The sequence below is a fragment of the Aphelocoma coerulescens genome, chromosome 2 (genome assembly GCF_041296385.1).
Source record: "Aphelocoma coerulescens isolate FSJ_1873_10779 chromosome 2, UR_Acoe_1.0, whole genome shotgun sequence".
NCBI classification, from domain to species: domain Eukaryota; kingdom Metazoa; phylum Chordata; class Aves; order Passeriformes; family Corvidae; genus Aphelocoma; species Aphelocoma coerulescens.
In genome coordinates, this window is record NC_091015.1 from 52,907,809 (window position 1) to 53,196,166 (window position 288,358).

Sequence of the window (288,358 nt, forward strand, 5' to 3'; positions counted from 1 at the left end):
GGATGGAAACATAGGCAGGAAGTTTACATTTTGATGAAATCTGTCCAAGCCTTTCTTCCCCCTCAAACAAATCACCCTGTGTTACTCTAATGAATAATGGGTCCAGAAAGGTGAGCAGTAAATAGCATTTTCTATTGTCCCATCAAGTAAATGATGCTTTACATAACCTTTTAATCTTGGCTCCGCTGCATTGTTGTGGTATGGTATAACCCCTGCTAATGCTAACCTAGATTACAAAAAGCATTGAGTTTCTCAGATGTGCCATTTCCTTTTGGAACAGCAGCAGTTGAGACAGACTGGTTTCCCGAGGGCCCAGAGTAACTGTTTTCTTTGAAGTACTTTTTCCAGTTGATAATTTGGCCTGATCCTATGATCATAACAGCCAAGTTGTTTGGTGGTTTTTCATTGTTGTTTTGTTTTATTCTGTTTTGTTTTTCCCATTAGCAGCATGAATATCTGCCTCTGTTCTATAATACCATCAGCCTGAGACTTCCTTTGGAATCACCAGTTCAGTGGTCCAGCAACTTAATGGTCAATCATAGTCTGGTCTATACCAAGTATTTTCTTCTTCTTTTGGTAGAATCTCTGCTTTAATCTGCATGGTAAACATAATATTGATATAGGACACACTCTGCCTAAGACTCACACATAAAAAACCCCACTTCATTGTCTTGTCGCTTACCTGGACAATAATATCTTGATTTCACCACGAAAAATCATTAAAAGCAATGATAGTGGTGACAACTGTGATGACTGTCAGGGTAAGGACATAATAGATAGATTTCTTGAATTTTTTCCAGTCAGATTCAGAAAGAAGGTGTATCTTTAGTTAAGAGTTAGTAAAAAAATGTTATAAATCTTACCCCTTGGTGATAAAATGGCAAGTGAGTGACAGCCTAGGGACATTGGTATACATGGGGATTGAGATCCTAGTCAGGGGCAAAAAACTGTGGAAATGTCTGCAGAGAGCATCTGTAGCACTTATTTTTATTATGTGTTCCCAAATACTTGTGTGATTTCATTCAGATGTGATAAGCTGCATTGAATTTTGCCTTTGCATAGTTATATATTGTTTCTTGGCTTGGTTTCTCCAGTGTAACACTTTTCTTCATCAGAAAGAACCTTGGATTTTGTCCTCTTCTCACAGATGTTTCCTTTTCCCAGACTAGTTTCTTAACATTTCCAACACTTCCCATTTATTACTCCCCAGCTGTCACATCACACCAATAAATTCATGCAGTAAACATCTCAACAACAGAATAACCTGAGAGAATGTAAATCAGCACAGAGCAGCTCAAAATCTGTCATGATCCAAATTTATGAAGCCCAGAGGTCTATAGATTTGAACCTCAATCACAGTCATCTCTCAAAGAAATCTGCAGCCAGTTGTGTGCACCAACACCTACTTTATAACAATCTTCATAAGCAACAAAATCTATTGTTCCATTTCAGGGAAATTCAGTTCTTCTCTCCTAAATGTTTTTCTTACCTATTCTCCTCCCCTCCTTTTCCTTGACAAATCCTGGAAATCAGGCCTTATCAAAAAATCCTCATTTGAAATTTATGTGCAAGGCACAAGTTAAGTAGTCTGTGTGCATGATGTTTGTGTGTGTGTCCATGACAGAGAGACAAAGCTTACGAAGAATGGCATTAAACCAGCTAATACATTTGGGACAAACAATTAGGCTCCAGATGCTTGTCCCTGGAAACATGTCCATTTTTCCTGACTCAATCATTTGAGCTAGTAAGAGGTTGTGCCCATCCTACAGACCTTGCTATTTATCAGAACTATAACAATAGTTTTTTATGCATCGGGTTTTCCTCAACTCATGACTTGCTAGCAAAGCAAAGTCATACACAGTAGTTAATCTGGATCTGCAATCCTGTCAGCACAGGGTAAATTTGAGTGACATGAAGGAATGGATGTGAGGGATCAAACACTAAAACATTCAAATGATTCACTGAAAACTAAATGAAGATTTAAGAATACACCTGTTCATCAACCCTGAGACAGCAGTGAATAAATGTGTTTCAGTAATGATCCAAAGAAACAACAAGGCACAGCCTTCTATTACTAGGACTGACAGGAATAAGAGCATGGGAAAAGAATTAATTGCTTGCTGCCTGTATTGGATTAAGAAGTGAGTTATCCAAACAAAGATGGAGAACATAAAGTGAATCAATACTTTTTTTTATACCTGATGGGGCAAAAATCTACATGCTTGACTTATGCTGGCACAACCTATTTATAACTGTGCTCCTGCAGACTTAGTGGAATTTTTCCTGTAATCAGATGTTCATTGCAGCACCAATGAACCTTCAGTCAGGACCATGCCTTTCTATTCTTCAGTAGAGCAGCACCTGCAGATGTGAATAAATGTGTCAGAATTGTCATCTTTTATTTTTAGCAAAGTGGATAAAAATTAGGAATTGAGCTATAGCAACCTCTCTCTCTCTGAAATATTTTGTGCAGTTGGAGGTCATTATAGCTGATCTCTGATTTTATGAAGGCTTATGTAAATTAAAATCAGGATTACATAATTCTATGCATTGAAATCTGCTACTATTGTTTTCATGCCAGATAGCTAGCAAATTGATAATAGCACTGTGTATGCAGTGATTAATTCAGAATTACTATCACAAGCAATGACTGATATAACTATCTTCCTTCTTAAAAAAAATTCCTGAAAATTATTTCCCTTAAAAAAAAATCCATTCTTTTTGTAAAATAACTAATTCCCATCTCTCTGTATTATTACTAATATTTTCCTCCAGACCCTTTAAAGATAAAACAAATAGGCAGCAATCTCAGAAGCAAATCATAGAAACATTTAAATCCTGGCAAATGATTTCTGAGGAACAGTTTTTAAAACAATGTAAACAAGGCAGACTGGAAGGGCAGAATTGTGTTTTAACAACCAGGATTTAGAGTCTGACAAAGTTGAAATGAGAGAGATGGAATTGAACTGCTTCTGGCTAGTGAAGTAAATGGCAACTTACCTGTACTTTTCTGTTAAAGAAATGCATAAAGAATGCCTCACCTTATCAGGTGCTGCTATTTCCAGTGGCATATACCATACATTCAATTAGGCAGAACCTTACAAAGAAATTCTGAGCTTCTAGACTACCCCATGTTGTCTTGCTGTACCACCCACAACCTTCAAAATTAACCTTCATTTATACCAAATCTGTAAATCTGTCTTCACATTTTGAACAAACTTAGGTCTGTTTTTCAATTGTGTCTTCCCTCACATTTTCCATTCAAACAAGAGCAGTGTCCAGAAAATTACAAGTGTACTCATTCATATTTCAGTGAACTTGGGCAGCTCTTTAAGTATGAAGAAGCAGAATCCTTCTTCTAGCAGAAAATGTAGCTTGTTGAACAGGAAATCCCTCCCAGGTCATCCTCTTGAATTGTCCCAGTTGCTAAAAAGAGTGGTGGTAAGACCAGGAAACTTAGTATGACTTGTGCCTTATCTATTTTCTTTTGTAATCTAGGGTGTCTGATGAAAATGAGTAAGCATTGCTAGACCATACTCTAGGTATGTTTTCTTAAGCAACTTATTTTCCATTAAAATTGCCTATACACAAAGATTCATGTTTTTAATATTTCACAGTCATTTTCTGCTTTAGAAAACACTCTTGAAACTGAAATTTCATTTTAAGCAAAATGCAAGGAAAATTAATTCTGCAGGAGGAAACTGTCTGCTTCAAAGCCAGTACCAAACACAGGGTTTTTTTCCAAGGGCATAATGTCCTTCCAGACAAAAAAAAATGTCTGATACCTTACAAAACATTTGGGAATTTGCATCTTCTAAAGGAATTATTTCTTACTCTTTCTGTACAACATTTAGCACTGTTGTTGGTCCCATGACTGACTGGCGCAGTTTCATACTATTTTTAGTATTTCCTTAGACCTTCATTGCTCAGTTCTCTTTAATTTTTTCACATTATGGACAAAAATATCCCCTGACTATTTGTATGTCTGCTATAAAGTTATTAACCAAGATTGTTTGTGTCAGGCAAACAGATTTCATTTCAAAGTGAGATGTAGGTTGTTTCCCTTCCTTTCAATTCTTATGTGTTCCCTATCCTTCAGTCACAAAGTTGACCAATTACAATTACACTCCAGAGGAGATTATCCCGAACAGGTTTTGATCTAATGCAAAAGATTATCTCCGTTTTCTTTTCATTTCCCCTTGTATTCAGGGGCATTAGTTATTTATAACCTGGTAATTATTTTTAGTCATTCAGCGGAACAAGATAGGAAGAAAGCAACAGGTAAAGAGAAGGTAAAATCACTTCTGAAGCTAAAAGAAATACATTGTTTCAAAAGCAAAATCCTCACTTGGATCTAAAATAAAGTTCTTGATCCTTGGAGTCAACAGCAGGGCTTATACTGACGTCAGCTGGACAGTACCACTGCCAGAGGTCTTGTGATGCCACTGCAAATGTGCAAAGGGATGAGAGAGCCAGTAGCAGCTATTGAAGTACAAAAATACTGGTAGGTCAGCATTATGTAAACCATGACTGTGTATTTAATTTTTCAAATAATTTTTTTTATAATTCTGGTGTTGTTCAGGCAGACTTTTAACCAAGTTTGTCTCTTTAGACTACATTTTCTTTTGCCTGGGTGTATTGTGTTCCCCGTATGATCTTTCTTACCATGGCTAGGACAGAAAGGAAATAAAAATCAGGAGGAAAGAGGAGAATCAGTTATAGTTTGCTTTAATAGTGATGGAGTCAAAGCTGATATTAATATAGATAATGTGAGAACACAAAGTTTTCCTGACAGTCATGCAGAGAAACTTTTGTGATTGGAAATACCTGTAGTGAGCAATGAAAATATATATATGTGCATGTAACTATGTGCATGCAGCTGACAAAGAAAAACGGGTTCCTTCACCGCTTACTTTCAGAAATGGAGAATTGCAGCTCTCCATTAGGTAAAGCATTTCTTGGAGGAGATGAATAAGCAAATGCCTAGCAAGGCATTGGTGAAGGTTGAATAGGGCTGAGATGAGGCAGGTGCCACACTGAATGGTATTATAAATCAAAAGGCCCTGAATAAATAAAAACACTGCTTGGAAGAAGTTGATTATGGATTGGCTAAAGTTTGCCTTGAGTCTGTGATTAGGCTGGAGGGGCAGAGGAAGAATGAGTTTAGAGGTTTCTTATTGAAGGAGGATGAACTCTGAAGACTTAGCTGTCTGACACAGGTACTAAATAATTAAAGCTGTAAGTTGTCTAGGATAAAAATGGTTACATCAAAGCTGAAATGTGGTCAGTGTCTCCTAAAATAAATTCAGAAGGAGAAAGGAAAATTTAAACGTTTGTTTGAATTCAAACGTGTGTTGCATGAGTGTTAAAATTCCACAGGAAAATTACATTAGTTTTACAAATGTCCTTTGTTTTCTGTTCATTTCTTCATTCTTTCCTTCCATCATTCCAACAATAACTGTAGTGGGAAAAAACTACTCATGGTCCTCCTCTAAGGCAAAACAAATTGAAAAAAGAACAGCACCAAAACATACTCATTCTTTTTGACTGAATACAGCATTGCCTTTACATTTTCTCCAATTAATTTAATTTTTGAATGGCGTCTTAGAAAAAACAATTTACACACTGAGGTACAACTCACACAAGTGGAAAATCCAGTAAACTGTTAATATTGTAAATCTGTTACAATTTTCTCTGCTCCATTACATGCACGTGACTTAAGTTGAAGCTCAGCATATTTGAAAACTCGGACGTAATTTTGAGTCCTGAGGGAGCAAGGCTTAATAAGTACTCATACTTCTTCCCGCTTCATTATTACTAGATTATTGCTTTCTTATTCCACTATCTTAACTTGTATGACTTGACAGTTCAAATAGAAACTCATTGACTTGAAAATGAGCCCTGTTCTGTTGGCTCTACAAGTTTTGCCTTAGAGGAGAATTTTTAATGATGTAAACCTTGAGAAACTGCAGACACTTGCATAGGAAGAGAAAAAAATGAGGCAAATATTTCCACTTTGTCTTCAAGAGAAGAAAGGGTATGCAGGGAACAGGGTATTTTTTGTTCCTTTGTCTGCAGTTCTTAACCAAAAGCTTTAACATTTCTGAACTCCTTGTTCAAGCAAAATTATTAACTTCAAAGTCTCAGAATATGGCCACGGGCCTGTAAAACCATTAGGATCATCTTGGTTGATGTGTGAACTGCTAGAGGGTTAATAACAAGGTTGAATTAAGCAAACAGACACAGGGATTGGAAACCGCCATTTTCCATGTACAGTGAGAAAGTTACAGGACCGATGGAAGACATGTAAACTCTTCAATGGCCTAAGAAAACTCCTTTGCTTTTGAGCTGAAAAGCTTGATGCTAATGCTGAAAAAATAGTTTATTTGGGAACACTGATGAAAGGGGATATGGATACTGTGTTGGAATTGAGCTGCAAATCACAACATTTATTTGCTACTGCATGTGTGCACACTCAGACACTCAGACATAGTTTGCTGTCTATTCTGTGAATTCACAGCATGGCGTGACACCCCTAGTGAGGGATTCCCAAGCCCCCTAGGGTTGGTTGTTTCAAGTGCAGAAGTCCTGCTACTGTAAGACCAGGCTCAGCAGCTACCAGCACAACTCCTTACACTGCTACCACAGGGCTGGGTAAATTAGTACAAATTTCACAGCCTGAATACACCTATTTTCTTTCCAAGGATTGGCTTGCTGGCATCCCAATGCATTGGATACTGTTCATTTCAGAGTGTGACCAATGTTCAGCTAAACACCTGTAAGTGTGACACATTATGAACAAATTCACCCACATTTGGGACCCTCCTTTTTACTGGACATGTGTAACAAGCCAAAACATTTACTGATCCATCCTTTCCAGGAAAATCCCTACATGATTCATGCAAATATCAGCAATTGTGCTACCTGCACTGAGTAACTTGTAATTGCTTTAAAATCTAGACAAAGTGGAGGGTGTGCTTGCTTTATTGGATGTTCAGGGGTTATGGAGCTTGCCAAGAGACTAAAGACCTGCTTACAGCCATCTGCAGACGTGTCAGTCTGTGGCTGCATCTGGTTGACAGTGGGAGGGTTATTACGAGTCCCTGAGGAGTGTCCTGACAGTGCATTACCTGAGCCCAGCACTCTTACCAACAGGAAACCAGGGAATGGCACTCTTTAAGACTCATCTCTCTGATCGTAATGCTGTGTCGGACAATTAATGTCAAAGTTAATTAATAGAGCTAATTCATACACATTATGAGATAAATACCCAAAGAATATAATCAGAACTGATGTGGCAAATGTAGAATTTGGAGATTTGTATTGCAAAGCTACAGACTGGTCTTTCCAGAATTTTGGAAGAGTCAAACACCTGAACCCACAGGAAACCAATGGGCAGAGACTGTTTAGAAGGTAAGCCCTGTGAAAATGGCTGAGAACCTTTTACAAGCAGGGATGAAAGCAACAAATGGCAGAAATGGTAGGCAAAAAGAGGATGACCAAGTGGATGGAAAACAAAGAGGGTTTTTTTGCCCTGGACTATACTAAAAGAAAGGAGAGCACTCTCTCAAAATTATTTTATTTTTCCTGTAAACAAAAATATCACACTCTGTCAATAAAAATAATCAAAATAAATCAATATACTAGAACAGAATTCTCCTGCCAGGTTTCCATGTAATCAGTATTTTTACTCTTTTCTTTTTTTTTTTTTCCACAGAAAACAGACATATTTTATTTGTTCTGTCAATGCTCCACATTTATTTTAATAATAAACAAAAGGCAGATACCTTGGCCATACCTTCTATTTGGCTGAAATACTTTCACACTTTAATTGGAAGTCATATTTAGCCAAAACACCTTCTTTTTCTTTTTCTCAACAAAGTGATAAAAAATACTGTTGTCAGAACATGGAAGCTGTTGTGGAACTCTTCTGGAAAGCTGCTCTGCCTGGGCATTTCCAGGAGTCACACCATCAGACAAGTAATGCACAACTGAATCAAAATCCAGCAGGATGTTTTGTGGCCGAATGCACTTAAAAATCTCTACAAAATGCTAATGTTTACATGGCTGAATTTACAGCCCCTGAAAAAGACTTATAAAATTGTTTTGTTAACACAGTTGTTCAAATACTTTCATCCAGCTATCAAGAAGAGATCCAGCAGGCTCTAAATGGTTATATTTTCATAAAACCCAGAAATAACAGTGCCACGATGGCAGAGGGATAGTTTTCTAATTGGATCAGGGACAGTGGAAACAATTTTAATCAGACATCTGTTTCTGAAGTCTCACTTCCTAGACTTGTAAGTTATGTGACAATTAATTTTCAGTACAAAGTGTCCCAATATTTGAGGTTGGAAACATGAATTTTCTATTCCTTATCTATTCCTTCTCTCCCTGAAATGCACAGAAGAATGTCAGAAGAAGACAAATAGCACATCTTATTTTAGTCTTCTTAATTTGGAGAACTATAATAATGAATTAATCCAACACCTTGTTAATTGGAACATGATTGTAGTTTTAGAGATTTTTACATTTAGGAATAAGAACTGCACTATCTTTTCAGGGGAACTTTTAGCTTAATATAACCCTTTGCAACTTATTTAAAGTCTTCGCTGTATATATAATTTCGGCTTCTGCAAAGTTATTGTACAAATAAATGCATCTAATAAAAAACTGCTGGAGATACTATAAATCTGGACAGAACAACTCCAAAGGAAAAGAGATGCAATTTAGGAATAAAAAGCAAGGAAAATTTTACTTTACCTGTAAATGAGATGACACGTGACAGATGGTGAGCACAATCTTGGGTAATCTGTTAGTCCTTGTGAGTGAAATCAATTAAGTTTAGAAAATCTATTTATTGCCAGGGAGATTAAAAAGTAATTAGCAATTATAAAGAAATCTGCAAAGATCCTAATTATAATGAAGCAACAAATTTAGTTTCTGCACAGGAGGGAGGTTCTAAATACATGGGAATTTTTGTATATTATCTTTTGTTTATTAAGAAAATAGCAAGCCCTATCTTTTTGGTATTTTGGTGATGATGTCTGGAAAGGCCACCTGGATTTTTTTTATCACAATGCTGACACAATAGCAACATCCCTAATACCAGTTTATTAAAATCCAACTGCAGGATTAAGTACTTAGCTAAGAGCATTTTACAACAGATAAGAAAATAATCTTGTATTTTTTAAAAATTTTCATATTCTTTCATCTTTTCCTGTAGATGCATTTATTTTTATTTAGCCTTTTACTTCCAACATTAAAATAATATTTTTTTCTTTTTCTAAGAGTTGGGCATAAGGAGAGTAATTTAATTTCCACAATAAGTTTCCATGAGATGTACATCACCTGGGCTCTTTGACTGCTGGAAAGCACGTGTTAAATCCCAGCCTAAAGTTGGTGGTGGAACATTTCTGTCAACCATACAGACATAAACTAGAGAAACACCTGAAATGAAGAAAAAGTCAACGACAACAAATCCCTGGAGTTCATGGGACATGTGAAGATATGTGGCTTGTTGAAGAGCCTTAGGTATGTTGTGGGGGGACGTCTTATTGGTCACTTGCTGTCCAGATTGCCTGAGTTTCTTCCCTGCTGTGCCACTGTTGTTATTCCTGATTCTGATAGACACATGGTAAAATGGAACTTAAGCCTCCACTGTTTCGGTGTGATGTGACGACCTTTCAGGAACACAGCTCCCACCAGTAGTGATTGCTCAAGCAGTACTAGAAATTCTTTATGGGTAAGGGCTACTTTAAACTAGTTTTCCTTGGTTTTAAAATTGCTTTTCTCTGTGTAAATCACTCTCTTTGTGCTGAACCAAAAAACCAAATAACCCTAAGTTTACTTTCAGCTACCAGTGATCTTCCTCATAAATGTGGTTCATTAAGATATGAGTGAGGTATATACACATCCTCAACACGTCTGGTTTTGAACAATCTCTTCAGCACATTTATAAGAGAAGCATCCACATTTCAAAACCTGATATGTAATATTTAGATACAGAACTAAAATAATCCTGGCAAGCATTGAATATGTTATACTTTAGTTTACTATTTTCAGTGGTATATTCCATGCTCTTCTGCAGAACCCCTAAACAGCTACAGCCTCACCCAATCAAAAGTACTCTCAAAGTTTTTTGAATTGTCCTGTAAAACCTAAGGTTTTTCCTTCCTTCTATGAGAACTTCTAAAGCATTAGTAATCTTTTTTGTTTTGTTGAAGGTTTTGTATTTTTAATATATTGCTTCTTTTCCATCTCTAAGATATTATTTGCTTAATTAACTGCTTGGAGACTTCTGTTATGTTCATGCGACCAGCACAAGAACAACTTTCCCCTATTAATAGCTGAGTTTTTGAGAGCCCATCTTAATCAATATGCATCAAAACAAAATCTGTGATAACTTTCCTCAAACCATTTAATTTATAAGCATGTCTTATGTGTAAGTGCCTTTGGCATTCATAGCTGATCATCTTTTCCTTCTTCAGTCCTTCCCTTTCTCTTTACAAATACTGGGGAGATATAAGATGCTTCTGAGAGACAAAAGAGGATAAAAAACCCCAGATACTAAATTTAAGATTTTTGAAGTCTGTAGGCTTAACATTGGATTTCCAGGACCATGTATAAACATTTAATTAAAAAGTGCTCAGTCCTAGAGCTGCTAGGTATTTATAGCTTCTACAGGCAGGTAAGCATTTAAAAATGCCTGAAAATCAAACTATTTAATTAAATATTTTAACCATGTATTCAGGGACCCGATGTTAAGCATAAGCATAAATACAAAATTACTGTAGTAAAAGAACACTCCACCACCTGCTGTTATCTGAATTCACAATCAAAATTAATCCATTGGATGCAAAATTAGAAATGTTACTTTTTAAGCTTTATAAAATACCTCAGGCCAATGCTGTGGTCCTGAATGAATGAAACTCCAGTATTTCCCTTATTCTTCACAGTAGTTTTATTATTACTTTTGTTGAATCTTTGTGAGGTCCTTCCTTCTTTCATTCTAAGTTATTCTTCTTAGTACATACATAATTTCATGACTTTGTAAAGACCTAGAGATGAATTAAATTTGAGATGAAAGGAAAAGAGATTAATAGTGAAAAGGAAAAAGCTTTCTACTTTAAAAACGTGGCTCAAATACTACAGATTCACTGCCAGTGCTTTTCTGAGAAGTATTTATGATCACAGATGTTTATAAGCGAAGACATTTTTGTAAAACCCTTCATGTTTCAGAGACAGTTTTATGCATCTAAGGAACATATTCTTAACAACTCATCTCCAGGTTTTATTTTTAGAGCAGTGCCACAATATTTTAGTATAATTTATTAAAAATTTATTATGCTGGTAGCTCTCAAGTTGTAAACGAAGCAAGTAGGAGGAGAGGGATTACTACTGTACAGCTTCTGCAACAGGGAATAATTATAGTCCTTCTAGAAAAAGAAGGGGGTGGGAAAATACTGTGTAAAAAGTTGTGTATAGTTTTTCCTTTCAGTGACAGACTGATTCAGTTTTAAAAACTGCAAACCTCCAAGCTCCTGCTGGGTGTTGGTTACCCACCATGGGACTGACCTACAGAGAGATGGAATGGATACAGCCAGAGGACTCATCTGTGACTCCTCGTGCCTGTAGCTCTGAGAGTCAACAACTCAGTGTTGCTTGTGCACCTCATCCTGCTCCTTTGAAGCTGATGGGGATCTATCAGGCTTCAGTTCTCTTGAGTGCTAAGGAGTCCTTCAAGGACAAAGAATTCTTGTATATACCCTTGTTCATCCCATTTTACAACTTCCTTTTATTTTGCAAAGATAAATTTTACTTTATGTCTAAATCAGTTCAATTTGGATTTTCTAGGCACTAAAAATTTACATTTATTTTGGTTTGACACACCTTTTTTTGGTTTTTTTTCCATTAGGTAGAAGATGAATAATGTCATGTGTTTTTACAAGTCCTATGAGGATTCTGAAAATTTCTTATAACTATAGTTATAACATCAAAAAGAATTTTTTTTCAGTGAGAAAGAAATTCCAATCTTTTCCATTTCTCCTTTATAATTACTTATGAATTACAGTACCTCAAAGGAGCCAAGCTTGCTAGCTTTTGACCAGAGACAACATAACCCCTCTTCAAAGTGTAAGTCTGAAGTGTCTGAACTTTAGTCTTCTTCAGAAAACATCTTTTAACCTGTAAATGTCTATTGCTGGCTAGTTAAATAAACTTCCTTAAAATGGTCAACCTCAGTATGTAAAACATAGGCAGACAAGTGATTTCTCTGAAACATGATTTCCATATGTGGTTTGTGTGAACCCTGGGATAATGTTTTCTTAGCAGCTGAAATTTCCTCCTGAACTGTACTAAGCAACTATAGAAGAAAAAAAAGCTTTCACAGAACAAAATTATTTTTAAAGTTTAGCAGAGTTGATGGACATTCTGCCAAACAAATCCCCTCTGTGAGGAGCAAAGGGGTCTATTTAACTTCAGGCTGTTAGTTTATTCCATATAGGGCAGCAGGTAGATTAGGCAGACTGATGCTCCTTCTCTGTTTGACTATTAACCAGAGTATCCACAGACTGGCAGACATAATTGAGGCTGCCAGCCTGGGAAACTCTCCTCATATCTATTTGCTCATCATATAGGAAGGTGAAAATCTTACACTTCCTAGTCAGTAATAGGTTACTCTTACTGCAGCTTCATTAACACAGTTAGCCTAATAATTTAATATTTCTACTGTGATTGAAAACATAGCTAACTGCAGATGATGTTAGTTGTTGGTGTATGATATGGATTCAGCCATTCATGCTGTAACTTGAAGGAAATTTGGGGCAAAAGAAGAAATGAGAAGGGCAAGCCTGAAAAACACAGCCGTGCTTGTTTTTTTACCACTGACAAAGTAAAATCTCACTGAATAATCCATAGTTTCAATGTTGGTAATATTTTATGAGCAGCAACTCTTTCTTTAATTGGAAGGAAGACTGCAAAGATCATAAAGCCTCTTGAATGAAGTGCTGACCAACCAGGCAGATTGGGGAGACCTTGTTTGGCCTTTCAATGTCTAAAAGGGGGCTTATAAGAAAGATAAGAACAAAGTTTTTAGTTGGGGCAGTTGTGATAGGATAAGGGGTAGTGGTTTTAATCTAATAGAGTGTAGGTTCAGAGGGTGGTGAAACACTGGCACAGGTTCCCCAGAGAGGTGCTGGATGCCCCATTCCCGGTAACATTCAAGGTCAGGTTGGACAGAGCTTGGAACAACCTGATCTATTTGAAGTTGTCCCTGCTCATTGCAGGGGTGTTGAACTAAATGACCTTTAAAGGTCCTTTCCAACCCAAACCATTCTGTGATTGTTCTATACATCAGAATCTCTGTGTACCATTTTGCACTCTTAAGTCCTAAATTCCTGACACACTCAACATTTCCACTGAAGTAATAAGAAGTAAAAAGTAAGACAGCCTACACTGCCAGAAGACAGATGTAGCAGGTTTGTATTGGCTGATAATAATTATACAGCAATAGCAAACCTCAGGCAAAAGGAGGTAACCAAAAAAAGGTAAGATTTTTCCCTCTATTGGTTAATATAAAAAAATGCCAACCAATAATGATTGTGGCTAACGAGGGGAGAGGAAGGAAAATGTTCGTGAAGCAGTAGTGCTTTGGGTAAGGCATTGAACTGGAAGGGACCTGGGTTGAGAGCCACCACCGTTTCTGCACTTCCGAGGCTCAGTTTCTCTTGTAGCAGCCACACCAAGGTCCCTGCAAACGTTCCCTTGCCTACGGGATAAATCCTAACTCAGCAGTAGTAAATGTCCTTTGGAGGTCTCTTCCAGCCAGGCTCAAACCTGTACGAGTTGTCCTGACAGCATACGAGCCCCTGTGTGAACGAGTGGTAAAATACTGCCAGAATGTCAAACAACCCACTGCTCGCAGCGGAAGGGGCTGCGTGGAGGGAACCGCTGTGGCAGCCACCTGTAATTTCACTGGAACGCCGTATTCCTGCCAACACCTTCTGCCGTGCAGTTAACCTTTCCCGCCCGGCCACCCTAAGCCCCGGGCTTCCCCTCTCGGCGCACTTACGGCTAATCCCCCCTCCCAGCCCCGGTAAAACCCTGCCCCTCATCCCTGACAGCCACTGCCGCAGCCGCGGCTTCTCATTTACATTCGCCGCCCGCGCCTCGCCCGCCGCCGCTCCGCGCCCCCGCGGCGGGGCCGCCGCCTCCCCCGCCCTGCCGCAGCCAGGGACCCTTCCCGGGGAGGCCGGGCCGGCGGAGCCCCGCCCGCCGCCGGGGCAGCAGAAGCAGCAACAGCGGCAGCAGAAGCGGCCACAGCGGCAGCAGCAGCAGCGCCGCTCGCCCCGCAGCGCAGGGGAGGTGAGCGGCAGCGGTAAGCGGCGGCCGGCTCGTTCTTGCCGGGGCTCCGCCGCCGGGGCGGGGGCTGCGCGCTTCGGTTCGGCGGCACAAGCTCCGGAGTGAGGGGTGCGAGAGGGATCGGGCTCCGCTTGTGAGACGCGTTCGCTCATCGGTTTGTGTTCTTATTCTTGTTTCACGAGAGATGATCTGAAGTGGCAGCAGCCTGGTGGTTTGCGCCGATAGTTTAAGGAGCATTGCGTTGTAACTGTCCTTCTGCAGCGTAGTGGGCTCGGTTATATGTGAATAAGCAGTTTCGGGGTAGGCACGTAGTGAAAATAGCGTGTGGATTATTCCCACTTTTTCCGAATGGGTGGGAGCTGCGAGGGAAGGTGATACTAGTATCTATCATTGCATGAAAAACATCATATCTCGGGTAGAAGGCAGGATGTTTTTATATTTTTTTGTTTTTCAAGCAGGAACTACCAGGTGCTTGTCATGACCAGTTTGCAGAGATGTGTATTAGTAATACCCAGCCAAAGGCACGAGACTGCTCCATATCGTAATGAACTGGGAGCCTGTGGCTTGCATGTTGTATTTAAAGTAGAACCCTGCATGTAAGACGGCATCCTTTTTAAAAGATGTCTTGAAGTGTAACCACAGAAAAAGCCTGTTGTAGTAGTGATAGGCAGTTTACTAGAGATAGCCTTCATATATTTCTCTCATATAGTAGGAGGAGCCAGATGACTGTTTCAGGAAAATATTTTAAAGCATAGATTGCATAGATGGTTGTAACAGAGATAAAACAACTACGGATAAATAATTAAGGATTGAACAGACTTATATGGGAAAAATTGGGGAGGAAATTGAACTATGCTATGAATAAATGGCCATGCTTGTGCAGCAGAATTACAGAATATGTACTGTATGAGAGAAAATTCACCTCTCTCAACTGCAGAAAGCAGTCAGGCATTCAAGGTCTGTGGAGGGAGTCCTTTATATGGAGACGCTGCTGTGGAAAAAGCTGCTAATTAAAGCAAGTAGGATCATTTCCTCTTTATCCTATCGACAATTTAATGTTTAAAAATGACCCTTTGACTGCCTGAGAAGGTAAATCAGCAATGAGAATGTGCTTTTGATGAATGAAGGTGTCATTTTACACCTGGCCTTTATTTTTTGGGGGCGCGGGGGAGGAGGGGAAAGTGTGCAAATCAATAGATTAGGGAATGCAATCAAAAGAAAAAAAAAATAAGCAATCATTTTCTAATAATGCTTTGCAGCACTACCTCTGGAAAGCAGATGCAACTGTTCAAATCTATGTTAAGTTCTGACTCTGATGTTTGCAGAGTGATTTTAACCAGATAATTTGTAGGAATAGATAACAGTATAGTAACAGTGACACTACCTGTATCTGAAGATATTCTAATGACTTAAAAACTTAATTAGATCTAAAACTACACATGCAAGCAACTGGCTATTGCCTACTATGCTGTTGTCCCAGAATGACCTATTCCCCTCTAGTTTATGTCAGACTTACTGTAAGTCATAATCATAAAGTAGTATTTTATGCAGTGAAATGATTATGCTAAATTTCTTACGAGGTATCCTGATTGTGGTGGACCATGCTAATCAGTTGTGTGAACACCAGTTATTCCTTTAAAGAAAAAGTGTTACTTTTGAGGATTCTAAAACTGCAGAAACATCTTTAATCCTATTAGAACTGATGGAATTTGCTCTGCCCTTGTAAACTGATGTTCTCTAGACTAATGCCAGGTATGGAACAGTTTGAACTTTTGTCTTTCCACTGGAGAGATTAAAGAAAGAGAGAAGCCAGTTACAAGTGTTACAAAGGTAGAGATGTAATTATGTGATTGCACCCAGGATCTGCAGTTACAACAGCCTAATGCAGAATAAATAAAACTCGAGTTTATTATTGACAAAATCTTTTATTTCTGCTAATAAAATGGATGTGTCAGTATAATGCTGACATATCTGCAATACTGTGCATACATTAAAGAGATTTTATGTGTTGTCACTGCCTTTAAAAGTTTGACAACACTGGGCAATCTTTCCTCTCCTGGCAACAGGAGGCAATATTCCTAAGTGCTTGTGCCGTAGCACCTGCTCTGGTGCTGCCTTCCATTGGAGGTCTTGCCAGGGCTGAGTTTAGCCTTAGCAGATAAGCTGAATCAGCACAGATTACATTTCTTCACAGCCTGTAGCTCCCTGAAGCAAGAGTTCAGCTAAGCCATATCCCTTGGTGGCCATGCAACAGACCTCAGCTGCATCAACAAAACCAACCAACTCACGCTCCAGTCTAGCTCACTGGATTGTAGGTACACCAGAAGTTTTGGCCATGCTATAAATTGGATTGATCAATTGCCAGGTAAATTGAGGCCAATTAATGTAATAAATTCTAGTGTATGTGTTTGCTAATGATTTATTCTTGTCAGAGTTAGTGGATCTGTGTAGAAAACCTTCCCTGACTTGTTCCGTGACATCCTTGCTTGTGCAAAATATGAACTGGTATGCCTGGCTGTACTTACTAAATGACTAAATGAATTAATAAGAAACATATGATTTTTTATTAATAGGTACTAAGTTTTTGCATCCAAAGCTCAGCTGTGTTGTGGAGCAGAACTAAAGACAATATGGTGGTTACAACAGATCTCCTTTGAGTGATACGGGGCAATTTCATGACTGTGATACTGAAAATATTTAAAGCTTAAAATCAATATAAATTTAAGTGAACCAAAAATCTTGTTATTCCCCGAATTATTTCACGGAAACCACTAGACACAGTTACTGTGGGGTAACTATGAGTGACTCATCTGGAGACATGTGCTGGCCACAGTAAATATACAAAATAGGAAGAATGAAAATATCTGTTAAGTTTTTAACTTAGCATCCAAAAAGAGAAAGCTTCATAGTTAACTCTCTTGTCTGACTGAAGACTGAGTTATTCTTCAAAAGAAACAGCAGTGAGCCCAGGTTATAACTTTGATCTGCTCTGTAGTCTGTTGTAAATAAAGCTTTTCAGACTTTGAGTTTGAGATACTAGGACTCAGAATGGTGAGGTTAGAGGTGTTACCAATAGATCATTAATAACAGGAGTGTGGTAAGTGTTGAAATAAGGAGTGATGTGTGTAGGAAAGGATGACCTATCTCCTGCTCCTGGCTGATGGAGGAAATGAATTATGCAGAACACTTAGCCCCCTCTTTGGGCAAGAACATGATACATCTCTGCTTGGTACTGAGTAATCCTTGCCACTGACGATGATATATGTAATCCACAGGTAAAACACTCATTGTGACCTTTGGTTTGCTGATAGCATTCCCTGAAAGAACTGTATGAGCTGGCGTGCTTGCCAGTTTTCCTTTGAAAAGCTCTCTGGAGCTGGGTAAGGGTCCAACTTGTTCTTTATTATGGCAGTGAATTCTCTGTGCTTTCTCTTCATTCTTTCTGCATCAGAAAAGCAGGTTTTATCCAGTATGCTGGGAGGCTGAGGGAAAGATTTGCTAAAAATTGCCTTGGCAGTCACCATTTGGGAGCATGATATAAAGGGCAAGACATAAATGTAATTCTACAAGTGGGTAATGCATTAAATGCTGAAAGTAGAAGTACTGATCTTGCTGCAGGCAGCAGTGACCACTGGAGCTTTTCTCCTAAGAAAAGCATAAAAGGAGCCGCATGGTTCTTAGAGGAAGAAGCATCTCTAACATCTAGGTACATTTTCAAAGTCATTTTTTCATCAGTCCATTCCATCCCTGAAGTGTGGAGACCTCAACTGAAATTCTCACATACTGTTCAGAACCAAGTTTTTAATTTAGCCAGGTCAGTAACATACTAGGGTGAACCTGTTTCAAAAAAAAAGTTAAGTAAATTTGGGAACACGGTTCTGTTTACAGGGTTGTAGAATTGCTGATGTTGCAGGGGCCTCTGGATGTTGTGTGGTCCCATCCCCTGCTCAAAACATGTAGAGCAGGTTGTGCAGGACTGTGTGCAGCTGAATTTTGAATGTCTCCAGTCTCTGGGGTTGGTGACTCCACTGCCTCTCTGGGTCACCTGTATCTGTCTTGGACCAATCTCACAGTGAGAGTTTTCTTCTGTTTAAATGCAGTTGGTTGTGTTTTCAGTTGTGCCTGTTTCATCTTGTTCTTTCTGTGAGCCCCTGAGAAGAGCCTGGCTTCATCTTCTTTGTTGTCCCTTCTTTGTCATGTGGGCATGCTCCTTGTCTGTGGTCAGCTTGTCCATTAAGGGTCCCAGATCTTGCTCTGCCAATCCATTTTGCCAGCCAGTTGCCCTCCAGCCTCTGCTAGCACAGAAGGAAGGAGAGGTCTAAACAGAAAGGCTGGAAGAAGAGAAAACGACAAAGGGAAAAGAGTAGGAGATGTGGTGGGAGGTGGGTGGGAGTGTGCAGAGGAATGCAGGCATCTGGAGACATTATGCTGGTTGCAGCAGGCTGGTTTACCTCAGCCCCATTATAGTGCTATTGAGGGAAGACCGCATGTCAATCCACAAGTGCTTTTATGCCTGGTAATTTAAGCAGGATTTAATGCATCCTGTCATTATAAACAATGACATTAGTATGAATCAACAAGGATGTGTGAGTTTTTTCTCTGAGGTTGGTATATATGCTTCCAGGGCAGCCAAGAATTTTCAACAGTCTTTGCAATGGCATAAATTCAGGCAGTTTTAGTGTAATTTAATAAAAGGTTTGGCTGGGCAGCTCACTTTGCCTTATTAAGCTGTCTATTAAGGCAGACTTTTCCAGGAAGGGCCTTTCAGTAAAGCATCATGATGCCTAAAGGAACAGCAACAGTTCTATGACAAGCCACTAGTAGAATATGTTAGTTATGGAAGAGATGGGTGAGAGAAGCCTTCTGTGGTCACTTAAAGGATCACTGGCATTCATATTTTAGTCCAGGGGTAGTAGTCCTCTAGAATAGATGGTGCAGGACTACCTTTAGGAGTCCTTTATGGTGGTCGTAAGATGGAGGTTGTGCAATAAGGTTGGTTCTGATGTTTTGTAACACATGTATGTGTGTGCATTAGTGCACAGAACTCCTTGGTGTTTGGAAATCACACAGGCATACTGAGAGTCTTTCATAGCTCAGAAGTAGTTGCAACTTGTCCTTACCATTAGTCCATATCCACATCCACTGTAAATAGGTCACTCAAAGTCACTGGAGCCATACCTGTCTGCCCATTGTACTTTTGTTTTTTCTTCCCAGAAGATTGATAGTCACCCAAGAAACATAAAACAGTTTTCCTTTTCAAAGTCACCAGAGGTATGATCCATGTGATCCATGCTAAGGTGTTAGAACAATGACATCAAAGTTCTCTTTACTTGCATCCAGGCACATGCCAAGGCCTATGTCCCAGATGTCCCTTTTCTTAACCTGCTGCCTCTTTCTGCCAGGTTGAGTGATCCTAGTCCATGTTTTGGTGAAGCTCCTCTTAGGCCCACCATTCAAAAGACAGCAGCCACTCTGTCTGAACCCTGCTTGCTTTAGGAAATGGAGATTGATCACCTTCTCACTGAGATGGATGGCTGTGTAGAGACAAAAAGACTTGTTGGCTGCCTCTCCTGACCTACAGGCCTTGGTCCATCCAAAATAAGAGTTTAATGTGTTAAGACCAGATTTACTTATTTGAAGGTATTTGACATTATGTTGGATTTGTATTCTGCAAGAGTGATACAGTATTATGCCAAAATCCCAGCACAAGCATGGTGTAGCAGTTGTAATACATAGTGGAATTGCAATGCAAGCCGCTTCCCCATGCCAGTCTCTGCATGCTCCACTGTCATGAAGAAGGAGGATTTGTCCTAATTAGAGAGATCCAAAACTGTGTGTTGAATACAAATATAGCCTGGAAATTTTCAAATAACCTGCATAGTGTGGCACTTTGTGTTTTTTCCTAGCAGTTTGCATTGTGGTGCTTAATTTGCAAGAGTGTGTGTTGTATTTTTTCCCAATGTCCGGTCATAACTGTCATTTTATCCAGTACTTCTGGAGGACAGATTTTTTACTTCACAGAAACCAAGTCCTGAAACTTTTTGGGAGTAAAAAGAGAGCCTGGGTAATGTTGGTGATTATTTGGAGATTCACAGTCAAGGATTCTAGGGTAATTGTGCGTGACCTTTCAGATCTGAGATCTGTCTCCATCAAGGAGGAGGCACAGATCCGTTAAAACATCTCCCAGGATCAAGGCTTTTTCTGGCTCCATCAGGAATTTCAGGTTTGAATAGCAATCAAACCAGATGTAATGTGTGTCATCAGTGTGTGACATGTCACCTCTGCCATGCAGGGATGGGATGGCTTTGTGTGCCACCCTTCATGGTGAGAATTTACATCAGGATGTAAGGCTACAAGTGGTTCATATGGCATAAAGTGTCACCACTGATGATTTTTAGGCATTCTGACTGAAGTGAGTTAATTTTCAATTTTCCATAATAAAAAGGGAGGGAGAGAGCAGCTTATGGAAGATGTGTATACTACAAACCACATACACACAAAGCCATACTAACCTTTGAAATACTCATGAACAATTTCTGTGGAGAGCAGGGACAGCTTTTAAGCAGCAGGAGCCAAAATGTGGAAAGCAGCAAATATGCATCCCATTTACTGTGCCATGGTGCTGGAGCCAGGGGTGTCTGGTGAAATCTCATAATGAAACAGTTGTTTGAGCAGTTGAATACAGCTCAGCAAAGCAGCTCTTGAGCTAACACGGGCTGCCTGTCTGCCAGTAAACAGATAATTACACTCCGTTGTTTCATTGAACTTTTGTGAAAACAGAAATATGTTTATGTAAAATCCACTATGAAAATGTGTTCTGCTTGTGGATCCTGCATATAGGCATCAGGATATTGGAGAGGGGTGTCAGGTACAGAAGTAATGCTCTATATGCTGAACAATCTGCAGTGGAGAGTGAAGCATATATAAGTGCCTCCCTCATAGCTTTCACAAAGGAAAACTGTATTGTATAAGCAGAGAACCTGTTGCTTGGTTTTCAGAGGTCCTTTTGATTCAGATGACCAAATTTAGATACCTGGAAGGCACTGCATTCCTGGATACATTTGAGGAATCTCACTGTGATTCCCTGAGTACTTGAAAAAAAAAAAAATCTCTGACTGAATTTTCCTGCTGTCCCACTAATTCATTTTGTTCCTGAAAACCACTGAACAGTGGCCAAAGTCACTTTTTGGGAAGGTTTTTTCTTTTTTATTACCTTGATTGCTGAATATAAATCTTGGCCACTCTGTCAACCTCCAGTTTCTCAGATTAGTAGCTTTCTTATTCTGAAACTAGTATTTAAATGGAATTTAGCCTCTTTCCTCAAGAATCAACCTTTAACAGATAAATTAACAAAGAAATTGACAATTCAGAGATGCAATTTTTGCCATGTTTTTTGTTAAGTGTTTGAATTTCACAAAATTAGGAGCATGTTGTCAAATATATAGGACATACACATATGGAATGTGACAGTCTGGAAAGTCTGAGTCTGCAAAGAAATCCTAAAGAGTCTTCTACTTATACTCCCCAAAATCAATAACCTACAGAAACAATGTTGTGTGTAATCCATTACAATGAAAGCTCTGGAGAGCAATAGGAGCCACATGGCACAGAGCCATATGTATTTAAATTGAATGCCTTATAAAATGAGATGAATAAACATCTTGGAATAACACACCCACTTCTGTAAATTTACAGGTTGCACCAGCTGGCAGATTGAAAATAAAGAAGCAAGAAGCTGGAAGAGATTTTATCACCAGGAAGATCTGAACCAATGGACTGTATGGATATAGATATGTTTGAAGGCATCTGCTCTTCCCATTACAAGGTAAGGCACAAATGGATTTCTCTGCTGGTTTGTGTCTCTTCAGTGCAGTGCAGCTCCCTTTTGTGGCACTGCCCAAGATGGTAGTAGAGGTGTTTTCCAAAGCTTGTTCGACTTAGTGGCTGACTGCTAGGAACTGTGGCCAGTTATTAATAACAATGTATAAATGGATGATATGCATACTCAAAAAGCCTCAAGTTTCAAAAGCCAATAAATTCTGATGCTCGGGGCCTGTAAAATGTGAGATTTTATTATATGAAGTATCTGTTCAGATAGCTCTACAGGTTGTCTAATTTTAGTATGTGCTAATAGACCTTCCTACTTACCTAAGGCATATTTTTTATGGGCTTATTAATTGCTGTAGATTGAAGCAGACTTGAAACCTGTACTTAGTGTAGTGGCTAATCAGGAGAAAAAGTCTCTGAACTGGATGCCAGAAAATGTCTCTGACTGGAGATGCAAGTTATGCCATTTTCTTTGTACAGTTTTTGTGTTCTTTCAGGGTTATATGGTTTGTTTACAAAATCTTTTTAATTTTCCTTTTTTTTTTTTTCCCCTACCAGTACAAATAATTACTTACTGGTCTAAGGTGAAGGTGATGGAGAGCTTGATAGATTTTCTGGGCATCTTTTGCCTGATGCCCAGATATACTGTCACTTACTCTGAATGTTTTCTTTAATGAGTTGTTTTCAGGGAAGGTACAAAACACAGATCTTCAAAAAGCTACTTGAAACTGGTGGAAACACTTGAGAAACACATTAACTGAACTTGTTTTAAAGTAAAACTTCTCATTTTCAAGATGATGTAGTTCTGCATGTCTGGAGAGTGCCTATGTGGGATGACTTCATATTTTAACAATTCTGATCAACACAAGTTTGCTAGAAGAAAATGCAAAACCATACCAGTTCTGTGTTACTCGGGAGCTCATATCAGGCAGCTGAGCAGTTGGAAAAAGAGGCAGCTGCAACTGGGATTAGCTGGTCTCTGCTTTAACCCAGAGAGGCTGAAGAGAGGACTTTCAGCTCAAGTCAGTGTGACACTTCATTTCTCCATTTTCACCAGCCAGTGTTAAATGATAAAGGAATGGTCCTCTGCAGTGCACTGCAGTTGGCTTCTGTTCTGTATGGAAATATGACCACCAGTGTTATCAGTCTGCCATTTCCACAAGTGTGAGATAACCAGTCTCCTTCTTCTGTTGTGGAAGAACTAAACTGAAGAGATCATTAGGTGGGGAATGTAACAGATTGTGGCACCACATCCTGTAGATATTGGGGGGGCTGCCTTGCATGCTAAAATAACAGGAATGAAATGTATTAAGTATTCAGAAAATGCAAAGATAAGCAATAGCAAACACAAGTTAAAAGGAAAAATACATTCAAACTCTTGAGTACTTGGGGCATTCCAGGAATTTTCTGTAACTCTTGTTAGGAAGGAATGTACATAGATCATAAAAAACTGTAGGATCTGGTCTAGATAGCAGACACTTCTCTGGAGAGTTTTATTTCCCCTACTAGATGGTTGTGTAACCCCTGGTGTCCACACTCAAGTGCCCCAGTGGAATCTGTATAGCCCCCAGTTATTGCCAGCTCCCACAAGTACAAATGCCTGCTGCTGGTCTGTGCTTTCTTGTTTGAGCACACCTTTACATAAGATGTACACAGTGGGGGTGGGGAATGACAGCTTTGGTTCTGGATATGTGAAGGGACTATACCATTTCCTGTGCCACCTTGCCTGCTTTAATCATGTCCTTCTCTGGATCAGAGCTTCTGAGTTTGTGCTTCTTGGCACAGCAGGGAGCCCAGCCTTGGACAGGGCCTCTGGCTGTTGCATGGCAAGTAATCCTTCCAAATAGGATTTGCGTTCTTGCAGCAGCCGTTCTGGGGATAGAGAATGAATACATGGAGGCAAATTGTGCTTACACAGACATAGCTCAAGCCCAGCCATTCAGAACACAAGTTGATGACAGAGTTGCACACAAGTTGAGTATCTGAAAAGAACATGTACTAGTGGCTAAGAAAAATGTACAGGGTCAGAGTAGCTGCAGTGTCTTAGTTAACTGGATTTATTGGTGCTGCTTCACAGCACAAATGTTGTTAGAGCCCCAGAGTTGCTTTGTTACTTTTCATCTGCCAGAGTCTGTTGTCCCTCCAGTGTTGCTGTGTGGAAATGTGAGCTTGTTACGGTCTTGGTCTTCACTTAAAACTTCATTGCTCTTTCAGTGCTGTGCACTCCCTGCTTTAAAGCACCTGAGATGATCTATTATAGTGACGCTTGTATTGGTATAGTTTATATAGGATAGTTTATATAGTAGATGTTGTATAGTGATTCTTGATGGTAGCCTGCAACTGCAGGATAGAATAAAAAACTGGAGGTAATAGTGACTTAAATCAAAGCCAGAGTTTGAATTCCTGAGCTTTTAAATTGTGGTTTATTTGTGGGCGTTATTCTTGATAGCCTTTTGGCTGTGTTTTTCTGGTTTTGGCTGAGAAATGCTTGAAACACTAAACAAAGCTTAGGAACTGAAGGAACAAGCTGCCTTCTGATTTATACCCAACACAGATATTCCGATACTACAAGAAGCTATGTGAGTTTCAGTTAATATTAATTTCATGAAAATGAAAGCCTGAAGAAGAAGCACCTGAAAACCTCTGAAATGTCCTAGATTAGAAAAGTTAAAAACTGAATAAACATTTTCTTCAACTCATCCAAATGTTTTGTAGCTCTAGTTTTGTTGTGGGCTTTTTATTTGTTTGTTTTCTCTGTAGAACATAAGGACATGTTTTTTCTCTGTATTGGAGCACTTGTAATTTTTAATTGAAACATTTATTTTTAAACTTAAGGATAGCTGAATCAAAATGAGTTCACTTTGCTAGGAGTTTGCAGTCCAGTGAAAGGTTTCCTTAAATTTACAAAAAAAAAAAAAAGGATTTTGCTTATGACTTAGTCCTGTCTTTCTCCTGGTGCACTGAATTTTATGTTCCTGTTATTCACTTTTCTAGTAGTGCTAAGGGACCCCAGGCCTTGATGAGGCCTCAGTTGTTCTGCATACCGTGCTGGGTTCCACATAAATTGCAAATGCATCTTTCTGCAAAGACTATATGATCAAAGAGGCAAGAGAGATTAGATGAGTATGACCCAGGAGCATAGGGACAGTGAGACATTTTTCATCACCATGGTAAGCAGCGCCTTCAGGAACCTGCAGGCAGCCATTTACATATACAGCTCTGTAGCCTTGAGGTGATCGTGTTTTAAGGTGGTGGAGAATCAAAGCATTTCATCCACGCAAGTGGGAAAGGATCCGAAGAATTCCCCATCGTGTCACTATAGTACTCCCTCTATGCTATTCTGATTTGAGTACGAGCAGTTTGATTTAAATCAGCTTGGAAATGGGAGCAGGTTCTTGGCAGTGGGGGAAGCCTTTTCCTTTTGGAAGGGAACATGACATACAGCTCGCCTGTCCTGCTGGGTAATTTGTCCTGACATTTGCTGGCACAGTAAGTTCTTACTAACTGCAGTGACACTTGCCCCGTGTGACATAATTCGGAACACTTTTTCATAATACCTCCACTTGAACTGAAAGCAGCCAAACTGTCTTTTCTAATTTCAGCCCTCTTGATCCCTTGTCCCCAGTGATAAGTTTGCAGTGTTTCCCAGTGCTGCCTGAAGTAAAATGATGAGATAGCAGCTAGCAATCCAAGGTTTTTCCCTTGTTGCTACTCAAGAGCATGCTAGAAGTCACTGATCCTTTATGAGCTAAATCCTGAAGGAGTTAGCTTCACAAGTTCGCTCTCCCAAAGCAGACATTAAGATATAGAAGTAACAACAGAGCCACCTAATAATAAAATGTGTTTGTTCTTGCCTCTATTACTGGTAACATTGGTCATTAAATCACAGAATATTATATTCAAAACCCATCAAAAGGAAAATGGTGTGAAGAAAGATCACAGTCTAAACACTCAAAAAAGATTTTTCGGGTTTTGATGTGGGGATTGTTTCAAATTTGTTTTCAATTTGTTTCTAAAAGGAAAGTATTCAGTATTCTTTAGTAAAGAATACCTAAACACTTGTTGCTGCTTATTCATCTATTCCAATAGCCATGTAAGATGCAGCAGTTATTTCTTGATGACTAGGTGGAAAATAAAGTTGTTTTGATAACATTGTGTTATGCCACTGAAGGTACGTAATTCACTCTACTTGGTGACCTAGCCCTGACAAGTTTGATTACTATTTCTAACAGTAGATGATAGTGTATCTTTTGGGGTGGTAGGAGACAGTGGGGATGAAAAGTCTTTTGGGTACTGTTAAATGTTGTTGAGTGTGGTGGGAATCCATCAGCAAGTGGAGGGAGTTTGGGAGTATGATCTCTTGTTCAGTATCTGGTATGAAGGTAAACTGGTATACTGTGTAAATCAGACTTGGAAATGTGATAAAAAGATAAACTTGCTATGAGACTAATGTAAGTGGGTCCATCAGTAGAAACGATGAAGAGACACCATGTAAATCAGAAAGAAAGAAGCAGGAACGTGGCTATGCAGCATGTCATAGTGCTTCCTTTGGCTTCTCACCAAACATAGAAATGAAAGCTGGGAGACTTTCAGGTATTTAATTAGTTAGCCTCAGGTTCCTCACAACCCATAATAAGCCATAGTTTTGAGGACAACCTCGTATCAGCTGCATGGGGTGGGGAAATGCCCTTAACCCATCCCCATACAGATGGCCACTGAGATTAGCCCAGGATCATGCAAAGCAGAGAACTAAATTCCACCTCTAAAACTAAGCACCAGACCTGGCTATGCTCTTACATCCGTGGGCTGATCTTTCTGCAGAATGAGTGGGCCATACCATTCCTGTCCTCAGTTAGATTAAGGATCAGCTGTGCATTTCTAGGTCAGATTTAAAGTGAGCAAAAAGGTCACACTTCAACTGTTTGCTCTTCAGGAAGAGAACTGAAAATAGTAAATGGAATACAGAGAACTACAGAAATTCAAGAGAGATTCAGTTTTCAAGAAGCAGGCCACACTGAACTTTTAAACTCTAGTCTGTCTGCAAAGGTGAAATTGCAGCTGAGATAGCATCACTTTATGCTAAAGAGGTCCCTACAAATGAAGGTCCTCATACAAGAAATTAAGTCAGGATAGAAAATGTATACAGGGTGACTTGTGTATTTGTTTTTCTATCTGTGCTATTAATTGCATGTTAAATTACTAAAAGTAAGTTTTTTAAAGCTCCATTTGTGATTTAACCTTTTCTTTTTTGTTTCTGTTTTCCTCTTGTTTTTTATTCCTCCTTACATGCATGTGGTGATTGCTTAGTTAGACGTTAAACTGCTTAAAAACAAGCCTTTGCAAATGCAAAGTAACATTCTTTTTAAAAAACCTGTCTTTTGGCATTTAGCATGCCAACAGCAGTGCTGAGAAGTCAAGGGAATGCCTGCAAGTAGGAAGGCAGAAGCACATCAAGTGAAGTTTCGCAAGTGAAAGGTAGCATTCTCTTTTGCAGCTGGTTGGGGATGTTTACGGCTGTGAAAAGCTTGCTGACTGCCGAGTTGTCGAATCGAAGTGCTTAAAAAGTAGGGAAAGATTTTGACTTCAAAATGTTCTGTAATAGCCTCTTCATGCACTTCAGTGTGGGATTCAGAGTTAAACTGTTGGTTGCTTTGTAAATGTGTACAGGCATGGGAAACTGATATATATGATAGATTATGTCAGAAGAGGGCACAGTGGTGTCTTTTTGCTAGAAAGTGAAACAAAGATGATCTGTGCATGGTCATACGCTCAGGATCTCATTGGGGTTTTTTTGCATGGCTTTAGATAATTTCCGAATTATCCACCTTAAATCTTTCCTTTGGTTGAACGGAGTAATAGCTTGACTTCGGGAATGAAATGAGGGGTGGAAATATATGTGCAGTTGCTGAAGCTCCAGATTGTTAAAAGTGCAGAGTACTGCTGTTATACAACTTTGGTCTAGTTTGAACAACATGATCAGCAGGCAGCATTGTCTAGGCATCCTAGTGAGCTACCAAATACGTATTTAATATCCTAAATCCTCTATTGTGGTTGTCTTTTGTATGCATCAGTGTCATAACTCATGTTCTCTTATATAGCTATTCAAATAAAAGATTGGTGCTTTTTTTAAAGTTATGTTCTTTGTCCTAATCCTTTTTTTTTTTAATACTGTGAAGAATTCTTGCTCATTTAGCTGCGTCCACTGCTGACTTTCCTTGCTCAGCTTAGTCAGATTTTGGGGGTAGTATATATTGTCTATAAAATTCAGGTAGTTCAGCTGCTCTGCCTTTTATGCTTTTTTAATTTTCCACACCATTGTCCGGAAGAGATTTTCAAAGCTAAGAATGATTTCAGAGAGTCACCTTGTTCTGTTCTTTCTGATTTGGGCTATTAACTGCTCATGCCTGATCTTCTGGTAAAGGCAACTGTTCACCAAAAATGGTGCATGTAAAATCTTATTCTCAGAGCTTTTCTTTAAATTGAAAGATGGTTTACCTATCACAATAGAGATATTAGTTTGCAGTTGTTTCTTTCTCTTTTGAAATGTCATCCTCATGCCCTTGAGTACAATCACTCTTAACATGATGTCTTAGGCAGACAATGTTTACCTTTATTTCCTGATTCTGCCACACATCCTAATAGCTTTCAGAATGGAAGCCGTCAGGTACCAACTGGCAGGAACCACCACACTTTTATTTTGCACTTTCTTTGGCAATTTAATAATACTGCATTTTTCAGTTTTCTGTTTCTCTGTTGTAGTTTGCATCTTTGTTCATCTTTCATTAAGATTTTCTGCTTTTGGAGGATGTGACATCTTTCATCCTTCCTCTTTGGCTGTTGAAATTCTTCCTTCATCTCAGTGCACCTTTACAGGTTAATTTTAGTTGTCTGCTTCTGGGTGATCACTCTGTTTTTATCCAGCTTTACACTAAGTGGAATCTTCTTTGTGTTTCCCTCCTGGGACTGTCTCATCCCTTGAACTTCTGCTCTGTGGAAAAGTGGAAGTATTCTGCTTCTTGATCAGAAAAATACCAAAGACATTTTTATGCTAGCAGGTAGCTTTTTGTGTGTCTTATCTAAATTCGTAGCAAACAGATTTACTTGGTGTCTCTTAATCTAATGCTAGCTTTCCTATAGTCTTGTGCTAAACTTAGTAGGCATGGGTAACATCTGTCTCTTGCAGCATCAATTATATATGTGTATATATATATATGGAACCTGTGCTTTGTGCTCTTCACTTGTGTATAACTTCCCAATTACTTTCTGCTGCATATCTGCTGAGTTTCCAGTCTTGTTCCATCCCGAATCTTTTCTAATTTAATGTTGCTGCTCCATGATTCAAGTTGTAGAACACCTGGCTTCCAGACTTGGAAGAGTGAAGGAAACCTGGAACTTGTTAAAAAAATTTTGGCAAGAAGTGGAGGTGGTAATTTTCAACAACCCAGCCAGCAACAGGTTGAGAAATCCTAATGCCTGGTTTCTCTCTGATGTAAGTGCTACCATGTATTTTAAAGTAAGCTCAGAAATAAAAGGCCAAAATAGAATAATTCATGTGCTGTACACATGGCAGATCAGAGCAAAGCAGTCCTAATGAAATAGCAGTCTTTCCACTGTTCACATAAGCTGCTGCTGGGACAGAAGTGTAGTGATTTTCTCCTGCACAGGTAGAAAAGGCACAGAAAAGCGATGTCATGAAACCTGTAAGGGAAATTTTCCTTAAAAATTTCCCTAGAGTGTTGGCTTTCAAGTATGAAGACTGGCTACAATGATCAGTAGATCAGTTCGGGCATAGAAGAAGCCATTCTGCCTACTTTCCTGCAGATCTTTCCCTGCAAAACTGCAGAAAACTTCTAACTACCTCAGATATCAGAGGCACCGTCTCATCTAAGGTGTGCATCTGTTTCAGTGGAGCAAAAAAGAAATAATTGGCTACTTTCCAAAATGTGTGTTTAGTTTTTAAGAACTATAGGATACAGAGTACCATGAGGGCTCCCTAAGAATTACGTTTGGATAGATGGCAGCCAGCAGTGACTTTTTGTTTAAAGGAAAGGTGATTTTTAGATACCAGCGACTAATAGTATGAAACCAGTCTAGCACTCAGTCTGATAGCACAGCCGTTGAGGTTTGGTGCCGAGGCGGGAGCTGGGGAGAGAGAGTCGGGGAAGGCGTTGAGGGGGTGGGAAGATAATTTTCACACTCTGCACAAGTAACATACGCTCTGTGTTTAATCTAATATCCTGAAATCTGACAGGGATGGCTGTCCTCAGGGGATATTCACAGACTAATTGTAAGTTCTTATTTGATGAGAGGAGAACTCACTGAAACATTGCAGGAAGGGTAGCTGTGAAAATTTTTCCACAAATTTTTTTTCAGTGCTTCTTATCTGCTCATAACCTCATGTCCTACTGAATTGCCTTCATTTTCCCTGTCTGATATGAAATATATTACTGGGTTATGACAAATACTCAGACCTGTTGCAACAGTGGGATCATTCACTATTTTTCTTCAAAATTCCAGTAATATTGCTCAGTGGCTGTGGCATACAACCTTGCCGTGGTGCAATGACCTAGTCTCAGGCTTTCCAAGTGTTTTGTGTGCATTAATTAAACTTCACAGTACCCTTCTGAGGCAGTGTCTGACCTGTGTTAGGCAGTGCTCTATGAGTAGTTATAGCGTAATTATTGCAGCTGTTTAGGAGTGCAAGTATGGTGTTGGGTAAAATCACAGAAGCTGGCCCCATCACATATCATATATCCTCCTCCCAAGGTCTTAGCACTATGATAACAGGAGTGACAGAAATAGAAACTATGAGTCGCGACTCCTGGGAGAGTGATTTCATCATTGGGCAGTGTCTCTTCCCTTAGGACCTTCTGTGTAGCTGCTTTGACCCACCTTCTTTCTACCTTTGTTGCAAAGAAGTAGTCTGACTCTAAATCAAATTTTATATGAAGCTATTCACAATAATACATCTCTTCCATAGGGTGTTTGCACTGCCTTTCTTTTTAAGTTAGATGTACTAGGAATTATACTGAACTACTTGCTGTGTAGTCAACTGTGCATGACAATTGACAACACTGAAGCACCTTTTCGGAATAGAATGCCCTTACTGATGTTGCAAGGCAATTTAGTTCTGTTTGCTGGAAATCAACCAAAGCACAACACCAGTTTTTGTTTCCCTCATCCCTGTGTCACAACCCTCAATCTTTTGTGTAGATGTTAAAAGCTAAAATTCTCGTTCTTTAGAGAGACGGCACAACGTCACTCTGTTATCATTTGGATTATCATGTGAGGTCTAATTGGGCTTTTTTTTATACTGTATAATAACTTTTGCATTATAAATGCAGCAAAACTTGCAAAACGTGATCACCAAAGAACTGTTAAAGCTGATTTCTTATCACTGGAGCTTACAGTCTGTAGCTGACAGCTCGGTATACATGTAACTGGGTAAAGGTCAGAAGTAATCCACCCCTTTGCATTCTGGCACTGCAGACCCATTCTTAATACAGTAACTAGCTGCAGTGGTGGGCTCTGTTCAGATCTCTCTCCTGGCATCCACAATGTGATGAGAAAAGCAGCTAATGAAAGCTTAGTTTTTGGTTTTGAGAGGGCTTGCCCAATTCTGTTTACTAAAGATCAGGCTGCCCTCTGCTTTGCTTCAACATTACCATCATGCAAAATAAGACACTGACTGCTCCAGAACAACACACTGACCACAAATCCTGTTTGGGAACAGAAAAAGTAGCTGATATCATGGTGCTGCATGGTAGGGCAGGAGCTGTGACAGAGACACAGGTTCTGTGCATGTTTGTTCACTGGTTTCTGAGACCAGTCCCATGGCTGAATTTACTTGCTCTTTCTCTTTCTGCTTTTTGAACTGCGATTTTTTTATTTATTTATTTTAAAGTTGTAATTTGGTTTTGGTTTTGTTTGGTTTGGAGGTCTTTGTTTTATTTTGGTTTGGTGTGTTTTTTAACTTGGTGTTGGAGCTACCACCTCACGGGAATCCACAGGGGCATTTTCTCCCATTTATGCAGCATTTTATACTGGAAAGATAATGAGGTCCCTACTTAGTATGAGGCAATCTTCAGTAATTTATGCCTGTGTCTTGGCTGCAGAAAACAGACTACATCATACATATTTTTGGAAAAGCACGGGAGATCTCTTACTGAAATTAAAAGTAAACTTTCTGTTGACGTAATGGTTGAAATTATTTTCAGTGGTTTTGTGCAGTTGTGTTCAATTATTTGGACAGGACTGATCACAGGAGAATGATGAAGATTTAGTAGCAAGAAAATAGGATTAATTAGAAACTGTGAGGTCCTGCAATGACCCTAGAGATTTCTAAAGTAGGCATGACTTCAGTTGAACATTATTGGCTTCTTGTCTCCAAAACAGTGACAGCCCAAAGTGTGGATGAAGTTGTTGTAAAATGTGCTGCTTCAGAAGGTGTCATTCATCAAGATAAAGCACTTTTTTATGTTTCTGTTTTGGAACTATTTGAATAAACATGAATCAGATACTCTCTTTCCTATTTATTCATGAGTCAGCATGAGAGATGTTGATCCTGTGCTATTAATGATCATAGTTTTAATTGCAATGGTTTTATGCAGTGCTTTTAGTTGGACTTCTTCTCTAAGAGGTTATATTATTTTTGTTACTTTATGTACTACAGCATTGTTTAGCACATTTGAAAATTATATTTTGTCCTAATTCAGAATTTCCTCTTTCATTTTGCAGTACAACAGTGTTATTATGTTACCATATTTTTATAATCTTCTGAAGAACACCACCCCTTGATTCCAGCATAATTTCTGTTTATTTAAAAGGCTGACACATTATACTTTACTTCAGATCAGAAAAAATTAGTGAACACTCCAGGAACATCAGGGGTGAGTGACAATTATTAGTTTGTAATCTCTGCAGCTTTTCTCTCTACTCCTTTTCCTTCATAGAAAGGAAAGATTCAACTATTAATATTATTCTTCTTTATTCATTGAAGATATAATTCAAAATGTATTAAGAGCTAACTGCAGAGTGCCATAGAAGTCTAATAAGATAACAAATTACTTTAAAAACTAGGCAACTTTCTGTACATTTTCTTGATTCTAGACCATGTACTTTCACAGCTATGTACTTAAGCCAGTGTCCTCTCAAATGTTCTCTCCCAGTTGCAGTAGCTCAGTTTTGGCAAGTTCACTGTTCGGTGTGAACAGGAGTACAGACTCAGGTTTCAAAATAATTCATCTGTGAAATGAAACACCAGTAGTTTTAATATGTTTTTTAAAAATTAATAATTACAGTGTATTTATACTGTCTTTCAATTCACATAATTCAACAGCAGATGATGAAAAAGATCATAGATAACTGGATTCAATGCCAGGATTGTTCCTGGTGTCATGTTTTCCATTGCGTTACCCAGTACACTTTTTGGGAACTTGAAGGATAGATTGCCCTTAATTTCCAGCTCCTGTCTAGGCGAGGTTGAGGTTCTTACATGGGTTTTGATAAGAGGCTCATTCTTTGTTGCAGTCAGAAGTTCATCAATGTAGAATGACATTTGCCGAGATGAATCCATGTGTTTTGTGTAATAAAGGAGCAGTTTATAAATCTTAAGGACTGGATGGTGAAATTGGAAGAGAAAGCCTGTGACCCCTTGACTTAGAAGGGTCTGAAAAGGTAGAGTTGTTGCTTCTTGAGGGTCTTTTCAGCTGGTTTATTAAGTGATTGGTTTATGGGCTCTGAAGTAAACATTGGGCTTTGTATTCCAACCTTGTGGGAGAATTCAGTGGTAAGTAGATTTCCTGGCTAGCCAGGGAAAAGTTGTGGATTCAGTCCCTCATTGCAGAAGTGGCAATATTCCTTAACCAGAATTACTAACCATCTTGTAATCTAGAGAGAGAGGCTGATCAGTAGTATGAGTCCCTTCCTATTTTGTAACTCTATCTACATGAAAGGATTGGCAGTCCCACCTACTCACATAAAGTCATCTTAGTCCAGGTAAACTTTTTTCTCCTCTCTTCTTTCCCACAGCCCACCAGACTTACTCCTCAACTAAACCTTTAGCTGTATTTAAAAGATTACTTTAAAAATGTTTCCTTTACTTTTTGCAAAATTACACTCAGTCTCTTCCAGAAATAATTTCCAGTGTGAAAGTGCTTCAGGTGAGCCCTTTCTTCAAGTGGAAAGCTTTTGCGCTTTCTTCTTTTATTTAATAGAGGAAAACATTGAAGAAGTTACAAACTTGACCTTCTGTGGCTCGTATTGTCACTTAAACCAGCTACCATAAGTGATGACTGAAGGATGTACAATCCAGCATTTATCTTGCTTGATAACAGATCTATCCACTGAATTTTGTTCTTCCTGACACTGTGGAAGTGAAGCTGTTTGCCCAGCCTTCTCAATTCTGGCTAGCTAATTATCTCTGTAGGATTAAAAGCAAACAAACCACAACAGGCAAATGGTTTATGCTTGGTTTTCAAAAGAGATGTTAGTTACTAATTTCCATTTGTTCTCATTGTTAAGGAATTGTGCTGACAAAAGGATTTTGCTCATGAAATAAGAAGAATGGAATGGAGAGTGGAAGGCAAGATTAATAGGACTGAGGGATGTGCGTGTGGCTTGGCAAATTGAGCAAGTGAAGGAGGTGGGGTCAGAGTTCCTGACTTCACAGCTGATAGACTGATTTTCTCAGTTTCACTGATTTACTCTGTGACACAGCGTACCTTGGCTCTTCAGTATGCCCATCCATAAGAAGATTATGTTACCTGATTTAATAAAGGGTTCTGCAGATTATTTTGTAAAATGCTTTGGGAAATTTGAATGAGAAGATTTATAGCTAGATAGGTACAGATGTAGAAATAAATACAGATATGCATCTTAGCCTACTGCAGTTACAGAGCACAGCATTACTGCCACCGGTGGAAAGGACTGAAAGAAATCCCATGGAAGCTATTAAGTAATTCCTTGAATCTTTTCATACATATACTAGATGTTGCTTTTGTTTAGCAACAGATGTGGGGTGATATGCAACTTAGTGCATGGATAGAGGCAGAAGTGTGGGGAGAAAGGACCATTTGTTGAGGTTTGTAAATTCCTTTTTAACTTGTCATTAGAACCAATATTCATTTTTTCTCTCCTCTAGAGCCCTAGCTATTTACTTGGTGTTAAGTAACTGGCATTTTAAATGAAAGAATTTCAATACCCAAGAATTACATCCTGAGGAGAAATAAAAAGGCTTTTTCAAGCATGCTTTTCTTGAAGACAGAGTACTGGGTAGATGGTTTCCCGGTCAGCTTCAGGATAGCACTTTTTAGATGATTATAGCTGCTTTTCTCTGAACGCTTGCTTCTCATGGCTCATTAGTTCCATTTGCAAATCACTCAGGTTTTAAACCATTTAATAACTCATTCTTAAAAACTATTTTAAACCTGTAGTGATCTGCTGGAAATAACACCAACCTATTCTTCTACAGCACTATAGGATTCATTCCCCATGCTTTGTTTATCTTCCATATATTTTTCCTTTAGATTCCCTTTCATCTTTCTTCAATTTCAGCAATCCTTGTGTAGTGGTGTTCAGATGGAGTAGAAAGCAAGAAGGGAGAGTTCCTTTAAAGCATTTTGGTACACCATTGAGAGAGAAGCCTATTGGTGTGTGTCAGCAGGGACGCAGGCAAGAGGTAACAGGTGGCATGAAAGGAAAGCTAAGAAGCCATGAAGATACAAGGGAACAGCATTTGTCAAAGAAAGATGAGTAATGTCAAAGGGATGTGCAGGGAAGGGAGACAGCTGGGGACCTAAGGCAATGGTGGTCAGAGCTTGAAAGTGGACAAACACCATTCTTCCCAGACAGAGCCTTCTCTGGAATGAGTGACCCATGGTGACCTGCTGACTACTGGGGGAAAACCTTTGGCCTCTTCACACTGAGCTGAAAGACCCTGGTTTCTAGATCAAAAGGCATACAGACTTCTCAAGTATTTTGATTCATGTTTCTTCTCAAAGGTGTCCTGTGCCATAAGTACATGGGTACAAATTGAAAGAGGGGAAATTCAGGTTCAATATTAGGAAGAAATTCTTTACTGTGAGGGTCGTGAGACTCTGGAACAGGTTCCCCAGGGAGGTTGTGGATTCTCCAACTCTGGCATTGTTCAAGGCCAGGTTGAATAAGGCCATGAGCAACCTGGGAGGTGTCCCTGGGCCTGTTGGGACTAGATACCTTTAAGGTCCCTTCCAATCCCTTAACATTCTGTGGTTCTACGATTAAGCCATACAGTAAGGGAAGAAGCTACAGTGCTGCAGGGCTTATTTTGCCTAATCAGTATGGCTGCATCAACATTAATAAATGTGGCCAGTGTGCCCAGCATCATTCTCAGGCCCTGAGCACAGCTAGCTACATGCAGATCAGCTCTATACAATCAAACTTTTTGTAGGTTTTAGATGATAGCCACATGTAAACTGCTTGCTTTTGTAGTACCTGTAGATTGCTAACTCCCAAAGTCTGTCTGGGAATTGTCAAATCCAGGACAGCGACCCATGAGTGATTTAACACCATTGGTGATTGATTTCCAGCTCCCAGGGTGCAGTAGGTTGGCCTCCCCTGAAGGGTGTACAAAGGGTTGGAAAGCTGACATTATAATGATAATGGAAGGTCAGACATAAACAGTGAGGATGCACAATGAGACACGTTGATCTTGACAGTTCTTGGCAGCCCATAATATTTTGGGTTGACTTTATTCCACCTTCAGGAACTGAGAGAATATTTTGAACAAGTTTTGCTTTTGAATGTCTGAAGTTTGTTTCAGCCTGAGGAGCTTGATTGGAAAAGTGAACAGGGACAGATTGCAAGTCTTCTTCCACAGAACTGCTTCAGTTTTTTCAGAACTCTCTGCACAAGATTATTGGGGCGTTATTCCATGAGGACCAGCTATGAAACAAGGCTAAAAAGAGGCACTTTTCTGTTTACTGCACGAGGAATTACACTTGCCAATGCCATTATGTGAATATGATCCTGCCGATTTGCAGCAATGCTATAAGCAAACTTATACCATGGTTTATTTCTAATTAATTAAAGTCTTATTTAGGAATGAGTAATTTCTACACCAGAATGATTTATTTATTTATTTAAAATCACAGAGGCAGGCATTTCGTACTGAGGTCTGCTGCCTCCGTAGTGCAACTTACTATCCCAAAAATGATCTGGGGTTGCTTCTCTCTGAATTCAGGAATCTGTAACATTAATGTTATTGCATTTTATAATTGGTACTTAATTATTAAGTGGATAATCAGCTAAGACATAAATGCAACTTACCAGGAAACAATTGAGAATTTAGGATAATAAGGCTGATTAGACACTGTGTTATGCCAGTCTCATGCTAAGATAATTCTACTGAGTTGAAGTTGTACAAATAATGCTGTAAGATGCACAGTGGTCAGGCAGGCCCCCTTTGCATAGGCTTGACTGCCTATCTTTGAGCAGACACTGAAAGGTCTGAAAGGTAGCAAGCTCTTGTTACTGAGAAAGATTATATACTCCTCAAGTCTAGGACCATAGACATTGCTTTCCTGTGATCTTTGCTACTTCTTTCATAGAGAAGTTTGAAAAGCATCTCAAAGCAGTCATCATTTCAAATGCTTGTCTCCTGTTATCTAGGCTCTTTATTTTAGATTAAAACATTAAGGAAGAAGTATCTTGTCCAGCATTACATAAGCCTGGTGGCTTCTAGCATTCACTGGGAATGATTGTGTGCTGCTAAAGCATGTGTTAGTGCTCTGTGGAGGAGGGAACTGGGTGCGTTTTTCTGGCGGACAAGCACAAGAGTAGCAGCACACAATTCATACAGGCTCTTAAATCAGGGCCCAAGTAGTGGCCCAAGAGTGGCCATGTGGTCCACTCGAGCTGTTAGGTAAAGGTGAACAAAGAAAGCTTTATATTATCTTTGGTACAAGGCTTCATGAGAACCAGTTTAGTCTGTGTCACAAAAGATAACAGCCTTATTGTCTGGTATCAAAGGGAGGTGGTGCAGAGCCTGGTGTGGAAGATGTTGTTGCTGGATGTAGTAGCACAGGAAGGAGACCATTATTTGTAGAACAGGAAGGAGACCACTCACTCTTTTGTCCCAAGGGCTCATTCTGGCCCTGCTTCTCCATCCCAGGGGGATGGAGAGCAAATGGAAGAGAGTTCAGTGATGATAATTACAAGTTGGTTTTTTTCTAGAGTGTGCTTCCCTGATACCGGGAAGTACTTTTACTGAGAGGATTAAGCTGTCAGTATTTTGTGCTGCTCTGGGACTCGCATAACCTGAATCATTTGGATCTGTTTCTCTGATTCCTCTGGACTTACTAGGCTCATGAAATCTATGCACTCTGATGAGCAGTTAATGCTCTCTCCAAAAGTGCTGGCTAATCCCCGAGTGCCTGTTTGGCACGCCCTTGACAACTTCGATGTCACAGGAGCAGCAGCTGGAGCTGTGTGTTCAGTGGCCATGTGATGGTTGGTTGGGGTGTGTTAGACATATGCTGTGTGTTCAGGCCTATTTAAAGGATTAATTTACATGAGCCATGCAACTGTATGGAAACTAGTGGTCTTCAGTCTGTGCTCATTACTCTGCCATACTTGAGCACAACAAACTATTCATCTTATTCCCAGTTTATTTTTCCTCCCAAAAATTCACCAAGGGAAAAAAAAGAAAAACATGAAAATAACAGAACAGCCTCCATGAGTGGTTGGAAGAGAAAGAATAAATTAATTTCCTTAGCTTTCCTGTTCTAGGCTCAGTCTGGCTGAAGCCAGCTGCCCAGTCTGTCTGGTTCATAACTCTGAGTGAGCCACCGTACCCAGGAAAGACACTGGAGTAGGTGGGTGGGGAGCTTTTCTGAGATCATTAAGGTAGAGGGGAAAGAAAATTACTGTTTAGGAAAACAGCTCCCAGTGAAATGATTGCTTTTTAAAGCAATTTAGTGGAATGACTGCTCTTTGAGGTAATATTCCCAAATTTCTTCTTTAGTTACTGACTATGTATTGGGTTATTCTTTTAGGTCTTTACAACAGACTTTGTTTTTCATAATGGAATTTTTTTGTTTCCTGTACAATAAGGGTAATTTTACTCTGTCTTCGAAGCACAGGAAGCTTCACTTTTTTTGTTTTTCTTTGAACTTAATAGGTTTACTTTGTTGTTCTTAGGCTGAGAATTTTTTAATTATTACTTTGTAGAAGTATGGAAAAAGTCCTGAAAACCGTTGTCCAAAAGGAACTAGCCCCTGTTTGAATTTTTGCTTTGATGCCAAAGGAATTTCTGTGAAGGAAAGGAAAATTCTGATCTCTTTGTCACTGAGAGCATATCTGAACTGATTTGAGTAGTATCTGGTAAAATTGGCATCATCCATAGCCACTGGAAAAAGACACATTACATGTTAGTCTTACTTCTTGATAACAGTACAGTACCATTTCCATCAAGGTTAGGCAGTTTTGAAGTTTGCTAATAAATATCTAATTGCAGCTGTGACAGTGGATCAGCATGGCTCTGAGTCAGGAAGACTGAGATACCAATTTCTGTTCAGTCTTTGAGGTGCCAGCTGTCCCTTGACCTGTCCTTCTATCAAGCTGCTGTTGCCAAGCTATACATTAACTTTCTAAGAGCCAACTTCTTCCTTTTCCCCCACAAATTTCTGGACTGCTTGTTTTATTTGTTTATGCATCTATTTATTCATTTATCATACATCTAGCAAGATGAATCTGTATGAAGAGCTGACTGTAATTCAGCCATATCATCACAGGGGATTTTTCCAAGGAGAACTGGAAAATCCCACTATGAGAGTCACAGCCCAGCTGCACATCTTAAAACTTATTGCAGCTCTGAACAACTCAATTGTACAATTTAAATAATGAAGTGGATCTCAAATGCTTTTATTGCAACCAAACAAATAGACGCACGATGAATGCGGCCCTGCCACTGTTGACCGATGTAAAACATTAGGAAATGTCATATTTCATGGTGCAGTTAAATACCCATCTCAACATGGATGTCATATTGTAACAGTGCTTTATGATGGCCATGATTTTTATTGATGACCCTTGCTACCCATATAAAACATGTTTTCTTCCAGCAACTGCATTATCAAACTGACATCACCCCTCTTCGTCCTCCTTTCCTACTCCACATCCACAGCAACTTTTCACAGCAGATGGATTCCAGCATTTCACCTGTTTAGCTGCTTTAAAAAAAACAATCCCTCATAGATTAAAACAATGAGATGAAATTATAACATTTCTTAGAGTTCCCCTCTTGAAAGAGTATGTGGCACAGAACTTTATGGGAAGGAAATGTCATGTCCAAATCTTACATAACAAGAAAATCTAATCCATCTCCTGCTAAGGATGCTGATTTGTGGGGTTTGGGAATTATCTCAGCTTTGATAATGAACTGAACACAAATCACTTGAAAAATATGACCATTTGCCTTGTTCCTTCAGATAAATTATACTAAACTTATAGTTAAATAGCCATTTCCAATATGGTCAGCCAAAGACAGTATTAAAGGAAGGAAGTTTGTTAAAGTTCAAAGAAGCTAAATGAATTCTTTCAAATAGTCAGTAAGAATGGGGGGGGGGGGGGTAATTATTTTGGCATTTTTTACATCCTTATTCTTGCAAAGCTGGAAATTCTGTGTGAATAGCATCCCTCTGGGAAAAAAAAAGTAGTATTTTATTTGCAGCCCGTCAAGAATAGAGAGATCTGAAAGCTGGTTAAAATGAAAACCAAAGAAAATTGTTTGGATTGGGCTGCTGCCTGAAAAAGCTTGCTCTGAATGCTGGCCTATGTATTACTTAATGCTAAAAATGCCCTCATTGTTCAAGCTGTCTTAGCTAGTGGATTGAATTTATTTAGGAATGTCAGCTGAAGGTGCATTCTATGTTGGGATGGGAAGTTATTTGTATGTTTTGTGGAAAGAAACCTAATATTTTTTAGGAAAATTAGTTATAAATGCCAGGTACACTTGTGGCTGAAATTTTGGTCTGGTAACCTACTGAATTTACAGTCAGAATTTGGTTTTAGGTGGGATGCAAAATAGAGCAGGCTAGATAATCGTTCTACCTAGATGGGTGAGTACTTTTTCTAGGAATAAACAACAGACTGATTTTTTTCCTTTTCAAAGTAATTAATGTTCTTTAAGGTCTCTTCCTCCACCTTTACAAGCACAGCATAAACAGTGAGGGATGAATCTTCAGTGCATCAGTTTCACATCAGCCTGCAAGAAGCATTTTACCTCTAAATGGTGCTGAGCCCTCACTGTACAGTGAGGCATTGCCTGCACACGTGCAGCAGTTCTGCTTCTTTCTACTTGTGTTGAACACACTGCACTTCGGAAGGTTTAATCTACAGGGCACGTCTTGCACAGTTGGTGTGGGCAGCTACAGTTGTCACATGCATTTTTGTGGTGAGGTAGTCCTCTGACCAGGGCTGTTTAGTGTCCAGAAATTCCAGACAAACAGTTGAATCTTTTTTCTTTTCCTTGTCTGTAAAATTCCTCAAGCAGTAAAAAAAAAAGATGTGAAGACGAAAACAGGGTAGTGTTAATCACAGTTATCTGTTGTAATAGGCTTGGAATTCAAAGAAAGGCTGATAATCTTGAGGCTTCTGATGTCCTTTACTGCAAAAAAATTGCTCAGTCACATTGGCTGCAGGCCCTGTCCCTTTGCTTGTCCTCCTGCATGGGCTGTGCCACTCATAAATAGGATCCTACTCTCCCTTGCTGAGTTCTGTGCAAGCTTGGTGTGGGTTCACTTGGAAAACTGAAGATAAAAAAGCAGATGTAGAAAATAGAATTATGTGTTCTCACCTGTTTTGTCTGAGGTAAAGCAAGTTGTTTACTGACCTTTTCTTGCTTTAATGATCTCCATGTTCCATCTCTTATTCTAGGAAGCTTTGCTTATCTGCTGGTACCTATGACTAGAGAGCATTAATTTGGACACCTGGATGACAAAGAATTGTTTATTTACACTTAAGCAGCTGCAGTGTTGTAGTGCATCCTTTGAGGATAAGAGCACATGATGGACACTAATTGGAAGACTTTAAAAGCTGAGCAGTATCTGCCTTGAATTATAACCTTGTGCTGTGCTCTGCACAAGATCTGTAAGATCAAGGCAGAAAGTCTCACTGAGAACTAGTGCAGAGTTTCAGAGATTACAAAAAAAAGCACTGGCAGTCCTCGAAATGCCTCAGTGAGGGGTGAGTGGTAGACATACCTCTCAATTGCATTGGCCTGAAGAAGAGGAAAAAATTTTGATGTGCTGTTGGGAATTCTAAGCTGTGTTGTGTTAGTTCTCCATGAATTGTAGATCTCTGTTAATTTAAGAGAGGGCTAAGCTTCAGGACCTGAACAGGCTGAGTTTTCATGTGCAGAGTTCTGCAAAGACTGCTTTGTAGATTGTTTTTCTAGGTATCTGTGAGCTTTACAAGCCACTGTACAATGGGCAAAAGGAAAAGTATATAACCCCAGAAGTACAGACAGTGAAAACTATTATTTCACCAGGAAGTGTAAAAAGGGAACATCATTGAGGCAAGCAGCTGAGTGAAAAACTTTGTCAAATGGTAACTTTCCCTCTTTGGAGGTTTTCTGGATTTGCAAGGCATTGAGTAGAGTATTAGCTGGGGCATAAAGCACCAATTTTAGTGGGACATTTGTGGCAGCAACGACCATCACATGAGAGGAGACAGAGGGAAGGCAGCAGCCCGATGGAGATTTACCTTGTCATTCACCTAAGAATGCAGCATCTGAGAAAGGGGAACTAGAAGAAGAGCCAGTTGTATATTACAAGGTGTACTGTTGTTGTAAGGTGCAGTGCAATGATGTTTGCCATTATCCTTTGCAGTACTGCCTGGCAGCCAGGCTGCTCTCTGGAGCAGTATGTTGATTCGCAACAGAGAAAGGCTTGCGGTGTCTTGGTCACTTTGGGTAGCTTCTGTAGTAGACACCAGTTCAGTGACAAGATCCTGTGGTTTTTGTGTATCCCCTAGAAAGGAGTCATTGCCCCTGCCCACCATTTCCTTTGTAGATGTACAGCAGCCTGTGATGAAACATAAATTTAGAGTATTGTCATGTGCCAAAAATCTGTTCAATGTTTTCATAATGCACCTAGAGTGATTTTAGGCATGTGTTTCTTTTCTTTAACTTGCTTGCTAGTCATGTTTATGACTTCAAGAGCACATCATTCAGGGTACCGTTTGGCCATCCTTGTGAAACCCCTTTTCAATTGTGTTGTTGGTTTATGTCTGAAGATGGAAAGCTTTTTAGTCTTAGTCCTTCACAGAGGCACTTCATTAAAGGTAAATACTTGGTATACAAAGTACAAGGCTAGATGTAGTGAAAGAGTTGTTTGCTTGACTTCTTGATCCATATTATTTGGGTGTAGTGATTTTTACATGGATGCAGCTAGTGCTGGTTTCCCATGTAGACAGGCTTTTAGCAGGGGGTATTCCCTGACAGGCCTGTTTTGGGGATTTTTTATATGCATCTCTTACCATATAAGCAAAATGGTATTTTTTAAAATAACTTCTACCTGACAGCTTTACTAACCCAGGTATCTGAAATGCAGATTTTACTTTTGTGAAGATTTGAGGATTAGAGGCTCACATGTTCCTGTACAACAGAAAGCCCTTCATTGCTATGTGTGTCTCATCTTGGTATGAAATGTTGACCTAAAGCCTTGCTTGTGTTTCTCTTTGTATATCCTGGCAGCAAAGTAGCTGGTGTTTCTGCTGCAGGAGTTACAAAAGCTTCCAATTACCATCTGTCATGTCATACTTACAATTTTCAAGATCCAACCATGGCTCTCCTGGTGTGATTGACTTCGAATCATGATTGACGTTAACAGCTATTTTTAAAAGTCAGAAACTAGGCTTTATTTCTGACAAGAGGAGCATGTTTGATATTGAGCTCATTACAATAATATAGTTGAGTCCAGGGCTCCTGCAGTGACATTTATGACAGCTTTCTTTCACGTGCACATGTACCACTATGTCCTAGTTGCGTAGGGCCTGCTCCAGTGCTTTGAATTTAATTCTGTGTTTGGGGGGCTCGAAGAAGGAAGAAGAAGAGAAGAGCGACCTGCAGAGACCGTGAACACCCCATTGAGAGAGCTGTCCTGTTACTGAGTGGAGGAACATAAAATGTAGCTCTTGCGCATTGATTTCAGACGTATTTTTGTTTGCAGAGATGCATATACCTTTTTTAAGCTGTGGCATGCTGGCAGTAGAATGCACAGGGAGTTGATATGTTTTCTGCCTATTGAAAATGTCAAAAAATGCTCTGCAAGGGTAGTAAATAGTCTTTGGAACAGGCTCATTATGTGCTTGAGGAAAGCAGACTTTTGATTAGCCTTACTTTTGTCGTTCATACCTGATTGCTTTTTATTTTGTATACAATAAGTAGTTATGAGAGATACAGGCAAAAGTTTTGATAGTTTTAATTCAACTTTGAAGCCAAGCCAGAAATAAAATGGTTTTGCCAAAAAGTAAAAAAAAAAAAAAAGGCAAACAGACTTGTGTGAACTAAGTTGGCAAAAGTAAATACTACACTAGCTTTAGTTGCATTGATTACAAGAAAAAGAAGAGACAGCTGCGAATCAAGTCCAAAGGACAGCAGCTGTGGCCTGAAAAATCAATATATTAGAATAAATTGTGTAAAACACTGGCTGTAGTTGGAAAGCATGTTCTGTAGAGAAAATCTTTAGAAGTAGTTATTGTACATCAGAACTTTGCCCTTGCATTCAGTGGTTTTTTTGCTTCTGTATATTTTTAATAATTTGTGAACAAACTAAAATGAAATTTTGAAGGTTTTTTTTCTTTTTTCTGGCATACTTCTAGACTTTTCAGTACTCAAAATACTTTAAGTGACAACACAGTAGCGTTTAAGTCTGCCACCAAAATTAGCCCTATAATTTCTGTGCAATGTTAAGGTGTTTTTGATGATTATGAGCCTGTTTCTGTCCTGTATAATAAAGTTTTTAAAGGGTTTCCTTCCAACTCTCTGCCTCATTTTTCGTGTTGTGAGTTTGAAGGGCTGGGCTGGCACCAAATTAAACAGATCTCTCATCTCTGCTCTGTCTCTGTGAGACATGGAATAAGTAATAAACAGTAAAGACTAGACGAGCTTAGAAAATCTGCATAAATAAAAAATGGGATAAAAATCAAGTTTGTACAGAGTCGGGGGCAATTTTGATTTTAGGCCAAGTGTCATAATTTTTAGAGAAACACCTTACAAATATGTAAGTTTATGTAATAATTTGTGAAAACAGCAAGCCATGAAAGGCAGGGTTCTTATAGGACTACATGGCAACATGATATGTGAGTAGAATTAATTATATCTAACTGTATCCAATGCAACTTCTAAAGTAAGGCAAAACTTTAAACAGGCATTTGTCATTACTGCCCTCTGTCAGAAGGTGGGACAGAATATATTTATCCTGCAGTCCCTGGAAGGATCACTAGTGTTTGGCTGCCAAACACTAAAGGTTTTCTAGCAAAATTGTGTTCATGGCTGCAAGAAGACAAACACATTTGAACAAGTATGTTGGATTATGGTGCCTACAAGCAGATAGCAGTGCTTAGGATGCACAGCCAAGTGTTTGCATGTGTATGTACAAGACATTTTTATTCTTGTAAGCAGTGCATGAATACTTTTGCAGGTAGTTATTAAGACATTCTTGTGAAAACTTGATCTTTCAGTTGATAGCCTGATGGACTGATACCGTATTTTAATTTTCATTAAAACACATAAACTTGAATTGATTTTGTGTGAATGTCAGTGAGGAAAGAATGTACCTTGTGTGCAGGCCTATTAAATGTTGTCTTTCTCATCTTTTTCTGGGCTGTGCTTTAAAAAAAAAAAACAAGAAAAAAAAGAAAAATTGTAACAATTAGAGTGTTTCTTGGCATGAACTTGAAATGTCTTCTGAAGCAAACTTCCTTTTTTGAGCTGACTTTGCAAAGTGCCCTGTCTGCTCTGTAACATTCATGCTCTGAATGCAAGTTTGAAATGCAAAGAAGGTGTCTGTTTTAATACCACAGGCCAGGAGCGGTGAAAGGAGTATAATTCTTCTTACCTTCAACATAATTCAGTGCTCCCAGTTCTTGGGGAGGGACTGTTGAAAGAAGAGTCCTCAGTTTGGAGACAGCTAGTGATTTGTCTTTGATTTCAGATCCTTGACCAGGTGAGATGCCTGACCAGGATGTAATGAGAGGATCATATTCTGAAATTAAAAAAAAAAAACCCTAAGTAGAAATAGCTGAGGCAAACAATTTTCGGTATTTCTGTATATAACAGAGAATATTTTTTTCAAGTGCATGAGTGAATGTTTTCTGTGAAATTTGTAATGACCGTTATTTTCTTTTTGATTCTCATACATATTAAAGAGCTGAGACATGAGATACACAGTAAGGCAGATAAATTTGATCAAAGTTGGCTTTCTTTTATTTGAAAAAAAACCCATAAACAAAGAGATACGAGACTTAGTACTACCCTCAATACTTGTGAGGTGTGCTAAGGAAGGCTTGTGTAATTGTTTCCACTGGGAACACCGAATTCCAGTACTAGTTGAATGTTCCCTGCTCTAGGGCATGCCCATGCCAGTATGAGTCGGCTCCTGGAGGCTGCACTGTGGTCCTGGGGCTCACAGTCTACAGATGCCCAGGTACCACTGAGCTACTTCCTAAATGTTCTACAGCACAGAGCAAAGTTTACTTCAGGAGGTTTAAAATTGATTGAAACCCAAGCTCACCTCCATTGGAAAACACCTAGGGGAGGTCTGCAAATGGAGAACGATTGAAAATAACTAGGCTACACAATTACTTATATGCGGTTTTTACAGGAAACTAATCTAACTGCACATAAAAGCTCTCAGTGTGGGTTGCTTTGACATTTGGTGTCCTGTATATACTGGAAAAGAAATTGCTGTTCTTTTGATTTCTTCAGATGAAGTACATTTAAGTGTTAAAGAACGCTTGCCTCATCTGGTGGGACAAAAAGCCCAGATTGTTCATGAGAACCCTCACAAGTGTCTGGTCTGTTTTGAGCTATTTTAGCCAACAGACAGAATGCTTTTATGGTCAGTCATCAACTAACAAGATTTTTAAATCAATTATTTAGATATGAAATGCTACCTTGGCACAACTGTTACCGTCTAGCAATGACTTTTTAAGTAGATTGTACTCCAGAGAGAAATAAAAGTGTCTCTCGGCTGTTTGTGTGATTTATGCTTCAAGTGATGTGCCTATCTTGAACAATGATATTTGCATACTCAATTCTGTTTACAAGTGAAGCACTTTTTTTTTTTTCTTGTAATTTCTAGTTTGTTTTACTTCCATAATGGGTGGCATGGTTAAGATAGACCAAGTTTTAATGGATGGGACTAATTCCTACAATATGGATGCTTTCTTGAGCAGACTTTGTGCAGCTGAGGTGCGTTTCATGTGTAAGTTATTATCAACTTTAGATATTACATGCTTACTTTTGTCTAGAGATTGGGGTGATCACATGTATAGATATTTGTAGATTGTTTCCGTAAGTGAATGTTTAATTCTAAACAGTAAGGCTAGACTAGAAATTAATAGCCTAGAATTTTAAGGAGATTCCAGTATGCTGAACAATCTGTTGCTTTAGCTTGGCTTCAGTGTATTTGAGGTACCTCTTGTCATTTTTTAGCACATGCATATTGGGGTGATTTTTTAAATTGGATTATTTTATATTCATGTTTGAATCCGAATTAAGAGGATTTGTGAGCTCTGTCTTAATTTCCTTTTAAAGAAATAGGTTGTTATAATCTCAAGGGATGCTAGTCCTGTAAACTCAGTACCTTGCATATATGAACACCGCAGAGTACTACAAGGAGTTTTGCAAGTTCTTCTGTGTCTTCGTTCAGCAACCTTTTGCTAGAGAAAGGGCTTATGGTGAGGGAGGGGACTTTATAATTACTACAGACCTCTCTCTTAATCATCCATATGGTTATGTCTTACTTTGCTCACTGAAGATCATTTTCTTAGCCTTGGTCAGGATGGACAAAGCATTGTCTGCAACATCTCTTCCTTTTGCATGCATTCTTCTGAAGTCAAAAGATAGTATTGTTCTGAGGATATGAGACAGCAGAGGATTCCAAACATATCCTTGTAAAATGAAGTCTTCCGTTTCTAATTGTCACTGAAGACTGGGATGAGAGAGGAGTGCTCTAAAAATGACTGTTCCAGGAGCAGTACCTTCTGCATCTTAATACCTGACCAAATACAAAGTCACAGAATCATATAAATTGGTGGTAAGCAGGGATCTCTGGAGGTCGCTTGGTCCAGCCTCCAGCTCAAAGGGGGCTACTGCCAGCAGTAGATCAGGTGAAGTGTGGCTTTGCCTTGCTGAGTCTTGCAAAACTCCAAAGGAGGTTTTGCAACCTCTTTCAGCAAAGTAGCACTCCAGCATGGTCATTTTGCTCTTGGGCAGGAGGTTCAGCTAGTAATCAGCTGGTGTTTCATAAGCACACAGTTGTAGGTGGAAGAAGGAGGAATTAATCTCTCAAACTGTAAGACCTACACTGTAAATCAAAACAGTTTACATAAGTAGGTTTGCTGAAGAAAGCATAAAGGGGAAATTCTGTGCTGGTTTCCTTTAATCACTTTAAAGCTCAACAGAAGAATTCGAAAATCAGTTATACAGACATGACTGCAAGCCAACATCTCCTTTGGAAACAGCAGAATTGCTACTCCTCATTTTGCTGATCATGTCATGAGGAATCTGAAGCAGCAATCTGAACAAACTGCAGCTTAGGCAATGCTTTATCAGCAAAACAGTTATGGATTTTTGGTTAGCAGCATATCGACCATGTATTTTCGTGCATTTGGCAGTTTTATCCTTTAATCTGCTTGTAAACCCTTTTCACTGGCTTGTAAGATAGGCTTTCTCAAAATATGTAAACTGCAGAGGTGATTTTGTGTAATGTTACACTGAGGTGAGCATCTCTCATAGTTAATATGATGCCATTTTTTCATATTTGGACTATGGGAAAAGTTTGATAAGAATGTAGTTATTGATTTCAGTAATAAAGGGCAAGAACAGAGTAGGTCAAGCTGGACACAAGTAGATAACCACAGTAGGGGGTTTCAAAATCTTTTTGAAAGTTGGAATGAACCCAGTGAAGTCTGCATTGGGGCAGTGAAATGTACTGAACACTATTGCTTTCAGAAGTAACTCCTGATTTCTGCTGGAAATAAGACCAAGTACATGGGAATAACAGTGATAGAGCTCCTTTGAGATACTCTTGGTTTTGTTGTGCGTAGAAACTCTTCAAGATTCTTTCAAACTATTTTCCACTGGAAATTTGGTGTGCATTTTGCAAGAAAATTTGCCTATGTCCTTGAGTTTCAAGAACAAGCAATTGGTTTAAGTTGCAAGTCCTGCATGATGGAATATACCTGAAAATTTGCAATATTTGTTCCAACAATCCAGCAAGATTCCATATCTAGTTGTCAGGAATTCACCTGCCTTAGAGATGAGTGCCTGAGGGCAGGTTTTGCAGGTGCAACTTCCCTCCTGCCTAGGTCTGCTTATCTAGACATGGACTTCTTGCTGCAGTTGAGTATGCAGGCTGCCATGAACTGCATTAAGCAGTTCAAATTGTGTTCTCACATTTTAATAACAGCAAGTTCCTGCCCTTCCGGGGCTGGATGATAATAAAATTACTGTGTGGAAATGGAGGGAGGACAAATGAAAAAGCTGAAAAGCTACATGTGAAAAGCAATATGGAGGAATAAAACATTTCCAGGGCTTTCATTTGTGCTGCATTATGTGAAATGGATGAGAAATGGTTTCTTTGTTCAGTCAAGATTTTGTTATGAGGCAGCTAGGTCACCAAGGTTGACTTAGAGTGAAAACAGGAGAATATTGATGACCCCTGATTGCTAGCCAAAAGCAGGAGAGAGGAAACAGCAGTTCATTTAAAACTGAGAAGCGTAAAATGTCACAGAGCACATGCTTTCTGTTTCATGAGAAAACCTAGGTAGAGGACTTCTTGTTCTCACTGTGAGTAGGCATCAGACTTGATTGTACGTACAGTCATAGATGTGCCAGGTAAAAGCTGTACCATTAGCCATGACCTTCCCTTGCAATCCATGCCAGCTTTGTAGTACTTGCATCCACTTACTGCATTGAAAAGTAATGACTGAGAAGTTTGTGTTTCTTTCCATCTCTCTTTCCTCCCTCTAATAGGTTAAACATTTTCTGTCTCTGTAAGAAATGAATCAATAAGAATGGCTGGAACTCCTTGAAATGTTCATCATATTTTTTTTTCAGTTAAAGGGTTTTTTGATGACAGCACTTCAAGTCTATTATGTAGTTAAGAATCCTAACCTTCCCTTAAGGTAGGTAAGTAATATTCTCTCCATTTACAGCTAGTTAAACTGCAGAAAAGCAATAAAGTAGCTTATCAAAAGCAGCGCAGCATCATTTCCTGAGAGGAATCTGGGACTCACAAGTTTCTAGTGACACTGGAGTGTATTTTTGAAAGACTGTGCTGCTGGGTCCTGACATAATAATATGCACATAAAATTTGCAGGTAGCCACACAAGTGAACAAGAATGCTGTTTTTTGTATTTCTTGACTGTTTCCACATGCCAGTCATATGCCAGTCATTTAACCAGCACCATTTGCTAGTAATTTTGTTAACTCAGGTTTTCTGATTACTTTGTCATCAATACACTGAGAATGTCCTAAATTGCTAGCAAAAGGGCAAGAGTCAACTTCACTAAACAACTTCTTGAGGCCTTTTCTTCATTGGGTACAGATCCCTCTGCAGCATGTACCAAAGACTAATTGATTCCTTGGTACTGTAAAACCTAGCTGTGATGGAATGGGATAAAATTCTTCAAAGGGTTAAAATAGTAATCTTCTCTCCCTGGTAGGGCTCCTTTTAAGTATGTTTGTTTATACCTTTTCAGGTTGTCTCCATTGATCATTTTTAATGCCTTGTTTTCTTTTCTCTTTTATTGTTTAAAAGTTACTGTGTTTTTTCTGCAAACAAGGAAAAAGAGTTTCTACATAAAGAGCGCTGTGGAATATTACCTCTCTGTGTTCAGAAAAATACAGAAACAAATAAAAAACAACTAAGTGTACAAATTTTGAGAAAGAAAAATACTGTGCATATATAAGCAAATAAATATATCTGCGTGCATAAGTAAACATACATACCCATGCATACTTTTCCTAAGTCACTACAGCTGCTCTAGATGCTCTTGTTCACAATTGTATTTATGATATTATCAACTCATATACATCAACACTTTATTTTTCCTGTATCAGAGAAAAAAATGGTTTTAGATGAAGTTGACACTGTATGATAGGTCCAGAAAAGAAGGGGTACTTGTTTTATGGTTGAATGCTGGCATAAGGTCCTTGAAAGCATAAGGTCCTCCTAGCTTGCAGTTTTTCCAATCTCTCTGAGCTGGAGCTGCAGAAATTAAGTCCCTACAGCGCTCTAAAAAGAAAAAGTGGGAGACAGACAGCACAGACCTTAATAAACACATCAGAAGACCTATTGATCCAGAAGTATTAAAATTGCTTGGAGTTTAATATGAGGAAAGCATCTAGTTGTTTGTGTAGGTTCTGTTGGACAGCAGCTCAAAGTCAGTTCATGTTTAAGGCCAGATTGTAGGACAAAGTTTCACGAAGGATGTCTGGACTTCAGGCAGCTCTCTTGAAAGCTGTTTATTGCATGGGTGAAGTTCCAGCATTTCAGCGAGTGGGTATCCAGAGCCAGCCCTACAGCTGCCAGCTCCAGCTGTAGGCATACCTGAAGCTGCTCTCTGTTCAAATTACAAAGCATTATATACTTCTCTTTGCAGAGTATCTTAACACATAACAACCAGTAAGCATCATACACCATATCTTTACATTTGCCTATAGCCTATCATAACTACTACCATCACCATATTATAGTCATTATTATCCAATCACAAGAGTAAGTAAGTTACAATTTAAGCTTACAGTGGAAAATTCTTAGACCTTTCTTCTTCTTGTTACATCAACATTTCTTGTTTGCCTGCCATATCTCTCTTTTTGGTAAAGACATGTTTTCTATTTACATATGCTCTTCTTGAGACTTATTTACTTGGTGAAAAGCATGTCTTTGTTTGTAGTCACATACCTTTGTCCTACTCCTAAAAATCTCCTTCCAACTCATCTCCAACCTTTGCCTTCTCAGTTACTCATCGATCACTGTTTCAGCAAAACATCTTTTATTCTATATCAAAACTTGCTTTCAATTTCTATCTCATCCCCAGTTTCTACATTCAGAGATCTTTCTGCCAAGCCTACATACCTGTGAAACTTTCTTACCAAACTTTCATCCTCCCCAACACCAGATGATTGAAAATAGTATATGGCCCACATGGACAGGTACCTTGAACCCTTGATATAATAATGCCTTTTTTCTGGCCAGTGAAGATAGGATAGTTAGAGACATATTGATTCTTGATGCAAGTTTGCTCTTTGCATTAAAAATTGGGCATGGAATGTTGCTGTTGGTCCAGGCAACTCATATCTGACACTGCTAGCTAGCCAAGGCATGCATGAGGTAGCAGAAGGTAAAACTTTTAAACTCCTATCTGCTCAGGACTTCTTTTACACAGACTCAAGAACAGGATAAATTGTACAGGGTTGTAAGTGAAATTCTTCTACCTCTCTCCCTTCTGGATACACTCACAGCTTAGTAATCTCTTAGCTGTGTAATACAAGATTCAACACTGAAACTTAAAAAATCCATACTTCAGTGTTACTCTTGTGATATCTTCTGCCCATCTGACACTGTCTTCAGTGCCCTGTACAGAGAAATTCTGGTCTCATACACAGATCATTTTTTGTTAAGCTGAGCAATCTCTGGAGCAGGAGATGGGAGACTTTAAAAAGCATGTAATGGCTTCACAAGAGTATGGCTTTGAAATTGGGAGAGAATGTCTGTGGGCTGGCATTTCTCAGCAGAACATTAACAGTTAGTCATGATCTCCCAAATGTACCTTGGAGTTTTTTCATCCTGGTACCTAATTTTTGCACCTCTAAAAGATGGCACCCCCAGCCCTTGATAGCACATTTGTCTCCTCAGTCTTGACTCTGAGGTAAGACTGCCATCTATTGAATCCTCAACATTATCTCCCCCAAAATTTAGCTTTCTACCTAAATACTGACCAGTTGTAGTCCTGCTTTTTTTTATGGGATCTGATAAGATTGGAGGCCTCCCTGGCATGCCTTCAGGCTAGATCACCTTGCAAGCAGAGATCAAAATGTCAGAAAGTAGCAGCTGAGCAAGAGCTCTTACCTTGCTGCACTGATTCTTTTTTCGCTGAAAGGAGTCATTACAGATGCATCTTTCCAGAACGTGGTTGTCAGATGCATTTTTTGAGGGCTTGTCAACTGTAGTAGGATGCAGCTGTCTTCCATCAAAGAGAATTTCAGGCACTTGAGGATAATAGAAAGAAAGAGATAAGAATAACTTTCAGAAAACACAAAATTGGAACATGATTATAAGAAAAAAACCCTTCCATTCAGCTCATTGATTCCTCTCAATGGTTTTTCTCTGCTTTATATGCAAGAATACTATCAAGTGTAATAAGATTCATACCCTACACAGTAGTAGCAGAAATTTTTAAAAACACTGGCAGTATGCAATTCTGAAATGCTGCCTTCTCCTTAGACACCACTTCACCTTAATAGTTTGATAATGTGGAAATTCCATAAGCACAACACTTCAAATTTAAAATGTTTTTTTTGCTTTTCAAGATGTATTAAGAGCCTGCTCCAAGGTCCATGGAAATCATCTGCTGAATGCAGTGGACTTTTAAATAAGATTCCCTCATTTAAAGAAGAAAACTGACCACAGCCCAAGGTTGTTTGAAGCCATATCTTTTCTGGATGCCAGTGCATTGGGGCTGTAGCAGTTTAGCTAAGCTGACAGGCCTTGAACATTCTTTGTTAACCTCCAGGGACTTCCCTTGCACAGCCAACAAGGGCCTGTGCAGGAGGATGGTGAGGAGGCTGACTGGCTCTAGACACGCAAGGATCACTACCAACCTAGCGCCTGTTGAGTTTTCAGACATTCCTTCTCCAGGTACTGGACAAGCTGAAGGTGCCTGGTTAAAACTTCATTTCACTTGACATATTCTGCGTATCTGTCTAGAGGACCTCTGTAAGGCTTTCCTTCCTTAGCAGTTTTCCTTGGAATATCTCCTCTGTATAATCATTTCCAATGGTATCACCTCTTTCAAGCAAAATCCTAAATACCATGCACTGCAGGATGGATCTAACCATCAAAGATGTCTAAGTTGTGAATCCCCAGAATATTAAGGATTCTTATTATTTTATGTTGCCTGCAGTGGAAATGTTTGCAGCTGTGCCAGCTGAAGAAGAAGGTAAATCACAGGCCCAGTTCTTTGCTCTCCCAGAAACTGATGAGACTTACTGGGAGCGCTCAGTTCCAAAGTGTGGTATAATTCCCCTTCAGTGATAAAGCAGCAAAGCTTTGGATTTAGGAAGGATAATGCTTTCCTATTCAGGCACCATAAATGAGATAACCCATCCCCGTCAGAAGGCAATGGAAAAAAACAAGGACCAAAGGTTAGCATGAATCTTATGCTAGTTTGTCATTGCCTGGACATTGGAAATCCACTGTGCTGTGCCCACCTTCTACAGCCCAAGGAGCAGAGGCCTCATGTTGTTCTGCATGTAGTAGTCACTTGTGGCCCTTCTCCCAAGGCTGTATGAGCAGTGAACTGCTAAGGGAGCCTGAATTGCTCGGCCATTGTAAAGTGCAATATAAGAGATGGAAATGTCCTCATCCCTTAGGGAGATAAATTGGATGGACACAGAAATGAGAACAAAAGGTTTTGGAGTGGATTGAGCAAATAATAACATTTTACCACAAAGAGGATCAGCTCGTATTGGGTGAACATATTGCTCAAAAAGGTACGTTAAAGCACATAGCTATTCACGCGTGGACTTGTATGCTCCAGTGCTCTTCCTGTTGGTGGTCTTGTCACCCACTTTTCTCACTTATACACAGGCAAATATGGGCTTCACCCAACCTAATTCTGCACAGTGATCCTGTACAAGGCCTTTCAGCACAATAAAAGTACCTGTGCAACAACCTCTATCGGAACTGCATCTCACAGGGGCGGGACTGACAGAAAATAACCTCAAAACTGAAACATGATTTTCTTCCTTGCAAAATCTCCCATTTTCTCTCAGTCATGCTTGGGGGTTTTCATTCAGACATCAATAAATTCTTCCCTGACTGCCAGGCATCCAGAGAATGATGATGGCCCAAGAGCTCATTGTGTGCTCCAAATGGCAGTATCTTGTCCATTTCTTGACTTCAAAGTCTAAGGGAGATTTGGTTCCCCTGAGCACATTGGGTAAAAAACTGGGAAGTAGTTGGGCATTTACAAAAATAAATTTCCCCACACTTTGTGTGAAGTATTAGCCAGAAAAAACAACTAATGAGTTAATGTATGTGTTTTATTCATCCTGAGGCAAATATGAATATGGATCATTATTTGTTTATGCTGGACAAAGAATTTGCATAACTTTAATAGGGCTTTCTATTAGTTTGTGACAAATAACAAAATGACAATATATTCATCGTTCCAAACCCATTAAGCCTGTCAGCTTTGCAAATGATTGATAAAATGCTCTGATTTAGACTTGCACATTTCATGCACATTTTACTACAACCACTGTTTCATGTATGAGGCACGGCATTCTCACCAGTTTCTCATCAGGGATAAGTAATTGGCCAATTAAGTCATTGGCCATGATATCTTGTAGAGTGGAGTTAAATCAGTGATAGTCTATCTCTGAACAATTTGAATCTTAATGTGGGATAAATTAAGCTGCCTCTTTGCAGTTGCCTTCATATGGAATCTTCTGGTTTGAATAATGGAAAACCTGAATTTGTCAGTCAGGTAGGACTTTAGATCCTTTTATTGTTACAGATTTGTTTCCAAACTGGGTTCCACCTCTACATTTATTACTGAAAAGAAGTTACCAGCTTGATTGATAGAATAATGGCTCCCTTATTTATGGCTGAAGCCTGACATCTTGGTAGCAGGAAGAATTTTGTCAGGACGAGAACTCCAGGACTTGATTTTGGAGCTTTGACAGATTACTTTCCCCCAGTAATTTTGGCTTCTTAGTGCTAGGAGTTGAACTAATAGTAGCAGTCCAGTAGTGTCTGTAGGTTTTGAGCTGTACCAGATCTCCACTGTATCACAGACACTGTATAAACCCATAGTGGGGAAAAGTCCCAATCCTGCAGAGACTGCAGTATAAACAGGCAAGATGATGGGTAACAAAGAGGAAATGGTATCTCTGTTTTTCAGATGGGGTTTCACTATTCACAAAGGATAACAGAACAGTAAGGTTGTTTTCAGAAGTGTGGAGAAATAAAGCATTTTGCAAAATGTCAAAAAGAGAATTTTTGTTGGAGTAGGGTATAAGCTGAGGTTTCTTGAGTCCCAATACACTACTCTGATAAAAAGACAATCCTCTTGCTTTGTGATTTCTAAACAAAATTCAAGCATATCCCCCATAGGCTGGAAGCTAAGTAACATTCTTCTGGCAGATGAGGAAAAGCACTGTACCAAGTGGGGAAGGGGCAAAAAGTAAACAGAGATCATAAAAATAAATTAGCTTTTCTTTTTTCCCCCTCTAAATAATTTACAGATATCTTAGCAACACTGCTAAAAATGTAAGAATTGTTTCTGTTTGAGTCAGAGCACTGCCTCATGGTTGGAATATCTCGTTTTAGCACTCAGGGTTAATTTGGATGCTTGGATAAGAAGGAACAAAAGAGGTGAAGTGTGTGTTTAAGCTCCTATTAACAAAAATTGTGTATGTGACTGAGGTTTGCTGTTTACACTCCTGGATTGCTTTTCTGCATTCCTGTGCTGGCAGTGGGTGTTCCCCTAACTCAGGACTGAATGTTTTTAGCAAAGACCCTCCCTGAAATATGCAGCAAACTCAAATCCTTATTTTTAAATTGAGCCCAAGCCCAGGTATTTTTCCATAGAGGCAGGGACCTCCAGCAGGGGAGGTACAAAAGCACTGTTAAACCCATAAGTTCCCTTGAAAAAACAGAATCATAGAATCATTTAGAAGGGAAAAGACCTTTAAGATGATCAAACCTAACCATAAAAAATACCAAACCCAAACCTTTTTGGTTTTGAAGAAGCTGATAAAATACAGTTTATCTATTCCTGACTCATCCTTTGGTTATGAGTCAGACAACACATACGCAGAAGCAGTAGCAGGACCACAAAAAGTCCTGACTTGGACTACATTTTCCACTGAATCTGTGGAGCTGCACCCAGTTTCCAGTAGTGAGGAATTTGGTGTGATGTCATGTGGCAGTTCCAGGGGCAGATTGTGGGAATCAGAGAAGCAGAAACTTCTACAAGCGTTAGTAAATTTGATTTACAGCCTTGGAAAGAATTTGGATTAATGTAGTGGCAAGACTATACATACTTTAAGCAAAAGAATCATAAACCTGTGTTTCTATAGTTGTAAGTAAGAAAATGTATTGGGTGATATGGTGAAGGGTTTTAAGTATAGTAATGTGATTTTATAGTTTAAGTTAAGAATTTAGATGTTATGATAGAAGTATATGTGTGTACATGAACTAATAAGTCATTGGTTGTGGAACAGATGCAATGCAGTAAAAAGTACTAAAGGTGATAGGTTTTAAAGTCAAAACAAAGTTTTGTGTTAATTGCTTATTGGACTAAAAAGTTAAAAATTATGATGTAAATTATGGTGACTTGTTACTAAATCACGGCCTTTGAGACTGATGCCTTGTTTGTCTTTAAGTAATAAATCGTGATAATCGTGATCGTCCCATCTCTTGGATAATAAGGTGCCAACAAAATAACGATAATGACACAGATGAGGAGGGCAGTAATGTTGCCTCTGCTTCGCCAGAAAGATTTCCTGATGACAAAAGCAAAATGTCTGCCCTGATTGTGGAGTTTTCCCAGCCCAGCATGGAAAAATGAGTCGTTGAGCATTTCTTTTTGGTGCTCTGTGAACTTTTTGTAGGTGGATCATGTGTTCATACACTGAGGAAGGAACAGACTTGGCTTTTCACACCACATCAGAAGAGCTTGATTGCTTTTTTGGAGGAAATGTGCCCAGACACCATCAGGGGATAAGTAGTAACCAGCTGGTGAGAGGTATTTAGAACAGAGACACATTTGGCGATTAAGTTTTGACTGTTTCACTGATGGTCTTCAGCCTCCTTTCCTTAATGGGGCAGACTTGGCAGCATGGAGGAGTCAGAACACCTGTCTGTTGGCTTCCCCTGCTCCGGCTTCAACATCGTTTGAAACACTGGACATCTGCTGCTGGACCCTGTCTTTGTGAGCACTTGCATACATTTTCAAATACTTGCGTATGAGATAAATGCCAAATTCATCTGGGGCAGGGTGTCAGGAGTCAAAAACAAGCTGAACACCTTGGCCTCTGGAGCAATCAGTGAGGTTATTTCATAAGAGCTGCAGAACAGTAGTGCAGTGGGTCTCAGCTGTGGTGCATGGTAGGCTTGTGCAGACTCTGAAAACAAGATGTAAAAAGCACCTGCATTTAATCAGTCCGGGGAGAGTTGTCTCTGAGCTTTATCAGGACTTCTGATCAACTGCTGGTGCCTTACAACACCCAGGGAGGTACTGGGAGTTGTTATTTCACTGGCAAGATATAATGCTGTTGTTAATTTAATGCTCTTTAGATTGTTTAATTTGGAAATTCAGATTTAATCAAATGTCAAACTCACTGTCCAAATTCCTAAATTAAACATGAATTGTTTGGAAGCTTCTCCAGAACTGTTGTTTGTTTCATCAGTCCCACAGTCACTTTTATTGGTTGCAGAAGCAACCATTATGCAACAAGGTAATTTGGCCCCTACTGCAGGAGTAGGAATAGCTGTCTTGAGACATTCTGAGCCCATTTTCTGTAAGAACCTGTGATTTTTAATAACATCATCAAAGTCATTTTGGTGGGGGCTGAGCAGGAGTGGAATAAAAACCCACAAAAGAAAGGGCAATTCCCACTCTTATTAAGGCACTCATTTGGTCTCTGTATCTTGATGTTTGTCTGCTTAATGACTGTCATCTCCTTGATCCTCCCGAGGATATTCATGTTTGTCTGCTTTTATAAGAAATGAGTCATCGAGTTTGGGCATCTTTGTCACATAAAAGCATCTACAAAGGTCTGAATGTAAACGCTAGGGTTTTGTTCTGTTGGTTAAAATCATGCTGTGGGATTCCTCTCTGCAAACACTGTGCTGCCTAAAGTGGCATGTAATAGCTTTGCAAAAAGGGGGAAGACCAGACTTGGAATGTAAATATGTATGATTATTTGTTAACAGTTGAAGCTCTGGAGCTTTTTTTTGATACTGGAGTTTTTGGTGTAGTGTTGTACATGTTTGAGTGCTACAACACTGCAGTCTGGTTCCTTGTTAACAGCAAGGGCTTGTGTGAGCTGAGTGTTGCTGAAAAGCCTGTCCCACTTCTGCTTGTGAACGGTTCACAACAGATATACAGGTCCATCTGGTTTTTACCGACCTCCTTCCACACTGGCACTTTGTAACGGCGTTGAGGATGAGCTGTGAGACAGTAGCTGTTCTAGATAAGAGTACAAATGCCATGTGTCTACCCATGTTGTCCTTCTGAAGAGTTGAAGGATTGGAGCAAGGGCTTTGCACAAGCCTGTTATTGCATAAATGCGTGTGCTATCAGAACAATTTTCAGGACAGTGTGGTTTCTGACCTTTTGTAAATCCAGAACAAATGAAACAGTTTTATTTCATACTTTTCTTAAGCTAACTGAAAGCATAATTTAGTCCTTAATGCAGTGTATAAGAAATAAAATGGTCATTAAGTTAAGTCCCTTGAAATAGTGACATTGTACTCAGTCCAGGAGGACTTACTGAAACATACTCTGCTCCTCCTTTCTCAGCATCACAGACAATGCAAACCCCCCTTGCTCAAAAAATAGTCTTAATCAACACCACTCGTATTTGGATTTTTGTTGCATTTATGATTGTCTTCCAACTTTTCTTAATATAAGCAGCTGGCAGTAGTTCACTAATTCTGTTCTTGGTGCTACTGGCAGAAAGGCAGTTAAAAATGTGCTGTGTTAGTGCAGAATGGGTTTTCAATATGCACCTAAATTTTGGCCTGACCCATGTACTCTTTTATGCCAAGAACACTGAGACTCGTGTCCCACAGCTGTTCAGAGATTGTCAGTGGTACCAAAAAACTTGCATTCTGGTCAGAGTAAAAAGAGGTGAATCTTCACTGCAATGCTACAGGGAGGTACTGGGGATGCTTTGTTGAGCAGCTGTAACATTTGGTATTGATGGGACCCTTGGCCTTGCCAGATCCATCGCAGCAGGAAGTGACTGAAAACTTCTGAGCCTAAACCAGTAAAAGTGTTTTTGTTTGTGTGTAAGGTGGGACTTCCCTCAGTTCAGCTGAGCTGTTGAACATCATCAGAAGCCAGCAAAAAGCTGCTGCTTACCTCTTCCTCACTCACTCTGTAGTTTTTGACCTGTAACTTTAATTTTGTTTCAGCCTCGTTTTTACTCAAATGCAACTCAGACTTGTCCGCTGGCACCTGCAGTATGTGGAGCAGGAAAGAAGGGAAAGCAGGAGGGAGAAAGGGATAGGAAAGGAGCTGGCAGTGTGGTCAAAGCCAGATGGTATAAGAGTATGTTTGGGGAATGATACCTGGCTTCTGAGAATATTTTATACCCTTGTTATTTAATTTTTTTAAATGACATAAGAGTCTGCAGTTAATATTGCTTCATCACCAATGTGTAACACCTAAAATGTGTTCTTCCTAGTGCTGCAGAAAGCTGTGTCCCAACTAAAGTGTAAAGCAACATGTCAGAAAAGCAAAGTGACATACTGAGTCCTGAGCAAGACTTTTCTTTTTTTGCTGAAGGGTAATGAAATCTGAAAAACATGGAAAGCTGTTTTGGTTTAATAAATCTTGCTTTAGTGCAAGACTGGTAAAGGGCAATATGAGTATGCTGTGAAGTGGACGTACAGAATGGGTAATTTAATTTTGTTGCTGTTGTAATCTGCTGGGCATTTTTCCAAAACAAGAGTAGGGAGTAACTGGCATATTTCATTACAACTGCCCAGATGACTAAGAGGAGATTAAGCCTTTAATTACAAGATGGAGCATCCTGAGCCAGCATTACAGCTTGTGACTGAAGCCACAGTCAGTCCTAGAAAAATCTAGAGGGTCTCAAATAGATGGCTGTATGTACCTGCTAAAGACTTTACGTCTTGCCTATTTACATAGTTATTTTATTGAAATTATACGAATATATGTATAAAAGGATTAGTATTTTCCATGAATTGGAAATATTCTCATGCATCTGGTCTCCTAGCCATGTGGCATTGAAACAAACTGACAGCCAGTTCTTTTCCTCTATGTTTGCATATCAGCAACATAATTTTTAAAAGGTGCTAGCCTGTGTGGATAGGACCTTTAAACACCACATTTAAACCTCTTGTCTCCTTTTTGACTTTTCCCTTCAAATTAGCAAGGCTGGTTGCTGTCAGCTGTTGTGAATGGTTAACATTCTTGCTGATCTTACTTGCCATCAGACTGTCAAGATAGGAGATGACATGCAATACTCATGTAAAAGTGGCAGAGAGAAGATTTTTGGTATTTTTTTTTCCCTTGTTGTAAAATAGTTTAAAAGCCAAATGGAGAAAAGATATCAAGTACCAAAAAGGGCTGTCTTTTGACAATATTTCATCAAACCAGTCTGTATGAAGGAGCTGATTTCTCTTTTACCCAGAACATTTATACGGAATAATGATCTATCATTTGAATGTTTTGGTTTTTAGGGAGCTCCTTCAACTCTATTTGGCTCTGATGGGAGTTGGAAGGGCTCAACTTATTACAGGAAAAGAGCCCTAAAATTATGCCTTTAGGCACAAGACTTGGGCAATTAAATTTGGGACATTTTCAGTAAATTATGCTGGAATAGTAGCCAGAGCAGAGTGAAAAAATTTATTCTGCTAGTTCATATACATATGTTGAAGATTTGGCATGGAAAGCTGTATTGTGCCAGTATTGGATTGTCTGCCAGCAAAATGAATGAGAGAAGCATTCAGTGCCATAACGCTGGGGTATTGCAAGCAGTACCTGGCTGTGAAGAACAGTCATTCTCTGTCAGCTGCACAAAGCTGCAGGATGTGGGTGATTTTGTTACTCAGATACCTTAAGGCCTGGAGCAGCACCCGACTTTAACAAAGCTCTGGTGCTGTGGACAGTTCTGTTCTCCTGCACCGGGAGCAGGGTGCATTAAAAGCAGCAGTTGGAGACAGCCATCAAGTCGGACCTTTTTTAACACACACTCGGTGTGTTTTCCTCACGTGTCTGACTCTGGTTGGCATGAGGTGGCCTCTTCCTGAGAGGGGTCTCTAAGAAGAAAGCGTAAGTGCAGGGTTTTGAGACATTACAGTATGTTTGTCTGAGACAGCAAGAATGAAGTGGTTGCAGACATGTCAAATGTAGTTGAGTGAAATATGGTGACCATCAGGAAAGACCTAAAAATGAGCACAAAATTCAGCTTTAATGGGATTACTGTGAAAAACGGTATCCTGTGAGTGTGCAGTTTTTGATGTTGCTACTCAGAAATCCTCTGGATGACAAAGTGTTATGGAGAAGCTCTAATTTTGCACAGGATAAGTGCACTTTCTCTTTTGAAATACAGCATATGCTGGCAATGGCCTAGTGAGTCGATACTCTTCAGCATCTCAGTTCAGGCAACACTGCTGTTACATCAGTGGGATTTTTCTGCAACTTAATTGTCACTTAATAAGAGGAGAGGATGTTTTCAAAAGTGAAAATATCCCTGCTAGCTTCTTTGGAAAGGAGTTTTATCTTTGAGAGCTTTGAAGTTAACATTAGAGAAGTCAGTAAACTAGCAAGCATTTTGGTATGTAAAGGTCAAGGATAACTATTAGAGTGGCTGGCAGAGAAAATCCAGGCATTTAGCGGTGGATTCATGCCACGGTGAGTTATGATCAGGCAGTTAAATAGCAGGGTGATTTGCATCATCCGTGTGGCACCGCTATGCTGTTAACCATTCCTCCTAGTGTCCTCTACAGCAATGTTTTTGAGAGTTTGTATTTAATTGCATATATATCCTGAGGCCCAGACTTCTTGTTCTTGTGTTAGTGGCTTGGCAAGGATATCAAGAGCTGCAGGATAGGGCACATTGCTTTAGCGTAAGAAATTCAAAGACTACATTAAAGTAGCTCTTTCCATTATTTGTTCTTATGTATTCTGCTTTTCATCCTTTGAACATGACAGGAATTTATTTTCTTTTCCCCAATAGTAGAGTGCATTGTGAGCACTGTATATGTCCCTCGGCTATGACTGAAAAATAAAGGAGAGAACAGTTGCAGCTATTCCGTAGCCAGCAGCAGCAATCACTGCATGCTGCGTCGCCTGCTTGGCAGGCTCTACAGCTCCCTGCTCAGTAGCTGGTACAATTACCTCAGTTTATTTATGGTTATGGGGGTACATAAAGAGTAAATTTGGGGAAAACTTCCATTTTCATGGTATACCTGGAAGCCTCAGTCACTGCACAAACTCAGCAACCTTACCTCTGTTGAGGCAGAAGCTGAAAACCCATCCATTCCAACCCAGCTATAGACATCTTTCTTGGGTGTGCTTCTCTTGTGACCTCACGTCTGTGTTCTCAGTGATCAGCCCCATTGAAAAAGAAAGGCAGGCAGCAGAGGGTACATACTAGTGTTCTAGTTTGGTTTAGGAATCTGGTTTGGATGAGAATCCCTCCCAGTAGTCTGTGCTTCTTACGCTTTCATTCACAGGAGTCCTGGTGCTTATGAACTGGGCTGCTTTTGGATAGAACTGAAAGAGAAGCTGCACCTCTGTATGCAAATTTCTCTTATTCAATCCATGGGAGACTGAAGCAAAGCTAATCCCAAATAAACTGCCCTGAAACAATAGGATGTGGTTGCTGGAGCTTTAAGCAACACTGCCATACAAAACTAGTCCGATTTGGCTACACTACTTGCTTAAGAGATGTAGCCTGGAACTACTGAGCTCTGTAGAGCAGCTCATTCTGTGGAGTTCAGCTCAAGCCTTCATGCATCTCTACTGCCAGGTAGAAGACTCCATATTCAAAACCTCACTTGATGGAGGTGGTGATAGTGATTGTCTCAGCAGCCCGTAAGTACTCACAGCAGGGCGGGGTGAGAGGACCTCAGCCACCAGCAGATTCACAGCTGCCCATGGAGGAATGCTTTCTTTATCCTACAGTAACCGTGGTCCTTTGAAGATGAATGATCCATATGAACTCCACTTGCATTTAACTTCCTTAGTGTTGTGATGAAATGCCACCACCAGGACTCTGGATTTGTTGAGGAATGGAAGAACAATTGTGACTGCTGCATTTCACATGCTGTGAGTTAGAAGTTGCTGAATACAACACAGGATACAAATACTTTCTGAGTAACAATGTTTGTTACTACTACCGTCTGGGTGAAACAGGACATATTATTGTAGGTATATAGTTGTTAAATGGTGTTGGGGTTTTAGGAGCTCTCCTGGTTTGTTTTTTTTTTTCTGCTAAAGGAATTTTCCCCCCATACATGTTGCATGGAGAACAAATGGCTAGGTACTTAAGAAAAACAAAAGAGCTGGCTGCTCTTTTTGTTTCACCTGTGTGTGTGGTCAGTTGGTCTCAGCGTTCGGACAGAGAGGGCGGCTGCTTTCTTCGGCTGCTTTTCCTTCTGCCAGAGAAACCCCGGGATCCCAAGCCTGCCTTCCCTGCCCCGCTTGGAGCCAGGCCATGGCCGCCCTGCCCCCACCGCTGCTTCGAGCCTTCGCTACGTTGTAGCCCTGCTCACCCTGCCTGCCCAGACCTCCAGGGTTCCCTGTTTGGATATATCTCGTCTGCCACCCGGGATTTGTGCTCGTCCCTGCCGTTCCAGCCTGCCATTCCAGCCTACTGTTCCCGAGGGTCCGGCCGGAGACCGGGATCGGCTGCCCAGGGGTTTGTGATGCCTTTGTTCCCTCCCTTCCCGGAATCCCAGGCCGCCATTGCCGCGTGCTCCCCGAGCTCGCTCCGGAGCGCCCCCTGCAGCCGCGGGGGAACCATCGCACCTGCCCTGCTCACCGGGAGCCGCCAGCGCCCCTGCCGGCTGCGAGCGGAACTGCACCCGAGGGGAAAGGGCCCGACAGCCGAGAAGGCTGGGACTGGGTTTGGGATTGTTTGCTGTTACTGCCAGAGTTATTGGTGTTTGTTTGACTGGTTATACACATATAGATATATAGTAGTAAAGAACTGTTATTCCTATTTTCCACATCTTTGCCTAAAAGCCCCTTGATTTCAAAATTATAATAACTCAGAGGGAAGGGGGATTGCATCTGCCATTCCGAGAGAGGCTTCTGCCTTCCTTAGCAGACATCTGTCTTTCAAACCGAGACAATGGTCAACAGAACACACATTGTGGGGAGGCCATGAAAGTTCAGAAGATGCCCCACAGCAGCTGAACAAAAGACTGGAGTTGCAGCTTATTCCCACTATGTGGGCTGGCTAGTAACCCACAGTTACCCACTCTTGCCCCGACAACTGGGTGGGCCTGTTTTCTTTCATGCTGTACCAGAAACATGTCTGTGGTATCCAAACAATGCCAGTGTTTTCTGTATTACATTACCATAATTGAAAATACTACTGAATTGCTAGAAAACTGCCAAATCAAATGTTCCAAATAACCGTGGTGTCATTTGTCTGACAGATAATGTTTGATTTTCCAGAGAACCATACAGCATGCAGAATTAAGCGAGGGGAAATACACTGCATGGTTATTAATTCTTTAATGCTTGAAACTACTTAGCAAAGAACATGTAGATCAAAGCTTTTGCTTGAGAAGATTGAGCTTCCGAGACAGGAGATAGCGGGAGCAGTCTGGAGCAATATAACAGAATCCTGGAGGATAAAAAAAAGAACTGATTACATTTCCATTAGTTTTAAAATCTCGTTTGTGTTCAGTTTAGACATATTCATGGCTCTTGTATTCCAGGTTAAATGTAACCTGTTAAGCCCTTGATCCATTTGCTCGAATTGACAGGCAGTAGCTTTCCATTTTTAATAAATATATTTGGAATTTTGGTAGCCATTCTTTAAGAAGAAAGCTAAGATGCTTGTTGATTTCTGGTTGTTACCTTAGATTATGAAAGAATGAGATGGGTTGCAGTAATCCATTCTTCATTGAAACCATCCCCAAAAGAGGTATTTCAGACAGGTCAGATTTTCGTGACCTCAGTTGCTGTTACTCGTAGAATGGAAAAAGGAGGGATAATCCTTTTTTTCTTCTTGTGATGTGCATTTGATGATCTGATTCATATTTAAAGCCCAAGTCTACCATAAGTACATTCCCTACTGATTTCATTGAAAACAGAAATAGTATTTTGTACCCAAAAATCCTGTAAATCCAAAATCTGACCCTCTTGAAGTCAATGACAATTATACCAGAGATCTTGTAAGTAGCAAAATTTGGCCTCAGGCTCCTCTGGATATATGTGTGAGCTTTGGAAAAATTATTTGGAGCACTACCCCAGTTCAATTACATGAAAAAGAAAATAAAACATTAGGGGTCGTTTTTCATCTCTTGGTAGCTTTTTAGCATTTAATGTACTCAGTAATTTGATAGTATCAAATCTTCTGAGATTCTGTGCTAGTGTATATTGCAGTTTAGTGTTACTGAAAAGATCAGTTAAGCAAAATACTGATTTTCATTGAAAACCCATCATATTTCATTAGAAGGAATTGCATTTCTCTTTGTGTAAGTTATTGAAGAACCTGAATTCCATCTCATGTATCTCTAAATCAGTTGAAGCAAATTAAGATCCCTACAAATCCTGTATTAGTAAGAAGTTGATACAATGCGTTCTTCGTATTTCCCTGACATTTAATGTGTGTTCATTTCTGTAATTAGCACAAGTGTGAAAAATAGCACAGATTAAGACAGCAAACAGTCCGGTTTACAGAGCTGTGACTTTGAGTCACTGGGAGGGGAGTGTTGAGCACTGGCTTAGTTAAATACACAAGCCAAGGAGTAAATCATCAGAACACAAAAGTAGGCTTTAGGAGATGTTAATGCTACTTATGTTAATAACCCTCCATGTGATACAAGAAAGTATATAAATGGTTCTTTCACCATTGCTTATTTTACCCTTTTGGCACTAACTGGCAAAGCTTCAATTAAGAAAAGGTCACCAAAAGCTTAAATTCTTAGTGGAAGTTTTTCAGCTCTTTAAATAAAAAACACTTTTGTATCTTCCTTCTTTTCCCCTCTCCACCCCTTTCCTGACCCCTTTTTAATGGGTATAAGCAATACTTGGGAGGATTTACAACATGTTTAAAAGTCAGTGTGGCTCCACTGACTTCAGTAGAGATATGCTGATTTTTGACCAAACACCTGATATTTTATTTTACTGTGTCTTTTCTTCCAAAGAGATGCCTGAATCTTGACTGGTTGGTTGGTTTGGTTTTGGTTTTTTTTTGCCTTACAAAAATGCTTCTAACATTTCTAGGTATCAACTGGCTGTTTTAAAACAGTGGGAGTAAATAAAAATGAACAGAAAGTATAAATATGCCATAACAAATATAACTCTATCTTCTACTGCTAATTAGAAGTTGAAAGTCAGATTTTTACATGTAATTTGTGTGTGAATAGAGAAAGTCTTTGTAATTGAAGGCTGTCAAAAGAGGAGATTTTTAACAGCCAGTTTTTAATTTATAAGGTGATTTGTTTGTTACCTGGTTCATGGCTGCCACAATTTTGGGTGCACCTGAGTCTGTGGGCACCCAATGAGGTGCCCTGTGTTTTAGCCGTGTGCCTCTCCCCTGGAGGCACCATCACACCAGAGACTGTTGTCTCAGGGATGAAGTACTGCAGGCTATGTAGAATATATAACAGCACATAGCAACTTGGCTCTTGGTGTGCCCACTGAGCGTGCCTGAGGCATGTTGTGAAGTACCTCGGAAAGGCTCAATCATTTTTAGAAACCCAAGTTTACTTACCTGCTCAGTATTGGTTCACTGGTACTGAAGTATTGAACTCCTTTATGAGGAAGCAAATGTGTAAAATTCAAAATGAAGGGGTTTCAGTGTGGTAGGCTGGATTGCACCTTGAGGCATTGTGTGAGTCAGAGCAGAAGGGAAAGCTTCTGGCTGGCAGTGGCAGGTGTATTGAACTTTTCATAGGTGTGATTTATGCTGCTCTCTGCTTTACAGCCACTTCTGCTGGGCTGAGGGTGAGAGGAAACTATTTATCCCATGCCTTTAAAAAACAAATCAAAGTAAGTTAAAATCTGCTAAATTTTCTTCCCTCCTTCCTTCTTTTTTGACCTTGAATTCAGTGTAATGGTAGCATGTTTGTAGCAGCACAGACAGCACTGAAAACGCTAAGAGAAAATCCTCAGGTAATGCCATAGCTAGAACAGATGAAGCACTACTTAGCAGGGCCTGGCTATGTTGTCTTGAATTTTGGACATGTTTTGTCAGTTCTCATCCATACTTCTTTGTTAGTGTAGCTTTATGGTTTGCATACATTTACTTCATGGCAGAGCATTTGCCACTGATGTCATTTTGTCTGTGCAAGTGAAGAGTTGTGCAGTCAATACTCCTGTTAGCACCGAGCTTGGACCTCTTAGATATGAATTACAGCAAGCCTCGATGTTCAAAATGCAAAATATTTTGTCAGAAAAGGCTTTTGCATCGAAAGGAAAGTGTTCTTTTCCTGAACCATAGCAATTACACCTGATCTCTGCTTCTCAAGTCCAACATAAACTTTCTGGTCATAAGACAAAGAATGTCCCTCTCCAGGGAATGTAATGCCCTCCTGATGTAGACACTCATGTGAGAAGCTGGAGCTATAGATTCAAGTCCCTGGTTGAATCGGACAAAGGAACAATGTGAGCTGGTACTTTTCTAGATCCTAGGTGAGGTTTTGTTTAGGGTTTCTGGTTTTGTGGGGGTTTTTTATTATTATTTTTCTTTTTTTATTTTTTTCCCAATAGAATTTTAAGCAAATTCCTTACCCCAGTGTGGAGCAGAAAAATATTCAAAATGTTGACAATTTTCTTAACAGAAAAAAAGATTCTGCCCTTTATCCAAGATTGCGAGGAGCTCTTTATTTAAGAGGTGTGTCCTTCAGGAGGAAAACATGATGGGTTAGTTTGGACATGTAGGATTCGGCAGTATGTGCTGTTCTGGAACCCCTGAAAAGTGAGAAACAAAGTCTCCAAACGCTCCCTGCTGCAACAAGGGAGCTTTTGCATTAGCATACAGGTTTTTGGAGCTGCCATATCCACACTGTTGTAAAGATGGAGGAATGTGGGAACACAGTGTAAGCTCCTTTCTGCATTGTCTCCACTCGTGGGAAGTGAAGTTTTCAGTTTGGGACAGAGGGTGGTTCTTATGCTGTCTGGAGGACAAGGACATAGGTTCTTCCTGGCCGTTGTGGAGCTCTTGGGTGGGTGGGGAAGGTGCTTGGGGCTTCAGTAGGACTCTTAATATCTTCTGCTAGACTCAGAAGAAAGGCTTTGTTTTGTCCTCCTCTATCTTTCTCTCCATCCCCCACATAAGAGTTGTGAAAAATCACTCCTTATAAATGCTCTTCAAATAAATGTATGTCTGTATGTTTAGGTACACACGCACTCACACGTGTGAGTGTATGTGGGTATTTCTTGGATTGTCCTGGGGACATGCAGGTGGTCAGCAGGTGGAGAGCACTAGCACGTAGCAAATGACCCAGTTAGTTTTCCCCTGTTAGTCCAAACAATGCCAGCCCTGCTAGTTATTTCTGGAATGTGTTACAGCAGAGCCATGTTCAGCAGACTAGCTTTGTTGCTAAGGAATAGTGGCAACCAGAGGGGGAAAAAAAAGCTGATTTCTAAGCTTTTCAAAACAATGTCTGGAGGGATTTCCCTCTGGACTTAAAGTACATTAATCTTTCTATCTCTTATCTGAATTGCAGTGTATTCATGTTCAGATATCATAGCTTGGCTGGAGGAGCATTTGTAAACACAGACAAATGTGTTTTCTCTGAGTATTAGGGGTCTTTTTATTTAAGGAAAGCAATTCAGCCACTTCAAATAAATTCTTTACATCTTGTGATTTCAGGAGTTGGGAATAGCTGTGGCTTGAAAACCTCAGGTACATGGGGCTTTTGTTTTGCCAAACAGCTTTTCCTTAGAAAAGGGAGAAAGATGTTGTTTTTTCTAATGTTTGGCGAACAGATCAGCAGCTGGTCCACAAAAAAGGAAACCTAAGTAATATGGCAGCAGTGTAGAGTTTTTCACGTCTGTGTCCATCCATATGGGCAGAGGGACTCTGCAGCACCCTTTTATAATTAGGTAGAATGAATCCCAGTGGTGGTTGTACAGCAGAACATGAGTTTGCTGTTGCTAGTGAATGGTAATATCTGTTTAGTTGCAGAAACAGGTGGATTTTGGTGCCTAAAGCCGCTTTGCTGCAGTTGGTCTGTGATGACCATATTACATTAACCTCTTAACTGTAGGTTTCTTAGCTGCTGTTCAATAAATTGCCTGAATTGGAGACTGCATCTTTCTTGAAAGAGCAGCAAGAAATAAACATGAAAGTAAAGATGAAAATTGTGAGGGAGAAAAGTAAATCTGTGTATGCATCCCATCAATTGGAAGCATCACCTCTATACTGATAATTGGCTTAAAGCATCTACAAGAGCCAGGTACAATTTACTCCTGTAATAAAAGGGGGATTTTGCTATGTGTGCTCATGGCTAATGGTCAGAAAACTGGATAAGTATGATGATAATACATAAATAGCATCATAAATATGAATTACTACTCACCATCGCTCCCTGTTTTGCCTTCAGATACATGCTACAAATTAAGTTTGTTTCAATAAAGAGTGAAAAAATAGAAAGTTTGATCAAGAAACTGTTTCCTGCTTCAAGAGATAAATTCTCTGTAGCTAAAACATTTTTTTGTACCACCAAAATTATAAAGCTGAATGTAGATTGTGGGGTTTTTTTCTTGAGTATTGCTGTCAAGAAAATCTATAAAGATTATTAAAAACTGGCTTCCTCTCAGCCCCTTCATTTGTAAGGATACAAATGTGCCAGTCTCAGCAAACAGATGTCCACATCATAACAATCATCATCACAGTTGGCTTGAAACCTTGCCTGCCTCATAAATCCATCTAAGGACTGAAGAGACGAGGAGTTTTACCCCTCTTGGTCTCTCTAGGTCAGACCTAAAAGAATAGCAAAGGAGAGTAAAAAGAAATCTGCTTTGTTCCTTGGATGTTATATTGTATGGGTTTTGAAATCCCATGATTCCTGTTGCTGTCCTTTAGGGATATCTTGTTATTAAAACAGACTTGTAACCAAAAATATGTAGACAGTGTTGTTGTGTGATTGTTACTTTATTCACACAGTGCTGAGCCTGGGAGGGGGATGCATTAAGGATTTAGTGCAAAAGGAGTGGGAGAAGGAATTCAGTTTTATCCCCAGCCCTGGCACAAGCACTTGGATCACTGTGAAGGAGGAAACTTATCAGAAGAGGGAGTTGATCTGAGTGCTCTTGGGCAATTTTGGGGAGCTTTGTGCAAATTCTTTTACTGACTCCTATAAGGGTGTAAGTCAGACACATTGGATATGCCTGGGATCTAGCTGTATGTTTTTCAGATTCAAAGATTGCATGAAAATGCAATTTTCTGAATCCTGGCTTTTTGTCCTTTCTCTGCATAACAACAACTCTTAAGAGCCAAGAGTGGGTTTACAGACAAAATAAGGTGTTTAGACCAATACTTTATTGAGGAACAACTTAAAATTTGCTGTGGGTGCTATATCTTATCAGCCACCAGCATATGCAAGATGTAAGAGCAGGATGCTTTGGGGGTGTCTTTGTTCCTTAAAGGCTTTGTGGATTTACTAAAGCCTGAGATGTCTGCCAGTCAGCGTTGGTAAGTAGTGTCTCACTGCAGGATGAGTGTGGAGATTGTTGAAATGCTGAAGTCCCACTTCACAGATTATGGTGCTGTTCAGTGCCTGTGCAAAGAACAAAGAGGCTGTATCTCAAAGGACTTTTAATAATCCAAAATTGGGTTTTTTAGGGAAAGGACTGATTTAGGGAAAGGGTGATTTTAGACTACTACATTGTAGGGTAAGGTCCTGTAATCCCAAACTACCCCAAACTGCTGTCTCTAGTTTTTATCAAGAGTTTATGGTGCCACAAATAAAGTCTACTGTGGCACTGGGATGGGATAGATCTTTCCTTACAGCCCTAAAAGTACTGTGAGTCTGACCTGTATGAGGAATCTTGCTGTTATGTGGTGTGCTGTGCATGGCATGCGTGTCTTCTGCTTCTTGTGCTGTGACTTGTCTTGTGTGTAGGATGGTGGGAGTGGAGAGAGGTGTCTGGGAAATATTTGTCCTTCAAAAGGACTGCATCTTGTCTGCTTATACAGAAATGATAATGCTGCATTTCTTATACCGTTAATTTCCATGGCAACGAAAAATAATCTCATAAATGTGGGATTATTGCTTTAGGATCAAAGAGGGGAGAACCTGGGCTGTGAAAGAGAAAGTTCTTTATTTAGATATCTTAGCTGCAGGAAGAGTAACAAAACATCTCTTGAGATTCGCACATTTTTTGCTTTTATTTCTTGATCACCTACAAACCCAAGCCTAAAATATTAAGCAAATAAAAGCAAGAATGTCCATCTCTCTTACTATATTATCTTGTCAGCATTGTTCATTGCTTCTGAGTGCTCAGCAGACAATGAAATAATTGCAGTGGAGCAATAAAGTATATTTAAAAGAAATCCCTTCTGGCTCTTAGTAGTGCCCTCGCACCAGCCAGGTGGAAGGTTAGACCCCCAAAAAAGAGCACAGTACCGTCCACGTTGTGAGACTAGGTGACTCATCCCAAACAGCTCTTAATGGGGGCTCCAGTGGAAATATTTCTTCACAGCAGGCTGGTTGGAGGGCAGCAAAATCATTCATGAGCTTGCTGAAGAATTCTAGGTGGAGTCCACTGCAGTTTTCCCCATGAGAGGATTGCTGTAAGCATCTCAGTGTCCTCAGCTTCTTTTCATCACATGTCATTTTGAAGTTGTTTGTCTCTCACATACCTACTTACATACTGAGAAGCTACAGAGGAAATGCAGGTTTATAGAAAGGGGCTCACCAGCTGCCATTTTTCCCCAAAGAAAAGCTGCAATTTAACATTAACCTAGCAATTAAGCAAAAATTTACGCGAACATGCTGCTTTCTCGCATAAAAATCCCTCTCAGCAACTCTGAAAATTATCTACGAGAAAGGTAATAGAATAATTCCCAGCATCTTTGATTTGGAAAAGCCATTTTCTGGCATGATTGATATTTCCTTTGTGTTAGCATGGGAGGCCATAGAAAGAGGAGTAATCTCTCTAATGGGTGTACTCCATGCTGGTGCCTGGGGTCCATGATACATTTGTCAGGCTTTAATTAAAGCTCTGGAGTTGAATTTCCACAGTAATTAACTTTTATTTTCAGTTATACTATGTCTCTCATTTTTGACACTGACACTTTCCTGTTAGAGATAGGGGTAGCAATTGGCACAAAAAAATAAAGAATGTGGAAATGAGGCATAACTTAAGAAAAGGCATTGTATTTGCCGTGACTTCTGAAAGTAGACAAAATCGCGTTTTCCTTCCAAGCTGTTTTGTTGTTAGATACCTAATATGTTTTCTCTTCTGCATAAACACATATTCTATTCCCCTGGTTACCCTTCCTTATGCAATGGCCGGTAGTAAACAAGCAACTTTTGTTCAGTAGTATCCTACATCCATGTTACAACAGGTCCTTCGCATTGTGTCTCACAGAAATATTTCATTATCTTTAGGCAAATCTTGACTTTCATGCATGAATGTGTGCTAGGGAGGCTATTCAACCATTATTTCTGGACTGCAACTTTTAGTTCAGTTCTGGGTTGGATTTTTAAGAGTAAATACCACAAGAGTCTACATTCCATTGTCAATGGTGAGTTTGGATTGCAGGAATTTCTGTCTCATTGAACATACACACTGCTTTTATTAATAGAAGTTAGGCACTTGAATCTGCTCTTTAGATTTCAGGTATCTTTCTCTTCCACTTTTGATTTAGGTAGTTTTCACACATACTGGGAAGTACTGTTATGTAGAAGCACAAATAGCAAAGTCACAGAGTCATTGACATTTGGCTTGGCCTTAACAAAACAGCCTTTCCAGGAACAGAGAAATGCAGATCTAGAATCCAGTCCCCTTCTGCCTGAACTGCTGTACCAATAACTCTTTGACAGACCCACTGAGCTTCATTTTAAAAATTAAGGGGTTTTCTTTACACTACTGTGGTCTAAAATCTGTGCTATTTATTGACTGTCTTCTGATTTCCCCTCTGAATGTGTTCCCAGTTGGCTTTCAACATGTCCTCACATGTGCCAGCCGGTATTTTCCAGTGCTCCCAGGTGAGATAGGTGAAAGCCTCCTTGCAGGATGCTGTAATTGAGTTAAAAATACTGAGAAAAAATTAATTTCCCAGGTGTCCGAATGTTGTCTCACTCTCAAGAATAATCTTCCAGAGAGGAGGTGGCTGCTTTCTAGCTTTACTTTTCTCAGACCTGTTGGTGTAAACTAACTTTGGAGTTTGCTTTCTGTAATGTGCAGCAGCATCTTCTTTCCCAAATACTTGAAATGTTTCCCTTGTTTCTAAACTGCAGATCTGGTCTTGCTGCCATAGCTTTGAAACAGGTGATGGAACAGGCCCTCTGAATGCAATACTACCAGTTAAAAAGCAGCTAAGAATAGTATCACTTCTGAAATAAAGCACTAGAGATAATTAAGCAGAACAGTGCAGTAAATCAGTGTGGCACTTAAGGGCATGGCAAAGGCCGTGAAAAAGAAAGGTAATAAATTGTATGGTGAGAGATGCTAATTGATCATTGTTTGCAATTTCAAGCTGTGTCTCCAGATTTCATTTTAATATTTCTTGTGGACTGAAAAGCAAGTGCAGAGCTGAACTGATGGTGATAAAATAGAAGAGTGGAAGCTGGGGAGAGACATGGGCTATTCAGGCATCAAATTCCTGTGAAGTAATTCTGACTAGCAATATGTTTCCAAGTGTTTTGCCTATCTATTTTATAACGTGCCGGCTCTACTCACACCTCACAGAATGTGTCTGGGTACTGTAAAATCTTTTATTATATTTTCTCTATACTTTCTCTTTTTTAATTTGTCTTGATTCTTCCTTGATTCTACCATCTCTATACTTCATGTCTCCATAAATTGTTTATCCACTGTCTATTAAAATTGTTCATTGTAGATAATTTTACCAGCTCTTTGATCAGCTTTATCCCTGAATGTGCTTCAGTGCTAGCATCTGATTAGCAGTGCTGTGTCAAGGACTGAGTGGCATTATTTTACATGCAGTTGCTCTAGAGATGCCATGGACAGAAATCTCATCAATGTGTTCCACTGCAATATCCACTTGGAAGGGAAACTTGGGGTTTGTTTGATTTCTGACCCTGCTCAGATTCCCAGATCTGATTTTGGACTAACCTGTGGTTAGTGACCCATCCTATTTTAATACAGGACCTAATCCCAACTTTGTTAAGATTAAAAAGGAGCTAATGTAAATGGCTTACATGAGATTCCCAAAGATGAAACTTGCCTTAAATCTGCCTTTAAACTGTGTAATATTTCCTCCAGACACCATGGAGTCTTGCAAAGAAAGAATTAATGTGCATGGGTCCTGCATTGGTAGAGAGGAATGGCCACTGATGAGGTCACAACTCTATAAACCATGTTTGCAGCATTGCTTGGAAACTCATGCATGATATATTGTGTTGTATATCATTACTATTGATCTTTTTTGTTATAAGTACGTTTCCAAAGTTTCCTTCTTCATCTGCAGAGCATTTTATGCCATAAATGTATAATGCAGTTCTTCCAGGATCTATCTGTTTTCCACATAGAGCTATTAATTCATGTTTTACAGAGAAATCTCTTACCAGGAGTAGGGTTTCCTGCCTATTAGTTGTCCTTTGATGGAGTTTTTCAGACCAGTCTGAGTTCACTTTGATCTTGACTTCCCCAAACTCACAAGCTTGAATGGGAAGCCCTGTAGCTGTCTTAGCTGTGCTTGTTCCAATAAGCTCTCTCAGGAGGCTGGATTTATTCCCTAGAGCATAGTGCCACACTGTGTGCCTTTTGCCTTCAGCCAACTCACATTTTCAGTAAAATACATCTGTCCTTATCTGCAAAAGGCTGTGTAGATGTAATACTGATGTGTAGAGTGAATGTGTCTTGCCTGGGATTGCAAGCTCTTGGCTCCCTGGGGAGGTAAGTCTTTATATGTAGAAGGTATCTAGGAGCAACAGTTGCATTCCCAAACCTTTAGGATGTTTGAAATCTTGCCCTTCATGTGGAGAAACAGACCGCATGTGCATTCACAATGCTTTTATGGCTTATACTAAAGGTGAAAATGCACTGTGACATTGGCTGGAATCATCCCACCACATGGGGAGGCTTTCAAGGCACCTGCTAATCATTAACAGCATCTGTGGTCTTTCTTGACTCTTGCTGTAGCCAAAATATTGCCAACACAAGTTAGCTCAGCTGCTTTGCTTCCATGTGTTTAATATCTCTGACAAAATGGGCATCCATTGTGAACAGGATTTAATATCGACCAGAAATCTCAGGCTGTTGATGTTGATACATAGATGTCTCAGTCAAGAAATAGAGCGAGGAAATAACTGAGTTTTAAATCTATGTATGTAATTTTATTCTTTTCACCTAAACTGTAAATTGACAGGCTACAGTCAATCTGTGCACCTTAGTCCTGCTATAGCTGTTTTGTCTCAAATAAATAGTTCAGTGTTCAAGGCCAGAGAAAGACAGAGAAACTGACCCTGTTGTTTAGTGGACATTTTAGGGCATTCTCACTACACAGAGGAGACTCAGGTTTTGTGTCTCATTTATACAAAATGGCAAAATATCTCTAGGAGGGCAGGGAGGGAAGCCTCATGTTAGATAAGCCGTATGTTGGCATAATGATGGGTTAAGTACTTATCTAGCTAGCTTAACCACCAAACTGGAAGGAGCATTATTTTTCTGAGAAAAGAGTTGAAAGGCCATTTATCCATCCAAGAAGAGTAGTCAAATATCTGAAATCTCAATAAATGAAAAAAAATTTGGGGTGGGAAAAATATCTAACTCATGTCACTGAACAACACTCAGTTGTACACACCATCAGAAAGTGTCAACATCATATGTCACTCTTCAGTTTTATATTTCTACAGTTGACAAATCGGAGATCGGGGCAGCACTGTGTCAGCTCTGCTATCACTGCAGTATTCTAGGCCTGTGTGCTGAGGCAGTAAAAAACCAAGCCAAAACTTTAGCTCCTGTGTAAGCAATGATTCTCCAAAATGCACAAGTAGGTGAAACTGGAATAAGAAATTGCATTACTCTTTGAATTTGCACTTTATGTCTAGTGCAGTTCCGAAGTATAAATACATGGAACTTGCACATATAGTAAGCTCACATATACAAATTGTCCTCCTGCTGACATCTGTAGTGCTGTTTGCATGGCCAGCCTGCTTTTGGAGCAGTCAAATGTCAGTAAAAGTGCCACAATCCCTAGGGAAGATAAATCAGAATATATGGGTCTCATCTGCATTCATAGCACAATGGGAAAGACTTAACAAAGTGATGAAGATGTAGAAATGGGAGCTTGCACAATGCAGGTGCTGTGTGCTAAGTTACTTAGGCATTCTGAAGATGAAGATATGTCCTGTTTTTTCCTGAATCTGTGATAAGAAGGATTATTCAAAGCTGCAATTGATTCATGGATAATGCAGACGTAGTATATTTTCACTGGAATGCAGAGAGAACTGGTTCATACAGATAAGTTTTTAGAGAGGAATGGCACAAGATTTTCTTTCCAAGTGAATAATGAAGCATCTGCATTGCCCTCAAAATGTCTAATATTGACTTTTTCCAACAAAAGAACATCAGATTCAGTGGACCACTGCTTTTGTGACTGTGCCTGGTTTATAGATCGAGTGATCGCTATGACAAATCCCACTGGTTTTTGGTGTGAGTTACACTGTTTTTTCAAGAAAACATTAAATGATTTATATAAAGTCAGTCTCCCTTCTAGCCTTAACAAACTACTCCAGGATGGCTCTTTGTTTGCATTGCTCCATGTGCATTTAGCCTTCTGGTGAATAGCAAGTGAAAGTTTTGTTCTGCTGTGTTACAGCATGCTCAGTTGTACTCCTACCTGGTGGGAACAGATGTATCTACTTCTCCTTCTTCAGAAATGCCTTGCAGGGCTTTGAGACTTGAAATGGCCTATTATCTACCAAATAACAGATGTCTTCACAGATTAGCCTCTTGGAGTAAAAACACAGGCACACCACACAAAAGATGATGATTAGCTAGTTGAATAACAATAGACAAACTCCAATGCAGATGTACAAGAAACAAGGAAAGGATCAGACACTTATATTTCTATTTTTCTGAGTTCATTATATACATTCATTTTTACAATGACATCTTAATGTTAAAGCTGCCATTACGCAGCTTTGTTTCAAAGCTTCTAACTTATGATTTTTTAAAATTAAAATAATGTATTAATATTTCTCCCAATTACATGCTGATAAAATACTTAATTCAGTTTGCCTACAATTAATGCATTTGTTGCAAAATTATTCCATATGTTAGTTTAGGTTTTTCTTCAAATAATTTTCAGTTAAAGATTTGCATTCGTATCTTTCAATATGAAGGAGATTGAAGAATGCTTCTGTGATAAATCCTGCAAATCATAGTACACCTCTCTGTATATGGTCCCAGCAGAAGCCAGAAAGTTTACTCACATAATTTGGAGTGAAGCATATGAAGAATCAGACACATTTATCTACAGGACTTCCCCTTCTTGATGGTCTGATTACCTCCTTGCAAAGATTCGAGTGCCTGCTATGGTTAGGTGGTGAGAGTCTTCCTGAATGCAGAAAAATATAGACTCTGTTGACCTTGAGTCTGGTAAAGGTTGCCTGATACCTATTTTAGTCTGTAATTTTTTTCATTTCAGTAAGAATAATTTAGTCTCTGAGAGAAAAAAAAAAAAAAGAACAAAACAGGGGAACAGGCAATCATATTTCATTGCATTACAGTACATTATATTACTTTGTGGGATTTCCATATCACAGATCAGGAAGTTGAAATCTGTCAGGGGGAGAGGACAATGCACAACAAGAACTAAGAGGGATTTCTGTAGTGGAAGTCAGGGTTAGCGTTTTTTGCATATTAGTGGAAAACTGCCACATTAGACTGCATTCTGGTCTGAAAAATCCTTATCCATGTATGTTTCTTTAAATTTTGCAGCTCAGCTATCTTAGGATTTTGTCAGAAGAGAGTATGCTTCAGATGGAGGAGATATGAAGGTTGTGGCCATGGCCTAAGTGGTTGACGTGTGTATTGAAATGATTAATAAAGGACAGGGCTGGGCCTAGGTCCCCATGTAAGGGAATCTAGGAAGGGGATAAAGTGATTATTAATATGTGGGCATAAAGTGGTGAGACAGAGAGAGAAGGAGCAGAGGAGTGCTGAGGAGGAGAGGATGGGACATTTGAGAAGGGATGGAAGCAATGCAGAGGAGAGAGAGAGGGGTGGACAGGATTCTGGCAGTAGAGACCAGACTAGCAGTAAGACAAGGTCAGGTGTTAGTCAGCCTAAGGGTTAAAGTCTGGGCTCAGAACAGAAAAGTCTCCAGTTCTCTGGAGGCTTGTGTGGGTGTCAGTATGGCTGTGTTACACAGTCTCTGAGCTGGAGTCTTTTTTTTATCATTTTCTTTTTTTTTTTTTTTTAACTGTGTAAGTTACACTTAAAAGCCTTTGAAAGGTACAAAGCAAAGGTCTCTTAAATATGGAGAGATTTTAGTCAACACTGCTCAGATGAATCAATATCTTATTTTATCACAGTAGTTCACTATGTCACCTCTTCCTCCCGTAACTGTACATCATTCAGATCCAGCTTTGAAGCCAGAGTTATTAATTTCCTGGGGAGCACTTCTGCGGCTCTCATTATTGCGGCATCCGAGTACTTTAAAAACATTAATGAATTTGTCTTCACAATGTGCCGATAAGGTGAAATGACATTATACACCAGGGAAAATGATGCACAGAATCATAATGTCAACAAAGGACATTTCATTTAGATGCCCAACATGAGATGTTCATGCTCTGATTTTCCAGAAACAGCACTGGATCATCCTCTCTTTGTTCTGGATCTGGCTTCTGCTGAGTCCATCACAGTTGGAATTGCTCCATGCTTCCACAGTTCAAAGCACAGGTGTTCTGTGCTCTGCTCTAAGCAAACAAAGAAGATGCAATTAATGACTGCCTGCACGGAGTTTGGGTTTTGTGGCCTCATTGGCATGAGGCCCTGGGGCAGAGACAGAATCCAGTTCCCTAGGGCAGCTTTCCACTGTCCTAGGCACAACCATGGTGGTTTTCCAAGCCCTTACCTCAGTCTTGTTGGACTGTCCAGTGGTGAGGGAGCAATGCAGCAAACAGCAAGTTTCTTCTTGTTGTGACCTTGACTTGCTGAATGTGTGCAGTCAGTCCTTGCTCTTACACTGAGTGGGGCTGAATAGTACATTATGACTATGTGAGTTTATTATTTGCATCGTTGCAGCGTGTACAGACCGTAGCCAGTGCAGATTTTTTGCACTGCAGGGAGAGGTGCACCAAAAGGGCTCTCATACCTTCATATTGATTCCTATCTTCTGTAACTCTGTTGTGGCAATCTTAGCACTCAGGAGCAGAGGCTCCTGAAGCAGAAAGAAGCTGCAATTTTATTTGAAAAGGATCCTTCATTGTGTCCCTGGGTGGCCTCAAATTGTGTGAGCTGATTTGGGATGAGGTGAGAAACATGTCACACAATACACCCGTGGCTGGGCATCTCCTTGTCTTTGTCCTTGCAAGGCTGAACTCATGTCTCAAGTGCATGGCACCCGAAAGACACAACATATTTCCCCAACTTTTTACAGCCTGTAGAAGCAAAGCCATGGTGCAGTCAAGCAGGACATGCAAGAGGCAGTCTCTGTTTTGCTGAAAGACTTTTCTTTAGTAGTAAAAGAGAGGGATAGAAAGGTACAGAGAATGTTTTTCAGATGCACAAATAGAATTTAGGCTCTATTAGCTTTCACAGTGAGAAGGGAGTCTCACTGAAGTCTGTACCTGCAAAAATCCTGCTGTAATAATCGAGTGTCCCCAAAATCCTCTCCTGTTCTGTTCAAGACCATTCTTCCCATTTTCCTTCATCAGTTCATTTTTATATGGAATCTCATTGTGGTGGAACAAAGTCACTGGAATTACTCTGGGTTTGCAATCAGCATCTCAGAACATGCCTTAGCCCATTTCAGTTGTAGTCTAGCAAGTAATACCTGACACACCTGAAACAGTCCTCATTACATTTTAGCTGCAGTCAGTTATTCAAGCAGATGTTTATTTATTAAATCCACCTATCAGTCCTTCACCTAAGCAGTCTTATTCTTTCCCTATCTGGGCTCTTCCTTATCTCTGTCAGAAAAAAAAGGAACAGCCTTCTTCAAATGGTGCCATTTGCTTGCACTGCTTTATGAATCCTGAGCCAGGTGCTGTGTCTATGCTGAAATAGACCCTGTCAGGGTCAGTGGGCTTCACCTGAGGAAGAACTTCACAGTCCCAGGCAGTAAATGAGACTCTTCACTAACCTATTAGAATAAGCTGTGCATCTGAGCATAATCTTACTTGACAGCATAATGTGTTTTTAGGTGCTGGTGTTTTGAGATTTCCCATTTTTTTTAATATGCATTTCCTTCTGGCTTACTTGCACCTCTATATATGCCAGTGAACCTTTTGAAGGAGGAAAGATGAGCTGTTTAGCCAGTAGCCGTCTTGCTGGCTGCACAAAGTGAAAGGGAAGAAAATAAGACACGGGATGCTAAATCCTCTCTAAAGCTACAGACCTGTCGTGTAGAGCTAAATCTGTCAGTGCCAGGTTAGCATCTTGCCTTATCATCTTACCCTACCTCTCCTTCTTTTGCCTTCAGTCCCCCTCTCCGAAGCCTTAAGTTGTAGACATCACGTTGACACAGACTAGAGCATTATTATTATTCAGAGTTGCGTAAAAAGTGAATTTACATTGAGTAAAACCAATAAGCCGTGGTGCTCTGACATTTAATTTTCCTGGAAATTCTTCCTATTGAATCAGACAGCACTACATGCATTTTCAAATGAAATTCAGTGTTTGCACTACAGTAACCTTGTAGGCAGAAGAATGAATAATTTGGAAATTACCAAGAGCCTATTTCCTGCCACCTTCCTTCAAACCTAAATTTTTATGGGGCTATACTTCTATGTGATGCCATGTAAAATTTTCATTTTATTTCCACCCACTGTCTCAAAATGGTGTGCAAAATAGTCTTCTATAAAAAGGGTTGATATTAATGGCTGCTTCACTGGTTGGTAGTCTCCTATTTTTTCTGTGGCCATTTCTTCCTTTGACATCAAACCCTGGGAAAGTTGAGGATAAATAAATGGTGTCCTTTGAACTAGACAAGGTTATAATAAACTCTGAGATGAAATGTCAAGTCTAAGCAGGTGTACTATTCTACTTTCCAGTGTATGTTGATCAGCCTGCCAAAGCAGAGCAGTCATATTTCAGAGCTCACTTTATCACCCTTCTCTTCTTACCATATTGAATGTCTGATTATAAAGGAGGTTGTAAATGGCTCTGTTAAAAGGAGGTTTAACCAGAGAGACGTAGGTCAAGACATCATCTTACTTTCTCTGTCAGATGATTATGCATTTATGCATCCATCCATCCAGATCTGCCAAAAATGTCCCTATTCTTAGATCTGAAGTTGTTATAATTTCATAGAAGAAGCCACTTCAGACAGACTTTGTCTTTGAATTGATAGACTTCATTTCAAGATGAATGTGTGTTCTAAAATAGCTGAGCAAAGGAAACCAGCAAACACTCCACTTGGGATTGCCCCTGAACTAACACCATGTCATGGGGGCACGAGGATCTGGCAAAGCACACAGTGAGGTCTTAAAAATGCCCAACTTTTCACATTTGTTTACCCTACTGATATTTTTACTAAAAATATTATTATGAACCATGTTGGGTTTTCTTGGGATTTATGGCCTGTTAAAAAAGCTGGTAATATAGGTTAGTATTAAATACATTAAAGCACCATTGAGACTGAATGGTTAAGAATTCAAAAGGTGGTTATACTTTCCTACCATGCTTTTTTCAATTATAATAAAATGTTTCTTTCAATCTTAGGTACTTGTGTATGTCTATTATAACCTGTCATTGTGAAATTAGATCCTTATGCTGTACTTACACAATATGATTAGAGCTGGTTCAAAACATTCAATCCAAAACTGACATGGAAATAATCTTGAACATATATTTTGATGAGAAATTCAATATGATTTTCTTTTGACTGAAAAGAAAAAGGAGATATGTTGTATAGGTTTATTAAATTTTTTTCCTTTCTTCTTTTTTCTTGTTTTTTTCTCCTTTTATCACTGGGAGAGGCATGCTAGTATAAATAGGGAAGGAAAGATAAACAGAAAACGTAGCTATCATCTATACATATCTACATAAACAAATATATATATGCAATTCAAAATTACAATAATGAATGCATTGCTTTTTATTTAATTTTTTGTGGCAGCTGAAGTGGTTATGTTCTCCTTAACTGTGGGGTATTGTTTGGTACAACCAGAATATGTGGGCAGGGCACTCCGACCTGATTCAAAGTTCTTCTTCTTCACCCATCTTCAGTTTTCAGAAAGGCTGGGTCAGCATCTGATGGAGCCAGAGGAGGACTACATTGCCATCCTTCATGGGTGGTTATTTCCTCTGTCCTTTGTAGATGTAAACCAGCTTAGGGAGTTGAGAGGCAAGGCAGAATGGATGGGTCTTGGACTTGGGTCTGCTGTGCTTATCTTACAGCAGGTCAGTTGAAATTCCCCTAGAGATGGCCCCAAACTTAATTAGCCTATCTCCATCTTTTTCCTCTTGCATATCCTTTAATCTCCTTAATCTTTACAGTCTCTTGAGGAAAGTTAGTACAAGGGACCTTTTTTACAGATGAAGTTTTCAAACCAAACCTCAGTATGTGAGATTTTTGTCAAAACAATCAGAGGCACTTTCCTCTCTTAGCTTGCATCTTTAGTTCACTGTAAATCAAATAATGCTGATGGACAATATTGAGCCTCCTTTGTGGTTGTGTCTTAAGGGTTATTTGTTTAGCTGGGTAATTGTGAGGTTCACTAAAGGGAAGATGATCTTGCAGTTAAAATGTTACATTGAGATGTTTCCATCTCTACTATAGATTTCCTTTAAAGTCATCTGGGGCCTGTGTAACACTGTTTTCAGGGCTCCAATACAGTATGTTTGACAGCACAGGACTTGCTTTTTGGAGTACTTAAGCATCTTTGTGAAACTGGTATTTTGGCCTGAATTTCAGACACGCAGAGCATGCATACTCCTCTTTGTGTACAGCTGATGCTTTCCATTCTTGAAAATTTGTCAATCCTCCTTAGGAATACAGTGCCATATTATAAGAGAGGGAAAATAGTACCTTCTCTTTTGTGTGCTTTTTTTCTTCTCTACTTGAAATACTTGCATTTAATCAAGCTGAATAGTGTGAAAAGCTTGGTTTCAGCTGCTTCACAAAGGTAAACCCCTCTTCCACTCTCCTATGTTTATTATAATGCAGGCAAAGCTATTTGCTTGCCTGTCCTTTACATTAAGTCTTTTTTTTAGTGTATATCTTACACAATGGGAACAAGAGAGTAGTTTAACACAGCTGCAGAGAAGTTAACCCCATAAGCCTTGAAATCTTTGTAGCTGGAGAAAGCTCTGGGTGAGATTCCTTTTACAAATGTTGACATCCTCATTTTCAATATTACGGGCTGAAATCCACTGATTGACCTTCAGCCGTCTGAAACTCAGTGGAGAGAAACAGCCCCACATGAGGAATGGGCCCCCTCCTCCCAAGAGAAGCATTTTAAACAGGACATAGGCATCAGGCTTCAGAAGAGCCAGTCCCTTGCTCTCTGCAGAGAGAGTTTCAGTGAATAAATCAAATGTCACATCCATAGTGTGGACATCCCAAGGCCCGCAAGATGCTATGGAAGATCCTCCAGGGAAAACCCACCATCACAAGAGTGATGTGGAAGTAGAGCTTGTTTCTACATCCATTCCCTGCTGTGACTGAGAAGGAAGAACAAGCTGTATTTTCCTTATTTTTCCAGAAGTTATAGAGGTATCTTTACTAACATTGTCTTGTGTGCTAAAAAAGTCTTTTAGCAGGAGAGCTTCCAAAGGTTATAAAGTTTCCTGTCAAAGAGCAGGCAATTTCCACTGCTGAATGCTTCTTTGGTGTAATCCATCCAGTTAAATTTTCAGCACGATCTTGAATATGAAAAGATTTTCTTTGGTTTGGCTCTCATAAGCCCCACAAAGAAAATTCTGAAAAACTACACAACTTAGTCTTAAATCTGTCGTATTTCATTTTTAAAAAAAAGTCTTTTCAAGATGACAGTGAAAGGTGCTTTTCACTAAGGACTTTTTCTGTACAACTTTCTTGACTCATTTGTTTCACTTTTTTTTTTCATGTTGTATTGTGAAAGATTATTCTCCTTGAAACTCAGAGAAGTTGGACTTTTTTTCTTTGGTTATCCAAAACAGCATGTTTCAAGGTGTGCAATAAAATTTCATTACCAAGGTTTCAAATGCCCATATATTCACATGTATTGAGCGGATTACTTACTAGGAAAGAGAATATTGCTAGGTGTCCACAGGGATTTCACAAAAATATTTCGCTATTTCATCATTGAATATTTTATATTCAGCCATATACAAGTTTTAAAATGAGCACAGAATTCTTCCCCTCTCCAACCCTAATATGTGTTAATGACCAAATTCTAATTATCCCTACAGCTGCTAAGTCAGTTTGGTCTTTAGGAAGATGTTAGCTTCTCAGACATGAATGATGTAAAGGAAAGGCTTCTTCTTTTCTCATGCTAAAAATTTTCCAAAATGGTCATGTCTCTTGTGAAATGACCTTTCATTTCTGCCCTGATATTTTTCCCTACCCCTTGAATGACTGTCTTTTGCTGTTCAGTGATTGTTCATGAGATGACCATAGATGCCAAGACATTAAATAACCAAAGGCAACAGCAGTTTCACCTGGCCTTCTCCGACTAAGTCCTTCCCCTGGCCGTGGTTGCTTAGATGTGAGGTTCTTCATGCCCATCTGTTTTTATGACAGTGAATCCCACGATTGTAGGCCTCTCCCTTTCATCAGCGTACCCCAGGTTTGACATGTGAACAAAGGAGGATGCTGAAGGGTGAGCTAGCTGTCAGTGTTCTCCACTTGCCACACACAATGGCAGTAGCCTTTAAGTGGTCATCTTGTCTAGAGTTGTTCATGGAAACACTGTCACAGCTGGGAGGAGGGCTGTGGGAATGCAGTCATTTGGACTGTTATGTTAGAGAGATGGGGGATGGCGACTTCAGCAGTTACTGATGAAGTAGGGAAGCTGAGGAAGAGGAAACAATTGCTGTCAGGGTTTCCTTGAGTATCGACACTACTTTTTCTGTGTGTTTTTCTTGACTGGTGTTTATCTTTGTGCTAATGGGGAGGTATGGATTCAAACACCAGTACAAGAAAAACCACGGCCAGCCTGAGGCCCAGTGGGGGCTCTGCATCGGAATTCAGAGAGGCGAGGCTTTGGGAAGGTTGGGGTTTTTTTCTGGATGCTCTGTGGTTCTCTGCTTCCAAGTTCTTGTCACACAGGATGCAAGAAAAGCATGGTAGTAGCTCTAGCTCAGTTCCTACCTGACTATTCCTTATGCAAATATGACAGGCCTGCACTCCACCACCGAGACTGGTTTTATTGAGCTGTGATATCCTGAGGGTAGACCCTACTCTGTGGAGACGTTAGGAAAGCAAAGGGTGTACACTTCTGAGGATAATTTTGGAAGTAGATATGAATTACTCATTCTTAGATCAGCAAAGAGGAATCCACTTCAAAAAGTGCTGAAAGATCTAAGTATAAAGTGGACATAAATATAAAAAATGCTGCACTCAGGATGTTATGAAGAAAGATGGTGATGGTGGTTTGCATGTTCTAAGCAGTGGGAAATAAATCACAGCAAACAATGTGGCACACGCTGAACAAGAACAGAGAATTCTTACTCAGAGGAATCTTACTGCTGCAAGTTAATCATCTTTTTATTAGCATGCCCTGAAGCTTTTTGGGATATAAATTTTGCAAAATAACATCTGGATTGTGGAAGTAGGCCATAAAATTAAGAAACAAATCATGAAAGCTGGAAAACATAAAGCTGTGCTTGAGCTCTGTGTAGCCAAGAAGAGGATACCTGCTTCATTTTATGAGGCACACTGGAATACCCGCTGTGACTAACCTGTGGGAAGCAGTGGATGAAGATCTTGATGGTGGAACTTATACTGGGGGAGTAACTCCTGGGGGTGGTCCCAGCTCTCTTGAGTTGTAAGTGAGGAGCCTCTGCTGTTGATGTCTCGTAAGAAATTTGTTGAACATCCTGGGGCAATATTATACTGAAAGGATCAGGGCTGGGTTTCCTTGATAGGGGAGTCAAAAAAGATTAGAGATGGAAGTACTTCTGTCTCCTTTTTCTCCTTCATTTTCTGCAGAAATACTATTGTTGAAAACTGTCTGTGATGCAGCTTTTTCTTTTTTCCAGAATGATCCATAGTGGAGAGAAGGCAGTCAGGAATAGCATAATGAGGTTGATGTGCTTTATGGATGGGAGTGGCATGTCTTTTTCCTGTCTCCTCTTTTCATTACCATTTTTCAGCTTCATTGTTTCAGTCTCCTTGTTTCCATTTGACATACAACGAAAAAGGGTTCTCCACTGACTATTAGCTTTGCCTCAACGTGTATCTTCTGTTCTTTCTCCTCTATTTTTCTTTAATTTAAGGCCTGGTTGGCATTTTTTTTCCCATCAGACATAATGAATGGCTGGGAGCTGTCAGCTGTTTTGGACTCTTTTGTCTTCAATCCATCATTATGTCTTCATTGTCCTTTTTAATTTAACTGAGATGTTGAGGGGATCACTTACTGTGAAAGACAATATTGCTGGATGTCCACAGGGATTTCACACATCTATTCATCATCTTGGTAAGATAAACTATATGTGAAATATTGTGTACTAAAAAATGCAAAATATGTTAGTCCATTTCAGACACCAAGTGCTTGACCAATATTTTTGAATACAGGTGTCTGTGGTGAGGCATGTGACACCTTTTCTGCATAAAAATTTCCTCTAATTTAAGTATTGAAGATGGATATTTAAAACTTGAAATTGATTTGACTACACACTTTCACTAACTTTATTACTTTGTTTCAAAGTATGTCGGTAGGGTACTCCAATATGACTTGCAGTATAGAATTGGGATGAAAGTCCTAATTACACCTTCATTTCCTGGTTTTCAGAGGGAGTTCAGAGCAATTGGGAATATGCCCATTCACTTGGAGGCCAAAATCTAGGAAATTAAGTTTAGAATACTTTAAAAACAATAAAATCTCAAGGATCAGGTGTATTTGATAATTCCCTCAAATACTCAGAATGGCTTCTCAAACATTAAAACTCAGTATGTTTCAAAATTAATAATGTGGAGAAGTCTACTCCCAAAAAACCTCAGGGAAGTTGGAGAAATGAGTGAGGAATATAAAATTGATACAAAACTCAGAGACTCACATTAGATTTTGGATTATTGAAGTTTAGCACGCATTTTCCAACTGAATTTTTTTCCAAGACCACTTCTGTTTCTACTCATCCTTTTTTTTTTTTTTTTTTCTGTAAGTGACAGTTTGTGTATTTAAAACAGGTGGTGTTACTCTGGTTTTAAATTAAACTGCCCAAAGTCAGGAGCTGGCTGTGTGTCTGCATTTTCCATCTGCATATGCACAACTTTGCTAATCAGTTAGTGCCTAAAATTACATACTTGCATACCTAAGAGAACACAGGTTGGTGAACTAGGGCACTCTCAGCTACCAGCCACTCAATCTGTAACCTTTCTTGATTGTGATAAATAAATGTATTTATCACAGGAGACCTGCAAAAGATTTTCATGAGATAAAGACTCCAAAACCCATGAAAAGAATTTTTGGATTAGATGTGCCTGCAGGGCCATGAGAGAGTATTGTGATGGCTGGACATAGGTTGATACTCAGAAAGGAGGTTTCCTGTGCAGCTATTGAAATGTCTGACCATGAGACTTTGCTTTGTCTTCTTAGAGGTACAGAAGAATTGCCGTGATTGGAAGGTATTATTTTAGAGACTGTGGCAACTTCAGAAGTCCTTATATCCTATAGATATATATTTGTAGTGTAATAATATTAATAATAATGACAGCAGTTCAGCTCTTCATTGCTATCTCTCAGAAAAGTCAAGGTAATAAATGATTGGATGGTAAAAATGGCAGATGAAATTCTGTGATGACAATTGCAAAGTCCCATCCACAGGCAAAAATTAGTCCTACCTCTAAATACCTGAGGATAGACTTCAGGTGAGTTATTGTTATTCAGCAGTCAGCTCTATAAAACAGTGGAGTGGAGCTCATGAAGACAAAGAGAATTGTAGGCACAACTGGAAAGAGAGTAGAGAGGAAACAGGAAATATCACTGTGCAATATAAAACTCCAGTACACACTCGAAGTTTGGGTGGCTGCATGCAATTTTGTTCCCTACTCCTCAGATCTGAACTGGAATGGATATGTTCAGCTTAAGGCATGGTAGTTATCAGACATAAGGTATATCTTGTTTATGAAAGAAGCAAAAAGACAGGAATTCCTCAGCTTGAAAAAGAGATTCTAAATTATGTAATGAAAGACTAAAATTGTATGACCTGAAAGAGATAAGTAAAGAATAATTGTTTTCAAGTTAAAAAAATTTGGCACCTTAGGTAATTTATTCCATTTAGGATTGCTAGAGAGAGAACAAGCTATACCAGAGTGTAAAGACTACCTTACACAGAGGCTATTTCACAAATCATTTCCCTGCTGTCCTGCTTGCAGCTCATGTTGAAGTCAGGGTAATGGGCTTGCTGGAGCTTTCACCTGGGTGGGTGCAGCAGTGGTTCCTCTGTTCTCAAGTCAGGTCTTGTTTCAGGGACTTAAAGGGCTGGTTCTTCTACCTCAATTTTGTGCAGCCTTGATAATCATTGCAAGCAGTTTCTGCCTTTGGAAAACCATCATTGGTGTTCCTGGGATTCCAAAGTTATACAAATAAATCTTATTAGATGTCTCTTGCCTTAAAGTAAAACAAATCCTTGTTTTTCACATATTTCCTGTATACAAGAAATAAGGTATCAAAACTGTGGAAAGCTTAATTGCAGTGTTTTCCATACATTTAAATATAAATTAGTTGAACTAGATGATCACTGTGGGTCCCTTCTGACTGAAATGTTCTCTTCTATTAAGCCCAAGTCACACTAAGGACTTTGAAGAAATTGAGACATTGTAAATTAATGGCAACATTTCATTTACGTTTGTTCCCTGAGTTCTCTATGTATAAATTTATGGCCACGTGGTCAAAAGTGTAAATCTTCTAACTGAAACCAACAGAAGAACATAATTCAGGTTTTTCAGTGACAACCTTTGTTTCTTTCCCCATATGCACACTAGTTCATATTTCTTAGCACAAGTTAAATTACCGGTCTAAATAAAGATATATATAAAGCATACAATTTATTTTAATCACAATATCAGAATTTATAAGTAAATACCTTTATTTATTATGGGTAGCATTAATATGGAGATGGAAGAGAAATACAAAAAAAATTGTGGTTCACAGCCAAGAACTGCATCACATCAACATTGCCAAGCATAGTTCAAATTATACAAAGCCAATAATGTCCATTTAGGGTTGCAATTTCAGATTTTCCCTTTTTTGCATTGTATTTTTATGACTTCAGATGGGTTAGTGCTTGTAAATCCTGTTTTAACACAATTTATTTGTACTTTGTAAGAGTAGTTGGGTATATGGTAGCTACACTGCAGGTGGCTTATATGGTTTTTTCCTCTTCCTGCATGTATTTTTATTAATATCTTAGTGGCTGCTAAACACAGACCTTTTGTATATGCTTCTTTGAAGAGTGCTGTAATAGGCTATGTGATGTCTGTTTATGCATAAGGACTGAGGTTTTTTTACTACATCTGGTTTGTCATTTGGTAAACCATAAGGAAAAAAGGGCAAAAGAAGTCCCTCAGCAAGTTTCCATGAGAAAACCATAGCATGAATCTAACATCGATTCGAATTAAAAATGGGAAGATAATTCACAGGTGATTGCTTCTATTTAGGAGAAAACACCTCGCAAATACTGGCATTTCTGCAAGTTACTGAGATGTTTTTAAGGTCCAGTTTTAAATGGAAAGTGTGGGAGAATCCAAGCACACAGCATTTGTGTGCATAAATTTCCGTGTGGACTAACTTAACAAAACCCATGCATCTTTTGTTACGGGCAAGAAAAGTCACGATCCTTTTGAGTTTCCACATAAAAGTCAAACATAGTTCTTTTTTCACAAACTCTGCAGCATTTATAAAGTTCAAAGGTGTTATTCATTGGTTTGACTTGTTTATCTTATGTCTTCAAGATTGCATTTTAAATAAGCTCTGAAATGACTCAGAAATGTCCCTAGGAGTTCAGAAGATGAAACTGTGTTGAATTGAAAGATAGAGGATACTACATACTATTTAATGTTGACCAGGGACCTTTCAGGAAGGTGATCTCAGTGTCCTGCTTTTCAAAGGTTGTTTTGAATGTTTAGCAAATTCTTTTTTCTGGAAAAAGAGCTTAAATGCTGTGTTGTCTTTGGGTACTCAGTGAGACATTACTCACAGCAGTGCTTTGGGACCACATTTGCTTTTCACTTCTGATTTATGCATTTCTTTTCCTCACAATGTGAATAATTAATATCAGCATGATTGGGATTTATTTTTTCATAATATTTTTTAAACCAAAGTGAAAAAATATCCATGTCAAGTATTTGAAAATACCATCTGAGGACACATAACATGTTATTAGTTACTCCCCAAGTGGGCAAAGGCAGGGAGGTAGGGTGGTCACATATTTTTGCCATGTAGCATTTTCAGACAGCAGGTGCAAGAATTATGAGATCCCTTTCTACACCAAGACAGTTCTGTTTAGAAGAAACAGAAAATGTCTAAAGACACAGAGAAGGTTCTCCAGCCCAGGTAGCTGGTGGGGTATATCAGGAAGGGATTTGACCTGCAGCAGCTGACTAACACGAAGCTAAAAATGCCAGGACAAAGCTGTCCTCTGTGCTACCATTTCAGCAGAGTATGAGATCTCCTCCACGCTGGCACCACTGAAATTTTCATTGAGAAAGGAGGGAGTGGGCTTTCTACTTGTTGTACTTCTTGAGGGATGTGAAAAGAGGAGGCTCAGGGAGAAAACTACAGCCCCATGTGCCCAGCACAGTGGCCTGGTGGTTTCTGCGTCTTGCATTTGCTTCTCCGCTGAGGACTCTTTCTGCAAATGAAAAAGACTCCTATAAAATTAATTTTATCAAGCCATAAGCACGACATGAAAGTGATTTTCAGTGTGTTTATTTTGTATACTCTTGAGAAATTTTCCCATTTGGCCATAACTCTATCCGTCCCTGCCAAGCTCTTGGAGAGCATGGCTAAAGAAGCAAAGTGCAATTAGGCAATTTCCCATTGCTTATCAATACAATTTTCCTGTGAAGCTTCATCTTACTTTGTAATGAACAGGTACATCAAGGCAACCTATATTTTTCATACATAATTTTCTCCTTCTCTTGATTTTTTTTGACAGAATCATGAATAAACTGGCAGACCAGCAGGACCACATGATACCATGAAGAGAAGCTTACAGGTCCTCTATTGCCAACTGTTTAGTAAGTAAATATTAACTTTTATTCTGTAAGAAGGGAACTATTCAAATCCTTACATAAGATAGTAATATTTATGCAGGGCACAATTCAAGGAAGTACTTAACCATGTGTCTTGCTTCAGGTACCTGGAGGAACCATATGGAAGTTAAATTACCCTGTTGTCTGAGATATTGGGAGATGTATTAAAAAAATGAGTTGAAGGATCAGCTGATTCTGCAGAGCTTTGTACAAGATTAAAATTTTTTGCTGTGCCTTGTAACTCTAAACACCCTCAGAAAAATGAGATATAGGTACAGAGGATGGTGGCTGGGAGAAATAATGCGACATTTTTGCAAGAGGGATCCATCCCACTTGGCATTTCTGGTGGTCACCACTCAATAAAAGATGTATGAGTGAGGAAAAATCTAAACTCATACAGACCTAAATTCTGTGCCACTTCCTGAGATGACAAATTTATTTTTATTCCTGTTTTGGCTTTCTAAAGAGTCCATCCAATATGAAAGTCCAGCAAAAACATCAGATGGAATTTAGGCTGTGTAGACAGGGTCTGGCTCCCCTGTTCATGGAAGTAAGGGAAGGCTTTAGGTGTAAAACAGTATTGACTGTTGTTCTGTAAACTGAAAATTCTCAGTGCAAGCATCATAAGCAGCAACTTTTCTTCAAAATTGTAGAGATTAAATAAAGTAGGACTAGACAAAATATAACTACTTGCTGTCATGTTTCTCAAGGGAAATTGCTAATTTCCAGTAAAAATGAAAAAGAGTTTTTTAATGTTGTCACTTCAATTTGGCAGAATGTCTCACTCCAATATACATGTTTTCATAGACAATTTTGTATGGATTTCCCTTATTCGGGCCCAAGCAAGAGAAAAACCAGGAAATCATGCTTAGTATGCATGGAATGAGCAATGGAAGGACTGTTAGTTTGGAGGGTGTGAAAATTAACTCTAAGGAGTAGTTTGTGGACTGTTACAGAAATCTGGTTACTATCATATCTTTGCTTTACTCGTTGTCATCAGAGTATAGTGTGAGATTTCTTTTGCTTTGCTAGGTTGGTTGATGTTCCTATTCCTATTTACAGTTTCTCCTGTGACATAGGAGAAACAGAGCTGTGTCCTCATGACCTTAGAGGGAAGTCTCCAGGGGTGCACCCAAAGCTATCTTGCTTGAGCATAAAGCTAGGCCAGATGTGCCTACATGACCTGCCCAGCAGCACACCTTTGGTTCCCAGAGATTTCATGCCTGGCTGGAGTGCAATGTAGGAAGAGCTCCTCAAGGAGAATTTTAATCAGAAACCCACTGGGAGCAGTGGGAGCTGTGATATTTTTACCATAGCTAAGGACCCAGAATACTTTGCTGCATCCATTTGCCATGTTGAAATGGGATTTAATTCTAAAACCAGCTTGGTTGCTGGACCAACATTAGGTTCTTTGTAAAGAAAATATGAAGCAGAACTGTATAAATACATTTCTACCAACACATGGGAAAAGGAGGGTATACTCTTCATCCAGCCTATTATAGTGTTGAGTCTTTCTGTAACTATTTTAATTTTTTTTTAGTACCATGCTTTCCTGCTTGGCAGCATTTCCCTTTGTCATCCCTGCTGCTTTAAACTGTATTTTTCAGGGTAACATGTTGAAGAGATAGGTGGCAAATAGAGGAACACTGATAATAAAGAGGGAAAAATTGAGAAAACTGTGTATGTGTATATACACACACACACATATATATGCAGTATGACTGTGCAAAAATGTTGTCAACTCTGTGATATAATTTGAAAAGATGGTTTCTGAACTTACTACTTCTATTGAGAGATAAAGAAACTGCTTTATTTTTTTCTTTCTTTATTTTATTTATCAGTGCAACAAAAACATGTAATAAACGTAGTTTTCATTAGCAAACGCAGCAACTGTAGCTATATAAGCTATGTATTTTGGGCATCTGGAATGAGCTTTTTCGCTGGTTGGTTTATAAAAAGCCTATGGCAAGATCCCCCAAGTTACCTAATTTCTATTATATCGACTTTCTTTTAGATGCACTGAGGTGTGTTACCTAAGCTCACTTTTTCCCCAGTTACATCACAGTGCTAAAAACAAACTCCAAGAGAGTGCATTCCGTCCAAGGAAGAGGAAATTACTTTAACATGTTTCCTGTAACTGTTCTTTATGGTATAAGAAGGGCCTGCAGCATGGCCTTATTTTTTTCATTTGGACAAAAGAGGAAAATTGCTGCTACTATACAGCTGAAGAAAAAGCAAACCTTCAGAGAAAGAATCAAAAGAGGATATTCTGCTTTGCACTGATTCACCAATGTCTTCCACCTGCCTGCCTTCCTCATCTGCAACTGCAACAAGTGGGTCTGTGATGCTGCCTTGACAACGTGGCAGTGTTTTCATCTTGTCTGCTGTGGCATGCGTGAGTGATTGAGGTTCAAGGCTACAGGGAGAAGCGCCCTATGTATGCATTCTTGCAAATATGTACATAGGGCATACATAAATATAGAAAATCTAGGACAGCTGGAACAAAGTCTTGGTGGTTTTTGTAGAAACAGTGATAAGCTGGAGAGACAAGACTCTGTGTGTGCTTGGGGGTGTGCCTCTGGTAAAGAAGTGTAGGAAGAAGCAGTTTCACCTCCAAACTGGTGTGTTGTTATGAGGCTTGTCACATTTTACTTGAGTCCCAGCTGTGCTACTGGGCCAGTAGTGGCTACACTCATCTGTGAATTCTTTTCCACCTCTGTTAATTTGTGCTGTGTTCAGCTGTGTTTGTGCAGTGTCTGAGACAGTAGGACTCTTTTACTCTAGAGGAATTCTTGGCTTTGAGGCTGAAAGAAAAGACTTACGTAGATATTGGTTTGATTTTCAAACAGTGGGATTTGTTAGCTGTATTTTTAAAAATCAGACCCATAGATAAATAATATTTTGATTGTAGGTTATGTCTGGGTTTTTTGGTGAATTTCACATGAGTTATGTAAGCATTCTATTGCCATCCATATTCTTTTGCTGTGCTTTCCAAAAAGAGCACATTCCATCCATTCATGCTGATCAAGAATAGCATGTGAAAATGGCACCAGCAGCAGCTGCTCTTTTGAATAGAGTTGTAGCTGGCTTGAATCTGGTCCCAGCTGCCAAGAGGTAGAGTTTGTAAAAATTGTAGCACTGCACTTGGCCCAGGACAGGGGCTCCGGGTGATGCTACTTTACCTCTAGTCATTCATAATTTATGAATAAGTAATTAAACATGTGATGTAAAACTATAAAGAAGTAATGCTTTCATACTGTATCTTCAAAGATTCTATTTAATCTGAAATCTCTTAAGACATTAAAAGAAAAAAAAAAACAGAAAAAGAATAAAACAAAAAATTTGGAAGAGGTTTCTTAGTAAGAGCTCTTTGAAGTCACTAGCTAGATTGAGTTGATGAGGACCAATTAAAGCAAAACATGTGTCCACAATTTGCTGCCATTTGTTCTAGGCACATCTTTATGGATGAAGTTTGTTGCCTTTCTAATGATGAAGATGCAAATGCCTTTCCCATGAGGCTGAGCAATCTCCATTTTTTATAAAGACCTAATGTGATGATTTAAGCCCTACAGCCTGAGCCACAATATGTCTGCATTTTCTGTAATAAAACTTGCACATTATAATTTGCCATGCATGCACTGTTCACTCAGAGCTTCCAAGTTGCATGTAAGCTAGAGAAAAATGTGGGGACAGGTAACTGGTGGAGCTCTTGGTGCACAACCTGTATATGCGACTTTCTTCCTCAGGCATTTATTTTCCTGAAAAAAATGCAAGGACTTTTATTTTCTGTTTACTTCCAGCACTAGGGTCTGTGTGAGGACCTGTCACCACGGCATCTGAAATAAATGCCCATCTGAGTGCTTCTTCATGTCATTATCACTTAATGTGTTCCCAAGTATCACTCTTTCATCTCAGAAGCCTGGCACGATGCCCAGTAATATCAATAGAAAGAGTTTTCTATTTGCAAGCATGTACCACTCTCTGTAGTAAAATGAGCAAAAACGGCTCAAAAGTGGCTGTGCCTTATAACACAGGCTGTCACAAGTCTTGTATCCCCTTGCTGTGGATGCAGCTCTCCTTCCCCAGTGTTAGCTGGCAGCCTGGCTGCCTTTCAGTCAAGTCTTTGCAGTGAAGTTCACCCCGTAGAAAGGGTTAGCACAAGCCTGCACTCCATTCCAGTCTGAAACAAGTCCAGGGGCTCATCCCTCTTCTCATAAATATTTGATAAGCAATTGAGTTTGTCAAATTCCTGTATTAGAGAAGACCCAGTTCTAAGTACCTTCTGAGAGGTGTTGAGCAGCATTACCTCCTAATGTCTCTTGCCTCTGATAGGAACCCACACCCACCAGCTTTTCTTTCTGTTGCCAAGTGCTGTCTGTGAATAATTATGTGTTATTAATAAGATTGTATGCACTGATGGCTCGTTTATACAATTACACATGGCTCGTTTAGAGCAAGTGAAGAGGCATGGTAACAGTACAAGAAACACTGCTGCCAGATGCAGGAGAATAACCTGTTCTCTGCCCAGAGTAGTAAATGAGACATGAAGAAATGGATTTATAGAGGAGGTAGCTTGACATGAGGCATCAGGCAAAAATGCTTTAGCAGGTTAGGATATTGAAACCCTAGAACAGGCTAGTCAGGAGGATTTAAGTCTGCCACTGAAGCACCGAATGGAAAAAGAAACATCTCTCAAGGGAGACAGAGGTCATGTAGATGATTTCAAAAGCTCCCATCAAACCCTCTGATCCTGTGACCATTAGGTGCTGTGTCCTTACTGCAAATGAGCCTGCTTGCTTCCACAGAGGGCTCTCAGCTTGCACAAGCCATGTATAATTAATCCACGTGCTAGAAATGTACAGCTGACATGAGCTTAAGGGTACTAGGGATCACTTGATACACATCAGCAGAGAGTCTGTCGTTCACAAGAACTCAACAGAGAGAAAAAAACCCAGCATTTTTGTTGTGTTCTGTTAGACTGGCAGGTGTTAGCTTGAGCAAAGACAGCAGCAGGGAGTAGTTCTCCAGCAACAGATTCCATCTAGTTTGCTTAAAAATTAGAAAGGTAAACAGCCTCTGGCTATGCAGTGTATCATGTACAAAGCTTTTTGGGATACTCACTGGGCTGAGGCATTTGTATTTGAGAGTCACGTGGCTTGGTAACAGCCTGCCCATCGGGCAGCTCACAGCAAGCAGTCCCTCAACACTTCCTTTTCCCAGAATTCAATTAAAGGTTGTTGTTTCAGTTTCTCAGCAAAAATTGCCATCTTGAACGAAGCTGCAACCTTCCATTTTGTGATTCTGTCCTGGAAAACAGACCTTTTTAAAGAGGATTCTAAAAGCAAAGCAATGCACCTTATAAAGAAACTAAATGGAATATACATTTTCTTATCAGATGTAGGCTCCAGTGTCCTTGATGTGCCCTTTAGTGAGATTTCAGCTGCACACACACATAAGGAGGATTCCTGCTTGCTGCGTAAATCTGCACAACTCTGTGAATTGGATGGCTCTTGCCATTCCAAAACTGAGATTGTTCCCATGAATAGTTTGCAGTATTTATTTTAAATATGCTGTTACCATGAACATTCCTGCCCTTAAAGGCATTGCAGTTTGGTAGGATTTCACAGATAGCGTGCACTCTTTAACAAGTTTGAGGTACATCTGTGGGGTGGGGATGTTCTGCCTTGTTTTGCCAAGAGCAGATACAAATTTAGGACATAGCAACACAAACAACTAACATATTGTGTAAAGTTCTCCAATTTTCTTGCAGCTTTGCTGAAACACAGAAAGATGTGGAATAGGCCTGGGGCTGTAGAATTTCAGGTCATGATTTAGGTCCTTGACACTGAATTTGGGATAAAAAGCTAACAGGCAGTTACATTATTATATTTGCTCTTTCTATTTGCAAACAAGCAATTCGTGCCTTTGCACATATCATTTGATAGTCTGAGTATGTTCTTGGCATTAAGCACCTTCAATTTTATACTTATACTGGTGCTATTTGCACTAGAACCCTCTGGATTTTTCAAAATTAATGAGAGCACGGATCTCTCACAGTGTTTATATTCATCAAGCATTCACACACCAGTTGTGTGACATTCTGGTAACAATGTCCATGATCAGTATGCTAGAAAACCAAGGAATATTAAATAAATACATATAAATATGTATGCTTAGCCAAATGTGAAAGTGCTGGATGGATTTGGTTTTAAAATTCCTTACCACCTTGTTAAAACAATAATCCAGTATGAACCTACAATATTATTTCCATCTTACGTTGTGAATTATTTGTGGTTTGGACCTGAAGTGATCCACATTGTATGACAGTGTATCTGTCTGATCTATTTTAGATTCAGTACTGTTTCCCTCAAGCTTTGAGAGAGATGGTTTAGAGGGAGAGTGAATAGGCAGGAGCAGAAATGTGACTTTCCTCTATTTTCCTTTTCAAAAGTCTATTCATCCATCTCTAACAGAAATGAAACATCAGGAACAAAGCAGCCTGTGCAATTTCATGTGTGTGTTTTGAGACTCAGCGTCAAGTGGAGGAAGAAATGCTGCTGATGTGCAGGCCTAGCAACCATGAAATATGGGTCCTGTTGAGTTCAATGGCAAAGCTCTCATTGACATTAGTAGGATTGGGATTTTATTTCCAGCCTTCATGTTCCCAGCTTGCTTTGATATGTTGCAACATAGAACAAAAATATCCTGTCAAACATCTACTTTCCCCAAAGCCTTCTTTTCTTCCTGGCTGCGCCTAAGAAACATTTTATGGTTTCTGACAATATTGCAATCAAGGCCTAATTCAGCAAAGACAGTTAAATATGTAAATTGAGTTGTTAGCCCCAGCCAGACTGCTCCTACAGCAGCCACTAGCCTTGGGCTTGGATTGCCACTGGACTACATTCCAACAATCTGAAATAAGAAAATTTATATGTCAACATGCACACCAGTGTCTAATGTTCATGAATTATCCAGTGCCTATGACAGTGTTCCTGTGGGAAAGACAGAAAAACTGCTGTTAGATACTCTGATACATTGTTATTGGATATTCCCCCGTGTGGGAACTGCCCTGCGCCACGATTTGTACCACTTGTATCAGTAACGCAGCAATATTTAACCCCTGCCATGTTTAGGTGCTGAAACTTGTATAGGTTAAGTGTCTAACTTCTTGCAACACCTTTGATCTTTTCTCCCTCCAGGCACCCCTTGGCATGCTACATTCTGTTATTTTTGAGCAGGAAAGATGTAACTGTGGATGTTATGGCAGCTTCGATTGCTCGTGTGTGTGTCCATTGTAGCTCACTGCAGGCTGTGTAAATAATTTACTTGTAAAACCAGGCTCGTTGCAGGCAGTGGAAACAGTTCAGAACAAATACACATACACCAAAACGTCATCCAATTAGGCAGCATGTGATGGGTACTGTCTCTGTCCCTTCTCTAAATGGAAAATATATGGATGTCCTCTGTGTTGCTACAGATTTTCCAAAGAACTTGAGATTATACCAAAACTTAAGCACATTCAACTCAGTGAAAGACTTCAAAACTCTACCTGTGAAAAAACTTGGTGTGAAACATCATCCAAGTTATCCTTTGGAGCAAAGTCTTTCCTTTTAGAGGCAGTGCATCTGTCTGGTCTTTATTTGAAGACAGGCAAAACTTCCTTGGCAAATCAAGGCCCTGTACATAATTGGTATGAATGTATTGTTTTGTAATACGTTACTGGTTTAAACTATGTATATCCTCTAATGCCTGAAACCTCAAGGGCAGGGTGTGCTCCCAAGGTCTGGGAAAAGTCACAGTCTCGTTTCACATGAGTTTATTCCCCCTATTATTCTTGGATAAGAGGAAGGTATTTGTTATATGTCATACACAAGATGTTTTAAAAGTGACCTTAGCAGGAAAAATACTCTACCCCTGCTATAGTAACTTAAAGGTTCTGGAAATGTGGAGAGAAAGTTTATAGCCAGTCACAGCCCTTCATCTAGAGAAGGCAAGGGAACCACAACACTGAGGCCATGATTCCTTGGGGTGGAGATGCTGGGCCTCCACACTGGCTGGTATTTCATAATGTGCATCACGAGTGCCCGCAAGGAACCACCACTTCAGGTTTTGAAGGAGTAGTGCAGTGTAGCCCTGCCGGCTTTCCCATTACCGAACTATTCCTTTTGCTCAAGACCAGGCTCCTGGTCATATCCAGGGCCAAGGACAGGATTTCTGAGGCCAGGTTTTCCAGATCAGCAAATACTTAATAACTGATTTTGGCTCTCAGTGAATTTTCCAAAGTACCTAAGTAGATTAACCTGCTTTCTTCCTGGTGGCTAGAGCAGGAAACTTCTGCAGGTGCCTTGAAGAAGTGCACAATGCACGTCTCTCTAATAGAGAGTGCCAAGATATTTTGGAAAATTGGATCCCTTTTCCTTGAATGTAAGGGAGCAGACTTTGTTTCAAATCTACGTAGTACTATGCACAGCATAAATTTTGCTTCAGAATTGATGAGTATCATTCAGTGCTTGCTAAGACCCAAGTAGAAAGGAAGGGGGAAAAAAAAAAGAAGGCACGTGGAAGGAAGCAATACAGCAGGGATGGGTAGAGAGATGGCTGGATATTCCTCATAATAAAGTGAATATATTCATAATAAAGCAAATATATTCGTTTCTTATTGCAGGTGTAATCGCAATCTTTAGGTGTATTTCACATACCCATTGAAACACTTGTGCTGATAGGATTTATTATGTGCCTGTTCTGTATTCATTAGACTGTTGTTCCTCTACTCTCTACTGCAGGCACATGTAAATATCTTTCAAGCCACTGCCATCATCAGTAGAAGTGTGTGTGCTGTGGCAGAATAAAACTTGCTCTGCATGGAAACCTAAAATACTGCTTACAAGGAAATGTTCAGACCACACAACAAACTCTGTCTCATAAGATTTTTAACTCATGGACCTTCCTTATTGCTAGAAAAGGAACAAGCAATTCCCTCTCATCCCTGAGGAATATTGGTCTTAAATAAATTGATGACCAGTGTCATCAGCTGTTGTGAGTCATTGCAGGAGACCCTGAAAGAGTTTGAAATTTTTGTGCACTTATAGAAGACCTCACATCACATTTTATTGTGACTTTGAGAGTGAATCATGGGGTATTAATGACAGTGCTTTGGTGTAAACTGTGAAAAGCAGCATGGTTTCTGGCCATGTTATAAATCCATTTTGTAAAACCCATGGCTTTGTTGCTGCTGGAATTCCCATGCATGCAGCCTGTGAGGGATGTTCAGTTCTCTAACATGAAGTTTCTCATTCCTTGTGCATTTGGAAAAGGCACTGCTTCTTGAAGTTAGCATTCCATGGGAAGGACGATGACTTTGCAGTATATTCTAAAGCATTAGATTTCACTGGCTCCTCTAGAGACTACAAATTCATTATGCCATTGCAGCTTCTCATTGCTAAGAGCATTAACAATTAACATACAGACACCACAATGAAAACGTCAAAGAGAGGAAAGTAAAGCTAACAAACCTGATAAATTAATAACAGCATGCTTGCAGGGCAAAATACTTGTGTTTGTATAGACAGATTTAGGTTTGCCTTAAAGCACAGGGAGAGAAAAGAAAGTGGCTTAAAATCCTGTGAACTTTCAGCCTTGTCTTGGAGGTAGAATGGATCATCTCCCATCTTTTGTTGTCCACTTCAGTAGTGCTGGGGTTTGACAGTATTTTTTCCTTAGAGAACCTAGCCATTTCACCTAGTTCAAAGCTGTTTTGTTGTGCCATTTCAGGAAGGAAGAACTGTTTTTCTGATCAAGGTTCTGTACATGCCTGAAAGCCTCATGTTAAATCCCTGCCCTGGGACCTACTTCGTAATGCTGAGGTTGTGAAGCATAAAGTTAATCACATTACAGTCTGTACTGCACAGAGGTGCCCTGAAAGTTATTAAGGATGAAGCCTGTGCTGGAGAAAGAGCACTGGGTGCTTAAGGAAGAAGGATCCTCCAAGGCTGTTTCCCAGGAGCAGACAAGGAGGCTGTGCAAGAATGGAGTAGTGTTTACAGCTTATTAGGAATGGACAGTAGCAGGTTTTTAATTTTTTTTTTTTTTGTGCAGAGCAATCCCTTATGAGAGAGATCATCTACAAGATAAGAGTAATAGTACCATGGGCCTCAGCTATGCACACTGCAGTGCATCTTTTCTTGCCCTGGGGACATTTGTCACTGGGACCATTAGTTTCAGAGTCACTGCTGAGCATGCATGTGACTGACAGGGAATCAGATATAAATCCTGTAGTCTCTGAGGTGGAGAGGAATGAACTGGAGACAGAATAAAACAGACAATGCTTAGTGTACATCATCAAAGAAAGGGCTTCTACAGGAAAAAGGAAGATCCTCTTTCCTTGTAGTTTACAGAGCTGAAGAAAACCTGGGATGAGTGAGGTACAGTGTATGACTAGCTTTCTTTCAGGAAAATCTGTTTCAGAAATGAAAGGCAGTTCTGAGGAAAAGTCTTAGTCTGAATTGTTGGGAACATCTCTTAATGCTCCTAGCTATTAAGCTTCTCTTCAGTTCCAGGGCACCTGTCTTCGCCAGTATTTCCCCCATATGGAAAAGATCCCTTTTTATTGCAGAAGATGGTGACATCATTAATGACTTCTGTCAGTTCTTCTCAGCCCTGAGGAGGCCACTGTCCCCTCCTGTGGAATGTTCCCTGCTCCTGGCACTTCAGTTGTACCAGAGTAATGTGCCTTTTCCACAGTGGTTTTCACTGCTGCATCAAAATTTTCAGCTTCGTTCCCCTGGTTCACAGGCTCTGTGGCAACCCAGAGCTGCGCAGCACAGCTCAGCACAGCAGCCTCTGCTTCTGTGGACCATGGGCTGGCTGTGCTCCAGAGCAGCCCTATCACAGAAAGAACAGCTTGAGGGTTACAGTCAATTAGCATAAATTGCCAAGGGCCCAAAATATGTTGTAGAGCCAGTGTGGCTTGTTCAGCCTCGAAACATATTCCCTTTTTCTTCCTTCCTTTTTTCTTTGCTGACTCTGTGGAGGAGAAAAGGCTTAGAGCTCATTTTTGTCATTCTCAGAGGAGGGATGTAGCTGGTGCAGCTGGAAGAGTAAGGCCAAAAGCACCTCCTAATATCCAGGAGACCCCAGGCTTTTGTTTTTGTCACTGCATGTCTTATCTTTTGAACTGTAAGCATCTGAGGCTAGGGGTTGGCAGTATTTGGATGTGTTATACAGTGCTGAACATAGTTTTGGCTCTTATTTAGTAATTATAACAATTAATAAGAAATACCATATGGCTAAAAATATTGTAACTCTCAAAAGAATTCTTGGGCCACTTATTTTTTGTGCATATGAGTATGTGCCTCATTTAAGCTAATTATTTTTGTATTAACAAGCATTGGTTATGCCATCCTTCTGCTTTTGTTTTTAGAAGTATTCAGGTTATTACAAAAAGTGTGAAGAATGAATGAAAAAAATAAATCCATTTCCTAGTACTTGTCTTATAAAATTAAACTTTCTGGTTGAATAATCCTATATTTAATCCTCAAAGGGATGTGTCCCCCAAGGGGAACATTCTCTGTGCCTTCAGGTACATGCTTTCAAAATGTCAGAGGATGGGAGATGAATCCAAATGAATTAATGAACCCAAATACTTGTTTGGAAATCAGGTGGTGTTTGATTATGGATTTACCATCTTTAACCACAAATGTGAGATTTATGGACTAGAGACATGTTACTCTCAAATTTTAATTTCTGGGTTGTGTTCTGCTTTTCAGACAATGCAGCAAAATACAATAGAGTCCCTCTTACACCCTGTCTCGTCAATTATGGGAGACTGGGAAATCTCAGTCTTCAGTGTTTCAAGATGAAATTTTTAGGTCTAACAGAGATGATCCTTTTTAGCATGGCACAGACAAGTGCAAAGCCTCTTTTGTCGTATGGGTTGAAGGGATTCAAGCTTTATATCCATGGAGGAATGGAGACCACGCATGGTCCTGGTGTGTCTGCAGACTGCCTCTGTGTGTCCCACTTTTTGGACTGGAGACCTATTGTCACAGGCTATGACAAAAGTTTCTGTGCCTGTTCACTGATATTTTGACAGCAGCATGTTGTTACTGAGCCCCTGATCTAGTGCAAAGGATGCATCCATGTGTGATTGTACTGGGCAACAGCATCCACAAGGGAACAGAAAACACAGACCAAGGACTTGGGTCACCTTGGTACTTAAATTATCAAAGTAGGACTTAGAGTTGATTTTTAAAGTAATGAATGAACTTACAGAGGTGTATTTCTCTAAAATTCAGCTGTGAGTAGAATATGATGCTTATTGCTGTTAAGGAAGGACTGACATAGCATGCCCATTTCACTGATAATTTCAGAACTATTTCCGGTGTTTAAATATTAAGTAGAAATTATTGAAAATCTTTGAGTACTGCCCTTTTGAGAACAAAGGTAAGTATATTTTTAAAGTGTGATCTTATATGCTGAAGGGGAACACAGGGGAGATATGTGCAGCAGAATGCAGGTTTATGTTAGTATTTTTTAAAAAAACAGCCAATTATTTTGTGAAGTAAAGTTGTTTTGTGGTGACAGATGTATGAAGACATTGGTTGTTTCAACATCAAGTGTCACTGCCAGATGAATAAAAAGATTGTGTGAAGAACTGCAGTCAGATCAGCAAGGCCGATTCTTACCAGTCAGAGAGCTTTTGGAGATTACAGTATAGCATGGAGAATTTATTGAGGTGATTTATCCACAGTGCTTGTGAATATAATACATCCATACTCTGTCTCAACTAGTGTAGAGTGGATGTCAATACCTACAAATGTATTATTAATGTTACTTTTGGAAAGCAGTACATTTTTGCATAGTTTCAGTATCCTTCGTGTTCATGGATTTTGAACATAACTCTAAAACTCACAGTAAATCTTCTACTGTTGAAACAATAAATTTTTGGAAAGCATAAAAAAAATACTTTCAAAAATTACATTTGATAACAATACCCAGCCAGCCTTTCTGCTGCCACGAGCCCCTGACAACCAGAAATGGAAGCCTCTATAAAAGAGACTTCTGAAAGAAGCAAAGGAGGAAAATGGAATATTTTGGTTTTGCCTGTGGGGCTGTCTTCTTGTTTTGGAAGCTTCCATCAGTAGGTGTGGTTTGTAGAAAAGACAGGTGGAGAAAAACAAGCTAAAAAAAGGCAGCAGATGAAACACTCTTTCATGTTCAGTACTCTGCTTTTCCTTTGCATCCCTAAGTTCTTCTGCTATGAGCGAAATGAAACCAGAAAGACTGGGTAGAGGAGGAGACCAAGAACTTTTCTTTTACAGTCAGCAGTAAGACAATTGTGTGAGAAAAGACTCTTCATCCTGTGTGGTTTCCTCTGTCATGATATCAGAGAGGGTGAGTTCTCTCTGCTTCACAGTGTCAAGCAGTTCTTCATCTGTTCATCTCACGCTCACGAAATCCACCAGCCAACCGTGCTGATGTTGCCTCCTGCCCAGCCTTGCAGATCCATATATTTTGTTGCTCAGCATCTACAGCCAGGGAAGAGTTACCAAAAGAAATAACTCCTTTACAACCACCAAAAAAGGACCCCTGCCTAGAATTTCTTGTTGCACAAGTGCTCCTTGTGAAGTGCAGAGAAAGGAGTCTGGCAGAGCTGCCCATTTTGGCATCCCTTTGGAAACTACTACTGGAGGTAGGAGGAGAAGAGTGGAGTGGGCAAGGGCAGCTCCCCCAGCAAGGGTGGGGAAGATTGCTTTCAGACCAGTGTAGTACACTGCACTTCAAAGCTGTAGTGAGAAGGAAAATGAAGTTGTTCCAGGAGGCCAGTCATCTGTGGCCGATTTTTCATAGCAAAACATGTTTTCTACAGTGCATCTGTGCAAGAGTAGGAAACAGTCATGAATTTGGCAGTGAGAAAATTTTGCCTTTATAAAGTTATTAGATGCAATGGTTTCACTTTGACAGCCCTGAAATAAACAAGACACTGAAGTGAGAGCTTCTCAAGTTTGGAAAATTCAAAACTGGTGTCTTTGCTCTGAGTTATGGCAGAACACTGTGGAAGCCTCTGGTAAATGAGCTTTAGAGATTTGCATCCTTATATTTGCTTTTCTGAATAAGCCAATATATTTTAGTATAGAGGCAGTATCTTTTATGCAGGTAAGCTAGGATGCCAGTAGTGATGTGTTTGTCATTACATAAGATCCAAAATGCGTTCATTGATAATGTGCATTCCAATCTCAAGATCCTGTTAATTTCAATGAATTTCAGGGTCTAGTTTGAGGGACAGTGTTTTAAGGAAGACATAGATCACCACTCATAAGCACCTTTTGCTACTTTCATATATAAAATCAGTAGCTGCATTAGGGGTTCACTGGTATTCATAGTGCTTTTGGTCACTACTGAAGATGTATTTTTCTGACAGGTCTGGGACTTTGTCATTTATAATGAACTGTGAGAATAATGAATTGGGAACTATATGTGTCTGAGGGAGAGAGGTACCTCATAGTCTACTGAATTTGCCACATATTTCAGTGTTTTAAAATATTAATTTATTTTTATTCCATTACCTAATCCATTGTTCAGCATAAGAGAATTTCAACCTGTCTGCCACACATGCATTAAGCACATCTACTAGCCTCTGGTACACTCATCAGGCTCTGTAGGTTGTAAAGATATTGCCTCTAGGGCAAGTCTGCACATGAACTGCATCAATCTTGTGCTTTCTTCCCCTTCTCCTACCCCATTTTCCTTTGTAGAGGCACTGCTGGCTGTCATAGGAACGTGGTAGGATTGTTCAACAGGAAAAGGAGAGACGCATAGCTTTGCCCATAATACATTTAGGTTGCTACCTCCAAGCTCTGCAACAGCACGGGACACGACATGGAAAGAGTCATCAGTGACTTTGCAGTTGCAATAACATTCTGGTGAGGGCAGTGGAATTTCAGTACTCCAGTTTCGAGCCCAAAATCCTTTACAACCCCCAGCAAGGACTGGGAATGTGTTGTTTAAGTGCTCTACAGACATAGAGGTGATAGATATGTGTGAGTGAAGTGTATACCCTGCTGTTCTGTGGTCTCGTGGAGAAGACATCGCTGTGATGCATTTCACAAAAATGTTGCAGAACTTCTCAAGTATTTGGTGACAAGACAGAAAAGCTACCAAACTGTATTCCCTACAGCCTTCACAGAAGAGGCAGAAGCTAAACTGTGTTGTGGATGGCATGTCTTCACCCAAGAAGAGTGCTTCGTGGCACAGTTTGAAGATGAGGTAAAGGAGAGACCTCGGAAATGTATGTCTGACTATTAACGCTTCTGTAGTATTCCTGTCAGCAACCTTCTAGCTGTTTACTCAGCTTTGAATGGAACTATATTTGTGATGGCTCCTCTCTAAAGCCAATTTCTGTGATGGAGGGGATTAATGGGTCTCTTTTTTAAGGGAGCTTTGCTTAGTTCTGTCAGTATGCTAAAAGCACCCTTAGGCTGTTTTTAATGTATATTGGGATTGCAGTACTCTAAAACACTGCTGGCAGTGATGGAGCACCTGCAGTTTTCATTCTTTTAATTTTATTTCTTAGCATTTGAACAGGAATTAATCAGACTGTGAGGAGAGTGCTGCAAAGTTTAGGTGGAGTTGTGGCTGCCCAAACTGCTTCCTTCAAAAAAGGAATCTGTCCATTTCTCTGTGACCCTCTCTATGCTGGCAGTCACTACATCAAATACTTAGCCTGAACAAGAGAATGGAAGGTCTAGCTGAAGAGAGGATCCAGAATATTTGAATATCCTGAACTTCTCTAAAAGTTGTTAAAATTGAGATAAAAATCCTTATTGTTCTTTTAAAGAGGAGGCTCAGCAAGTACAGGTGAGTCAACAAAACAACAGTATGCGTAATGGGAATGTGGATGCTTTGGAAATGAGGACTGGTTTTTAGTGTTGCTTAAGAAATACCTCACACAAGTGAATAAGAATGCAGGAGCCTGAAACATGCTGCATTTACTCTACAACAAGGAGAAATATGTCACCAAAGGGAAACCCTGGGATCTCTGCTGCTCTGAGTACCACCTTCAGGTTTCTTTCTGAATTTTCATATTTCAGTGTTTGAGCTTCTTGATGCCAAATTGCTTCATTGCCATAAGGGAAAAGTAAAAGTAGTTTATTATTAATGCTTCTATCGAGTCTAAAGATCATACTCTATCTGTATTTCTAGCAGTGTCACACCACTCAAATTTCTTTAACTCCCTGAATCAGATTCTTAATGGTCAAAAAGAAGTGCATGATTAGCTTGGTTTAAGCCATTATCACTCCACTGAAATACATCACACTCTTTTATATATACTTTATATATTGTGTATGATATTAGTGAAATATGGGAATGGTACAGACAAATATGAGAGTTGTGTCTGGCTTTCTCGTGTCCTTCTGCTAGAGTTCACATTGTTGAAAACACTGTTAATTCTTCAGGACTGGATGAGATTATGCTCATCTTTTGGGCACAGCTTTACTGCAGTTAATAAAATACTGATACTGTATTGCAAACCCATATATTTAGTAGAACATTTATTTGCAAAACCTAAAGCTAGTAGATATTCACTAAAGCATCTTTTTGAAGATGTTCCTACTGTTTTCTACATTATAGTAGTCTCACAGAAATATATATGTAAGGGCTGTGCAAGTCCTTTTTTACATGCAGGTACTCACATAAATCACTGAAATCCATCAAGCATCTCTTAATTTATTTTCTGGTTCTTGACAACTTCTTTCTTTTGCTAGTACAGGCATTTAAGCATTGTCAGAACACAGCTTCAGATTCTCATCTTGGTTGCACTGATAATTTAATTTTGAGGAGAAAAATTTAATTCAATAGGTCATCTTTGGATTTATACTGATGTTAAATGTGATCTGGTTCACTCTGCATCTGTTCCAATGAGAAAGCTAATCTCTTGAATTATTTTAACATTTTCATATCCCTTCTTTGCTGCATTTGGTTTAAATTTTGCCTATTTATGACAGCCCTAGATAGTAGCTATCTAGGCTGGTTTATTGTCATGTGAGAGACCAATAGTGGACATCTGGCCACGGTAGGATGCTCCATAGGAAAATGATCCCCTGAAGTGTACAGACTTTGAGCTATGCACAGCCCAAGGAGGAAAGTTGTGTGGAGTGACAGATGGATGCCTCTGGCTGACCTCACTGTAGGTGCAGGAGGAGCAGATGGCAGGCAGGGTAATGTCCAGACATACGATTTGAGGTACCTTTGACCCTCAGCATAGCTGCATACAGTAGCAAAACTGGAGTGTTGTGAGTCACCTTTCCTTGGTGAAATGTGCATCTCTGGTAATTCGGACAGAGACACAGTTATGAGCAATTATGAAAGAATAATGTGTCCATTATTTCTTCTTCTGAGGTTCTTGTGGTATCTTGCACGGATGAACTGAAGAACTCATACCTCATTAGTGAGGTCCACATTAATTGCCTCTAACTATTTCTGTCCTTCATGTGCTATAAATACATGTTGTAGGCAGAAACAGATAGTGTAACCATGCACATAATTAGTTTCTCGGCCTGGTTTGCAGATGGGAAGCCAAATGTATGCAGGGGAAGTGATTATAGGTTACTAATTGAGATAGCTTACTATGCAAGTTATGTGAAGACCCTCAGCAAGTCAGTGGTAGAAGAGAGCTGCAGAGCCATTTTTTCTGTGTAATTCCTGGTTATGGTAGATTTTTGGTGAACATGGCACAGATTCTGAAGTTTTCCTCTAAACATTTGTTTTTCCTTGACTGGTCTTAGTTCAAATGATGACTTGATCAAAGGAGGAGTGTGATGATTTAACCTGAGATTGCTTTTATTTCTCTGAGTGATGGCTAAATAGTTCTCCTTCTTTCTTGGATGAAGTAATGCCTGATCATGTGAACAGACATTAATCTCTACTGAGAACATTTCATATAATGGGAAAATGGAAAGAAAATGGAAAGAAAATGAATCCAGGCTTTTATGCAGAATTTGGCTTTCTTCTTCTGTAGCAGAAAGACATTAGTATTTTATAGGAAAGGTCCCAGTTCTTCCTTTTTTGGCCCCAGCCAGCAAGCAGCTAAAGGCTAGATACAGCAAAGTGACTGCACAGCCAGGGTATAGAGACCAGGCTAATCTCTGGTATGACAGACCCCTTTGATCACTGAGGAGCTCTGCAGTCACCACAGCAGCAGTCTTGCCCACAGTAATGGAATCATATAAGGAAACCCTAATTTTGGGAAGCTTCTTCCTCTCACCTTTGAGCAGATCCATCGGTCTCTCACACCTTTCAGGAGCCACTGGAAATCGGTATGTAGAGATAAATGAGGCTATTTAAGGTGAGGAGGGTGAAGTTCCTGCTACCAGAAGAGTTTCTCTCAAATACAGCCATTGTCAAGGTTGTGCTCCTCAAATGCCAGGGACAAAGGCACAAAAGTTGAGGAAACCTTTCTGTAGCTTATTATTTCTGGTGATAATAATAGTCTTTTTGTGTTCAAGCAAGAGAAGGGCTCATTTTTCAAACCCTGTGCACATATGTGCAATACCATCCTGGATCCCAATGCATTTGAAATCTGAACTGAGAGAAGATGAGCCAAAGCATTATTTTAGCATTGGAAAACTGAAACAATGTATGATCTGGCTTCTGCAAGATTGGAGGGATATTTGATGGTTCTAAACTCTACACTCAAGGCCCACTCAGTGCTTTAGTGCACGTTCTTCACTCATTATGTCAACCAGTCTAGCTTACTGAATTAGGGGGAAAATTGATCCTGTGTTAATTTCTCTTCTTTCTGGTCTTCAGTATTGTAGAAATTAAAACTAAGCCACAAAGAGTAAATAACTTGATTTTTGTTTCACTCAGGACCGTATAGTCATTGTAAATCCTGCAGATAGTTGTTGTGTGATAAGCACTGTGCTCGCACAGGGAGCTTATCTTCAGGGGAGGCAGAATTCCCCTATTTCCCTATAATCACTATGGCTTTATGAGGGAGAAAAGCAACACATAGGTTATATTGACAAAGGGAGTCTTTATCGCCAGGGTGGATAAACTACAATGGAATGGTAGTGCCTGTTGAGCTCATGGTAGGGCATCATTGCCTGCCACAAGACGTGAAATAGGTGTATTTCTTTCCCTTTTTAGTGTATACTGAAATCTTTGGCCCTTCTCTTCACTTGTCATCTCTGTTAGAAGCTGACCAAGAATATGGTATAATCATATTGCATCATACCAGATCGTAGTACTCAATGGGTAGACTGAGCACACACTGAAATGTTTGTGTGCACCTCTTCCTTACTCACTTTCCCTGGGAGACGTGAGATGGCACATTCCATTAAGAATCACAGACTCAAATCCTCTTTGTTTATGTTGGATGTTTTTAGCTATGTTGGATTTTCTTACTGTCTCATGCACCTTTCTTTTTTGACAGTTTCCTTGTCTGTCATGTATTTTTGTACTCGTTGTGCAGCTTCTCTCTCACATTTACTCAGCTTGCTGACCATGGCCAGTGGCATTATCCTGCTGAGTAGTGCCCAGCCAGGAGCCATGTCTTGTCTCAAGCATGGCAGAGCAGGGCTGAGATCTTGCTCTGAGTAACTGGCTCCACTGCCACCTTCCGTGTTTAAATCTCCCATTTAACCTTGAAAGACTTGGTCCATCTTTTGCCTTGTTTCCCCATTCCTGCACCCTGCCTGGCCCATATCCTCTGCAGAGACTGGGATGTGCAAACATAGCAGAACTCAAGGCCGTAAGTAATGTGGTGATTTAATGCCTTCTTGTGGGTTGTTTTTTTTTAATTGAAGCCAACTGCCTTCAGCAGCACTCACAGATGAAAAGGTCTTTCAGTGCTGGTGAGCTTTAGCAGGAAAGGAACCACTTACTCTGTGTGAACCTGAGTATGCCTTGGAGGCTTCTCTAAAACAGAACATTTGAAGAAGACAAGAGTTGATTTCAAGTCTGCTCAGAGCATCCTCTGCAAAACAGACTCAGTCCTGCCCTGTTCCTCTCATTCATATTGGTTTGCAAATTGCAGCTAAAGAAGCTTTCATGCTGACCCTTCGGAATCACCCTTATAAACAAAAGCATAGACTTTTTGGGTTTGTTCCATGTGTGCACAGAGTTAGTGGCGTATCAGCTCAGGAGAGGTGTCCTGCTCTGGCAGTGGCTTCTGGGTACATGCTCAGCACTGTGAGTATGTGAGTGTAAGATGTTTGCACTGGGGATGAGCACATACTGAGCCTTTGAGGGAAGGGATGCTGCTCCTAACCTTGTGCTTACAAAGCATTTGGTGCCATGTGCCCAGTCACACTCATTCATTTGATACTCTGCTATTAAAAGCTGATTTTATAAAAACTGCTTGTTTAGCACAAAATCACAGACACTGGAAACAGAAAAAAAATATATTAGGACATAAAGTTTATTTTTACACTCTGCCAATTGTCTCCAGATGTTCCCAGCTCACACTTTCCAGCCTGATACAGTCCTCTCTTAAGTCACACCTTTCATCTAGAAGTTACCAAGAAATAAAAATTAAAGGTCTATTTTTATCTCTCCCAATACCTCATAACTACACAGGACATGAAACCTAATTTGTATGACACAGAGCTAGAATTATGTAGGAAAGGCCACAAAATTTTTCCTTGTCTCCTTTTCTTACCTGTGTGCCTTCGGTTTTGGTTGAGCTTCATTTATTTCCCGTTAACCCACATGTTCTGCTCCTGGTGCATTGTTCTTGTTTGGATGTAAAATGCAATGGGCAAATACTCCAGTGCATTGCAGAAATTGTCCAGGGAAAGTTAAAGGTTCCAGTAAATAGACTGCATATTTTGGAACTTTGGCTCTGTCAGACAGTCTCTCCTAACATTGATCAAAAACCTGATTAGGAGTGAATGTCCCCTTTTGTTCCTTCTTTACGCAAAGCTGGAGATGGCTTGGAAAGTATGCTTGAGGAACCCTTCACAATAACAAATCACTATATTGCTTAATATATAATAATAATTACTGGTAGCTACTGCCAGGGAAAAACACATTGCACTTCTTCCTGCTGATGAAACCATGAACATGGTAGAATGAAGATATTTAATCTGTCAGCATTAGTATTCAGAGCGAACAGAACATTGTAGTAAGTCGTAAGATACCACTTCCATATCTGGAACTGCTGCTTATGCATTGTGCTGGTTGAAATTAAAAAGGGTTTTTGTTGATGTGTTTTTACTTTTTTATGTACTTGAAACACTAGCAATTTTAAATTGAATCTCAGAAGGGCATGAAGATTTGAACTTTAAAAATGAGACATTCCTATGGCTCTTTCCATTCTCTCATAGCCCTGTATTCTGAGGAATTTGATTATTTTATTTCCTTGCACTCTTAATGATCAGACTGTAAAATCTCACTAATGGATTCACTGCTGTCTAATGTGCTGTGTGTACCTGCCAAAATGACCATGGCACCCCTTTACAGGCCAAGCAGGAGCAGGGTCCCTGGCACCAGATGCTGGCTCTACAGTGAGAAAGAAATAGGTAGTCTGTATTCCCATCCAAATACTCTCACCTCTCATTTTCCTAGACGTTTCAAGAAAATAATTTTGGATTTGGCAAGGGAACAGGAGATCATGCATGGACAGATTCCCCTGCACAGATAGCAAAGCAATTGCGTCCAATTTAAGACGACAGTCATCCAAGCTGTTCTCCGTGGAGCCAAATTGAAGTATACCCAAAGCAGATTGCAGGATGTGAGCCTAAATTTGAAACCTCAATATTCTTAGAACTTTTCTTTTATATTTAATTATTATTTACTGTTTGTTTATTTTGTAGCAGTTCTCCCCTCCTTCATCAAGCAGAGCATTTCCATAAAAATTAGCCAGTTGATTTCTGTAAACGTGTCAGAATCAAGCTTTCCTTATGAGTAATAAAGAATACATTTATGGAATGTTTCTTTTCCACAATGTAATGCCAGCTCTTCTTTGTATGAGGATAGACTGTCTCTTCCATGGCAACTGGAATAGAAATACAATTTTTCGGTTGAAATACCGTAAAGAGGCTCAAAACAATGAGGCCCACCTAGGACTGAGGGGTCCTAGACGGGGATGTTTTCTTAAACAGTAGGGCAGAAAGTCTCTGAAAACCCAAACACCATCAGGCAAAGAATTAACTTGTACTTTATAGCTGCTAAATTGAATTATCACTGGAAGGGAAAAAATCCCCTTCATGGTTTACCCAGATATCGATTCTCTGTTATTGTCAAACCCCAGCTCTGTGGAAAGGAATAGTGGGGTCAAAATATAACCCTCGTTCCACACCACAGAGGATCAATACCTTCAGTATAATTCAGGTAGTTGTAATTACAAGGTCTTGACAGCTTTGCCTGTAGGTTAAATGACAGTCAATACAAAGTTGGTAGATTTCTTTTTCCTGAAAGCCCCTAAATGTGTGGGGTTTCCTTCTATTCTAACGAAGGGATCTTTGAGTCCTAGCATTTCTAGACTCTGTGCTCTGCAGACTAGCAGGTCTGCTGATAGTGGGTGGCTGTGTAGGATAAACTCTGGCATCATTTACACCAAGGAATCACATTACTTTTTCTTTCCATGCAGCCTGCAAATCATCCTATTTTATAATGTTAAGATATTTTGGGTCATGGTGGGAATGGGGACAGGCATTTCCAATGACCAGGACCAATTTCCCTTTCATGGGAAGGACAATGCTGAGGTTTCCAAAGCAGCAGCATGTGCTGGTGGATGGGATGGCAGCTCTGAAATCAAATCACCAGCACTCCAGAAGATACGCTGGAGAGCTTTCTGAATGTATTGCTGCTCCTGGATTTCAAGTGCTGTCTTGAAAGTCTCATCCACATCTGCTGTCACTGTGGATTAAATTATTTGTGTTTTTACCATACAACTATAGGACAAACCATAAGGCTCCTTGTGTACTTGTGTGAATGCAGGCATTCGTGCCTACTTAGCACTCCTGCTTGTGACCTAGTCGCAGGCTTTACAAGACATTCTACCCTGGGGGGCTCCTGCTTTACTCCAGCACAGCTCACCACTGCTGCTCAGCTCTTAGGGACTTCCATCAGTGGGAGGAAGAGGATGGTGCCCAAGACAGCGAGAGCTCAGTGAGACCAATCACCATTGCATTGATAGGACCTGCTTGGCTGGCCCTACCTGTGAAATAGTGCAGGCAGTACGTCATTAAAACGATGCAGGTGCAACTCTATACATAAAAAAATGATGGCGTGGTGCTAATCAGCATTAAAATAAAAGCAGCACAGTCCACAGTCTGATGTCCTAAGAGACCCCAGTGCTGGGGCTCTTCAAGCCCAGCTGAGGACAGCCCAGCTCTGCATGCTGAGTCCCAAGAGCCCTGAAAGTAACCACGTGGGTACGGGCTGTTGGTGCTATGTGTGCATCAGTTTGATATTTTTGGATGCTGATGAGTGGTCCAACTTATATAGCATTAGGGAGGGAAAAAACCCAACTGAGTTACATCAGTTTGTGAATGTTGAATGCTTTTCCTGACATTCAGTACAGTCTGTGGTGCTGGAAGAGTTTATGGACTGATCGATGTATTTCCTGGGAGTGTGTTCATGCTGAAAATGTTATATTGTCATCCTGCATTCCAAGGAAGAACAAGTAGATTTCTCACCTTGATCTCCCTATCCAGAACCTCTCAAAAAATTGATATTCACCTAATATCTGATGTGCACTTCCAATGGAGTTTTCCATGTCTTTGGAACAATCCAAAAGCTCAAAAATTTTAATTGTCTGTCATGACAGTTCCCTCATCTGGAGGGAGTTAGATCACAAGTAGATACAAAAGGAAAAAATCCTGAACTTCAAACAAAGATATATTGTTAATTAATACCACTGATGGAAATGGAAAGAAAATCCCTGTCTCGTCCTTGCAAATAATATTTATTCTCCTGCTGTATATTTCATCTGAAAAAAATAGCCTCCTTGGTAGCATCTGGGAATCACACTGTAGTGACAGAGAGGGAAGTTTGCCACCCTATGAATAACAAATGAACTGTCAGTAGTACCCAAAACCTATGATTTTTTAGAGGTCTGTCATCTTAGAATTCACTAAACTAAACCGTACTTAGCTGTTGAGACCAGATGAGATGATAGAGGAGTTAGAGTCCCTGCTGTGGGCAGCTAGTAAAGTAATTTAATTTTTAGCTGGAGATTTATCTGCAGACTTTCACCTAAAAGACCCTGAATTCAGAAGCACAGAAAAGAATTATATCTGTTTATCTAAAAGTATAGATATAGTTCTTAAGTATTTTAAGAATGAGAACTTACTTCTGAGTCAGGATGTAAGTTTTCAAGCTTAAGTTGTTCTAATAAAATAAAAATGGTTCGATACACCAAGTTAAAAAAAAAAATTAAAGGACAGTGTGGGCAACATAACCTCATATTTTCCATATGAAGCTGTTTAACAAAATGGAGACATCTTTCAGTTTGAAATTTCTATAATCTCTCTGCAATTATGGAATAGACAGATAATCGATGGGAATTTTGATTTTTACTTACACTGAAAATCCACCCTGATCCTTGTTTTCACTGAAACATTTGGTGTTAAAATAATTTGGATCTCCTTTAGATAGGATGCCTAGAATAGGATTTTTGACTAATATATGCAACAGAATTAGGAAACAATGTTTACAGGTGTCCCTTGAGTCTCAATCAAGGCATTAGCAATGGTTATTATAATAACAAAGGAAGGTGCATCCCCTCTTGGCAAATTCCTGTTGTTTGCTTATCTTGTGTGCAGCTCTCTGGTGTTTTATTTGAAGAACATATATTGATTGTTCCTCATTAACAATCATGTTGTATTGAATGAAAGGAGTCAAGTCATGTTTGATATACTGCCCTCAAACCCTTAGGCTTAGCACATCCATCCTGGTTCCGTTTTTTCCCTGCCTGCTTCTATTCATTAGTTTTAATGGACACTTTGAAAACTGCATGATTAGGAACTGATTGTGTTTAATTGTTTTCTTTTTCTTTTTTTTTTTTTTTTTGAATGAGGGAAGAGGTCTTATGTTGTAGGAACATACCAGCTCATTCAATTTGGCACATCCAACACCTAGATATGGGTGTATCTAATCTGATACTATCTTACTGAAAATGGCAAATATGTTGGATGAGAGTACAGGAGGTTCCCTAGAGAACAACTGCTACCTTAACTTTGCTTATGATTGACTTTTGTCATGAAACAAAAGAGCTTATTGTTCCATTTTAAGCTAGCTAGATTAGCAGTGTGCTGTTCTTTTTTTTTTCCCCCTTAGTTAGAGCTAGATTGGCTCTTGATGATTCTGATTAAATTCCCCTTTCTACAAGAATAACACAGACCAATTTGTGTTCGTCTCTCCTGTTCAGAACCATACACCAAACCAATTTTATTTCTGCAGTTGCTGTTTTCATACATCTTGCTATTCTACAGTTCTAGATACTATTGAATTTCCAGACAGAGTAAATAGACATGTTAGATTTTTCTATCGTTATTAGTGTGCAGAACTGTCTCACAATCCCTTTTGTGCATGTCATCTCTAAGCCTTAAATCTTCATCTCTTCAACTTATCCATAAGGATAATCCTGAAAGACTTCAATTATTTTTAACATCATTCACATTTTTCTCCTGCCAGAAAAGGTATTGATAATTCTGAGGTTCAACATAATACTTTTTATCTGATTGTATCTATTCCTGAACCATGCATCTATACTTCTGCTTCATCATATTTAGCAGAATATTGGCTACACAATTAAAAAGGAGAACAAGACATGTTGTAATGTTACTTGATAATTGTACAAACACACCATAACTCCAAGAAGTGACATTTTAACAATCATCAGCTAATTGGACTTAAACTTATAAATAATTGGGGATGCATGACCTCAGTTTGAAGAATGTAGTCCTGCTCCTTCAGTGTAACCATAATTCTGCTGTCTGAGTCGTGAATTCCCAAGCTGCCTGTTTTTCTCTGGATGGCGATGCTGTGCACATGCATCATGCAGCACTGACACAAACACAGTTTATTAAGCCACTTTCATCTCTGGTGAAAGTAAATGCTACTGCTGATGCCTGCTGCAAAGTCATCTATATCAGCTGAAAAAGTTCTGCTATTGTTGTCATATTATAGGCCATAATCCTTCAGAGCTCTGGAAAAAGAAAACAGTGCCAGCTACTGGTTGAATTGAAAAACAGATTATTTTGGGGTGCCTAATATGCATTTTGGCGTTTTTTTATTTCATCCTCAGCAAAGTCTATTCTACAGCAATAAAATTTAAATATGTATTTCCATCTCCTTGGCAACTAATGCACAGATTTATATCAAAATGCTGCCTGAACAGGAGTCAGGTGTGGCTAGATGCCCTACATCCCATGCCAAGTCAATTCTTTGTTCCCAAACCATTAAGCAGATACATCTTGTGGAATGATTATTCTCTCTAGCTGCAAAATAATTTCATTTTGCTCTCCGCTGTCAGATGATTTCTTTCTTACTTTATTTTTAGTTGAAAGTGCAAAAGGGACAAGGGATACCTGACAATGGACAGGGTAGTGAGATTTTGTCCAAACATCCATTTCTGAGCAGGCAGTTTCTTTGTATATGACCTTAGCATGCATTCAGTGAGCAAATTCAACGCCAGCTGCATTTCCCCTCACCCACAGAAAATTATCCTTCTGGGGCTCAGATTAGTTTTCCAAGAAACTTTCTAGCCTTAAAAATTGTGGGAAAAGCTCAAGAATGTGACTTCAGTGTCACAGGACACCTCATTGTGGACAAGCCTTTTAGGTGGTTGATCTCTTGCTACATTTTGGGATGTTCTGAAGCACTCCCAGTTTGCACACTGACCCTACTTGCAGCCTCCCCCCAGCCCATGCAGATGCTTTCCAACAGACACATACATGTGTGCATTTTGCTTACTAGACTTTACAGGGAGGTTTCCTGGCTCACTGCTCTCACTAAGCGGTGTTTGTCTTTCTCACTTTAACAAGATCTCACCTCTGGGAGTCACGGTTATTTCCAGTTTCCATCCCTCTTGGAATTCCAAAATTACCAGAGGCTGTGAGCTCCTTTCACAAAAGCCGGACCCCTCAGAATCAGGATCTCACAGCAGACACGGCAGGGTGGCTGTGGCTTGGTGCTCTTGGCTTGTGCTGGTTTGGAGTTGAATGCTTCCAGCAGCCACCAAGGTGCCTGGCTTCTCCTGGGAGCTGGAGCTCTGAGCCAAGAGAACTGAGCTATGATCCACTGCTCATCACACATTAAGAACCAGCTATCAGGGTTCTCCCAAGCCAATCTGTTCTACGTTTTGGAAGCCAATGAGAAAAGTGGTTCTGGCGCACCTGAGATAATGTGTGCTGATGTAGCCTCTGCTCTAGGACCCTACAGCTCGTCTTTAGATGTCAGCTAAAATGTGCAACTGAGACAACTCAAGAACTGATGCCAGGGTTTGTATAATGGGATTTATCTCTACCTAAATTTGTAAATAGCCTGAAATACTGGCTTTGAGCAAATAGCCCCCCTTACTGAGATGCTTAGAAACAAAAGGTACAAAATGAAGCACTGAAAAAAATAGAGTACAATATAAATAAAATCAGATTTTCTCTCAAAATAAGCAATAATAATGATGATTATTCTTCCTACTTAGTCCAATAGTCATATATTTTAAAATAATGTAACTGTCCCACAAATGTTGTAATATTTAGGTGCTTTGCAACAGAGCTTGAGTCATGCCACTGCTGAGCTATTATAGTTAAGGCTGTAATTCATATGTCTATAGTGAGGAATTTGAGTGTATGTGAGTATTTGAAAATCAGCGTTTGACTTTGTGGTGGGTTGACCTTGGCTGGAAACCAGGTGCCCACCAAAGCTGCTTTATCACTCACCTCCTGAGCTGGACAGGGGAGAAAAAAGTGTAGCATGAGACTTGTGGGTTGAGATAAGGACAGGGAAAGATCACTCACCAGTTACTGTCACAGGCAAAACAGACCTGGCTTGGGGAAATGAGTTTAATTTACTGGCAATCAAATCAGAGTAGGAACAGGAACAGACTGCTCTAGCATTAGTCCTGCACAGGGTCACAAGTCTTGCCAGCAAACCTGCTACAGCACAGGCATCCCCTGGCATCACAGCATCCTTCAGCATTTACCTGCTCTGGTGTGGGTCCCTCCTTGGGCTGCAGGTGGATCTCTGCTGCACAGTGGACCTGACAGGCTGCAGGGGACAGCTGCTTCACCATGGTCTTCATCACAGGCTACAGGGGAATCTCTGTTCTGGTGCCTGGAGCACCCCCAAACCCTTTCTTCTCCACTGACCTTTGTGTCTGCAGAGCTGTTTCACTCACATGCTCTCACTCCTCTCTTCTCTGACTGCAGTTTCTGTTGTGCCATTTTTTCCCACCTTGAATGTGTTCTCCCAGAAGCACTGCCACTGTCCCTGATGTGTTCAACTTTGGCCAGCAGTGGGTCTGTCTTGGAGCTGGCTGGCATTGGCTCTGCTGGACACAGGGGAAACTTTCCTCCAGCAGCTTCTCACAGAAGCCCCCCCTGTAGACCTCCTGCTACCAAAACCTTGCCATGCAAACCCCAGACAGACTTAAAAGAAGATAACCATCTCGGAGGAGCCAAATCTCTTGACAGAACTGTTGAGCAACACCAATATGCTCAAATATCAAACTAAACAGAGGCCAACTGTCTGGAATCCCAGTCTCTGCCTGATTCTTCAAGACCCTGCTCATATCAGTATTTTGTGGAGGATACCCAGTTGTCATCTCCGCAGATGAAGGTCCTCTCCTGACCTTTACAGTGCAAAGCTCACAGGCAGTGATGCACAGTCCCCTGACACTGTTAATCTCAACAGCAAGCTGGAAGGTCTGCTGTGGGGACAGGTAGACCACTCATCATCCAGGGTCACCTTGTCTTCTTTCAAAATAAGAAACCACCCCCCCCCCCCAAGCAGTGCTTCATAGCAAAACTGACAACAAGTTTTTATTTGTTACTTGTGCTGGCTGTAACCAATTTTGATTGTCAGCAACCTGGAGTGCTTCTGAAAATTGGTCTCTGCTTCATCAGTTGCCCACAGCTGCCAGCTGTATGTTCTTCGTGTAGACCATGCTGTACCATCAGATAAAATGGCAATATTGCCTCCAAATAATGATCCATTTAGCACTGTGTCCTGGTCAGGCCCATATCAAAATATTTTGAAACTAATTGGTACCTGGTGAGTTTTTTATATGGGTGAAGGTAGCTCTACTGTAAATTTTGGGGGTTGGTATCAGAGCACTAGAGCAAGCTTTGAAGCTTTTGTCCCTGAGTATTTCCTCCTCAGCCCAAGATGGTTTATCCTATGGTCATGTGTAAACAGTAGCACACTGATGGATAAACAGTGTTCCTGCTGTGTCCTGTTTGGGAGCTGTAATTATTACTCAACAAATTACTGGGTACCCTGCTGAGACATTATTTAATGCTACCTCAGGTGCACAGCAACTGATTAATTGAATGCCCCTGTAAGCATCCACTACATTTCAATAGGATTTTATTGTTTTGTCTCCCCTCCATTGGGTATTTAGAGGACTTTTTCATTGCTTAACTATCCCATATCACAGGCATTTACATCTAAGGCAGAGGGAGGAGATCTAGCCCTTCAAGGTCTGTCTGGGACCATGACTTGGCTTCTGTAAGAGTATGCACCACATCAATTAACACAGATCATTATTGATGGTTAGTTCTTAAGCTGATATGACTGAAGGTTTTCCTCCCCATCTAATGCATACATTGGATTAGAAAAACCATTTAACATGACTCTTGGTCACAAAAGAGAACAGTAATCAGGGAACTTGAGCCTCCCAATCCAAATGAGTATGTCTGAGATGGATCTCACCCCTCATATTGCAGTCAGGATTGGGCTAATCAAGATGGGTTAATGGAAAGATGAGTTTGGGCTGCTTGTGAGTTAATCCACAGCAAAATTCTAAATTAGCTGTCTGGATACAGAGAGAATTAGGATATTTTATAAACCTTTAAACTGTTCACAGATCATGTATTATTCTGCATTTTAAATCAGTCTCATGCAAATCAGCCCTATGGGAGGAAAAAAGGGTTAGTTAGATCCTGATTTCTAACCTGCAGTTTTGCTTAAATTATGTTTTTCTGGCACTGATGTACAGACATGAAGTATAATTCTCTAATCAGAACCTCAGATGGACTAAAAAAACATGATTGCTATGGCTAGGGGAATGCTGTAATTCGGATCTGCCTCTGTTTATGCTGCAGTAAAGGAAGAACTATGTTGTTCTTTCATTTTGCTTTATTTGCTAGACTTCATCCTGCAGAGAAAGTAGATCTTCAGATAGAAAAAGATAGTTTGCAGCTCCATGAATATATTTTTGTTAAAACATAAACAAGTTCTTACTTTCAAAGTGGTTTTTAGTGTCTGCTTGCCAGATACTGAGACATCTAGTGGTTTTCATCAAAGTGTCTGTGAGCCTTGTCATGAATGCCTTGATGGTTTCTCAGCTCTAATTTCTCTCCCAGGTAACCAGCACTGTTTCCTGGATAGATTACCTTAAGCTTCCTGGTCAGATGGGTACCAGCACTTGTGCATGATGACTTCTCCATTTATCTCAGCTACAAATGAAAACTAGCCATACATACATGGAAAAACTAACCTGATGAGCAACTCCTCTTTCTTCTTTCCCCTTGTGCTCCATAAAGACCTTAATTAATCTCAGTGGAAAAAAAATAATAATCAACACTTAGACAATGAGTTTTTGCTTGAGACCCTGGGCAGTGGTTTTTAAACAGCTCATGGTGGTTTAGTCATGTGCAACTTATTTGAACTCAGTGAGTGCTGCATGCCTGAAACTATGCAAAGAAGTTTGAAATTTGTACATACAGCAGTGTATAAAAATAAAGTATGAATGCTGTCTGCCTTCAGGTAGTTTTTCATCCCACATCGTGTATATGAAGAGGCACCAGTTCTGCTGACATCTTTATGTAGAAAGAGGAAATTACAGTTTTCCTGCTGTCACCTTCCCAGACAAAACACAAAGCTGGTAGTTTCTGTGAAAATTCTCACATCTTATTCAGTATCTTTTCCTTTGTCTATTTTTCTTTAGTCTACCTATAAATTCTTCTAACTCTAAAAGAGTAGTGTTGTCCGTTTTTTAATTTCTTGGGTGCCTAAAGTGGCTGCACTTAATGTGGCCTCAAAGTACTGTATTTAATTTGTGTCCTGTTACTTTGCCCAAGAGAACTATGGATTTCAGCAGCTGAATCTCATTTAGACTGCCAGTGTAGGCTAAGGCAGCATTTTTGTTTAGATTAGAATGATACTTTTGAAGTGAGTCTCCTGCCTGTCCCTGATTACTGCACTTTGGTTCTCATCAGGGAGCTTTCTTGGTGTGCAGCAGTTTGATCCCTGTGGATGAAACGAGGCGGAGGTGCTCACCCTGGGACCACACTGTTGTACCCCAGCTGCTGATGCAGCCTAAAGATCATCAGAAGTAGCCCCCTGAAATGCATGGAGTATAGGTGTTGGGTCCTTAGCAGCTCCAGCTGCACTCCAGCACTTTGCAGCGGTTGCTGCTGGAGCTTCTAAGCTCCAGAGCTTTGCAGTGGTTGTTCCACACTATTTGCCAACGTGGATGTTGGCGTTTGTTTCTGGAGTCCTGCTGCTCGGAGTCACATTGGGCTGTGTGTGCTCTCTGCTCTGAGTCAGCATTTCTGGGTGAGCCAGGTGACTCCAAACAAGTCCCTTAACTTCATGTCTACACCAAACCCATTATCATTCCATAGCAAGAACACTGCTGCTGTGAGATTTACTACATATATATGCATAAGGTGAAATGAAGATTACAAATTTTTCTTTCAAAGCAGGTTGACAAGATAATGAATGAATGAATGTGCAGCACTTACTGACACTGGATGTCTAATTCAAAAGTCATCCTGCCCATGTTAAAGTCATAATTACCATCAAGTGAGAAAAATACCCATTTAGCCCATGCTACATTTATTTTAAGTTGCTTATTTCTCAGTTTTCACGTGCTATCAGATTTCAAGTCCCCCATTGTCAGGTGTCATTACTTCAGAAGGTTCGGTCAGAAGAACCAAATCATGGCATTTTCAATATCCCTCTTGGTACAGTACTTCAAATCCTTTTGCCCATAATAGTAAATGAAGTACAACTAACTTGGTAAATGCTTGAAATAATTGAATAAAATCCTATTTTGAGAGCGGAATACAGAGGTTCAAAGCAAACGGTTTCAAATCCAGAGATCAAAATAGAAATGCTACATAGTGGGTGTTGAAGGAGCAGGGGAAAAAAATTTCCTTTTACTGTGGTGAAATGCTGGGTTCTTTCAGCTTCCTTTGCAGTGATTCTGATTTTTTTATCACTCTATGTTTTAAACCACAATTTAGATTTAATACTATGCCAAATTAGATAATTTATCTTCGTCTGACTGCATATTTCTACTTAATCTACTTAACAGATTTCTACTAGCTCTGTCAACCATAAACACAACTCTACCCTTATACAGATTTGTTTCAGTGCTTGTGGCTGTGTGATTACCTCTCCCATCTTTGCTTCTGTAAGCTTTCTTTCATGCATAATGGCTTACAGCTCAGTTGTGACTTCTCAAAAAAAAGAAATGTTCTGTATGCATGTGGTTATGCTGTTGGGAATATAGCATCCCTTCTTAATCAAGAAATGCATTTGGAGTATACAGCAAAACTGCTACCCTGCCATAATTTTCAGTTGTACTGTATTTAAGTCCCTTGCAACATGGAGTGTGCAGTTCTCAGTTATCTTTTTGTGCTACAAATAAACAAGCATAGTATTTTGCATATTCTCAAGTTGTGTAAACAGTTGTGAAATTGATTGCTGAGGCAGGCCCTGTGTTCTCCCGCCTTGCTCCCACTCAGCGTGTGTTTAACATTGCACCTCTGGAAGTGGTTCCAGCTGGTCTTAATCTTATTCCACGTCTCTCATGGGCACTTCAAACTATTTATGCTGGTATCTACACTAGTAAATTAACCATTCCCGAGAACAGTCCTGAGACCTGATGCCAATTGGCAGGAATCAGTGGGCTGCTGAGGTTTACTGACATCCCTAGGCTGGGAAACTCTCCCAGCCAGCACAAGAGGGTGGCTGGGTCCCCACTGCACTTGGCAGCGGTTCGGTAGCCCCACTGGAGCAGCACCAGTACTGTGTTTCAGAACCCTTTTGCTTCAGGATAACATGGACAGCTGCAACCCAGGACCTGGAGGTCTTCCCAAGTCTTACTTTAATTAACTAATATAGGCATAGCTTTATTCAAGGCTTGTGTGCTGTCTTCCAAGGAAGTTGGTAAGTAAAAGTCAGATTTGCAATTTAAGGTTCATGTTTTTCTCAGATGGTGAGATTTCACAGCACTTCTGAAAGAAACATTTAAAATTATTCATACTGCCTGGTTGTCATGCAAGTGAAAAAGTGCTAATGGTGTAAAGGGGTTGAGGAGTAAAGTGAAATGAGGTTTTGCATGGCTGTTCTGTGGAGCACTCTAGTACTGAGCAAAATCAGAAACGTTAGACTTGGAGATCAACATCAGTGTCACAGAAAATGGGCTTGAAATTATTCCTTTTAGTTAACTTATAGTCCCAATTTCTGTGATAAGGAAATATGCTATTACCCAGCATGAAAGGCACAGAAAAATTTCTGTCTTTGTTCCAGAGTCAAGGAATGAAGAGAAAGGAACATACAGCAAACCTCACTGCTTTCTGTTAGGGAGCTCTGTTTGCTGTCTTCTATTGCAGTGTTATGATCGACTTTGATATTGAATTAATGTGTGGTAAGAGTAACAATTTATGTCTCTTGGATGGGGAGTTTGCGCTGAGATAATGAGAAAAGAGTTGCTTTCACTCAGTCTCCTTGAGTAATGGTTTTAGTTGCCAAATCATTCTTATTTTCAGTAGAGAAAGGGAAAAAAAGTTTTTAAACATTAATCGGGGTATATGGCAAATAGTTCTCCTTTTCAACTATTTTAACACAGTGCATGTTTTAGAAATAGATTCCATAGATAAAATAGTACTTAGCAAGCAAGAATGTTCTGACTCGTTTATTTTTTTTTTCAATGATGTATTGTAATAAGGCTTATTCCTGTTTGAAGTTAATATATGTCAACTGATATTTATTTAATACTGGGCAAAAGAATTGCAAGAACAGCAATAGATCATATTCTGTCGTGTCGCATTTTTGGTCCACTGAAATAGATGGTAACAGGAGCTGGTAGTGGTTTTTGTCGAATAAAGAAAAAAAGAAAGCTGATCTGGTCAGTTACTGACTAGCTCATGTCTTTTGGATGTTGTCACTCATGTCACCTGTTCTTCATCTTTCCATAATAAACAAGATCAGCTGAGAAAGGTGAAAAATTTTTCTGTAATGAAATAAAAATGAGGAGATCAATGCTCTGGTGTTAAACGTCATCTCGATAGGGAGCTTCTGTCTCAGTTCAAGATAATAGACAATGAAACTCTAAGACAGGAGCAATTTAAATTACATTTTAATCAACTCTCAGGAGGGAAGGCAGCATTATGTGAAACTGTTAATAGAAAAACAGCAATATTTCTTACTCTATCATTTGTGTGCATTATGCCTGAACAATCCGATGAATTAACAGATTATCTTCTAATTCAGTCAAACACTCTTCTGTGATGCTTTAAAAAAAAATCCCATCCTACCTTCATGACACTCTTTCAGAACAATAACATCAGATAATGAGAGTCTCTTATCTAATTTCATTGCATTTAAAGTCTGAGTAGTGAAGGCGGTGTGAATGTAAGAAGCAATGTTGTTCTCACTGCTGCATTTTCATTTTAATGGAATTATTTTTTCTTCCTTAGACTTCTATGCACCCTGTCACTGTTGCTGGAACAACCTGTAATCTGTGTAATAAATGCTAGATATTTGGCCTAGAGTCCAATGAGTAGGCTGCATTTCCATGTAGCTTGTTCTTCTTCCAGAAGGCATACTCAATCAGCAAAATCTACCAATTGTAACATTATTTATTGTGAGGTATCACTGACAGAGATGAAATGGCAAGTGTGCTGTGCTAATCCCACTTCCCAGGCTGGAAATGGAAACTGCTGATTAAGAGCAGCAAAGCAATTTGCTAACTATAGTTCTAAAAATAAGGTGTGCTGCAAATAGATAATTAATGGGAAATGGATAATATTGAATGGATTGATCAATGGAAATGTAAGAGAAGACAAATGATGTGTGACTTTACTTTTCCCTTGGCTAATCAACTTCATGCCCGTATGTAACCAATGAAAGGAGAGGGAGAGAACACATTAGTAAAAATTAACCAACCACACTGAACACTGCTCCTTCATAACCTTGAAGAATTAGTGCAGGAAAGAGGAAAAAAATGTTTTACATGAAAAAAGCTTGTCTTTCCCAGAGTCTTGATTGAGCTGAAGTAGATCCACTGTATGCTTTATATTATCCCTGAATCCAAGGAGATACTGAGAAAGGGCAGAAATGGAGGTGGGGGCATTACTGGAGGGAGGAGTAATGTCTAAGGAACTTGCACTGGGCTAGAGGAAATATTAAAGTTTAACTGCTCATTGCCATTACTGGCTTTAACTTGTGATGGTGACTGTGGTCATGGTTTCGCCTCACGTGCTATCCCAGTGACTGATTTGGGATTACTCAGAGTGAAAGAAAGGGAAGAACTTTGCCTCTTAAGACTGGGCAGTGTTAGTGGAATTTGGAGGAAACAAAGCAAAAGTAGAGATCCACAGCTCAGAGATGCAGTTGTGCTGCGACCCAGAATAATCTGAATACTTGCAGTTGTGCTGTCTTTTGAATTCCCTCCTTCTAGAGGCAAAAGAGGTGGGTGATTCATGACCTCTTCTGGGCATCACACAAATGTGTCTGCATGAGGCTCCAGTAGTGATCTTGTGCTCTTTGAGAGCACATATCCCTATGTTGCTCTACATCATATCTTGGTTCCTGATACGAAAACCACAGCAGTGTTTCTCATTCATCTCAAGCCAAGCATGTGATGGTGGAGAGTCTGGAGAGAATCTAGTCTTTTCGGTGCAAAGGTCTATATTTCAGACAGTTTTCTTTCATAAAAATGGGGGTTTTGAACATATTTTTAATAGTAAATATTGTTTTAATACGTAAATGTGTACTAATCTCTGTAAAACTGAAAACACTGATAACATTCTGATTTTTGAAAAGATGGGGGAATCTGGTGGATGTTTGTCTTCAAGAAAATCAAAAGTAAATTCTTTTTTGTTGTGATGTTTGAAGATGTCCAAAATCGAGTTGCTTTTTACTTTTAGAATTAAAACAAACAAAGCACAAAAAAACATTTCATGCAGAGACAATTCAAAGCCAATCCCTAATTTCTTTCAGGAATTATTTGCCAGTTTCTTTCAGGAATTATTTGCCAGCTTCTGACCAGGAGTTCCTCTGGTCAGGAAGTTCAGGATTAAATCCAGCACAGGGCGAGGTCCTGATGATGTGGATGCCAGTGTTGTTTTCTGCAGGCTTCTCTGGGCAGTTGACTGTGTTTTGGCAGACCAGAGATGTCAGCAGCCCGCAGTGCAAAGCAGGCATGTCCTGATGAGGGTTTGTTGGCGTTATGCTACTGACTGCAATCATCACGGCGTAACTTCACGTTAAGGTCATGAAGCAGGTCCAATCCCAATGCCATCATGGCTTGGCACAGCCTTTCCACAGCCAGGTATATTCATCAGTGGCTGGACTGTTTTGTCAGATCAACGTGTCTTCCCCATATCTGATCCTTCTGCTTGTGGCAGTAATAAGATTCACGAGACTTAAAGAAGAGTGATTGTCTTTTCAAAATTAATTGGATTTCCTACATGAAAAACCAGTTTGTGATTACTCTGTAATTGTTTTGGGGTCTGAGATATATTCTGAGGTGAGCTGTATATTTATTCAATTAATCAATTTCCTGAACATGCATGAATGTAGTAAACACAGTTGCCAGTCTGGAAGAGGCCGGTGTTGATAACCAGCACAGTGAGACATCTAGCTGAGATCAAATCCAACTTGCATCTAGTGCCATAAGTCATAACAGGAGCTTGCTTGATTACTTGGGAACAGAAGAACTGGGAAAGGGAAGGTCTGAGGTGGAGATCCAGGTATGTGCATGAGATGACTGGGTGATCTTATAGATGGCATGTGCAGTTGAACAAACCAAACAGCACTTTAACAAAAACCTGAATGATTTTGGAAACTCTCACAAGAAATGGTGCTCTGAGAGGGTGTATAAGTCAAATGACACCAGTGGTGCTCTTCATCTGGCTCTACAAGCTAAGCAGCCTTGATGTTCCTGCATTAGGAGGTGATCATACTAATCTAGCATTTGTGATGCATGAAGTGTCCATGCTGTTGCCAGCGTCTGGATATATGGAGAGCTTTTAATCTGGCATGGCACATCATCCCAAGGAGAACACTGCGCCTGGATCTTCAAAGATGATCTTGTCTCATTGGCTTCCAGTTGTGTTTACTGGCAACCTGCAGCGTGTTGCCATGCAGCTGGTGTGCAAGCTGAGGAGAACATAAACAACACAGTTGGGAGACAACACATGCTGTTTCAAAAAAAAAAGAGAAGAAAAAAAAGTCTGAAATGCAGCAGCCCATTTTTATGAGAATTCCATATGGAAACAAAGTACAATAGAGAATCAATCACATAAATTATTATTTTTGTGGAAAACCTTCCCTTTTCCCTGATGCTTTCTCTTCAGTGATCTTCCACTGTAATTCCTTACCACTGACTAAGGTTTTTGGCAGCCTACAGGGTCTAGCCTGCAGCTGGCCTTTTTGGATGCTGCCATCCTGTAGGAAAGGGGTGCCAGGACCACCTTATCTTTGCTTTGCCATTACAAAGAGGCAGCTGTAGTAGTCCAGTAGCTCTAAGGCAGCAGCATCCATCAGCTCAGGGCTGTGGCCAGGACACCCAGCCATGCTCTGCATACACAGCAATGAATGTTGGAACACAGGCTGCTGGTGTTGAGAGCAATGGCAAAGTATGCTGCTGCAGGCCACATCCTCCCTGGGCTGTTAAGCTGGCAAGACAGCTTAACCTCCTGGTTGGCTTTCCTTCCTGGAGCCCTTGCTTTTCCACCTAGAAGTGGCTTTTTTGCACAACATCCAGGTCTCACAGAGCATGTTTTGTTTTCTGGGTGTCATGACAGTAGCTCATGAGAGTTGGGTCTTACTCCAGCAGATACAACCTGCTGACGTTGAAAGCACTGCCTGTTTCCTCACACTAATTGCATGAAAACTACTCAGTCTGCTTCACCCTCCTGCTTCCCTCTGTCTGCTAAGGACTGCAGAGCAGGAGCATGCCAGGAAAACAGGCAGAGGTCATATATGGATTTCATCTTTCCAGGGAGACCAGCACGTCAGAAAAGAACAGGAGGTCAAAGGCACCAGTGTGCTTCAACATCTTTGACTTCAGAGATAGCTTTTCTCATCACTGCTTGGCCTTTTCTTAGCTCTGTCAGTGTCTTGCAACCCTGGACCAGGTGTGTCTTACAGTCATCTTAAGCTGCGCTTGGTGAAGGCAGGATATTGTCAGTGCTCTCTGTCTAGATTGAAAAAATACCTGCAGAGAGTCAGACTGAAGTGAGTGCCACAGCCTTCCTGCTGCAATGGGCTTTGGCTCTGCTTTTGTAAAACCAGATGTCAAGGATCAGAGATGTGAAAAGGGAAGTAGTTGTTATAAAGTAATTTAGTAAATAAAATAAGTGGATATCACATCCCCAGCTGGAGTTTTTGCAGTCCTAAGTGCTTGAAAGTCATTAGTCAGGCTCCGAGAAATCCTGAAATTGGCTTAAATAATATGAGATTAGAAAGTGCTTTTGGGGTTCATGTGGCTGCTTTTCAATATTGAAGCATTAAGGGCTCACGTGGGTTAGAAACATACTTTTATTAAAAAGTGAAGCAGGGATTTTCACTGAGGCTGCTTCCAGCTTTGAAGAATTTCACAAAATATGGCAGAACTCACTGAAGCAGTTTCCTCAGTTTTTGATCTGGGAAGGAGAGCAGCATCCGCTTTCAATGGGTCAGCACTTGCTTCCTCTAACTCAATAGATGCCAAGGCAGCTGCTTCAGATTTACACTTGAGTGTGTGAGACCAGAGTCAAAGTAAACTTCAGCTGAAAAAAAATGATACAATAAATTTATGATTAGTCTTGTCTTTGGTTGCCTTCTAATTACCTCATATACTTCTTAATTTTCTATGTCAGGCAGCAAAGCATAGGACAAAAAATGTGGACAATTGTATAATGAACATGACGTTCATATACTCAGAGTCACGTTTTTTGCAGTAAAGATGGTTATTTCTAGTCAATTCCACTTATATGCTGGCATAAAGATACCATATGAAGATGAGGATTTTCTTTTGAGATATTCATGTATCTTCAAGGAAGATAAAATCTTTTAATTCATGTAATCTCTAGCAGCAGCACTGAGGTACATTTTGATAAAAGCAAGCTAAGAATTTTTAAAATTCTATATCTTCTTTATTGATACAAAGTAAACTCACAGCACTTTTAATTAAATTGTCAGTGTAGTGACAGTGACATTGAGAAGGTAGTTGCACAGTCATTCCTTTTTAATGATGTCTCTTCTTGGTAATTAGGGTAATTCCAGATTTATGGGGATTAAAAGAGCCATACACCTTAAACTCGTTCTTGGGAGGTTCTTGTAAGAGACTGAAAGTATTGTGTCAATATAGTAAAACCAGAGGCAAGGTAATGACAGATATATAATTCTCCCTTTCTGAAATCATGTCATTTGTCTTCTGAACATTTTTACGTCTATTGTATGTGTGGCTGGAGAGAGAGCACAGGCTGCCCGCAGACACAGAGGCTGCACTGGCATGGAGGAATGATGGAAGAGCGGTTCCGAAGCAAAAAAGAGGTGCTGGTTATGGTGGTGAGCGTTTCCTACAGTAAAATCTTACCTGCTTTTTAAATGGGACTAATGATTTGGGGCACTTCCATCTAAAGCAATATGAAGGTTGGGGAGTAAGTTCTTAGAGGACAGGTAATAGCAGCCTGTTCAAAATCAGTGCTCTGATGTTTCTGACATTGATGCTTCGAAATTGAGGCATCCATATCCAGAAAAGAGGTTGGTGGATGTGCCTGTCAAGTTCATTTCCTTTTATTCCCCACATTTTTCTTCACACACTGTAGTTTCTTTGTGTGCAGTTTCTGTTCAGCATGTAGTCTTGTGCAGGGTGGTGGAGGAGGCCAGGTGGTGGCAATGCCATGTGTTCCTGCCTGCAGTCCCCTGCCAATGCCTGCCACAGGCAGGGTTAGCTCAGTGCCTCTATTCCCCATGTGCCGAGCTCTGTGCTGCCCACCCACACCAGTAGGACTTCATTACTCACCAGTGCTTCTCCCTGAAACAGCAATGTGCAAATAAAGCTGGCAGAAAACAGGCCTTGAAACAGGAGCTGAGAAATGTGGTCTCTGGGCAGGATGCAAGGAGTAGCCAGTGCTGTGGCTGTCTTGCATGGAAGGGGACACTGTGCACTTCACCCAAGCCCTGACGTCTCCTGCCCATATCTCTGGTTTAAATAACAGCCTTTTCATGTATCAGAATTAAGGAACAAGGTATTCCTGTATAGACACCATTCCTGTTCCTCAAGTGCCTGTCTCTCCTGCACAGGGGATAGATCACCATGCACTCTCTGCAGCATATATTTAATAACTATTTAACTACTGCCTGCCTTTTCACATGTCCAATTCTTGACATCTGTTCTTACAAAACCGGACAAAATCACACCTTACCTATCTGGATGGTGACTCGTTCACATGCTTGAAGTACTCAGCTGAGGTAAAATTGCCACTGATCCCAATGCAACTCGTATTTGGGGGATTGAAGGTTTAATTCCTTTACATAATACACACCTGCCACAGTGAGTGGCAGCCAGAAGAGCCAGTACCAGGAAGCCCTGGGTTGCAGGCAATGGTGTTCCCAGCCACTCTGGGGCTGAGGCTGCATCCAGGGTGTCTGGACCTGAGCAGGAGCACAAGGGTTGTCCTCTTTCCCTGAACTGGGGCATGTTTTACCCAGTGGGCCAGTTGGCTTATGAGTGCAGACATCCTTTAAATGAAAATCTTATTCACTCAATAGTGCCTCATGATTCTAAAGGAAAATGCATAAATGAAAATACAAACAGTGAGCAGAAAGTGGTAATTAATGTCCAGTGCACATGTGCAGCATTGCTGATAATGTTGCCTGGTAACAGAGGAAGGGGTGGCAGAGCCTCACCAGGAGCCAGTGGCAGCCTGTGAGTCCTTTTCAAGTCTGGAGTTTTGCCCAGGGGAGAGAGAGAGCCCCACTGACAGCTTTCTCCTCCTTATTGACCCCCATTTACAGATGTACATGCATGCATACATGCATACTTACATTTCTTTTGGGGCTGTAAAATGCCATCCTGAATAAATAAATACATGCGCTTTCTCTTTTCATCTCGTACCAGACACTCGTGTTTTGCTGTGAGGTGCCTACAAAGGGCTTTGAATAGCAGCATGTTCCAGTGGGGAAAATTTTTGCATCCTGTTCCTTTGATCATGATAGCATGGTGAGAAGGAAGCAGACTGTCTTCATTTCTGTAACTAGGTAGGGTGCCCAACTTGACAAGGAAAAACAGTTCTTACCCTACCAATTTGCTTTTTATGACCTGAAGAGCATTAGAACAATTTATGTATTTGTAAGTGCATTAGAAAGAAGCTTGAAAAGAAAATTGGCAAATTCCTCAGGAATCAGCATTCTTTTTCAGTCCTTAACATATTCTGGTCTATGAAATTATAATCTGTTTTCCTTGGTTTTTTTTTACTATGTTTTCCACAGTTACAAGGCTAGTGTCCTTTAGTGTTCCTGCTGCAGTGCATGAGACTGTTGACTAAAATTTCTAAACCGTGAATAAGCAAAAATATTTTATTGTTGCAGCAGCTACCAAGGCCATAAAGAGACACTCCTGAATTTACACTCCCAGCAGGCTGCAGCAAACATTTTTAATTCATCCATTCTAAGTCCCACCTGGTGCTGAGAGCTCAAGCCCAGGATGGAGTCCACCCAGAAACAACACGCATTGTTAAGTAAAACGTGCTCTCACAAACAAAATTTCCATCTTTTAAGGATGGAGCTAATTGTATTAGGTGTTTCAATGCTGATGTGAGTCAGGCAGATTACAAATGGTTCTCACCGGCTCTCACAAAAGTCAGGGTAGTTTTTATCTGCAGCTGAGAGGTACCCCAAAAGGATGTGTATTTTCTTTTCTTTCAAAACTACCCTGTGAATTCAAATAAACTCCTTCCTGCCAGAGGTGTGGCAGAAATTGCTGGTGGCCAGCACGAGCTTCTGGGAGCCATCAACATCTTTCTTAACTGAGTTTTGCAATTCATTCAAGAAATAGTTTGTTGCTCTCAGTAATTCATAAATGTTTTATTAAAATGTTGATGGCATTGACTGGAAATGAAATAAAAGGATTTTTAATTTCTAAAAAGCCTGTAAGTAATTACCAGTTCATGCCTAGGAAACCATTCAACTTCAGTAGAGCCTCAGACCTTTTTTAGCATCTACCTCTATCTATTTTTTCGAGTGTAGAAGATTAGAATTAAGAAAACCTATTAAACAATTGAATGCCAGCTTTTACAATAACTGTAATCTAATAAAAGATTAATGCATCACAGCAGATCTGTGTATGTTGCCAGTGGAAGTTTTTTGACTGAGCCATTAGAGGTGTGACTTTCATCACAGGCTAATGACTACACAAATAAAACAACCTTACAGTAAAAGAGTTTCAGAAGGCTTTTTTATGGTAATAAAAATTAATTGCCTACAATCAAAAGTGAAAATATGAGTACACAAGGGAGATCCATTATTTGAAGTGAATCATAAAAATTGTTAGGAGAATTAAAAAGTTACAACACAAACAATGTGATTCCTATCACCACAATCTAAGTTTGCGATGAACAGTAGAGTTACCAGCTTTGTTTTGAAATTATAGCAACACTTTCATTGTTTGAGGACAATAAAGAGTAAAAATGTCATCTTTTAAAGGCACTTTCCATTTATAGACTGCGTTATTCAGGGACCAAGTGCTGAATCCACCAAAAACCGTATCATGTTTAAAATCATGACTCAAAACAACTTTGCAGGAATGATATGCAGCCACAGTTCTAATTACTTGCAGTACACAGGATAGATGGATTTTCTGTTCACTTGGGATTGTCACAGCAGCAACGAGCTGGGTGTTTCTGAGCGAGACACTTAGTGAAATATTACCTGGCACATTGAGTAGCCATGAAATTGGAGGGAAGGTTGGACACCCTTAAAGGTGTTTTTCTGCAACTCTGAAGCCATGAAATTGAACAGCAGCCAATCCCTTTAAAAGACCGCTCAGTAATGAGCTGTAAAAAGCAGGATAGTTCAGTGAGATGCTGCTTTATAAACAGTAGGAGAGAGATTTTGGCTAGCAGACAAACTCCTTCCAGCATCTTGATGAAGCAAGCATCGTTTTCCTGCTGGGAAGCTGCCCATTAGCATCAATCCTGACCACTGCACTTTGTGTCTTCCAAAGGAGTATTTTACACTAATGACATTAACAAATATAAATTCAGATAGCACCTTTTAGCCTTACTGTGTGTGGTTTATCATTCCTAAACACAATTTGTAATCACAGTAACAACATATCTGAAGTAAAGTTAGGACATGGAAATACAGTAACACCTCCACAACTTGGTGTCAGGTTGATCATCTGATCTTAGTGGGAGCGTCAAGCGGTGGCAGTTGGGTTGCTGTTTAATAATGCAAAATACAGCTTCATGACTCCCTACACTGAGGAAGAGAACCTAGCCAGCAAAGGCTATTTATTTTCCTTTTCTCTATTTGCTGTTATCCAACTGTATTGGGTTTTTTCCAAAGATCTGCTACTGCCACACAAAACACGTGGCAGTGTCAATAGCTGTAAGGACATTATTTCCTGGAGGTTGTTGTGAGTGGTGTCCTCTCTCATTCTCAATGTAGAGCACAACCTGCTTTGGTAGGGTTCCTCCCTGACCACCTGCTCACTTTGAATATTTTCTGGTGACAGTCTAGCAGGATAAATGCCAACCATGAAAACTTTTGTTTAATGCTGTAGTATGAAGCTAATTGAGCCCCAGCAGCCATGAGGGAGTGACAGAGAAAAACAGGTAAGCACAGCAGGATGGACTTAGTACCATCTGGATTCAGGAGTTCTTCATTACCGGGGTTTTCTCATTTTCTCCAAATTACTTCTGCTCTAGGGAGGGGTTACCCCCTGGAAATGAGCTCACTTTTGTTAGGTACTAAAATACATATTAACATACTGAACTTTACGTGTTCACCTTTGGTGATCTCTGTCTAGGAACTCAAAGTTTGAATGGATGTGGGAGAAAACTTATGGAAAAGTTCATTTTTCTCTCACGTGAAATCTAATACGTTTCTAATTTAGGTCATTCTGTTAGACCTGTGGTCTTTGGACCAAATTTTTTCATCACTGTACCTCCTAGTTCCTAGGAGCTGAATATGGTTCAGAAAAGGAGTTAGCAAATAAAAAAGTAGGAATTTTTTATTGTAAGTTAATTCATTCTGGACATTGAGATGTGAGCAACCTTCATAACATCAAATTTTGAAGCACACAGGCCCTGTTTGCCTTCACTTTACCCATGGTTGAGGCAGCATATTTTGATTAGCCAGGGATCATTTAGACAATCCTTTAAAAGTTTGGCCAGTTTCATTAGTCTTTGTGAGCCCACTGAGCCCGTCTAGTTGTTTTGGAAAGCACCAAAATCAGATCCTTAGGATGTTTTTTGTCTCTCAGAAGCTAAAAATTCTCACAAACAGAAGGGTTTATCTACTGGTGGCAAAGATGTGGTTTCATCTTAGTGCAATATTTGAGACAGTGTCTTGGCTAATCCCGTCCTTCCTGGATGCTGTTAGCTGCAGCACCACTGGAAGATAAACCTGATGGTGACCTTCTGTGCAATTATGAATTTCTTACCTTACCCCTGCTCTCTCAAGTGCCTGTGTATTAGAAGAAAAAATGGCTCATAAGGATCTTGGGTATCCAAATCTTTGTGTTCACTTGTATGTCAAAGCTGTTGAAACTGGAAGGATTCTCATGTCCCATATGTATCCATGTTGGATAGATCTCCACCATCTATGGCACAATAATAAGAACAAGATGCAGGCCTAGAAACTGACAAAAATGCAAACCTCAAAGCTGCCAAATCAAGTAAATTTGTCAGAGAAGCAGTGAAAGCATCTGCAGGCTGCATCTCATGAATTTCATAAGGAAGAGAATTCCACCAAATTGGGGCCAGGCATATTCCAGATGGCACAGATGGTTTAGCAAGTGACAGATTGGAAACAGAACCCAAATTATGAGCAAGTACATAAACAGAAATCAAAATTTCTCCAATAGGTAGGAGTCAAAGTCTGAAGGGTCTTCAGAGACAATAATAACATGTTAATTTTAAGCCTTAAGAAGTAGCCAAATTGAACGCCTGAATAAGGATGGAAGATGACAAGTTGTGAGAAGAGCACACAACTTTTCAATAGCTGCCAAGCTTAGAGTAGATTCTCAGCAAAACAGAGAGGCAGAAAAAGGCCCCCCAAATGCAGCTATAGTCCAACCTGTAAACTGCAGAAAAACAAGTCAAGATTTTGTTAACTGGCTCATTACAAAACCAGTCTGAAAGCTGGATGGAAAAAATGACATTGTTGTCTTTTTTAATCAAAATCCAATTCAGACTGGCTTTTATGAGAGCCAATTTATAGATGGGTGAAAATGTGTAAATTATAAAAACACTAAGTACCCGTGACCACGTGAAGAAAATGTGTGAAAACAATAGGAGCAATGAAAGAAGAATCAGAAGTCAGAATATTTCAGTGTCAGTAAGGGAGGGAAGGAAATCACAGCAAAGCTAATCCTCAGAATGGCACATGGGGAAAAGTGAGGAATCTTAGCTCTGACTTAAACAAAGACTGATTATTTTATTATCTAGTAATACAAGCCACCATATGTACTGTCTTAAAATTCAAGACAGCAAAACATTTTAATTAATTGAATAATAATTGCATTTTAGGGGCAGTATAAGAACTTTTGACTGTGAAAACATCGATTATAGGTTCATGTGTATGTGTATGTACATATGTGCACACAGAGATATGTTTATACACACAGACATGTAAAATGCATGGATAAAATTTTACAGCTGCAAGCGTCTCCTACTCCCTTTAAGCCAATGGTAATAAGGCTTTCAGAAACCCATCCCCTTTGTGGCAGTGCTGTCCTTCATTGCTGATGAATCCCTAGATGTTAAACACGGGCTATGGTCCTTATTCACGTGTGAGAGATGGTTTTGGGGCCCAGGGAAGGACTTCTATAGAATCAGAGTGCCAGGGAACATGCTGTGGAGCGGCTCTGTCTTAATACCTTCTAGACTTCTCCGGCATTATGGACAGCAAGTATTTTCCTGGTAAAAGGTCAAAATAATAAAAGCAGTGGTGGTTTGCTGTTTCAGGCACGGTTAGCTCTTCCGTGTGGTCCTTTTACAGAGGGGCTGTGGACATTCTTTTCCTGCTCTTCTTTAAGGAGCTGAATATGTTCCATCTCCTACAGCCACATGAAGAAAGCTGGAGAGCCTCAGTAGCTTTGCTCTGTCCCACCATGCACACATACATTCCCCTTCAGTTTTCAGGGTTGCAGAGGGCCATTTAATCTGATAGGTTTTGTTTATGCTTTTATCTGGCCAAGTGCACTAAATGCATATCCCCAGGATCCAGGCCAAGCTCTAGATTTATTCTAATGTGGATCCAAGGAACTGTCCTAAGCAGGGCTTGCTCCATAGTACTTTGGTGTAAAACTGTATCATAGCTCTTCTGTCACCCACTGTCAGAAATTGTTCAAAGAGAGTATGTGTGGCCTATGAACAACCCATAAAACGTCTGAGAAAATTAAGGAGGAAAAAAAAGTGTGTTTATGTTGAGCAGTTTTGCCTGCTGGCCAGGCAGGTCACCTCTTTTTTTCATGTTTTAATCTGGTCTATCTGCAATATCATCTCTGTACCGTCTCCCTAGTTTCTTTATTTTCTTGTCAGTCTCTGCCCTACTCCTTGCCCCACTGCCTTTCTGAATTTCTTTGATATTCAGATTGACTGAAATATGCTCTCAGATCAAGCAGTGGAAAAAAAGCAGTAATTTAAGCCTCATTATAAATCCCAGATAGGCACTAGAGGTTTCTCTCCATATCTGCCTCCCTTCCCTCCAAACATCACCAGAATGTTTTCAGGGTCTGATACTGCCTGCCTCCTCTATCTTTCCTGAATAAGGGAGAAAAATTCCCTGTGGGTGGGGAACGCAGAGATGCTAAAGCCTCTTGTCTCCTCTGATGTGCAGCACGTGCCGATTGCGCGGGAAGGAGGGGAGGGAGCACTGCCGGGGGAAACGCGTGCTGTGTTCCTTGGGTAAAGGCAGCAAGCCTGTAGCTTAATGAATCAGCGGCTTTCATCTGAAGAGGGGCTTGCACAACGTCCCTAATTGGATTTCTCTGAAGAACTGCAGGTCCTAGATCATCGCCTGAAAGGGGGAGGTGGTAACAAATGTGGATGATGTGTGGTGTTGCTTAAAGGAAAGGGAGGGTACTGGGTTGGAGACAGTGTCAGCACCAGCCTTGTGTGGCTGCTGTGATATGACGGGTCCCACATCAGTGATGGCATTTCAGGCACAGCAGGACACCCTATTAAAAACAGGAGAAAACTGCCAGCCTTCCTACAACAACACAGCCTCCTGTGTGACAATTTATCCAACCCTAAAGGATGCCAGCATCCCTGGGGGACATCTGCATTCCCACCTCGCTCCCCCATCACTCACCCTGACTGAAGTTGTGCCATCCATCTTTGGGCTCACCCCACTGACTCCAGTGTCTCCATGGGGTGTGTGATGTGGATGCTGGGGGCACTGGCAGGTGGTCTCTTGGGAGCTCATGAGGTAGGAGCCTGCATTAGGGCTATGCCAGGGAGCAGACAACTGACTGCTAATTAAACATGGCTTTAGGCTGTTGTCACTACACCTTTGAGAAGATGGTTAAAGGAGAAATGCATTGATGTGTTCTCTGTTAGAAAAGAAGTGTTTAAAGTCTCCATGTATGTCCCACCATATGTGCAGGTGCAGGTGTTCTTTCAACGGGGGCTTGTGAAAATATGTGGTGGGCTCTCACTAAGTGAGAGGAGGCAGATACCAATAAATTTTCCTGATGACTGGGAATTCCCCTGCAGTTCCTTGGGTGACCATATTTTGCACCTCCTGTAATTGCTGTTGATTTCAAAGAAAGCAAAGAGACAAATTGGGTTTCTCTGTGTATGAAAGAGTGTATTCACTGGTGACAACTTTGTCAGAAACCAAATGGAGTCTTTAAACTAGGAGTAGATTATCTGACCTGTCTTTTTTTTTTCCTTATTCCCTCTATTATGACTGTTAATTTTTTTCTAAGTAATTTTGTTCTTTCCCTTTCACAGTTCCACTTCAGATGCTTGATCCTGCCTAGTACTTTCTCTCTGACCTCACAGGCTGTTGCCATGGAAATTCAGCTTGGTAACTTCAGTGATGGATTAGGCGGAAGACAAAAGATAGACTGGATAGAAAAATGTTACCAAAAATCCATAAAATAAAACGCCTTAACACCAACGTGGCATTAAGAAGCAGGATTCTTTACTTGGTGCCAGATACACAAGGGGATATTTCCACCAAAATATCGCCCATGCTGAGTGCAGAAAAGGCTCCTCGTGTTTATATACTATAGTTTACATACATATTCATTGTTTTCCCAGAAGAAACACACATATGATAATCATTTCCTCGGAGTCATCAGCACATTTCCTCCCCCCATCAGCCACATGCGTTCTCTTGCCCCAGGGGTCTCTCTGGTGGGCTTTGGTGGTCACTAACCCTAAAGTTGTAGCTCACTGTGTGATTAACTCGATATTACTTCCCAAAAATGGAGCTGAGGTGGCACAACTAGTCTAGTTTATTACTTTGGAGACCCTTGATCAACAAAGCATGTTCTCCCATCCCTCTCCTTGGTTAATGTTTAACACGATCCTCCTCACTGTGCGGTTTCCTAGGTTGATGGTTTTGCAAAATAATCATTGTCTTTTCCCTACCAGCTGAGCAAACAGTTCTTCATCTGGCAACAAAATGAATCTTCATTTGCTGAAAGGGCAAGACTGGTTGTGGCTGTGCTACTACCAAGTCTGAGGAAGCTGCTGAAAGGAAAGTCCTGACTCTGGATTTGCCACATGATGCCTGGGATCAGGCTCTGGACCATGTGTGACTGCACCAGGAAAGTGGTATACCTGGCAGCCCAGTGCTGGAGGAGGGGGTTCAGTCTGTGCCTTTGCCTACCACAGGTGGGTGACATCTCAGTGGCTTGCAGACAGGTGCCAGAATTTAATCAGCATTTCATCAGCCCCTGCTGGGAACTAGGGCTACTAGGGCTCCAGTGGTCTATATGGCTGCAAATCATTGATTTATCAAGCCAAAGCACACAAGGCTCTCTGAAATACTTGCATTTCTGTGGAAGTTCTTACAGAAATCCCCCAAGAAGAAGCTCTCTATTAGGAAGGCAAGGCCAGATGTCCATTTAATGTTTTGTCTTACTGCACTTTATCTTTGCTGTAGAAAGTTGTGATGGGTATTCCTTGGCCTGCTTGCCCCCATGGGTTTATGTGGTGATTTCAGTGGGTTTCCAAGAGGGTGGGTGAGCAGTGCTGCTGCTCCCACACAGTGCTGCACGTGTTGCAGCGGGTGCATGGATAGGGCCACCAGATGTGCAGCACTTTGCCTATCAGCTCCTGAGAACCCCACAGCTTCCAGGATGCTGCTTGACATTTTGGTACAATCTGACAACTTGCAGTGTGTGTGCCCAGAGCGCTGTATTGCTGTCACTGTGCTGGATGTGGGCCAAGCATCCAAAGGGCAGTGAGTTGGTTAATATGGTAATCACGTTGCATCCTAGTCTCTCCATATCACAGAGCTTTCCATTCCTGTTCATGACTCTGCCACATTTTTCTCTAAGGGCAAATGTGACTTAAGCGAAGTGGCAGAAGGGAAAGAGACTAGTCAGCATTCATCAGGGAAAAGAGAGATCTGTGGTGTAAAACAGTAATATTTGGGATTATAAACATCAGGAGCAACTCCCACCACTGCTGGATACAGTCTTTTTGGTCTGATAAATCTTTGAGGACTGGGAGCCGAAATACGCAACAGGAGTGCTGGAAAGTTAATAACCCAGTGAGGGTCAAGAAGCCTTGGGGTGGCAGGGACTTCCATGTCCAGTCCATCAAAAAGAAGGGGGAGCTGACATATTTCAGAAGAGGTGGTGCCTGTTCTCTGAGGGATGAGAGCTGCAGCAGCTGGAGATTGTGCAGCTGGCTGCAGGCAGTGTTTAACAGCTGGCTTAGCATCCAGCCCTACTGAAGGGCAGAGCTGTCCTCACACCGTGGGAGTTATTTGGGTTCCCAGCATGATTTTATCCTCCTGCCAAGGATTAGAGCAGTACAGGGCCTGTGCCATTCTGTGGGGACAGAATAGGGCACAGGAGCTTGTACAAAATGAGGGCCAAGCTGAAGGTTTTGGCTAAAGCCACTTTAGATTGGTGGATCCACTGATGGCAGTGGCCCCAGGATCAGACCTTGAATCTTTGTATCTTGTCTTGAACAAACATGAACCTTTTTAAATGTGGGGTTATGTCATCCTAAGAATTTGCCAGCATTCCCAGCCCCAGAAATGAACTCTGGAGTCTCCAGCTGCACCTACTTCTCCCGGGTTTGTGCAGGCTGAATTTGGTGGTATTACTCTGAGCTCCTTGGCACAAGGGCTCTCAGTTGCTACATGCTGGTAGTGGGCTTAGGCTCATGGAAACTTGCTTCTGGCTGCTTTTTCCAGTTTCTTGGGCACAGCTTGGCCTCATGAACAAGCAGAACATGGGTAGGCAGAGCATAGGGAAGGAAGAGGGCTGTGATGCACCCATCCAATTTCTTCTTTGTCGCAGTCCTTTGCTATCAAATTGGGTATTGTATTTTAATGGAGAATATAGAAACGTTGTTCATGCAACGCACTGCTCATAGTGCTCATACATTTCCCACCATCAATCTGAAATAAAATACTGATTGATATGATCAGTATTTGATCAGCAAAGCTGTAATATCACCAGATGAACCAGAAGAACTTTCAGCTCAGTGGCAGAATCCTTTCTTTATGTATCTATACAATACTTCAAAAATATTTGCAAGGAATTTATTTCCAGTTGGGTCTAAGTCCTTCAGAAAACTCTAGATTTATTACCTCTGTCGTGTGCAAAATACCTTCTTTATACCTCATATCAGCTTCTTTTCAAACCAGGTGGTACTTAGAGTTTATGGCATAGTACATTATAGTCACTTAGCATCATGCATATTGTGTTCTTCCATGGCTCTAAATGTTAAAAGACACCTTTTTGCCCTATTTGAAAGGAGGGGGAGAGCAGAAAACACATGTATTAGCAAAATTGCTGTCATTTATTTCATCACATCAAGGTTGAAATAACCAATCCATTATAAGAGAGGTAATGCATCATTCATTATTTGCTGCTTGCTATGGCAAGCCACTGGCTCAGCACATACAGACTTATGGATTTGGTATGTGGAAAACTGTAATGAATGTGCAGTTGTGATGAGCAAAATTGATGCTAATATTTACTGCTCTACACAACTGCTGTATATCAACTGCTTCCCCCTCCCTTCCTATTTGCCCCCCTCTGTACATGCAGGCAAATGTTCCAGCTATTTAATTTCCATCCCAGCTATCACTCAGTAGCAAGCTCATCAGCAGGGGCTCCAACTCTTTAGAGAACAAAAATAGAACAGAAACCTGAGGGAGACTGGTTTGCCATGCCACTGTGCCCTCCTCTTTGGCTGCTGTTGTGCCTGTGTGTGAGGGCACCTCCAAAAAGATGCTGGCTGTGAACTTCTCTCTCCACGAAATAGTTTAATCAAAATATTTTGGATCAACTGGGGGATGTCTGGCTGTGCAAAGTGGCAGTGAAATTTGGCATCAAATGTTTGGAACGACTGTAACAACATAATACCTTATAGTGGCGTATATGTATTATACTTTTTATTTTTATATCTAGAAAGACATTAAAAGATATATGTGATTGATAGATAGATAGATAGATAGATAGATAGATAGACAGATAGTGAGACAAATAGATCTGTTACTGTATTCTTACAAAGCCACCCGGTTGCACACCCCATAATAAGACCCTTTATTTAAGCCCCTGCTCCATTCATGGCAGGGTCAGAGTGAGGCATAAATAGGCTGAATTAGCTGTGTCCTGCCCCACTGTGAGTGGGAAGAGGACAGGGCACCATGGGGATACAACAGTCTCTGTCCTTGCACTCCCAGGAGTTGCAGACAGCCCTTCTGCAGCTTCAAAGGAGAGTTCCTTTGGCAAGTCCTGGAAAGGCAGGGATGGGCAGGGCAGCATGCCTAATGTCAAGGCTTGGGTGGCTTTCCATGTGTTCCCTAATGTTCTTTGCATGCAGCCTTGAGGTTCTTTTTGAAGTGAAGCAGCAACATCTATATGTACAAGCCTAGATGTTCAGAGTCACCTGTCTAGCGATGCAACAGGGCATGCTTGAGGCTTGGTGCTTATAGTTTCTGGACTCATTAACTACATGTTCAGGAAGTGGATCCATAAAATTAATTAACCTTGAATGATGCATCAGTACTCCCTATGGTGCAGACATCAGCCCCCTACTCTCATTTTTGCAGTATGGACAGCAAGAGCACGCTCCAGGATTAGTTCTAGCCAGAACACAGCTGCTCCACATGCGCATCCCAGGCAGCCTGAGCCTGTGCTAAACCACCTGCCCTTTGGAAAGGCAGGGAGAAACACAGGGTCACCTGATCACCAATGTAAGTTGTTTCATATGCAGTGCAATAGCATCATTGCCACTATTGCAATGTATCATTATTTTCAGGATCTGATATGTTTTTCTAATAAAATTTTCCTGTTTTCCTGATTGCTGAGTTGCAGATGGTTTATAACTACCACTATCGTATTATTTTTAAATAGGAAGGCTGTATGCTCACTGGAAGTCTGAGTGGCAAACCTCCTATTAATTTGTCTCTCCACCTTTCAGCATTCCTATGTCACCCACTTAAGTCAAATGGGAGTTGTGTGATGCACCTTGGGGAGCAAATCCCTGTAAATATGCAAACACTGAAACTTATTTCTAAAGAGGAACAGCTTCACCATTATGGTTGGTTTCTCAAAACAGCCAGAAGATAACAGGTCCAAACTTGTTCTCAGCTCTGTTTCTGTAACCCCTGTGATTTTAGTGCATTGCAGGTGCCTCGTGGACAGGCAGATCCTGCTTCTCTGTGTGTGTTGTTTTGTCCTGATCATCATCAGAGCACCAGGGTGAGATTGAACCTGACAAGGAAGCCTCATGGCACAGGTGGACTATGCAGGCTTTTTGTGTTAGAAGCATGAAGCAAAAATGGCAGAGCAGGTACCTGGGTCCTTGAGCTATCTTCTGCCCACAGCACTTGCCCTTCGTCCCCATAAAAAATGTATTTCAGCATCTCAGTGACCCTTCCTTCTGATGATCAAGATATGGGCATTTCTGTCTCAGTATTCTCTATTTGCCAGGAGAGCTTGAGCAGGAGCAAAACAAGTCATTCATGGCTCACTAGAGCAGTGAGTGGTTGCAGCTTCTGACAGCGTGACAACTGAGTAATAGCATGTTTTCACATGGTGGCCCCGCGTGATGTCCTCAGTGTCTTTATGCTGTACTAGAGATTCCCTGTCCCAGGGAATGACGTGTGAAACGGGGCAGTTACATGGTGTTTCATAACCACTGCCTTTGGCTAAGGATGTGCATGCAGTTACACTGGTCAGAGGGTTTTCAAGTGCAAATAATTTTTAGCTAAAAAGGGACTAGAGGTAAATCAGCTTTTTTATTTGTCTGTATATCTTATATGCAACAAAAGAAGTTGGTTTTAAATCACCCAACTCATATTCCTCCTTGAACCTTCCAATACGAGCATTTGGGGTTGGGGGTTATACTTCCAGTGGCTCAGACTTTTGAAAATCTCATTTACTCTATCAAAGCTGCAGAAGACAAGCATGGGTACAAGTATTCCTTAGAGAATGACCAGATGGCTACAGTGTCCCTGCAATGCCTAACATAGAGGAGGCTCCTCATCTGACCAACGTATCTCAGTGTGAAAGTCATAAATATATCAGATGATGATAATACCCCTAGGCAGGCTTTGTGAGCATGCTTCTGGCCATGGTCTGGGGTGCAAGGTTCAGCTTGAAAGATGGGGCTGCCAAAGCAGGCAGTGAGCAAGGATCTGAGGGAAGTCCTACACACGTTCCCAATAGTCATTGTGGTAGGGTTCCTGTCTGTGAGACATAAGGAACAGATTAAAATTTCCCCAAACAGCCTATGATTATCTGATGCTAGGAGCAAAAATGTCTCTTCTAGGAAAGAAGAAAGCCACAGTCCCACTCAGGAGCATGTAGGCTCTTCCAAAGCTAATTTATGATGGAGGTGTGGGAATTGTTAATTACTTCTGTGGAAACAAAACCACTGTTACTGCTTCAGATTGGTTTCTTTTTCCAGGCTCTTCCCCAGTTTTCACTTGTTCCTAATTTTCTCAAGAAAAGTTCCTTGAGGGGTAGCAATGTACCTTTCAGGCTTGGCTCAGTCTAAAGGTGAATATTTTGAGAACTCGCAGCAAAAGCAGCCTGGCTGTTTTTATGATATGTGGGTGTGAAGAGAAACCAGCTATTCCTATTTGTTCCGGTTGCAGCTTCTCTGACCTCATAACTCAAGAAGAGCTGATGCTAGGAAATTTGAACCCAGCTTGTTTTATAGACCTCAGTGATGAAGGAGAAAACAGTTCATGTCTGAAGAAAATCAATTCAATATTTCTGGAGTTGGGAGCAATTAGAATTGAAGGCCAAATTCTGCTTTGAAATACTGCAGCACAGCCCTACTGAAATGCCAGTCCGAGGGCAGAGCTCATCCTGGCACAGTTTGTACATATTGATGAAGAATTTAATTTTTCCTAGAGTGTTAAACAGAGGTTGAAGGGAGGAATGTCAGATTTATTCTGCATGAAAGGGCCAGTTCCAGCTCTGATGCCAAACTATGAGCCAAAGTATAAATAATGTTCATTCATCAGAGAGTAAATATCTCAGCCATGTCAATGGGAAGTGTGTGCAATGATCAAAAAGAGGATATTGCCATATACAGCAATTAACTTTTTCAGATAACATTATTTATTCTGAACATATTTCTTATATCCAGTATTGCTTGGTAAGAAAATATGCCATCTTCCATTCTTACTTTATTCTGTTCCCCTTTTTCCTTTCTCTGTCTTTCTCCCTACTCCCTGTCTTGGGGTATCTCCTTTGTTCTTCCTTCTTCCTTTCCTTCCATAGTGCAGTTCTCGAAGGCTGCTATCTGCAGAGGTTTCTCTAATATCTTAACCCATTCCAGGGAGTAGTAAAGAGTTAATGCTGGAATTCAAGTATCATTTTGGGGCTTTGGCTCAACATGTTGGTGGCAGTAGAGAGAAACAAACTTTCAATTTTTAGAAACCCAGAACGCAGGTATGGATTACATCTCATCAAAATGTTGAGGCATTGGTCATGTAAATCCATTGAGTAAGTTTGAATGAGCCTTTGGCTTGGGTCTTTCATTGGGTAAATTTTGTTGTTTCTGTCAAGCTGAGCACTTGCGTGAAATTCCACATGAAATTCCACATAAAATTCCACCAAATCTGCCCCTTCATCTTCAAATAAGCTTCTTGACCTAAGAAAAACCACTGTAGACTGCAAATCGTTAAAGGGAATAGATATATTAAAACCCCTTAAACCCATAATGTATTTACAGAGAGTGGATTTTTCCAGCTCCTGCCTTTATTGAATTGTCACGTGCTGTGTCAGGCAAACTACAAATGAACAGCAGTTATGAAATCAAGTCTTCCTACTCCTAAACCATCAAAAGACACCTCCACAAATGACCCAGCCATCCCCTGACATCTCTTGGCAGAATTCTCTGCATAGTCTGACAGAGGTGTCCCTCAGCAGAGCCCTCCAGGCCTAGCTGAGGTCAGTTTGTCAGCTAGGGCTCTGTTCCACCCAGTTGGAAAAGATTCTGCTTCTTGTGGTTTGTTCATTCTTACACCTCAGCTGAGTGTCAGTTGTCTTGACGTATATTTGGGGTTAAGCAAATGTGGTGGCTTCAGTTTGCATTAGGAGGGATCTTTTTAAATGGATTTGATATTCATAAGCTGCATGCCATGTGTACATGGTAGAAGATTTTGCCATATGTAGAGATAATGCCTCCAAATGTGTGAATTTGCTTAGGGTCTGTAATAGAGACCGACAAGGAGACTCAAATGTCTGGATTTTTTTCTTCTCTCCCAGTGGATATGATGCCGTGTGGACACTTCAGACCCATCTCAGAATGCTCCATCTGATTCATGGTACTGCCTTCCTTGGGCAGCTTGTGTCAGTACCTTTTTCTAACTTCCAACAAATGGAAGACGTTGATTTGTTTACTGGAAAAGGAGCTAAGACCTAAACTACAGTAAATTGCATTTTTTCCAATTTGTTTATTGATAAAAACATTAACAAAATAAAAACATGAAATATAAATGTGTGTGTTAATTATAACTAACAGTGGTATGCCCAGACTTATTCCCCCACAACTGCTGCTAGAAATACCTGTGCCTGTGGGTGCACAGGAGGGGCAGAGAAAACTCTTCAGCATGGTCATACACACATCACAGAAAGACATGTAAATGCATCCCACAAGGCTCCTGCTGGGAATGGATTTGCATAGCTGCCACCAGCAACTCTTTGTGCAGGGTGAGTTTGATCATATTCATGCCTGTGAATGAATGAATGAATGAATGGGTGATTAAATTTCTTTTAAACAGAGATTACAATTGGTTATTTTGTCCTACCATCTTAAAATATTATTCCCTTTCTCCCTTCTGGTTGTGTCCTCCCTTTCCTTTCTTCCCCCTTGCAATCAGTGTATTTGTTTGAGGCCAGTGGCAGCACTGTCTCAGGAGGGAGGTGTAGGGAGAAGCCTGCACTGACATGATCCTGGTAATGGACTGTGCCACCAAGATGAGACTGGAGCTGTGGAGGGGTCAGTCTGCACTGATGGCTCTGAGGGTGTGGTAATGATAGAGTGCTCTTGGCCTTGCAGCTGTCCAGCGACAGAGCCAGCCCCCGATGGCTCCAGCTTGGCAGTGCTCTTTGGGTTTTAGCAGGGTCACATCTACAGAGCCTGCAAGACAGTTGAAATGTGTGTTGCCTGGGCCAGGAACTGAAAATGAAAGGTTAGGTGGGATCTGCTCACCCCACAGGTCCTGGTGCTGAGAAAGCCAAATGAGCCTCTTCTGTCCATCCATTCATCCATCCATGTGGCTGGAGAGCTGTGTTCCACCAGCTCTTTACCTCCATGTTTTGTGAATAATTAACACTGTCTAGAGTTATATAGCCTCTATGGAATCACACAGGAAGAGTTTTAGCCTGCTGTAGAAAAGATCTGATTCGTCATTAAAACTTAAAGGATTTTAAAGAGTAATTTCTGATGCAGCTTGCTGGTTTCATCCCTGCTAAGCTTTCCCTGTGACTTTTGTCCCATATGGGCTGCAGGGGAGCAAGCAGGAAAGCCCGGATGCAATGTGCATCTGGTGCCTGGCCCCAGAGCTTGTGATGCCCTCTCTTTCTCACCAGACAGTTGTTGTTTGGGAGCACAAAGGGAGCAAGATTTAAAATGTTTCCCTTTCAAGCAGCAATGAAGCACAGCAGCTCTCTGTGAAGTGACTCAGCCTGCCCTTGGGCACATCTCTTATGCTGCCATTCCAGAAACCACGAGGCAGAGCTCTCCAGCTGCATCCTCTCCCCTTCCTCCCCAACCCTGTCCTACACTCACATCAAGCTCCATCATACGCAGCAGGATAGAGCTGTTAAAATAATTCAGTGCTATGGAGACAGTCCTCTTATATCAGAAAGGTCTTGTTGAGGGAGGCTGTGCTCTTCCTGTACCTTCAGAGATGCTGTATAGGTGACTGGGCAGTAAAGAATCAGGTAAAATCTCCTGCTCAGATAAAAGCTTGGTGTCAGATGTTTTGCTTTCCAATAACTCCATGTAAAACAATAAATATCTCTTTTGTTTTCAGGGATCATTTTTAAACTAGCTTGTGAGAATTGTCATCATATTCCCCTTTTAATCATGCTTTGCCAAGAGCAGCTGCTCCAGAGGTAAAAGGGTGTTTGTGTCCAGCTGCTCCCAAGACCCCAGTGAGTGAGAGACAGTGCTGCCTCTGTTTCAGTTCAGGGTTGAGCCTTGCATTGCTCCTTCTCCTCCTCTCTTCTGGAAATATCACCTCTGGACTGACTCCAAACCTGAAATGTTTTAGCCCTGTTAAATAATTATTGTGACAGTTATATGCCTCTTAAAACCACAGGCTTATTAGGGAACCATAATTTTGGTCTGTGCCTTAGGTACATTCTTCCCTTTTACCCTCCTCTCAGTCCTTTCTAAACTATTCCACATACATTTTTAACATGTGCCAAAGATTTCACATATGAAAAGAGGGAAAGTTTGGAAACAGCACTGGATAAGTTAGGTAATATGATGTCATTTCAGGGAATAAGTCTGGATATATTTTTCCTCCTGCATGGTATGTGCCACGTAGCTTGGAAGATCAGTTAGTGCTGTGGACACATGCATGGTAGCTTGATGATTTTTCAAGAGACATGCTAAAAAAATGAAGTAGCCAAGCCTGAACCCAGTGCAAAGAGTTATACAGCCTTTAAACTTCAGTTAGTAACTAAATCCAAAGATGAATCTGACTGTAGAAATTAAAAATATGTCAGAAAAAAAGCCTTGAAAGCACCCAAGGCACTGCTGATAAATATGGAACATTTGTGTCTTACGAAATGTATTTTTTCATAATTACCCATATATGGATTTGTTCTGTCCAAAGCCCAAACAGTGAATGTTCTGTGATGGATGTGCAATAAAACAGGACTAATTGGAAGCATTAATTTAGACAGAGGCAGAAGTTGACATGGAGCTCTGAGTAAGAGATGCTTTATATTACCATAGCAAGTACAAAGTGCTTGCATGTAATTTGCAAGCTCAGATCACACCACCTTCACAAACGAATCATTGCAAACTGTTGCTGTGTCATTTTTTCCTCTTTTTATTACACATCTGATAAATATCTTGGACCCAAGGTCATCTTAAGGAAATAGTTGTAATGCAATAGAGACGTTGCTGTAGGTGCTGCTGTGTTTCTGGCAATGTAATTGACAGTGAGTGAGCATGCAGGAGCAGCTCCCAGCAGGAACACTTTTGAATAAATATGCAATAAATAAGCACAGAGGAATGGGAAAGTAATGTATCTCCATAAAGAGCTGTATTCTGTACATCCCCCCAAAGCTCTTCTGTGGTTTAGGCCTGTAAGAGCAGAGGTACATGTCAATTTTGCTGCTCCCCCTGCTTTATCTGCCTGCTCCCACCCCAGTCCCAGTTCAGTAAAGTGTGATCATGCGTGACTGGCACGTGGGTGGTGCCACTGACATCAAATGGAAGCAACTCTCTCTCCAGTGCCCTTCTGAGGCAGAGCTCAAAACAAGAAGTCAGATTCTGATCACATGAAGATGCAACCTTAGGCAGGTTTCTTATTATCTTAGGGATTTCAGCTGCTGACCTTGGTTCCTGCCAGATCACTTGTTTTCAGTCACTATATAAAAGTTACTGTTTGTAAGTAATCTTGGGCTAAGTAGCTGTTTTCCACATCTTTGGTATTTGGTTACTGGTCTTCAACTCCCAACTGTGTTTCACTTCTTCAGGTTCATTTAGTGTTTCCTATGTTTTCCTTTGAGAGTCATTTATATGTTGAATAATCTTCCTAATTGCACAGGAGCTGTCCTGGATTTATGCTTGTGCAGCAGAAGCCACCATCAGTCCCAAGGGAATTTTCCTGCCACTGCTATCAATGGTCCTGGAACTGGTACCTCAAGCAAGCCTTCTGTTATTTATTTCCATCCAGTCCTTTGAACTCACACTGAACAGGGCTGAAACTCGCACTTAAAATCATGTCCTTTGTATAATGCTTCTTGATATTCCTTCCTCCTGGTGTCCTGACCTTTGCTAAGGCTATTGCTAATAGATTCTCTTAGCCACAGTAGTTAATGCTAATGCAAGGACTAATGTTCTCCTGCAGCTTGAACGCTGATGTGCCACACTTAGTGCTCTGTCTCCAAACAGAGCTGCGTTCTGATACCGCACTTTACTGTGGGAGTGATTTTACTGTTCGGGTACAATGACAGCTGAGAATGCTTAAAAAGAGAGAGAGGGGGAAAATGTAATAAGGCAAAAGTGTGACAAGACACTTAGGTCAGTATTATCATTGCATTTCATGGGAATGTAATGTCTGATTGCCACACAGCCCTTCCAGCATCTGTCTGTTGAGGACTCAGAGTGATGTTTAATTGTAGTTCATTCAAAGTGCTTGAACAGAAAGTTCTTCGTTTGTCAACAGCACTGCTGCACCCTAGTTTCAAGATTATGTTTTGCATATTAGTAGGCTAAGTCCAGACCAAGGAGAGCATGGAACTGAGCAGTGTAGGCAGTAAAAACATGTTATTATCTGTTTCTGAGATGAATTTGTCTTCCCAAACACACCTCTGGGTATGTTTGCACTTGCATTGTTTCTAAGGAAACAACCCACAGCTGTGTTGGAAGTTTGTTGCTGATGTGCCAGGAAATCTCAAGCCCTCTCTGAGGCCCAAGCAATGCAGTGAAGCCAGGTGCTACCACAGAGGTAGGCACTGACACTACCAGAAATTGAATGTTCCTGTTCCGTGGCTGGCATTTCTGCATTTCCATCAGAAAAAAAATCAATAGCCTTCAAGAGCAGAGCAGCTGAGTCGTGGAGTAGAGGCACATCTCCCAGTAGAGCATCAGGATAAGCACCTCAGGACTTGGCTCCTGCAGTGCTTTCTCAGCATGGGACACCCATGCACTGTAAAGGCAGAGGTGTCTGAGCACTTGGTGCTCTTGGTAGCCACCCAAGGGTGCTGCTCAGCTTTGCACAGCCACTGTGCTCTTGGAGGGGAGATGGTGCAGGGGAGAGATAGGAGAGCCGCTGCCCTCTGTTGCCAGCTCCCATCAGCAGTAGCTGAAGAATAAGCACTGTGCTTTGGGAACTATGTTATAGCCTGACTGAAATGAAATGAGGCTCACAGTGCAGTTTCTGGAGGGGGAAGGGGAGAGATAAGGTGTCCACGTCATATCACCAACAACATAACTGGTATTAACGAAACAGAAGTCAAGGATGAATGAGCATCGAGGCTGAGCTAACTTTCACATCAAGAGAAGATCCCCAAAGGGCTGTGTGCTGACAGGGCAACATGGAAAAGCTGGTACACTTAATCTCTTCACAAGGGCTGTTCTGTGAATAATCAGAAGTTGTTAGGGTTGTCAGTCCAATTTCCTTCCAAAATAAAATTAAGTGTGGTGGTGATTCCATTTCAGAAATGGGTGAAGTAAATTCTCTCCTGAGTATAAATAGAGGCAGGTTTAACCAGAAATGAGAGACAAATAAAATATCTTACCTATAAAGTATTGTGTGAATAATGCTGCAGTAGGGGGCCTGCACATTATTATTGCTATAATTCCAAAGAGTTATTCTGTGTTGATGGTGTCAAGTGCCAACCTGTCATGTGTAAGGCAGGATGACTTTAGTCCACTATGAACACTTAAATCATTGAATGTAAATGATGGTTCAGATACACAATGTATTCCTGTGAAAAGACAAGACCAACACATGTTCAAAATTGCAATCCAAAGCAGCACACACATGTTGGTAGTGGATCTTTTATTTCTTTTTAATGCAAATGGGCATGTACAAAGAGGCTATCCACAAAGGAAGGTGACACATTGAAACATTTTACTTTGTTGTGTAACTGCATTCATGCTGAATAATAAATAGGAATTGCAGAAGTGAAAGAACTGCAGAGTTGATAGAACACATTTTTATAAAGTGAGATCCTCTTCCTAACTTCACATGTATTTCTGTTTAAATTACTGATCCCCTGACTAATCAAATATGCTGTGTCACCATGTCATCTCCCCTTTCTGTTCCTTGTGTATGTTGTTGTATATCTCCACCTCTTGAATCGAATTCAGAAGCAATAACACTGAGTGAAATTCAAGCAGAGGAGTCCTGCTCTCATTAGCAGAAATTATATCCAGTGCCTGCTGTGACCTTACTTATAAGTACATATGATTTACTACACCATCTTGAACCATCATTCCTTCCAGACCAATACCCAGCTTCAAAGCACGGCAAAAAATCCATATCTCAATACCTGTGCAGTCTTGCAATTCACCTAATGGAGCAAAAACCCCATTCTTCATCTCTGCGGCGAGCAGCTGATATTTTCAAGAAGGGAATTTGATCTTCCCATTTTATCTTTGTATGTCCTAATGCAGCATGCACCTCTGACATTCTAGAGTTCCAGGCATGCACTTCTGCTTTTTTGCTGTGCAGGGTCTTTGCTGACCCCCTCCGGCCACAAGCAGAGCTCCTTGGAGAGTAGCTCTCAGAGTACCCTTGTGGCTCAGTGCAGATGGGCTGTGATGAACATCCAGGTTATTCTGAAATCAGCTTTAGCTGAAGCTGGGTTCAACTCAAGCCTGCAAAGAGGCAGTACAGACTTTTGTCCCAGAAGTCAAAGGACAGCTGTCTCTCTTCAGTAGGAAGGATGAACAGAAATGAAAAGTAAGAGTTCACTTCTTTCCCTAGCAACCTTACATCCACTCCAGAGGCCTTGCTAGCCCTGTATAATCCAGCAGATAATAAAAGCAGCACATTACAGCCTTTCTGGCTGATTTATGTGCAACCTTACATCATTGTGCTGTTCTCACAGGAGAAAATATGGACATGGAAACTTTCACTCCCAATTATATCCCAAGCCCACTTTGGGAATAGTGCTCATTTACATCTGACCCTTTGTATCCCCAAACCAGACCCCAATCCCCCACACAGGAAATGCTGACTCCCTTGATCCTGACCTGGTTTGGTTCCCACTTGCCCAGATGATATACTGGGACCATAAATAACTTGCACAATTCTCCCCTGCCTCATTCTGAGGCAGTGTCCCTTTTCCTTCAACTGGAAATGATCAAAAAATCAGAATAAAGCTTTCCTGCAGATAAATATAGTAATTACTCTCTAATTGTGTCTTACCTGCTCATATAACAAATCAGTACAAGCGCCTCATTACCAGCTCTCATTGGAGATCAAGCACAAGGATAACCAGGCACTTGGAAGTAATAATGTGTTTGAAAGGGGCATGTGTAATAAATCATCCAAATTACTTTCAGTGAACAGATGAAATGACAGAAATACCTTCAGGGTTTATAGGAGTTAGTCAGCCTGTGCATAACTACAGCATTCCTTCTGGCTGCAGTAGCAGTGTTTCTGTACCTGCAGCTGGAGAATTTAAGCACAGCTTTTGCAAGTAGAAGAGAAGAAGCTCTGCACTCTTGAAGCAGAGAGATCCACGAGTAGGATGCTCTGCTCTGCCTCACCAGTTGTCATACAGTGTGGTACAATATTTGGAATCAGCCATGGATCAGGAGTTAGTGGGAAAGATAGACATAGGGTGGATAGAGGATGGATAGACAGGGTCTGTTCCTTTAAATGTTTCTTTGGAGAAGACAAGTTGAAATGATTGTGCTGTAATGAAAGAGTATCCTGAGTCTAGAATAAGCGTCCTTGATTGATAAGTAAGTCAGTTTAAATTACTTAGGGCTGGAGGCTTAGTCCTGAGGAAATTAGGTTTGGAAAAGACATATCATCTGGTGCTGGAATCAGATGCCTTGGACTTGGTTGCCTCCAACAGCAAGTGGAAGGATTTTGAAAGGAGTGCAGCAGGCCCAAGAGCTGTGTGTTTTTGGAAAAATGTTTATGCATGAAGAAGTGGCTCCTACTTCCTCATGCTACCCACCACTTTCCAGTTGAGCAGGCACCAGATGTCTTGCCTTGCAGGGGCCAGGAGCAGCTGATCCATAGTGTGCTGTTTCTTTGAGAGGCAGCAGCTCCAGTTTCAGCTGAATTAGTGTTTGCCCACTTACCCTCTAATATGTGAAAGAAAAATGCTTCCTAATGCATCACCATGGAAAAGCTGTCAGGCCTTGTTCTAGTCCACTCTTTATTCCAGTGAAGTATTGCTCTATAAAGCTTGTTGTTCATTTGGTGTTCTGTAAAACCTGGTTCTGAATGTCCAAAGCAGTGGGATTTCATCTCCTGGAAAGTATCACAATATAGGGACTGCATTTCACCTTTTCAAACATCACTTTTATTTATCCCTTTATGTTTACTTTATGATGATGCCATCTAAATAGGTAGAAGAATATGAGGTGGGATTCCTCTCACCTAATTTCCCTCACCTGAAGGATGGACATGAAGTTAAAACTCATCATCCTCAATGTGACCTCTTTTGCTAATGGCAAGAGAGGTGCCTCTCTGAGGTACTGGTCAGCCTCTGGATGGAGTGAATTGCCTGCCGGAGCCGTGGCTACCGTACCCTAAGCACGTAACTTTTATGTATGTGAAGTTACTCACTGTTTGGGGAGTTTTCAGGAATGTTTTTAAGATGGCTTTGAATCCTCCTTTCCCCTTTCTTATCAGTGCCTGGGCAATGGATACCCTGGCTTGAGTTAGTGTCAGTGACACCAGCTACATCCTCTCTTTGGCAAGGTCCTATTTTAAGCTTTTCATCAGAGGCCACAGCTATTTGTGTCATTGTCAAAACTCTTCAAAAGGTCCAGTGACATTGATGGTAGGTCTCTCAGAAGCCAAAGGTTCTGCAGTAACATAAATAGGATCAGCAGCACTAAGTGCAGGTGAAAGAAAAGCCAGCTGCACATCCTTTCTGTCTCCCTTGGCAACAGCATCCTGCCAACAAAAACTGCTGCCAAGTCAGGGCTGGAAAGGAAGGGATGTGCATTTGCAAAGCTGGGGCTGGACAAGCTTTGTGTGAGGGGGGAGCTGTCAGACCAAGGAACGCTCATGTGCTTTTAAAATTATTTTTGGTTTGTTCCATGTGTTTTTGGACAAGGGAATGCACAGAGCCTCTGTCCTTATGAAGAGTTTTCATCTGAAATTCCAAATGACAGTCTTTGCAGTTTTGGGCCATGTGTTTCCATCCATGACAGCACACAGGGAAGAAATCTGTGGTGAATTACTACTTACAGATGTGGCAAATCCCCCAGTAAAGGTTCAAATACGTGGCATGGTTCTCTTGTTACACCAGCTGCAGCTTCATGCTAAATCATTGTTTCAGCAGCAAGCTCTTAATCAGCCCCGAGTTCTAGAAACTGCTAAACAAGCTGGTATTTTTAAGGACCAATTTTTTTTTTTACAATGCACTAAATATCTTTTTTTAGAAAAACCTTCAGACTGGGAACAGTAAGGGCAAAAAGTGAACTGCAAATGGATGGGAGCATTGTCACAAAAGCACAGAAATGCAAAGCAGATCTAAGATTATTATTTGTACTCTGTGTTTCTACATCCTTCATGAAATTACCATGGTTGTGAAGACAGAGTTTGTGTAACTGGGGGTAAAATATGCTTGTGATTTATGCACCTGTCTACTCTTCCTGATAGGGACTTTTATCCCCAAAAATCAACATTGGGGTCACTGTCAGAGTCCCCATAGCTGCTAGTGCTGCCAAGTCTCAAACTTATTATCACAACATCATTTCTTACGGATTTGGCCACAGCGTCAACAAAGAAGTCTGGTGGCAACATGCTTACATCCAAAGTCTGAAAAAAATAGGATGTTCTCACCTGGTATAGTAAGAGAGAAGAAAGAACTGGCTTTTCTCTCTAGAAAAATATAAGGAATTAATTTTGTGAGGACCCCATGTAACAAACTGCTTGTGCTGTTGCAGCACCCTTGCATGCAACAGGAACTCTGAATCAAAAACTCTCAAGAAGCCCCCAGCTTGTTGCTCCCTTAACATTTCCCTGTGCCTCTTGAGGGATTGGTATTTTGCTGCCCAGGGCACATTTTTGTGCCCTCCAGGCAGTATGTTCTTCCAGACACCCAGCTGTGCCAAAGCGAGAGAGAGAAACAGAAAAAAAAAGAAAAAATGGAAGAAGGAAGGCAGGATTATGACTTCAGTAATCACAGGATCTGTGGACTTCTTTAAGGTTCCAAGTTGAAATTGCCCATTCACCACTGAGGAGTGAAGAAATAAAATACAGAGTATGTATTTTGATGCCAGGGAAGGAGAAGGAGAGAGGATGATCACTATTTCATTCCCTGTATTTCCCTCTGACAGGAATATTAATATCACTAGACATAATTGAATAAGTGCTAAGTCTGGTGGAGGTGCAGAAACAGGAGATAGATCTGTAAAATCTATCCACACACAAAAAGCTAAGCACTGCTCTGGAGGGAGGGCACTCTGCCTTGAAACAGGGACTGAACAGCCTCACAAGGGCATGCAGCTGGGGTGCTTGTTGCTGTTTTGTTCCCGGAAAACGAGAACTGCCAGCAATCCTCTGGCATCTGAATAGACTCGTGTCAGACAAACTGTATCTGGACTTGATGGGAAACCAAGCTGGAATACCAAGCAGCCCTTCGATCTGCTGGCAGAGAGGGGGACTGGCTCAGTAAGTAATCTTGCCTTGCAGTTGCAAAGGTACTCCATAAAGGAGTGAGCCCTCTCGCTGCACAGCTCTGCAAGACACGCCTGCCTGGGCTGGCTCTGTCCTCATTCCTTCAAACCAGTTCCAACAATAACAGCAACTCCTGCATGCAACTGCCTCATTAGAGAGAAGATGTATTTTTCCTTTTTCTACTGAGGGATGAAGGTTCCAAATCCTTGTGATGTGAGCAGGTGAGGATGTCTGCTGACAAGTCCAAATGATATTTTCAGGTAAGCGCTTACCTTGAATGAACAGCTAGAGTCAGGCTTTTTCTTTTTATTACCCTCCTCTCAGTAATTACTGTTGCCCTGATTGTCAGTAAGCCTTTTCACAAGCTTGAATAGCTCGGATATCCATATACATTTAGCTGAGTAGGGGATCTAAATAATTTCTAAAGCACCTATTCCTACAGTATCTGTGAGTCTCTAGTGCAGTGTGAGAATGAATTGGGAACTGCTTGCTCTGTGACTGCATGACACTGTTCTTTTTGTATCACCCATTGTTTAACTCTCTGGAGGGCCAGAAATTAATTTTGATTCTCAGGCTCACTCTCTCAAAGTCTGTGGTGTAAGTGCATTTTAAGGCTGTAACAGTGGTCTGCAATGTTTATGTATCTTTAAAGGACTGGGGCTTCTTGCCAGATGAAAACCGTAACTGCTCTTACTGTTGTTGCACAGGGAGTGTCAGCAAGTGCTGCTTAATTTGTTTTTGTACATGTGATTTCCAGAGCTTCTGCTGATGCTGTTTAGCATTACTGCAAATAGAGCTGTTACTCTGTGTGTCTCATTCCCTGCACTTTACCAAATGCATGTGTGCTGAAGTTAGGGGTGATCACTCCGTCTAATACTTACCAGGGAAAAAAGACAATAACTTGTAAGTTAATATCTGGGACTTCTGGTATGACAGACAGACTGTCAGGGAAGAGAAATTTTCTGTGCAGAGTAACCTACTTTTTCTTCCCTCAGTTCTGCCACCAATCATGGAGATTAAATTTGCTTAACTCTTTGTTTGTACAAAGGCTGCTTTATTGTGAGTGAAAATCGTATTGCTTAGACAGACTACAAAGAAATGACCGTAACGGAAGTAATAATACACACTTCGTGCACAGTTTCCACCTATTAAAAATTCATTTTGCTCCCTGTAACATTTTAGGTTTGTTGAGAGACACATGAGAAGTTATTAGTGTTGAGAAGAAAGCTTTTTTTTACAACAGTAACATCGTTGTTGCTTTGAAGAGGTTTTGCACAATCTTCTCTCACTATTAGTAAGCGAAGACAGGAGCACGGAGAGGCTTCAGCATCCTGTACTGTGGCCATGTGCACCTAAGCCCTGGGTCTGTAGATAATGGGTCCTTTGTAGGACAGCTCCCGTTGCTTTCCTTGCCCACGGCAGTCTGAAATAATGAGTCCAGCAGTAGGTCTCTGCACAAAAAGCTCTTCCTGACTTCCTAGAGCAAAAATGTTTGCCAAGTACTGCTCAGGCTGGCTCTGTTTGTCTTGCTGTAAGGTCTGAGGTAGCAGAGGCCAGAAGGGGTCAAACACCAGACCGAGCTTGTTGTGCGTTTTCATTTGCTGTAGAAAATGTAAATGTGCAGCTCAAAAGTTTCCACTGTATCTCTGGCAATTAGGACTTGATCCAAAGCTCGCTGAAGCCATTGGGAACCTTTCCACAGGCTTTAGAACAGGAGTTACATAAGTTTGCGTTGTTTAAAGGGGGTGCCCCAGGGAGGCTGAACGCATGAGCTGACTCGACAGCCACATGGCTGCTCTGCCCTGTCATGCAAAAAGGCTGTTCTCGAAGTGCCCATGAAGTGTCCCGTGCAGCACCAGGCAGTGTTAACTCCTGAGTGAAAGCTTTTAGTGCTGTCCTGTGCCGCAACACCAGCTCCTAGTGGAGCCTCCCGAGGTCCTGAGATAAAACAAAGAGCATAAGCTGCTGAGGCCTGAATTGCTTATGTTTTCTGTTAAAGAGGGACACAGTTCTGCCACTTGTGTGCAAATAAAAGAGTCACAAGGAAGTTTCCACGTGGTAGAACCCTGAGGATTTCCTAGTCTAGGAAAGTGAAGTATTCCTAATCTCAGACTTTTCTGAGACTTCTTGAAGACAGACATAAATCACAGTCTTTTAAAACATTGGTGTAAAGGAACTGCTTAATTTCCTTCACATACACAACTGTACACACCATTTCTGGGCTCCTCATGTGGGTGTACAGTGGGAAGAAGCACTGCAGGGAGATCCTGTTGAGATTTGAACCATTGCACCATGTTGTCAGGAAGGAGTTTTTATGGCTAAATGCACATCAGCACCCTCTGTGTACATTCTGCTGTCACTCTGCTGTGTTTCATCCTTGAGTTAATTCATTTTGTACTTAATATGCCCTTCGTGGTGCACTGTGCACTATGCAAGATCACAGTTCACACCACAGGGATGTCAGGTCAATCAGCCTTCTTATTAGGGTTGAATGGTTTTAATGTAGCCATAAAATTAGGTTCCAAAAGTGTGAATTTGGCACACAGCATTTAAAAGACAGACCAGTTTGACCTGTTCTGACCCTGAGCTCCTGCACCTTAGAAACAGCCCCTTATGAAAAAATTTAATGGTGTGAGCTGACCTTTGAAAATATTATTATTTGCTATAATGTGCTTGCATCAGTCTGTATTACTGTTATGCCAGCAGATTGTAAGGACTGCCAGTCCTTACTCCAAAGGTCTCATCCTCTGAGTAAAATCAGCTCTAAGAGTCTTAGGCAGCCAAAAATGAAGGATTTTGGCAAAGACTGCAGTTCTGCATTTCAAGCTAAACAAGAGCATTTGCTATCTCACCTGGGATATCAAAATTTGGCCAGGAGAACTTGATAGCAACCAGAAGGCTCCCTTTCAGTGGAAGTGGGATTGAAGGTGAGCTGAGGCACCAAGGGACAATTGGCCTACCATGGCCCACCTTAGGGCAGCTGCATTTGTGAAGCACAGACAGAGGGAAGAGAAGGGAAGAACTTCAGAGGTGCTGGATAAGTGCATTTCTGTGGCAAATGCCTCCTGTGCCTTAGCAGGGAAATTCAGAATATCATTTTCCTAGACTTAAGCCAAAGTTGCCAGTAAGGGCAGTCCAGTATCAGGGACTTCACTAAGAGCCCCACTTTGTAAGACTTTGCATATCCTCAATGATAGAAAAGTAAGTGGGAGTTCCAGGCAATCAAGTCACTGCAAATCCAGACAGAGCTTGCTTGGGTGATGATGCAGAGCATCTAAAAATACCAAATCCAGCTTTACTTTTGCTTTCCAGCAAATTAATTCTACTTAAAAGAGCCAACAAAACTCACTGTGAAGTCCTTATCATCAGCTGTTTCTCTCTAAATATACAGCACTGGCTATTTTTACAAAGATCTGCAAAGCTGAGTATTTTTTCAGTACTTAGGGGCACAGATTAGCTCTGGTGGTTACTGAAGGAATTACTGTGGTCCATCCAACCAGCAGAAAAAAAATCCTAAGAAGCTGTAGGTTATAGGACCACAGTGGCTCTGCAGAGGCTGTTAGAGCAAGTGTGGCAGATGAGGAAAACCTGACTGCCACAACCTGAGATGGCCAAATGTCATGGGAGTTACTGTTTATTGTCAGATAAATTACTTCTGATGTAGTATTTCCTATAAATATTTATTCATACTTTACAAGCCACCTAAAGGTACGAGCTAAATGCATCTGGTTTCCCATGCCTGATGTGTGGTGACCTGCTACCACAGCAGACTGCCTCAGAAAGACTATAAATCTTTATAGCAGCAAGCCTCAGATATATCAGCATTTCAGGAAGTGGAGATGGATATTAGGTAGGTTTTCAGCAGAAGATCAGGGTTTCTAACCCCAGGGCACAATATGCAGAAAAGCTGACAACTTCTTTATTCCTTCAGGAATATCCTGGAGAAGAGCATTAATCCAATAGTGATGGTTTTTTGTGTGTGAGGTGTGAGAGAAAGTAGTTACACAAAGAACATAAAAAAATTCTAGCAGGCATTACAATCATTATAATCTAGTATCTTGTAATATCTGCCAACACACTTTATCTTGTGTGCTCAGAACAGCAGGCCCAAAGTTTCCTGGAACATTATCTCCACACACCAAATCCAAAATAAATCGTCATCCTTTCCTCTTCAAATTTGTTCTGTGGCAGCAACTTGTCTTGGCATGAAATATTAGCCATATGGACACTAGAATATCTGCTTTGACCTTGACCTCAGAATAAGAGCTGCCAAAAAAGTGAAGATAACTCCTGCCTTTCGTTTCCAAGAGTGATGCTCCATGGGTACAGCCCGATCTGCTCTCCTGGTTGCATCTCAGTGTACAGAATTCGTGGTTTTTAATTTGAATAGGCGTTCTGCTAAGAGCATATTGTCCGTGGCTGGCTAGGAACTGGGAAGCAGTATCCCCAGACGATGGTTTATTTGGCAAAGATACTTATTCCAGAAATTTAAAAAAACGAGATCTAATTTTAGCATCAGGCAGTGGAAAGTGCATTACTTGTAATTGGCTCTCACCATGTTATTTACTCAGTGTTTTCATCTTCTGGATGCTCTTCCAAGTAACAGGAGGCTGCTGGGGGCAAGATGAGCTGAATTTTGTTGGTTGCAGATCTCAGCGCTGCTCTGGTTCAGAAACGATGGTTAGTGATCAAAGTAGAACATTTAGGTGGGTAAGAGGAACAGACACTGCTCCTTTGGTGAGTTTTTGCTACGTGTATTGCAATGATCGTGAATGAGTGTGAACGATGCTCAGGATTCAGAATAAACACATTTCACCACATTTGCATTTGCCCAACATGGAACAGAATCAGGGCCAGAAGACACCTAATCAGAGATCTTTAATTTTCCCAAGTCCCTCTCTTCCTTCGGCCCATAACAGACATTCCCAAATAGTGTAGAACTAAATGGTGTAACAACACTCATGGGGAAAGCTGGCCAGCTAGGAAGGGTAGAGAAGGGGGCAGGAAGGCACTCACAGTCCTGGCTGGAAGGTGATCATCACCCAGTTTGGAGTCCTGCAGTTTTGACGAACTCATCTCCCTGATTTGTTAAGACTGTGACATTTTTCACCTCGACGCTTCTGGTTGAAATTCACACTAGCACAGTGCTAATGGTGCCATCTGATGATGCTCAGTGGACTGTGCAAAATAGATTTATTCCATGTGCTTCCTAGTGGGCAGAGATCCACATTACACTCGACAGCTTCAACATATGGAAATGGTGACATGTGATTGATGTGGTCCCTGCAGGTCACGCTAACTCACGGCGTATTAGCCCTGCATCCTGGGGAGGCTTATGCTACTGCAGCTGCCCACCTCCATTATCTGAACTAGGAGTAAATGAAAGAATTGATGTTCCCAGCGGTGTGAATCTGGCACCTCGTGAAATGATGTGCAGCACTGAGGGAGGTGGGATGCAAATTTCACACCATCCAACCCCACAGCACATGTGAGCACAGAACAGGTTACAACCAAACTTCAGTTATGGGTGCGAAGAGCTGTTGTGTTAGATGACAATCATCACAATATTTTTTGAAATGGCTGGGATAGCGGTGTTTTCTTGTTAATTTCTGACATTTGGAGTGACTAAATTTTCCAAAGTTGCTAAGTAAACATGTATAACCCAGGTAGCCCTCTCAACAGACATCCCTTCTTGACCTAATTTTCAGCAAGGCCTAAGCAGCTGCTCTTTCAAAAAACAGATTGCTTAATGGCAGCCAAGACTGGAGGCAGCCAAATTTAGGGTTTTGCAGCCAAAGGAGTGAGCAGACTAAGGTTTCCCATAATGATATGGACATTCATCTGGACACCTCCTGGCCACAATGAAAATGAGGACGTCTGTTGTTTCTGCCCCTGATATGTAGGATGCTTTTTAGCTTCTCCAGGGAAATCACTTGCTTATGGCTTTTTCACGTGTCAATACTGCAAGCTCCTGTCTCTCTTTGCCACAGAAATTCCCTGTAATCTTGCTCTTCGCTCTCGTGGCCATGGGGTCACCACAGCTCCTGCAGATTTGTCTTTCTCTTCCTACTTTCACAGAGAAGCCAACAAAGTTGGATGCTGACTCTTCTGCCCTTCTGCAGAACATGGAAGGTATTCCTTCCTGCCAGACACACAAGCCATGCCATTCCCATCCACTGGTCCCTCCCTAGTATCTCACCCTCCTTTTGTGTTTTTTCCTCAGGTGTTCTACTGATCTTGGCACTGACAGAAGAGCTGGTGTTTTCTGTTCAGGTTCTGTCTCCCACTGTCTCCTCCTCTCAGGGCTTCCCGATGAACACTACAACTATCACAGCCATGGGAACAACACCTCACCACAAAGACCACCACACGGCAGAGCCCCTCCCCACATCTGCTCAAGCCATGTCCCACCCCATCAGCCTGGTGGAGAAAGCCCCTTCCACCGGCCAAGAGCAAGAGAGTGGCCCTCGCATCGGCGAGAGGGAAACTTACCATTTATACAACCAGAGTGCTTTGTACTCGGGACAGTCTCGCCCCAAGGGGAAAATATTCCAGGTTTTCAAAGGCAACTTCTCAGAGTCGTCAGAGCCTTACCTAAAGACAACCCTGCACTCTCCCTTCCCTACCCTGAGGAGCCCTTTCACAGACCACCCATTTCAGTCCCAGACCACAGCATCCAGCGATCCAAATGGAACGGGGCTGGCAAGAACTACACACTCAGACCCTTCTCCCCACCGCAGCACCTCGGGAAGCCTTAGGGAAGCAGAGCGAGGGGATGGGACCGAGGTAGTAGTGCAGGAGGCAGATTTTGCCACCACAACTGCCGGACCATCAACTGATCCTGAAGCAGTGTCGGTGCCTTTTAAACCCACCCGCTATGGCGTGTGGGATATGCTGAGCAAAAACAACTCTTGGGTAACCTTGAATCTCAGTACAAATGTCCCTCTGTTTGCTGGCTCTGGATCTGCAACAGCAGCAGCTGGTCACTCAGTTCAGACCAGTTTTGATGTCAGCATCTCATCCCCATCAGCAGGAGGCCCCGAGGGACTCGCTCCAACACAGCACGGCGTGGTGACCAATGCCACATCTCCGGGCAGTGCTCTCTCCTCAGCGCCTGCCACGAGGTTGTCCAGCTCCACTTCCACAGCGGGCTCCACCGCCACCGGGAACTTCCTGAACAGACTGGTTCCTGCCGGGACCTGGAAACCAGGGGTGCAAGGAAACATCTCTCATGTCACCGAGGGGGACAAACCCCAGCACAGAGCAACCATCTGTCTCAGCAAGATGGACATTGCCTGGATCATCCTGGCTATCAGCGTACCTATATCCTCATGTTGTAAGTTAATTGCCACTTTATTTTGCTTTCTCTTTAAGATTCAGATTTCAGCCCACAATTCAAGGACTAGCTGGAGACCTAAAAGAGGCAGGTCAGCTTGGAATGGATGAGATGCGCAAGGATCACATTCACTGACCAAAGTGCTTAACTTCAAAATGCAGGGCTAAAATGTTACACTCAAAGCATACTTGCTCTATTGCTATTAAAACTCTTACTGGGTAACTCTCCATTTGAGGGTGTAACACAAGGCTGAACAACTCCAGAATGTGAAGCAGCTTTACTTCAAGATGTTTAAGATGGTGACCAAAAACTGTACAATTCTTTAATTTAGGAACTAGTATTTGCTGCCTTGAAATTGGATTTAAAAAGCCCACTGCTAATTCAAATGATTAATAACATCTGTAATGACTAATAATTTAGGCAGCACCAGTTTTCAAGTGCAATAAAATATTTCATTGTAGGCAGTTCATGAACTATCAGATTTAGAAATCTGAAAAGCAAAGTGCTGGTTTCCTCCATTTTAATTCCAACTTTACAGTTGCCAAGGGAAGAGAAAGAGTTGGAAAGCCTGGCCTTCAGACACCTGGAGTCAGACACCTGCAGGACCAGGGCAGGTTTAGCTTTCCAGAGCTGGCTCAGGGTCTTGTTGTTTGACTCAGTTACAAAAAATACACGAGAAATTATGAGCAAGATTGTGAGTGCTTGCCAGGATGTCCTATGCCTAGCTGGGTTGTATCAGCTTGGTGGGACAACATAGTCTCTGGGGTCTCACTGTAATGGGATGTGATTATTCTGTTTTCTGGAGTGAAAGAAAACCAAACATTTCCCAGCCTTTGCTGCCTGAGGAAACACAAAAGGGTAGCAGCCAACAATTACTGAGTATTAATTATGTTATTTACAGCTAAGAGATGTACTGAGGACAAGGCTAGATGAGCTGCCTGAGCCAGTCTCACACACAGCTTACTCCAGCCAAAAAAGACAGTGCTGCTCTCTCCTGCTCTCTCCTAGGTGCAGGCATCTGATCCTGCCCCTCTCCTTCTGCCTGGGTCTGATTTGTCACCTCCCTGAGACACTTTCAGATTGTTAAAGTGGCCAAAAAATACTCACTTTACTCTTTGGTACTTTCTGTCCACCCAGTGAGCTGAATCAGCTCCCCACAGAGTCAGATGAGCATGAGACCTGGAAAGGATGAGGCTGCAGGAATGTAAACCTGGAGAGGGGACCATACTAATCTTTCCAGCAGCTGCAAGTTATTGGATTGGCTCAGCATATTTTTTAGATTCACACCTCTGGGACCATCAGTTCTGCTATTGCCAACGTAGTTAAAACCACAAGTGAGAACAAAGCTTAAGGCTAAAAGATGAGCAATCAAAGAGAAATCAAAGCAGAATGTGCATATACATTTCTGTGCAAGATGGAGAGGAGGAACTGGGACATAGCAAGCACGTGGTCAGAAGCAGCAATATTTGACGATTTGATGAACTATGCTTTGTCTATCCATCAATAGAACTAGAGGATCAAATAAATTCTTCCAAGAATTATGTTTTAGGCCAATATCTGCAAAGAAAGATGAGCAGGATAGAAAGCATCCAAATAGAAAATAAGAAGTGTAAAACCATACAGCACAAGCATGGGGAAGCATAGCCACTGGGTAAACTGGTCTGTGTGTGCAGAGTGCCATATATGAGGTAAATAATAATAACAATAATAATAATAATATTATGAAAAGTCTGATAGCAGGACTTCTAATCTACTATTCATTAAACAGTGATGTTAACACTTTTTTTCATATGTGCCATAATGGTGTGTGTTCATGTGACTCTGCCTATTCTGGTTCTTGTATTCATTAGCTACATTTTTTTAAAACGTCAAATGCTGTTTTGAAAGTTATCTGTATCAGCTCTAATACAGCTGAGTGTTTAAACGATTTGAGTATTTAAGTCCTGCTTTCAAGACCAGATTCCTGAGGTTGGCCTTCCTTTGGGACTCTCCTTTTAAAATCTGTAGATCCTCGTATCTATTTGGAAGTTGAAATGAATGGGATTTTTTGGGGGTGATCTGGCTTTAGTGCCTAGGAAATTGCTTTCATCCCGACGTTTGGCTGTTCAAACCGTGCTGCACCGGAGGGACGCTTTATTGTAGTGTGAGTGTGTGTGCGGTGCGCGGTGAGAGGCGCACGGGCTGCGGGCTGTCCGAAGGGGACTGTCGCCACCTCCCGGGCACAAGCGCTGCAGCGGGGGACAGGCCCGCGCTGCCATATAGCTCCTCTCTTCTCGGAGCCTTCCACGGGAGCCTGCCGCCGAGACAAGGATGAAGAGCACAGATGTGTGGGTTTCATTTCATCTCCAAAGGGGAAAGAAGTTTTCCGGGAGAGGCGTTCACAGTTGTTGCGAGCACGGATTGAGAAAAAACATTGTCGGGCTCCTGCCTTGGGATGCTGAAAGGCTATAGAGGCTCAGTCCCGTGCTGTAGCACGAGCCTGAAGAGCCGTGCCTCAGGAGCTCTCCTGCTCAAATAAGAGCTGGGGTTTAGCCTCCTACCCTTACAGTACATACTTCTTTGCAGATGCATAAATTTCTTGAGTCCCACTGAAATCCCTGAAACTGCTAGCCAGAAGAGTAATGCTTTGAGTAGGAATGCACAAGCCATGTCTGCTGCATGAACCTGGGGAAATCATTTTACCTTTTGGCAGTTCAGTTTCATGGTATAAATAATGAGGGTAATGTTGCTAATGCCATGGGAAGGCTGCAAAAATGAAGGGTTCTGTATCATTCCCTTCCCAGAATAGCAAAATCATATATAACAGTGATGTCATGATTTTCTGCATGTCACAGTTTGAGTTGGTTTTGCAGTGTCCTTCAGGCAGCCTTGAACACTTTTGTGCACGTGCTGTTGTCCATGCATAGATGCCTCTCTCTGCAATGCAGAACAAGACACAACATGAGCTCATTTTAAAACCCACTGTTCCAGTCCTTGGGCTCCTGGTCCTTACATCACTGTAATTACAGAATGACACAATAAAACGTGGAAGAACAGGAATTTGCAAATCAGATGCACAGAAGTCAATTCATCCAGTCAGTTCTGCTGACACTTGAGAACACAAGAGGAAGGCTGAGCCTCTGAACACAGGCATCAGCAGAACTCAAAGAATATGTGAAGAATTGCCTTGGACCTAACCTCACTTAGCTCACATTTCATGCACTGGAATGCTTTCCAAAATTACCTCACTCACTTTCTCCATCACAAAACCTACGTTTGCTTCCCGGTCTGAAGCAAGAGTCATCCCAAGCCCTGAGTCCAATCCCCAGGTGTGAACTCAGGCTGAGCTGGAGACAGCCTCCTGTCTCCAGATGTAAGCAGTTGTAGTCAGTAACCAAACTCATCCTGATACCTGTATCACAGCTAAGTATTTGCTGCTACATATAGGAAACCAGGGAAATTGAAAGAAATATGGAAAAAGCCCTATTTTGGTCATTGAGGGAAGGGTTCTGTAGAAACTTACTTTGTGTTGTGGTCTGCAGGCATAGGGAGAAGTAAATGAAGATCCTTCACCCTGAATATTGCATGACTTTTAACTGCTTACAATTTCAGGTCTGTTAGCACCGTGTTTCCCTGTTTTGCGTGGGAGCTGGAAAGTGGGGGAAGGGAATATGCAGCATGTAAGATTGGTAAAATATTTTAGTGAGTTGAAGGGAAAGACTGTCAGAAAACTGTAGGAAATTGCAATGATCTTATTACACTGCATTAATGAAGCTGGTATTGAATGTGGTGTATAATCCTAATGGGTTTTGTTTAAAAAAAAAAAACCCAGAAGATTAGAAAAGAGCCATGGAACGATTCAGGAGTGGAGAAATGCAACATAATTCCACTTGTGCCATGATGTAGCACAAAAAGAGGCTGAAGCCTACATACATAGGGGACATTTCTGACAGCATAGTGGAAATTTCTAATAAAAAAGGCAAAAGAACATGGAGGAAGTGACAGTTGAAGGTGAAGGTATTTACACAAGGGGAATGTAAACGTGTTCCCACAATGGAAATTAAACATTGAAACAAACTTTGTGGGAATGGGGTGGATATCCAGTCACTCTGTATCCTTAAATAAAGCTGAGTATTTTCCTATGAGATGTGCTGTACCTTAAATACAGATTATGTTAAAGGTAACAGGTGAAAGTCTCCTGGTGTGCAGGTGCTGTGTGGGTGACAGTAGGTGTTGGACATGTTCCCACCAGCCTAGAAACCTGTAAACCTGTGAGAATCTTGTTTCTCCCATTTGTGGGGTGTATTATGTCCTGTTTCATGGGTGGGGGGGATAGATAATGAAGATGTAACTTGCCTTATGGCCAAAGAATGTCCAGTGTCAGAGCTGGAGCTCATCATCAGCTCAGCCACTGAACACATGAAAGGATATGGGTTAGAAATTCTTCCAAAATCTCTGAACCTCCAGAGACTGCTCATATTTCCTAACATGTGTCACAGTCTCTGTACAAGGGACTTCAGGCTGACACAGGGACAACATTGACATGTCCTTCTCATGGCACTCGCTATTGGCTTGAACATGGAGCAGGCAAAGGGAAGTTAGTTCAGCTTTTCTGACTCCCAGAATGCAAGCAGAGGATGTCTTGAAAACCAGGGAAGAGTTAACCACATAATATACCAGGAAAGATAAGCAGGGTATTGCAGCTACTATTTCCCTCTCTTCAGCTCTGTTGTTGTCATTACTGACATTTGTGTCTTCCAAACCATCTCTGTCCCCTGTGTATTTCATCCACTTAATATGTCCTCCCAGGACATCACGGTTGTCTGTCTGGGAGAGTTTTTCTGTAACACATGCAATTCTTAATATGGGAACAAAAGGATATCTAGGAATATTGGTAAAGCTGTACCCTGGTCCTAGTGTTGTTCTGGAAGTGAGAGGTCCTATGTTGGCTGAATTAATTTCACTAAAATATGCCCCAAATGTGGCATGTTTTTAGGTTATTTGGCACTTAATGCCATAGTTTAGTGGTGGATCTGGCACTGTTATGTTAATGGCTGGACTCAACATTCTTAAAGGTCTTTTCCAACCTAAATGCTTCTATGATTCTGGGAAAAGGGCAGTTAATAGAAGATGAAGAGGGAATAGCCCCATTCCAACCCTGCTGTCCTCACTCACCCTCTTAAATGAGGTCTCTTCTGCTTTGAATTGGGGCAGCTTAGGTAGACATCCTTCTGCTAAAATACATATTTGAGGAAGCTCAGGAACCCATTTTCCATGCTCTTCCATCCATTTTCTTGTGTGTGCACCACAGTTGGAGGCCAAGAGTGTAATTAAGGGAGGGAGTATTACTGCTGTATATATCTGCACATGGCAAGGCCATTTCCTGCTGGAAGAAGCTGAGATTTCTCTCAGCTCAGTGTAACTGGTTTTCTAGCCCCTAAACCCCGAATCTGATACTTCTGTGTCAGCGGCCACAATATTTTATAAGCTGTAAAACCTCAGGCTTTCAAAAAATTATTTGCAGAAAGTTGACTTTGCTGGGGCTCTCGTGTCCTCAGGCACCTTCAGAATTGCTCCGTGCCTTAGGGATGGATCACTTGTTGCTGGAGTACTGAGAAGCTCCAAGGACTGTTGACTCTCACCAGCAGTGGTGAGGACTAAGTGCCTCCTGCATCACTTTCTAATCTTCCCAAGCCTGCAGGCTGGCCTGGGAGGGACATGGAGAGGGCAGCAGCCAAAGTAGGGATAAAAGGAGCCCTTCAGGAGGACAGGCATTTCCCCAGGCAGGGAGAGCAGTTCTGTTGGCCCACGGGGTGCAGTAGCAGGACTCAGGCTGTCAGGCAGCAGATGAAGTTGTTAGTGACAAAACTGCCTGAACTCAAACACATTATTTTTTTTTCTTAGTATATTATTCTTTTTTTTTTAATAGAGGTCTAGCCTTGCACTTTTGTGTTGCTATTTTGTGTGGCAGATGGGATAAGAAGTTAGACCCATGGCACATAGGTAGCTGCAATATTTGTCAAAACATGCACAGCAGCCATGACCTCTCTGCAGTTTTTTCTTTCCTCTGAGTTCTAATACATAATTTTACCTGTAGCTGAGGAAATAATATATTTTTCTGCTTCATGAATAATTTCTCTCCTCTCTTCTACCATGAGGGATTCAGAAATGATAGAGGGAATTTACAGCAGGGCATTCCCTATTTCACAGGTACAAATCAAAGCAAGTTCATGTGCAGCTACCTGTCTGTATAAATCAGGCAGATTGCAAACACAACTGGTCAATTAATTCCACAGGTGTAAGAGAAACAGACATAGCTACACATTACAGCCCTGAGCAAACCGTTGCACATGTCCCAGCTTCTGCCTGAGCGAGGGCCATTGGGAGAAGTAAGTCTGTTGCTGTGGGTTTGCCTGTCTCTCATAAAGTTGCCAAGATTACCCATCTAAATTGCAACAGAGGTGAATAAACTGAAAGCAATTCCAGAAAATAACACTCATCCAGCTTTGTGTTGGGCTGCCTGCTGGGAGAGAATTGCCTTGGCATTTCTGGGTGCCTGTGGCCCTGAGACCAGACACACAATTACATCAGGAGTTTCACTTGCTGGTCGCTTCATCTTGCTTAACTGCTCTACTTTAAGTTCAAATATTTCAGATTGTGAAAGCTTCAATGTGCTCCCCAGGTGAGAAAAAATGCCATGCTCAGACATTACCCAATGCCCAGGCAAGTGAGGGGAACAGGTTATCCTTATCAGTAGATCCCACATCCTGATGCGGCTGATGGAGACAGGCGAGAGAAGCCCAGCTCTGGGGTTAACACTATCCTGGAAGCGTAAGGTGTGTGAGACAGGTGCAGCAGGGGATCTCCACGCCACCTCACCCCTGTCTCATCTACTCAGGAACCCATCTGTTCCTCTGGCTGGTTGCTGATGTGTTGGAACATGGTCACAAACCAAAATCCAAGTTACAAATGGCAGGCAACAGAGGCAGGGTCAGTGGCACTTCAGGACAGAAGCTTTTGGTATTGAAGACATGCAACTGCAGGCATTTATGAATTTGCTGTTTGAGCTAGGACAGGTATCTCTCACTGCCACTTGCTGATGTGCTCATCACTGCAGCCTCTGAACACACCAGATGCAGAAAAGATCCCCACAGAAGCATCTTTCTCAGTCCCTGAGGAATGCCCTGTCTCCTAGAGGGTCTATAAATCCCTGCTTAGGTACTGAAACACCATCAGTTACAACAACAAAGCTTTTCATTAATCAGGCAGCCACATCTTCAAGATTATGCACTCACATCAAAAAGAAAGTTAAAACTGCATATTCTGCCAAGCCCAAAGCTTCATCTGCTTAGCCCAGATTCTGACATAATTTTGTAGGGTTTGCTAGCAGAGAGCGAGGGACTGACTGAGATTGAAGCGTATGAACACAGGTCACCAGCCCTCTCCTTAAGTAACATAAAGTACAAATCCATTGTACTGATGAGTCCTTATTGAAAGGAAATAACCAAATTTTTGACATGTTTCTATTGACAGCAGTTCTGCTGACAGTCTGCTGCATGAGAAGGAAGAAGAAGACATCTAACCCAGAGAACAACCTGAGCTATTGGAATAATGCTATTACCATGGACTACTTCAACAGGCATGCTGTAGAGTTACCAAGAGAGATCCAGTCACTGGAGACTTCAGAGGTACCTCACTTGCAGAACTGGTGTCTGAAAACTGTAACTGAAGCCATGCTGGGAGGAGGGGAGGGGAAGTCCTATTAATAAAGCCTTGAAATCCCTACACATGTTCAGGGAAACAGCTTTTTGAGAAGGACTGACTCCTACACATATATTAGATGGGATAAATATGTCAGCAAAACTGGATTGCCATCTTATTCCCAGCCACTGCAGATCTGATCCACATTGCTGCGTGGTGACAGGCGTTAACCACCTCTAGGTGAATTTGTCCCTGGGTTTCTCTTCCTTGTGAGCGTTCAGCCAATGTCAAGCCATGCCATGGTGGCTTAAGGAGAGCCCTTTGGGCTGGCTCATTGCTGGCAGTCAGTTTACTGTGTGTGTGCCACACAACATCAAAGAAGGAGGATGGTGGGAGTTAATAATGCAAAGAAATTTTGTGCATTTCTGTCTCAGGAGCTGCCTGTAACTTCTCAAATACCAGTTCAGGGAGTGAGTGTTCCCAGTACAAAAGTAATCAGAACATCAGTATGTGGGGGTGTGTGGTGGTGGTGGTGTACACTCATCAGCCCCTTCCTAAGAGATCTGACTGGTTCAGTGGGATTATTCACACATGGGCAGGTGATCCTACTGATAGAAATGTATTCCCTGGCCTCAGAGACAGAGAATAATTCAGCTTAGTTCAAAAGTATTTAAAACCTAGAAACAGTGGAGAGTTTGAGTTTATGCTGAAGTGATTTTTAGATCAGCTAGCTGACTAGCTCATGTGATTAAAAAAAAAAAAAAGAGGGTTAGAAAGGAACCTCTGAGATGTGATTAGACAAACAGTCACAGTTACTTCATTAACCCCACTTCGCTGGCAATCACGTTGCTCCATCTAAGGCAGGACCTGGTCTAGCTTGCCCAGAATCAAATGTCAGGCCTAGTCACATACAGGATAGTCTTCAAAAGGTGAGCTATTTAAACCTGATCAGAGTATGACTGAACTGGGGCATACTCAGGTGGCTTGGACCCATATATATGTGGCTTTCTGACCTGAAAAAGAAGCTGAAAATGCATCTTTGAGGAGTCAAACACAGCTGAGAGACAGGAAACACTTGCAATGAGTCATTAAAGTGAAAAAAAAACCCAAGAAATGTGAAAGCTCCAAGTCTGCAAAGGGACTTGGTGCATCTGACTTGTGAGTCCCCAGGCTGAGAAAGAATCAGCCAACCCTCAGAGGAACTCTTCACTCACAGCTCCTGCCTGACAAAGGGCAAAACCACCTCACCAAACCTGGCTCTCCGGAGTCACAGCCCACAACATTCAGGCACCTGTGGGGGATTGGGAGGAGTGCCCTGTGTGCTTGTGGAGGGTGCAGGGTGTGAAGTGCTCAATCTGCTGCTCTGTTTTTCCCCTAGGACCACCTGTCCGAGCCGCGCTCCCCGGCCAATGGCGACTACCGCGACAGCGGGATGGTCCTGGTGAACCCCTTCTGTCAGGAAACGCTCTTCGTGGGACACGAGCAAGTCTCCGAAATATGACCCCGCAGCTGCCCCCGTACTGCAGTTTCATCTCTACTGTCTCCAAATTATAAATAAATATATATATATTATAAATATAACCTTTGTGTAACCCTGAATTACAAGAAATGTTTTCAGCTTTTCTTTTGTCCCTCAGAATTGTCAGCCCCTTTTTTATAAGTGTGGTAAAACTTTACAGAACAAACTGTGGCTTTATAAAATAAAGGTATTTCTAAGCAAAACACCTGTCAGGTGGACTGTTTGCTTCGCTCTCATTTACAAACTGCTGCTAAATATACGTGGTCTGGAAAAAATACTGAGTAAGGCTGCTTTTGGTGCAGGCAACATGGAGTGGGTACAGCATCCTGCATCCTACATGCTATCACTCAGCTGAGCATGAGCATTCCTGCTCAGTGACTGTTCCTTCTCCTACTTCAGCATGACTTCAGTCGCTCCTTTCCTTTAGGCTGCCAAGCTGGAGTGCAAACCAGACAGGGCCAGCTCAGTTGCCAGAAGCAGTCTGTACAGCCCCTGTGCCAGCCTTGTATCCTTTGTGTGAGTCCAGTGCTGCCTGAGCACCGACTGGGATGAGCCCTTTACTGTCCCTCTTCCAGTCTGAGCTTCAAAACTCTTTTATACAAGCAAGGACAAGAATGGACCTTTTTTCCTGCCTAAGTGTTTTAACCACACTACACACTGGACTCACAGTTGCTACACCTCAGTCCAGTAAGCCTAGAATTATTTCCTTAAGATCACACAGCCTCAAAGGAGGCATATAGAGTGCTCTTTTCAAAGGAAGAGAAAATTCCTTTGAATTTATCAGAAATTCTGAAATCTGGTGACTAGGGACTAACACCAATTGAATGCTGTGGCTTTGACCACATTTCCACTTCCCCACTGTTTTATTTATCTTATGTGCTTAGACTGCTGGTGTCACTGAATCAAGTTTCCTCATACTCTCTTCATCTCTCTGAGACTTTCCTTCCCCCCTTAGGAAGGAAAACACAGTGTTTCAGAGCAAAATGGCAATTCTGTCCTACCCTGTTAAGTACTAGATTGCAGACTCTAATAGTGTTAAGGGAATAGTAAGGGTGAACAAAGCTTAAAGGATGGATTAAAAATAGGTTGCTACAAGACAAGACTAGTATGGAACATGGAATGACCTTGCCCAAATCTATGGTCTCTCTTTGAGTAACCCAGAACTGTTACTGTGGGACCAATTTTTGGTTTTGCTTCTCAAGTAGCTTTCTGATATCATTCAGCAAGTGAAATGGCCTCTGTCGTTTGAAGTCTCACCCTCCTTCTCCCCACCTCTGGCCACCAGTCCTGCTAGACTATTTTCTGCTTTCACTGCTCACTTCATCAGGAGCAGGCTGTGAGGGGCAGTTTACCCCCTGCTCCAGCTGGCTGCTCCCTGCCACTGGCTGTTCAGGTTTAATGCTTGCTCGGATGACAGGGAAGTTTGAGCAGGACAGGGTTAGTGTAGCATCATTAACCATATGCCTTGTTCAAGGTGAGCCACAGCTGCTATTAGAAAAGGGACTTACAGCAATGGCACATCTGGTCCAGCTGTTCCCACCCACTGACAGTGTCCCAGTGGCTGCTGTTAGTCAGAGCAATGTGACAGCTTTACTGAATGATGGATGCTGTCAGACCCAAACTTGGGTCAGTGGGCCACAGAGGCATCGTTGTTCCTCCTTTCTCCTCATCCCACACATGCACTTCTATGCGGAGGCACAAACCAGAATGTGGACTATGGGCTTCCAGAAACTGGAAGATTGTATTGTTACAGGGACTCTCCTGGATATTTGTTTCTCTGCTCAGCATCAGAGAGTAATGCAGGGCTTTCTCATGAGGTGACATGGGCAGGCAGGATGACAAGGTTGTGTATGAACATGGACAGGCACTTTGGGAATATATCTTTTCACCATGGGATAAAAACTATGCAATATGATATCTGTGATCCTCATGATCAATTACTAATCAGCCTCCTGGAAATCACTGTTTGATAGGAGAGTAAAAATTTCCTGAGGGTATTGCCAAGAGCAAAAGCAATACCACAGCGATCTTAATTTTTATTTGAAGAGGTAGGTGGAAAGAGGGAACAAGTTTACAGAAAACTAAATTTAGTTCTTTGAAAAAAAAGTCCCTATTATATTACATTTGTTTTCTGTACCTGTAATACTTTTGCAAGGTAGATTCTCTAATTTGACACAGAGCAACTACACTGAAAACTTTGTGTAAGAAGTACTGGAGGATTCTTCTCATTTAACCAGCATAATTTGCTTGGTAATCTCAAGGCAGAATACCTAAACTAGCCAAAAGTATTTGCAAGGCCTGAGAGATGCTGCACTGTTCCCAGTCTTCACACAACCTGGAAATGGTGACCTGAGTGTAGGCAGCCTTGCAGTTCTCAAACTTAAAAAAAACTACTGAAACAAACTCCAGCCATCAAACTGGCCAGCCAGGATTAGGCACCAGTGGAAGACAGGGATTTCTGTTTGTATCCCGTCTCGACAAAGACACCACTGCCCCTGCACAGACCTACACTGCATTAGGGCAATGCCCAACATCAGCACATTACAATCGTGCCTACAAAGATGCGCACACAGTAATCCTACACTTGGAACGGCACCCTGCCTGTGAAGTATCCCTGGGTGTAGGTAGAAAAAGCTAGACCTGACACTGCATTGTGAAGGATCACACTGTACCAGGAACACATCCTACTCATTACTTATTATTACCTACGAACTACCCACTTGATCACTAGCAGTTAAAGAACATTGACATGAGAAGAAGAGCAGGGGAAATCTTTCCCTTCCCCTGCAGTAAGTCTGTAGGACTCTTTTGCCCTTTTCTTTCAGTTCACAGTTGCCTCACTTTGTCACCACGTCATGCAGGCAAAAAGTGAAACAGGCCCTTGTTGAACAGAGAAAGTGCAATTGATTATGTGAAGTTAAGCTGACTGAGCAGGGGTGGACATGAGGCTGCTTGTCCCTATAAAATCTGCTGGGTTTGTGTCGACGTGCCTTGGTTGGGTGGTGAAGCCAAAGCGCAGAGAAACCCAGAAGCTGCAGCAGTCCCAAGGGAGCATTCAATGCTCTGCAGTGGCAAAACGCTGGCTCGGCTCTGCTCAGTCGAGGCCAGTTGACTCCACAGAGGTTTGGGTTTTGCTAAGCTTAAAAAATGTCTTGCTGAAGCAGACTATGCCTGCAGCAAGCACTGGCATGAGAAGCAGATGCATTTGTAATATATATCTGGATACCTGTGGCTATAAGAGTAGGAAATCATCTGGGTGTCAGCGTAGAAAACACTGCTGGTATTTTAACACGTACATTGTACTGAATCCCCGTCCCGCTGTCCCCGTAAACACCATTGTGCTTTTCATCTGCCACATTTGCAGCAGCAGCAGCAGGGAGATTTCTCCTGAAATGGGATTGCTGACCCAGCAGCCGCCCGGACAATGTGACGGGTGCTCCCAGGCAGCACAAAGCCCCCCTTCCAGAAAGCCGTCGCACAAAGCCGAAATCCCGCGCGAGCCCAACCTGCTGGGCTCGGCACATCCCTGCCGCCAGTGCGGGGCGAGGCGGCCGGGCTGAGCGGCGGTGCTCGGCAGGCTGGAGCGACAACATGCCCTTGCCGAGGCGCCGGTCGTCCTTCCTGGGGCAGCAGCCCTCTTCCTCCACGGCGGAGAGCTCGGGGCCGCCCGGCCGCCGGGTGAGCGTCGGAGGTGGAGGGAGCCTGTCGAGACCACCCGGCGTCTACGTGGGCACCGTTCCCACCGGCGGCGTGAGCAGCCTGGGCACCCGAGTGTCCCGTAGAGCCCTGGGCATCAGCAGCGTCTTCCTCCAGGGTCTCCGCAGCTCCGCCGCCGCCGTGCCCCTGGCCCCGGGGCTGGATAAGGGCAGGGGTCTCTCCTACGAAAGCCTGAATGGCTGCTTGGTGGAGTACATCGAGAAGGTGCGAGCTCTCGAGCAGGTCAACCAGGAGCTGGAGGAGCACATCCGTGTCTACCTGGACAAGAAGGCGGCCAGCGTGGGCAGCTGGGGAGCGCTGCGGGAGAACTGGGAGGCGATTTACCATCAGGTGAGCGCTGGAGCGGTGCCGGCAGCCGGGGGAGCGGGAGGGAGCTGCACGGGTCATTAGCAACTCCGGGCTGCTCTTGAATGCCGTCTGATTTCAAAGCGCGGTGCCCTAGACAGAGGGTTTAAAATCTATCTTCATGATAATTAGCATTATCATTTCACAGTGTGTTGTGGAAAATGCCTGTTAAGCAGGAGAATTGCCTCAGGCGTCGTGCGCAAGGGAGCGATTGAAGTGCACCCCAAGGCGCCGAAGTCTGGGTTGATTAGAACGGGTCGGGGTTTTTTCTTTTTTTTCTTTTTTTCTTTTTTTTTTTTTTAATTTTTAGAGTCTGTGGTTATTACACTGAGTATCAAAATTATCAAGAGAAACCTGCTAGAACTAAATTAGGTTATCCCTCAACATAATATCATTACAAGCACGTTGCGGGGTTTTTTTTTAATCAGCAATTCAGATTTTTACTTTAATCCCTTATTTGCTTAATAACATTTCCAAAAGCTCTATTTATTTAAAAATAATGCTTACATGGCTACAAATGAGTGACTCCCTTCCTTCCCTTTGTCATCACCACACCATCCCTTTCTCCCATATTTTCCATACGGCGCAAATGTTTATTGTGGGGGTCTGAAATGGTGTCTGTATTGACCTCACGGACAAGACAGGGTTCCTTTTGCTGACCAGTTATACCAGTAGGGCCTTGCAGACTGATGTCCTGCTTACAGCAGACACAGAGCTCTGTCTGCTGAGGTCTTGATGCACCACATGAGTCCTGGCTTCCCAGCTCCCAGACAGCGGGAGCAGACAGGACTCTGAAGACCTGGAGTCCGGCATCTCGCACAACTCTTCCCAACAGCGCTAGCGCAGGCACAAAAAATGCCATCAGTGGGTCTTCAGAAAACCTGAAAGCCAACTTTAAGTTACCTGGGACAATTGTGTGTTTTAACTTGGGCTGGCCAGGTTTACTTTGCGTTTTTTAGGGCAGGTCTTCTCCCAGAATGCTACAAGCATTGCCTGAACTCTGAATGTGTTGGCATAAGCTGTTGTACAGAGATGATGTCAGCAGAAACACCCAGTTAAGAACCAGCTTTTAAAGTTGCTACCTTCTAGTATTAGCAAATTATGTTATTGCTTCCTGAAGGGAGCAGCTGCTGAAGGAAAGGGATGCTCTGAACCTGGGGTACAAAAAGCCATTGCCTCGAAGCTATTATCCCACTGGGACAGATGGGGATTTTGGTGGGGGACAGGGAGTTAATCCTTTGCAGCTGCCATCCCATGTTCTCCAGACCAGTGTCCCATTTTGTAGTTGTAGGTTTCACCTGTAAATCCTACCAGGACTTATGGTTAAGACCAAAAATGTGGGACCCTAGATACTATAGAAAGGACTGTTTGATTTTGCTTTATATAAATCCCCAACAATAACAGTGCAGATGAACCTGCTCATGCAATATTTTTTCATCCAAATTACTTTCCTTTTGACCTTTCTTTGTAGTCATCCTTGCCTCTACCTTTCTTTTTCATGAGTAATTAAGAGAATCTCATAATGAAATCTAGACTGAATATTGGGCTCTTCCTGTATGAAAATCAGAAAAATAAAGCTGCTTTTAATAGCATTTGTGAGTATCATAGAAAAGAAGAGAAAAAGATTAGCATCATCCGTATCCATTTAACTATCAAAACACATCAGAGAACACATAAAATTTTCTGAATTGCTTCAATTAAATCAATAAAAGGGGCATCACTTAGTGGGTTTTGTCTTTTTGTCTTTGGGATATGATCCAAGCTGTTATGTACAATTCTGATTAATAGATTTCTTTGCTTTTTTTACTAAACATTTAACCAAAAATGAAAGTAGGACCTCATCCAGCCCAAGCACCATTCAACTAATTTGTCCTAGAGCTAATTGGTAAAATTATGCTAGCATCAACATCAAAACCATTATTTATTAAATAATGTCAAAGTCAGTTGCTACAGGAACAGCTGAAATCACACAAAGTCAGAACCCTCCTGCCACAACACATCCCAAACAGAAAAGTAAAAGGCATTCAGGAGCAAGGTGCAGCAGAAATGAGAGACACCTGGCAGATACATTCCTAAATGTCATTTTTGTAAATACATTCAAATTTTCTGCAGATGTCTACATCCACCTTGATTTCTCTATGAGTGACATACCCCATTGTCAGCTTCTTGTAAAATCTAAGCACTCATTTCAATTCCTGGCCAGGCCCATGGGTTCAGCCAGGAGAGATGCCCGGCAGCCGTAAAACCCCTCGGTGCCATTCACATAAAGCAGCTATGAAGGTTTTGGGCAGAAAACCACTCAAGCAGGTACCTGGTTTAGTCCAAGCACTCATAATAGGAACGGTTTTTGAACAAGAGGCAGCAAAGAAAAATACACAATGGGGAGGGGGTCTAGGCAGGAGCCTCTTCCTCTTGCCCTGCTAGTGAGAAGACAAGGATGTGGTGACGTAGGACTCTCCTGGTCCCAAAATCAGAAATGAGACAGGCCCATCTCTACAGTGGCACAGGAGAGACCCTAGCAGAAGTCTCATTTCCCTCCTGTCCTTCCTGGGATGTGCTCCAGCATTTCAAATTTTGGGTAATTGCATTCCCAGCAAAAACAACTTGGTGCCAGCATATCCCCCAGACACAGAGCTAAGGGAAAAAATGTGTCAGTGAGTGACTCAGAGGGTGTGTGTGAGTGCAGGGTCCCTCAGGAAAAACCACTTGTATTTCCTGGCAATTGTCAGAGCTGTGGCTGCAGCAGGGGATCACTGGTGGGAGCTGAATGATGGAAAGCCACTATCCAGCTCCCAGTGTTAATTATCTGCCTGGGCAGCTGGCTTTTAGCAGAGCAGGTGGACACACACTAATTGGGACAGGCGCAAAGCGAAAGGATTTTTGCAGGAAAAGAGGGAAATGAGAAATCCTTGCCAAGAGGAATTCACATGATAGAATTGCAATTTCATGACAGAAATATTAATTTTACCCTGCACATACTCTTCTTCTCCAGGCTTCATCCTGGTGTTCTTGTGGAAAATTCTATCTCTAATCAAATGTGTCTCTTCTGCAGAATAGGAGACTCTTTGCAATGGCAATTCCTTCCCAGGGAACAGGGCAGCACCTGGGAGAAGTGGATGCTTGAAACAATCTCAGTGAGTTTACAGAGAGAAGAGGGTAGCTCAACCTCCATGACTGTTTAATTACGGCTGCATGGGAGACACAGAGATTTATTTTGTCTATGAGATGGCAGGCACATAGTGCAGTTCAGATCACAGGAGAAAACACAAAAAGTGGAAGAAGGAATCAACATCCTGGACCAATTTTATCACTGCGTGACTGATCATAACATCCTGTGTGTGGTTGGGAGCATTTGAAAGAACTCCAGAGTATTTCTGTAGAGCTACTTTTATTTGCGCGTGGCCTTTCTATCAGCATTTAATCAGTGTGATTATTAAGCCTGGAGAATACACAGGTCTAGCAGTCCAAGGCATTGCCACATTTGGACTCACACCCTGCAGGGTCAGGAGAGCTGCTGAGTGTTACTTGTGACCCACTCTGGCACAACACAGTGCATAATCAGTGTCTGCAAATGGGTGAAATAGCACTCTGCTACTCATCTAAGGTACAACAAACTCCCACAAAATGGCACAAAGCTTGATCCACTGCCCTACAGAGGATGGCAGTGAATTAGTTTTAATTATGTTCTCTCAGCCACCTCCAACATAAATTTGGGCTGCCTTCACAGGCAGCTGTGAGGGGGTGTGAGGTTTTCTCCTTGTGCTTGGGCAACGGTTTTACAGATCATTTCTTTGAGAGGTATCTCCTGCTTTGAGAACCAGGCATTCTCTGATGCAGTCCTGTCTACTTAGAAAATATTTGATGTATACATGAAGTCGAAATTCCCTGGATGCAGCAAGAATCAGCAAAGGAGCCATCAATCTTCTCAGCCTCTCTCCAGGTATTACCTTTCCTGAGGTGATATAACAAATGTTGCTCTTGCCGCCTTCGAGGTTTCCTCCTTTAGGCTCTGAGAAAGGGTTCAACATGGAAAGCATGACCAGGACCATTATGAGTTTACTGCTTGGCAGTGCAGGTTGCAGGCTTTTAGCCTGAGTTTAGCTGGGAATTAAGATGTGTTGGAGGCAATGGTCTGGTACCAACTATTTCCTTGCATGTGTGGAAGAAAAGACTAGATCGGCATCTTCTGATCTTTCTCCATGGAGACATTTAGTTTAACTGAAGTGAACTTAAAAGCCAGAGAAGTTTCCATTACATGAATAATTAAGCCATGAGATTCATTATTACAGGCCACACCTGAGGCCATGAATTTAGTAGCAGTCAGAAAGGACTTAGACACATGTAAGAAAAGCAAAACTATACAAATCCTACAGATGAAGCACAGCGAAGAATTTGAAAGGCACAGTAAATCTTGCCATGCCAAACTTGGCCAAATCTCTGTTAAAAATCAAAAGTTGCTAGTCACCAGGGATAAAGAATAAATTCTCCCTGTAAGTGTCTGTATCACATCACACTTTATCAAGTCTGGCATCTGCCCACTCCCTTGAAGCAGCTGTTTTATCCTTGATGCCAGTTGTAACCCAGCAAATGGGCCAGCATATTGATGCAGGTTTAGATGAGACTTTTCTTCAAAAAAATTAACATTGCATTTTCATGTCTATAAAATCACAATGAAATCAAAGAAAATTGTTGATGCTTTGTACTTAAGGTGTTTAATACCATGGATATTCACTGTTAATTCAAGAGCTGAAAAAAATTGTGATCAAAAGGTGTATGTGCATCACAGATCTGAGTGCTGAAAGAAAATGTGTGACTGGAAGGAGTTATTATTAGTAATAATATTTGCATTTTTTTAACACTTTCCATTTTGTCTCTTTGAATGCCACATGAGCATCAGGGACTTAAGCCTCCCAGAAGCACACTGAGGCAGGACAGCACTGCCTTCTGCCTTACAAGCAGAGGAGGCAATGCCTAAGTGCTTGCAGCATTGCAAGGCCTCTTGTTTCCAGTGGACACAAAGGCTGTTTCTTAAACTGCTGCATCAAGTGTCTTAGTACATGTGTCTCACTAATGCTGTGTGTTTGCAGCCAGCTGTTGATTAACAGGAGAATTAAATCAAACAAAAGAGCCACTAGATGGAAGACTTACATCTCTTCTTCTGGAGCCTAGGAAAGGGCTTTCAGAGCTCATGCAAATCAGATGGAATTTCTCAGGAAACATGGTTTGTACCATGTTAGACAGTAGTTAGAAATTACTGTCTAATTACCCTTCAAGTTCACTGTAGATTTAAAGGATACACCGGTGATTTCCAGGAGGGCTGAAAAGTTGGTGCCTGCTGGTTTCCACTGCAACACTCATCCCTGAAGTCTTCAAAACATAAGTTTGGGTGTTTTTTTTTTTTATACCATTTTTACTTACATGGCAGAGTTCAGGGGTTTGTGCAGCTTTGGAAAGCCCAGGACTTTCTCACTGAGCCCTTGGCTGTTGGTCTACAAAGAGGAGAATCGGGGTATTGACTGAATTCTCAGGAGTATGATAAAGACATGTACTGTGGGGGAGGTAAAAGTCACCTCAAATGCCTCAATAAATCCACAAAATCACTAAAGAAAAACACTTTTAAAAACCAGTCTGTCTCCATATAGATGCAGAAATCTAGGCAGCAGAAATTCACCAGCTATTGCCTGCTTCTGCTTTTGTTGCAGCCCAAAAGCCATTTCACACTGGATTCGGCCTCTAAACTCAGCCATTAACATGCCTCTGAGTGACACTGTGCAGCTCACAGGATTTAATGTTACTTTTGCTCGCAGGATGTTCCCAATTCCCTCAAAGACATTAATTTGCATCAGACTTTAGGTAAGATGTTGCAACTGTGTGGGATCCCTGCCAGAGGCAAAGGGGTTTGTTTCAACGGAGCAGGGCAAATCACAGGGCAGGATTTCTGCTCCTTGATTGAGTCAAGAAAAAATGAAAGCTTCTCTGAAAATCCACACATGTATGAGTTGACAGGAAGACAAACAGACTTCTGTAGGAAAGAAGAAAAGAAAAAATAAAGGTATAAAAATAAAGCAACCAAGATTTCAGAGCTTGTGTGAAAGCAGTCCCTCTACTTCTGGGCTGACTAAATGCCAATTCTCCATCCTTCAGGAGAAACTCAGGTGTCCTGGTGCAAGGGAACCTGAGGACAGAAGAGTAGAATGTCCCCAAAGTCCCAGCTCTGCTCAGCTGCTCTGAAATGCCACAGATGGACAACCCAGGGTTTGGGGAGTTAGGATAGTGCTGGTAAAGTGGGGCTGCAAAAAATCAGGGAGAAGGAAATGAGGGGTTGAACAATGAAGAGCAGCCAGTTTTGTGTGCAAGTGACCACACAGAATTCTTCTGTACACAGCAGGGCTGGCTGGGATGTGGTGAGGGGCCATCTCTTTGCCCACACCCTGTGGCTTTTGAGACATCTCTGACTCCTGTGCTTTTGCTGCACTCCCCAGTTTTCCCATGCTGAAATTGGGACTTTTTTCTTTTTTTTTTTTTTTCCAAGTGGCAGTGTTTACAGGATCTCTCTCCTCTGTCCAGATGCTGTTTTCATGAAACGCGTTAGAACTGGATGTCTCTGTGATGGCCTATCCCTCTATCATATTGGTTGGAACTGGACAAGAAATCCCACAGTTATTAAAGTAAAATAGGTTCCCCATGCAATGGTGTGAAACAAGCTCCAGCCTCAGCCACCTTCCCTGTTTCTTCCTAAGAGTAGGTGAGAATTAAGAAAACCACTTTCTTATCTCTTGTTCCTTGTCAGATTGAAAAGATGTAGAGTGCTTTTAACGTCATGATCCACTATGGACATAATGGATAGGGAAGGAACCGGTTCTTTCTCCACACTTCTTCTTACCAGTTGCCTTCAGGTATTACACATTTGTTGGTCCAAACATTTGTAAGACATTTGGAGCAGTAAGCCACTCTTCATGAAGGTAAATGTTAATTACCACCTCGAAATGCTTCAGCCTTGCATGTCCACCTCCATCACCAAGCAGCCTCAGAGCAGGTGGGAACACAGGGCAACAATCCCACGAGATCCACTTGAGATAACTTGTCTGGATGCAGCCTTGATGTTTCCACACTGCATGGTGTGTTTCACCTTGGAGGAGCAGAATGCTTTGGGTGATTTGCAATCTTAGTTATGAACTTAATTATCTAAGGAAAGATTTTTCTGCTTCAGGAACTCTTCTGGCCAAAAGAAGAAAATCTGACCGTATTCACATGGTGATTTAGTTTTAACTGCAAATCTTCATGGGTGTCTCCTGAAAAAGACCAAAGAAATGTTCACTTCAGCTTTTCCAGAGTGACAGCATGGCTCACGGGATATCAGGAGCTTCCAGACAGTTACTTGCAGAGGTGATCTAAGCTTGGTACTGAATTCTGCATGGTTTTGGTCACCTCCAAGCTCAGAACACGTGTGACTCCAGAGCAGGCAGTGGTCTTTTTTCCCTTTTTATAATTTTATTTAACCTTTCTGAATCACAACAAGCTGCTAAGTCACAAACCTTTCAGGTTTACTTGCCCCTCCAAATGCCTCTCGGACGTTAGAGACACACCCCAGAGCCATAGCAATGATACCACAGTCTGATTTGCACGATCTTTCCAATCAGTGTAATAATCTTTGAAGGCTTCTCAGGTCTCATATCTATCGCAAGAGCCTAGAGGATCCCATAAGAGAAGGAAAACGACACTCTGGGAGCTGAGGAGGGCTCGCAGGCGGCATGAGCAACAAGTATTCCGTGGCTCCCTGAGGAGGACGACCCTGAAGAGGACTGCTGATATGGGAAGTAGAATAGGAACTGCATAAGTGCTGCTTAAATTTTATCTAGAAAGCATAAGTGGGACTTAAACAATGAAAATACCTTGTGCACAGCAATGAATTTTGCCCCTTGCAAACAGCTGGTGATCAGAATAAATGTGTTTCTACAAGAAGATGAGTACTTAGGAGGAATAAGCAGTTTGATGACAAATTACAGCCTATTTGCAGAGAATTTGTGAATTTATATGTACAAAACTAATTGATTAAATTATTTGGAATGAGTCACTTGAACAGCCCTAGGATAAAGAATTATTTTCAGAATCAAAGCTGTACATCTGCTTAAGATACATGTGCTGAAGCTCTTCACTGCTTGAGCTCTCTTGTATCTTTCTTCTAGGTGGGTGAGGCAGTCCTTGAAAATGCTCGTCTTATGCTGCACACCGAGAATATTCAAGCCTGTGCTGAAGATTTTAAAGACAGGTAGTCCTGTGGTGGCACCTAGCTGGCCACTTTCTTTAAACTTTGCCTTGGTGAACACTTCTTTTTTAGGGGTGTAATGTTAGGGAGTAGAATGGGCTTGTTTTTTAAGTTGCATATTCATATTCAACACCCTGATTTGAAAGAAAAATAATGATGGTGCGAACATTATTTTGGAAGATTTTGAAGATTCATAGTAACAAAAATGTGCACAAGAAAAATTACCTAGGCTATTCTTAACAGAGACATTTGTCTTAACACAGACATTAGTATCTCACTGAGAGGTCAGTATTCATTCAAAATTGGGTTGGCATTTTATAAAGACAAACTTCCATTGGCTTTTAAATTGGAATTTTCAGTACCACACAAGTGTTTTTGGAAGTAACAATCATTCTGCTACAGCAGCTGAAAAGCAAAATCTGCACCACTACAAACATCATTAGACAAGGAAACAGAAATGGGATGTGCTGATTTTCCTTTACTGAGAAAAATAAGTAGTAAAAGAAGATTTTAAACACTGGCAAACTACTTTTTTATTGTCTTTCTGCTTGAAAAGCATGATATTCATGTGTATGAGTGCACAAAGCTCTTTAGATTTTACTTGGGAGACATGATCCTTGTAGCTTTTTTTACTCATAATGGTTTCATTCATTTACAAATAGCTTTTTGCAAGCTCTGACACAAAAACTGTACTTCAAACTAATTATTTTTTATCTCCCATGGTTTTTCTCATCCCTTAAACTTCTGTTTCTATCTCTGTGGCATTAGTTTATTTAATCATAAAACCAAAATGTAAGTTTGCCTTTTATTCAGAAAGGTACAACTCTGAGATACTCATTTGGCTTTACATCCATCAAGTTATACTCATATTTTAAGTAGTTTTTAAAAAATACTCTTTAGAAGTGTCAGCAGACTTGGACAAGCAGTTTACATAACAAAAAACAATGTTGAGTCAATCTACTGCATAGTGAAAGCTCCTGGGATCAGCTGCCACTCTCCCAAGCTTTAAACTCCCAGCAATGAAGGTGGCTATCAAGGAGCAGTGTTTATGAAGTGGGTTCCCAACTAACCTGCCAGCCCCTCCTGTCTAACCTTCCTGGCCACCAGGTCCCCAGGTTGAACAGGTTTAGCACAAATGTCTCCCACCCAAGGAGATTCACAATGCAATCCACATTTTCAATGGAAAGCCCAAACCAAAAAGTTACAAACAAGAGCAATGCAGCAAGCAGTGCTGTGGAATAGAAACTGCTTGCCAAAATTTCCCTCCCGTTACAGCCATGGTTTGGAAATGAGCCATTTGTTCTAACAGCAATTCTAATTGACAAACCAACCACTCAAATTTCCTCTTTATTTTGATACTGCTGGGATTTGGTCTTAGGGATGAGCCAGGACCCTGGAACACAGACCAGACTTCCATCAGCATGTCCGTTAGTAAAAGTAATGCTTGATGTGCGTGTGTTTTCTTTAACCATCGCTCTAAAAGGTTTTTGTGTAGACAAGTGAGTAGGTATTCTCATTTTGCAGCCAAGACAACTGAGAAAAAGCCAGCCATAGTGATACTGTATGTAAATCTCAGATCTAGCAAGGGACCTTGAGCCTCTCCATGCTTTTTCTGGAATCCTATCAGGTTGATAACCACCATAGCACATACTGCTAACTTCGCCTGTTTTCTTGCACTCTGAATTAATGACAGGGCACTTCAGGCAGTTAACTTCAAGTGTGAAGAGACAAGGGGAGAGCAAAGAATACTGTTTGTGTTTCTGTGCCCCTGTCTGGGACACATTAACTCATCAGCAGAAATAGTGTAATTCGAAAAAAAGGTTTTAATTGCTGAGCTGCGCTATGTTGAAGTTTGTTTTTTTTTTTCTCTGCAGGTATGAAAATGAGCAGCCATTCAGAAAGGCAGTGGAAGATGAAATTAATTCCCTATATAAAGTGATTGATGATGCTAATTTAACTAAAATGGATCTGGAGAGTCAGATAGAAAGCATGAAGGAAGAACTAACTTTGCTGTCAAAGAATCATGAAGAAGTAAGTCCAGACTTGGGACACTGCAAAGCCAGTGTGTGCCTGTTTCATCTGGTTGGTATCATACATCTAGTGCAAAGCAAACATTAAAAACTCCACCTGTCATGACTGGGTGGGGGGATTTTCCTGAAACCTACTCCTATTTCTTTCTTCTCTTTTAACTCAAAGGACTAACCCCTGAGGCATTATCAAATTACTCACATTGAGGTGTTAACCCTTTCTCATTTGATAAATGTGACATGGGAGAGACACCATCACTTTGTTTCTTGTCAGATACCACATGATGGTCAAGGGGCTGCACAGTCATGTATGTGGGCATCTGAACAGTGAGATCTGATGGAAGGAGAAAGTTCATGTGCAGGGAACCAGCTCTGGTCCTGCTGCACTAATGTTGAGCATCAGCCAGGTTCTTAGGAATATTCCCTGCTTGGCTTAGCAAAGTGCTCGGTTCCCAAACCTGAGTCTCTCTTGAGAAGCACACCACTGAAGCAAGTCACAGGGACAGTGGCATGAAGGAGTGGCTCTAAAGAATCACCATCAAAGGTGTTGGCAAAAGCAGGTTTAATATGAGTTGTGAAAGTGCAATTTAACTTTGATGGCAAGGTTCATTTTATTACTTACTATATACTGAAGCTCACTAAGGAAAATTTGATTAGAATCAATCTAGAATGGTTTACATGGAAATCAGGGATGCAAGGGTAAAGGTGCTAAAGGATAAAGTTTCAAAAGGGTTAGGGGAGGCCTTCCCATTGAGTCATGAGGTTCAGAGCAGACCCCCTGGCTTTCTAAACTCCTGATGGAGATTAGGTGCAGCTGAGTCCAAACTTTACCTCAGACTTGGTTTATAGCTAAAGGATTTATCCACACCTGATCACTGACTAATTTAACATTTACAAAATGATCCAATGAGATTTCCTATAAGCACAGCAGTAACTTAACTATAGATCTGGGATGGCACTATTCATACTATACTTGCTATAGGGTATTTAAACCAATTGACACACTCACACACAGCCATGAAGAAGCATGTACAAAGGTGCCTGTTTAAAAATTCCCTCAAGTTTAGTGCAATACTCAAGTCAGATGCTTCTGCATCTCTCAACAGGTGAGGGCTGAGCCTTGAGGAGTAGTGGGGATATCCCAGGCCCCACCATCAGCTTTTGGCAACAGTCCTCTGAGTATTGCAAGCTTGAGAGCTTGTGAGCAGATGTCCCAGTCAGAGGGAGATTGCTGCTCACAGCCCACTGCAGTCCAGGAAATCTCAAAGGGTGTCATTCAGGACTGCTGTTTATAGAGTCACAAAATGATTGGTTCCAGTCATCTGTCAGTCTCCATCCTGACTGTAATCCAAGATGGTAATTACTGGAGTTTTCCTCAGAAGCCTGGTAACAAAAATATTGTTCCACTAGGGCTATGATTCAGGCAAATAATATTCCAAGGTTATGCTAGGATAGCTGACTATCTCATCCCCTTCCTTTGTTAGGCAACAGAAGCTCCTAGGAGGAGACAGTGTTTCTGATAAGCTTAAGGGAAGCTTAATTAACCAGGAGCCATTGATTGATTAAGGCTGAGGTCTATAAAGAATTCCTGAAATCACAGAGAGGCCCGAGGGGGTGGGGAGGATGCACCACCACAGACAGGCAGCCAGAAGAGAAGCCCGTACTACCCAATTTTGCAATACTTTCCTACTTACTCATTTGCATGAAAGTGGTTTACTGCCTTCAGCAGGGATTTCAGGATTGAACACAGCATCTTTATTCATGGCGACTTGAATATGGAGCTGTTACTAATCTCTCATAAGGGACAGCAAGAAACTGTGCTGGTGCCTCAAAAGTAAGGTAGAGCTTGAATTTTGATAGCTCACAAAAGCAAGACATTATCCTACCTTACATTTCTTACCAGTTGTTCCTCCAACCACAAGACTTCAGCAACACTGGTTTGCCAAGATGGAGTTGCACCACCAGCTCCCTACTTGCATCAGTCTAATTCCAAGGCTGGCATTTTGCAGAAAATAACCAGTGGCTTCATCACCAGTGCACAGCAGGAGAAAGATGGAAGTTGTTTTAGATAAGAGGGTAAAGAGAAAAATGATAGAAATAAACAAGATCCCCTTTAAACCTCCAAGTATTGCAGTGACTGCTGTGAAACCAGAAAATCTGGTGCTGATGCTGTTCTCTGTACATAGCTATGGCATAATGAGAACACCACCTGTCCCTCTTGATCCTCATGTAGCCAGCAAGGAGCCCTTGCAGGGTGGAGAGATCCTCCTTTCTTTACCTGTCAGGAGTACCTGAGCATTCACAGAACCACTTCAGCCCAGGCCTGGTTTTCCCATGGCAGCAGCACCAGGGGAAGCTGCTTAAGAGAAGTCACAGAATAAAGGCTAGAAGCAACTATTGCTGAGCTCTGGCACAGTAAAGTCCCAAGGAGTTCCTGAACTAATTCAAACCTTTCTTTCCACTGGTGCTCCCACTAGCAAATCCATGCCAAGTTCTTTTGAAGTTTTTGTGAACTTGGAGTGGGGCACATTTTGAGGTTTGCATTCTTGCAGGTTCATAATGCGCATAATTTCCATCCATTTTTTCCAGTATTGTCACTGGCAGGGGCCATTGCTTACCAATACAATTCCCAGATGCTTTTACGCTACCTTTTTTTTGTGCCAATAACACAAATAAACAGATTGATATAAAAGGATTGCAGTGCCAAACAGTTAAGATACATGTGAAAATCTCATTAATTCTTGTGTTCCTGAACATGAGGTACAACTGACATGCTACCTTTCAGTGTGCAATTCTAGACCTGCTAATTCTCCACTGGTTACATGTTTTTGGAGCACTTAAATGTAAAGAAGGAACAGAATGCTGTCACAGAGGAGAATCCTCTTCATCTAACATGCACATGCAAAAACCACACACAATGTCTCACACAAGCTGCGAGGCTGTAGAGCTCCTGCTGCTTTGCACGTCTTGTATCTCCAGTAGGTGCATGCCCATGCTCCTGCATGGTGCAGCAGCAAGGGAAGAGCAGTGTTTGATATCCTGTAAGCTGTTATCTCCTTGGCCAAAGTCCACACTGCAGCTTTATTGGCAATATAATTGTGGTGATTTTGGGTCCCAGCTGTGCAGTGTGCATGTGTCAAGCACCGGCTGCTGGAGAAACTTGCCACTGTTCAGAGGGCTGCTCCAGGCACTGCCTTGGTTCAGGGCTTCAGTCTCCTTCCGCCAAGGGGGAAACTCTTCCAGTACCATAGATCTGCAGGAAGAGACCCCATGAAGAAGCAAAGCAAATCCACATCTGAAAAAGAAACCCTTCCATGCACTAAATCATTAATGTAGAGATACCTTTTGGGACCAAATTTAATTACTCTCTCTGTTTGTGGCACCAAAAGAGCTCTTCCTTGAGCTTCTCTGAGGATACCATTCAATTGTCCAGTTCACTTTCCTTATGTTTGTTATTTTTGTTCAAGGATGTGAAGGTATTATACAAGCAGCTTGCTGGATCTCAGCTGGAAGAACTTGATGTTCCCCTGGGAAGTGGCCTGGATGACATTCTGGAAAAAATCAGAATCCACTGGGAGAGAGACATTGAAAAGAATCGTGCTGAGACAGGTGCCCTGCTCCGTACCAAGGTCAGCACTCTGTAACCCACTCCAGCATCACAGGATTTGAAGCAAACACAAAATCTCTCTAATATTCTGCAATAACTTTGAGGGTTGGGTGTTTGTTTGGGTTTTCTTTGAAACAAAAAAGACGTTAAAAATCTAAGGTATTTTGGTCCAAGGGAGAATGCACTTATAAATATGAAGGCTTTCTTGGGATGCACAGAGTTAAGCACTGGTGGAAATGGCCCTGCTCATATCGCAGGTATCTGTGGGAGCCTTTCAAGGGCTCTGAAATGTTGGCTAAGGAAAAAAACTTAATCAGTTGATACCTTCTGTGTAGGATAAGCCACTGTTATTACCCTTCTTACTAGGGCTGTTCCTCCACTTAATAATTTACAGGGGTCTATAAATCAAGAGGGCAAAACACATTGCCCTCTACACTACAGAGTCCTTGTTGGTTTCTCCTCAATATTGTTTCCTTTGGCAGCAGTGGGAAAACTAGATATTAACTTAGAAATGAAAAGAGATGATAATAGCCATTCCCTTTAAATAGGAATTCTCCTCTCCTGAGGCTGAGTCTGAACACAGCCTTTAAATGCAGCTTTTTCTGTGTCATGAAGGATCACTCATTTCCAAATTGTCTGGCTGAACTAAGTATTTTTGCAGAGCTGAAGCATTAAGTTCAGTAGATGATCCTGTATATTAGAAGCCATCTCATTCTGAGTTGGCTCTTATTGCAGAGCATGACAGAGTAAATCAGGAGAGCAACAAAGATGGTGAAGGGCCTTGAGGGGAAACTGTATGAGGAGCGGCTGAGGTCACTTGGTCTGTTCAGCCTGGAGAAGAGGAGACTGAGGGGAGACCTCATTGCAGTCTGCAACTTCCCCATGAGGGGAAAAGGTGGGGCAGGCATTGATCTCTTTTCTGTGGTGACCAGTGACATGGCCTGAGGGAATGGCCTGAAGCTGTGTCAGGGGAGGTTTAGGTTGGATATCAGGAAAAGGTTCCTCACCCAGAGGGTGGTCGGGCACTGGAACAGGCTCCCCAGGGAAGTGGTTGCAGCACCAATCCTGGCAGAGTTCAAGAAGTGTTTGGACAATGCTCTTGGGCACCTGGTGTGATTCTTGGGGATGGCCCTGTTCAGGGCCAGGAGTCGGACTCAATGATCCTTGTGGGTCCCTTCCAACTCAGGATATTCTCTGATTCTGTGAAATCATAACTGCAGCAGCACTGTAGAAATACTTAGCAAAACCATATAAACATATCAAACATATCCCCCCTGTTCCAAGGTAAAGAGCTGCCATGAGAGGTGTAGGGGGTATCGAGGGCAAACAGCAAGGTAAAACAACAAAACCAAGAAATATGTTTGTAAACATATGTGTAAGCTCTGAGTTAATTTTCAAAATAAAGAAGAAAAATCCTGTGACAACAGTGATACCAAAATTGCTGGGAAACACACAAGAAGCGATGCAGAGGGGTTTATCCCAGAGGTCCCATTAAGTTTTTGAGAATGCCAGACTGTTACTAAGCAAAGTTTTCACAAGGTTAGTCTGTGGGGCCTGATTTTCAGCTCATACATTCCAAAGGAAGTGAGTGACACAGTAATAAACTACACGAGCCTGGAGAGTGCCTCCATACAAAGCACATGCAGCCCTGAAAAGCCAGAGCATCCTCAGTAAAAAATCTGTTCCTGACCCACTGCCAGGTTTCAGCAAAATAAGCATCACTCTGATGGCACCAAGTTCTTCAGTGCTCCTACTTGCCTGTCCTGCTTGTTCCTCCTCCTTCTCCTCCTGTGCAAAAACACCCTAACAACTTCTTTCTTCCTATTTCTTCCATACCTTCAGTATCTGGTCTTTTAGCTGCTGAGAGATATCATTTGGGGAGAAAACTGCCAGCTCACAGTACACTGCTCTATCATGTCTGTGATACCCAACCCATCCCTACTTGGCCATCTTAGTCTAAGCTCTTACTAGTTTCAGTTGTTCCTGTTTTCGTTTGGTTTTTTAATGCAACGAAGAAGCAGAATATCACAGATTTCTGGAAATCAGTTCTGGTTCTGGTGTGACATTTTAGGGGCCTTTTTCCCACTAGTTAAACCCAGATTATACAGCTTTGTGTGATCTCCTACAGATGCAGATCTATTCAGATTACTACTATGTATGCAGATAACAAGAGTTTAGCTTTTATCAACTAAGCTTGTGGTTTTATATCATCTTTGGTGGCTAAATTGTATTATTTAGTTATCCACACTGTGACAAACTTGCCCTTACTCTTTTGTGACATCACAGGAGGGAGAGCAGTTCCTTCCACTCCTTTGCTCTTCATTACCAGCTTTTTCAATGGAGGTTTTCCTTGGTCCCTAATACTTTAATTTCCTTTTTCTGCACCTACTCCCTGGTGTAGTCATGACCAGCTCAGACCAAGGTTTTTCAAATCATGTCCTAGAGCTGACTTAGACATGAGGGCAGTATTTTTGTTATTTTCTGACTAATTACCTTGCCTCATGTGCTTTGTCTTGTGACTAGATTTGCAGTCTTGGCTAGATTTTTCAAGGACATTTGGGCACCAAAACACACCAATTTAAAGTCATACCTAATGGGGTTTCACATGGGCCTTTTTTAGATGAATAACCTCAATACTCAAGTCCATTGGTTTCACCTGTGCACTTTTTTTGTCTGTAGTGGTCAAAACCTTCCCTTGAATTGACAAAAGTGATTTAAACCCTTGCAAGACATGCATGCTATTTAATATTTTTCCCTGGAAAGATGCTTTACTTCCTGATGTGCTGTTCCTTCATGTAATTTGAGTCCACACATCTACCCCTGCTCATTGCTAATCTCTATGGTTTTCTGTCATCCATAAATCCTCCTAGTTCATGGTTCATTCCCAAGGCAGTAGACCTTGAGGCATCAAGCTGTTAAGCTTCTGTCTTAATGGAAGTAGACCTTAATTTTCCTCTTCATGTTCTGTCTCTTGACCAGCTAGCTGTTGATCCATGGAACTGTTCTGCCCTGAGCACGCAATTACACAGCTTTCTCTGTTGCTCTCATAAAAAGTTTTGAAAAATCTTGTGAATTATGCCAGTTGTTTCTCCCTTTTTTGCTACTTTGCTAAAATGTTCCCAGAACTCTCAAGAGTTTTCCAAAGTAACTTCCCTTCTTTAGATACCATGCTGGTCAACTCTGGGTGCTGGTGTTCCATTCCTAATCCTCCTGTCATTATCTGGATTCCATGAAATACAGACTGACCTGCACTCACGCACAATGCTTGGCTCAGAACTGTACAGACGTGTTTCAAATCCACAGATTCCTAGGAAACTCAACCAACAACATGAGAAATATTTAGGAAGATGAGTTCATCCTCTCCCTCCATTAATCCAGTTGTTTGTGGTCACCACATGTATAGTCTTTCCCTTATGGGGCATCTTGGATATAGGAAAAGTCCCCAGAAAACATGAATTGCCTAGTGAAGAGGACACACAGACAGCACTTCTCCACAGAAGGAACCCCAAAGCTGGGGCCGACTGTCATGCCCAGCGGCACCCCACACATGGACTCTTGGGGCTGGTAATCCTGTTAGAAGGGTGGGGAAGCCTTGTGTGACCCAAAAGCTTTAGGGCACATTCAGTGTGTGCTTCCTTGCTGTGTCCTCCTCCATGTTTAGGGCCTGACGTGGCCACCTTCATCTACTCCACCTGCCTGTTCTATTGTTCACACCACTAAGGTCAGTTTCACAGCTTAGGGTAGCTCCTGGAGGGGTTCCAATGTCACCTGTGGTGAGGGCAAGCTAGATTTATAGGTAGCCACCAGCAGGGTAAATGTGAAAGCCAGGCTTCAGGTAATGGGTGTAGGCTATAAATATAGATGCAAAGGCACCTTCCCTTTCCTGTGTATCTCTTTAAAAAGAGGCATTTAAAGTCCTTGTAGCCTAATAACATGCAGACTACACTCTCAACACAATTTAGGAGGCACAGTTTACTGAAGAGTGGCAGGTCCATGATCACTGATTCACCAGGAATAGTCAGGTAGAATTATGTCTCTCTGAAGCACAAGCCCCAACAAGGCATTTCCAGAAAACACAGAATCTGTGTAATTTTCTAGAAAGGACAGGTTTGGTGTTTGGATTGAAATTCATCTCTCTGCAACACAGGTTCCTAAATCTACAGTTCTGTTTGAGACTCAACTGGTACTTAAATGACCTTTTTCCACTGAGGCTATTTCGTTCACAATGTGCAAGGTGTGGGGTTCACACGATGGTACCAAAAGAAAAATTATCTTTGGTGCATGGTCCTAGATTTTTTTTAAATTTGATTTTAAATAAAAGAATGCATAATCAGAAAAGCAGGGTCAAGATGAAGTTTCAGAGTGGGATGGAAGTATTTTACATAGTTTAATTTTAGCATCAACCACAAGAAATGCAGGTTTTGACTGAAAAATTGTATTTTCTAGAGAGCCCAGAGCTCTGGGCTGAAAAACGTTGATCTCAGCCCTTATTAAAAAGTATAGAAATTCTATTTTTACTAAGGCACTTTTTCCTTCACCTATTTTCAAGGAACCTGAACTAAACACCTATAAAACCTCCCAAGCCACAAGAGCAGGAAATAGCATAACAATGACTTGATTAACAGAAATTTTTTTTTGACCCCTGTGATATGACTTGCTGTCTGACTCATAGAATCTTATGTGAACAACTAAGGTGTGAATAGTTCTGAAGTACAATAGACTAAGTGAAGACACCCAAGTTTTTAAGAAATATTATTGTGTGGCTATAAAATGAACAATTACAGCAATGTTTTCTCTTTAGAAATAATTTGAAACATACAAGTATGAATTCTGAACAGCTGTTGTTGACACGGATTAAATATATACACTTATATGCATAAGCCATTTTACAGTAAATGCCTAGAAAACATGATAATTTTGACACTAAGAAGTATCTGGAATTGTTCAACAGAGGGATTTAATACACAGGAATCAAACTTAGAGTCAGAATTGCCACAAACTGTGAAAATATTACTGTCAGCTTGGTATGTAAGGAAGCTAAACCATAATTTGTGTAGGTTGTGATGACAGTCACCTTCTTTTACCAGCAACAGGCTGAGACAACGGCTGCCGTGCGAACCCAGGAGGAAGAGCTGGTGGAGGGCCTCAGAACCGAGTTCCACGAAACTGCCTGCAAAATACAGAGCTTGCAAGCAGAAACTGAATCTTTGAGAACCTTGGTAAGGAATGCTAGGCTTTCAGTGGGTGTATTCTGTGTGAACTCAACACACCTTCTGAGGGGAACATTCCCATCTTGGGATGCAAAGTTAAGAATGAATCCCATTTTCCACCAGATACTGTTTCCAGAGATGCCAGACATTTCTGGGCTCTTCTTGATTGACATGGTGCTCTAAGTGTCCCACATTTGACAATTAGGCTCCAAATTTCAATCTTCAGTGTATTCATACTCAATAATAATCTCACTGAGATTGCTTGGTAGTGTAGTACTAGAAAATGTGAGGAATATCTGCACCTTGTAAAAGTACTTCTAAGTCCTTACTTTTGTAAGGATAATACCTAGTATCAAGGTAGCTAAAGAAAGAAATCATCAAGATATATATAGTCAATAGAGATATTGGCCAAACCTGAATAAAAATCACTTTGAAGCATATGAAAACTGACTGATTTATTTTCTCCTGCCCTGCCCTTGCAGAAGAGGGGTCTGGAGAACTCTTTATACGATGCCAAGCACTGGCACGACATCGAACTGCAGAACCTAGGCTCTGTCATTTCCAAGCTGGAGGCAGAGATGGGAGAAATCAAAGTAGAAACTGAGCAGCAGCAGAGGGATCGTGAAAATCTGCTGACTAGCAAACAGCAGCTGGAGAAAGACATTGCTGCATATCACTGCCTCCTGGATGGAGAGCAAAGCAGGTACTTGTCCTTAAAAGGGTGGAGAACGTGCTCCCTGGGAGGGGGTTGTGAGGTTGCTGGAAGCAAGAGGACTGGGGTGGTTCTCATGTTTCATAAGGCTGGCTGGTAGATGGTGAGGTTTGGAGAAGCTGTCAAAGGGGAGGAACACACCAAATCCCATCAAATAGAGATTCCTAATGTATTGGAGATGGGTGGTTTCCTGCACTACCACTGAAGGACATGATTTGAAAACATGAGTTTGACTTCTCTGAATATTTGAGATGTGATATTAAAAAGCTACTACAGCATCCAGGGGCTACATTAGTGGCTGCAAAGCAGATGTGTTGTTGTTTCTTGACTTGAATGCATTGTGTCATCCCTCCTCCTCCCTCAATAGAGTCCAAATACTATAGCTGTAACCTTGGGAAAATTCTCTTTCTAAGCTTTTAAGTTATCCCTGAAGTCCAAGGACAGAATCTGGACCACTGACTGTACCTTTTGTGAAGGACTGTAGTTCCAACTCTTAACATTTTTCCTCTGGGAATAACCTGTGAACAACCCAACAGTGGTTGGGTTGGGTTGCTTGGTTGGGCTTTTCTAAGATCCTTAATCACCCTTAGACATGAAACCTCTGAGAATCTGATCCACAGATTCTGACTCGCTTTTTTGTTCAAGCCAAGGAAAATTTTAAAATAATCAAATCTTGCTGAAGCTGGTGAGATTTCACCAGCTGAACTGAGGACAGGACTTGGCTCAGCAATTTTCCTGTTTTTAGGAGTGACCAATTTTTTTTTTTTTTTTTTTTTTTTACTTCCAGCTGATTATGAAACTCCCAACCCACAGAGGACCATTGCCATTAAAGCAAAAGATGTCACTGCCAATTATGTTCGTGGAAGCTAAAAACCCATCAAAGCAGCCTGCTTTATTCAGTTTGATTCAACAATCAAAGTAGGTTGTAGCTTGAACAACTTTATTAGACCCTCTTCATGTAATTGCTTTGCTTACAGATTTCAATTTACTCATGTTGTTAAAATTATAATAAAAATAAAGAATATCAGGCTTTTGTTTGATTTTTTCTTTCCTTCCAGTATTTTTCATTATAGCTGGAGGGGGTTGGATTAAGAACATTGGCTTTCCACTTCCCAGCAAGGAAGCTCTTTCTTTTCACTGTACAAATATATCAAGACTGAGCCACCCCTCCACTGTGCACACAGCACCCACATGGAAATGGTGAGTGCTCTGTTGTGTCACAAGACCATCAGCTCAGTAGTGCAAAATCTAATTCAAATAATACTGAAGAAGTTAAGTGCACTGTTAACTCAATGTGATTAATTTTGAAATATGTAAACCATCAGAATCATTAATCCCAGCATCCCACAGTACTTTATAAACACATTTTTAAGTCTAGACTGAACTTCTGGAAAAGCTGAAGGGGCAGGAGAGCAACAGCAGTTCTGCCTGCAGTCCAGGTTACATCCTTTTACTGTATACTGAGAGTCTGAGCCAGGGTGTCAGTTTGTGCAAATGTGATACTTTCTGATATACTGATATATTTTTATATTTGTTTTTATATGGTTTTTCTTTCTTGATATCAACATCCCTCCAAGGCAGGTCAGCCAAACTTCTTTTGAACAGGAATCCACATAGCATTGACCTGTTGGCTGATCTTAGGTTGTTTCCTGTATTTTGATGGCATCACAAGGAAAAAGATTTGCCATCTTTCACCTCTGACTTTCTTTTATATTTTAAACTTTGATAACCTCATTGTATTGCATGTGCAGTATGGTCACATAAAGTGCCAAGATGGATCTTGCATTTTCAGAGAAACATAATGAACCTTAGCTCTTATCACACAAAATTTTAGGCATGTGGCTGGCTTTCCTTCACAAGTTTCCACACAGCGATGGAGTTAACTATACACGTGTTTGTTGGATTGGGACTTTACAAGACCAGCAGTTAACACCAGGTGACAGCACAGTTCAGTAAATGAACTCAAGGACTGCTGAGAAATGGCATATATTAGAGAACACAGTGGCATACAGCATATATGACAGGTAGACTATAGATATTTTGATTTTTAATTGAAACATTAGCTAAGAAAGCTACTTAGATTTTAATGACTGATAAAATCAAGTACCCTCTGAATCCCCTAAACTCGATCCACCAGTGAATTACAGGAATAGAGACACAAGTGTTGTCATGCCTTACTGTGTACATTCCCCCCCACACAAAAAATCCTTCCTGATACAGCTGCTTGACAAATGATCCTTCATTTAATCTCTGCAAAAAGTCCATCTGGCATGTACCACCTGCAACATTTGGATAAAAAATTACTGGATTAAAAGATCACCCAACAACAACCAAAAAAATAAAGGCAGATAATGGCACATTCTGGTTTTTTTTCTCAAAGAATGTAGGCTCCTCAGAGCAGCAATAATACCTTCTTATACATCAGTGCAGACAGAATTTAGCAAGCTGAGACTCCATCAAGAATAGTGATGATGAGAGAAAATACAGACAAACAGTGATACAAGAAATTAGATGGTACACTCCTGTCATAGGTTAGCAAGCATAGTCCCGGAAGGGATATCCTTGCTAAGGGGTGCTTACAGCTTCCTCTGGGACCTGATAGAACCTATCAGCTGGCCAGTTTGAATATGGACAATACTTTAAGCCACTTAAAGTTGTGATGGCCTCTGTGATACACACTTAAGAATAGACAAACTCCCCCCCCAAGCTCTCTCTCGTTTCTGGCGCTGGCACAGGTGGCTGCAGGCCCTGTGCGGGGGTCAGTGGGCCCGACCAGGCCCTGCTTGGGCCAGGCCGGGCCGGGCCACGGCCAGCCTGGAGCCATGGGCCTGTTCCAGCCATGGAACTCCCCCCCCACTGCCTTGCCGTGGGCAGCCAGAGAGGCTCGGAACCCCCCTCCACTGCGGCCGAGATTCAGCAAAGCGGCACCTCTGTCCGGCAGAGGTCAGGGGACCAACAGTGATAAGCCACATTCCAGCTGCAAGGCCGAGGTGAGATTAACCCTTTTAGTGCTGTGAAGAGCTGAAAACCTGAGGGAAGAGAGAGAGGAGATGCTTAAAGCTGAAATTCTGTTGTGAAGCTCTGATATATCAGAGTATCCCACTGTAATTTCATGAAGATATGGGGGGTGGAGCGTTCAACTCATAAGCAGAAGCACCTGCGCTGAGATAGGCAGATGCTGACGCAGCTGTAATTTCATGAGAAGTTTGGACAGAGAGAGATGAACCAGATGAACCAGATGAGGACTTTTGCTTCAAATGGGAAAGGAGAAAAACCTCAATTCCTAGAGATGCTTCCAGAGATAGTCTTAAAGATGAAGATGACCCTTTGCTCCCAGGGAAGGAGAAGGGCCTCTGTTTTTTTTTCTGAACAGCTCAACCTTAAAATTGTACCCCGAAAAACTTCAAGAGTGGACCCTTGAAAGCAGTTGCGGGAAAAGCTGCAAGTCGGGGGAAGGGACTCACATGCAAGCAGAGAGACTCCTCTTCCTGAATGGACTGAACAATATTTGGAAGTGGGCGGCTGTCTCGGTGTGATACTGTTTTCATAGCACGAGCAAGAAGAGACTTCTCTTTCTAAATGGACTGAACAAGGTTATTATGGAAGTGGTAAACAGACTGAACATCTTAAGGGTTGTCTTTACATTGTCAGTGGGAGAAGGGAGGAAGGTGGGGGGAGGAGGAGAGTTCTAAAGGTGGTATAATTTTTTTTTTCCTTTTCTTTTCTTCTTTTAGGTCTGTTAATAAACTTCTTTATATTCATTCAAGTTGGTGCCTGCTTTGCATTTCTCCTAATTCTTATCTCACAGAAGATAAACAGTAATGAGTATTTTAGACCAAACCACTACACTAAATTGGTGTTTCCGCCCGGTTACAAACCCAACCCGCGACAACTCCCTTGGGTTGGGTCTAACTGGAGGGTGTCCAGCAATGATCACTTTTTGGCATTAACAAAACATAACCTCCCACTCATTCCTGACACAGAAGAGAACAATCTCCCTATGATTTGAAAGTGAAGAGGGAATTTTAAAAACATAACAATATACAATCTGGATTCAGATTCCTTTGCTATCTTCTAGTGATGTTTCAGGTATGAAAAGCAACTGATGAAAATCCCACTGTGAAACTGTTCTTTAAAAATGTCACTCAGGAAGATAAGCCTGATGAAATTCTGAGTCTACAGTTATACTCTGATGTGAAAGAAATATATTTTTAAAGTTTTTTATATCCCATGATCCAGTATTTCATAAAAATTAAATTAGGTTAATACTAAGATGTTTATTCATTGGAATGGAAATAGTTTCTTGCAAAATCATCAAGGTATTTCAGCATGGGGAAGTGTCTGGAAAAGGAGGAAGCATCTAAGCATAAATAATGAATTTCCAGCAGCTTTTCTCTCTATTCCTAGCAAAGACCAAAAGCCACAGAAAAGATTATTTTTGTGCATAGTCCATCAGAAGTCAAATGTAGCATGTCTGGCCCTTCTAAATCAAAGTGCTTTCATATTAAGTGCTAAAGCTCTTGTGAAGAAATGTCTCTGCACTTTTACACTGACTGCTGTGGGTACCTAGCTAGCTATGCAGCCCCTCCAGGGTGCCTTGCCAGCCTGAATGCTGTCTAAGCACTGACAGTCTTCACCGTGTGAGATGGGAGATTGAGAGTGTGAGAGCCTGAAGGCTTTCACAACTATTTGTAGGCACTAAGGTTCATAAACTGATTTAGCTTTATATTTATGCTGTAGTCTAGCAGTTGCTTTGTTAAATACATGTGAACGTGTTTCCAACTGGCTTTCCTCAGAAAATCAGGACCAGAAAACAGATTTTATTATCCTCCACTGCAGTATCTCTCACACCTATATTCCTGTGAAGAAATTTGTGGCATTTGCTGTTATGAAAATTTGTCTGATGTCTCAGGAGACAGTTCAAGAATCAAAATCAGCAGAAATTTAGCCCTGTAAGATGATGGAAGGTGTTCCTGCCACTTGGTGCCCTGAATCAGGCCACTGCAGGGACAGACATGTACCAGTGGCAGCAGAAGGATGGGAAGGGGAAATGAACTAGTCTAGACTGTAAAGCACAGCCACCCCCTTAGTGATAGCTAGTAACTAGGTCAGATGAGCTGTGCTATCAAACCATATGTGTACTTTATACTCCCCCCAGCCAGGCACAGCTTCTTCTGCACCACAGCCTGAACACACACTGCTGCATCCTTAGGGGAAGCAGAGGGTGCCAGTTCTATGTGAGCCCCTGCCTCATTTAAGATTTCACACTAAGCAGCAACATAGCAGACCAACTAGGAACTGGTATTCTAGCCCATCATTCTACTGCTTACATTTTAGTGTAAGAATTATTATACCAATTCAGTGGTTAAAAGATTGTTTTTAAGGTCACTTTCAAGCTGGCATTTTCTAAAATTTAACGCTTTAACAAACCACCATGCACTGCTGGCAACAGCACCTGCTTTCAGATGGCAATTACTGGTGGAGAAATGGGCATGATAAAACTCTCCCTTCTGACTGTACAGGTCTCAAACTACAGCAAACTCTGAGCTGAGAGGAAGGTTAAGCTCCTAAAGAGAAGTGAGCCCATGCTGTGACAAGGACTCCACCACAACCCTTCTGCAAGCTGCTCTGCACCTAAAGGCACCTTCTCCAATTTCCTTAAGCAGGCGTCTGCCCAGGAGTTACTGAATGTTTTTCTGCTTGTGCTTTGCAAATGTCAAAGCAGTTCGCAGTGCCGTCACCTTCATGTCACAGAACTGAGATAACTGGGTACAAAGGAAGATGAAACAGTGGGGGACTGGAAATGGAAGTCTGCTCCTAACTCTTGCATCACCCACAACTCGCTCCAACTTTCCTTCCTTCAGTTTCTCCATGTGAACAGTGACTGCTGCCTCACTTCCCCTACATGCAGTAATGCTTCATGCCTCAGGCTTTATAAAATGCACCAAGATGCACAGGGAACAGCATCATGGCAGGACTTGCCATAGCTACAGGATGAAGAAGAGCCAGGCAAGCACCACTGTGTGGGGGAGGAGAGAGATGAAGTCCTCAGAGTCCTGGGGACTCCCAGAGACCTGTACATGAGCAGAGGCACTCGGAGTGCCATGTCTTGCCAAAGGCAGGTCACACAGGTCAGTGATGCACAGTGCAGCAGGGAGCCGTGCACTGAGCTCGTGCTCCTGGCACAGCAATGTGGCATCCTGGATATATTCCTCACATTACAAACATCACTTCTGCCAGTCCATGCCTGTGAGCCATTCTTCAGCCAAATGTCCTCTGTGCAAGTATTGAGGGACATTGAATTTGAGAAAGGAAAAGAAAGCCACAAAACCTGACCTTTTTTTCTGCATCTAACTTTTTACACAATAACAATCTTAATGGTAAAAGCTGATGCAATGCATTCTCACAGAACTACAAATGCTGTGCGTCAGCACATTTTCACAATTTTACATAAAAATAAAAGTAGAGGTGGGAGGTAAATCCAAGGATAACTGCATAACTAATGCTTCCTTTAAAGCACCAACTGAGATGTCTTTAAATCTGGATCTAAGCCTTCCGACGCCTAAAACATTGCTGCTATTTTCCATGATTTCTGCCGAGCCTGTTCCAGACTTAACAGCTGAAATGTTTGGTGGTACGCTGCTCCTGACAGGTATTAAGTTTCTAATCCAGCTGGGCATTCCAGCCTTACAGTACCGTGTTTGCAAGAGACAAGTGATGCAGATGCTAAAAGCTGCAAAAAGGCACCAGGTTCACATTCTCCAGCCTGATAACAGGGCAATCCACAACAGTACAATGAAAATATTTTACCAGTTGCTGAAATTCAAGAAACGATCAGCTTAGAATCGGGCACAGCACTGTGCTTAGTACATTATTAGGTTGTCCACCACAAAAGCTGAGGGACAAAAACTAACTGCTTAGTTGCATGGCATTACCAGTGCTGAGCCTGCAAGTCCCAGCATGGGGCAGTGCTGGAGGTATGTCAGCTTCCCTGGCAATAACTGAGCACAAACACAAGGGAATGTGGTGCCTTGACAAAAGGAATGTCAAACACTCTTCCACAGCCAACCGTTCCTGCCACACCTTCCACATGACCTTCTATCAGCTGAAGGGGACAGTAAGCAGGGAGCACCCAGGAGGCACAGAAAAATGAGACTTTGCTACCAAATTTGCTCCCTACTTTAGTAACGACTCCTATCACAAATGGAAAGTGTCACTGATCACATGACATTCTCGGTGTTACCAAATGAATTGTTACACTTGCAACTTCTAGCTCTCTAGGGCCTGCTCTGTGCAGGCTCAAATCCTCTAAGTACACAGGTAGTAAAAATACAAGGAGGACAGCAGGTGACACATAAGAAGAGGATTGTAACACATTTCCCAAAGGCAGAATGCTTGACTACAGTGATTCAATTACTCACAGCTACAAAACACTTTACAAAGACATCGTGTATTTAACCTCTTTCTGCAATATGTCAATGGCACCTTGCCTGTTTTTTCAAGCAACCTAAGAAATATGAACAGAAACCACTAAATAACAGCATTTGCATGGACATAAATTGAGACTGTCACCCTCCAAAGTTTGGAAAAACATTTAATTTGTATGTTAATATATATATACACACACATGTAATTATCTCAAGAGAAGATATGACAAAGCACAAAATTATACTAAAGAACTCAAGAATACAAACATGCTTACTTTTATATAATTCTAATACGAACCAATGCATATTTGATAGGTAATTCTCATTTGAGCTCACACATTACCATAGGAACTTCTATCTCCTTTAGATGGCTGATGAATAAAGTAAGTAATTGGAAACAGTGTTTCATGTAACTATTTATGACTCATGACAGTCTGAGGCTGTTTTTCCGAATGTCCTGCTTCAAAACTTTTGACATGTCTTGAAGCCACAGTGAACTTTTTAAACACCCAAGTTTTTTTCCAGAGTTAAAGGTCACTACAGTACCCAAAGTGCGAAGTAACAATCTGCAGACACCCACTGTGCAGTTTATTTTCCAGCACATATTCCCTAGGCTTCAATGCGAGTCAGAAAAGCAGCTAGGAAGCTCACGCCAACACATCCGGACATCCTAGACAGAGTGGTGTTTCAAGACTTACTCACTTAACCACACAGACCCAAGATGAAAGCTAAATGACTTCCTTGCATCCTTTGCAAAGACAGTGTAAGTTCACAGGCCTTGTGGGGTGTGGGAGGCAATGCCTTTGTCATGCTAGTCCACGCTGGGAATGAATGCCACCTCTCCTCATGGGTGGGGGGCAGCTGGGCTGGCTGAGCAGTGCCCTGAGCCTGTGGGGACCAGCTGAGCACTGGGGCTGCTCCAGCAGTTCTCTCAGCCTGCTTGGAAGTGATTCCAGCAGTGCCCTAAGCCCAAGGGAGCTGTCCCTGTTTCACTGTGAGGCAGCCCCAACAGGAAAGGCCCGCACCCGATGCGAGAAGCAGCCAAGGGCTTCCAGAGGAGCTATGGCCGTGCTCAATCACAGAATCGTTGGGGTTGGAAGGGACCTCTGGAGTTGATCCAGTCCAACCCCGCTGCCAAGGCAGGGTGACCTACAGCAGATTACACAGGAAGGCATGCAGCTTGGTTTTGAATGTCTCCAGAGAGAGAGACTCCACACGCTCCCCAGGAAGCCTCTTCCAGTGCTCTGCTACCCTCATTATAAAGAAGTTCTTCCTCATGCTGAGGTTGAACTTCTTATGATTTAGTTTATGGCCATTGCTCATTGTCCTGTCACTGGGCGCCAGGGAAAAGAGCCTGGAACCATCCTCTTGGCACCTGCCTTGGAAATATTTATGTGAATTTATGAGATCCCCTCTGTGTTTTTAGACTGAACAGATTCAGCTCCTGCAGTCTCTCCTCATAAGAGAGATGCTCCAGTCCCTTAATCATCTTTGCGATGCTCCACTGGACTCTCTCCAGTAGCTCGTCTTTCTTGTACTCAGGAGCCCAGAACTGAACACAGCACTCCATATGTGGCCTCACTAGGGCTGAGCTGAGGAGCAGGATCACCTTCCCCGACCTGCTGGCCACACGCTTCCCGATGCGCCCCCCCTGGCAAGCACGAAGGGCGTGCACGCGGCCGGCTCGCCCACAGCCCCTCACATCACGCGCTCTCCAGCCGGGCCGGCACGCGGAAGGGCGGCACGGGAGGCGCCGGCGCGAGCCCGGCCCTGGGCGCCGCGCACGCCCCGCCCCGCCCGACTCGGCCAATCCGCGGCCGCTTCGCCTCCGCCCTCCCCGCGCCCGCCGCGCGCGTCCTCACGCGCCGCAACGTCAGCGCCTTTCGCCCCTATTCTGGAGACTCCCCCGAGCGGCCGGCGGCGCTCATTGGCCGCGAGGTGGCGGCGCATGCGCGGTGAGGGGCGCGGCCCCGCCCCGTCTCCCCTCAGCCCGTCCGCTCCCTGCGGGCCGCGTCAGGCGTGGGGCGCGCGGGCCGCCGGGCAGGCCCGGGCAGGAGCTGCCGCAGCCGCCGCAGCAGCCGCAGCCGGGCGGCCGCGCTCCCCGAGCAGCGGGAGGGCCCCGCCGCTCACCTGTTGGCCCGGGCCGCCGCTGCCCGCCTTCCCCCGCCCGGCCGCCGCCATGGCGGAGACCGAGGAGCGGAGCCTGGACGACTTCTTCGCGAAGCGGGACAAGAAGAAGAGGAAGGAGAAGAGCAGCCGAAGTGCCGCCGCCGCTGCCGCCTCCAGCGCTTCCAACGCTGGCTCCAACGCGGCGGGCGCGGGCGCGGGGACCCCGCGACCGACTGAGGGCGGTGGCTCCGGGGCCGCCGCCGCCTCCGGCGCCGCCGGCGGCTCCTCGGCCAAGGCGGCGAGCAAGGTGCGGGCGGGGAGGCCGCGGGTTCCTGCCGGCAGGGGGCGCCGCCGCCGCCCGGCCATGCGGCGCCCGGGGCCGCGCGGGGCTGGCGGCGCTCCCGGCCCCGCCCCGGGGCTACCGGGCGGGCGCTGCCGCTGCTTCTGCTGCTGCTGGCGGCGTGGGGGGAGCCTTCGCCGGGCGTCTCGGCCCTGTGGGAGGCGGGAAAGCGGGGCCCCTTCCCACTCTGCAGCTGCGGTTCAGCCCGGCACTCCCGCCCATGTTTCTGGGTGTTGCGGCCGGAACCGGAGGTTTGCGTCGGGTGCCACCTGGAGCTGTGCAGCGTGGCCTGTGGACCTTGGCGATATGATTCCCCCAGAGTCCGCCGAGCTCTGTGCCTTGTTGCCAGGAAGGGTTTTGTTGCAGTAATTTTTTTGGTTGTTGTTTTTGATAGCTTATAAAAGTGAAACGATGAGCATGCAGGAGAAGCTTAAATGTCCTTAGTTGAGTTGGTAGCTCTCTATTTCTTCCTCTGCCCTTTTTCTCCCTGTCCACGACATCAGCACCGGAGTAATGAAATTTAAATCAGAAGTAGTTATAAGAGCTTTAATGCTGTGAATTTTAAAAGGCGTTTTAAGAAGTACTCTGCCGTTTCCTGATGTTTTTTAAATTGTGGAGCTTGACACGTGCAGTACCTTTGTTATATATTTGTCTGCTGTAGACAGGACGGATAGGACGTAAAAAATTACTTGTACCTCTTATCTCTTTATTTCTGGCTTGTTTTTTTTGCCTCTTGGTATTGTTTTCCTTTGGAGGCTTCAGCACGCAGTAATCTGAGGATGTGTTCCCTGTCTTTCTGGTACAAATCGAATCTTTTTCTATCGCAATGATATTATACTCTCAGAGTATAAAAAGATGTCTTGTGAAGGGGTTTTTGGAAGTTATATACCTCACTTCCTTCATGCTTATGTAGAGGATCAGTGATTTAAGGATATTTTCTCGTTGTGGTAGATGGGTTACTAAAACCAGAAACAGTTATAAGAGCTCTAATGCTGTATATTTCAAAATGAACTTTAAGAAATAGTCTGCTGTTTCCTATTGTTGTTTAACCTGGGGAGTTTGACACATGCAGTAGCTTTCTAAGTAGATCAAGGTCAGTGGTAATCTTTCAGCTGCTCTTCTGCTCACTTGCAAAATAGTATTTGGCTTTGACTGAGGCTAGTACTTGGATTAGAAACAAAAGTCACTAAATGTGAAAGGTACATTAGCTTGGAAACTGTAATGTTTCCATGGAGATGGGAATGTAAGAAATCTAAAATATTTTAGAGCTGTAGACTCCTGCTCTTCCAGAGGACTGAATCTTCAGCAGGCAGTGCAGTTAACATGAGGTCTCTTCCTGCTTCTGCTGTTACTCTAAAGCAGGTCAGAGTTTTTCTTTTGGAGATTGACTGTGTAGAAGATCCCAGCACAGGGCTCTAAAAGCAGCTTTATTCTCAGCTGTTCAGTGGAAAGGGGTCTGTGCCTTTGACAGACCTTGCTCACAAGGTCTTCCTATTTGGAGTAATATAACTGCATTTCACGTAGAGTGTAGGAATTAGGTAAACTACTAATTAGGCTGTGTCTGTCTTAGAGCTGGGACTGGGAACATGGGAGGACTGCATATCTGTTCGAGTCCATTTTTGGTTTACCTTAATAATCCCAGAATCTCCTGATGACACCGTAGGACAAAATTGCCTTCACTTAGGAGAGTCCCTCTTTCCCCAAACAAACTGCCATTTTAAAACCCTAAAGTAGTTCTCTTGAAAGATACACATATTTTGTGTACTAAGATTGCTGTGGTTTTGAAGCTGACCTTTTTACTGTTATAAAAACACTTCTCAGGAAGACTATAAACTTGGTTGTGAATGTGAAAAAGTCAAATGGACCATTATTAATCTTGGTCATAAAGCCACTGTAAGCTATTCCAAATGTTCTTTTTTGTTTGGCTCATGAAATAGGTGATGGAAAAGTAAATTTAAAGTTTTGTGTGCATTCAAGCTGTCATGAAAGCCTACTGTTAGTGACAGGGAGAGGTCTTGCCCTGGTCATGACTGCACGGTCCTGTTCCTACATTATGTTGTTCCTTGACTTCCTGATGTGTTTTTGCTGAGATGATGTGGCTTTCTTTCACTTGAGTGACTTTTTGCTGGGGCATTTCTTAGCTGTTTTAGTGAGTTAAAGTCAGCTCTCAGGTGCATCCCAGGTGACACACAGTCAGTTAGGGGATGAGGGCATGCAATCCTTTCCTCTCTTGGCAGTGGGGCACACAGTTGGGTTTCTTCTGGAACTGTACCTTCACCCTCAGGTTTTCTTGTATTATCTTAGTTATGTTCTTCTTTTCTACTTTGGTTGCAGAGAAGGTGACACCTTATATTTCTCTCTTCTTACAGGAAGAGGATGATTGGAAGGAGTTTGAGCAAAAGGAAGAAATTGATTATAGTGGTCTTAGAGTTCAGTCCATGCAAATAAGGTACTACTTTTTCTTCTTTTTTTACTTTAGTATAATCATTACCGATATCTAAAAAGTATGGTTTTTTTCTTCAGAGCTGTTCCCGTGGAGTCCAGTTAAAGAGAGGTTTGATATGTTTCTGATAGTACACAAGTTTGCTACTGGATAACTTAAGTTTGACTGGTCTCTGCCAGTGTTCTCTTTATTTTCTTAATCTCTATTCCTACTCTAGATCTATCTTTTTTGCTTGGGACTCAGGACTTTTTATTACAAATGCTTAACATTCCCATCCATAAAGATAGTCAAGTAGGAATTTCTCAGAGGAGTGCAGACAGTAATTCCCACTGAATCATTTGACCACTGTAAGAGTATCTGACTCAATCTACTCAGTATCTTCAGTTGGGGAGCAAATTCCTGAACCATTGCATTTGTATTTCAAAAAACCAAAAATACAGTTGGTAAAAGTAGTCTCCCATGATAAGATCCCACAGGATTGTGTTTATGAATCTAATTCATGATTCCTTGTTCATTTTTTCATTAGACTTTTCCTGTGGTCTGGTGCAAAGTAAGTCTACTGTTGTCTGTCCTGGTTAAGAAAAATGTTTTGTCGGGTCAGAAAATGGGTTTTTGTGACCTCAGTTGTAGACTGAGAATGTCAGATAATCCTCATTGTCCAGATATTGATGTTCAAAATTATGTAATCTTAAAATCAACCTACCTGTAACCAGTGCAATAGATGCTTTCTTTCACTTTCGTTTGAGCAGGTCTGACATTTTTGGAATTATTTACTTTTTTGGATCAGAGCATTCCCCCCACTCCTTTCAGTTAACTAGTCCTTTTAGGCTATTTGCATGCATTTGTCCCACAAGCTGTCCATGGCATTGCAGTGTCACAGTGGATAATCACATGTCTGATTAGACAACCAGTGGGCTGCAGCTTCACTGACTGCAGGTACTGTTTGACTGAAAAGCCTCTAATTTGGTTTTCTAGACAAAGGCCAGCATTCCACACACTTTTCATGCTGTGGCAGATTTTCAGGCATGTGGAAGTTTCTGCCACAGGATTTTGTGACCATTTGATTAGTGGATTTAAGGGAACAGTGGAGAAGTAAATGGAAGAAAAGCCTACTAGAGGTTATAGATTATCCATCTCTGGAGATCTCTTTGCTGAAACAAACATACAGAGTGTCTGGAGGGGGTGGGATGCTCCCTATGCTTGCTCTATTGTAGTTAAGTCTGTAGACATAGCTTCTGACTGTCATTTAAGATAAGGTAGTGATGTGTTTAGGCCCTTGGACCACCTTACTATGATTGTTACTGTATTTGGATGAACAATGAAAGGGCATTTAAAGGCATTTTTTTCTGTTCACTGATCATTACTTACAGAGAAAGCTTACAAAGGTCATGAGTAGTAGGATTTGGTGTATTATGAACTTCTGAATTCACACTTCGCTGCTGTTGAAATCAGTGTCTTGATTCTTTTCAACAGCATCACCCTCCACATCTGTCCCATTCTACCACACAGCTTTCTGTAGTAGCTTTGACCAGCAAATTATTTTGGGTGCCTGACTACATCTATGCAAAATAAAATAGTCTAAATAAAATACAACCAAGCTTTTGCATTTGGTCTGTCTTTGAAAAAATTAAATTTTTGTCTCTTGTGCTTTTTTTTTGATTGCCTGCTTTAAAAAAAGAGATCTGAGTTTGTTTGTGGATTTTATATTACCCATACATATAAGAGTGCTTCTTAGGGGATTGTGGTTGTAGGAAAAGTGAGCTCAGGCCTTGCTTTCTTTCACCACTGCTCCTCTGTTTCTTCCTCTTGACTAAAGCATTTTATGGAAACTGGACTTGTAGACTTTTCCTGCTTTATCTTCTAATCGCTTCCAAATGCATGACTCTCTTACTAAGAGAAAAGCCTTTACATTCAAAATAAGATACCAATTTCTTTAATCACTTGGTTCAAGTTGAATTTTTTTTTAAATTCTTTTAGGAGTTTTTTCCTTCTCAGTTGCCAAGGTATATAGCAGCATGCCAAAAATTGTTCAGCTGGAATTGCTAGTACAGTGATTACAGAACTAATGTAGTCTGGTTTAATTTAGTATCTTCAGCACAGCAGTCATGATGTCTTTTCTTATGAGGATTGTGTAATCTCTGGCAAATCTTAAACCTCTGTTTGTAAGGTGCTACTGATCATTTGTCTCTTATAGTGAAAAAGAAGATGATGAAAGTGAAAAAAGAGAAGAACCTGGTGACAGTTGGGAAGAGACTGGTGGTGGTGGTGGTGGTGTAGACAGATCATCTGGTCCTTGGAACAAGTCAGCTCCTCCACCAGCCCCTGTTGTTGAACCAATTGGTAAATTTACTCAGACTTGTTTTTTTCCAGTTACATCAGGTTGAATTAAGCTGCTCAGTGAGTAGAGCTCAAGGAACAGTTCCTGTTCAGGCACCCTCTAATGAACCTAATGGCTTGTTTGGCATGCTAGCCATCAAGGAAATCCCCCTGTCAAAGGATCTGAGGAACTGAATTGAATTTAAAGTATCTGTCAGATACTTTAAAACACAAGTGGAAGGGTTTTTTTATTTCCAACTTCAAAGGAACGGGAGGAAACATTCTGTCTTTGCAGGAGATCCCTCTGTTTTGCAGTCTGTAAAATACCTGTTGGAAGCATTTCTGTTGATCTAAAAATGCTGCTTTAACACTTCAGTGGATGTTCAGCCAGTATCTGATCTATTGTGGCAATTAATAGCACGGTTTTCAAATCAGTTCTAGAGTACTGAGAACATGGCATTGCAAGATTGATTCTTTAACTAGCATAGGACTTCTGGTTTTTTATTAAATACAGTTTATTAATATCAGTGGAGATAAACTACTTACTTAGTCATCCTCTGAGTTCAGAATATTCTTTTCCACTGAGAAATTAATTGAAAAATAGCCTGCTGTGTTCTTTCTTGTTTGTAAAGGAGGTAAAGCTAATTGGTGTTACTTCATGTTAGGTTTTTACCTTAAATGCAAACTATTTGGACAGTCCCCTCTGCATCTGGAGAGGTGTTTTAAATAAGATTTGGCAACTATATAATTATGTGTTTAAATCTGTTTTAAATGTGTTTTAAATTGTTGCTAATAAGTTGCAAATGAGAAACATGAAGTCCTCATTAGTAGTTTGGATTCCCTAAACTTTGTGAGGCAATACAGTGGAGCCACGTTTCAATTTGACTGGTTGTAGGTTAAGTTAGGTGACACCTGATTTCCTGCCTTGTCTAAAATACTTGCTTCCAAAGCTTAAAAGGTGGAAAAACATACTTGTAAGATTCTTTTCATTTTTCTTCTTTGTGGAGTTTTGTTTGTGTGTTGGTTGTTTTGGGTTTTTTGTCAGCTATGAATGCTAACTTGTTCTCACGTGTGACTCTTGTTCTTTTACCTAGTTACAGAAACTCCAGAGCCAGTGCAGACTGGTGGCGTGTACCGGCCGCCTGGTGCCAGGGAGGGCGGGCGGCCACGGAGAGCACAGCAAGGACCACCAGAGATCTACAGTGACACTCAGTTCCCATCACTGCAGTCCACCGCCAAGCTCGTAGACAGTCGAAAGTAAGTGCATTCCACTGATTCCCTGACATTTCCAGCTGCCTTCTCTATGTTCTTACTCTGTCCTAGTGCTTAAGCCTGAATCTTTCCAGAGAGGAAAGAAATAACTAAGAGGCAGTAAATGTATTTTCCAATTCTGTTCCTGTGAAATAACTTTGATAGGATGTAGCCCAGTGAGATAGCCAGGCAAGACTGCCGGTTGTTATCTTTGATGGCTGAAGGATTTCCCTGAATATTTCTGCTATTGACAGCATCTGATTCCCTCAGACACTAGCCATAGTGAGGCTGTGTTCCTTCCTTCAGCAGACAGATGTAGGAAGCCCTGAGCATGTGGCCTTCTTGTTAGAGATGTGAAGGTGCTTTAACTGGAGGAATGGGGTTTAATGCAAATACAAATCAATACACTGGCTGGCTGAGCTGTGATTTAGTGACAAGCTCCCCCAATTTTGCTGAAGTGTTATGTATTATGTGGTGCTGAAGACTTCAGTCTCACCCTATTTTTGAATACTGATCTTTTTATAACCTTATTCCCAGTAGAAGAGATGACTAGGCCAATACATAATTCACTTGGGGGATTTTGGGTGTTTTTTGTTTATTGGGGTTTTTTTCCCTCCTGCCTGCTATGCTACTGCTTAATACAGCTTAGAAGAAGCTTTGTTTCCTGCAGGTATTTTTTGGTGTGGAAAAGGAGACAGGCTGTCATTGATGCTTTGTGATTTAAATGGTGTAAATTGAACCAAGAGGAAATTCTGAATGAACATTCTAGAAAGTGACTTCTGCGCTCTAGAACCTATTTTTCATAAATGCACTTAAATTTACTTTGAGAATGTTAATCTAAACTGTACTGGGTGATGAGCTTATTTTGGAGATAAGGTTTTAAAAGATTTGCTTGGGAATGTTTAGGTATTCTGTTAAACTCTAAATCTTAGTGTTTGTTCTGTGTTCATAATGTTTTTGTTGGGATGGGGTGGAAATGGACTAGAAATTCACAATTCACAAGTTAGTGATAAGATATTTACTGATTACATTTATTTTCCCATAGGGATAAAGAAATGGAGAAGAGCTTTGAAGTAGTAAAATACAAAACTAGAGGTAGGGATGAGGTCTCAAAAAACCAGGCACTTAAACTTCAGCTAGACAACCAGTATGCTGTGCTTGGGGATCAGTAGAGCCGCACACACAGTACAATTAAGGAATGCTTTTTTGGTAACCGTTCTACTAAGGTAACTAAACTACAGCTAACAGCTATGATGAACATGCCACCTTATTTCTGCTGGATCTACTGCAGCAAGTGCAGACTACTTTGACGTAAGTGATTGGTTCTCCTGCACTATGGAAGCATAATATGTTGCAACTTCTCCATTGGATATGGGGCAAATTAATGTAAATGATTGAACAAGAGTCATCAGTGTTCTTTAATTGCTCAGAGAGATACCTACAGCCAGTGGTCATTTCAAAATCTTTTTATGTTCAGATACTGAGCCTTCGTAAAGGTTGACTACCTCAGACTTGATGCACTCATTGTGGACACCATGTGGATCACAACTTCTGGAAGAGAAGGTTACAGCTGTTTTAGTGGCCATCTGAAACTTGAAACCAGCTCTACTGGATTCCTGTCAGAAATCCTGCAGAAGTCAGCCATTTGGTTCCAATTTGCTATAACAAAGATTTAAGTGACCTTAATGACAAACCTGTTCGTTCCCCTTCTGAGGAATCCTGTCGTGTGTAGCCATAGCCTACTAGAGACTTCTGGAGCGTCCCATACCACTCATACTATCCAAGTACAACAGAGCTGTAGTTTGTTTACCTTTCTAGAGTGCTGTACGGAAGTAACTGCAAAACAAATTAAAACTCATTCAAGTATCATATTTCAGGAATGATGGGTTTGAATAGTTTGTTTGCATTAGCCATTTTCAAAGTTGTCTGTTTAAGTATTTTTTTTCTATTACCCATAAAAAAAATGCCTGCCTTGTTTCTGATATCGATTTGCAGTATACTTAAACAATGATAAGATGTTGTAGTGAAATAGGGTTTATTTTGGTTTTTGTCATGAAGTTTGTCTTTCTCACCCTAAAGCACTAAGAGTTTTGGTTTGACACAGAGGTATCCAGACTCCCAACTACAGTCTTCAGAATTTGTCCTTTAAAAATGAGACGTGGCAGTAGGGATACGAGATAAAAACTATCTTCTATCAAAAACAATTATTTGTTTGTTGAGGAGTGATGCTTACCTGATAAGCAGAATAACTTAATATGCAGAGAGATAACTAAAGCTGGTAAGCCTGATTTGTTTGGCTACTTCTGTGAAGCATGCAGCTCTCTGAGGCAGCAATCCTCCAAGTATAACTCATAAATGGTGTTTATTCACAGTCAGGAAGTTTAGTAATGACGGAAGGCAGTGACTTGTTAAGTTACTTAATTTAGTGGAAGTAGGCAAAATGGCACTGGTACACTAGGAATATAGGACATTGCCTGTAACTCTTTCAGTGAACCAAACCTGTCAAGTACCAGAAGTGTTCTGCTGTAACTGTTTTTCTCTTCTCTGAATTTTTACACCAGAAGCAAAATGAAGTACAATAATGGTGTGCTCCAGTGTTGAGGTTTCTCAGAGTAAATGCCAAAAAATAGACCCAACATCCATAAGAGTTGCCAATGGCAAGAAAAACAAGGGAGCAAAACAAAGCTTGCTTTATGTGTGTGGGAGTACTGTGTATGTGCAGAAGATAAGGATAGTTCAGGAGTCACCCAGTTGGGTTCCCTTTGACTAACTGCTGACTTGCTTTAAATTTACTTCTCTGAGGCCAATGCAGATTTTGCTGTTGACTTCAGTGGGGCTGGGGTTTCACCTGGTTCTTTCATGCACAGACTAAAACTGGCCTTGCCCTTGCAGAGTTAACTGTCTATAAAAATTCTGCTAGAAGCTGCTATTAAAGAGAGGGCTCAAGAGACTATTCCTAAAGTTGGAGACTTCATTTGGAAACAAAACCCCGCTGAAAGACTGATACCAATACTTGGACTCTGAGCCATGTATCTTCCTTGAAAATCCATTGTTGCCAGCAAAAATGTTGTTGTCACAATTTCTTGTGGAATTCATGGTAAATGGACATGTCACTTGATGGGGTAGAGATGTGAAGTCTTAAAATGCTTTTCCTGATGCTCTAAAGAGATTGAGATCACTAATGCACATGAATAGAGTTTTAGTCTCCTGTATGAAGGGTAGATGAGACTGTCCATTGTACCACCTTTAATCTGAGGTTTTTGGGCATGAATTCTGGCAGTTCAAGAAAACCCTGTAAAAGTTTCAAATCAAATAAAATGGAAATATACATGGATTCTGGAGTCTAGTGAGTCTTTACATTTTAGTTTGAGCTCATGACTGTACAATAGCAGAGGATACAGAGCATTTGGATTTCTTAAGGGATAGGCCATGGAGTGGGCAGTTGTCCTTATGGCCAGGTGGGCTCTATTTCAGAGCTTACAGCAGAGCATATTAATAAAACTTTTATTTATACATAGAAGTTTAGTGTGCTATCTGGCACAGTGTCTTCTTACTCACACCATATAGGACTGGTTTGAGATGGTGAGTTGAGTATGAATGTAGCTTTGATTTGCTTTTCACTTGAAAGTACCTCTGCTAAATTAAAGAATGGGGAAGAAAAACCCAGCCTCTAGATGGCTGCTATCACTGGAGCCCATCAGGTACTGATAACTAAAGGTGTTCCTTTGGGGGCTTCTCTCAAGCATATCATTCCAGTTTCTTTCTGGAGGCATAAGGAAAAAAAATCGGAAGTGCTGCAGATTTCCGTAGTACAGAATGTTAAACTGTTTTAAAAGAAATGTTTCTTGTGTTAAATATAGCTGCCAGCAACTATCAAAATGCCAGTTGTCAGTATCTTCCTTGTACCAAGTAATTGTTTTGCATGCCTGAAATTTTGAAAGTCAGTCCTCTGTGGAAGCTTGGTATGCTTTGGAGACTCTGAAGTCCAACTTTATCTGGTTTGTTGTTGCATTCATTCGAGGCATGCTAAGAATGTCCTTTTCATTCCTTCACAATGCTCGTTGGAAGGCGTATTCCACAAATGAAGGGTTGTCAGTTGTCCTTGATGCCAGTCAGTTTAATGCAGTTGTGTGCTGCTTCAGGGACTCCCTGGCCTGTGACACGATTTTATGGTGGATTGCTTGTTAATTCCCAGTTTAAAGGTTTTTATTTCTTTGGTTTACAATAAAACAGAGCCATGAAGGTACCAACTTGCTGGTAGAACGTTGAAATGTCCAGTGCTTCCTGGGAAAAGAACAGTTTGGATTTGTGTTTCTCAATGATACAGTCTGTATTTAAGGATGTTAAAATTCTAAAAACTAGGTAACTTCAATAAAGTTGGACTTCCCAAATGTCTACTGTAGGTATCTGGAATCTGTATTGAGCTGATGATAAATGTAGGAGAGATTAGTTTTGCCCCTCCCATCTCTCCCAGTTTAGCTGTGTCATGTTTAATCTTATTTACAGATGAAGAGGAATTGACAACTAAAAGTGACTGTGTCCTGCTACTTCAGTTTTATATTTGTAGCTAGCTTTAGCAGTCATGTCCACAGTAACTTAGATGAATTTTAATGGTACAAATTGTGCTAGAGGCCTGACACTACAGGGAATAGGGCTTTTGGTATTTGACTGCATCTGTCAGGTCTTGGAAACTTTCAACACACCATGGCTGAGACCCCTGTGCTGTTCAGGTCAAGTAAACACAATATAAATTTGATTGGGCTGCGCATCTTGGAGTTTGCTTATCTGAGCTTCTGCAATAGTTGTAGTTTTTGCCTTTCTAATTTCTGCCTGGTTGAGCAGTTTTAAAGTCGCTTGTGGTTTTCTGTCAAATACCCTAACTAAAATGGAGCAGGGATTAATACAGCTTCATGTGCTTAAATAAGGTTGCTTACTTGCAAGGTAGTAATGTTTTTCTTTCCAATATTGATGTGGTCAGAAATTTATACCTCAGTGGCCCAAGTAACTAAATTATACCAAAACCACCTTGAGTACCATAAAATCTTTATGAACACCCACAATCCAGGTTTTGTTGCCTGACTGTAACTTAGTTCCCAAATTCTCTCTCCCTGTTTTCAGCTTTTAATGTTAAAACTTGTTTTTAATGATAAATAGGGGCTTTTGTTAGGCAGTATAAGAAAATAATAAGTGTACTTAAACTTCGGATATATAAATTAGGTATGTACAGAGGGGAGGAAATCTGACATATTTGCAGATAAACTCTCCAGAAAAAGTTAAAAAGATAGCTTGTCTGTATTGAGGTTAATATGAGAGCCTGCAAGCTCTAGCAGATGAAGGAAGAAATGACAGCAGAAAACAGAACTGAGGAGTCTTAAGTCATAAATCTAAAGTTTGGCTCCTCAAGCATCACCTGTAGTTCTACCATGTTCTGTTTGAAGTGAAATAGAGCAGGAAGGAAGATTAATAAATAAATAAATCAGGGAGAGTGGAAATTATACAAATAAAACATAGGTGCTATAAAGAAGAGGGGGATTATGAGGGCTGTTTTCTAAATGATAGCATTAAGTGCGTAGCCTGAGGCAGGGAGTGGAGCGTAAGATGTTGGATAGTGCAGGTGCTGCCTGTATAGGTACTGCTTGCACAAGTGACAGATTCATCTGACTTTAAATCAGCAAAACTGTTTAAAGTTCAGTACTTGGGGAAGGCAGCCCATTTTATTTCTTCCTTTCAACAAATTGGGAGAATCTGTTCAGAGAGAAGGTAGAGTTTTGCATTGGTATGAAGCTGTCTGACCTGTTGCCTAAAGAGAGAACTGAGGACAAATTTCAAGATGGCTCAACAATCCTCTTCGGAAGTAACTTGTGTATTTAAGAAAATTATTTTTCACTTCTGCATGATAAAAGGCTGAGACATTGTTTCAAATAGCTATGAAGACTTTTTTTTGGTGAAGTATCTTCTAAATGGTACATACATCATGGGTTTATTTTCAGTTGCTTAAGAGTATGTGTTGATGCAGCAAGGTTAATGAAGTTCAGTGTTCACTTCAGTGAAGTTCCGCTTAGCCAGAATACAAATACTAAAGACATATCACAGTATTAATGAGTCACCAGGAAAAGTAGTGTGTCTGGAATATTGGATTGGAAAATATCATCTAAAACAACTGTGTGCACTGAAAAGAAGCCAAGCCTGTTTCATAGCAAGAGCAGGGGAAGCATGGGACCAAGAGAGCGGGATTTGGCCTTGGTTTTCTGCTGAGCTGCTATGTTCAAGTAATTTAGTTTCACTTTGCCTCAGTTTCCCCAGCTGTACCAAAAAACCAACAACCTACCTCACAGGGGTGTTGTGAGGCCAAAGCTGTTCTTTGTCAAGGGCTGGGGCTGATGGAAGGTTCTACAGAGGACTAAAAATCTTTATTAAAAGATCTTTATATTAGCTTTTATTGTAGTATTTTAATACTATTTTGGCAAAGGCTTATTTCTATGGAATGTAATATATGTCCTATTTAAGTATTATGTAATTAGACTTATTTTAGTATGTATGGGTAAGGAAGAAGTTCAGGCTGAGCACTCTTAACTGGTATTTCCTCTCTTCAATTATCTGTGCAACCTAAATGGCATATTAATATGAGGCTCTTTGTTTTTATGTGGAACATATTAAAATCAATATTGCTATATTTTGTAAACCCCGTGACTGAAATAAAATCCTGCTCACAGTTGATAGCCATCTCCTATAATGTGGCTGTTTTAAAGTTTGTTCAAATCATGTGAACCAGAAATGTTCACTCCTGGTATTTGTCATAGGAATGTATTATTCGTCTCCTCTCCGTGTGTAAACACCTTTTTCCTGCTCTTTATTCTTTCCCTTATTTAAGCTGAAGTGGCATGCAGCGACAAGGCAAATGGGAAGAGAGAATAATCTTCAAAACTTGTAAAATCTGGTATTAAGGCAAACTGTAGAGGAAGGGAATGAACAAAAGGGAAATAGTTGGCCATGGAGGGGTTTTTATGAAATAACAAAGGGAAGAAATTATCAAGAACTTGTGCTGAGTGGGGTAAGCAGAAGGGATAGGTAAGAGGAAGGAATACAGATACAGCAGAGGTGATTACCCTATTTGTTATTACCTCCTGATTTATCTGTTAACTGCAGCTGGAGTAACATGAAGCAGTAACTTATGAATATGCCTTTGTCTGCTTTTGCTGGTGCTTTCAAGGTTCATTGCTCAGCTTTTACAATGGGACTTCAAAAAAATCAGAGAACACGATGGTGGCCTGCATGCCGACAAATGAGAGTTCTGATGGGTCCTGGACAGAGATGAGGCCCAACAGTTATCTTCTCTTACTGACATTTTTATCATTGCAGCACCTCTAAGACAGTTGTTAATGTGCATCAGCAGTGACAGTTCTCTGTCAGAAATGATTAGTGTTAAGCTTCAGCAAACTGTGGCAGTTGCTTCAGAGGAAATGTTTAACTAGCTGAATAATAAGCACATAAGCACTGAAGAATAACATGGGGCTTTTTGGAATACTTAGGATGATGATGGTAATGACTGATATTAAAGTCCATATATTGTAGGTGGCTTAAAATGACTTTAAAGTATGTATCTTGTTATATGGTGGGAAGGAGAATTACTTTTAAGATGTTTATCATCTATGCCCCTCTTAACAAATAAACTACCTTAGTCTTACTGTCTTTCCAGCTCCAAGGAGCTGCTTCTACCATTCTCTTACAAGTTTCCTGCCTGTATTTCTCTGTCAGTTTTTTTAAGGTGCTGAAGAAACAGTAAATATTCATTGAGGACCTCTAAGAGAAATAGATGCTGTAATATTTTTCCATATTGTTGTGTCTTTAATACAGCCTAACATCTTACTCGCTTTCTTGACTGCAACTACACAGTGAGCAGATGTCTTCATCAAGCCGCCCATGGTGCTGCCTAGATCGTCCCCTTTGAAAGATCACAACTAATTCAGACTCATGTCACAACTACTACCAGAGCATGTATGAGTGGTTTAAAACCTTTCCAGTATTTATTGCCTCGGTTTTTTCTGTTGACAACTCACCTGCCCCTGATTTGCCAAGTTTACAGAGTCAATTAGAGTATCCTGGCAATCACCATTAACCTAGTAACTTCCACGGGGATTGGCTTTTGCCATTTGATGTACTGAAGTCTTCAGTTTCATGTATATAATTCACTCTTCTGGTCAGCGAGTAGCATGGCAAGCGCTTACTAAATTTTACTCAATCTGATGTTTTCTGTTCCTTTTCATGTCTCCTATCTTCTGTACTGAATTTCCATTCTCAGTAACAGCAATGAAGTCATTACATCTGCTTTATTGCAAGTAACTTGCCTACAGAAAACTGTTAGTTAAAATATTGTCATAAGCTTCCTTTTTTTAATTAGAACAAACCACTTATTCTGTAACTCTTTCAGAGTACATACAACCATATCAAAATGATTCAAACCATAAAAACTGGCTGATAGAAGAGAACAAATTTATTGAGAAAAAGGCAAAATATATGTCTGGGCTCCCAGAGCTTAACTTCACTGGTTTCAATGGAGTTTTTTCTGCCACACAAGGTCAGTTTCATTAAAATGTTATTTGAGATCATGTCACTTGAAGTCTAGGTGTAACAGCCAGAATCAAGTGCCAGTGAACAAGTCTCATAGAAACTTGTTTTAAATTTCCAGGTTACTCTCCTCTTTGTACCAGAGATGAAGCAGATGCATTACTATTACTTAGTCTCTGGCCAGCATGGATTCAGCCATGCTTGGTCTAATATACCTGTAGTAGTATTTAACTGGATATTGAAACTGGATTACAATATTTGAGATGAAGCAACACTGCAGGGCAGGCTTAGTCTTTGTGGTTTGTGTCATCTCTTCATTCTCATCAGCTTGTGCTTTAAAGAGCATGGAGCTGTAAATGATGTTGTCTTTAAGTGCTGACTGCCTTTCCCAGTCATGTTATGTTTACAAGGATGTCATAAGGGCAGACTCAAGCCTGGTAGGATGCACAGCCTGGCCCTTGAGAGCTGCATTACCTCAATTATCAGAGTACCGCATCCTAGAGAGCAGCTGCTTCCAGTACTAATGATGACACTTGGTTGAGATGAATGTACCTTGGCTTTTGCATCCAATAATTGTATCTGATAGGTGTTCTATTACAGTGGTATTCTGTCAAAAATCAGTTGTGGCTGCTGGGAATTATTAAGTTGGCCAAGGGGAGTTGGAATTTTTTACTTTTTGAGGACGTGGGGGGGAAAACAAAGCCAATGAATCTGAGAGTTGTTAGAATGTAATACTTCATAGCCTCTCCCCTGCCACTGGAAGACTCATCTGCTGCTACACTCACCAAAGCCCTGTCTTGCCACTGTAGCTCTGTACTGTTACTTACTAACTGCCCAGTAACCTTCAGGGCTGACAAGTTCTGTGACCGTGCACTGTGTCTCTACTTGGAATTGGGTAAAAAGCAAAGTGGCTTTGGAAACTGGCATGACAGTGGGGTAATGGGCTCTGCTCATTTTTTCCCCTGGAACTCAAAGCTCAGCAAAATTCTCTTGCTTTGACCTCTCTTTGCCCTAGAGTATTCCTCCTTCTGTTCATCTACATTATTACCATGCCAAGGATTTCTTAGTCAGGTGCCTGAATTATTCACCACTTACTTAGAAAGCAGCAGGCAAGAACTCCTGAGTCTTGATCATGCTGCATTGTTTTTTGTCAGGGCTGTGGTATCACAAACACTGCAAAATTGCTTAGCAAGTAAGTGCAGTCTTCTTGAAGAACTGAAACCTAGAGCCTCAGAGGCTACATGGGAGCCTAATTCCCACTAAATATAGCAAAAAAGAGGCAGTAGCACTGTTCACAGTACAACACAGCTCAGCTATGGGAAGGAGTAAGGTTGCATGACTGGTAACGTTCTAGCTTAAACAAAACTGTCTTATCTGGACAGCAAGATCTAGCCTAAAGCTTTTTTTTTTTTTTTTTTAATGAAGAGATTACTGAGGGAAGAATTTTAAAAGGATCTCTCTGTAAGTGAAAAGGAAAGAAAAAAACACCAACCTGAATTTCAACAATGTACCAGAATGTCTCAGCTTCAGACTTAATGTGAAGAAATGAAGATAATTGTGTGCTCAGTGCAGTGCAAAAGAAAGAATGATACTGTCTGGGAAAATGGTTTGGCTGGGAGCCTATGGAGCACAGCAGAAGCTGTTTCAACAAAGTAGAGTTCAATCTGATCTGTTTCTGAGAATCCCTGTGTGGCCCCCACAGTTAACACAGGAACCTAATGGTACCTGTATATTTATATAATTATGTTTATATCATAACTTAAGTTCAAAACCTGAACTATATATATTTCTGTCAGTAGGTTTTTTTTTTTTTACCCTGGTTTACCTATCATGGCTGCTGCATATGACAACTTCTAACTGTGGACTGCACACATCTGTTGTTCTTTTGTCCCACGGTAGAGTAATGGTATTCAAACTCTGTAAAGCACTTTCGTGATGTTTCCTGTGAAGAAAGCTGAAGAAAATAAATTTATCTTAACAGCACCAACTGAATTTACATTTCCCAAGTTTGTCTTGCTTGTGTTGTGTTCCCCCCATGTATGGCATATGGACAGCAGTGTGCTGGATAGCAGGGCGGTGTTCAAGGCCCAGCGCAGAAGAAGAGCTGGCTCTGGCTGCTTTCTGCTCCTGTTTCCCCAGCACCCCCTCACTGTCCTGCCTCCCCTCTGCCTTTAAACCAGTGTCTACCAGGGCAGTGCACACTGGAGAATATGTAGTTCTCAGATCCCAGGTTACTGGTTTCACTGCATGTTGGTATGTGCCTGATTTTAGCTGCTCCCCCTTCTGCCCTGCCTCAGGATTCACAGCAGCTGCAGGAACTGTGTGGCTCCAAGACTTCTTTTAAAGCTTAGGTTAAGTGGATCAGGGAGTGGGTTTTTATCTAAAGTGAGAATAGCAACAACACCCTTCCACCCTTCTGGGGACTGGGAAGAAAAAGTCACAGGAACCTTAGGTCTCGCCTGGTAATGTTCACACCTATTTCAAATGCCTGCAATGGAAAGCAGCACTTCAGAGGTAGAACAGTGAAACCAACGGTTAATTCAAGGTTAAAGTTAATTCAAAATGTGATGTAAAGCATTAACAGCATTATTTTCAGTATGAGGATTTGGAACAAGTTGGAGATGTTTGATGTCCACAAATACCAAAAAGCATCAAGCTGTCATGAACAAAAAAACCAAAGCAGGTGATAAGACTGTAGTCACTGCAACTCAACATAGCAGTCTTGTCATAGCCCAGCCTCCAGTGATAGGGGGACATATTTCACTTCTTTAAAAGAATCAAATCCCTCACATTCATTTGCAGTCCTTCCTGACAATTTCTTCAGGTCATTCTGACAGCAGGTTGCAGAGCTCTCTGACAAAAGATCCACTGCTGTAAAGTAAGAGGCAGAAGCACAAAGTACAGCCTTGCACAAAAAGACAAGGTGCTTTCCTGTTCTCTCTCACCTGGAGACCCACAGCTCAGCTGCCCTGTCTCTTCCCCAAGCAGCAAAGGGTTAGTTCTGCCTGGTTGCACAGGGCTTAGACGCTTATGGCTCAGTCTTGGATCTGCAACAAATACTGATACAAACTCTTTCTAGACAACAGTATTCAGCAGCTAGAAAATAAATGTAGAATACACCCTTGCCTTCAAAACAAAAAAAGAGGTAAATTAAATAGACTTCAGTGTTACATGAATTTTTCCAGACAACTCCACTGGTCTTGTGCAACTGAATGCTGTGCTTTTCTGTTCAAACAGGCCGTAGTAATTCCAGCTGCTTAAATACAGCTCTTCAAGTTCCATGAGCACACTTTTGCCCAGACTAAGACAGTGCACTCACATGCACAAAGTTCAGTAAACACAGACCCAGACCCCACTGTTACTGAAAAGGTCAAACACTTGGTCAAAGAGTGTGGTTGTCTGACTAAGAACATTTCCAGCTGCCAGAAACTGAAGTCTTTGTCTGGCTCTGGTTCCTGTCACAGAGTCAAACAGGGAACATGGTCAAGACAAACTTCACCTCTTGAGTAACAGAATTGTTTCTACAGTTACAGAGCAGATTCATTTAGCACTCAGGATGGCAGCAACAGCACCTGTGATCTATAGAAAATTTATTACACCCTCTAATAGTACAAAAATTTACAAGCCAGTTCTTTTTGTCTGGTTTCCCTCTTCCCTTCCAATAGAAAATACCAAAAGATGAAAAATTAATGTAAAAATCTAAGTCCATTACTATATGAGATATGCAATGGAATTCTCATCAACTGGTATTTTCCCCACAACACAGATAAAAGATGTGATAAGCGTTTTACAAATTATTTCTTAACTATTATTATACAACTGTGTCCACAGACAAAATCATTAGTGGGATAGTTTGGACACATTAAAGTATTTTTTGGATGAATTCTTGCCATATTTTTAGATGTTACTGGTAACCAAAGCAATCTTTCCTGTAAGTATTACTGCAAATTTATTTTAATCTCAGGACAAGTTAGAGGTGAAATTCAAAGCTTTTAATTTTTTTAGGCAAGAATGAAAAAATATAAATATGAATTTAAAAATGTACAAATTAAGAACAGAGAATATGCTTAGTGTATTCTGGATCGCTTGACTCTGCTCATTTCTCCCCCTGCTTTTCTTTTCTGGGATAATCCACTTCCGAGATCTGAGTTATTCTGAAGGTAAGATTCGGCTTCCGGCAGGCGGTAAGACTCCGTAGGGGGAGGTGGATCCTTCAGTAGGGAAAGAAAAAAAGAAGCAGAAGCACAAGCTTAGCAAGAAGAGCAGCTTCTGAGAGAACAGAAACAGCTCATTAGTTGTCTAAAACTGAAAATAACAAAACCAACATTACACACCTACATTTTGAATGTTTTGCAAGCAGCTCCCTACCCTGCAACAGATCCCACTGCCAGCAGCAGAACAAGTCTTGTTAGAGCATAAATTTGAGGCCACAGATCCAAGCTCTCAGCATAGGCACCTTGTGGCCACAATTCCTGGCAAAGCAGGCCTGTGACTGGTAGAGCAGCAGTCCCCTGCAGGGGGCTGGGGCTGTGTGGCAGGCAGGGAGCCCTCGGGCATGCCCACCTGGATGAGGTAGTCAGCGATGTACTCCGGTTTGAGGCAGTTCACTCCCTGGGCTGCCGCCTCTGCCACGTTAACCCTGGAGTCGTCTGGCTTCAGCTTACTGAAGTCAGCAAAGAGGTGAGTTGCTTCTTTAAAGAGAGACACAGAATGGCCAGAAAACACCTACAGACAAAACATGACCCACAAAAGTTTAGTTGTGTTTCTTCCCCAAGACAAATGCAGTTCATGACCTTTAATTTCACTCATCAAATTAACAGAAACCAGTGGGAAACCAAATACCATTTACAGCTACATTCTGTACCATCACATACCTGTCCAGAGGGGTGATCCTTCTCATCACAGCAGGGCACAGAAATTCTACCCTCAGTTCCCACCAGCACTACTGACTTGGGTAACCTCAGACAAGCTGCTCTGCCTGACCACTTGCAAAGTGAAGATGACAAAGCTTTTTCCTCCCACCCTTTGACCATTTCTCAGCTACCCTGTGTAAGCAATTTTGTTCATTAAGACCTTTTACTCACATGAAAAATGCCCAGCACAGAGTTAGACAGAAAGAAGAAAAAGATTAAACGAACAAATATGTATTCAATTATTTTTTTCAGACAACTACATACTTTTGCTCCTCCTGACTGAAGAAGGCGCCTGAATCCCGCTTCCTTGGTTTGATCAACATTCAGGATTACTTTCCAACCACTGAAAGCTCCCTAGATAAAAGACAATTTAGTCAAAAGTACGCTGGTACTGAAAAAGTACAAACACTTAATGGATCTATAATTTTCCCCTTTTGAGAATATCTATCAGACGAAGACTTGCAATTACCTAGTTTTGCCTTTAAGTGTACATGCCAGAAAAAATTTCCACAGAACATACTATTGGGCCACAGTCAGCAGCTTGCCACCCAGCCCCTTCTAAGGAAAGACCCTTAGCAGAGAATATGCTTTCCAGAACACCAGACGCTGAGAGAAATCATATATTAAAAGAACCCCAGTTACTTGGAAACATTTTCCTCTGTTCCCCCACCATGCACTTAGTTACAGTAACAGCACCGAGGGCCAACTGGTTGCCTCCTACAAACACTCAAGTATGGTTTCCACCTAGGCAAAGGGCGGGGAGGATTTGTTACAGGCATTCCTTTTAAAAAGGTTACTGTAAAACACACACGGGATTTTTCTGGACATAATTGAAAAAACACCTTTCAATGAATCCTCAGCTGCAATGCCTGATTTGAGAGAGGAGTTGAAAGGCTTTGGAGAGTTCAAGTCTTGCTTCCAAAAATCTTACTGAAAGACTATGAAACCAGTAACCAGTTTTGGTTTCCTAGCAGAACTGAGTTAGGTTGGCTCTCCAGTCAGAGCTCTGAAGCATAAACATCATCTTCCTGGCTGAGGGACATTTACATACATAAGTAGCCAAATTCCAGCTTTGCAAAACATGAACACTGGTTCAGAAGAGACTAAGACTTTAATGTAACCAGCACAGAAAGTTTTTTAAAAAACAAAATTACTTAACTAGAATATATCAAGCCAAGACATTTTGTTCTTGATAACAAGACAGGTTACCTTCCCTTGACAGTTTTTAGTTTCTTGGTGACAGTCTCTGTCCTGTTCACCCACATTGTACAGCTTACATTACAGGAGTATCTATATACCTCAACAATACCAGTTTCTTGACTCCCTTTTTGAATTCTTTTCCTCCACCTCATGGCTGCCAGTGCTAGTTTCTTCTGGTTTACATTGATTCCAGACAAAACATTAAGTACAGAGTTACTTCCCCACTCATAGTCTTCTTCCTGAAACAACCATAAACTTGAATTACAAAGCAGTCCTGCCAACTTTACCAGCAGGAAAATAGATTTTAAAAACCCACACCACATAGAAAACATAAAACCCTGAAAAAAACCCCATCTCACTCTAGTTATATATATGGATTTTATCTAGCCAAAACAGCTGTAGGTAAAATTTGAGATATGGCCCTTAATTGCACATGCATATCTAAATTGACTCATGCTTTCTGTGACATCAAGTCATGTACACAACTTGATTCCTCTTGCAGTTACATCTACAATAGAAGTCAACAGCAGGACAAAGCAACTCACTACACTGGACACCACTGATTATATTTCTGCAGTGTCTTCCAAAACAATGGAAGTTGGTTTTAATACAAAAGGATATGAAGCAGTCTACAGGCATTATTTTAAAGTTAGCCTGGTCAATGTAAAAGAACTGCCTGACCCAGGAGAACTGCAAAATTAACAGTTAGGAAGGCATCAGAAGAGGTAGAGTTCAAAAATACTTATGTACATGGTTATAGAATCAAGTTATTTAAGAATAATATATGCTTATTTATTGAAAGAATCAAGATTTTATTCCTGGTTTAACAAGAGCTATGTAAATTTGCTGATAGCGGTGAGAATTTACCAAAAGGGATTCAAAGACTCAATTTTAAGAAGCTATTATAAAAAGCATAGGTATTTTCATTTATCTTACATCAGGAGTTTGGTCTAGGACTAGTTTTCAGACAAAGCTGGCCAAAAACTTCTCAGATTTTGGATTCTGTAAAACCCCCATGGCTTGGGCACCCTAAACTAGCAATTGGTTTTGAGAAGTTGTCTTTTCCTAGTAGTGCAAAACAAAAATAAATGCAAAACTGTAAAACCTACTAATGTCCTAGTGATAGGGTCACATGCCTGAACAAAGCAGCCAGCTCCTCTACATGCCTCCAGGTAGGAACGATGAAGCACCCACTTTCCAGCTGCCATCGAGGCCAAGAATTTTTCATTCCGAAGAGGATGTCCCACAACAATGTGTGTGCAATCCGGATCAAAGTACTGTTTCTCAAGTACTATTCCACCTTGAATTGAGGAATGAATTTGATTCCAATTATCTCAGTATCATGCTGTACACAGAAAGGATCAACTCAAAGTGAGAATTATTTGAATCACTTAATGATGAATAAGTGAAATGAAAACTCATTGAAAAGACGAGATGAAAACTCAAATTTACATTGAGAGTATTATCATTGAAATGACATGGGCAGAAGCTGCTAGGGAGGGAGAAGCAGCCAGGAAAGAGTGGCTTTGTAAAGTACCACTGCAACACAGACAGGAATGAGAGACACCAGAAGACAGCCCATCCTGGGCACTCCCAACAGTGAAGAATAAGGCTGTTGTGAAGACAGATGAAAGAAAACTATCAGAAGACAAAACCATGGCTGTTTTATGGCAAAGCTGATCACTCACATAATAATAATAATACTACATCCAAAGAATTGCTCACAAGCACAGAAAGCCATAAATTTGAGACCTCAAATCTGATGAGTCACTAACAGAAACACTTTCTTTTCCCCAACAAGCCACAGCTGAGCAGACATACACAGACATATACAATTCTTTGCATTTCACAAATATCTGGTACCTAATTCCTCAATCAGGTGGCAGTAATCAAATCTTTCTTGAGGATTAAGAGAAGACAGCTGAAATTTACGGAGTTTTTCTGTTTCTTCATCAGCCTTCTTATCTTCTGTAACAACCTAGAAATACAGTAACAGATTTTGAAAATATGACAGAACAATTAGGTTGACAGCTGACTATTTCTCTGCCAAACATTCTGGGTTATTTAAAAATTAAGATTCAAGCTTTTTGTCACGTGACTGACAGGTTTGGTTCTGCTTTTCCCAGCTAAAAGAAAACTTATCAAATTATCCTTAGGCTCCTGCTTGAACATCCTCTTGGTTCCCCCTTTTCTTCGGGGCACAGCTGAACTAATCTGTCATAACAACTAATCCTTCATTCACATCCACAGAATGCCAGCTTGAACACACGAAGAAATCAACACTGATCTATCACACTGCCTCATTCACTCACTTTCTATCAAGTCGGAATTCTGTACTATTTGAGGGCCTTTCCACTTACATGACACATTATGCCTCTGAAGACACAGAACTGCTAAAAGTCTGAGCATCAAGTGACACGCTGCAGGCAAGACTATAAGCTCATTTTCTTTTCCCTTTCCAAGCTCACAATAAAACTGAATTTTAAAGCAGGTTTTGGCAGAAGAATAATTTCCCATTTGTACCTAAACATAAAATTCCAGATACCACCAAAGAAACAAAGGCCTAACTTTTTTTCCATCATCCTAACATCCTAACATGGCTGGAGGAGTTCCAAGTAATACACATAGTAATTCTCCACTCCAAAGCCTGCCTTAGCATTCCAGCACTAACTAACAGGACAAAAAGCTTTCTTTGTCTAAATAAACAAGCTTTATTTTTTTAGCAAATATTATTTGTTCAAAATCTCAAAGAAAGGGGGAATATTGAAAAGAATAGAAAAAAGAGAATAGAACTCCACAAAAGTAATCCACCTCAAGATTTTAAATGCAGATCTTCATATTTTATATTTACCATCAAATTCAAGATTTCTTAAAGTATTACTGCATCTCTCAGAACACAAATCATCATAAATATTATTTCATTTGACAAACCTTTTCTTTGGGCTCTGGTGCCACAGGAGGGTTAGCCAGGGGGAAAGCAATGCTGGGGGCCTGTGGAGTGGGGATCAAGTTATCTTTAATTGGTGTTTCAGGGGATCTACATATGGGATTCTTTAGACCTTCAATCACATCTCCATCCCCAGCCTCACGAACAGCTGTGAAAGTAAAGTGTTGTTGCATGACTTGTCTTTGGCAAAATATAATTGTGTATGAAGTAAAATATAAAAATAAATAAAAAAAACCCCACATGCTGCTACAACACGTACAGTTATATTTCACCTGCCTTTCATAAAGATGCTTTTCCTTATACCACAAACCACCAACAGCAATATTGCAATCATGTCCCTGAATGCCTTGCTTTAAAAAAAAAAAACCCTCACATGACCTGATTTCTTTGGCTAAACTGCACTGATTTGGTTGAACCAAAAATCAATTGAAATAATTTATCTAATTTTCTTCAACCTCCTCCAGGACAAGGTCAGTTTTCAGGAAGACTGCTGCCACATAAACTCTACAAGTAGATTGAGGGAAAGAGTTGGTGGCAGCAGAAATAAAGAAATAAAGGATTCAGCTATCTCAGAACAGAAAGAAAACAAAAACCAATGAAAAAACATCTGGTTTTGGCAGAAAAGGTATGTTGCTTCCTTAGTTGTAGCAACAGACTTTAGACTTCAAGAAAAACAGGGAACATAAATAAAATACCTTCACTGAATCCTAACCCCAGCATGTCCATCAGCAACTTGACACATCCTGGTTTTTTGGGTCCATGAGTTAATCTTGTACCCCAATTCTTCACCTATAAATATTTCCACTACAATAGAAAAGATTTTGCTCATGCTATTCCCATTTGAATTCCACTATACTTACCTGAGGTGTTACCTGGAAACCAGCTGTGGTTCAAAACACCAAAAAAATCAAAACAACTTGGAAAATTTTATGAAGCCTTTCAAGTCGTTGTGGTTTTTTTGGAACCACAGCAGTCTATTTTTAGACAAGAACCACCTTGGTGTTTGACCACAAATGGATGGGAAAGCTTCTCTTTAAAAAGCAGTAACACATAATGGAGCTCAAAGATGTGAAATTGTATTTTTGGCATTTGAGAAATGCCAACAATGCTCACTTTTTTTGTTAGTAAAACTCAAATGCTATTCTATTTTGAAAACCCCAAAGACCAAATGGAACAAGGATATTGCATTTCTAATTTTACCTATACCAGTCATCTCTGCATCCGGTACAGATCCTTTGAGGGCAGACTCATCCATGTTCTTATTGGTGTTACTCTGACCTTGCTCAAGGTACTGAGAAGGACTATTAGGCCACTGAAGGTTGCTGACAAGTCTTGCTCTCTCTTCCCTTGCAGTAGGATCATCCCAAATGATCTGCTCACTCTGGGATGGCTCTGTGTTTATATCTGCCAGTGCCTGGCGGGATTGCCTAAGGGAAAAACCACAGATACCTTACATACTCATTTCACAGAAGACTTCCATTCCAGAAGGCAATGTGTTAATTATCACATCAACTGCAGCACCCAAGTGACCTCATTATTAGAAATGATGTCTGGGAAAGGGGAAAACTTCAGTATAAAAGCTATTCTAGCATCCTGGCTTTATGAATCTAAGTGTCAGCATCTCTGAAAAAAGGCACTCAAAATACCAGTAGATATTTTTACTATATACATATTAATAAGTTATTACAAAATCAGAGTACCTCACTCTTTATTAAGCCTATTTATTTGCAAATAAGCACCAAGCTAAATGAATAATTTTTGCAAGGGTTCCATTACTGTCTTACTGCACATCAGTGTTGATGGAGATCAAATCCTATTCTCCATTTGAAGAGAAAAGAAAAATAAAAGAGAAGAAACATTCACAGAGGTGCTTTGCAGTAATACCTACTACTTCTTTATGACCTATGTACGCATTCATAAATACTTTCTTCAAAATCTGTAAGAACATGAAAGAATCTGAAGAGACAGAAAATAAACCAGTTCAAAAACCAAACATTGAAACCAATCAAACTAACCTGTTTTGTTTTAAAAAAACAGAAGATACCCACTATGGACTAAGGCAACACTCTGACTTTACGTAGCACATCCAGTTAAAGATTCTGAATTGCAAAAGAAGCAACTTAAGCACATCAGTAGAAATAGACAACACATCTGAAAACCCTGGAGACCTATTCATGTTTCAATGAATGTCTAAATGCACACAAGGACAAAACAAGATACATTTAAATACAAATCAATACCTTAGAGCTTCCAAGACCCTGCTGCGGCCATTTCGCACAGACCGTGTGCTATCAGGAGTGGCTGGAGAGCCATCAAAGCTGCTCCTGGAAAGGGATCCTCTTTGCCCTTGTGGTTTCACTAGTGATGTGGCAGACATGAGCTCCTGCAGCTGCCTTTGGAAGTCCTCCCTCATTTCTAGTGCTTGGGTTAAAACTTAAGAGAAGAAACAAAACTTATAATATCACAACTCTTATACTGTAACAAGTGAAAAGTGAACAACTGCTCACTGTTTCAGTGAAAACTGAAATTCCAGTCAACCTCCCTCCTCCACCAGGACAAAGACTATACATTAAAAAGAGAAAAAGTACTTGGGTAAGAGTGTCTAGGAAAACTACATATGGCCCAAGTCACCTATTTTTAGACACAAGGAGAAATCTCCATTATGCTCACTTCTGAATTTCCTCACACAATCTAATTTAGATCCACAACTCTTCCATAACACATTTATTTACATAACTTATACTCCAAAACAACAATCTGTCACATTAAGGACAAACTTCAGTGTTTTAAAAACAAAGAAATGGCAATTAAGTATCTTCCAGTGAATTATCGTGATTTTCTTATGGGCTGTCAAGATCTCTAAAATAGAGAGGAAAACCCTTTCCTGGCATCCAGCAGCAATAAAAGCTAGCTGTACTTAACCAGTATATAAATATGCTATCTAAAGTTTCCAGATCTTAACATTCAGCACCTGGAACTGCAAAGACTCATATTGATAGTTTGATATTCCATAAATATTATGAAAACAGTGATTTACATTTACCTCCTTTGGATTCGCTTGCTACAACTTGTTCTTCCCCTATAGTGACCATTTCCTTTATTTGGTCAGTAGTTACATCATCATCAGCATCATCTTCATCCACTGGAATAATCTAAAACCAATGAAGACAAGCAGATTTCTCAAAAACCATTTTTTTATTCTTTTTAATCATGTCTGACACTTGTATAAATTCTGAAGATTATTAATCTTGCCTTAGAGTAAATCTAACCTTTCTGCTACTGCAATGACAGTAGAACAGTGAACAGTAACATGGGTGACAACTCCTATTCTGCAGGCTTAATGTCTACTAAAGCAAGTTCACACCTTGGATCTCATTACATAAAAGAAAAGACATCTATCTTTTCAAATTTGGAAAGCAAATCCTGAAATGCCTGTGTTTTCCTCCATCGCCCGAGAAGATGAGTATTACCAATGCAGAAAAACCTTAAGGAACACCTGCAATAGCTACTATTAATCACTAGCTAAGCCTGATTCAATACTTATTCATTACTGATTAAGTATTAATGTTTTTATTAATATGTCAATATAACTATCAGCTGAATCCAAATCACCTAATGGAACACACATTCCTATCACACGTCATACCTCATTTTCCTCGGCTGGTTTTCCAGCTGAAAGAGGTTTACTGGAGGAGGAGAGCCTGGTGTCTTGCACTGCACTGATGTCCAAGCTCATTTTGGGATTGTAAGTGTGAGGAAAGAGAGATTCAGGAAGCCGTTTATATTCTCGGGCACTCTGTAGGAACATCAGTTAATAAGAGGAAGATGAGGGAGTGATTGAGATAAAAGAAGTTTCACACCTAAACACAGGAAAAGTACAATAGGAACACTGTCAAAAAAAGTACTTTGCACAAGGGGAAAAAGGTGGTTGCCATTCTAGGAAAAATGTAGCAGAAGTGTTCAGTGGAAGAAAATTTATTTCTCCTCATGGAGAAAAAGGTAAATGTACATCAGTGACAACAGATCGCTCAATTTATTAATTCAAAGTGAGATGCAAAACATTATTCCTTATATATGTTTAGTATAAATGCATACAGATAATCCACTGTCATATAACTGGTTTTAAGCCTCTATTTCCCTTTACTTTTAAATAGAGAACAAAACAAGCTTCATACCTCTAAAAGCCAGTGTTCTGAAACAATATGTATACCCCGTTCTTTAACAGATTTGTACTCTTTATTGTTATCATTCTGTCCTCCTTTATAGATGAAGTGTGTTACTGTTTCATCAAAGCACCATCTGGAAAAGAGAACAAAATACAACTTGAAGATGAAATTTCTATCAAAAAGTATCATAAATCCAGCTCAAAAATTGTCCTGTCTCTTGTTCAAGTTAAAGTAGTTTTGCCTATTTTGTTATGCCTCAATAAACAATGAGAAAAGAAAGTGGGTTCTTTGCCAGAAAAGACAGCATTCAGATTCATGATAGAACAATTTCAAACTGCTTTGAAAGCATTCCTGAGGAAAATAAACTAAATAGGATAAACATATGGAAACATATGGAAAGGAAGGGTTTTGCCTCAGGATTTGTTTTGTTTTTATTTAAGTGAGTGGAATTTTAAATCAGTTTCTGAAAAGAATGTGTGATCCCAGATAAGAGCTTTTTCTTTTGTTGTCATATTGAGCTGCAAGTGAAATACTGATCCTTGAAGCTCAAAATAAACAAAATGAGGACTGTTACCTTTTAAACTGATAAAAACAAGTACTTGCTATCTAATCCAAGTATCTTCAGCATTTCTAAGCTACTGTCAAACATAAGGGCAACTTCCTTCACACCATGAATAATAATACTTATATAAGTCAGTAACAAAACACATAAATCAGATTTAGTGGAAGCAGAAATCTGTCTTAAATCACAAATGTTAGTTGGTAGTTTCCCTTCATGACAACCTATTTTTCCTAAGCTTTTCTAAGAACACTGACATCTCACTGACTTGAGATGCTTCAAATCTAGAAAATAATTTGTTTTGAGCCAGAGAGAAACACACACAAATTCACATCAGATTCAAAATGTAAAATATAAAGCAAACGTTAAACCATCCAAAAGCTAAACTTCTTCAAAACAAAGGAAAAAAAACAAACAAAAAACAAACTGCAGTTCAAGAAGACTTCAGGACAAACATTATGAAGAATACAGGGACTGGGGACGCGGCAGGGAAAGATGGCCTCGTTCCACATCACGAGTGCATGACTGCTGTTTAAGATGGTGAAATCTAACGTTTAGCTATAGCAAAAGGCGTATTAGGATGCAAAGACTTGTAGTTATTTGAAGCCATTTGTATTGGCTGGTACCTGTAGTCTGCTCCAAGAGAAGCTGCTACTGCATTCAGCTCCCTTTGCCTCTTACTAAGTTTTTTACTAACATATATAACAGCATCAGCTAGAGGCTTGGGCTCTTCTTCCTGGTCAAGCAGCAGGGATAAAAACAGGAGAGTCATGACTGGAAGGCTTCTGTATCAATAACAAAAATATTTTAATATTTAGTGAAGCATGTAGTAGAATATACAGTGACAAGAAAGGTAAGATAAACACACTCCCTCTATTTTTGATGCTCCCCTACTAATGCTCAAAACCCAGCATTATTAACATACCATGCACTAGGAATGCCAAGACCAAAGATTCATTCTCAACCACTCTCCCTAGAACAGAGTCTGCTCCTTTCATCACAGGCTGAACACTGAAATTAGGGAATTATCAAACCTGACACTACTGAAGTATTTCACTGTAGAGGAGCGAGACAAGTAAGACTAAGGAGCTACAAAAGAAGAAGTAGTAGCCTTCCCTTTCCAGAGATCATTAGCTTTCTTGACCTTCCTCAAAAGTAAGCAGTGCACTAACATAGCAAGTAATGCATAAATGCTCCCTTTCCTCCTACACCCTTTTCTCTCATTTTTCTTCTCCTATTAAGCACTAGAGCAGCACCTTAGAGAGGAAGGCATGAAAAGAAGACACATGCATTAATAAAGAACTCCAAACTTTAGTCCAAGACAAAATATCTAACCCTGTTCAGCTGGAACCTGAGAATTTCTTAAGTGTGATTATCTCACTCCAATACTACAAAGTCTAAATTGGTACATGTTTATATGCCATGTTACTTAGCAACTGCTTATTCTTCAAGACAGTAGTACAGACAGTAGAAAAAGGTTTTAAAATTCTTTCCCTTCCATGAGGAAATTCTTCTATATTACCTTCCTTTAACTGTCATTGAAGAACAAATAATCACATGAATTTGTATTCAAACAGATCACAAATAACAATTCACAAATTCCTTTGTAACTTACATCACAAAAGATAAAGCTTTTTCCTAATCAAACCTATGCTCCAGCAACTAAACCCCCAAATTTCCTACCACTTCTGGCTGTGCAGCAGCCAACTGAGGGCTGGCAGTAAGAGCTGCTGCCTGCGCTGTGCTGCTTGCCAGTGCCAGTTTCAAGTTTCTGCCGATGACTTCAGAGAGAGGTGTACTCAGTTTCCTGGTTTTTTGTTCAGGACCTCTAGGAGTTTCCAAAGCTTCCAGAGCATCCTACCAAAAAGAAAGAAGAAACTGACTGGCTTTCATTAACACCTCACAAAATTCTCACTCAAGTGCAAGTTTTACAAATACAGTAAGAGTTCATACTCCTAAACCAGGACAGCAAACTACAGGAGCAGCTACCAAGTGCAACTGTAGTACCACTGCACAAAAGCTGTACAAGACAAACCTAATCTTGGAGTCTGTTTAAGCAAAAGAAGAAGACAAGAGATTTTCTGACAAGAGACAAGAAGACAAGAGATTCTCTCTGTTCACTGCCATCACTGAGAATTGCCCTCAGTGGAAAAGCCAGTGACCAAACACAGGTATTTCCTAACCCCAGCCAATTACTTTCATGTACTTACACCTTGCCCCACAGGAGATGCACGAGTATGTGATTCTATCTGCACCTTTAAAATACCATTTCACACTGCCCTTTTTTATACAAAAAGAGAAATTTTGGTCTAGAATATATTGCTTTTGAAAATCATCAGAGCTTTTTCCTCATGAAGCAGACCTATCTAAAGAGAACATTGGCTTCTTCTACATTTGCAACATGTTTTGTCCTATTGTGGGCAAAGGGATTAATAAATAAAATGAAAACCCCCCACAACAGAACAGACAACCCACAAACAACGCCCCAAAACACCTAACACTGCAGGAATTCAATGCACTGACCTTTCAGTTAAGGCCTTGAAAATTAAAAACTAACCCACAGCCTACCAAAGCACACCTGAGACATTCAAGAGCTCTTCCAGCACAGATACTCTCTAAGCGTCAGGGGGATTTTTTTGCTGGTTTCTCCAGCCTTTTGTGGCCTTCAGAATAAGACACTGAACCCAAAACCCCAACACATTTTTCAGCTTGCGACAATAGCTTTGTAACTGCTCTAAAGCTATTACATTAGAACATGTTATAAAAGTAGCATTTCATCAGAAAATGCAAACACTTGTTTCCAAATACCTGGAGCAATTTTAAGGTGTCTTGTTATTATCAGTCTTTAGATGCAAAGAACACAGACTGGACGCTGTCTGAGGTGTAGGACACACAAGCATATGATGCAATAAGCACAAAGAAGCTTTGTTAAGGACATTACAGCACTTTCTATTCAATAAATTTAGCCCACAGGTCATTAAGCAAACTATATAAATAAAGGAACCAGTTTTCCTGGCTTTATTCAAAAGGGGAAGTCTGTATGTGAACAGCATAAAAATCGGTAAAAACACAGGTTTCTGTGCTGCTTTTAAGTTTATGCACATCTTAAACAGTAGTGGCCACACAGACTAAAAGGTTTGCAGAAATCACCTTTACATCAAAAGAAGGCTTGAACAACTTGTCTTTGGAAAGAAACTTTGATGGTGTGTCAAGATGTAAAGACGGCTCTTTCTGGAGTGGTCCCCCTTGTGCAACAGGGGTTGTCTTCCCAGTATGATGAGAGATTACAGCTTGGAAAGCTTTACTCTGGAACCTGTTGATATCAAGGGGGGTCACAGCTCCTTTTTTTCCAGCTTCAAGGAGATGAGTAGGCTGTTCTGAATCAGGAGATTTAACAGTTGCTGGTGTTTTGCTAAGCTGGGTAATGCAACTCTCTGTATTTTTAAAAGAAACAAAGAAAACATAAGGAAGCACACTGTTTGTTCTTTTGAACACAGACCCCACATACTCTTATTTAAAAAACAACCATGAAGAACTGAACAGAGAGGCATCAAATCATTGCAGACTAACAAGTCTGAAGTCCTAACATGGATCTGTAATTAACTCCCATGCAAGCTGCAGAGCAGCATATGTGCCAAAAAGGACAAAGCTGAGACACTGAGCTTGAATCCAACTGACTGGTAACCACAAGACCCCACTGGCTTCACCAGATTTACAGTAAACACATGGTATCACTTCTGTAATCACAACTCAACAGCAGGAAAATACACAGTTGCACATGCAACCTGGTCTAATGGAAGGCGTCCAGGGTCCATGGGCAAGGATCTTTAAGGTCCCTTCAAATTAAACCAATCTACAATTCTATGTTAATATTTGGAAAAATATCCTTTAGCTCTGATACTCTGAAGGTGTTAGGAAAAAAAATTTCATCATACCTGCCTTCTTTATCATGAACAAACACTACAATGACACAATCATATTCCTAAACTTGCTAAGAACCAACCTTCAGCCTCTGCATTTTCAACCAAGAACTTGCTTTCATCTGCTCTCTTTCCTGTCCTTGCAGACTGCAAAAGCCAAGCTACAGTGACTGCTGGCAAATTCCACTTCTTTGCAGCTTCATACTTGGAGCCGTTCGGTTCTCTCACCACAAGATGGGTGCTGGCAAACATTCCTTTTTTCGCACTGGCTTTCCGCACAAAGAATTCCTGGACTCTACAATTAGATTGATAAAACACTCGTTTAGTCATAAACAACCTTATTCTAGGGTACACTTATACAATTATAAAATGTAATCTCGCAACAGAAAAAGAACCAATAGAATTGATATCTAAGGCCACCCATTTAGCACTTTACAGCCTAACCTACAGAAAAGAAAAAAAACCCAAAGAAACCATACCACCCCAAAAAAACCCCCCAAACAACAACAAAAACAAGTTACACAGTAATGTTTTGCTTCTACCAGCATTGAAAACAATATTTCTTATACTCCAGCAATCTTTACATATCCCATTTTCAAATCATACACTGAGCCTAACATTCTTCAGCAAGATAAATGGAACAGGCTTGCTTTCCTTCCGGAGTCAAGCATCATTTCCAAATGAACAACAGTTTTCTTTATATTACAGTTTTTCTCTTATTATCAAGGACACAGTCTTGCAAAAAGATGGCAGGACTGAGAACTCATCACCAAGAATTTAGTCCAGATAGGCTACAAACCAGATCAAATGATACTCCAAGCTAGATAATTTTGCCATGTCGTGACTAAATGCATTTTTCTTAAAGTTTTTCAAAGATCTTGATGAACTCTAAGTAAATAGGGCACCATTTCTAAGGAGCTGGGATGGTGAATAGGGTTCACCATGGTTACGAGGCTGAGGCAGATGGTACTGAAGAAGAACAGTGGTCCTTCCCTAGATAATCAAAGAGCATCTTGGAAGGCCACACCAGAAAACCTGACTTTCATTGATTGATTCAAGAGCAGAGTAAAAAGTTGCTGAGACTCAGTTATTGGAAAATAAGAGACTGAGCATATTCTGGTAGAAATCAGACTGTGTGAGTACTGACCATATTTCTTTAAAAGAGAGGAAAATAGAAGAACTATATAATGATGTCTCATTTCAACACCAGGTTTTGTAAATGAATGGAATTCAAAAGAGCTTTAACTCCAATACTTGTACAGAAGAAATGAAATGCATAATAGCAGCACATTGGCTCTTCAAGAACAGGAAGAAACAGTAACAGGAGATATACCTGGCTCCCAGCACTCCTGCCAGATAAACAAGGGAGTCTCTCTCGGCACCGATGAACTGGCTAAAAGAAAGAACACAATCTTCCAGAGGAGTAGCTCCTTCCATTACCAGGACTGGTGTGAAGAGAGGATTGGATCGGATGTCTAGAAGGACTTGCTGTTCCACGCATGTTATCTTCAAGAAGGTGAAAGAGAGAAAAATGTAAATCAAGCCTACAACAGCATTTATGGACTCAACAATGAGCAATCCTGCTTCCATCATTACACCTGAGACAAACTGTTCCCCATTGGATCAGACAAGTTCTTTTTCAGACCATGTCAGTTTTGTCAAGTTTAACATAATGAGGCATTATTCAGAACTTTTCTGTTACTAAAGTTCCAACCCCAGAGATCCCCATAAAACTGGAGGTTTCCAGTTCAGTGCATGATCTGAGGATCTGTATAGATTTACTTCACAGGGAGTTACCTAATACTGAAAGTTACTAACAGCGGGTAGTCTATATCATGTGCCTGCTCTTGACAAACATCCTTGGTATTCTTTGACTTTTAAGCTATAAAGGTGACTTGCTCTTCTGCCACAAATTTAAAAAAAGCTATAAAAAGCATGAAAGAAACGAAAATATCAAATTAAATCATTATTAGTCAACTAGCTCCTTCTAGACTTCATCATTTAGAAACAATGCTGTCAGACCTCATATAAGCCTGAGTCATGACAATGAAGTCCTATTCAAGAATCCTGTAGAAAATGAAGTGAAACAGATAGGACACCCTACAGATGCAGAGGCTTTTAATGCAGGCTTTCGTTTGGTACATCTCAAATAAAATGAGGCTAATATCTCAGTATCTTCCTTATATTTAAGCCATCAATAACTGCATTCTGACAAGACAAATTTCTAATACAGATACTTGTTTATTTGGGAATTGAAAAAGTGTAACTCCCTTACCAGCCATGTATTTGTGACAACGTCACCAACAGTTGCCTTCACTGTGCACCCTAATAAAGGTACCACAGCATAGTCTGCAATGGTTCTGCTTTGCAGTGGCAGAACTTCCCCAGCATTGTCCTTTATAATATCCGCAATGCAGGACTCGTCCTCTTCACCAAAACCCAGAAGAAGAAATCTCTTTCTGAAAAATAAGCCTCCTTCAGCCAGTGCAGAAGACTCTGCCAAAGACCCATTACAGACAGAAGGCTGATTCTCTCCTTGAGCAGTCAAGTTAGTAACATCACTGAAGGTTCTGGATGTTAGTTTTTCAACTTCATCTGAAAGGGTAAAGAAAAATAAAAAAGAACCAAGCGTAATAATTGTTTGACAAGAACATCAAAGACAACTCAAAACAGTTTCATGAAGAAATCATAGTATTGTGCTGTTTTCAGCCAGGTTTTAGTTAAAAACTGTTCTATGTAGGCCCATTTAAATTTGAATTCTAAAACATAAAGTAGAAGTTAACATACTAGATATGGGTAAATTTTTAATAAGCAAATTCTGCAAGCTCAAATGCTACTTATGAGTAGTGAAACTTTCTGCAGTATGCTGAGCCTAGAACATACCTAGTGTAGGATAGTTATTTACATATTGAGAGAGGAAGTCATCTTCAGCAGCTCTCTGGTGCTTTACCATGTTCACAGCATCTTTCTTCAAGTGACTGGTTTTTTTTGGAAAAATTGACTTCATTCCAGGTTGTTCCAAAATTGGATTCTCTAACAGCTGGTAGTTTAGAGGGATATAGTGCTCCACTGGACAGAGACAACCTTTACCAAATGACTCCAGCAACCATTTTGCTGTCACTATATGAGGCCTATAAAACAAAATGTTATACAAACAAGTTACAGCAGGTTTCAGACCTGTGAATCTTCTTTCCTCCTCCAAAAATACCAATATATACACACACAAACACAAAGCCTGTAATACTAATACTGAGCAAGCTTTGGGCAATTTACAACCCTTAAGAGACTTTTTAATTCTTTCAGTCGGAGAACAGAGTATTTAATAATTATTTTCTATAACATAAATTATATCTGCCACTGCTGCATTGCCAAGTTCTTCCTCCTCAATGTACTAACAAATACATGTTAACACCTGTTTTCACCAATAAGAACACTTGCTTTTCTACCCACTGAGGTCACTCATGGCTACCCAAAGACAGTACTGAAAAGCACACGAGGATATACGTATGACCACTAGCTTTAAGTCTTCTCATTTAACTCAAGAACTGGAATCAATATCAATATGTGATTCCAAAGAATCATGCAATGGTTTGGAAGGAAACTTAAAGATCATCTAGTTCCAACCCCTCTGCCATGAACAGGGGACACCTTCCACCAGGTTGCTCAAAGCTCCATTCAACCTGGCCTTGAACACTTACAGGGAACAGGGCATGACAGCTTCTCTGGGCAACCAGAGAAGCCTCACCACCCTCACAGCAAAGAATTTCTTTCTACTATCCAATCTAGACCTCCCTTCTTTCAGTTTAAGGCTATTCCTCCTTGCCCTGTCTCTATATGTCCTTGCCAAAAGTCCTTATCCAGTTCTCTTGTAGGCTCCCTTCAGGTACTGGATGGCCACAATTTGGTCACCCCAAAGCCTTCTCAACCTAATCCTCTTAGCCTTTCCTCGTAGGAGAGGCGCTCCATCCCTTTGACCATCTTGGTGGCCCTCCCCTGAACTCACTCCAACAGGTTGATATATTTTCTGTGCTGGGGACCCCAAAGGTGGTGGGAGAAAGAAAACAAGGTGTAACTGGACCTTAAGCAATATAGTTATCACAACCTGTGAGCCGTTTTGTCCAAAAAGTGTTTCAGCTCATCATTATTTTCCCCCAGAATGACATGAGTAACATCTTCATTAAGTTGATTAAATCGAACACCACCACCGCAATTAATAAGCCTTCTCATCTTGTCCAACTTCCTGCCACTGAAGCCACAGAGATAGATCTACAAAGAGAACAGAGTAACACATAAAGACTCAAAAATGTAAAAAAAAAAATTAAAAAAATAGAATGTTTTCGTATAATTTGTTTCAACTGCTGCAGAACACAGAGAGTAGTGCTGCAGCTTCTGAGAAGAAGCAAAAAAGTTAAGCATTTATAAATGGATTAATTTATCTTTGCAAATTTATCTAGCATAGCTTCAATTTTTAGTAATGGAGTGAACCCCCAAAATCGCATAAACAAAAAAACCCCCCAAATAAACCCACACACTAATTCTAGAACCCATTCACTCTAGTGTTTGAATACAGATGTCTATGAATATAAAATTTTATATTTCTACTACATATTTAATGCAATTACACACACACACACAGACACACACAAGCTACACCATGTGGAGACATCTGATATTCGTTGCTGACCACGGAAACAATTTACTCAAGCAGAAAGTGCCAGTGTTTCAACATACTTGCTTTCACTTGTTAAAATGGAACATTTCAAAGTATACATTGTTAAACATACTCGACACCCATCTAACAAATCTTCAGGGGCTTGAAAAGAACTTATGTCCAAGTTTTCCAGCTCATCAGGAAGAGGATCCAGTCTGCTGCTCATAGCTGAATTACATGCAGTTTCATTAACACCGCTTAAATTGATACTGGAAATGTGGCTGACATCCGAAAGGGTATGATCTTTAAATAAAGTTAAAAATAAAAAAGAGGCATTAGACTTGGCTCAGCTCTCTCTGCTGCTTCGTTAAAGAAAATACAAACCTGCCACTTATGATTTTGTGGTGCTGTAAAAAAATGTAAAGTCTGAAGTATGAAAAATATTAGGTAAGTAAAACCTTTGTTTTCTTTACACACAGATTGAGCATGGTCTTACTAGAAAGAGTGCTTATACACCTCCTATTTATTCCCTAAAGGATGACAATGAGACTTGCTTTCATAGCTTTTATTCCGGTTTTGTGGCCACCTATTAGAAACACTTGTAAAATTAAACAAGGTTCTCTATAGTAGAGAAATCAACGCAAAACTCTGTAACTTAAAAGAAGTAGGGATCAGTACCAAGTGCACACATTAAATCTGTTTATCTTTCATGCTACCATGCGGGCTTACAAAATGCTTTTAACTTCTTTTCTGTTACTATCATGGAGTAAGTAAAACCAAGTGTATAATGAAAAAAATAGAAAAATATTATTAAAAACTTCAAAATCAGTATTTTTCCCCCCACCCCCCAAGACTGCTATAATCTTAAATTCATTACAGACACTTGTTTTAAACTACAAACATATAAACCATCATGCTTTTGTAGATATACACCACTGGTTCTCAAGCAGAAAATCATACACCTAATTCAAGTTTACTTTTGTAACAATCATCCACATGTTTCAAGTCTACACATGTTGGAATACTCAATGTGCATAAAAGCAATCTGTTGTGTTTTATGCTTAAACTGAATCTAGAACCCAAACTGTCAAACCACTGTTGTAAAAGCAAGTGCCTTACTCATCTCAAAACAGTTCTTCCTCCTTAATACAAGTATTTCCTATCTTATTTAAACACATTTTAAAATATCTTACTTACTATGAGGCTTGCTGGTGTCATTTGTAGGTGTTGATGTACTGGGTGCATTATGCAGTTTTGATCCAGCCTCTACTTTATACATTGTCTCATCCTGACAGAAGCCTTTCTTGATGCTGTCAGAAAACCACTGCACAGACACACAGTGCACATTCCACTTTTTGGCACATTCATACTTCTGACCTTCCAGATGTAAACAAAATTAAAAAAAAAATCACAATCATTAAAAGACTAAAGCATTCAACAGTGATTGCTGGAAGATGGCTGGACATTAAGAAAATTTATAAATTCAAATAACTGATTTTAATGGACAGATTATGTTTTACTGGACTGTTGATATGCATGGATAGCTAACTCATGATATGATGAGGCATTAAAGAAACAAAAAAGGAAAAAAGGCTTTAAAGCATTCAAGCACACACAAAAAAAAGAAAACTCAAAAAGTCCAAGGATATTTCACTGTAGGCAAAGAGAGGGAAATTAGGGAAAAAAAAGAAAACCCTTCCTTTCTTCTCACAATAAAAGTAAAATCCTTTCATCTTCCCAAGAGGAAGGAAAAGGAGCTTTCATTTTATTTTAGTAGGGAGTTTGGAAGGCACAAAGAATAATCAGGTAAAAAACATCAGGCCACAATCCAGTTTCAATCACAGTACAAATTAAGTCCTATCCAGCTCTCCCAAAAGAAGTTTTTTTTTTTCCTTTAGCCCCTTCTAGGATTCTCTCTTTTCCCTTCTTTAAATACCATCTATGTCTCTAGCTTTTTTTCCTCTTTTGCCCTCTTTCTCATGTCTTTAGAGCAAAGCAAAGGCGCCCTGTGTTACTCTTGCCATCAACAGTGATTCCCTAAACAGAAGCAGTAAGAGCAACACTGAAGCAGACACAGAGGCAGTTCCAGCTCTGGTGCTTACACACATTCACACTACTTCAACTCCAGAAGTGCAAACAGCATTTACTCTGTTGGTTTTACCTTTTGGCTCTTGAACTATGAGGTGAGTGCATTCATTCATCTTGAGCTGCCCCGTGTACTGCCCACCATGCTCAGCAGTGAGGCGCTGGACTTCTTTCCTGTCAGAGCTGCTTAAGCCAGTTACACAGATTGTGCAGCCGAGGAACACAGGACAAGCGTAGTCCTCCATGTTAACATCAGTGTACCTCATTATGCTAAAGGAGTGAGAGAGATAAAGTAGTTATTTTCCAAGTAAACTCAACTAGGAAAAGAAATTAGTTGGTACATAAGATTTACCAGTCCCCAAAACAAAATCAGTTTTGTTTTTTTCATACCGTTGCTGAGACTTATCCCACAATGTCTTAACCCAAGAGGGAAGCAAAACAGGTTTCTTCAGGGAAGCAGCTACCAAGTATTTCTTGCTTCCAACTTCTCCAGCTATCAGATGAGTCACTGACATGTTGAGGTCTCTGTATACACATCCACCCATCATTTGCACATACTTGTGAACTTCTTCCTGAATGGGGAAAAAAATATATAGAAAATTATCAGGGGAAAAAAGAACCTACATGACAATCATGTTCACCTTAAAAAAACCCCCCAAAAATGTGGATTTCAATTGTCCCTGATTTCCCCTAAAAACTGTTCAAAAATACTAAATAGATCTATATGGAAGCCATAAAAACCTAACTACAGTTTCCATTTTATTTGCACTTACTATAAGCTGAACATAATACACTCCAAATAAAAACATCACTATTAGGCTGTATGAGCAAAATTTTGCAGATGGTTGACATTTTAGGTAGTATGAGAAAAAGATATTGGAATAAATATAAAGTAAACATATATAATCATATTTGAGGTGTATTAATATGTGAGCAAACTATAAATAGTCTACAAGCTACAGAAGACTTGATGGATCTAGACACAGGCACAATGAGACTTATATGCTCTGACTGCTGCCTTAGTAATGAGCCACGCAAAGCGACTGTCAACGACAACCAGCTGAACAATCCATCCCTGGGAAGGCCTTACCCTCACATCCTTCTCCAGGCTGGTACAGGACACCGTGACGTCGGCCATGGTCATGTTGTACACAGGATACTCAGCTCTCGGGACACACTGCTGCGACTGCATGCAGTACAGGACTACCTGTGGTCCAACAATCCTACAGCCAAGCTGCAATAAAATAACAGGAAAAGCACAAAGAAAATACACAGAGAGTACATTGGCACTAGGAAGGCTTTCCTTGTCTCTGAGTTCTGAGGAAGACAGGGTCCTTGGTCTGTCCTCCCTCTCCTCTAGCATCTCCAGGTAGCTGACAGTTTTGTTTTCACTTTCAGCTGTGGATTTTCTGTACAATCATTGTAGATTTTCTGGCCTCAGTAAATCAGCCAATACTATGGCTATGGTATAAGAATTCCAGCTAGCCTATCTCTGTCCACTAGACAACTCCTCACAGTCAAACCAAATCACGTTTATCAGGAGATAAAAAGTGTAAGAACCAGCTCAGGGACTCCAGCAGAACCAGAATCAACCATACCATTTATTTTTCCAAATGTTTGAAAATAATCATTATGGTTTGCTGGTCATCTTCCTTAAATACAGGATGCATTGAAGTTCCTACTGCTACACTCAGCGCAGGAGAGAACATACAGGATGCAAGTATGGACACAAGTGCTCCTAAAAATGAAAACAATAGAGCTCAAAGTAAGTTGCTGGGTGACATACCTTTTTGAGGTGACTGAAACCCACGCCTTGGAAAGGATCACAAATGTAAAGTGATTTATCATTTTCTTTTATATTGAGTACTGTTTCTTCTTCAAGGATCTGAAGATGTTCTTCTGACTGGAATTCTTTTATAGACTGCAGGTAAATGATGCATACAACATTTATCTAATTAGAAAATAATTAATAAAGAGGCAGTCTTGTGCAAACTACACAAGTGCATATCCTTGAAACAGCTCACAACAAAGCTACCATGCAAACAGGTATTGGCAGAAGAAAGGGCTAAAACACCTCATGGGTGTCCCCCCCTCATTCCCTTGAGTCTTCACAATATTCTGACTTAAATATTCAGCACAGAAGCCTTCAGGGCCTGATCCTGCCACATGGTGCCTTTGGCTCACACTAACCTCCCAAGATGTAAAACAATGCACAGTGTCCTTCTAAAGCTTGTGTTTAGATGAGTGACCACCACATAGGCCTTCCAGGCTACATGTCCCTTCCCTACACGTCACCAGGTTTTGAAATTGAAGCTATTTCATTAAGTAAGTTCTTCAACAAAATTGCTCTTGTTCAACAAGCTTTATTACACTATTTATTACACTGCTATAGAAACAGCTTTATTTCCAGCCAGGTGTACACAGGTAAGCTAGCCTATTGTATGGCACATGCAGCTAACTCAGCCACAGAAATCACATGGCAATTCACCAAGCTCACATAGGTGACCAAACCCACTTACCTCAAGGGCTTTAGAAAAATATTCCGAGCTCCCGGAAGACTTTATGAACTTCACAAAAAACGGCTCCTTACTACTTCTCATCCTTTAACTAAGAAGCAAAACCCAGTGAGCGCCCTGACATTCCCGCCGCAGCCCGGAACCCCTCTCGCCCTGTCCCTCTTCCCGCCGGGCCACGGGGCTCGGCGCACCCCGCCCGGCCTCGGTGGCGCCGACTTCAAACGGGGACGGAGGGGCGGGGACAGGCCGGCCCCACCAGGAGGCCCCTTCTCCACGGGGCCCAAAGCCCGCACGGAAGGGTCGCCGCTGGGCAGCGGGTGCCCGGCACTCCCGGTCCCCACAGACCCGGCCCCACCGCAGCCGCACCCGCCCGGCCCCTCACCCGCGCGGGAAAGCGCCGGCGCTGGCACTGCGCAGGCGCGGGGCGGGGTCTGCACGGTGGGGGCGGGGCCTCGGCGGATGCGGGCGGGGGCGAGCGGGGCTCGGCGTGGCTGCGCGCTCGCGCTCCGGCCGCAGGGGGCGCTGGGAGGCGCGTGCGGGGGCGGGCGGTAGAGGCTCTGCTGAGGGAGCGCGGGGCCGCCGGGAGAGGCGGGAGAGGAAAATACTCACGGAGTCACGGAGGGATAACGGGCTGGAAGAGACCTTAAAGAGCATCTGGCCCCAGCCTCCCCTGCTATGGGAGATACGTCCCACTAGAACAGGTTGCTCTATACCGCATCCAACCTGGCCTTGAAACACTGTCAGGGATGAGGCATCCACAACCTCCTTGAGCAACCTGCTCCTCACCACCGTCACAGTAAAAAATGTTTTCCTAATATCTAACATAAATTTACCCTCTTTCAGTTTGTGCCCATTACTCTTTGTCCTATCACTGCAGTTCCTGACGACGAGTCTGGCTTCCCTCTAGGCCCCCTTCAGATACTGTGTATTGGGTTTGCACGGCCGGGTTTTTGGTAACCAGGGGGCTGTAGAGGTGGCTTCTTTAAGCAGCTGCCAGAAGCTTGCTCCATGTCCAGCAGAGCCAATCCCTGATGTCTCCAAAGATGGACTTGCCACTGGCCAAGGCTGGGCCAATTAGAAATGGCGGTAACACCTCTGTGATAACATCGTCGAGAAGAAAAAACCAAAACGTTGTTGCTCAGTGGTAATTGCAGCCAGAAAAGAATGAAGTGAGTCGAGTTTTTCATCAACCATCACCCCCAAGTCTTTCTCCATAGAGCTGCTCTCAGTCACTTTTATACCCAACCTGGATACATGTCTGGCTCCCATGACTCAGGTGTAGGACTTGAACTTCATTTTCATTCTTGTAGCTTGTAGCTTCCAAGCTGTTAGAAAGAACATCATATGCTCTCCTTCCAGAGCAGGGTATGGAATCTTGAACTGCACTATTGGCATCTGCCTGCATCATTACAGGGTGATCCTGCCTATGCATCCAATGGACCTCCATTCTATTCTTAGTCACCACAGTGGCTTGCTGGTCTTTCCATAATACAGATAATGCCTGTAGTGAGGGGAGACATTCCATTAGAAGATTCCCTTAGGAAAAAAAGATCACAGCATCAGTTAGCTTGGAAAAGACCTCTGAGATCACTGAGTCGATTCCATGACCAAACACCACCCTGTCAACCACACCATGGCACTGAGAGCCACATCCTGTCTGTTCTTAAGCACCTCCAGAGACAGTGACTCCAATACCTCCCTGGGATGCCCATTCCAATACCTAATCACCCTTTCTCTGAAGAAATTCCTCCAAAAAATGTTTTGAAGAAGGAAAGCACCAAAAAACCTTGCTGGAGTAGTATATATTTGTTGGCATCGAAGTTTACAGTGAGACCACACGATGGCACTGTAATCTTTAGAACTGAACTGTGTGCACAAGTCCACCGTAATTGTTAGCTGTTAGCTAGGCGACCTAATTACTTAGGTCACTAAATACACTGGAATTCTTTTGTACGCTTATTTATTTTAAAAACCACCAATATCAATCATCTAGTATCAGTACAAATTGTCTGAGATACTGCTTTTCCCACTGGTAAATGCAAACAGAACCAAATGTAATGACAACCAAAATAGCATATTTATTATTAGATTATTAGTGACAAGCAGTTAAGAGCACTGGAGTTATCTTGATGGTCCTGTTTTATTTGATTATGCTGGTTCTTAGTCCACTTGTAAAACCCCGAGTTTGTCCTGCCTGTTCCTTCAGTGTTATGAAGAATTTATCCTCCTTTTTCATTCTTCTGGCCTATTCTAAAAAATTGGGGATGGAGGTGGGAAAGGATCAAGAGGTCTAACAAAAAAGTTAACCAACTTTAATGGATGGTATAATGCAAAATGTTATTATAGTTATTGGCAGAGTCCTTAATTGAATGCACAAGCAGTGCTACCAAATACTGTGTTTTCAATTGTCTCCTTGAATGTGGATCACAGTTCACTGCAGTAGCTGAAATACGACTTGTTTTCATGTGAAGTGTGATCCCTTTCCAGTGAAGTGATGGAAACTTTTGATAAGCTGCTGATCCACTGGGCCACCAGTCTCAATTCTACCTCTTTTCTCCAGAAGCTGCTTGTTGCTTAGAAAGAGCCACGATTGGAGGTCCATGCTGCAGAAGGATCAGGGCAGCTTTTTGACATGCCTCTCAGAAAGTTTGTCAGCGTGTCCATGCAAGTTTGGTTGTTGTTCTTTACTCCTGAAGAGCTGATAAAGATTCATTACCGTGTCTGGCATCAAAGCCCTCCAGAGAAAGTAGTTTTCTAAAGGCAAGGTGTTTTCAAGGCCAAGTGAAAGTTATTGTCAAGAGCAGAATAAAATACAAAATTGTTTTCATAAATGTATTCTATAAGTAAAAAAAAAAAACAACAAAACAACATATATATAGATATAAATGCAGCCTGACTAGAAGTTCCTGCATGTATTCCTCATTATGCTGATATAGGCACCCATTTTAAAAGAATGTACAAAGTCCAGAAAATAATTGATGCACAGGGCCCTTAAGAAGAGTATGAAGCTGAAAATCTGGTAAATGAGAAGGTATGGTATACTTCTGTTACACTTCCCAAGTGGATGTAGTTCCAAAGTGGTGTTTAATATGACAAAATTGAATAATTCAAAACAAGTGGTTTGAGAAGTAAAGATTTCCCTATTCCACTTCCTGCTTTCGCAAGAACTTTCCACTGTAAAATTTCTTTGAGACTTCTTGAAACATTTGCTTCTTTGAAAATATTATTTAAAAGGCTGTCTAGGGAAGCTGGGAAACAGAAATTGCCCTTCTGGATAGGAACAGCAAACAAAATATTGATTTTTAATTTCCTGTCTCCGGAGTTGTCCAATACAATACGTCTTAGGGGAAATATAAGAACTGTTAGAAGGAGAACTTGGCCCAAATTAATTAATAGTGTGATTTTTGGTATGTTCTTAAGCACTTGAGTAGCCCCATATTTATTTCATGTTTTCTATGTGTTCCCATGCTTTAGAGGTTCTGAGCTTTACAGAGAATCAGTCACATTTAACCATCAGTCTTACTAATTACGGAAGCTTTTGCTCTCTGTGAAACTCCTAAATGGCAAAAGACTCCCATTGTCATAGCCCCCCAAATGATACCAGCTTCTAAAGCAAGAGAGATGCTCTATGCCCTTGACTCTGTAGAACAGAGAATATTTTTACTTATTCAGATGTTTTGTTAACTTAAATGTTTCTAACATACACGTATCTCTAAAAACATCTGTGTTAATCCTGTTCAGAAATCATTTTCACAACTCTAACGCTGCTATGGTTTGGCAGCCATTATGCCCATATTCTTTTTTTTAAGTTTTATGTAGGCTACAAAAATGGCAAGCAAAATCACTGCACTAAAAAGCTAAAACACTGTTGGCTCATTGTTCATGTTTGATCCAACCTGGTTAAAGCTCCATTTGCAATACTTTATTTTTAAAATACTGTTACCACACTGATTTTCTGCAATTGTATTAGCTTTTTAGTGTGAATAGCATATAAAACAGCAGATGAGTAAAAGAGAGCCTTCAGAAATATCAAAATCTAAAATCACTCAGGTATTAGCCCCTAGTAGTTAGAACTATTATGAGAAAGATCTAAGTGGTTATGTATGGTTCAACCATACACAAAGGAAAATATCAGAGTCTATTCTAAGTGTATAAAATTTTCCATTCCATGCTGTATCACAGACCTCAGTAATTTAGCATTATTTACAGAGATACACAACCAGCCTAGTAAAAAATGTGACTGAGTTTAAATGAGTGAGATATCTTGTGTAATGTACAGTCGAGACGTTTCCAAAGAACCAGTGTAAATTTATAGCCTCTAGTTCACTTCAAAAAATCTGTTAGCCTGCTAGCTCAGGCCCCAAATCAGGTAACTTGCTACATGCTTTTCATTTATTTACAAATACCCAAGTCTATGAGCAAAAGCAAACTTTGATAAATCTGTATTCTGTGATTTTTTTTTTTTTTTTTTTGCAGCTGCCTTAGAAAGAATATCCAGGAGAGATTCAGTAGGCTTTCATGACAGAGTTGATCTCACAAGAGTCAATTCCATTTTTTCACTAGACACAACTTACAATGCAGCAGAAACTTCTTGTTCTCCAGTAGATTGTGTGTAGGTGGAGCTAGCTCGTTCAGCTGTGTCAACATAGAAAACAGGACAGTATTTAGACAAGCGGACCCCAATCTGCTTTCGGAAAAAGCTGTGAAGATATTTCCTAAATTTTTCTCCAGCAAAAGCATAAATTACTGGGTTGATACAACAATGGATCATTGAGATTGTTTCTGTCACTTGGATTGCTTTGTGCAGTTGACCATTTCCTTCACAAGTAGAGATGAAAAATGCACCTTGAAAATCACGCAAGAGAATGCAAATGTTGTATGGCGCCCAGAAAAAAAAATAGATAATCATGATGATAAAAATAAGCCTGACCGCTTTATGTTTCTTCTCATTCCTACATTGCAGTAACGTCTTTATAATTTGTGTGTAGCTGCAGATCATAATTAACATTGGAATAAGAAGTCCCAGGATGTTCATTTTTAAGGCGAGGAATTGCTTCCATGTATTTCTCTGCTCTGATGGATAATGAGCACTGCAAGTGTAGCCTGAACTTTCCTTCTGAGTTTTGTGAAACACTACCCCAGGAACAGAAATAAGAACAGCAACAGCCCAAGTGACGACACTGGCGAGGATGCCGTAGGTGACTGTCCTGGCTTTCAAAGCAAACACCGCGTGCACTATGGCCAGGTACCTGTCCAGGGTCAAGAGGATTATGAAAAAGATGCCACTGTAGAAGCCAAGGAGGTAGACACCTGACAGAATTCGACACAACGCCTCCCCAAAAATCCAGTCGTGAACTGCGTAATAAGCCCAAAAAGGGAGAGAAAATACAAACAGCAGATCAGAAATTGCCAAGTTGAGCAGGTAGATGTCAGTCATACTCTTCAGCCTCTTGTATTTTACCAGGATAAGGACAACAAGCATGTTGCCTGTTAGGCCAAATATCACCACTAAAGAATAAAGAGGTGGCAAAAATTTTGCTGCAAAGTGCTTTTCCTCAATTCCCATGCATGGTGTCGAATCGCCGTAGTCAAATTCTGTTGTCAGTGCCCAGTCGGTGAAGTCTGTGGTTTCATTTCCCATGGTGTATTGGTCTGGGAAGGAGAAAAGGAAGACATTAAACTAGAGGAATCTCCAAGCTTTGCAGTGAAGAGAATGAAACATGCTGATGTTCCCTTCTGAAATGCATTTTGCTGATGAGCACAGAAGCACTACTATGTCAAGGTGTGAAAGAGAATGAAATTGCAGAGCTCCTGGGAAACCCACCCACACAGCTATGGAGTCACACTGGTGCATGTTGGAAGTGTGCTGTGTGTCATTTCCCATGTGTAAATTATAACATGCATTTTTCCTCCTCAGCAGAGCCTGTCAGCAGCCTGGCCCAACCAGAAACAGAGAAATGGCGGATTGAATCTGAGGCATGGCTATTCTTGATTTAGGGACTGTGTGAGGGACTGGCCTTCCCTTGCAAGAAGGAGTCAGGGCCTGGGAGATGAGTGTGCAGCAGAGCTGTGAAAGTCCTCAGACAAGTTCTGCTACAGTGGTAGCAGAGAAAGGCTTGTGACTGTGATGTCAGCCCCTCCAGTCTTCAAAGCCTCCCCTTTTCCCAAGTCCCTGGTAGGACTGTGAGCCAGATGCAGAAGCACAGCTTTGTGTAACTTGGTCTCTGAAAAGCTCAGGACAACTGTCTTCTCACAGACCCCCAGAGAACGTGGTAGAATTCCTCTGTGTCCCATGAGAAGCTGGGCAGAGAATTTTGTGAAGATGGGTGTCAAAGGGACAAAAAGTGCTCCCTGGTCACTCAGTGGGGAAGTGCAACCAATGCCTATGACAGCCAGTCAAAGAGAGCTACTTGCTGTCTGGTTAAAGGGCTGCTCTGTCTTCCTGTGCCACCATGACTGCTTTTATCAGACACTTCATGGCAGACTGGTGGCTGCCCATGGCAGGGTGTTGGTTTTGAAATTAGCCTCTTCCTGGAAATGTCATGCCTGTTCTTAGACAAGGCTGACAGAGTGCTCCCAGTGCAGAAGAGTTCAGGCAGTGCTTGTGCCCCAGCTTGCTGTGTGATCTCTGAACATTCGTGGTTGTGCTCCTTTCCTGAATGCACTTTTTTCAATGGTGTGGTCTGCCCTGTGGGATCACAGGCATCTTCTGCAGAGACCACGCTCTCAAAACCACCTTTTCATTCTCTCTGCACTTGAGGTCTTCAAGTCTAAATGTAGCTGAAGAAACTCAGCCCATGTCTGGAGTGACTCAGAGACAGGCCCCTGCTCTGCTTTTTGGTACAAGCTCATAATGATCCATTCTGACTTAGAGCATATGAAATCCCCAAAGCATCTCTTTGTGCCTGTAGACAAAACCTCTCAGGAGAAAGGACTATTTTCTGCTGTAAAAACAGATTGCTTTAAATGCCAGTGTCCTTAATCTGTGTCAAAGTGGTTGACTTAGCTCCTTCCCCAAGACCTCAGCTTAGGTTTAGCTATCTGCCAGGTCTGCGACCTTAAAAACGAGGTTCTTCTGCCAGCTCCTGATGGTGATTCTTATGCTGCACAGTGCAGATATGCATCTGCCCCAAAAGAGAAAGCTTTGTTGGAGCAAAATCTGCACCTTGTACAAATTTGCTTTTGCAAATTTTTTTACTGCTCTTTCCCCAATTTTTTGAGTCTGGCTACCAGCTCTGTGCCTAAGAATAATAAGAAAAACGACATCATATTCAGATGTTACTTTGGTGAGTAGAGTATGGTGTAAAGTTTTCTTTGGGAGAATGAGGAGTAAGAGAATATTAGCAAATTGTAACAGTTTGGGTCTCAATTTTGCCCAGATACAATTTCTTGATGAGAAATAAGGGCTTTCTTCAAAGACTGTCTGTCAGGAAACTCTGGAAATCTCTGTGAAACAGTTTTTTTCCCTAGTCATACTAATCACATAGTTGTTACAATGCAGCAGTAATGGTTTTATTGGTAAGGAAGTGGCTCCATCAGTAAATAACTTGATTTTAAAGTACGTAAAGGTTTATATTTCTTAAGTACTTTCAGTAACACTTAAAAAAAAAAAAAAAAAAAAAAAAGCAAGTTTATAAAACACTCTTTGGTCTAAAACATTAACTTCTTTACTTCAAAACATGATGAGACTTGGGCATTACCCAAGTAAATATTTAAGATTTCTTTCAGCTAGACCTGCTAGATCCATGTTGCATACCCTGACAGTACACTCCTGGTACTGCATGTAGCTAAATATCCTCATTTACAGTGTGTCAGTCAACCATGCTGTATACTGGGATTAGGGGATGAGTGACCCAGCACTTCCTGCCTTGCTCATTTTGCACCTGGGGGATGGTCATGCATAAATATGAGTATGAAAAACAACTAAGTCATAAACCCCGAGTGGGATTTTATGAGTAGGCAATTGATAGGATTCATACAAATATCATTGCAAAATGCTGCCTTGATATTACTGTGATAATCCTTTTTGTGACAGACCCTTCTTCCTGTTAACTGCTATCTCAATGCCTTCTCTCTTTTCCCTCTGCCTGCTTGGAATGACAATCACATCTTCCCTGCATCTTGTCTTCTTCCTTTCAACCCTTTTTGCATGCTTAGATTATGGCCTCCCCTTTGAGCAGTTGCCTCTGCTAACTGAGCCCCATTCCTCTAGCCCAGCTTTTGTTTCAAAAGCCTCTCCACAAAAGAATTTACTACTCTGAATGGTGTATAGTATCCAGCACATGCTGACAGTGGAGACTAAAAATACTTGGAAAAAATAATTTGGAAACCAGAAAAAGGAACTGAAAGCAGGTTTGTGCTTTATCCTATAATCTTGCAGTTTTAGGAAACACTGTTAGCTACTGCTAGAATATTTCACTGGGTTAATCAGTTCACCTAACTAGAGTAGGTTGTTCACCTAACTAGAGGGATCTGACTGGGTTTATGTTTCCTGATCATGAAAAAACCCCCGAAAGATAGTCAATGAAGATCTCTGAAGAAAGAGTATTTCAAAAAAAGTTCTATATTATTCTGAGTACCGTTTAAATAAATGACATATTTCTAGAAACCTGCAATCTGCTGTACAAATTCTGTTGCTCTGCTTGAGACTAGCAGTCATGCAATTTTTAAAATAAAGGCTCACCATAGAAAAGATGAGTAAACTCATGTCACTGTTTCATTCTGAGTTTCAAGTCACAGTTTTCTGTGTTTTAAGAGGCAAAGATTTTATTAAAGTGAGCTTCAGTTCATATGCATAGTCCCATAAAATGGTAATAATTATAAAGCTGTAGCAAACAGAGGTAAAGTGCTAAGGTATGCTGCATGTATCCAATGAGATCAGTGTCTAAAATACAACACTAGGTTTTCTGTGGTCATCCTGTGAGAAGAATAAGTACTCTTCACTCAACACTCGAACAATTGCTTTGTTTGGAAGTAAAATCCATATTTCTGTCATTGCACATCATTTTCAGAGACAAAATCAGGGAAGCATACTCCATTATGTTTCTTACTCAGATCAGTCTCTAGAGATTTATTTCTTTGCTCACCTGGATCCTCTGCTTAAGTCTTCTAGTGATTTTTTTTCTTTAAAACTAGTGTATTCCATTTAACATGTATTATGCGTTTTGCCAGGGTTCTTTTTAAAGACACTGGCAGGATTCCACAAGTATTTTTCACTTCAGGCATCATACTACCTAAGCAGCTACTAAATGTTAAAAAAAAAAAAAAAGAGCCAAAGATGACTTACCATGTATCTTATGGTGCAGGTGATGTCTTGTATTATTACAACATGAGTAATGCTAAAATGACTTGTCCGTCACAAGATGAAGGTCAAAAACATCTCTTCCTGTGTGAAGAAGGATGTATCAGTTTGAAAACTTCTGGCAAAAAAAAATCTGTTTTCACTTAAAAAAAAATGAAGGAGCTGTTCTCTGGTTCTCTTTTTTCTAAAAATGGGTCATCAGATGTTACTTTTCTAACTCTTGAGACGTGCAGATATGTTGAAATTCTAGAGGATCCTCCTAGGAGTTGAAGTTTCACAACCCACAGCTGTAGTTTCAGAAAAAGGGTTTATATAATTATTTTATCTTTTTTTTTAGCTAGCCTGTTTGAATCAAGAACAGTTTACATGTGGTTTATCCCTTTATATTTTTCAGTCATTAAATTTCTTTTATGTTTTTCTGTCCTTTAACTAAAAGCGGAGCCAGTGAATAAAGTTTATGCTTCTATTCAGAATTACCTGCACTTTCTGTTGTCTTGCTCTGAGTTGCAGTCCTTATATTTCAGAAGAGTTGATCGATCCTATTTTTCTTTAACCCGGTCTTCTGGACTGTGTTTTTTATTTTAATCACTCTCATAAGACTATGACTTAGTCTGTGTAGTGAGTCTGACCTTTTAAAACAGGACTGATAGTTACGTTTTGGAATTAAACTTTAGAAAAGCCTGATAAAATCTGATTTCTTATCAATTTCCTTCCTTGTAGTTGATGCCTTTTTAGAGTTAAACTGAAGTTGCACTGTGAGCAGATTTCTATATCCTTCTTGGACATCCAAGAAATGACACAGGAGGTAGGAAAAATACTGAAAGCAAGAAAGGGATGGTGCCTTACCAGATGCCAGAGAACCCCTGAGAAGATACCTGATAAAGTACAACCCATTTGACATCTCTTGGTAGGGTTCTGGAGGATCTCATGTGTAGTGGTTTGACCCTGGCCCAATGCCAGGCACCCACGAGAGCTGCTCACTCACCCTCCCCTGCCACAGCTGGGCAGAGGAGGGAAAAGGTGGGAAAAAAAAGTTAACAAAGGCTTCATGAGTGAGATAAGGACTAGGAGAAACACTTCAAGGCCGAAACAGGCTCAGCTTAAGGTTGCAAAGTGAATTTTTTACTAACAGAATCAGAGCAGGATAATGAGAAGTAAAATAACCCCTTTGAACACCCTCTCCCCCCCAGCCCCTCCCTGCTTCCCACCGACAGCACAGGGGACAGGGCATGGGGGTTTGCTCAGTTCATCACCGAGATTTCCTTCCGCTGCTCTGGGAGAGGAGTCTTCCCCGTGAGGCCGTGGGTCCCTCCCACAGGGGACAGTTCTCCTGAACTTCCCTGGCGTGGGCCCGCTCTCAGGAGCAGCAGCCCCACTGCCCCTGCTGCAGCGTGAGCCCCTCCCACGGGCACACAGCCCTCCCGAACTGCTGCACCGGGGCTCTCTCTTTCCACGGGGTGCAGCCCTCCAAGGACAGGCTGCTCCCGCCTGGAAGCAGGGCCCTCTCTCCACTGGGTCTCCCACTGGATCACAGCCTCCTCTGGCATGGGCACCTCTCCCATGGGCTGCGGGTGGATCTCTGCATCCCCCGTGGATCCCCATGGGCTGCAGGGGCACAGCTGCTTCACCATGGTCTGCACCACAGCCTGCAGAGGAACCTCGGCTCCGGCTCCTGGAGCACCTCCTGCGCCTCCTTCTGCACTGACCTTGGTGTCTCCATGTTGTTTCCCTCACATGTTCTCCCCTCCTCCTCTTCTCTGACTAGAATCCCAAACTCTTGTGACTTTGTTTTGATTTTCTTCTTAAATATGTCATAACAGAGGTGTTACCAACCTCTCTCACTGGCCCAGTTTTGGCCAGCAGCATGTCTGTCTTCAGAGCCATCAGCCATTGGCTCTGCCGGACATGGTGGGAAGCTTCCAGCAGCTGCCTCACAGGAGCCATCTTTGTGAGTCCCCTGCTACCTAAAACTAGGCTGTACCAAACCAATACATCATGCTATCAGTGAAGGCACTAAATGGATGTCTTTTCTGCACTCACTCCTTGGTATTCTTAAAAGATTTTCAAACACTAAAAGCATGATGGGAGTGTCTTTCTTTGGAGGCTGCTGTTCCTTAATGGAAGTCAAGGGAATCACAACTTCTGAGTTACCTCTCAGATCTGGGGGGAGACAGTAAAAAGTGAAAAGCTCTCTCTGTTTTCCTTGTCAACCCTTCTTTGCATGAGGGACTAATCTTTATTCCATAGGACAAATGGATTTTTCTCTTCCTTTCCTAATCTGCTGTTCCAATGAGCTCTTTAAAGTCTGCAGTCCCAGGGTCAGAATTAAAAGCCCCTGTAGGGTATTCTAAAGGTATGTTAACCCCACCATGCTTGATGGGCTGACAATATTAGGCCCCCTACACAGTCAGTGGCAATAGCTGATTCTAATACTGTTTTCACTACATCTAAAACAAATTCGCAATTATTGCGTAACTTTTCTAACTAAAAGATTCTGCTTTTATACTGAATTCTTATAATGCTGAAACAAGGTATTATGTCAAATTACTTATTCAATATATAATTACTAAACAGTCTACATACTAAAATTAACAGATATTTTAAGTATTTCTTCATGAAGCCTGCATTGTTTACTGTATGTTACATGTTACTTAGCCCACTGGAGACTCTAAACCCTTTCATAATTTCACACTATAGAAACAGGGGAAACAGTCTCAAACCTGTTGCTGGACTTGCCTGATTTTCATCAAGCTTTTTAATTCTGAAATATGCTCCTGCAGAACTTGCCCACTACATTTCAATTATGATAACAACAACAATTACCACTACTACTTAAATTAAGACCTGTGGTAGGCTGGTCTTAAGAAACAATCCCCAGTTCTCACAGATTCATTGGCTTTATAAATGTGTTTAATTTTGTTGATTATAACTTTTGGTTCCTATAGCTCAGTCTGGTCAGTGAGCACAGTAGGACATATTATTTACTGATGAAGAGCATTGCTCACCAACAGAGGGCCTCTGCCACTCACGGTTATAGCAGCTGAATAGGGGGAATTCACTTGGTCTGCTCACCCGATGCGTCTCACAGCTGGGTGAGACACTCCCCAGAGAGAGTGTGAATTGCTGTGGCACTTGGCAGCCCAAGTACTGGGTTGTGTGACTTTATTATCAGCACCTGCAGGATATCTACAATTAGCTCTACCCCAGCTGCAGATAAGCAGAGCTACTGGGAGGCCAGATTTGATCTGGTCTTGCTTGTGGCTGTAGGCAAGCTAAATCCCCTTGTGATGTTTGTGGGGCACTGAGTGATGTGCTATTCATCAACGCTGTTAGGATAAGATCTTTCCTGCAGGAGTTGGTCTCCCATCCAGCCTGAAGTTTTATCACGCTAATCTGGGACTGGCCATCTTAATGCTGTCTCACCTCCTCTTTCCTGCTGCCTCCATCCAGTGTGTATGGACAATCCAAGCAGCATATCCATGGTTGCAAACCAGATTCTTTTCGGTTTTTCGCAATCCCTTGCCAAGCATTTCTTTGAATAAGTGTACTGGTGCTTGTCATGAACTCCAGTGGATTTTAAGAATCTTTACCTAAGCTGAACCTCATCATTTTACCAAGAAATTAAAGCTATTCTTCAATAATAAAAGTAACGATTCAGTGGGTTGATGTAGCTTTGAATTTTACCTATCATGGTTTCCATTCAGAGATGAGTAGGAGTTATGTTTAGTGGTGGGATGCTCCTTCCCTCCGTACAGGTATTCCTGGAATCAAAGTGAGCTTTGTTCCTCATCTGTGGGGCTCAAGTTGATGTACTCAGCAATTGTGCAGCCATGTACTCTGTCAAGTCAAGCTGCATTTGTCAATCTCTCCTATCCAATGACTGATTATATGATTCATCTTTACAGTAATCAGCCCATCTCACTGAAGTGTCTGGTATCTGAGTGGCGTGGCACTCCCACAAGGAGATGCTGTTATTTAAATGAGGTTTACACCAGAACTGAAATGGCTACTAGGACACATACCAAAAACTCATGTACCATTGTGATACACAAATGTCATCAATTATGGGTACAGAAACTTGAAAATTTAACTAGCAGTTTCCATTCCAGCTATTCCAACCTTCATCACCTGAAAAAGAAAGGCTGGGGGGAAAAAAGAGTCCTGGAACAAAATGATGGATGCCTTTCTTAGGTATACACAGTGTGATAGAACACAACACTCTTGTTAAAAGTCTATCACTACAGCTAAAATTAATCCTTTTCATCTGGAGAAGAGGTCAAATGAAGACAAGTGAACACAAAGTAAATGAATCTTGTTATTTGTTAGATTCACAACATCTGTGTCCAAATAAGTTAGTATTGTCATGTATTTTATTTCATCAGTAACAAGTGTCTTTGTCTTGAAGAAGTTGAATAAAGACATCTAGCTAAAACTACTTTGTTGCTTAGGCTATTTTTTCTTATCAGCCTTCTCTTTCAGGCTCTCAAGCTCTGGTGACTCATCATTTGAGCCACCATCACAATCACACCCTATCTTAACATCTGTGAGGTGTATTCTTTTGGGGAGAACAGGGGAAAAGCATGATGTACCACACCCTAAGATTTCTATCATGGAGACTAGTGAAAAAAACCAAAACACTTCACATATAGGTGTAAAATAAGATGGGTTACAGAAACAAACTCTGGAAGATGCAAGCATTTCTAAAGTGGATGAACACTTCTTTGGTTGTTGTTTATTGACAATAACATCAAAAGTTTTGGACCTTTTCACCTATTATTCTTAGGCTGTCTGTTTCTTCCTTGTAAATCTGGCACATACATCACTACAAATTGCAGCACATATCTCTATTGTCATGGTATTATTTTTGTTTTGGCTTTCTCTAAGCTGCTCTTACTGAACTATGTTTCCTTATGCAGTGAGGAAGAGAACATTGCTTCCTTCTACTATTTTTATCCAGGTTTCTGATGCATGCTCTCCTGATTTATAGACAAAGGGTTGTCACAGTAAGATAGATTTTACTTTTGGGCCACAGTTATGCATTTCACAAAATTTCGTCTCTCAGAATCTAATTTTTACATGGGCCTTAAATTCACACACTTTTTTTTTTTTTTTAAGGTACATTTATAGTACATAAATTCTAGGTCTAGAATTTGTGTTTTGGGGCTATCTCATCTGTGCATTGGATATGCTCCTCAGTGTACATGTAACTCCTGGACCTTTTATCAGGGAGGCTGGGAAAATCACACACCATATTTTTTCCCAGTGAAAACTAGGTCACACAAAGGGTGAACAGAGTCTGTTATATGATGAAGTATATACCAGTAATGCAATAAAGTACCTTGAGAGGGTTAAAAATTCACTGAAGTATAGTACAGGATAAATAAAAGAACTTAGGAAAAATGAAGGAAGAACCAAACATGCAGGAACCCAAATCTATTGACCTGAGAAGTAAGAACAGGATGACACTATAAATCTAACTGCAAAGAAAATGAAACTGTTGATAAAGCCAAAGAAGTTTGCTTAGTCATTAACAGAGTTAAATACCTGCTTATAGACTATGATTGCCTCTTACCCACAAAACCCCCTTCTTCACAAATCATGCAGGGTAAAGGAAGTGTGCACTCCACCCTTAAACAGAGATCAGAGAATGCAAACTCAAGGACTTCAGCTTTAGGTTGGTACATATGTGGGAAATATCTAATTTTTATTGTTCAAAGCATATAAAAATGAGCACCTGGCATTTTGGAGGTGTGCCAGCTTTGTGGATTCATGACCTAGCACCCGTCTCTGCACAGATATAAAAGAAACAAATATCTCAACTCTGTGTGTGTGAACCAGCTTCTTGCACACCAGGTGAAAGAACCCATGTTTGGGACAACACCAGCACCTAGAAGCCAGAAGGTTTCGGGAGCCAAAGGTTAGATAGAGTCTGTAATAGTTCATACCTTGTATTAGTGTCCCTACAAGTTATGTCCAGATGGCTCTTTTACTTCCATCCATTTGGTTTCCATTCCATTCAAGAAGTCTGGTATCAGGATAGGTTGTGTTGTTTGTGTTGCATGGGTGACATCCTACTGGCACAACCCTGTAGACAGTTCTGGAGAGTTGAACCTCACTTGGAGGTTTGTGCATTTTTGCATATTGGCCTATGTTTCTAAAAATTTTGCCCTCCTCCATCTTAGTGTTGGTGTCCCACCTTCCCAAGATCAGTCATTCCAGACTTCAAACATTCAAACTGAGATTGCTCTCGCTGTCACCAGACATACAAAATATCTTCCCAGTTATACAAACCTAGACAACCTTTTTTATATCCTCCCATTCCATTTTTTGAATGACGTACAGCTCCTAGTAGGCAAGTGTCACCAGAATATGGGTACAAAGCAATGCCTGCACCCCTTTGTTCTGGCCTGGTTGCTATTGAGATTCTACATGTACCAGAATTTTCCAGTCTGGTTTTTTTTCTTCTGTTCACTAAATTTTTTTTATTACTATATTGAGTAATGATTCTGAAGCCACAGTAACCACACTAAACACTTCCTAGTGAAGGCCAGAAGGCATCAGCAGTTGTAAACAGCAGCAAAATTAAATTTCAAAATGAGCACTAGCTGCCTGTTGTGCCATTTACCTGGTCAGCATCATGTTATTCTCGTGGCACTTTCTTTGTTTCTCATTAACTGCAACAAGATACCATGTAAATTTGTCCTCATGTTCTTTGTATTTATTCCTTCTCTAATTTTCACTGGAAGGAGAGATGTTTATTTTGGAGCTTCATAACTGGAAGTATCTCTTATCTAAATCTTTTAAGGTTCTGCTTAAATTATTTACCTCTGGTCTTCCCGTTAGTTTGGCTATTATTTTTTTAGTGTCTGTTAGGGCTAATAAAGTCATTCTCTCATTTTTGTGACCACTTTTTTCTATTTATCCATTTCCATCTACTCCTCTTCCTTTATACTCCATTTTCATTTATATAAAATATGTGCACATAAGGTTACTGTTGGGTTACCAAACAAGAAAGCCTTGTGACAGCAACATGCCTATATACTGGTTACCTAAATTTTCACTGTTTCTGTTTGTCAGTCATACGCTTACCACAGACAAACCAATGGCAGTGAGTATAAATCTGGTGGTTGCTTGTGAGTGCTGTTCAGCACTCAGCAGTACCATATATGCACTTTTGCTACATTTCCTCTTGCCCCTTAGAAAGTCTGTCTGACAGCTGGCAGAGTTCTCTTTTGCTGTGTGGGACATTCCTCCCTACATATTTCTGAACACGTGGCAGTAGCATCTCCTAACAGGAAAGTTGGACTCTGTCCTGTTCAGCACATAAACTAGACTGTGTAATTGGTTTTGGAGCTGTGTGCAGATACTTGTCCATGGCATATGACCATTCTTTTCATAAGCATGCTGAAAGCCCAGGCATCACACTATCTCTTCAGGAGTTCCATGCCGGAAGTTTTGAACTTGCAAAAATTTTCACTTAGCTGTTCAACATTTGTTGTAAAGCAACAACTTATTTGTGGTGTTCAAAAAGGTCTTGTCTTGAATCTGTTTGATATTCTGTTGAGACTTGTATACTCTCTGAAATGCTTGCTTTTGTCTCCTCAATTTCTCACCAGAGCAGCTCAGATGCCTCCCAAACACTGCAGTGGTTTTCCTTTTGCTAGGTTTTTTTTCTGCTGTAATTGCAATCCTGGCATATTGGTAAATCCTTGCCATTTTCTTCACATACCTCTAGCTCATCACACAGTTTGGGTGCATCTGCCTGTGTCTCTAACTCTTACATACACACTGTATCTTCATCTCAATGTTTTTCCCCTGCAGACCTTGAGTTACAGAATATTTGTCTCCTGTATGTAAAATTTCTACCACTTCTCTGCTGAGGCGACTTGTGTTCTCTTTTCATGGGGACTGTGAATCTTGTTAAACCTTCCCCAAGAGTATCTCCATCCCACTGTGACCAGACTGCCTGAAATCCTGCTAGCCTGATTTGAGGCTAGCTGGCCTGTAGCTATACCATGGTGCAGCCACAACAGACTGATAAAGACTCAAAAACTGCCACAAAACCATCTAGAGCCCTGCATGTCTCAGTGCCAAGCTGCAATGAAGAACCAAGGATTATCTTGATTATCCTGCTTGGGCACATAACAATAGGATAATGTTTAAGTTTAGTTTATTTGTGTTCCTGCAGCACAACATAGAAAATTAAAATCAGAAAAAAGAAGAGAGTGGTAATAGAATTTAGCCTATCCCATGGTGGACAGATGAGAAGAGTGTGCAGGGAAGAGAAGGAGGTGTGGATCATAGGCTGAAAAAAGGAATGGGCACAATGGAGCAGGGAGAATGATATGGTGAAGCAGAAGCACATTTCCATATTGAACTTTGAGGACTTAAGTTCCTTACACATAAAACTTGGGTCAACAGGCACACTGCTTGGCTTGCATCACTCTGCATGGTGCAAGGAGATCTGAAATTTGCTGCAGAAAGTCTATGGAGGATCCTGTTTTTATCCCAATATTAATACAGTGATATCTTTTATTGTCTTTTATTCCCTCTCTTTCCCTATTTATAACACACACAACCCTGTTTCTCCAAATCTCACTCATTTAAAATCTGTGGCCACAGACTTTTTCCAAAGCTATTGTAGGTCACTCTTCTCAAGCTTGATGGTGGATAAAAGCTGTGCCAGCTGCAGTAGCTTCTGGACTGGACACACAGTTCTCTGTTTGCTTGGTTTGAAGTGTGGTATTGCAAGTGCCCATGGCTGTGTCTTTTTCCCATCTCCACTCTGAGAGCAGAGCCAATGCCCTTTTGCTTACAGAAGAGAACATGGGCTACAGGGTATACACAGATTTCCAGGCACCGAGTTTATTAATTTCACTGCATTAACATGAAAACAGGAAGAAATTTAATTCCAGCAAGATAAGGATTTACAATAAAACACAGCAGTAGAAGTATCACCATTACAGGAGGATTTGTATTGCACTGAACTAATTTATGCTCTAAAATTATAAAGGTGCTTTTACCTTGTTTCAGAAAAAGGAGTAGAAAAGAAATGAAAACTGTTATTTCCAAGCAAGAAAGTTTACTGTGAGTATAGTTTTGGGTCTTTTGTTTAGTCTATCTGTGGCTGTTAACTTCACAAGGTAGCGACCAGGTAATAATAGCTGATAGGATAAGAACTAAAAATTAATAGAAGCATTGCCCGTTCATTTTAAGGCAAGAGGAGGAAGAGTATTTGCACCATCTAGATTAAGGGATCTGATGACTAAATTAAGAGGCTGGCATTTTCAGTTTCCTTCCACAGTTAAAGACACTTAATCTTCCCTGAGACTATTTAAATCCCATGTTTGCCTCTGGCTCAGGCACTTATTCTCTACTGACCACTGTGGGACCTTGGAGAGATTTGCTGTTAATGGAGGCATCTGCATCACGTGCCTGGTGTAAAGTAGCGTGGAATTCCCTCTGGTGTCCTTACATTGCTGGAGGTTAGTTGAACTTGCCTCTCCAGATATCCATGAGCCAGTCCTTGTGTGCATGAGCAGTGCCCTTCCACGGAAATGGAGAAAAAAACCCAGAAGGACAGCTCCCTTGCATAAGAAGTGCTCACCTGCACCTCCTTACAGTTTGAAGTAAGAAATTGTCTGCTGTGTTCCTCCTTCCTCTTTTTTGCTAACCCCATGTCCCTAGAACTCCTCTTTCTTTTACAGGGAAACTCTTAATAGTGGACTGAATGTATGGCCATAGTACACCAGTAGGCCAATGGTTTTTTGTCTTCAATCAGCACACAGCTCTCATCGAGGCACCAGTTGGCTAGAGGCAGTCTTCTCCTGGGAAGGCAAGAAGGTATGCCTTATCTGGAATTGGCTGCTTTTGCAGGTCCAAGACCACTGTCTTCCTAGAAGTGTATCCCAAAAGTCAGACTTGCTGCGTGTGTGAAGAGTGTGTTTTTCCCATGCAGGAGCCTAACTTGACACACCTATGTCATGTGTTGCCATGCAAACTCTTCTTCTGCAGTTGATTTACCTGTCCACAGCTAGGGAGGCCTGCTCTCAGTACTGTGGTCACAGTCTCCCGAAATCCTTCAGAGGGTCCTGATATTTTTCTCATACAGAAACTTGCATAGCAAATACCAAGGTAATTTTCATTCTGGTCCTGCAGGTCTTTGCTGAAGTGCCTTTATTGGTTTAGTGGTTTTTTTTCTTGAAGGGATATGACTTGTCAGAAACAAGTTCATGCTTTTTAGGAGTGCATCATTGTCTTATTATGCAGTCAGTAAACTTGGTGTGTGCAGTTACTTGAAAAATTGCACCCACAAAAATCACAATGTTGCTGATTAAAAGCACACTTTGGAAAATGTCAGCATGTGAATGGTGATATGTCAGACATAAAATTAAAAAGCAAAAATCAAAATAACTTAGTTATAACTGTTAAAGGATTATGTGTAAAAATGACTGCACTATTAGCTAAACAGGTAAATCCTTGGGTTAAGTGGTCACAGTAAGATCTTGTGAGATGACCTCTTACTCCTTAGACTTTTCAATGTTGTATTACCCCTCCCCCCTCCGCCCCCCCCAATCTCAGTGGATAGATTTTTGTAAAAAAGCACAATCATAATTGTCTGGGTCCTATTTAAATCTTGATGTGACACAGCTATGCAGTTAATGCTTTCTGGAGAACTCATTGATTCTCTTAGTTTAGCAATGGAAAATTCTATAATCCCAGGGAGCAGTTAATCGCAAGAATAAGGAGATCATACAGTTTTCAGTAGTGGTCGACATAAAGATCTCAGATAATGTCAGGCACTTCTTAAGGCAAAGCAAGTGATGCAAAATTTACCAACTAATGTTCTGATGTATTTTTACAGTCCAGTAGAGACATCGTGCTCTGCAGTGGATTGTGTGAATGTGGAACTGACTCTTTCCAATTTTTCACGGTAAAGACTTGGACATTTTTTGCAAAGGTGAGGTGCAACATGCTTTCGGAAAAAGGTATGAAGATATGCCCTAAATTTTTCTCCAACAAATACATAGATCACAGGATTGATGCAACAGTGGATCATTGAGATTGTTTCTGTCACTTGAATTGCTTTCTCCAGTTGACCTTTGAGTTCACAATTTGGGATGAAAAGTGAATTTTGAAATGTATGCAAAAAAGAAGAAATATGGAATGGTGTCCAGAAGATGAAGTAAAAAATCATGATCACAAAAATAAGTCTGACTGCCTTCTGTTTTTTCTCATTCTTAGATCTCAATAATGTTTTTAGAATTTGTGTGTAACTGAAAATCATAATGAGCATTGGAACAATAAGTCCCAGGATGTTCATCTTTAAAATAAAGGAGTACTTCCAATTTATTGTGGAATCACTTGGATAATGAGCACTGCAAGTGTAGCCTGAACTTTCCTTCTGAGTTTTGTGAAACACTACCCCAGGAACAGAAATAAGAACAGCAACAGCCCAAGTGACGACACTGGCGAGGATGCCGTAGGTGACTGTCCTGGCTTTCAAAGCAAACACCGCGTGCACTATGGCCAGGTACCTGTCCAGGGTCAAGAGAATTATGAAAAAGATGCCACTGTAGAAGCCAAGGAGGTAGACACCTGACAGAATTCGACACAACGCCTCCCCAAAAATCCAGTCGTGAACTGCGTAATAAGCCCAAAAAGGGAGAGAAAATACAAACAGCAGATCAGAAATTGCCAAGTTGAGCAGGTAGATGTCAGTCATACTCTTCAGCCTCTTGTATTTTACCAGGATAAGGACAACAAGCATGTTGCCTGTTAGGCCAAATATCACCACTAAAGAATAAAGAGGTGGCAAAAATTTTGCTGCAAAGTGCTTTTCCTCAATTCCCATGCATGGTGTCGAATCGCCGTAGTCAAATTCTGTTGTCAGTGCCCAGTCGGTGAAGTCTGTGGTTTCATTTCCCATGGTGTATTGGTCTGGGAAGGAGAAAAGGAAGACATTAAACTAGAGGAATCTCCAAGCTTTGCAGTGAAGAGAATGAAACATGCTGATGTTCCCTTCTGAAATGCATTTTGCTGATGAGCACAGAAGCACTACTATGTCAAGGTGTGAAAGAGAATGAAATTGCAGAGCTCCTGGGAAACCCACCCACACAGCTATGGAGTCACACTGGTGCATGTTGGAAGTGTGCTGTGTGTCATTTCCCATGTGTACATTCTCTTGTGTGTTTTCCCTCCTCAGCAGAGCCTGTCAGCTGCCTGGCCTAACCAGACGGAGAGGACAGATGAATTTAATGAGTTGTAGGTAGTTTGGGGCTTTTGTGCTCATCAGTGGCATTCCAGAGGGGTGTAGAAAGCCAGGAAGGCAGCCTCAGGAAAGCACAGTGTCTGGCATGCAGGGCATAGTCTTGCTTCTCCTTGGGACCTGGCCACCTGCTCATTGTGCTGGTCCATCCTGTAGCCCTTACCCACGGAGGACCAGGCACTGGTCAGGTGTAAATGGTGCATGCAAAGGCACTGTGACATGGGTGAAAAACAGCTGACTTCAAGCACTTCTTCAAATTGCTTGTGACTTCTTGGGAGCCTTAATGCCTGTGGGAATCAGGACAGTACTAAACATACCCGCCTGGTGGATGTGCTGTTGTGGGTGTTGCAGAGTGGAAAGTCGGCAGTGTTGGACTGGGTTAAAATGGCAAGCACTGTGTCCTTTAGAGAGCCTGGGGCAGGCGTAGGCAGTGGAAGTGTGCTGGTTTCAGATAGCTCTGGAATGAAATCACTGCACAGTCCTGTAGAGAGAACAGACAGACGAAGACCTTGGCAAATGATGCAAAAGATGAGAGTTGCTGTTGGAGTGGCCTCTAATACCTGTGTCTGTTGTGGTACCTTCCTGTCAGCTGAAAGACATCCCACTGCTGTTTGGGGATATAAGGAGTTTTGTTTCCTTGTTTCAGTAGTTTTTACAGCCATTATTCAGGAGCTGCAAAGTTTAGACTGGTAGAGTGTCTTGGAGGGAGCACAAAGGCAAAAGGCAGATATGGCCATAGCTAAGAGCGTGTACTGCAGTTTTTATGTGATGTTGTTCTTCACCCTTTCTTCAAGTCAGTGTTCCCAGTAAGGCAACAATGGGAAGTGCAAGGGTTGTGCAAACTGTCTGTCCCTTATGTTTTGGACTGGGGACTATTGGAGGGACTGGACTTCCCCTGCAAGAAAAAATCTGTGTGTCAGCCCCTCTGGCTGCCAGAGCCTCCCCTTTTCCCAAGTCCCTGGTAGGACTGTGAGCCAGATGCAGAAGCACAGCTTTGTGTAACTTGGTCTCTGAAAAGCTCAGGACAACTGTCTTCTCACAGACCCCCAGAGAACATGGTAGAATTCCTCTGTGTCCCATGAGAAGCTGGGCAGAGAATTTTGTGAAGATGGGTGTCAAAGGGACAAAAAGTGCTCCCTGGTCACTCAGTGGGGAAGTGCAACCAATGCCTATGACAGCCAGTCAAAGAGAGCTACTTGCTGTCTGGTTAAAGGGCTGCTCTGTCTTCCTGTGCCACCATGACTGCTTTTATCAGACACTTCATGGCAGACTGGTGGCTGCCCATGGCAGGGTGTTGGTTTTGAAATTAGCCTCTTCCTGGAAATGTCATGCCTGTTCTTAGACAAGGCTGACAGAGTGCTCCCAGTGCAGAAGAGTTCAGGCAGTGCTTGTGCCCCAGCTTGCTGTGTGATCTCTGAACATTCGTGGTTGTGCTCCTTTCCTGAATGCACTTTTTTCAATGGTGTGGTCTGCCCTGTGGGATCACAGGCATCTTCTGCAGAGACCACGCTCTCAAAACCACCTTTTCATTCTCTCTGCACTTGAGGTCTTCAAGTCTAAATGTAGCTGAAGAAACTCAGCCCATGTCTGGAGTGACTCAGAGACAGGCCCCTGCTCTGCTTTTTAGTAGATAGTCAATTTAATTACGTGTTGGGACATTCTGAGCTGCAGCATGTGAAATTTTTGAAGTGTCTTAAGCTCATGTCAGCTTATTCAGCAGTTTGAGCAAAGGCTGATTTCCTGATATGTCATTACAGAGCATTCAGGATCCAGAGGACATAGATTTGATCTGGATTTTTATCTTGGTGGATAAATGTATAATACAAATAATCTTCTTGAACAAATTTTGTTGGTTACACAGTAGTAAAACAATTTTCTATGTGTGTATATGCACAAGAAAATACACATATACATACAGTTATAATATATATATATAATCATAGTATTGTAGAACCATAGAATCATTTAGATTGGAAAAGACCTCTAAGATCATTGAGTCCAACCATCAACTTAACACTGTCAAGTCTACCACTAAACCATGTCCCTAAGCATCACATCTACATGGCTTTAAATACCTCCAGGAATGATGACTCAACTACTTCCCTGGGCAGCCTGTTCCAGAGCTTGATATCCCTTTCAGTGAAGAATCTTTTCCTAATATTTGATCTAAACCTCCCTTGGTGTACTTAGCCTTATAGAATCTTTGTGTTTGTATAAAGAGAAAGTAACTTCTTTTTTTTCTTCCAAGTTTGGAACTCATTTTGAGTTGTGAAACTGGCAGAAAATAATTGTGAGAGCAACAAAACTAAAGTTAACTGACTCTCTACAGATTTGTCTCCTTTGCTGTCCAAGTCTTATATCCTGTAAGGGGTTAACCCCAGCCAGATGAGGCAGGTAAGGCCTCATCTAGTCACCAACTCACTTCTCCACAGCAGGATCAGAGAGAGAATCAGAAATGCTGAAGAAAGAAAAACTTGCAAGTCGAGAAAAAGACAGCTGAATAAGAGAATGAAACTGAAAAAACCCACAAGAGGTAATACAAGGACAAATGCTTGCCATGTACTACCAGGCAGACAGATGCAAGCCAGTCTTTGAGCAATGCCTACTCTGGAAAAACCTCCCTCTGCCCCTAGTTTTATTCCTGAGTGTGATGTAACATGGCACAGAATATCCTTTGGGTCATCTGTCTCAGCTGTGGTCACAAATCTAAAAGACATCACCATAAGGGCTGCTGGGAGGAAAAGTAAGTCCATTCCACTCAGACCAAGTTCACGTTCCCATCACCAAAATCGAGCTCTTGCCCTGTAGAAGTCACACTAATCCTGACTAGAAAGACAGCATGTGCTGTGGTTGTTTTGTTTACTGTCTTTGACCTGATGGAAAATGATTAAGTATTTGCATGCTCTAGAAGTCAGATCCTCCTCTTCACAACAAACACAAAATACTAAAAATATCTTCTGAGATACGTATTGAAAAAATGCTTCTCCTTTGCACATAGGCAATATTAATCATAAATAACTCTAGAAAACTGATCTGGCTAAAAAATTCTATTGGAAATTACTGGTTGCACTTGATTTTAATTTTTTTTCATTTATCTGTAACTGTGTTTCTCATTTTTATTTTTGTGCAGAAAGAAGCATCTTCTGCAGAAGCTGTAGCCCTTAACAAGAAGTCTGGGTTTGGCTCTTAAATTATCTAGGTGTGAACTGATGCCTTAGGTTTTAACTTTTATATTTTTCAGATTCTGTACTGCTTAGTGTGTAACTCTGAAGTTTCTTGTAGCCTGCTAATTTCTGCTCTCTCATGCTAGGTAGACATAAGAAAGCCTCTCTGGGCCTGCTCTCCAAGGACACCCAGACCGTCCTAGGCCCAAAAACTATAAACCAAAGAGCTTCTAAGGGGGGGAAAGCTGAGGGGAATTACATCATTAAACTGAAGCCAAAGAGCTTCTAAGGGGGGAAAGCTGAGGGGAATTACATCATTAAACTGAAGCTTTAATTGGAGAATTAACCCTGCTATGCAAATGAACCAAACCTATAAAAGTGTGAAGAACTCGTGCCCTGTCGTCCATCTTGGCAGTAGCCTCTGGCCCCAAGAGGGTACCTTTGAAGGCCTTTCAAATAAATACCTACCTTATTCCCTTACTCCTGCCTAGTCTCTGTGTCTAGGAGGCCTCTTAAGGCATCAGAACCTTCAGAAATGGGTGTGTTATAGCAAAGAAATCTCCAGGTTTATTTCTGCTCTTGAGCTGTTTAAACATAATCTGAGCAATTCTGATTTGGGAGCTTGTAATTACTTATTTGATTTATTTTCCTCTTTCTTTTCTGTCCAAAATGACATATGAATATTCAGAAAGTCTTAATTATTTTCATTTGAGGGGCTTTCTCATTTTCTGCCCTGCATGTGGCCATCAGTGCCCACTGTCCTGACCACAATCTCACTGTTTCTGCATGCACAGGGTAGTTTTGGTTGCTAACAGAAATTCTGAATGATTTTTGCAAAAGAGGGTGACATGTCAAGCCTAAGGTAGACATATAAGAGGAGAACTTTCTAATTTATCCTGTGTTTAACCATGTAAAAGTATCTAAATATGTGAGCAGTCCAATAAGAGGCTACTGTTATTTCCCCTTGCAGGACTGGTTACGTTCTGAGTTGCCAAAGAAGCCGGATACAGAGAGGTGTGACCAAGCCATGGGCCAAATACCAGCATCCTGGAAAAGAGTTCTTGCAAAGAACATCGAGTTACATCTTGAATGGGAGAAAATTTGGTTTACTGAATACTTGTAACTTTATGAGCACAAATAAACATAATTTCATTACTGTAAGTTTTAAAAAAGCTGCGCTTATGGCAACATCAGATATTCGTGTAATGAAGACGTAGTGCTGAACCATGTCTTTCCAGATTTCTGTTTCAGCTGCGTTGAGAGAAGCCTCACTAGCTCTTGAGCATTAGCTGCTATTTACAGCGTGTCACTTTAAGCTAGAAAGTGTCTAGGTGCTGGTAGGACTATCAGGTATTTCCAGGTCATTCAAGCAAAGGAGCTCCTGAGTTGCTACAGCAACTTATTCAGGGATGACATCTGTCACAGCCCAATGAGTCTGCTGTGCTCTAGAAGGGATTTGGACAAAGTTTCCTCTCAGAAACCAGAACTTGTAATAACTGCAAGTTACAAGAGCATCTGTGCATGAATGGAGCTGCTTATCTGAAAACTGAATGACCTCCCCAAAGTTCCCTTAACATTTTTGCAGTCTAAGACAAGATTGAAATGTATGAGTGGGTAACACAGCGCTATTGCCCTTGCCCTCACTCTTCTCCTCTCACAAATGCCAACATTTGTCATCAAGAGAAAGAAATTGCTTAATGACTTGTAGTCAGCTTAAAAGTGTGTGTCAGCAGCATCTAGGGCACTCTATGACGAGAGAGAAGTGCAACATAGCACTGAGTAATACTGAAACTAAAATAACAAAAAATAATACCGCATGTTCTAACAGCAGGCTTTGCAAGAGATGTACCCAGAGTTTCCTGCTAACAGCTCTACTTTTTTATCTTTGCCTTTGACTTTCTATGAGGAGCAGAACTTCAGAGAAATCTGTACACAGTCACCTGCATTTGCTTGGAGAGCAAGCATAGAAATATGAACTTTTCCTGAGTTACCAGGAAAGATGAAGGAAAAGATGGAAGTGTGAACTAAATACTCTGTGTAAGACTTTGAACTGATAGCTGCCCTCAAACACACCTTTTCATGTGGTAGTGACCACAGGGTTTCCTTCTAGGATTTGACTGGGGAAAGAGCCCCTTTCAAAATTAAACCTTGCCTGGGAAACCTCTTCCTCTTTTATAACAGCTGAGCATTAGAAACATTCAGAATTACTTGCCTCCTAACTGATGGGGTTTTTTTCAGCCCTGCAAAACTTTCAAAGTAAAATATATTCTAGGCTGAAAAGAACAGGCTTAATTCTCTGTGAGGCCTCAGGATCTGATTGTTTACATTCCCCATCAAAACCAGAAAGAAGGTCTGGCAAAAATTCTGAGCTTTTCTGCAGTTTAAGTAGAGCCAGCCTATGGCTCCCAAGACAAAAGAAGTAGGATGTATTTTTACCTAAACAAATTTACAGTAAAAAAATATCACAAGCACTGAAAATAAGCATTCTGAGAAAGAGAACCTTGAGACAGGTATTAGACATCTTCCTCCAAATCATGAGTGTATATATATACGTGGGCTCTTCTCTTGTGGAGGCTAACTTCTGGGCTAGTATATCTGTTAAGGTTTTTTTGCTGTGGTTTGGTTTGGGGTTTTTTCAGTATCTGATAAAACATCGAATTCACAGTAATACAAGTAATAGTTGTAGTCACAACCATTCCAAGGATGAACTCAAGTACAAAATGGAAGGTTAATAGTTTGGAGTGAAGACTGCCAGCATATGCCATAGGGTCATGTGATGTCCTGTTATTGGTCTAAGGGTCTGCTCTCTCTACACTGAGAGGTTCAAGCCCCCTGCTCTGTTGCTGTCAACTGTTCCAGGCTAATGACCTGGAATCCCAGGAATGCAAAAAAATGAGAAAGAGTCCTTAGTCTATTGTAGCTTTTTTGCTACTATACAAGTGGCAAGTCTCATTTATCCAAGCAGAGGAGCTCACCTTTCCTTGTGTGTGAGCAGAAAAATTCCAGTGTAGTACTGATGATTTTTATTCATGTAAAACCTCATTAACAAAAATTGCAAGCCAGATCATGACTGGGTATAAAACCGATATCTCATTGAGATATAGCTGAGATATGGAGTACAGACTTTCTAATGTGGTGACTCAGAGACATCACATTAAACAGAGGACCCAGTTCCAAATATCCCTTTAAAATGTGATAATGAAACAACACTTTTAACAGATAAAAAGCTTGAATAATATAGAGAAACCATGTGATAGGCTAGGGATGGAGAACACCTGCCAACTGCATCTGACCCAGCAAGTGGTGACTTAGATATGGAGAGTTTAGGTTAAGTTTGAAGGATTTAATGTCTGACCAATTTTTATCCTTAGCAGAATGCAACTTCAAGCTATCAATCACCTGGAACTGCTTCAAAACCAAGACCCAGTAAGTTTCTGGTACAAAAAACATTATCATTTTCTACATCAGTTGTCCAGTTGAATTCTCTACTTTCACATTTAGCCTTATCCCAGGCTGTAAGCTAGTTACAAGACCCAATTGTTCCCAAAGATGTTACCTCTGCTTCCATGTCAGCTCTATTGCCACTGCCATTTAGTCACATATACTCCCCACTTAGTGGATTTCTCTTATATATACACACATTTAGATGTAAAGATAAGGAAAAAAATCAGCTACTCACTGTTCCATCAAGCTGGTCTAACTGTGGGTTCTTCTTCTTCGTGAACGAACATATATCTGAAAATAGGAAACAGCACTTCCTGTGATATGTTGCAAAATGAGGCTAAGCTTCTTCTTCTCTGAAAAAGCTTGGTTTCCAGACTGAGATCAGAATTGGTGGATGAAGACTTTATGGCTGCCAACCCAGCCATATTCTGAACTACTCCATCTCTAGAGGGTTAAGACTGCCTGATCAAATTCAATAAAATCCCATTCTCAGGTCAATCAGTATTTCTACCTGCTCTGGAAACTTCCAATTTCAATTTACTCTCTTCCAGTTTGAATCCATTCCACGCCCTTGTAAAAAGTCCCTCCCCTCTTCTTTCTTGGAGGCTCCCTTCAGGTACTGGAAGGATGCAATTAGGTCACCCTGAAACCTTCTCTTTGCCAGGTTGAACAAACCCAGTTTCCTCAGCCTTTTCTCACAGGAAAAGTGCTCCATCCCTCTAATTGTCTTGGTGGCCTCCTCTGGACTCTCTCCAACAGGTCCATGTCCTTCCTGTGCTGGGATCCTAGAGCTGGATGCAGCACTGCAGGTGGAGTCTCACCAGAGCAGAGCAGAGGGACAGAATCCCTTTCCTTGCCCTGCTGGCCATGCTGCTTTGGATGCAGCCCAGGACACATTTGGCTTTCTGGCCTGCAAGTTCATGCTGCCAGCTCATGTCCAGCCTCTCATCCATCAGCACCCCTGTCATAGGTTAGCAAGCTAAGTCTCACAAGTGATGTTCTTCTTACAGCTTCCTCTATGACTTAACAAAACCTATCAGCTGGCCAGTTTGAATACGGACAATTCTTTAAGGCACTTAAAATTGTAACCACCTCTGTGATCCACACTTAAGAATAGACAAACTCCCCCCCAAGCTCTCTCTCACTTCCAGTTCTGGGACAGGTGGCTGCAGGCCCCGTGTGGGGGCCAGCGGGTCCGGCCAGGCCCTGCTCAAGCCAGGCTGGGCCGGGCCACGGCCATCCTGGAGTCGGTGGACCTGTTCCACCTGTGGACCCCCCCCCCCCCCCCCCACTGCCTTGCTGTGGGCAGCCAGAGCGGCTCGGAACCCCCCCATCTCCAGTGCGATAAGCCACATTCCAGCTGCAAGGCCGAGGTGAGATTAACCCTTTTATTGCTGTGAAGAGCTGAAAACCTGAGGGAAGAGAAATAGGAGATGCTTAAAGATGAAATTCTGTTGTGAAGCTCTGATATATCAGAGTATCCCGTTGTAATTTCATGAAGATATGGGGGGTGGAGTGTTCAACTCGTAAGCAATAGGCAGATGCTGACGCAGCTGTAATTTCATGAGAAGTTTGAACAGGGAGAGATGGAACTGATGAGGACTTTTGCTCCAAACGGGAAAGGAGAAACCTCAGTTCCTAGAGATGCTCCCAGAGATAGTCCTAACGATGAAGATGAAGATGACCCTTTGCTCCCAGGGTAGGAGAAGGGCCTCTGTTCTTAGAGATGAAATGCTCCCAGAGATGGGTGAAGAGAACTTTTGTTTCTGAATGGCTCAACCTTAAAATTGTACCCCAAAAAACTTCAAGAGTGGACCCTCAAAAGCAGTTGCAGGAAAAGCTGCAAGTCAGGGGAAGGGACTCACATGCGAGCAGAGAGACTCCTCTTCCTAAATGGACTGAACAATATTTGGAAGTGGGCGGCTGTCTCGTTGTGATACTGTTTTCATAGCACGAGCAAGAAGAGACTTCTCTTTCTACATGGACTGAACAAGGTTATTATGGAAGTGGTAACAGACTGAACATCTTAAGGGTTGTCTTTTTACATTGTCAGTGGGAGAAGGGAGGAAGGTGGGGGGAGGAGGAGAGTTCTGAAGGTGGTATAATTTTTTTTCCTCTTTTAGGTCTGTTAATAAACTTCATTATATTCTTTCAAGTTTGGTGCCTGCTTTGCATTTCTCCTAATTCTTATCTCACAGAAGATAAACAGTAATGAGTATTTTGGACCAAACCACTACAACCCCCAAGTCCTTCTCCCCAGGGCTGGTCTCAATCTGTTCATCCCCCAGCCTGTGCTGACACCAGGGGTTGCCCTAACCCAGATGCAGCACCTTGCACTTGGTCTTGTTAAACTTCATGAGATTCTCATGGGCCCACTTCTCCAGCCTGCCTAGGTTCCTCTGGATGGCATCCTGTCCTTTGAGTGTGTCAACAGCCCCACTCAGCTTGGTGTCATGTGCAAATTTGCTGAGGGTCCACTCAAACTCTTTGTCGTTAATGAAGATATTAAATAGTATTTGGTACCAGTATGAACCTCAGAGGGACACCACTTGTCACTGATGTCCACTGGGACTCTGAGCCATTGACCACTTCCCGCCGGACAGGACTGTCCAACCACTTGCTAATCTATCTAACAATTCACCCACTGAATCCATCTCTCCAACTTAGAGAAAAGGATGTTGTGGGGGATGTTCAGAAATCCAGATAAACAACACCCATAGCTCTTCCCTTGCCCATTCTTGCAGTCACTCCATCACAGGAGGCCACTGGGTTGGTCAGGCAGGTGAAGATGCCCTTGGTGAAGCTGTGCTGCTGAATCACCTCCCTGTCCTCCGTGTGCCCTAACGCAGCTTCTAGGAGGATCTGTTCCATGTTCTTCCCAGGCACAGAGGTGAGGCTGACAGGTTCGCAGTCCCCAGGGTCCTCCTTTCTACTCTTTTTAAAGATGGGTAAAATGTTTCCCTTTTTCCAGTCACCTGGGATTTCACCTGACTGCCATGACTTTTCAAATATCATGGAGAGTGGCTTGGCAACTACAGTCAACCAATTCCCTCAGGACTCTGGGATGCATCTCACTGGGTCCCATAGATCATTATAAAACAGGACTGATGAGTAATTTGGCCACTTCTCTGCTCCCTATGGAGTCTTTTTCAATTTTATAGCAAGGCTACATTTTTCAAATTTGCACTCTTTTGGCAGCAGCTCTTGACCATTCTCTCTAAGACTGCAGGGTGTTTTCCTGCAGTGTTCCTGAAAAGCTGTAAGACTGGCTTGTGCTACAATTACAGCTGGATTTTTAATTTCCTAAAAAATTTACGTGGAGTTTCAATAAACCCAGGGATATATAACCTGATCAGATGTGTTACAGGGGGTATGAAAGGGACTTATCAAGCTGTTTCAGAAAGAGTGCCTAAGTAAGGCTGTAGGAAGAGGGATGTGATGGCTGAAATCACATAAGGAAGGGGGCTTTGTAGATTTTGCTGTACGTATAGACAGCAAATCATTGAAAACTTTCAAGCCTGAGCAGAAAGTGCCTTCCCTACAGCGACACAGTGGATAACATGGAGCCACATTTTCATTCTATACCATTTCCCTCTGAGTTGCTGTCTGAATGTGAAATTCTTTTTACCACTCAGGACATCTCTCCCTACTCAGTGTTCAGGTTGCTAGTTCAGAAGTCTTGTTTGCATGTTTCATCTTTGGCAAACTGCTATGCCTGGTAAAGAAATGAATTGGCTTTCAGAATCAAAAATCCTGCCTAAAGCACTTCATTTTCACTGCCTCATTAAAAAGAAGGATGTCACCTGGAGGAGGGGCTTATCTCAGCTCTTAAGGGAGAAACTGCTTTGGAATCCATTGTCCAGGGTCTCTGTGTGGGTGTAATCTTCTAGGAGTACCAGAGGTAATCCTTGACCTTTTCTCTCCTTGTCTTGTGAAACTGGGGATTCCTTCTGCCTTGCTCAGGGTCTGTCTGGAATCACCAAACTCCCAAACAGTTCTAGGAAAGATCACAGGAGAAGTCTTCCTTGGAAGAGCTTTGTGCTATTTTCATAACCTGGGGGGTAAGCAGCAGTTTGGCATAATGGGTTTGATGGATCCTTGTGGTGGTGAATGAGTGACTCCTGACTGCCACTGTATTCTAACTTTAGGGAAAAAGCACAGTTTTGCACATATTGTTTGAAAAGAATTCTAATTCTTTGTGCACCAGTCTGGGTGCTTAGACTGAAGACAAGTGGACAGTGTTTTCAGGCTGCCTGAGCCCAAATTGCTCTGACCTTTGCAAATCAGAAATGGTCTCTTTCCAAATTGGTAATGCAAATAATCTGAAGCTGCTTCAAAAACTTTGAGCAAGATTAAAATACAGGAGAAAAAAACCCAAATACATATTCAAAGGAAAAGAAACATTTCATATTAGTCACTTAATTTTAGGCACCTGTGACTACATTTTGAATTGTAGCTGAATTATTACCATTTTTTAGAGGATAGAGCCTGTTATAAAGGGCAGAACCCCCTGAAAGTGCCTTTTTCAGCCATGTTGGGACTCTGAAGAAATCCAGGGGAAAAAAATTGTGTTTGTTTGTCTAGAAAGCATGGCCTGTGAGAAGTGGTTGGGAAAGGACTAGATGATTTCTGGAGAGCTCTCTCAGACTTAATTTTTATTATTTTACTCATAGTATCTTTCCTGTTTAATGGGCTTTATAAACATTAACTAATCCATGTAACTGCCTAGGAGATAGAAGCAGAGGAAGCAGTGGGAGAAAAGCCTCCCAAAGTTAGAGACATTGCCAGGAGAAGACTTCTTGCCATATAATATTATTCTCCATCTCCATACAAAATTAGAACAAACAGTAAGAAAAGAGTACATGAACTTCACCATGCTAATCCATTCAAATTCTATAAACAGGGAAGTACTGATTGACCAAAGGGAAGAATCAAAAAAGAATGAAGAATTTCCGCAACAAAACCATCTTACTTCATCTGGGACTTTCTACAAGTTGTCACAAGAGTACCACTGAGAGAACTAAAGCAGGGGAATCAAACCATGATGTGTTTCTGTTACTCTATTAGCTGGTGAATGTAAGAGGGAACTAGCTTTTCGTGACAGTAATACAATGTTTTGTGCACACTGAAGTTAGCCTGTGGGGATACACTTAATGCACTGAAATAATTTTCCTTCTTTCTTGAAGGAGTATCTTTTCCCATGGAGGGAGAGGGATAGCTGGAGACAGTTCACTGATGGCAAAAATATTGGTAAAATTACCAGGCAGATTACTTAAATAGAAATGACTGGTCTTCAGCTATATACCAGTAAGACCATAGCAAAGATGAATGATGGCCTTGCAGTTCATCTCATGTTCTAGACCTTCAATGGAAGGAGAAATTCTGGCTTCAGTCCCTGTGTCAAAGCCTGTTCAAGAATTTCAGGCAAAGCAGGACAGCATGAGGGAAGGTGCATACTGAAGGAGTTGCTTTCCCGTTGCTCCAGTGTGCTTCAGCCTGCCCTTTTATGATAACATTGAATGAAGTAGATCTTTTGTGCTAAAAGAGGAATTCAACAGACATCTTAATGAGATGTGTGCTGCAGACTCCTCTTGAGCACCCTCACCCACAACAGCCCTCATCAGACACTTTGCTGACTGTATTCAAGCTTACTGGGGCGGACATGTGGCAACTTTGGTCGAGCACAAGGAGAAGAACAAAGCAGGCCTTTGCAAGGTCTGTTAGGAGGTAATTCTTTCCCAGCTCCTTCATACTGGAAGTTGTAGGTTGTAGGAATCGTCTCTCCCACCCTTAGTTGGTTGTTGGCTAGCTAATCTAAGGGTTCCCTCTCTAGTCAAGGGACAGAGGTAGGTATTTGCAGAGGATGACAAACGATTTTAAGTTACTCCACCTTAGGCTAGAATTAAGCACCCTATGGAGGGCAGCAAGTTCAGGGTAGACAGCCAACCTGTGTGTTGGTAAAACTGTTCCAGGTAACCTGAATGAAGGCTTCAGGGCTTTTGGTGACAATAAACCATTTATTTTGGAAAAACTTCAAGTCAAATATTGTTTTGCTGTTTTGGGGCTGAGGTGATTTTTAGAAGGTAAGCCTGATAATGCTGTCTACTTCCATTGCTGAAGAGGAATAGACCTAGAGTAGATCTAAAGAACAGTCTGGGTGGTGATGCACCCAGAGGCAGGGACAGATTTGTTATGGCACTATGCAGACTGTACTCTGCTCGTGCCCATGAAAACTGTATGTGCTACCTATCATGGCACAGAAGTAAGGCTGCAAAGCCTGTCCTCCTCTTCCCCTACGTCCTCATACCCATGCAGGTATTCTAAAACTGTGTTTTAGGAGGGGTAGGAAGAAGATATGTAAAAGTAAAACAGTTTCTGTGGATGGCTTATGCAATCTGCCTCATCAGCTGCACAGTGTGACAGTACTTCCTTACAACTTTAGGGCGCTTCACAGAGCCTTGGAGGAGTAAGACTTGACAACAGAGATGTGCATAAACTGGGAGTCTGACATATTCTTAAGATATACTGCATTACTCACAGAAGAAGTACACAAGGACACGTCAATGCAATCTGCCCTTCACGTTAACCTCTCTGTACAAACATCGTGGTGCTCAGTGCACCGTCACAGTGCTTGGTTCAGTTTGCAGAAGGCACCCTCCCAGCTGAGGGACTGGTTATTTGGGGTTCTCTTTGCTGCACTTCACTGTAGTGCAGGACCAGGCCCTATTTAACATTACCCAGGACATTCTAGGACTGTAGAATTTTACTTTTCCCTCATGATCGGGTCTCTAGTTCTCTCTGGCTAATATCTGAGTCCTTCCCAGACTTTACCGTATTTGCCTTCTTACCACATTTATAAGATGAAGCAATACAATTATGTCCATTCTGCAAGCATCCACTAATTTATGGAACCTGGTTTGTAAACTGTTTTTCTCCAAAGCAAAGTGCTATGCTGGGGCAGGGTTCTCATCTGTTGTAGCTGCTGGTTCTTGATCTTCAGACTGAGTCTTGGAACATGAGGAACACAACAGCAGAGGCTAACTACAAAAATCTTAGTGTAAGTAGAAAGGGAAGGTGCTTAATTTGTGTCACATTAGGGTGGGTAGGATAGAATGAGCTCTAAGTGTCTAACTGCCTTGATGAAACTTGTGCCTGTCCTGTGATAAGATTGCAGATTCCAGTAGTATTTGTGGCACAGGACTTGGCATCTCTGAAATGCAAGCCTTCTCTGATTTTGCTTCCCAGGTATCTGCAGGACTGCTCAGTGAAACTGAACCTGAAAGACTCAAATGGCTCCAAATAGTCTTCAGTCTTCTCAGAGACTGGCCTCGCACTCCTACCTGTGCCCCTACCTGGGAGACCCTGCTCTATTTCTGAGAAAACTCCCCATGGAGAGTCCAGCAGCCTGAGGCCAGCTTGGCAGCCACATTACTTGGCAGCCACCAACTGACACACACAATGAATCTGATCTTAGTCATCTTCTGACAAATTTTGTTTATGGGGTGGAGACACCACTTCCTTCATAACTTCTGTAGAGAGAATAGAAGAAAACACAGGGCCTCAGATAAGTCATCAAAACTTTTTTCACAATCCACAGCAAACTAACCACTGAGTCTGTAGTACTACAGGCTTCAAACTCTTCTCCATCCTCAGGAAAAGTGGATGGCTTGGTATCCTCTTTCTCTCTCTTTTTTTCTTTTTTAATTTTTTTTTAAGGCAGTACAAATCACTGTCTCATAATGGGAATGGAAGAGCTAGCTTACAGCTTTGTCACAAGGGAGATATTTTACACCTGCTCTGTCACTTGAATGCTTGTGGATAGGCTGTTTGAGCTGCTGTGCAAAACGGTATCAGTGTTAGCAAGAGTGGTAGGAAGCCAAGTCCATCTGTATTTGTGAAGCTCTCAGATCCCATTGCAGGAGTTGTTTTGCATTTAGCACATGCAAACTTGCTTGTCATTCTTCTTGGAAAGATTGTGTAAGTGTTAAGATGAAAGCAAGCCTCAAGTAAGTGATAAAAATAACTTCAGCTAAAAAGCTGTATGAGCAAGAGAATTTAAAAGAAAGCTAGTACTTCTGCCTACGTGGTACTAAGATATGCTGAGATAAAAGCTCACGTAAAGATTTGTATGAATCTTAGCAAAAAAAAAAAAGTATTTTCAT

General features: G+C 41.1%; 6 protein-coding genes across 18 annotated transcripts; 3 read left to right on the forward strand and 3 right to left on the reverse strand.

Annotated features, from left to right (window-relative positions):
• Positions 1 to 14,280: 14,280 nt before the first annotated feature.
• On the forward strand, positions 14,281 to 176,919 carry TMEM108 (transmembrane protein 108). 7 transcript variants are annotated; one of them, XM_069007469.1, is made up of 6 exons: positions 14,281 to 14,364; positions 22,057 to 22,186; positions 93,244 to 93,325; positions 166,416 to 167,528; positions 175,041 to 175,195; positions 176,587 to 176,919. In XM_069007469.1, the coding sequence occupies exons 3-6, from the start codon at positions 93,286 to 93,288 to the stop codon at positions 176,707 to 176,709; spliced, it is 1,431 nt and encodes a 476-aa protein (XP_068863570.1). In that variant the 5' UTR covers positions 14,281 to 14,364; positions 22,057 to 22,186; positions 93,244 to 93,285; the 3' UTR covers positions 176,710 to 176,919. The 7 variants fall into 7 exon arrangements, with proteins under 7 accessions (XP_068863570.1, XP_068863568.1, XP_068863569.1 ...); XM_069007467.1 differs by lacking the exon at positions 14,281 to 14,364 and adding an exon at positions 14,375 to 14,515; XM_069007470.1 differs by lacking the exons at positions 14,281 to 14,364; positions 22,057 to 22,186 and adding exons at positions 56,079 to 56,169; positions 58,301 to 58,620.
• Positions 176,920 to 180,010: 3,091 nt separating this feature from the next.
• On the forward strand, positions 180,011 to 201,580 carry BFSP2 (beaded filament structural protein 2). Its single transcript, XM_069005837.1, has 7 exons — positions 180,011 to 180,774; positions 188,976 to 189,058; positions 190,930 to 191,086; positions 194,550 to 194,711; positions 199,777 to 199,908; positions 200,382 to 200,602; positions 201,399 to 201,580. Exons 1-7 carry the CDS (start codon positions 180,319 to 180,321, stop codon positions 201,400 to 201,402), a joined length of 1,215 nt encoding a protein of 404 aa, XP_068861938.1. The 5' UTR covers positions 180,011 to 180,318; the 3' UTR covers positions 201,403 to 201,580.
• An 8,445-nt stretch (positions 201,581 to 210,025) lies between these two features.
• On the forward strand, positions 210,026 to 227,054 carry CDV3 (CDV3 homolog). 4 transcript variants are annotated; one of them, XR_011149037.1, is made up of 6 exons: positions 210,027 to 210,454; positions 212,857 to 212,936; positions 215,125 to 215,270; positions 216,341 to 216,503; positions 224,352 to 224,492; positions 226,488 to 227,054. XR_011149037.1 is itself a non-coding variant. In XM_069007475.1 (5 exons), exons 1-5 carry the CDS (start codon positions 210,218 to 210,220, stop codon positions 217,667 to 217,669), a joined length of 753 nt encoding a protein of 250 aa, XP_068863576.1. In that variant the 5' UTR covers positions 210,026 to 210,217; the 3' UTR covers positions 217,670 to 223,230. The 4 variants fall into 4 exon arrangements, 3 of the variants coding, with proteins under 3 accessions (XP_068863576.1, XP_068863577.1, XP_068863578.1); XM_069007475.1 differs by lacking the exons at positions 224,352 to 224,492; positions 226,488 to 227,054 and adding an exon at positions 217,543 to 223,230 and having other exon boundaries at positions 210,026 to 210,454; XM_069007476.1 differs by having other exon boundaries at positions 224,352 to 227,054.
• Positions 227,055 to 227,487: 433 nt separating this feature from the next.
• On the reverse strand, positions 227,488 to 252,434 carry TOPBP1 (DNA topoisomerase II binding protein 1). Of its 2 annotated transcripts, XM_069007473.1 has the most exons (28): positions 252,402 to 252,434; positions 252,023 to 252,110; positions 251,290 to 251,424; positions 250,594 to 250,737; positions 249,894 to 250,075; positions 249,580 to 249,773; positions 248,616 to 248,795; positions 247,552 to 247,721; positions 246,870 to 247,033; positions 245,651 to 245,898; positions 245,043 to 245,362; positions 244,101 to 244,273; positions 242,851 to 243,062; positions 241,998 to 242,281; positions 240,531 to 240,704; positions 239,474 to 239,583; positions 238,298 to 238,421; positions 237,769 to 237,918; positions 237,166 to 237,274; positions 236,363 to 236,555; positions 235,323 to 235,549; positions 234,107 to 234,270; positions 233,039 to 233,153; positions 232,312 to 232,475; positions 231,274 to 231,414; positions 230,240 to 230,329; positions 229,626 to 229,787; positions 227,488 to 229,273 (listed from the first exon to the last, which is right to left on the reverse strand). In XM_069007473.1, the coding sequence occupies exons 2-28, from the start codon at positions 252,101 to 252,103 to the stop codon at positions 229,130 to 229,132; spliced, it is 4,554 nt and encodes a 1,517-aa protein (XP_068863574.1). In that variant the 5' UTR covers positions 252,104 to 252,110; positions 252,402 to 252,434; the 3' UTR covers positions 227,488 to 229,129. The 2 variants fall into 2 exon arrangements, with proteins under 2 accessions (XP_068863574.1, XP_068863575.1); XM_069007474.1 differs by lacking the exons at positions 227,488 to 229,273; positions 229,626 to 229,787; positions 230,240 to 230,329; positions 252,402 to 252,434 and having other exon boundaries at positions 231,332 to 231,410; positions 232,308 to 232,475; positions 252,023 to 252,339.
• Positions 252,435 to 253,982: 1,548 nt separating this feature from the next.
• LOC138105733 (C-C chemokine receptor type 5-like) lies at positions 253,983 to 263,063 on the reverse strand. 3 transcript variants are annotated; one of them, XM_069005838.1, is made up of 4 exons: positions 263,027 to 263,063; positions 261,798 to 261,949; positions 261,306 to 261,404; positions 253,983 to 257,671 (listed from the first exon to the last, which is right to left on the reverse strand). In XM_069005838.1, the coding sequence occupies exon 4, from the start codon at positions 257,658 to 257,660 to the stop codon at positions 256,590 to 256,592; it is 1,071 nt and encodes a 356-aa protein (XP_068861939.1). In that variant the 5' UTR covers positions 257,661 to 257,671; positions 261,306 to 261,404; positions 261,798 to 261,949; positions 263,027 to 263,063; the 3' UTR covers positions 253,983 to 256,589. The 3 variants fall into 3 exon arrangements, with proteins under 3 accessions (XP_068861939.1, XP_068861940.1, XP_068861941.1); XM_069005839.1 differs by lacking the exons at positions 261,798 to 261,949; positions 263,027 to 263,063 and adding an exon at positions 262,167 to 262,289; XM_069005840.1 differs by lacking the exons at positions 261,306 to 261,404; positions 261,798 to 261,949 and having other exon boundaries at positions 263,027 to 263,044.
• Positions 263,064 to 270,169: 7,106 nt separating this feature from the next.
• LOC138105735 (C-C chemokine receptor type 1-like) lies at positions 270,170 to 280,471 on the reverse strand. The gene is made up of 3 exons (XM_069005841.1): positions 280,432 to 280,471; positions 273,906 to 274,069; positions 270,170 to 273,260 (listed from the first exon to the last, which is right to left on the reverse strand). Exon 3 carries the CDS (start codon positions 273,247 to 273,249, stop codon positions 272,179 to 272,181), a length of 1,071 nt encoding a protein of 356 aa, XP_068861942.1. The 5' UTR covers positions 273,250 to 273,260; positions 273,906 to 274,069; positions 280,432 to 280,471; the 3' UTR covers positions 270,170 to 272,178.
• Positions 280,472 to 288,358: the final 7,887 nt, after the last annotated feature.

Excerpts from the sequence above, each read along its gene's own strand:
- LOC138105735 (XM_069005841.1), bottom strand. The coding sequence starts at position 273,249 with ATGGGAAATGAAACCACAGACTTCACCGACTGGGCACTGACAACAGAA.
- BFSP2 (XM_069005837.1), top strand. The coding sequence starts at position 180,319 with ATGCCCTTGCCGAGGCGCCGGTCGTCCTTCCTGGGGCAGCAGCCCTCT. Across the intron at positions 191,087-194,549 it reads TGTCAAAGAATCATGAAGAA|GATGTGAAGGTATTATACAA; the intron begins GTAAGTCCAGAC and ends TTTTTGTTCAAG. Across the intron at positions 194,712-199,776 it reads GTGCCCTGCTCCGTACCAAG|CAACAGGCTGAGACAACGGC; the intron begins GTCAGCACTCTG and ends TTCTTTTACCAG.
- CDV3 (XM_069007475.1), top strand. The coding sequence starts at position 210,218 with ATGGCGGAGACCGAGGAGCGGAGCCTGGACGACTTCTTCGCGAAGCGG. Across the intron at positions 210,455-212,856 it reads CGGCCAAGGCGGCGAGCAAG|GAAGAGGATGATTGGAAGGA; the intron begins GTGCGGGCGGGG and ends CTCTTCTTACAG. Across the intron at positions 216,504-217,542 it reads AAGCTCGTAGACAGTCGAAA|GGATAAAGAAATGGAGAAGA; the intron begins GTAAGTGCATTC and ends ATTTTCCCATAG.
- TOPBP1 (XM_069007473.1), bottom strand. The coding sequence starts at position 252,103 with ATGAGAAGTAGTAAGGAGCCGTTTTTTGTGAAGTTCATAAAGTCTTCC. Across the intron at positions 249,774-249,893 it reads TGGGATAAGTCTCAGCAACG|CATAATGAGGTACACTGATG; the intron begins GTATGAAAAAAA and ends TCACTCCTTTAG. Across the intron at positions 244,274-245,042 it reads TTGTCACAAATACATGGCTG|ATAACATGCGTGGAACAGCA; the intron begins GTAAGGGAGTTA and ends ACCTTCTTGAAG.
- LOC138105733 (XM_069005838.1), bottom strand. The coding sequence starts at position 257,660 with ATGGGAAATGAAACCACAGACTTCACCGACTGGGCACTGACAACAGAA.
- TMEM108 (XM_069007466.1), top strand. The coding sequence starts at position 166,132 with ATGGCTTTTTCACGTGTCAATACTGCAAGCTCCTGTCTCTCTTTGCCA. Across the intron at positions 167,529-175,040 it reads CGTACCTATATCCTCATGTT|CAGTTCTGCTGACAGTCTGC; the intron begins GTAAGTTAATTG and ends TTCTATTGACAG. Across the intron at positions 175,196-176,586 it reads AGTCACTGGAGACTTCAGAG|GACCACCTGTCCGAGCCGCG; the intron begins GTACCTCACTTG and ends TTTTTCCCCTAG.